Source organism: Salarias fasciatus, chromosome 9 (genome assembly GCF_902148845.1).
Source record: "Salarias fasciatus chromosome 9, fSalaFa1.1, whole genome shotgun sequence".
Lineage (NCBI taxonomy): Eukaryota > Metazoa > Chordata > Actinopteri > Blenniiformes > Blenniidae > Salarias > Salarias fasciatus.
Genome location: NC_043753.1, coordinates 8,661,022 through 8,949,379, shown reverse-complemented (window position 1 = coordinate 8,949,379; position 288,358 = coordinate 8,661,022). Strand labels below are relative to the sequence as shown.

Sequence of the window (288,358 nt, the reverse complement as noted above, 5' to 3'; positions counted from 1 at the left end):
AGGGTTGTCCATGGTTTTTTTGAGAATGCAATTTGTTTTTAAAGAAATTAGCAAAACCAATAGTGGAAAACTGTAATTCACAAGGTTGTTTGATTGCAATACAGCTTCTTACTACTAGTTGGGGCTACAGAGTCAGTCCAGTTTGAAGACATTGTGGAGCAAATAAACCAGGACACTTTCACTTACAAAGCAGAGACAACATTATATGTATCAGTAACATAGGATAGTGTTTTAAAGTCAGGGGTTCTGTTCAGTTGTTTTATGACCAAGATGTTTGTCCGTGTGTGGACACATCATAGTGGACACATTTATAACTTCTAAGGTCTGACATCATGGAGTTTTCTCTCGGTTTTTCATTACTTTGGTCAATAATCAACAACAGTTCAATTTTTAATGAAACCTTTTTTTTCTTTCATGCTGAATTAGCCCAAGGACAGACAGATTTTTCCATTGAGGAGAATTTTCAGCCCAATCCAAGTAGAAAAATAGAAAGAAAAAAAAAAAAAACCCCTCAAAATGGCCATCTGAATCGATGCCTTCTGACATCTGTGTCCATCCACTACTCCATGCCGCTATATGTATTAATGGAGTTTGTTTGCCTCACAGCGCTTTTCATTTTCCAGCTGTGATTGTCACACACTGGTGTTGCAGTGTGTTTGCGATGTGCTGATAGGACAGATCTAAGACAGATATCCCCCGAACCCCCCTCCCTCCATCTGCACGCCTCAGAGGCTGACCCACACGGGCTGCTGGGAAAGGGCTCGCCCCTGCTGCCACCTCATAACTGCTGGCCTTGCACAGACATCGCGGGGGGAGTAATCTCTCCTCTGAAAATATACCCACATGTGCCAGACTTCCTCGTTCAACAGACGGCCAATACGCATGCAAGCAAGTGAGTAAGACACTTCAGGGTTTAATTACGTTCGCCCGTGTTCCGGAGCTATCTATAGAGCAATTATGTTCCCAAACAAAACACTGTTATTGCATTACTGTGTGCAGATTGCGGTCTTCAGACATGATACAGAAGCTTACAGTGTATTAATTGGATGGATGGACCAAGCAGGCAAGATGTATCTAATGTGTGTAAAACACTGGGTATTTCTGCTTGTTTTGATAATTAATCTTCGAGGAATTACCTTGCCAGTTATTTTTAGTCACCTCATTATTCAGCCGAGCCAAGGTCGCGCTAACGAACTAATAAGTGACTCACCGCTGGCCAGTCCCTTCACTTAACAGTCAACTTATCCCGTTCAATTCCCTAATTATGGTTAGCATTAGTATTCAACAGCCAGGCTTTAATCTCTGGGGTGGGTCTCCCTTTAGCCTCTAGCAACGCACCAGCCATGAAGCAGACGTATTTAACACTTGTTTAGCGAAAGCTCAGGTAAATAAAATCACAAAGGCAGCGTTCTGAGGAAGTCCTGAAGGCTGCAAAATCATCAGGTTATGTGAAAGTGATTAATCTCTGTCAACTGAGCACATTTTTAATTAAGACAAAAGGATTTGTCTAAAAGACTAAAAAGCTTTAGTGCCATAAATTCAGGCTCAACATATTCTTTTAATTTCCTGAAGATGATACCTACAACTAAGTGGAAGCGGATCCTCATTGATGTGATGCGTTGTTACCTTGTGAAACGAGGTGAGAAGAGAGTGTCTCAAAGTAAATGAGAGTCAATGTGGTTGTGCATTTTTTCCATTGGAGTGATTAAAGAAAGTAGTAGGAGAGATCACACCACTTCATTATTAGCTTCTCTTCATTGGCTTCCTGTTAAACTTTGAATTTAGGGAATTAATTTAATTCTTTAAACTTACAAAACTCTTAACAACCACGCCCCATCCTATGCTCAAGAGCTGTTAGTCCCGCATTACGCCAGCAGCAGTAAAATGGAAGGAGGCTGACATGACAGCGACAGGTGACGGGATGAATCAATGCAGACACTTCCAGGTTTTGGACCTCATCGGTATCTGAGCTGACATCTCAGCTCAAGCCAAACTAGAGGAGACGTACCGGAACTGGTCAGTGTTTGAAATCATTTCCAAACAACTGGCAGAGATGATGGCCAGAGAAACATTAAGAGCCGCAGAAGTAAATTTAAAGTAGTGAAAGGCACAGATAAATGGAGCCGTCGTGGCCGAGTCACCCGTTTGTTTTGTGAAGAGCTCGACCTTGGTTTTGGGTGGCGAACCTTGCTGTCAGCTGATAGAGCTACTGGACCGCTGATGAGGTGCCTGAAAGCCCAGACACTGGACAGTCCAGCAAGCAGCTTCAACAATGAAGCAGCTGGGTTAACATGAACGGTCTCTCAGTTTGTTGCTAATACATATGAAATAAAATGAATGTTAAATTAATTTCCAAGTGACGCATATTCCACATAATTTACCACAGGTTGTCTGACAATGTCAAGAGAATCAATTCCTGCATACATGTGATGAGATATACATGTAGGTGCTTTTGAAGGATCATCTCCAACAGCTGTAACCACACACATGACAGCATTTGAATAAGAAATATGACAGTATGTTTGATATGTTGCATGTGTCTTTACATTGAGTGATAGTGCCCCTGTGTCGCTCCCATCTGGATCTGCCTCTGAGGACACTCCACGCTTGCACAGAGTGTTAATAATCTTGCAATTGCATCTACTACATCCATCGGTAACAAACCAATAGTTGTCTTTCATCAGGTTTTAGTAGCAGGTTGTTGGCAAGTGTTCGACTGCTTGCTAAAATGGAGACAATGCTGGAAGTGTTTGCAGACAAGATCACGACTGCCTTAAAGATGAACGAATCACACCGACTGTTCAAGGTGCAAGCAGCCTAACACAACGTGATCTTAAAATGTTCCCCATGTTAACATAGTTCATTTAAGGATCGAAACCATTCCACCAGGGAGCAGTACAGCTAGCACATACAATATCTCGACACAACAACTTGTTCTCTCTTCCCCTCTACACGCCATGTCTTCATTTCAGTAATTTAATGACAACAAAAAACAAATTTCCTTCATACAGGAATTAGGATCCCCCTCTGTACGTTAACAATGCTCTTCCACATCATCCTAATCAGAGTTGGCCTTTAGGACAGGAACCAGAAAACCCTCTGATCGAGCTCAGCAGGCATCACTCATTCAGCTACATCCTCTGTCCGACCAGCCTTCAGATGACAAACACAGGTAACTCATTTTGAGGAATCCGTTTTGAAATGGTTTTTAGTTTTACAGAAATATGCAGTTTTGTTCAGTGTTTGTTACAATATTGTTCAATATTTGATGTTTTTAAAGGAGGAATTTTCGGTTTTAGAGCAATTAACTTTTGCGGAGTACAGTGGAAGGACACAGCGTGTCTCTTAAGTACAAGATTAGTTACTGTTCTGGAATGTTAAGATCCTACAGAGTGTTATATTGAACTTTCAGTGGGAAGCAATAAACACTTTTTGTTAAGTTTTTCTTCCAAACAACTGAAAATTTTAAAACCGTTGTATGCATGTTGAAATTATAACTAAAAGTTGCTGTGGTGAATGAAACAAAAACAATAACATCTGAACACAATTCTAGTTAACGTTGAACATTTTGGATCTTGGATTAAAATTTCTCATCTGTTGGGGTCCCTGTGTCAGTGTGCCCCTTCAGTTTCACACTGGATATGCAGCATCAACAAGCAGCATGAGTGGTACCTCAACACCCATGATCTCTTCAGCTTCCTTCAATGATGGAAATATACCAGAGGGAAAATTAACATAACACAACGGGTTTATGTGCACTTAAACTCTCTAAATTGTGATGTGAAAGTAATCTCTGACTGGTGGAAAAATGGTGCCATTATCTATCTGTTGGAATTCTTAAGAACACTGGCATCGTGGACACTTCAAGGCCTTCCAGACGGACGTTGGTGAAACTGCTGAGTATTTTACAATTTAAAAACAAAGAAACAAAAACTGTGAAAATAGTCAAAGCGTTAATAAAAAGGGTACAGTAGCATAAAGAGTCGCATTGGTGTCTGACAAAAAGCTATCTTCAAGTACCTTTTTTAGATAATTGAAAGTATGCATTTTAGTAATTAAATCACATTTTAAATAAAAAAATGTCTGTGTGTTTAACAAAATGGGCTTACTACAACTCATGATTGACGACTCCTTGAAAAATGAGTACCACTATTTTGGGTTGAAATTGTCAATGTGGTTGACTTCAGGCGCAAATTATGAGAATATGGTCCACACCATGATCTTTTTGAGGTAGTTTAATGTACTCCGGAATTAGGACAAAAGCAGACTGCGGAGCAAAAATTGTGCACTATTGAACAAACGATGACTATTGCAATTCCAAACTGATTGTTAAGGCGTGGTCACATGCATCTGTTGCTAGCCAGTACAGTCCAACTCCGACGTACTTACTTACAGATATGGGTCGCTGAAGATCCGTGAGAGCAATATGGACAGAGACGCTGACAGATGTATTTAAATGTCCTCCTTGACATCCCGAAGTAGTGGATGAACACTGTCAGTGAATCTATCTCCTCACGTCACAACCCCACCACTCCTGGCTCTGACTCAGGTGCTCGCCGGGGTTGAAATTTAGCCCGGGAGCTCGGTTCGGAGAGGCCTTTTATACAGTCACATAAAGGATGGAATAGGAATCACATTTTAAACACAAATGTCTTTGAATTAAAAAAATGTAATCAATAAAACCTATATATATATATATATATATATATATATATATATGACACACACACACACGTATGTGTGTGGGCATTTAATCAACCCTTCTTGCGTGTGGTCGGACATTAGTTAAATAGCATTAGGCTGTTATGTAATAGGATTACATGAGATAAATGGGGAGAGCAGATAAGTTAATTCATCTTTCAGCTCCCTTCATTCATGGGTATGAAAATTGTGTACAGTATTGTTGAACTGATACGTTTTCATTTTTACAATGAATGAAACAAACTGAACTAAAGAAACTATAGTAAATTACTGCAGCACCAGTGTGGGCTCTGGTGCACATCACTTGGTTCCAATTGGTCAATGATTCATGGAGATGACCAAAAGCAACATACATTGTGACTAGTCAACTTTATGGAAAGCTACGTGTGTTGAGAGTGGATATTCATTTCCAGTATTCCTGAAACAAGAAAAACAAAATGACCACTTTTAAGTGGCCTCGTCAAAGTCTAACTTTTGAGGATCGTTTTGTACTCTTCACTTTGTCAGCAGGTCCTAGTTAAGTAATTTCTTGATTGCGAACAGGTGTGCAAGTCACCAGGCCTGGTTGAGGGAGAGAAACTGAACTCAGGTGTGATAAACCACAGTTACGTTATGTTTTTACGAGGGGAGCAAACACTTTTTAACACAAGGCCATGTTGATTTGGATTTACTCTCCCTTAATAGGAAAACTATTTTTAAAACTGCATTTTGTCTTTATGTTTTATTTGTCCTGTATTTTATCAGTCTATTAGAAACTGAACCTATTTTTCAATCCATTTTGAAATAAGGTTGTAACAAAGTGCAGTGTGCTGAATACTTTGTGGATGCATTGTATCAAATGCTGCCCTCATATTTTGCAGCCTCACTGACAATGGAACAAACCGCGCAGAAGACTCTTCATGCGTTGACATGTTCGCTCCATCAGCGACCAAGCGTCTGATCGACCCCAAAGTCATTTTCCACCAGGAGAGAACAATCGTGAAATTAAACCTGCAGCAATGAAGGAATCCAATCATGGACAAGAGGAGCGACGAGTCTTGCAGCAGATGTTATGACCCTCGGCGAGTCCTGATGTCAACATCATCCCATCAGCAGGGAAACACGGCAAGAGGCAACATCAAGAGAGCCTGCGTCCAAACCGAGTCCTACTTGATGAGTCCTTTGAGAAGCTCCAGAGAAATTACATCCCATCAAGGACCCAGAAGAAGCTGGTTCGGTATATTCTGAACAAGCATTTCATGTCAGATTATTTCTGGTCAAACGCAGCCCGAAAGAAAAAAATAAAAAAACAATAATAATAATTCAGAGGTTTAAAGGGTTGTGTCAGAACTGTTGCTTCTATTCTTTGGGAATTTCTCATAAAAACCATCCACACATGATAATTGGAATAATACAAAAAAAAAACAAAAAAAAAAACAACAAATCCAATAGCTGCTTGACTTTAACAGACAAAAACATATAATACACTGCATTTAGTGGAAAATGGAAAGTAGGATGTTGCCAGTAAATAAATAAATACATACATCTAAACCCTGTCAAACTGAGAAATTCAAACAAAAAAAACAAACAAATATACTATAAATATCAGATTCTTGATGTTGCTTGACTTTATTGTATCATACTTTGAAGCAATGAATGACACTTAAAGGGGCTTTTATGGAGTTTGCACGTTTTATGTGAAACAGCGCCCCCTGCAAGCCTTAGGCGTAACTGCAGCTTAGTGAAACACGTGCCTGTGGCTTCCATCCATGTACGTGCACAGAAGAGGGGGATTCCTTTCTCGCTCTTTAAGTAGAGCTCGAGTAAAATTTGAGTTTCTTTTGCCTGGTGGGGTCTGTGCTGGAGTTGTGGCAGCGCTAGAAGCCGGGCTTTTCTTACTTTCTGGAAGATCCATCCTCAATACTGCTAAGTTGTTGCTGCTAAGCATCTGGCGATATAATGGCGGACAAAACGAAACTTAAGGATATCAGGCCAGCCGGAGCGTGCATTACGTCACATCATCTCAAATTCTCCCCCAAAAAATTCTGGTGCCGGACCGGCACTGCGACTTTCAAGTGACAATTTAGCGCTGTTAGAGGTATTTACAATGAATATGTCAGGGCACATTGTACACATTATTGAATATTTGTAAGATATTTATGGTGGAAAATAAGTATTTTTAAAGCTGAAAAACTCCTTAATGCACCTTTAAATAAAGCTCTGCAGTTTATGTGAACTGCAATATGCATCACATCACCTCATCAAAAAAAAAAAAAAAAAAGGTCACGGTCACAGCATTAAGCAGCAAAAACACTCAAAATCGTTAAAGCTAACAAAGATAAAAGGGCTAAAGCAGCTGAAACAGATTAAAAGTGGCTTAAAAGAGAGGTGAATGACTAAAACGAGAACAACGGCAAAAGTTAAATGGCTGAAACTGCTGAAATAACTAAGATGCTTAATTTCTGAGGATACTTAACAATGAAAACAGACCCGCAATAAATGCAAAAATGGATGAAACAGCACCAGCTAGCAAAAACAAAAAATAACTTGCAAAAACATCTAAATAAATCAAATGACTAAAAAGCAAAAACAGCTAAAATGTCCCAGCAACTAGACAAAATCAAAAGCATTTATGTTCCCATCAGTGTTTTTGGTGCCAGAAGTGTTTTAATGCAAGAAAAGCTTTCTATGCATTCATGCATTGTTTGCTCATTACTGTTAAAACTGGACTTACTACAGATTTTTTTTTTCGTGGGATTTTCGCTTAGTATTGAGTCCAGTTTTCTTTATTGTGCACTGTATTGTTTTTTTTTTTTGTTTTTTTTTAGTTGCCGGGTAGAGAATGTGACAGCGGGCGTCCTTCTGCTGCAGCTGGCTGCCCGCCCAGAGGACCTCCGTGTCTGCTGCGATTAGTCGGGACTGACGGAGGCTTAAAGATGGCAGGTAGCTGCTTCTTCTCGTTACAAACTGCGGAGAGACGAGTCGCCGAGTTCCTTTGTCCACAGAGACGACACGAACACGGCTCAGCCCTTCTGAGGGGAGTTAGCCGAGTTTCTCTGAGATTGTTAATCCTTTTTTAATCTGAGTCGTGTTTCTGGAGTTCTCAGCATGGAAATATAACACACATACACTGGGAACATCTCAGCTGGAATGACATTAATACTTCTTAATAAATTTCTTTCAGCTCTCGTGTTAAGTCCTTAAATTCAGACTGAATTCAAGGTATTTATTTTTTCCTCTGCTTAATTCTAATGTCCGTCATGAAAAGACATGACTTGCTTCATTTAACCAATAAACAACAAATCAATCCACTACGCTAACAATATGTCGTAGCTCGACGAGTAATTTGAATTACCATCCAGCCTGACTTCACTATCACCAAACACAATGAGAGAGAGAAAAAAAAAAAAAACATATTTAGGAAAGTATCATGATAAACTTCAGCAGCACTGACTGACTGACTGCAGCATCCAGTTTGTCCAAGAGTCTTTCTTACCTCAACATTTAAGACTAGTATGTATCTAGCTGTATATTAGAGGAAATGAGGAGGCATCAAGCCGGTTGAATCAACAGACTATATGCCAGAGTTCCTTACCAAACCAATCTCTTCTCAATTTTGAGGCTTTTACAACCTTTAAGAACCTTTAACTGGCTAATAGGTTGTGGTTATAAATCACTGTAGCATCAAGTCTGTCCTCAGACCGATTTTAAGAGTATTTCTTTCTAATTAAAAAAAAAAAAAAAAAAAAAAAAAAAATCCTAAAGCCTGTAAAGAATAAGGTTGTTCTTTTTTTTTCTTTTTTTTTGAGGACGTATACTTGATGAACCGGCTAAAAATGCCTACTTGTAGGTTAGCTTTGTCTGCCTTTTCAGAAACATTTCCAAAACTCAATGACTCCCGACTGCTGACTTTCAAGCTGATGCAGACCATTCTTCATAAACACACTTACTTCCTCATATTTTCTTTTAATAGACTGAATTTGTCATTTAGATTTAAATCAAAATGAATTGGGGGTGGGGTCGGCAGTGTCACAGTACTGGCTCGCTAATTTGACCAGACAGAAGCATCCGTCATTACAGGAAGACGAGGACTGACGAGGCGGGCAGCGGCCATGTTTGAAGGAGTTGATTCTACAGGACCCTTAAAGACAGAACGCCGTGCGCTCGAGGGTCAGATGGTCCCGATCAGACGGGGCTGTCATCTCTCGTCAGGACGTCATCGTGAGCTTGATGTTTTCACCTTCCACAGAACCAACATCAACAAAGCGTTTCCAGCTTACTCAAAATCCGACTTCTTCTGACTTTGATACCAGACATTTGATCTTTATTTCTTCTTTAATGTTATTTTTAGTAGATTTTGCCATTTTAGACAATCAATTTAGCTATTTCAGTTAATTTAGCTGTTTTAGATTTTTTACTTCTTTCCTTTCTTGCACTTTTTAATCATTTTTGCAATCCCATATTAATTAGCTGTGTATTATTTGTATCCATTTCACCTTTGTTGATTTTTACTCTTTCACCAAAAGAAAAGAGTCTCTTAATTACGAGGTCACATTTTCTTTCATAGAGATTACTGAGGTTTATTTAACAAAACATCATGAACACAACAGGGCGACAAAAATCTTAATTATGCTTGAATTTGCTTGCTCTCATTTGCTTTTGCTTGTTGTACATGTTCTACCTCTTTATACTGGAATATTCATGAAAGAGTTCTCGGTATTTCTCTGAAACCGTTTCACTGTCTTCGACTGCTGCCAAAGTGAGGAGTTTGGAAAAGACTTTTGTTTTTTGTTTTTTTTTGGGTCCTTTGCATTGTCTAAACCGTCTCCGATGCGGTTTACACTATGATTTGAAAGGCTTCCGAGAGAAGAAACATCAATTATTTGGTGCTAACAGAGGTGATTCTATAAATTCCTACCAAACAAAGCAGAGAATCTAAGAAAAAAGTTACAGTGAAAAAACAAACATGGAGTCGGTTGAAAGCTGAAAGTACTTAAAATACAAGAGATTTTTTTTTTTTTATTTCCTTTAGAAGCGACCTCACTGCCTTGAAAAGATTCAATAAGTTCAAACAAAACTTCAGTTTGAGATTCTTTCCTCCATGTTCCTACTGTTTGATTTACCTTGTCTGTCCTGAACTGAGCTAGTACAAAAGCTCAGATATAGGTTGCATATTAGTTTGAACTGAGCTTCTATATTAGTATTAACTGAGGTTGTACATTTGCATGGAATTGATGAGTGTGTTTACATGAACTCAACTTGGATATTAACATAAATGGAGATTGCTTAATAGCATGAAGCTGATGTCAATACTCTAGTTGCACAAACCGGCTTTTAACATTTTAAATGCAGCCAGGGCAGAAAATATTTTGTTTTGCTTCATTGTGTGATTGAGTCATAGCTGTAAAACTATCATGTGAGAAAATATCGATATATAAGTGTTTGTTCATGGGTTTGTCACTGTTCAAACTGTTAATAAAATCACACGAGTTCAGTCCCAAGCCATAACTAGTTAAAGGGGGGGAGAAAAAAAAAATCACAGATGGTGTTAATTTTATTTTTTTGGGCCTCTCTCTTGTGGCCATTTCCATTTGCTGGCTCTTCACTGTACTATCTTTGTATTGTCATGTGACCAAACTGTAATTTCACTTCAAAATTTAATTAGCATTTCAAACAAGGAACAATCCCCTCTGCCAATCCCCGTCTCATTAGCAGTTCATTTGGAGAAGGAGAAAAAAAAAAAAAAAATGAAATAGCTTCATTAGCATAGGTGTGCTCCTGCGAATTCCAGTGGTGCTTCTGTTCCACACAGTTAAAAATGGGTAAACAGTCTGGACGACTCTGGAGAAGACAGACCGTTTTTGTCACTTTTCATTCCTGAGGAACAAAAATTAAAAAAAAAAAAAAAAAGGAAAAAATTAAGAACTTACATTTTGTTGCTCAGCCTACTGAAGCTATCGCCGCCATCAAACGATTTATGAAACTTTTAGTTGGACCTCAGCAGGTATTGTGGCCCATTCCTCATGAGAAAACTGCTCCAGCTGTCTCAAGTTTAAAGGGTACCTTCTCCAGACGATATGTTTCAGCTCCTTCCACAGATCAATAGGATCAATAGGGTTCAGATCAGGGCTCATAGAAGGCCACTTCAGAATAATCCAATGTTTTGCTCCTCGCCAGTGTTAAGTGTCTTCTTTTCATGGTGTGATTTGTTTCTGCGTCATTGAACGGAGAGGTGATTTGCTTTTCCAAAAAGTTCCACTTTTGTCTCATCTGTCCACAGGACATTATCCCGGAAGTTTCGTGGCTTTGTAAACATGCAGTTTGGCAAATTCTAGTCTTGTTTATTTCTGATTTGTTTTAAACAATGGCTTTTTCCTTGGTCGTCTCCCATGAAGTCCCCTTTAGCTCAAATAATGGCGGATAGTGCAATGTGACACTGATGTGCCTTCGCCTTGTCCATCACCTTTTTCTTTTTTTTCTTTTTTCTACGGCGGTTGTTCTGGGCTCTTTTGTTCCTCTTAACCGCCTCTTCAATTTGTCATCAATTTTCTTCCTGCGACCACATCCAGCTTGGCTGCAGTCCCATGGATCTCAAATATCTGAATACTATGAGCAATTGTAGTCACAGGAACATCAAGATGCTTGAAGATGATCTTATACCTTCAAGACACTTGTCTGTAATTTTCTTTGCAAGCTCGTGAGATGACTGTCTCCTTTACTTCCTCTGGTCTTTTAGTGTGACAAGATGCCATCAAACAGCTCAGTGACTACTTGTCAGCCTTAGAAGAGGCCGACTGACTGATTACCAATTTGAAGACACCTGTGATGCTAACTGAAAGACACAACTTGGTTGTTCTAGAAAGTATTTCCAAAGAAACTGCCATGTTTCGCAGAAACATCACTAATATTTTCCCTTAAGTAATTACAATCACCAGCAAGGAGATGAAGTGAGCCTGGGTTTCGTGTGGACGAACAGAAGAAGGGATTTTGCAGAACTTAGCAAAAATGGTGAAACAGAGAGAGTATGTGTCTGTGGATATAAAAAAAAAGAGCGAGCAGGATTAGAGATTATGTATGTTTGTGGAGAGAGACAGATGTTCCCAGAAAGTGTAATGCTGCTCAAAGTATCTGCCATCATCATCTGCTTGTACGGTAGCAGATTATATCGTCTGTGTCGCACTTGGATGCCTTTTAAAGTGATGGATGTGCAAGCACTGACTTCTGCTCTTCGCCCAATCAAAAATTCATCTCTTATTAATACGAAATGATTACAAAGTGAAACATGTCAAGCGAAACAATCGCAAGTGTACTTCCGTTGTCTGAAAGTTTGCAAATGAAAACTTAAACGACGCACAGCAAGTCTGTGATTTCTTTTTTTTTTTTCTTTCAAACTTGGCTCAGTTGGAACTAAAAGAAGTGTGATAAATGGCTAATGTTCCATTTAGACGTCTCTGCTTGGAGAGAGGTTGCGACATAAAAGAGAGGAGGATTTAAGGAGTTGCATCCCTGGAGTTCCCTCAGCCGCTCTGAAAGCTAAGCTCATTATCCAAAAGGCTTCCACTCAAATGTGATATTACCACAGGACCTTCTCCTTCTTCTTCTTCTTCTTCTGGAGACAGATTTATGATTCGCTTGCCGTGTTTTCCCCTGTGGAGCCGGAGCCCGGCCACAGCCCGCACCAAAACGCCATTTAATTAAAAGCAGTTGACTTACAGGTGGAACCTCGTTAATGGCATTAAAAGAGAAGATCCACTGAAAGGACGGAAGTGATCACATCCGTGGAGATTATGTGTTGAGCTGCCGCTGCCCTCATAGCTTCATCCGACCACTGCTTGTACTTGAATATAGCTGCCACATTTTCCAGCCACTTCCAGGTCTGTTGTCTCAGTGGCTCCTGAAACTGAAACTATTTGTCCCAAAGAATTCTACTCAAAAGTGACAGTTCTTGTTCTTCTTGAAACAATGAAACAATGAAAAACTGAACTGCAGCAGTGTTTCGGCTGCTTCACATCACGTCCCGCATGTTTTACGGAAATCTTCTCCAAATGTCCATCATGAGTTGCAGCCACAACAAGATAAAAAGGATTGAAGTAGCAACTACATCCCTTCATCGTCAGTCAAACCAAGAGCGTAGTGTACCTCAACAGAAGAAATAAGTTGAGAAAATCTGGATTTTTTTTTTTTTTTTTTTTTTTGTGAGGCTTAAAGGTGAGGATTAAAACAAACAAAAACAACCAATGTTTCAGAATGTGTTCATATCTGGTGTTGTTCTTAAAACGTTCTTGATCTGGTCATAATAGTTTAAGTTAAACTGAAAATCCACTGGGAGAAGTGAAACCACCGTGTTTAGTTAGTATTTGCCCTGTACCTTCATTCTACCACTGTTAATACTTGAACAGACATACTGTACATTCCAGGATACAGGTTACCTTGATCAAAAGCTTCTGTCGATGTGAACTTATGCTACTCCTCAACACTTAAGATTATGCTGTTTGTGATCAAAGTCACTCAAAATATCACGTACCGTATAACGTAAGAAACACAAGTGCGATAAAGACTTATCTTGGGTGAAACAAATGCAGTTTAAAATGTTCAGACACTGGCAGCCATTTTCCAAGATGGCTACCAGATTTGCTAAGGGGATTGCATCATTTTCTGTAGTCTTGTCATTTATTGGGTCGGTTTCAACTATATTTCCATTACACTGTGCTTACGAATTAGCAAATAATCCATCAACCACCCAAAATTCCAGTAATTGTCGCTGTGTAGCTGTGGAACTAATTCCACGATTGTATTTTTTCTTAAAGCAAGAGCTTTAATGACGTTAATGAAGCTAACTGTTAGCTCACGAGGAGGACAGAGAGCTAGAGAAAGTGGCTCTGCAGCTCGATAATTGAGTTCATGCCCAAGTGATGTGTAACTGTTGAAACTAGGGGCTGGACAAAATTTCGATAGCAATATATACCGCGGTATATTTTTATTCAATAACGGTCATATGAATTTTAAACAAATTTTCGATAAAGTGCATTACAGTGTGCGTTTCACAACTATTAATTGCTGTTCACAGCGCCGCTGATTCTAGCCGAACAGAAAGCGCTGCAAGAGAGTGATCACTACTCAGCAGAACACCACAGCTGGCTGTCCTCAGCTCATGCTACAAGCTAAGCTCCACCGCGGTAAGTTTGAGCTCCAAAATGAGAACTCGTGATGTAAATGCGACTGAATAAGCTTCCACAAGCTAATTTGTGGCCGCGAAATAATAAATTGCGCGCACGAAATATTAATTAGTGGCTAAGAATTAGGTTTATCATTCACTGAACAGCCCATTAAAGTTAGAAGCATGTTGACAGATGCGGACTTTCGGTCTCAATAACTCTTTAACAAAACGTCAGTAACGCACAAAGGGCGCCTCCATCCCATCGTTGTGAGGTGGACTACATGCTACAAGCTCATTTTTATTAAAAGTGTCTATCAAGCGTCAGAAGTAATATTGTGTTCGATTAGCAGCCAGTAGTGCTGCGGGGTTAAGGGACCGTCTACAATTTACAAGACGCTGCAACAGTGAAGACAAATACCACCAGAAAAAAAAAAAAAAAAAAAAAAAAAAAACAGTGCAGGGATTCGCTGCAGTGTCACCACAATCACTCCAACCTTAAGTAATTCTGTACTTAACCTTAGTAATTCTGAGCACTTTTATTTTTCTTCCTGGTTGAAGCACCTTTCTTTAAATCTATAAGAAAAACTGTGTTGTAGTTTAAAAGTTAAAGCTATTACTATTGAAAAGGTGAGTGTATGGCAGTTATTTCAATTCCCTGTCCCAGTAATATTTATGTTTGTTGTTGCTCATTCTTTTTTCTGTTTATTGCAGTAATTCTGAGCACTTTTATTTTTCTTCCTGGTTGAAGCACCTTTGTTTGAATCTATAACAATAACATAACTGTCTTTAAGTGTAAAGTTAAAGCTATTTATATTGAAAAAGGTGAAAGTTCCGTTTATTTGACAGTGATTTCATATTTCTTAAATAAAAGGTAAACATTTAATTTATTGTAGTTTTTATTTCTAAAATTTTATACTGGAGGAGCTTCCTGGATAAATAATTTCTAGTTTACAGGTAGTACATTATGTACATGATTCTTAACAGTTTTTCTGAGGCTTTTGTATTATTTATATCGATATCGGAATTATATCGTATCGACTGAAATTATGAACTATATCGTGATAAAATGTTTGGCCATATCGTCCAGCCCTAGTTGAAACATTAAAACAGAAGCACAAAAAAAGTTTATTTTTTTCTCATTTAATTTCAACTCACCTGTTTTTGAAATACCAATTTATTTGAGCTCTGAACAAACTGTATATCATCAGCTCTGTTTATTAGGGCACTCTGACCCACATTTTAAAGAATTCTGTGTTTTGATGATGATAACATCAAATTTACAGCTTTTGCTTGAGTAATAAACTTGAATTACAGAAAAAAAAAACAATATCTGTCCTATTTTGAGAGTAAATGAATTGAACAGTGCAGTAGTGATTACTGTATTTCCCAGACTACATTGCAAGTCACCCTTCAGTTATAAGGATGATTAACAAATGTATGTTTCGATGTCCAAACGTAAGAGTAGCATTCATGAACTTATTTTTTTTCTTTCCTGGAAAATTCAGGTTGCAATGCTTGTCAAATACACTAGGAAGTTAAGATTGTTCTGCAGTACGGTAGCAGCATTCTGCTGTCATACAGTGACATCTCATGGGGCAACATGGTATATACTGCTATATATATTTTGATATGTTGCATTAGCAGCCAAACAACTAAAAATATCCAGGAAATATGGTGGTTCTTGTGATTGCCAATCAGAAAAAAAGATCAGCACACAACTTGCATTATATTTAGGGTGTCTGTTTACATGGTAGTAGATACTTGTTACATTACTAACACATTAAAAAGCAACACGTTGGGTCATTTTGACATCCTGTACACATGAAGAACATGTGGATTTCATAATGAGGCTTTGAGGGGGTTCAGAAAAATGGGTTGAAAACTACTAGTGTAGATCTGTGCAAGGTTTTTTTCTTTCTTTTTTTTTTTCTATCAGTCCATTACAGGAAAAGTAAGAAACAGTAAAATGCCTCTATGTCTCTGTTTGGCATATTTATTAAAAAACATAAATCAAATGGATGCCCTACTTAGTGCAACCAGAAGTTCTTTATTGACTTTTTTTTTTTTTTTTTGCTATCCCAGATGAATTAGAGACAAAGAAAATAAATAATTCATTGCCGATTTTGAGTGCAGTGTTTGGAAATAACACATGCAGGAAATCATATTCAGTTCAATGAAGCAGCACAAATGTCCATTTCACCATCACCACTAACCCAGAGTGAGGTTGAGGTTGTGTTCACCGATTAGCCAAAACATCTGCTCCCCTTTTGCAACCCAGACAACAATAATCCATCGAGATACGGACTTCTTTAGAAACTGGATTGTGTGTTTTGGTATCTGGAACTGAGACATCAACAGAAGATTGTCAAAGTCCTAACAGGTCATGTTCCTCTACGGTGGCACACAGGTTTACACTAACCTATATGTAAACAATCACTATTAAAACACACACTAATTATAATAATAATTAAAAAAAAAAATAAAAAATCTCTAAAGTAAAACTGGTAAAAACTACATATCACTAGCATTGTGTAAACCAATTGCAAAGATTAAAAAAGTACAATGTCTTTACATAGTGCTTTCGCAGATTACAAAGTGCTGTACAGAACAATATAAAAAACATACATATCAGATTTATCCCATGGTACATTCAGCTAAAAGCTGACCTCGATTTGTTGAATCTGTTAAAACCATGAATAAAAAAGTATTGAAACTGCTTGATATAAACACTGGAAAAAAAAAGGGGGGGGGGGGGGGGGGGGGGCTCCAATGTCTTACATGCTTTTGTCACAGCAAGTCTCACGTTTTCTCTGTACTTTGTTTTTGCTGCTACCCACCCGAAACAAATCGCTCTTGAAGATGAGACCCTGGGTCTAAATGAAACTCCCATGTATAAATATAAGTAAATAAATACACCTGAATGTCAAACTGTTCTCATTTTTGCATTTTCACCAGTCTCCTCAGAAAACCAAATCAGCAGCCACTCATCAAAATCAGAGGTGTTGCAGAATCTCCAGGACCAGAATCAGAAACTTGTGGGTTTGGAACCCCGTTGGAGGAGAAGCTGGTTGGTGGAACGTATAAACAAGGCTTTTGTAGAATCGGTTCTCTCTTATTCTCAATCTCCATGAGTTTTTGGTTTTGCGTTACCTTACGTACAATCTGTCAGCTTGTTTGGTAGTTGTAGATTATGACATAAGTGCCCCAAAAACATCCAATCCCATCCGATCTCAGAACCTAAGAAACTTGGAAGGGAGCTGAAAAGATGTTTGGTTGTTAGGTAACACTTTACTTGAAGCCCACCTGTATAATATATTATAAGTAGTTATAAACACTCAAATGATCACAATGCTGTATAATCCACTATACAGAATTGGATTAGGGTTAGGTCCTGATCATTGTGATCATTTCTGAGGGTTTATAACTATAGTTATACAGTGCTATAATGTACTTATAAGATGTTATACATGAAGGCTTCAAGCAAAGTGTTACCAGTTGTTACATATATCGTTCCATCATATTGCTTGTTCCCCCACTTTATATTTTATACTTGAATACATATGTGCCTGAAATGCAAAAGCATGAAAATTACCATAAAAAAACATGAATCAAAATTAGTACTCAGGTCTTGTTTGTTGCCATCCTGCATGTACATAAGAAACTGTAAAAAATAGATTCTTGCATTTTCAACTTCTTTATGAAAATGACCTGGATTATGAACGCCCAGTTCTAATAATTCGGAGAATATGTGGTGAGCCAGCTCTTCGCAATGTCTTGCTTGACTATTGCCAAGAAAATCTCAAGCAGGTCTTGGTCTTATGTTCAAATGATTCCTTATAAGTGACCTAGATAAAAGACCAAGCAGGTTTGAAGTATCTCACTGCCAAAAATTTCACTAAGACCTCAGTGTTAATTCTCCCAGAAGGGTTGGATTTTTAAGGTTTACTTCCATATTCCAAACAACAGCGCTGACGAGCGGCCTGTTCCATCATATTCTGCCGTATCAGAACCAGCGTTACCTTTTGCAGCTTGTCTGTTGGATTGGATCACATGGGCCAGAGACTGGTCACTTCACAGCTTTTCTATTGCTGGACCTCTTCTGATTGATAAAAAGCCACAAGATTTGTCATCAAAATCACTCAAACTTTCACCCTTACCCGTTTTTAAAGCTTCTTAAATATCAAATTTGAGGACAAACTATTCACTTGTTCCATCAGATGCTTCGATAAAGACAGAATCAGTGTCATTCCCTCCACCTGGTGCTAATGGGCCGCCTGATCTCAAGTCTTTCCAATTGTGCCTTTCAACTGGGTGTTTTGTCAACAGAGCAAATATAAAGCAGAAAAACCCGGATAATCACAGTGTTAAAGCAGGTCATTATCAAAAATGCCTGTGTGTCTTCAAGGGTGATAGCCCCTTTTAAAATGTCAACAGCATATTACAACGCTTGATGGCAGTAAACAGTTATCAGCAAGCGACTCGGTGTTCTGGCTCACGAACTGCACCGTGTGCCTGTTTTTGCCAAACAGAATGCTGTCACTGTAATTTAGGGCAATTATTTCACACGTGTTGTTATCTCAAGATAATTAAGATCACTTTTTTCCCTCCCTAATTGTGCTGGATTTTGAAATGTTCCTTTATTTCGCTCTGGTTTCATTGGGAAAAGACTCATATGCTTGTGTTGAACTGGAGGGGGGAAGAAAAAAATGAATTCAGCCTCCCGGGCCGAACAGTGTGCCAGGCCTGTTAGCATTTTGACAGTTTCATGTATTAGGCTGCGCACTCGTGCCAATGTTTCTGTGTTCTCTGACAGCGGGGTTGCCTTAGATTGAGAGCGAACCACAACTAACACCCCCGTGTACCCTGCTGGCTACTAATACATTACACCGCAAGTAGCTGTGGACACAGGCTGCTTGTCAGTGGCAGTTACAAATGACTTCATATCACTCAGTGCATGGTCTTCCCCATGTTTTCGGTCAACACTCGCATGTTCAGCAAGGAGATTAGAGCTGGGCGGCTCCGAAACGGCTAAAGAATTTCTGCTTGATGCTTCTAATTTCTGTGTTTTTAAGGCGATTTCTGAACAGAAAATGCTTTAGGATGCTTATTTTTCATGCATGTCACTGAGTACTTTTAATTGAGCTCCTTATTTCAATTGTTCCTTCTATGCATTTATGTGTTTTCTTTCTAATTCATGGGATGGAGGATTAATTGATTTCTGTGCTGCAAATCTATTTAGTTTCACTTATTAAAAAACACAGATCATTGCATAAATTGTAGAGTGTTAGGTGGGCTTGAAATTGCAATTAATTATCTTCTTATTTCATGTTTTCAAGTCTACAGCCTGAAATCACTTATTATGTACAGTACCAGGATGTGATTATGTAAGATTCTCCAATAAAAGCCCGAGGTGCTGCTGTTTCTTACCTTTGTCATGTAATTTTCTCTGGTATTCAATTTTTCTGTATTCTTGGTCTTTTATGCATTCAGCCTCCCCCACACAGAAGGGGGTCCAGTAATTGGAAGCAGAAAATCATGCAAGGGGGCAGAAATAAATCCCCAATTGTCTTTTTAGGGGTAAGTGTTGGTACCATTAGCATTCACTCAATAATGAACGACTGCGACATTAGTAGTAATTACATTCTCAATGCTTCTGCTTTTTCATGCTGGGATTAGCTTGCATTTCAACAGAATTTGGTTATTTTTTTATTTTATTTTTTTTTACCTCATTCAACAAATTTCTGATTCCTGTGTGTGATGAATGAATGAATGATACCATTACTTAAGATAATAAGTTGTATCTGGAAAGGGTGCAGTTAATCTCAGCAAGAGAGACAAAAAAAAAAAAAAAAAGTGACATACAGTGTGTGTTTTTCTAATTCATGACCCATTTTTTGGACAGATGTGATTCCAGTTTTTTTTAAAGTTGGCGTCTTGATTGCCTTTTACATCATTCGTTCCACTCATGGGCAGATGACGGCTGAGACATCTGTACAGGAAACACCTCAGTCGAGGGTAAACTGAAGAACAAAAGAGGTTGTCAGTCAGCGCGTAGATCTCAGCAGTGTTTGAGAAAATGGTCATATGTTCCGAAATGTCTGAAGTCTTTTGTGTGCAAAAAAAAAAAAAAACCTCAAAAAATGCATTGAGGACTCAGTGTGCTGAACACAACTGCACAGTTTACCTCCACAGTGGCGGAGAGAAATAACAGCAGAGCCTGCTGACAAATGTCAAGTGTTGAAACCCTCCACTTTGGGCCAACGTGTCATTGAATGATGTGCTCCACTCCCCTTAAACATTGCCGGGCCACTTCATATTTAAAAAGCGCCTCTCAACAATTCATTGTGTGACAGGTTTAGTGCGTTTGCCCCGCGAGCAACATCAGGAACGCCGCGGCAAGTCTGTGGCGAGGCTCAACTGGAGTGACAGAATAATTCTCCATTAATAGAGCGGGTCACTCAAAGATCCTTTATTTCTCAAGGCTTCACATGGCAATCACTGCAGACTCGCAAGTGTGGGAGAGAATAAATGTGGAGCAAGTGAGTCAGGATACAAAGCGAAAGAAGCAAATAAAGTGTTGGTGCTTCAGCGAATCAATCGGCTTTTGTCTTCTCGCAGTCTCAAGTAATTCCTTTTTTACCGATCAGGCTTCTGGAGTCTGGTGCTGCACTTAACATTGACTCATATTCACAAGGAAATACATTCTGATTCAGACGGTGAGCTCATTTCACTGCTTATATAAATGTGTGTGAAAGGTCATAGTTCACCATACATTCAAGGTCTTGGAAACTGGCTGTTGTGGGCCGAAAGTCGGCATATATTATGTAGAATACAATAATGCATTCTGAATCCATAAAATGGAAAAGGTTAGAGGCAAAGAGGTTTCCCCCCAATGGAATAAACAATAAAAATACTCCATGTCTTACAAACGTGCACTGACTTTGGTTGAGACACTTTCACTGCATCAGCAACAGTTAATCAGGCATACAAGAACACCCTAATTGACAGCTTTCACCTCTAATTTTAAATAGTTATCCTCTTATTTTAAACTTATGAGCCAGTATGAAAATCTAATCAGTTACTATTATTGTATTATCCTTTTTTTTTTTTTTTCTGGCACATGAATCACAAACACTGACTTACACCCTGAAAACCCTCGTTACTCCCTATTTTCCAAGATGCTTAGTGCTGGTTTGAATTAATCCCACTGCACAACATCATAGTGAGCGTTAACTAGCAGTGTTGCAGGAATGTGGGAATGTATGTCCAGTTTACACAACAATGCCGGGAGCATTTTGAAAAAGTTCAACCTTGTTCAGGCATTTTCAAACAGTTGTTTTCTCAGTGGCTTAACACCGCCGTTGTTGTGTAAGTGGACACCTGTAGCACAAAAGTTTTGAATTTCTCCCTGAAAACTTGTTGTGTGAGCAGGGCTTAAGGTGTTTTTGCTCAAGTTCACTTGACATTAGTGCTTTTACGGCTTTGAGCTCTGGCCTGGGGTGATGTGTGATGAATCCTGAAAAAAGAAAAAAAAAAAAAAAAAAAAAAAGATGAAGAAATATGTTCTGTCGTTGACTTATGTTTGTTTTTGGGAATTGACTGGATTAACAGGTGGGAACTTCCTGTCTGTCTCAATCTTGGAGCAGCTCGACAGAGCTTCGGATGAAAAATCGTGTGTGGGGTGTTACACCTTTAAACGAACATCTAAAACTTTAGTTCCAAAGATTTTTGCAGCAAGTGGGATTAGTCGTCTGATGTCAGCGTCTTTTGTTTGCTTGTTGCTCTCACGTCCTCTCCTTTTCTCTCTATCGTCTCACCTCCAAACAGAAGTCTGGTTCTGCAGGTTTCCTTTCCACTGTCTCCTATGCTTGCTCATGTGGAATTGTTGGGTTTTTCTCTTGAAAAGAGCCTTGAGATGACTGTATTGTATGTGGCGCTGTATAAATAAATGGAATTGAACTGAATGTCAAACTCATTCTGTCCATCTATACACCGGTTGATGCTGCGAGGTTTAACACTTTCATTTCATCCATTCATCTTTTATTCCTCCATCTCTATTCTTTTGATGGTCACTGATCCTGGTTAACATTGAGTGACAGCTGGATACACCCTGAACAGATTGGTAGTCCATCATGGGAAAAACACAGAAAGACGATCGTACTGAAATCTACAGGGAACTGAGTCACAATCTGACCTTCAACACATGTATTTAGAGTTTGGGGGAAAATGCCTGGAAAGAACACACAGATTCAGCCCAGACTCAAAAATGTCATTTCTTAATAGTGTGTACTGTTGAACTCTTGGGTTTTTCTCTGTAAAAGTGCCCCGAAATGACTGTTTTACACAAACAATAGTGTTCCTAGTAAATCGTCACCCTTTAAAAATGGCCTGATGCAACATTGCTTCTGGAGGCAACACAAAATATCTTGAAAATGTTTGCAAATCACTGCAAAGTAAAAGACTGAATTGGCGTGAACTGAGCAGTTACCTCAACCTCTGGTAGCATCAGTAAGTGCACAAAAAAAAGAAGAAAAAAAAAAGAAGAAGATTTAACATCTCGTAACTTTCCAAGACACAGTACGATTGGATTGCCAATCAGCACAAGGTTGATGCGCTCTGTCTTTCACTGATCACCTGGCTCTGCCCTGTGGTTGCTTCGACAAAGTGGTATCGGAGCGCTCTTCTGATTACCAGCACATAGAATCAGGCCGACGCCGATATCTGTGGAAGCCTAATTTTAATAACCTCTACAATTTTGGCCCGAGTCTTCTTCCACCACCACGAACGACTGCTGACAATCTCATTTTGCAGCATATTTCATCAGTCATTTCAGATGTAGATTGCCACACTGCTGACTGAATCAACTCTTCCCAAGGCAAGAAAAAGAGAAAGACATGTTTTGATTTTAAAGATAAAAACCCTTAAGTATCACGTTCAGACTTTCCCCTGTAAAACCCAGCAATCAAAGAAATGGCCATAGATTTTTTATGTTTTTTTTTTTTTTCATTGCTTCTTTTGAGTGAAAAATAACATTTCCTTAACATATTAGGACGTTTTTTTTTGCACCATGAGATCTGCTTGTGGACTTTTCAAACTGTGTCAGGCCTCTGAAGGAAGGCAGAGAAAAACCAGAGTGAGGGGGCGGGCGAATATGGAAATCTTATGGATGCTGGCTGTCAAGCACCATATACATGGAGGCTGTTACTTAGGGAAAAAAAAAAAAAAAAAAAAGGTAAACAAAGGGAAAATTAAATGGGATTCTGAATTCTAATTGAGAGAGATTTTCTTTTGATGTAACTTTCGAGATCTGAGAAGAGCTTTTTTGGAGCTAATTACAGAGCCGTGGCAGAAGATCTAATTAGAGTGATGCTAATGAGCCTTGTTTATGCTTATCTGATGTCAAAATGAAATTGGTTGAAATCCAAATAAAGGTGCCGGGCATTAGCGCCCCAGCAAGTGGGATAAGAAATGTCAGCAATTTCATTGTTTTCCAGTGATGGGATTGTGCGCTAATTGTGCTCCGCGTTATAAAATCTGAATAGAAATCGTTCGCATGCTGCACTTGAGGGGAAACACACATGCCACTTGATGGTGATGATGTTGATGATGCAAGGGTGAAAATACATTTAAGACGGTGCTTTACACACCCGGAAAACTGGCAACTCATTGATTTTATAGAAGGAGGAGTAATTTTAATTACGTACTAACACTACAGTGGGATGTCGTTTGGGGGGGAAAAAAGTGTTGAGATTGCACATTAGTTGAATTTAAAAAAGAAAAAGAAGTAAGTCATTTAGGGTTGTTTGGTTACTTTCACTCTCTCCAACTTTTTCTGTGTGTGTGTGCATAGCTCTCCAGGAAGTTAATCTAACACCATGTACGGTCAACATGAAGTATGAAAAAGTAGATACAGTATATTGTGTGTCCAGGAAAGTAAAGGAAGGCAATGCAGTGGCTATTGCAAGGCCTTAAAGACAGTGTGTGTGTGTGTGTGTGTGTGTGTGTGTGTGTGTGTGTGTGTGTGTGTGTGTGTGTGTGTGTGTGTGTGTGTGTGTGTGTGTAAAGTATGGAAATTGTGGGTTTAGTTTTTGGAGGGTTTGATTAAAATGCCCTCAGCAATCTGGAAGACGACTGCAGTGGGCTCTCGAGGGGTCCGCAGATGAGGCAGAGCACCAACTCGCCCGCTCTCCGGCCCCACTCAATTTGAGCTCAACTTCAAAAGGAAAGTTCGTATCCTCGGTGACCTTCGGCAAACACGAGCACACTTCCCTTTTTTTTTTTTTTTTTTTTTTTTTAACGAGGGGCTCCGGTTTTCATTAAAAAATAAAGTTAGCCCAACACATTGAACTTCCAGCCGAGGCTTTGTCACTGAAGACATTGCATCACTTAACATATGAATCAGAGCATTCCCAACTAATGAGGAATGAAAGCAAATGGAACCGCGGATTGGTCCGTGAAAGAATAAATCAGGCCTGTCCGAAAGTATTGCGAGTTTGCTGAAATGCTAATGAAAATTCTGGCCACAGATCCTTTTCAAAGCACAATAAATGTCAGAACAAACTTGTTTACCTCCACTGTACCGATGCATACTGATTTTAAGATGAAACATTTAAAGTTTACTCCTGTTTCTGTTGTTTACAGTCTTAATCCCTACATCTGAACTACATTTGATCCCTCGTTGACACGAAAAAATGTTTTAAGTCTGTGCAGGCGGCACGGTGGTGCAGTGGTCAACACTCTCACCTCACAGTGAAAATAGAGAGTTAAAATACTGTAAACTCCATCAGAGGAGGGATCCGCATGACGGCTTTTAGCTTCAACCACCCCAAAACTAAAACTTCAGTGTTATATTACTTTACAGCCTCATTTTTCTTTACACCTGCACCAACTTTTGGGTTTCTTTATAGTAGTTATTTCTACCTTGCGCTCAATAAAACAAAGTAAAATAAAACAGTGAGAAACCTTCACAGTGAAACTTAGAGCGTTCTGTATTCTGCACAGAGAGGCCACAGCGGGATGAAAAGCCTCTCTGAACACAGAGTGTACAAATGAGACAACATGAGGAGCTCAGACAGCTTCGAAAACAAAATGTAGCTGGAAAAAAAACAAAACAAAATGGATAATCAAGCTGAATTAATTTCTGATATTTGCAGGTTTGTTGTCATGGAAGAATAAGACATCTGTATTTTTCTATTTATTTATTTTCCCTAAAGAAGATGAACAACCTTGTCTTTGTGGCTTCATGGTGTAGAATCATAAAAACCTCCATCTGCTGCTTCTCAGATGCTTTGGTGTAGTGATTGTTCTCTTGACTGTACTCCACATCGTCCTCTGTTTTGATGGCTAAATGACACGGCCCTGTGGTATTTTGAAGAAAACAAAAGCATATCTGGGATCAGGGTTCAATTCCCACGGCTGACAGGCCACGACTGTTAATCACCTTAATTTGATTGTCCATCACATCTTATAGACATGACGGGTCAATGCAAAAAGGTTTTTTTGCTTTTTTTTTATTACACATTAGCCTCATTTAGTGACAGCTCAGCAGGTCATCATGGTGAATTTTAAAACACCCTCTGATGAATTTCAAGGCAAACTACAACTGTGAGGCATTTCCAGCATGAACTTTTCACCTTATATCTAAACAAATGTCCAAAACTTGACTCAAAAGTGACAGCTTATCTGCACCATTTCTTCAAGGATATAGCTTCAAGGGAAAATGGTTAAAAACCAATGTCTGATCGGACATGGGACGCTACGAAATCCTTTTTTTTTTTTTTTTTTTTTTTTTTTTTAAGGGTCTTGCTTTTTTATGAAGGCGTAAATGAATGTTCTCTGCTGGTATTTGCCTCCACTGTAAATAAGATAAACCGGGGCCACACTTGTAGGCAAAACGCCTCGTTTCATGAGAAAAAAGTTAGGGAACCACAGTCATTTAGACTGTGGTTCCACAGCCCTTAAAGCCATTTATTCTCCTCCATTTTTTTGAAATTGGTGTTGTACTTCAGATAGATATGACAAAGTACACCATCCTTGTGGACTGTTAATATATAGTTGTCCCTAAAAGTTGTTAAGATGGCCATCTCAGCCATCCCGGAGTAAAGAAGTGAAAGAATTTATGGTTCACGTAGAGCTGAGGAGCAGAAAAGTCTTTCCCATCGATGTGCTGGAGTAAGACGTGAGGTGTCGTGATTTATCCGCCGCCTCCTCGTGGGTCCCAATAAATCAGGGCATCTAATTTGTACGGGGGTGAAAAATGTACAGTACACTCAGCCATTTCCTGTTACACTGCCATGTGGCTACCGTGGCTATAAAGAGATTACAATGACATCCTTTAGACTTGGGTGACAGCTAACCCGGGCACAGCCTTGATGCTCCTCTAAGAAGGTGTCAATGTCGACATGGGAATTATTTTATGAAGGTGAAAACATTATTTGACAGCTTGTAGGGGAAAGAAGAAGGAGGGGAAAAAAAGAATTCAAAAGGGAGGAAGCAAGTGTGGCATCACCGTTGAGTTGAACGGAGGTTCGGAGGCAAGGTTTTCGTTTCATCTTGCAGGAAACTGAGCTCTCATATATCACAGTCAGGGATTACTGGCAATAAACATTCATCTTGGTTGCCTCTTTAAGCGATATTTTAAAGTCAATGGATTAGGGCAGAGCATGCTTGTAATCACTAGTAGGAGATAAAGAGAGTCACATCTTCAAATGCCTCCAATTAGAGGAGATATGCTACCTGTCAGGCATTTAGTCGTGCTTATCATGTAATTTAGATTCCATCCAAATGACGAGGTCATTCCATTATTCTGCACCATTTCAACAGCGAGAAAGGGTTTTCCCCTAATCTCTGGGTAGGTTTCCAAGGAAAGAAAATGCAAATATGTTGTACTCGAAGAAATGAAACCTGTGCATAATTAGCCCGATTGCCTCACGGGCTTTAGTCAATGTGGCTCGACAAAGAAAAACAACAACCAACGTTGCATAATAAGTACGAGGTTTATCATGTCTGAGCAGCTGATGTTTATCAGACCGTTATCAATCTCGCTGTTATCAGGTAGCCGAAGGAAAAAAAAAAAAAGGAAAAAGCCCCTGTGGTGGTACACTGCTCACTTAAAGGACAGCCTTTTTATTCTTATTCCTCATGACTGACTACAAGGCTTTAAAGATAAGCCCCCTGGTCTGAAGCACATATTTTCATTTCCCTCTGATGTTATTTACACAGCTTGATAAACCAAATGTAGAGTGAATCTGATAAACAGTCAGTCTGGGAATGATTATTCAGTACTGTTATGTTTTGTTCGGGGAGGCGGGGGGAGACGTGCCTCAGTTAAATGGAAAGCTCACGAAATATTCAAAACTGAACAGAGAATATAGTTTTCCATTATTAATGCCACACAGTGGTATAGAGGTGCGTATACCGACCTGATCCCCCAGTATGGGAGCATCATGGCAGCAAAACTATTTGTCAATGTGTATTTAGAGTTCTCTGTATCTCAACCTGTCTGTCCAAAGTGAGAGTTGTCCATGCATACAGAGACATTCATATTTGAAAAATTTTACAAATCTGGCTTCAAGTGTTGAAAATACAGACATCTCACCAGTCTAACGGTTTCACTATTAGTGTTTTTTTTTTTTTTTTGTTACACTTCTTTTGCTACAATTTTCTTTGACCATACACGACACCGAGGTGCAGGTTGGAATCCCGACTGCACTCATGGTAGGGGTGGGCGCTTTGGCAAAAATGTCATATCACCATTTTTTAAAATCAATATCATGATCATGATTTTATCACGATTCTTTTTTATATTGATTTTTCTAGACTACTTTGCAAGTTTGACCATTTTTTCCCCAATGTTAAACATATAAAACGTATAGAATGTATTTAAACCCTAAAAGAAAAAAAAAGACAATTTAAGCTAAAGAAATGACTTTAATTTAAATAGTACAGTTTTTTTTCTCATCAAAATGTGCAATGAAAACAAACAAAGTAATGAATAGCAATAGAGTGCACTTCTGTAACACAAAAACTAAACACACTAAATAGATTATCAAAAGGGGTCAATAAAAGCTCGTTGGGGTGTTTCTATAGCGGCTGGTCTCTGGTAGATCCCGTACTGCTGTTGTAAACCAGCTTTGCCTGACACCACCTCCACCCAGCAGTAGTTCCAGTTAGAGAAGCTGTCACACCGCGCTCTGCTCGTTGTTAGCTGCCTTTGCGTCAACTTGAACGCACCACTGGCTGTGGCTGCGTTTTTTTTTTTGTGTTTTTTTTTTTTAAATCATCATTAATGTTGCTCCGCATGTATCCTTTATGTATGTGGATAACTGCACTAGAGGGAATATTTAGTCAATATTATGTAAAGCTTCCAGGTAACATCATCACTCCAAAAAATATTATATATAGGTGAAAAAAGAACGAGGAGGAGAACGTGCCCTAAAGATGATTTAACGATCTTTCTGATTTATGAGATCGTCCTGATGTTATAATCCTTAACGATCTTATATCGTCATATCGCACACCTCACATATTCATATTCATGTTTTGTTGTTCGTGTGTTTAGGGTAGTGACTGCAGAGTCTTCTTAACATAAAATATTACAGCCATTTGCTGATTATATGGGTTGCTGCTCAGTGATGTTTTAACAAATGAAAATGTTTGTTACTAATTTATTTCGAGCAATGACAATATTCAAAATACAAAAGGCTGTCATGCGCACAAATATTTTAAATAAAAGGACAAAAAAAATATTCCTTTTTTTCCCCCATTCTACTCGAACAGGAATGGGAAGAAGACATCTTTCATCCAACCCCAAGTTACTCATCAGTCTCTTGACAGTGAATGTCATCAACTCAAAAACAGCAAAAACAACAATACCTGAAGTGTAATGGGCTCAACACTTCATATGGGGGAAAAAAAAACAAACAAAAAAAACATGTCAACTGCAGGTTAGTTTCTTAATCTAACATGAATTTCCAACTTTTTTTCATATTGAGACCAGAACATATGCTTATACAACATATTTGATATACAGGTTGATCCAAAGTTTAACACCACACACACACATGCACGCACGCACACACACGAACACTTTGGCGAGTACTTCTAAATTTAGATATCATGAAATTTGCATGTCCCCTTAATTTATATGCTGTCACCTCTATTGTGAAGAATGTATTTATATTATATGGCAGTAATTTGTTAAATGCTTTGAATACTATTAAAGCTGCATAATATTTTACAAGATCTTCGATTTTTAATGATCAAAGTTTTGATTGAACAAGTGTGCTCCAAGAATCCAAAGTTGTGAATAATCAGCCCTGCTCGTTTAGTAATGTGACGAGTGGATTGATTGTGCGTTGATAACTGTTTCCCAAAACGTCAACACAACATTTGAACTGGTCCTCGGTGTTTCCATATCACAGAGTAAGGAGAGCATTTTCATTGAGGCACAGTCTTACTTTCTTTATAACTGATAAGATTTGGGATTTTTGTTTTTATGTCCCTGCTGTGGGCTTTCCATTATAATGTACTGTCTATTATAATTCCATAAAATGTATTACTATACCACACTTTAGACCAGCGGTTCCCAACCCTGTTTCTGGAGATCCATCCCTGCTTCAACACACGTGCTTGTATTGACAGGCTCATAAATGGGCTTCGCTCAATGCTTGGTGAGGATAGAATCATTAGATTCCAATGTGTTGAAGGGAGAGAGTTCAAACATGCTGCACCACTGCCCTAGAGTCTCATGGAACGGCATTACAGATATCGTCATCAAAACTGATCACGATCAGGATGTAATCAGATAGCTTGACAGTGATATCTTCGAGTATGATAATCAGCACATCAAAGATCATGAAATAGTTTAATCTTTTGTTTGAATGAACCAAACCTACCTCAAAAACACGAGAGGTAAGCTGTATGAATATTATAAAAACAATGTTCTCATATTATGAACCTTCAAACAATTCCATATGACTGATTATTTTGGAAGAATTATTTCCTTGCTTCATTTTTTTAATCTGGTAAGAATTCATTTCATGAATAAGAAAAGCCAATTTAGAGCCCACAGCTGAAAAAAAAAAAAAAAAAAAAAAAAAAAAAAAAAAACAGTGAACAGCCTGTGCAGGTTCCCATATTGGATCTGTGCAGTGCATACCAAACCGCCATTGTTGAAACGACTCAAATATCTGAAGCGAGACATTTCCCGGTGATTCTTGGAACAGGTGGAGGAGCAGTCCAGCAATAATGCCGGCAAGCTGGCATCTGTATGTTAAGCAAACTGCCAGAGTTCCCATGCAGATGGAAGCAATGAGGTGTGGGAAGCGTTTCTGCTGACAGCACAATAGTTTTCTGAAGGGGCAACACATGAGACGTCTGCTGTGAGCTCCATATGGAGACAATCATCCAGGCTGATTAAATCAATGAAATATACAGCATGGCGATAACAGAAATGTCTCTGTGACACAAACTGTAATAAAAAATCTGAATTATTTTACATTCTGCTCAAATATGACGCCCATTTCCACTACAAGTTGGGATGACATCGGATGGCAGCGTCACCTCACAACAGGAAGGCTTCTGATATAAATCCATAGAATTTTGACGTAGAGTTTGCATGTTCTCTGTACATGAGTGGATTTTCTCCTGGTACTCAACTCAGTTGGAATTTGAAGACGGGAGAGATAGAAGATGAAAAGCTCGATGGATGCATTTGTCTGTGACGACCAAATAATCATCCCAAAACTATTATGTGCAATTTGATTTGGCAAATGATAACAGTCCATTTCAACTTGACAAGCAGTGACACTCAAAAACATCAAGTTAGAGCAGGGGTGTCTGTCACGTTTCAGTTCAGTTCAACTTCATCAGACAGTTAAAATCAGTGACGGGTACCGAGCCCTGACATAAAAAAAAAAGCCCAAGAGCGAAATACTGAAACATCACAGGATCAGTAAGCTCTCACGGTATTGGTTCTTTTAACGGTAGAATAGTGGTTTCTTGCCTTTTTTTGCACGACAGACTGGTTTTATGTAACATAATTTTTCCACAGACCAGCGGGACAGTGTATGAAAATGTCTTAACAAGGGGTTAATGATCCATGGAAAAAAAGCAAAAAAAAGAAAGAATCTGGCAGTGTTCAGAAAAAGGAAATAGTGCTGACAGACAGGACTTTTTTTTTTTTTTTTTTTTCCCTACACTAAAACTCTGTGCAAATGGAGATTTAAATACACACTTTGTTTTTGCGGTCTGATACCAAATGATCCACAGACAATTCAATGTAGCAAATAGTTGTAGTTGTTGTTCGATGTAATCATTACCACATCGCTGTTAATGGAGATGACTTGTTCTAAAGATTCCTTGATTGATCTTGAAGAAAAAATGTAAATGTAAAAATGTAAAACTGAAGAAAGCACTGATGAGAATACTGTTAGAGTACCAGATCAATAAGGAGTGTTGATAAAAGTAGTAATACTGATTAAATATTCACGATATCCAATTCTAGTCAAAATAGTGTCATAAAAAAACACTTTGAATTTAAACTTCATAAGTTATCTTTATTGTGATGCAGAGTATACTGTATGTGATGAAAATGTCAGCATTTTGGTGAAAACAAACAAGTATTTAAAAGTATTCCAAATTCAGCATACAGCCAATTTCACAGATACCTCCTGGTGGAAAAATAGGGTGAAAAGGCAAAAAAGCTTCTCCTATAGCTGTTACATTATGTATAGTTTTACAAACTCACCCCGACAGCAAGGCTTTGAGGCGAGTTTGATAAAAATGAGGTAGCCATATTTCATGGCAGCATCACCAACATCTCACGTCGGGGCAGATGAAGAACTCAGAATGATCAGATTTCGACTCAGGAAAAAGGTTTTAAAAAACTCCCTTCTGAGAGCCCCAAAGCTGAGTTGAATATTATTCATGAAGAAATTATTGCACAAGAACTTTCTGAAGATGAACAGATATTTTATCATGATTGGTTGAGGTTATTTTTCCTGCACTTATTTTCCTCATTTCAAGCCACGGCATACATTACTGTGATGAATAGCTGCCATTAGCTACATTATCCATGTGTGGTAACGCAGCAGAAGCACTTGCTCAAGGGGGAATGGTGGAGTTTTCCGTCTTCGTGCTGCTGGATGTTGACCTCGCTGACAGACAGACTGTTTGATAGGACAAAGTTTTCAGTTGGGTGTTTGAATAAAGACAATCTGAATCCAAAACTTGTGATCTTTGCAGATGCGCCATCAGATTCGGTTTGCTGAAACTTGTTTTTGCATTTTTGTTTCAGGTAAGTTTCACGTTGATGCGACAACGTTTTGAAAAAGAGTGAAATGCTGTTGTGTAAACAGGGCCGAAAAGCCTTTGGCAGTTTCTTGGATGCTCATGTTTGGTGGTACCCATGATTTTTCTTGTCTTCCCAGTTTTCCTCTAATATTAAAAAAAAAAAAAAAAAAAAAAAAAAAGCTGCATTGACTCCAAATAAAACAAAAAATACCATAGCGTCCCACCCTAAACAGTTCCAGGTCACAAGGATTGAATCAGAGCAAAGTTTACTTTTTACTCCAACAGCAAACGTTATGCAGAGGGACCATGAGAGCTGTGATTGGCTCACTCTACCACATCATAGAGAATTGGGAAACTCCATGTCACCCAGATTGTGGAGTAAATGTGCACTTTATCAAAGGTGTTAAAGTGAAGACAGAACAGCACATACATTAAAAAAACAAACCAACAAAAAAAAATATTGCAGTGCCAGCCACTAGGATTTGCCAACTTCCGATAATATGGACGACGCTGTGCAGGATGCTCGCTTGTGGCTTGCTGCTACCATGTGCTCGCTTGCACCCAAAGCTGTAAATATACAGCGTCGCCGCAGATATTTGTGTAAAACCAAGAACTTTTATACTATAAAACCTCAAAACAGAACTTCCATGGGTGAAGGGACAAGGTTGATGCTATGCACCGCACTGTGAATAGTGTTGACGCAGTAGCGTATATCAGCCTTTAGATGAAGTTCACAAAATCAAGAAAATTCAAGTCAGGAGTTTATACTGAAATGAAAAACCCCAGTTTGAGGGAGTTGAGTTTAGAAAGTCATTGTGTCTTTAAAAACCTCGTTCTGAACCCTTCTACTCCCAGATCGCACGCGTTAATGGGAGCCGCGTGGAAACATTTTGGGTTTTTCCGGTTAATATCCAGCAGGATGAAAGAGGGGATGTGATCAAACGCCGCTCGTCGGCAGTGTTTGCTGAAACTTGCTGTGAGAGGGACTGGAAACACTTCAAATATCCGAGGACGTGTTCGCAGACATCACCCCTGCGCACGCTTCCACAGCCCAACGGAGCGGTAAGCAGGGGGCAATTAGCCGGGAGGATCTACCCCCTCTCTGGTCCCGTCTTCTGCTGAATTATTTTTATCAGCAGGGGGATAAAATCTGTCTCAGTTAACTGAAGCTGTTCATGAAATAAAAAGTATTTTAACATCCAAATAAAGCGGTGAATGAAACTGTGAGTTCTCTACCGAAGCAGCTAGTTTCAGTCGACGGTGGACTCTCACCAGATAATGTTCTGTTTCTGGGTTCCACACGCTGAGAGAGCTTTATCATGATGGTTAGAGATAATATGGGAGAAAAAAAAGTTAAAAACACAATAAACAGGTGGGTAAAAAATAATAACAGCTTAAAAAAAGTCTCAAAATTTGAAGTAAATAAGATTGAAATTGTCTTAAAGAAATGTGAAGATCAGGTACGCCAAGATCAGGTACAAAAACAGGTGAAAATATCACAAAATGTTTATCTCCCTGAATTGTAATCAATATGTCATGAATACAACATAAGGTTTTTGTATCTGCGCATCTAATGTGTATAAGAAGCTTTACCAAAGCTGTGATATTTGAAAGATTAAATACATTAAATACAAAACTCAATTGGGTGGAAAGGCACAAAAGTGGCTCTGTTACTCCTAAAGGTTACAGACCCCTGATTTTTGGCATCATTGTATCTTAAGTCAAAATGTTACTTTTAAGACCACTTATTCCTTTTCTATGATGAATTCATGTTAAAAAAACAAAAAAAAAAACAAAAAAACAAATGAGGAACTCACATTTTCCTTTGATTTTTTTTTTTTTTTAAGCAAACATGCATGAGGAGTTATCATCACACACTCTTCATTCCATCTGTTGCTGTTTCTGACAGTAGAATATTTTCAGACATCAAGTTTTAGAAGGACACTTTATAACATCCACATGTGCAGTCAATACCTCAACATCAATAATGTCAGTGAGGCTCCGTTTACATGACATTATGAAAGTGAAACTGGACAACTTTCATAATGTTTTGGAGGCAAGTGGAAGGACAATGACAGCAATGGTGCCCTTCAGACTGTTGTGACTCCCAATTGATTTTTCTTTTTCTTTTCTGGCGTCAGATCCAGTAATAATGGAGTTTTTTTTCTGTGAAGCTGTAGCAGCAAACAGTGTCACTGAGTGGTGACAGAGGATTTTTTTTTTTTTTTTAATAAGTTGCATGAGCAGCCAGAAAGACTTGAACAAAGTGTGACTCATAGTCCAGAATAATACGGTAAATGCATGCATCAGGAGTTTTTAAATATAAGCCGTTACTAACAAAGGCCACAGTGCAATATAGCCTCAAAATCCTTTCAATGTCCAATCATTAGTCAGTGTTAGAAACCAATCCTCAGGGCAGTCGGAGCCCCCCCCCCCCTGCACACGTATCCCCCTCTGACGAGTACTAATGTGCTCTCTTATGAACAAACACATTAGTCCAGCAGAAGCTGGCACATTTATATTTGATGCTCTGTCAATGCCCCCCTCTCTCTCCTCTCAGAGTATTTACACATATTTCTGTCTTATTATCGGGGTCGTTCTCCCCCAGGAGAAGGATTTCAACGGTGGACCGTGATGGCAAGGTGGCCAACGGGGCCATTAAAGGAGCGGCGAGGGGTCTGGAGGTCGGCCAGCAGCTGCCTCTTGCCCACACTCTCAGCTGTTTCTTGCGAGCCTGCCTTCAGCGGGGGGTCTCGAGTGCTCCCCTCGCAATACAATTGAAAGCAAACCTCCGAGGCTAATGGACTTGAGAAATCATTGCATTTGCAGCAGGGACGGGCCAAAGATTAAGGCTCGGGAGGGTTTTGCAGCAGAATAATCACAAAAAGCTGTGAGAGAGGGAAAAAAAATACAGTGTGGGAGTATGTGGATAAAAGTAGTCTTATATGGGTACACTTTTAAGTACACTGTAAATCTAAATGCTCTGGCTCATTATCTTTTAATGTTTCCACAAGCACAGTGACAACTAACTATGACATTTTGAGTCCCTGTGATATTTTCTTGATTTAGAAGGTAAATAAACATTTGCTAAAGCTGAGGATTAAGTCAGCTTTTTAGAAAAGTGCATTTTCTGCACCAGTTTAGGGCAACTGAGCGACTCCCAGGAGAGCTGGTTAGTACAAGGCAGGGTAACACACAACATTGAGATACAACAACTCCTACATGCAATCCAGGGTCAACAATGAGCCAACAGTCAGCTCACACAGGGTGGAACATGCAGACTCCACACAGGAAAACACCAGCTGGAAATCAAACTTGGGCTCAATCGATGTGAGGTGAGAGTGCAAATCACTGCTTCACCATAACACAAGAGCAATTTCAAGAAAAATGAACAATTATTTCATACTTAAATATTGGTATTAGTACTGGTTATGGATAAGCGTTGATCTTGTTTCTGATCAGTTTTTTTCTTAGTTGTGGGTTAGTTTTGTTCAGTCGTCCGTCAGTTCCTTGCTTTGAGATTATGGTTTGGTTGTTATTGACGTACTGTTTCTGTTAAGCTGTTGACGTGGGCCAGCTGCTGTTTTCTTTCATTGTTATTGCGGTGTGGTGAAATTGTTCAGCAGCACAAGCGTTGTCAGGGAGCTATTTTATGTTACATTACACTGCATGTTCCCGGTTTAATAAACCCGTTTACTATCACGGCTTGTTAACACAATCTGGCCGCATCTCCTAAAATATTAAAGTTCCGATATTAAACAACATAAATACTTCAAAGCTTAATTTAACAGACACCGTTAACAATCGCATCTGGAAATCTAAAATGTGCTCCTGACAGGATATTACATTTCAAAGGAGGGGGAGGGAGGAAGTTTTCCAGGTGTTTGAAGCCTGAGGTTGGGGTGGAGGGGGTGGGGGGGGGGCGGCGGGGGGGTTATTTAGACCCAGGGTTATGGCAGAGTTGACAAAAAGGCAATACACAAGGAGGTCCTCATTCATCACTGAAATGTCCTTCGGCACTTTCCTATTAGAAGCTGTCAGGTGGGCTCGGCTCATTATTGCATCATCATAATGGTGTCATCCTTGAACTTCATCACTGCAAATTGCTGCAATTTGTCACGTTGAGCGAGAGGTGCCCGCGGACAAAACCTGCACCCGATTATCCCAAATCTACATTGGTTCTCAAGGAAAACATCACAGCGCTACTTCAATAGTTTTTTTTTTTTTTTTCTTTTCTTTTATTGTACTTTCTGGCCACTTGAGTTCATGAATGTGTTCTGGTCTGAAGTTGCCCCGTTAATATTCAGCAGAAGTTTGCAGGCTCCTTGCTTAAATGTGTCACTCCCTCTAAATACCCCAAAACACTCACACACACACGCCCGAGTTGTGAACTCAATCTCGCTGGAGGAGCATTTCATTATTGCCCCCAAGTTCAGTTTTACCTCATATAGAAACAGTGTGATAGTTTCTTGTTTTCAATCGAGAATATTGCCTGAATCATTTGAAATCTTACCAGAATTGGGGATTAAATTTCATTGACTGACGCATTAATTTTTGTTGATGAGAGAAACTTATTCTTTCATCAGACATTGTCATGCTTTTAATCAGCCTTTTGATTACGACTGCCTGTGTTTCAATGTCGTCTTTTAACCCAGTTTTTATTATTTATTTGTTAAGTTGTTATCTGTTTTAATCTCTTTTGGTCTTGTTTTAATGATGGCTGAGGCTTTGATGTATTGATCTCAATTAATTAGTGAAAGAAAAAAGTCAATGGCGCCTCACTTTGATACTCTGACAGAACATTTCATGACGTCTTTAGCCGTAATTGTCATTGAATTTTGACAATAACTTAATAAGGTATTACACGACTGATCGCTAAATTAATAAGTTCCATGATTAATCCTTTGACTAAAGATCAAAGTATGATGAGATCCACACTTGACTGGCTGAGACAAAACCAAGATCAAAACAGTCAGTTATTGATGAATACATTTTGTGTAGTAATTTCTAAGATCAGTTGGGGATGACCGTTAATGAGATGCACACAAAATGTACTGTGTTATGTTTTTTATTTGGTTTATGGAATCCAAAGATTCACAGAACATATTCTGAACCGTTGCTTAACTCGCCAGTAGGGGGCACTTGCTTCATGAAATTCTCCTGGAGTTTCTCCAGTCTGGCTGTGAAGAAGATATTTCACCTCTTTTCACGTCACTGTAAGACATGAATGATTGCTGAAACTGTGTTACGAGTTCTTCGGTTGTGTATTTATGATTTTCATGTGGAAGTTAACCTTTCGTGCAGTTCACCAGAGTAAGATGGCGAATTGTTCTTGCATATTGTGCTCACATTACTCAAAAATTTGATTGACTGACATAAGATGGCTTTGATATGTTCAGTGTTCAAGAAACACCTGGAAATGTGCCTTAAGCTTCACCATTTAAATGAATTGGCTCATGGCCATATATTTTTCTTTGTATTGACTTAAAGTCTGTACGCTGAAACGGAAGCACACATCTTTCTGCCAGATAATTTCCCCTGTTTCCACAGGAATTTATCTGTTTGCAAGGACAGATCACACCTGTAACATTAGCACTTCAACAAATGAGGAAGTTTGACGCTCCAATGTAGTTTCAAAAAGAAACTAGAATTTGGCACTCAGAGAGTGCAGACCTCCGCCACAGCTCAAATCCGTCACCAACAACAATAAGAACACCATATACAATAAAAAACATTTTATTTCTCCCCAACACAAACAATGTATGGGAGAAAGCCGTTTGTTGCATGTTCATATCTCAATGTGTTGCCTCACAGTGACTGACACTCCGGAATACCCCTATTTTTGTCTGTTCTGGATCCTGGTATCCGGAATACGTCCGTGATCTGGATCAGCAGCTGATATCTCTTAGAGTCATTGAAGAAGTTACACTGTAATTTTTTGCAAAGCCCCCTTGTCATTTATTGTTGAGTTATGCCCAACTATGTCAAAGACTGCCCTATCTCTCAATGATAAAGAATCCTTTAAAACGTTCCTGGATCCAGACAGTGATCCGGATCATCACCAAAATTTAATGGATTTTAAGTTAACCCAAGACCCACCTTTCCACAAAGTTTCATAGCAATCCGTCCATACCTTTTTCCATAATATTGCTAACAAACCAACCAACCAACCAACAAACCAACAAACCAACAAACCGACATGATTACATAACCTCCTTGGGTTGTAATCACTGCAGAAGTGGCCTCAACTGCTGTTGAAGAAAAATCCAGAGTCCGGCCAATCTTGGACCAAGGCAAGATGGAGACAAAATACAGTTGAGATTGTGACAACACCAAGATGTATGCACTTCTGTTATGATATAAGTTGCTTCTTAGTATAGATCACATTACCAATCACACAATTAGAAAAGTGGGACTTGGAGTTCAGAGAATATGGTACTATGTTAAGGCCTTAGCAGCATTAATTAATCATGAGTTCTCCCTTTTGAAAAGTCTGAATAAGAATTGAGAAATTAACAGTTATTAGCTTCACATGCATGGGAATGGTTCATTCCATGATTTGCTAATCAGCTTGTTAGCATGTCTTAAACGTGCCTCAATAGAAGTGTCAAAAATGATAAGGCTCGTGCAAAAGTTATGCATCCAAAAAATGTGAATATTAGCAGCAAACAAGCAAAAATGTAATCTAAAAAGAGTGTTGGCTTCCAATAAGGCGTCCTGTTGAATTGTAGAGGGCTCTGCTCTGCTCAGACCGGGGTCGGGCTGTGGGCAGAGTCTCTAACAGTCTGACAAAGGTCCGAATGCAGGAAGTGCTAATCGTCACAAAGGGAGTGCCGGGCCTCTTTAAACAAATGTGACGTGACAGGACGCTGTGAAGTGTGCGAGGGGGAAACGGGGGTAAGATGCACTCACAGAAGCCATTTAGATATTACCCCCTGTCACCAAAAACACTTCTGTGCTCTCAAAGAAGAATAAATAATAAATGCTGTTGGATAAAGACGGATGCTGAGGACCCCCCCATTTAAAAGGATGAATTAAATGCACACACCTAATACTGTTAATGCATCTTTCACTCCATTCCGCTCCTCGAGAAGCAGAACGTGAAATATGAAGCAGCCAGTGGAAGTAATGCACTTAGTTGGAAACGGTTGAATTGTGAAAAAGCTCAATATAAATATCACAGAAGAACAGAAACATGCAATTTTTGTTATTCACAGATCTGAGGAGTTTTTTTTTTTTTTTTTTTTTTCAGATATCAAGTATCACAGGAGAAAAATCCAGTGTGGAAAATGTCAATACGTTTACATTTTATCTTTTATCAAAAAGGAAAAGAAATGTTTGAGAGATTATGGTTGTCAGGTGTGTATCTGTGGTGCAGGTAGAGCTGGGTGATGTGGCCCGGAATTTGGAGCTTGTGGTCCAGACTTTTTTTTTTTTTTGTATCACATGTGTACGTCCAACCCAGGCTCACGGCAATTCGTGCTATGAGTCGCGCAAATTAATCTATTGAATCGCGTCCAGCAGCATGATTTGCACAGTTTTTTTCGTGCCCCGCGCCTGTATTTTAAAACTAATACATTTCAATGAGTCGCCTGGCCACGCCCCCCTCACGATTAAACATGCATATACTATTGTTTCTTTTATCCAGACACTCAAATAATAGCCAGTTTTACTGTTATTGCCCTGTCCACGCTGAAGGTAACTTTAAAGATGTGTGCGCCCACACGACCGAGCAGGATCATCCTGGAAATATCGCGATCGTATCCTTTCAAATACAAAAGGGGAGAAAAAAGTTATCCACTTTCTGTATGGTCGAAATACATATTGGCGATGTTCACAGATACATTTACAACGAAATGTGAAATCATTTGTTCGCACTTCTACGGACAGTTTAGAGGACTTTTGATCTCTCTGGCAGGGGGATGGTTGTGGTGTAGTGGTGAGCGCAGTCGTCTTAGAATCAGGTGGTTGCTGGTTTGACTCCCGTCTCCCCCCTGTCTGCATGTCGCAACCAGCTATGGGTAAAATAGCACCACTACCTTAAGGGTAAAAAATGCCTTAACTGGAAAGGCTGAAAGACTAAGTGCAAACACGTGACTGATGATGAAGCATTAAAAAAAAAAAAATCTTTTAGTGTTAGTTAAGCATTTTGTGTATTAATAGCTTTGGTAGATTACTTTATTTTGACTCATTGTAAAATGAAATTGAAGTTCTAGAGAAATGGGGTGTGCAGGTTGAAAAAGCATAAAAGAGCTAAATAGAGGATCTCATCAATCAAATAGATCGTGATCAAACAAAATGCCTAGATAAATCCAAATTACAAACAAAAAATAAATAAGAAGAATTAATGAGTAAATGTTGAAATAAAAGCATGAACATAGTAATAAATGAAGCATTATTGGAGTCAGTGTGTTTGCCATTTTAACAATTTGATCTCCTAATTTCCATCATCACTTGAAATATTGACAAGAGTTTATTATTGTTATTTACTAGATCTATCCTCTATTTTTTGTGTGTCAGATGCACTAGTTCACGGTTAGGTTATGGGAATTCCTTCACCAAGATGGCGGCCGCATTTACTCATGTTCGGGTGGGTTTGGCTAATGACGATGTCCGTTCCAGTGTTACTCACAGCTCAATGGCTCACCATATAGCTGAGATACATTGACATGTTACTACGAGCTGCTCTTCCAGCTCCATGTTTGGCTCAGAGCAAAGCGGCTCTCAATATCAGGAAAAATGCAGCCGTTCAAAATCTATCACCCATATTTCACTTTACTATTCAGGAAAAGTTACTTTGCGAAACATTTATCGTTTTATTGACCAGCCCGAGGAGCAGGTTAGCTGATTTGGTTCGATTGGATTCAGTGTTCTTTAAAGTATCTTGCTGTTGTGGAGTGGACGGCGTGACGTTCTGGTGGAGTTGCTGCTATCTGACGGGGGGTGGGGGTTCATGCTCGGTCGATTTGATGTCACTTATTATGACAGCAGGAACCAGACACACTGGAGGCGCGTTTAGAGACGCCATTCGAAGGGTGTTGGTGTTACTTCAGCCTGCAGCTGCTCTACCACCACAATTCTATCTCCTGAGGAAGTTAGCGTCAAGAGACTTCACACATACACACACTTCCATCCAGAGCAGAGGAGGGGAAAAGAAGATCCCAACAGATCCCACAGAGCTTCCTCCATGTGTTGTCATCAGACTGTATTGTGTACTTTAGAGTCACTCTTGTCGATCAAAAGGTCCCATAAAAGCTCAAAATGGTTTAGTCTGGTTTAACACAATGGACTTTCAGAACAGATTTCTTGTGCTCCACAAGCATCTTCAATCCTGAACAAGACGGCACTATTGGTATTGCCTGTTCAAATATACAGAAAGAAAAAGAAATGCAATGAGGAATGTGAACGATGTAAGAATAAAAATATAAACAAATTATCTGTAATTATTATTAAATTAATCCTGAATATATCAATTGAAGTCAGTCTTGAGACAGTTGAATAACTGTATTAATCAAAAAAATAATTTCTCGGAAGAGGAAACAGACACATAATTTCCATTAATTTATTAATTCATTTTGAGCAAATTGTCTTTTTTATGCATTAAACTGGAAAAAGAAAAAGAAAAAAAAATCAGACACTAAAAATAAAAAAATCTGAATGTTGAATAGCACTTCATTTCTGTTGGTGTTTATTTAAAGTCTTCAGTTCTCCTTCAGAAACTCTCAGACTGAACGCTGTAGTTTCCACATATTTCCGTAAGTGTCCTTCAGAGGGTTACCTCACCTGGATATCCATAATAACACAGTGAGAGGTGGAGAAAATGACAGAGGAGGAACACCGAGTCCACACCGTGAGACTGAACATCCTCCAAAGGAACAAACTCCATCAAAACTCCTGTTTCCGTATGGAAAATATCATCCAGAGAAGTCAGTGGAGGTTATCACCAGATTACTTTTACTTCTCTCAAAAGTTGCAGAGTTGATCGTGACGACAGAAGGAAACGAGTTACATGGAAAAGTACCTGTTTTCAGACCTGACTGTGTGTCTCAATAAGAATGTTTATTGATCCTATCGGCGTGACTTCAGATTTAGTCAATTTGGGGGAAAGATGCCCTGAAATGTGGAGCTAATGCTAATTTGAGCAGATCAGTTAGTTCAGGATTATGGGTGCTCTTGAAAAACAAAAACAAAAGTCATCTCTTCAGTGAGACAGCTTCCTGAAAACTCCAGTAACAGCAGCTGTGTCAGTGATTCTATAACAATAACCACTTACTCGCATAAGCAGTGGTGTTACAGTTCCATGTGACTCCCAACATGACATATTTCACGGTACAAACTTCTGACACACGCGATTCTCTTCGCTCATTACACACTGGACAATCAGGAGAGACGAAGCCCGTTTGGGCTGATTGGGTTCAAACATGCCGGCTCAGTCTGGTTGTGCGACGTCGATGAGCGGAAGATCCAGAAAAACAAACCGGGCATACTTAATTAAATCTTTACTTTGGGAATTATCTCATGAAAGCCTCCACTTTGAAGCACTTAAGACTTTCAACAGTGAAGAAGCTGGCAGAAGGAAAGCTGCTTGTTCAGCAGACGCCCGGAGCAGAGAACGCAGCAGCAGAGGTGGAAGACGACCCGACAGCTGAGAGGCTCGGAGATGCACAGCAAGGGTCCGGCTGCACCCAAAATCAACGATTCTACACTGAAACTACATCTACTGTCGTCACTCTGATCCAGTGCAGCGGAGGACTTGCAAAATTATTTTAAATCTTTCTGTTTCGACATTTTGGCAAAAAAAAAAAAAAAATATTTTGAAGGTGTGTTAATGTAACAGTTTACATACCTAGAGTGAAGCACAGAGCCTTTCAGAAGTATGAAAAGGACAACATATCAAAATCAACAAAGCCATCAGATATGTTAACAGATACGCTATGAAAACTTAATTATATGTAAAGAGCTGAAATGAAAATGATAAAGACTGAAAATGAGAGATAACAATGGATAGTAAAATGGAGGTGAATCATAGAACAAAGGTTTTTAGCATATTTTTAAATCTTGCAATAGATGGTGCACGGTCAGTTTTATATTCCCAGTATATGAAACACACTTTTTTTTTTACTTAATTTAAAAAAGTTATGTTTTAAAAGGTAACAATGTAATGTCACATTTTGTATTCATCTGCTGTATTTTGGAATAACTACCTTTTATTTTCCATAAATACAGCAGATTATCACAAAATGTAGTGTTGTTACATCAGCTGAAAATGCATGTCATTGTTGTATAAATGCACTATTATTTCAAAATGTGACTTGACAAGGTCATTTCAGTAAATAGCTTCTGTAATCCAGTTCAACAATACACAGCTGTGTGTAATCTGGGTCCGTGCGGTGGCTAAAGCCATTTTTATTTAAAATGTGACTGAAATAAAAAGAACAAAATTGAGCCAAATGCGGGTCCTTGTGGAACACCACCTAATGTGTTTTTGTTGATAAAACAACATTGAGCTGAATGTTGCAACTTGGTGAAGTTAAATTCTATCATGTCAACAGTTTCAAAGATAGTTTACAGATAATGAGCACAAAAGAAAACACAATATGACCCAGATACGCTAACTCTTCCATCCTCAAAAGAAAAACAAAACACCGAGAAAACACAACAAGAGTTTGATGTTATGATTAAATCTAACTCATAGCTGCGCGCTGGGCTTTTTGTGATCAGAAACTTCCTCGTGAGTTTTGGCACAGGAACCCATGAGGATGAGTGCTCACCACCCCGCCATGCTAACGCTGCTCCTTCTTTCACCGATCGGAAACACGAACACCATCATTAAGCCGAGATGACAGCACAGCGGTGCGACAGATCACTAACAGAGACGCATTGACCAAACTCACAGCTGGGGAGGGGGGGGGTAGGGGTGGGTGGGATTCGGCCGTGCTGCTGCATACAACATAAAAAGGAGACAAATCTGTCAAGTTTTGAGTGGCTCTGCAATCAGCACAAAAACAGAGGAGTGCTGGGAGTATGAACCCTGAACGTGGCTGCACACGTGTACTGCCAGCCACGTTTTCAGATTAAAAATAAGTTACAGTCTCATTCAGGGGAAGAAATGTCCCTGATTTTTGTGTCGATACATTCTGCAACTTGTGGTGACAAGAACGAGTTGTGATTTCCTCCGAGGAGCCATCAAGGTGTCGCACAGCATTCCCAGCAGCAAGAGAAGATGAAGGAAGACGCTGTTTGAATCCTCAATCATTGTCATAACGGGTTGAGAAATTGTCAGTGTGTGAAGGAGGGTAAAAAGCTAGAACTTTATTACAACGCCTGGTTCCACAAACATACAGATAATGCCTCCGATGTAATGAAAGAGACAGCAACTCCCTGCAAAGAAAACTAACTGAAATGTTATGTTCAATGGAATATAAACATAAGGATAGACAACAGAAAACATCAGACGATTGGAGAGCAGATCAAACCAGAGGTGAGAGGAGTCACAATCAGGCATTATTTGTTTATTGTTGCCTATATTGCTCTTTTACTTATTTTTTAAATCACAGAAATAAAGGCTAATCTTTTAAGAAGGTAAGACTATAGCTTCATATGTTCTTTAGGTTGTTTGTTTGTAATGATGAATCTTAGGCAAGTTACCTTTTCAGGTCTGAAATAAATCATCCTTTTTGAAAAGATAGTTCGGTATTGCAACTTTTAAAGCATGAAGAAATCCGTCAGTCATCCTCAGCAGTGACTCACATATGGTCATGAATTCAGGATAAATGGTCAGCGCAAGCAGATCACTCCAAGATGGGATGAAGCGCCTCTAAAGACGCCTCTTATCCACTTTCACTCCTGCCCTCAGGAAGGAGATTCAGCTGCTTCAGTGCAAAGACCTTCAAGTTTAAGACCCTGCCTCCGCTCCGGAGCCCTGAACCCTCCCTGAACCAGCAACAGCTTCCCGACTCAACCTTGGACAGTCTATTGTTACAACTTGACTGACAGTAACATTGTGAGTTGAAGAAGTAGTGGGGTTATTAGTCACTGGGGTATTAAACTCTTCACCTTTTTCATTTGTATACTTCAACAGGGAAGTCTTCACATGTGCACATTGCATTGTATTGTTCGAGCAGTGTTGATATGAGCTGAGCTGTCAGGACTGTGTGGGTCTGATAGCTTCAGCTGAAGTTCAGATGAAGATGTGAGATGATCTGGATGTTCACTGAAGTTATTTGAGAGATCTGAAATCTGTATGACCAAAGAGTTTTTTTTTTTTTCTTCTTTTTTTTGTACACGTTCCGAAGCAAGATTAATCTGAAACGTTTAAAATGAAAAGACAGTCGATAAGGTTGCATAGGTTTTAAAGAACTACTCTGTATCTGGGTAGAACACATAATACTTGAGTGTAATACATTTTTTAAGTGTGATTTATTTGAATATAAGTTAATAGATTTGAAGAGAATATATTCAAACCGAACAGAACTGAGTTGAAAAGGGTCAAGTTGAAAAGGAAAGAAGAATGTACTTGAATGGAACCAATCCGATTAAAACAATAGATTTAAAGAGAACAAATTTGATGAGGGTAGTTTTAAGTTGAAGATATCTGAATAGAATAGTCTTTGTCGAATTTGAATTGTATGAGGTTTAAGGTCATTGTAGTGCTTTAGATTGTGCTTTTTTTTTTATCTAAGTAGGAGTAGCGCTTGACTGATAGTCATTTCTCACTTGGATATAATCAGATTTTCCTTTCACTGTGTTTCTCCTGGTGAATGTGATTCAAAGTGGAGGTGGAGGGTCTGAAGTGGAGGTGGAGGGTCTGAGACCGCCTCTGTCTGCACCGCTGCACCAGCTCGCCTTACACTTTGTGCCGTAATGACAATAAAGCTAAAGCAAACGGAAAAGGTCTGCGGCAAGAACAAAGGAAGAAAGACTTCTCCTCGGCGAGCCGGCTCTGTCCGTCTCCAGTCCCCATGGTGATGTGCGCGAGCACTTAACCTGCCAGCGGGGGGCTCGACGGGGTTTCCACCCAAACACAGGGCCTGTCACGAGAAGGGGGTCCGTGGGGACGCCCAACAAAAGGCCACGGGCACGCAAGGCCAGGCACAATCTGTCCACCTCTGCACTTACAGCAGCCGACAGCAGCGGCAGGCGGAGAGAGTCGGAGTTGTGCTCACGGAAACATCCGGACACTTTCTCCAACGCCCCTCTGTGTCTCACACACACAGCAGATATTATGTGGGTGGCAGATGAAGGGGAAAAAAAAAAGGACGTTTTGCATGAGAGTCTGGTTTGTAAGTACTGAGCCATGACTTTAAGGACTTGTTTGCAAGACGTTTTCAACTTTTGCTGCGTGTGACAATAAAAGCACTCGGAGCCACTAAAGGCCTCAGTATGCTTCCCTGTCGGAGCGACGCCGTTCCTACGCCGTGTACGTAGCACCCTACGCAGCGCCTACACCGGGGCTTGACGTGCACCTCACGAAAATCGTGACTTCGCATCGAGGCGACGCGTGGTGACGTGAACGTCGAGGGCTGTGATTGGTCCGCTTTCACGTTATTTATAGAATGAATGAAGTAGAACTCACCCCAAATGCTTTTCTGATCTGAACAGTGCCTTCGGGAGAAATTTAGATCCAAAATTGAGTGGCACGCACACATCTCTATACTGTTAGCACTGTTAGCACTGTTAGACGGGGCTATGTGTATAGCCGCTCCTAAAACGGCTTTAATCGTACAAAAGCTCATTAGTTTCACCAATATTTCATCATGGTCCACTCACGCCACTCCTCCACGACAGCCTGGTGTCGCCAGATATGTCATATATGCAGATATATGTCCAGTAAGTGCACGCGTGTCTAGATATGTACGTCTACAAATCTATGTCTATAGATCTATGTCTAGGTAAAGCCGGAGCTACGGAAGCCACATTGTTGTTGTGACTGCCTGGCGGCTTGGCGGTGAAATTGCAGAGGAGGGTGTTCCCTTGACGCAGAAGCAAGATATGTTCAGTAGCAGCGTAGGGTTGCCGGCGTACGAACGATGTCGCTGCGACGGGGAAGCATACTGAGGCCTTAATACTGCAAAACAAACGCATCCAAGGTGGAAGTTTTTGAAAACGCTTTGCCTCCATCTCTGTGAAAACAGGGAAAACGCAACTTTTGGGAAACAAGTCGACTCCTCAGTTGTCGTAACGCGGTCTGTGTATGGAGGATTAGTTTATAACAAGTAGTCTTTCAGTCCATCATCATGTGGGTCACACATAGAGATGCAATGTATTCCTTACAAATAGATATTGAGGACATCAAAACAAAAATGAAAAAGAGCTGAAAAAAAATGACAACACAGTTTTGTACAATTTTTGGAATTATTTTAGTTCAGTTTTGTAATTCTATAATTTTAGACTTGATTGTTAAAAATTAACCGGACAAAAATTATCCAAACAGTTCAGTAACAGCTTTAGAAGCACAACAAGTATTTTGAGGTATTGATTGAATCAAATGGGGCATTTGTGGGATGAACGGGACAAACCGATCAGATCCATGGGAGCTTCTAGTATTGCTGCCAACATCTAGGTAGTGGTAATAATGCAATGGCTGATCAGTTGAGTGAGGAAATTAGAGCCTGAAAGAAATTGCAATTTTTTTAATTTTTTTTTTCCAGGATAAGAAGACAAAGGGAAGCATGCATGCCTGAGGTGATGACGGGAGCCATGAGACCGACTGTCCTAGAAAGGCTTTAATCTCGATGTGAAGGACTAATTTAATGGAAAGCACATAATTGTTCTCTTTCTAGCTCAGCTTTTGTAAACACATTTTGTAAACCGGACAGAACAAACCTTGGCTCCAGGTCATGAAAACTTGAGTCGTGCTTCACGTGGCGAAGTAGGAGAAGACGATGGGATCGCGAGGAGCAGGATAGTGTTCTAACAATGTGTTCTAACCAGCTCAGCTTTGCTAAACGCTCCGATGGATAGAGCCGTCCTCTGAGAGCCGCAGTGCCAGACGGCTGAAGACAGAACGTTTCTCCGAGAAAAGGCTGAGATAGGCAACCGCTGCCGCCCTGCCAGGAGAACAGCCGGGGGCTCGGGGGAGGCGAGCAGAGGCTCCTCCGTCACTCACCACGACAATGAGGATCATGTCCAGAGGACAGAAATAGAAATTAGAACAAAAGCAAATGAAGGCAGAGAACAGAGAGGCATTCGAGGGCGGCGAGGACACAAGACAGACTCAGAAATCACTGATACCAGTCCTGTCACAGAGATATGTCTGCGAAGCAATGCCGTTAGAAAACTGATTTTCATTTTTATTCAAGCATTTTCCAGAGGATTTCAGTAGACTTTCCACTTCTGACACTACCATAATAATGTGCTCTCTGTTCCTCTTTCCGTCTTTCCCTCCATCTCAGCAATTCTTTTTGTATCTGTCCATCTCAGCGTTTCTGTCTCTGTCTTTCTGTCCATCTCTGAATTTCTGTGTACATGTCTGTGTTTCTGTTCTCCTCCCTCTCCGACTCATTTCCATTCATCCCTCCCCGTCTCAGCATTTCTGTCTATCTCAGCATTTCTGTCCGTCTCTGTATTTCTGTCGTCCTCTCTCTCTGCCTCAGTTCTGTCCGTCTCAGTGTTTCTGTCAGTCTCTCTTGGTCTCAGTGTTTCAAATCCACCTCTCTTTCCATGACTGATGTCTATCTTGACATTTCTATCTGTGTCTCCGTCTTGGTGTTTCTGTCTCTCTCTTAATTTGCATACGGCAATTTTTTCACCATTTGGCTTTTTCTCTCCACCTCACTCATTGCATTCATCTCTCCATCTCAATGTTTCTGTCTTTCTCCGTCTCAGTCTTCATTTTGCTCCAGGCTTTGTGGTAACAGCAACACAGGGAGACAAAGTGAGTCACACGAGTTTCGATAAATTTGCGGGAATAATGCTCATGATAACTCCCTTTAAACAGGAGTTGACGACAACAAAGTGGAGCATTTAAATCGGAGTTCAAGAGGTCAGTGGCCTTTAATATGGTTTACTGTGAGTAATTGGCTCACATAAAAACTGTGTCTCCTCCAGCACATTCATCATCTTCTTATTTCATCCCCTTGGGCTATTGTAGCCTTAAATAGACTAAAAAAAAAAAAACACTTCTTTTTTTTTTTTTTTTTACAGATATGTAAAAGGGATGAGTAGCATCAGATAATTAGACACTAGATCCAAGAAAACTGTGTGACTAAGTATCATATGATGCAAAGTGCTGTAATAATGATTGTGTTTGGTTGAGAAGCTTTCAGAGCTGACAACAGAACTTTGGGTGTTTTTTTTTGTTTTTGTTTTTTTTTTTAAACAAACAAAAAGCATCACAATTAAAGAAAGGCAGGACAGTAGAACACAAAATTATCACAAACACTGAACTGTTGAAGCGTTTATCAGAGCTGTCAGTGCCAGGCATCCACGTCATAACCAACATTTACTGGGAATAATATACATTTTTCACACACTGCGAAGAAAAGCAGACGTGCGTTTTTATGACTGACAGTGTTGTGAATATAACAACAGATCTCCTGTATCTGAGAGACGAAGCGAAACAAAGAGATGTAAATAAGAAGCATCCTTTTGAGGTGTGGTGACTATTATTATTGATATCCATGTATAGATCTCTTCCTTTGTCTTTCCCTCTGTCAATCTACAACACTCCGTTACTGACAGAGCGATGTACAGTAGATATATGAAGTTTGAATCCCTTCCCTTGCTGCTGTTGGATCCTTTTCCCTCCTATCACTTCACCTCAACCAGCACAACAGAAAGCTGCCGCCTCTGAACCTGGTTCTGCAGGTTTCCTTCTGTTATAAGGGATTTCCTCTATTCCACCCTTGCTTATGCTTGTCGGATTTCTCTTTGTATAAATGACAGTGCTTGATTTGGCACAATGCAAATGACACTGAATGGAAGTGTCTTCTCTGCATCTCTATATATCTTTATCTTCATATACTATCTTTTTGAATCCATCTATATGTGTCTATGCGGTTTATTTTGTATGTCTTTGAGATTATATTACATATTCAAAACTCACTATATATTGGTGTGTCAAATTTCTATTGGTAGTGTGCATCACTGGCAGTGTCTACATCACAGAGCAAAATACAAAGGGGTTCTTTGTGTGTGTTGTAATGCCTTGGCTTGTATCCATGAAATGTAATGTTATAGGCTTAATGTATATTGAGAACATTTAGATCAATGTTGCACACCAATTAAACTTTTAAATTGTGATGTCTATATATTAGACTTATATCCACCCATCCCATGATCTATGTCTCTATGTCTATCTATTTATACAGAAATAAAGTAAATAAATATACAAGTGGCTCAGTATTTTGGAGCTATTGTGCAGTGCGTACTTCACTGCTCCATCAGTGTAAAAGTCAAACTTTGCTGAGCTGGAAAAAAGAAACAGACATATCCACAGACACAGACTCAGAAGGCATAACTCTTTTCAAACTCTAAAAAAAAAAAAAGGCTTCTGATATTCATCCATACACTTCAACATGAACCTTTTCTTTAAGTGAGGTAAGGAAACAAAGCGGAAAATTTCAATCTCAGCATCTTCTTACTGCAAATATGTGATGATATTGATCAATTATTTAAAGCTGCGTGTTTGAAAAATTCAAGCTCATCTAAAGTTTATCAACTCAGAAAGCTACAGAAACCATCAAAAAGTCCCATTCTAAAGATCTGACCCATTTTTGTAATTATCTTGGAAAAGCTGTTTGATGATCAGGCAATGTTCTGGAGCTGAAAGAAATGCCCATAAAGTCAAAGCTTTAGTCCAGAAAACACAGTAATCATAGAATCATCAAAAAGCTTTGTGCGACAAAAAAAAAAAAAAAAAAATGTAAAAGAGCATCTTAAGAGTAGGTGACGACTGAAGGTTGATGTTGGTTTCCGGCTCAGGTGCCCCTCACCGCGGGCTGTATTAGGGTCTCCACAGGCTTCCACAGAGACTCAGCAGGGAGCAGAAAATCACAGGTCTGAAACCAAAGCATGTCCAGTGAAGGTCGCCCAGCGCTCAGCCTGCTCCACGGGCAGGATGACTGAATAGATGAATCACAAGTGGACACAGAAAACTTCTTTTATTTAGAGTTTTCCTTTCTTCCTTGGTGCGTCAAGGTGGAACCTCTGTCACATTAAAACTGTGGAGGAAACCCAGCGGGAAGTTCAGGCAGAGTTTAAAACAGAAACAAAGTTAGAGAAGAGTTGACTTTTTGAATCCAGATGAGTATCTATTCCGGATGTCTGAGATCCCATACTTCATTGCAACCCAATAAACACATTTACTTGCAGTTGAAATGCTGACTGAAAGTCATTTTTAGCATTGAAGGCATAATGTTGTGGGAAATGATTGTCATCTGAATCACATCCAAGCTGTTTCTAGTGGCAGAATCCACCTTGAACAATTTCTGTCCGTAACAGGTGTGAATTAGATGTGGACAGACGCACCAACACCCTGATCTGGGTAGAGCTCACCAGATGGACTTTTAGACTTAGTGAAACTCAGGGCCAAAGCTGGGTTTAAGGTTCTACACTTTGAATAAACTGTTACCAGACTGCTGACACCAAAGTGAAATTGTTGAGAAACGAAGAAGTCAGTCAAATGTATTAAATATTATGACTTAATGGCCCAGTTTATATATAAAAAAAAAAAACAAAACAGCAAAACTTTAATCAGTGAATAAGCTGCTTCGTACTATTCAAGCTCCCATTGTGTTTTACACGTCCAGGGAAGATAATCTTATTATTGAGGGTATTAACATTCTCCCTGTGGACCCTCAACGGTTCAACGATGAAACAGACAAACATGAAGTCCGAGTGGCTCCACGTGACGGGTGGCAGTCATTAAAAAGAAAGCATGAGTGCACACTAGCTGCTGCTTGTCACCTTAATAACTGCAGGACGGTGACGATGGGAGAGCCATGGGGGGGGCCGGTTCGCCGGCGGTCCCCGATCTCAGTGGCTGGTTATTAGCGGAGAAGCCCAGTGGAGCTCGTTAGGCTGTGAGGGGAAGACGCGGTAAATAAGGTTAATTGGCCTATCTGTCAGAGCCGGGTAGATGCTCATGCTGACACCTAACAACCGGAACATGATTTCACCCCTTTGCTCCCCCCCTCCACAATCACCATCCTTGTTCCTGTTCATTAGTATTAGAGGAGGCCAGTGGAGGCAGTGGCCGTGTTGGAGATGGTAGCTCAGGTGTGCTGGAACAGCAGGTGATGACTTATGGTCCTGAGAGTCTCCAGCCTTTTCTGGACTCACAGCGATGATCTGTAAAGGTTGGTTTGCATTAAATGATGACCTCCTGAGTCTGAGCACTTGTTAGAGCTAGCAAGGGAACGATATTTACCGGAACACACATAATGTTTATGACCTGCAGCTGGCTGAAGTCAAGGCTGTTTGAGATGACGGAAGATGATGTACAACGGAGACGGCTTGAAGCTCACATGAAGATTTCATATTATGTACACTGAGGAGACCGTCAAGATTTAATATTCATTAATAGATGTAAAACAAATTTAAATCAAAAATGAAACTATGACCCAAATCCGTAAGTATTGCAGGTATGATGTGCACATGACAATCACTTTCAAAGGATAAGCCAATAAAGTCAGTAAACAGTGTCCTCAATGTGAAATGTGTTGAATGCTGTTCAACAATTAAGTAAAGTGTCAGTCAAATGTATATTTAGCATATTTGTGATTTATTGTGTACAGTGACAGTGTAGTACACTGTCCCTGGCTACATTACAACAAAGCTACATATTTAGACTGACTTAATAGGAGTGTTTTAGTAGTGGAAACTGATCTCAAGATGACATTTTCAGAGTTTTGGTCTCAACTTAGTCCTTGCCCATTAAAGTCTTGGTCTTGGGATGTGCTCATCTTAGTGTTGACTCACTCTCACCCCCTAGGGCTCCCTGCTTCACTTGTCTGATTTCTGCTTGTTTACTGTAAGTGGATCCAATCTGCTCAAGATAACCAATTCTCTTAACTCGAGTTCAGAACTGCTTAAACAGTTTAAGAGCGTCGTACGGCCAGCGGTGTAAACAAAGTACAGAACACTGCATTGCTTCTCTTGCACCCTTGGGAACTCATATCTCTGGAGCCCAGAGGTAGTGACATTCTAACTCCGCCTACTTAACTTGTTGAGGCCCGTACGTCTCAGTTTGAAAGAAAAAAACTTGACCAAGACATCGATGGAGACGACAGATTGTTTAAAGGGAATCGTACTTCCATACCGGGTGACAAATGTTAACATATTTATATTAAATTTCTTACTTAATGCACAAAAAAGCTCTGGTAGCGTGTTTGATCTGGTGAAATTAAAGAAATCCTCACTTTTTAATTCACTAAACTGCTTCCAGCTGGTAGCATGCTTCATTTAGAACTGGCAGTTTGATACTTTTTAACTAAATTATGACTGATTCACTTATTAGCAAATGTTAGTTAAATCCAACAATTACTATCTACTCAAGTTAATTACTTGGTTAATGTTATCTGCTTCACTCAGTTACTGGCAGAATGTTGTAATTGACTGAACGAGGTTAATGCTATCTGACTAAGTTGAACAAATGTACAGAAGAATAGTTAAAGTGTTAACCCTAGTGGGTATGATCAGCTGTGCTTTGCAATGATTGGGAGGCAGGGACTTGAGGATAAGGTGTTCTGGAGGCTCTTTAACCATGATTTGAACTTTTAAAGGGATATAAACTCTTTGGGTTGCCCACATTTGTCCCTTATGAACACATAGCAACCTTTTACCTTCTTCAATATGCTAAAATAAGTCCAATATAATTCGAAGGGTAACAGCACTTGAAAAGAGTCGCCTCGGTGTTAATGAGACCGATATGACAATTACTCTGAAGGGTAACTCATTAGTTCTGAGTGGAGGAAAAAAAAAAGAAGAGAGGGAACAAGATAGTGGTGAGCACGACGCCTCGATATGCAGCACATCAGCACACTCAGCTCTCTGTCTTCAACCTGCGCCCCTTTGTTTTGTTTCAACACCCTCCATTGTGCAGGGCTCTATTGTGACAGCCCCGGGTTTCAAAGTGCTCATCAGCCATCACAGTTTCCAGGCGGCCCCCCGTTAATGACGACAGACAGTTAATTAAGGGGCCGCGTCTCGGGGGAAATGTATCCATCATGGCGTTAGCGCAGCCAATGGCGGCCGGGGAAGATTTGCCTCGGCTCGTACGTCTTGATTAGCTGCATATTGCCGCAGTACGATGGCGACTGCAAAAGGAAAAAAGGAAAGAGAAATCATCGACCATGGATCATTGCTGATGGTCATTTTTTTTTACCCCTTTTCCATACAGTGATGGGAGCTGAAAATCAATACTTTCATTAAATGTTGACACTTTAAATCGAGCCTTTCTGTCTTCTTCGCTTACTTTCATGAACAAAATGAATAGAAAAAATCCACAAGAAAAAGTAAGTGATTTTATTTTGTTCTGGTGAGCAAAATACTAATTTAAAAAAAAAAATCTGAGCTGGAAGTTCTCAACGTCTTTGAACAACACATTGAGTTCAGACCGAATTACTTCAGGAAGATTTAAAGTGAGTTAAAGATACATTTTTATTGAAGACTCTGCGTCTGAATCGGAAGTGCTGAGGGAAACGATGACCTTCCTTCCTAAAAGATTCCTAAAAATGACTTTTTAGGAATGAGACTGAAGAGGGAACCTCTGAGTTCGCAGCTGAGAAGATCAGTCAGGACAAGAGGGGGCGAAAATGAGACACTCAAATGACAAGTAGAGACTAAAAAATAACAAAAATACGAGACCTGAACTCCGGACAAGACAAGGTGAGTGGTCACAAAAAAAGTAAAATTAAACAAGAATAAAACAAGACAAATGAAAAATCATGACTGAAAAATATGATTTTTTTTTTTTATTGCAACAAGCCCAAAATAAAGAAGAATAAGTGAGATACCAATCCACATAATGAAAATAATTACACAAAGGAAAACAGAAGACAAGACAATATATATACTACATCAGATCACATCAACAGGGGACTGAATTATAAATTGAGGATTGTATTTTTTCCCCCTTGACAAAAAAAAAAAAAAAAAAAAAATGGATGTAAATAATGGGATGCTCTGAAGTTACTGTACAGTTACAGAATTTACTGTGTAGCACTCTCAGATCCAGCCAGCTTTATGATTGTTAGCATTTCAGCAGTGTAAGTACTGGTGGCCTAGTTATGATAATTAAACTGATCTACTCTGACACATATGCTCACAAATCATATATTGCTAATTAAAAAAGAAAAAGAAAAAACACAGAATCCCTCATTTTTAATCCTTTGTAGATGAACATGCCCCGGTTGGACGCAAAGGGGAATTTAAATCCCTGAAAACTGCTCATGCTACATATTATTTACATATAAATGTGATGCTGAAGAATTCATAGAAACAGAAAGACTTGCAAATTTGGAGATTCTTGAGGGATATTTAAAGTAGGCAGGTAGAGTCATTCCACTTTCTTCTGGTTTGGGGCCAATAGACCTTTTTCCCCATTAGCCGATCCGTCTTTGATGTTAATTTATACGGCTGGATCTGCTTGTCTCCGCTGAGCCAAAGTAATGGATTTTCAACCGGCGATCAAAGCACCCCGAGGAATTTTCTCTCCCCTCGCCTCCGAGCATGTAATCCTTCTGCATTTACGCATCTGAACAAAGCGCTCGGACCGACGGACGACTCCAGCTGCTTCTACACAAACTGAAGACAGACCTCAGAGGGCCACAGTCTCGCGTCACGTCTGATATCGAAGAGCGCGATGGAGAAATTTAAGATGGCAGGTCTGGATTGATGAAGAAAAGTGTCGTCTTCACTTCAGTGAGCGCGTTCAGAGGTAAAACTGACCTCCCAGACCTCGAAGCGGAACGACCACTTGGAACGTACATTCATCAATAAACAACCTAGAAACATACACAGAAAGGCAGTAAAGAGAACGCAGCTGAACTGATTGGTTGAAACTTTTTGTTTTGTTCGATCGCCACCAAATTCATGCTTATCTTAATCTTTGAAGTAAAGACAACACAGCTCGTAGAGTTCACTAGGATTACATTTCCGGAAAGTATTTATTGAATGTTGCTCAACTTTGCAGCATGCTTACCTAATATATCCTAATAATGCTGATAGGGAAACCTTCCTCTCCGTCCTCTGTATGCATGTGTGGAAAAGGACGGATTTATAAATGTAATTATATTTGTAAATGACTGTTGAGAAATTACTCCAAAAAAAAAAAACAAAAAAAAACGGAAATTTCTGATATTTCAAAGTGACTTCAAAGAAACAGTTCAAGGTTGCTTTCACAAGCAGATTTGGCATCTGACAGAAATTCTAAATTTGTGACGGAATTTACTTTATTTCTAAGAAAATATAAGGCTTCATTATCAATAAACCTGGAACAAATCTGAGTTGAAATTTATTAAATCCCACCTTTTCTCCATCGATTATTAAAAAAAAGTAACTTCTTCAAGTATAACAAGTACAGAAATACACAAGAAATCAAGAAGGTGATTTTGAGGCCCATCGACTGTAAATAAAACTGGGAGATTTAAGAGTGAAGGTGATTTTTGTTTGTGTAAAGATGCTCATTGACATTACATCTGTCAAAGCATACAGTGATAATTCATGACTAGCCTGAGAGATGAAACATAGCACCACCAGTCAACACAATTCTTCCAGGCTGTGAAGCCAATTCATGCTAAATCAAGCCCATAAGAAATGTCTTCACCTCTAATGGGACCTCCATGTTTTAATATCTCATTAAATTGTAGCAATAATGAAGCTGGGCTAAATGTTCCTGATCAAACTCTTTAATAGACACTTGAGCCGAGACGTGATGTGACCTTGATCCATCACTGGTTTTTATTTATGCTGCTCATCCACACATCATAAATTAATCTTTCAAAGGCACTCGTGTCGGTGGGAGAGCGCAATCACCTGACCAGGTTGGGCCAGATGACGCATAAAACCTCTCCTTAAATGGTCTATTACAGCTGCCCTGATCCAGCCTGGTAATAAATCTATTCCACCGCCATAAATCCTGTGCTCACTGTGTTTGTGTGCAATGTAATGAGGTGCTAAAAAGTAAAAAGAAGGATGGTTGGATTGGATTAGCAATGCTAAAGGTGTGTACAAATTATAGTTAATCTGAAAGCTCTTGACAGGGCAAATTCACAGGTGAAAAAAAACAAACACTGAGAGCTGATGTCCCAGATATTATGAATGTTAGGGAACATTTTGAAGTGCCTTGAAAACCACATTTACTATCTCTTTGAATCTAAAATCAAGGTGCAAAAGACTCCCCCCCCCAAAAAAAACTAATGAAAGGATACAAAGGCAACAGCTTAATTGATCGTGACCACACTGCAAAACCAAACCAAAGTTCTTTTCATGTATATCATATTTTTTTTTGCAATATATTCACGATCTAAGCTGTTTGGTAAACGTCCAACTATGAATTCTACTTCAAAGCTAAAGGTACATTTTCAGTCGTGACTTTAGTAGTTTTAAAAGACTGTTTTTGCAGCACCAACAGATTGCAGTTTCGTGAGAGTTTTCCATGCCACGGATAGTGAGGATGGAGATGAAAATGAATGGAGGCGGTAATCACAACAACAGCAGCAGCACCTGAGTGATAATCCATCAGCACGCTGCAGGGCCGTTTCGGCACGCTCTCCTGTTCCAAAGGTCACAGTCAAAAGGTGTAAAAGGTCCCGGCTCAGCTCAACGCCTCAAAGAAACTCCGCTCAAATGTGTTTGTGAGTGATTCTGCCACATGAAGGATTTTACATTTGCTTCTTGGAGCGTTTTGCCATTTTGTATTCACTCTGACTGAATTTGACTAAAGTGGTTTTACCAGTTACTGAAGCAATGACAGGATTCTGACTATAAGCATTTGGTTTCCTGTTTGATAGAAAATCGCTGAAGATGGGTTTTAAACTGATGAAGGGAGGCAGAGAGAGAAAACACCACACACACATCCATGTGTCTTCATGGTCACAGTTAAACAGGAGTCTAGAGCAACAGCTCTGAAACGATTTCTGTCAGAAGCACTGAAGTGGTGCCGAATGTATCATGGATGTAACCGGCAGACTCAGCTCTGCTCATGCAACAAATGCATGCTGATTTGATTACCATTTGAAAACACTTTGAAAAAGTAAGCATTGTGAAGAAAGATTTAAACGACATAGAAATGATCTACAAATAACTTTCACTGCTGTTTGTGTGGCAAGCTAAAACTAAAGTAAGAGATGTTCAGAAAGGTAATTAAGTCGATAATAAGGAGTTAGATATGTAGATGAGTGGGTATATCAGTGGGTGGGAGGGTAGGTTGGTCAGTTGGTAACTTAGTCGCAGTGTGTGGGTGTCGTGGTTGGTAGGTTGATCAGTCAGTTGGTATTTTGGTCAGTCATTAAGTCAGTGCACAGGCAGATGGGTTGGTCACTGTGTGGTTGGTTATCTCAATATTTAGCTAAACTGGCCAGTAGGTTGATGGGTGGGCACATCAATTGGTTGGTAGGTTGTTGTGGGGATATTGCTTGATAGGTGGGTCACTGAGGCAGAGGATATATTGGTTATGTTGGTGGATGAATATTTAGGTTAGGTGTTGGTCAGTCACGTTAGTAGGTTCACCAGTGGGTGGGTCAGTACGAAGGCCAGTGTATAGTGAGTATATCAGTCGGTAGGTCCATCGATGGGTAGGTGTTGTCAGGTAAGTCTGTGCACGAGTGTATGTTGGGCATATTGTTTGGTCGGTAGAATATAGGCTATGTAGGTAGGCACATTAGTTGCTCTGTTTATCAGTTGGTAGATGGGTATATCACCGGGTAGGTAGGTTGGTTCATACGTTAGAAAATACTTTGATATACTAGCCAGTTGAGCAAGGGGTGGCTTGAATTTAACAGGATAGGTAGATATGTAGAACAGTAGCTCGGCAGGTGGATTGATGGTAAATAGAAAGATGGGTCAGTTAGCAGATGGATGATGAGTTACACAAAAAGGGAGGCGGGGAAGATGATAGGTGTTTCTATCGGATGGGTGGTATTTGCATATCAGAACGCAAGTAGGTAGGTATAAAACAATAAAAGTGGAGAAATAAACGGTTACAGGTAAGTAGGGCAGGCTGGTGGATGATTGAGTAGGTAGGAGTTTGGACTTATATATATGTAAGCAGGCCCTGGTGAATCACTAATATGACAAGTATTCAGTATAGCTTCTGTTCTCACACTGCGATTGCTTATGTTATTGATTAAACGTCTTCCATAAAGTGAAATAATCCTGATTAATCAGAAATTTCTTTAATATTGTAATTACAGAGTGAAGCTGTTCAGCGTTTTGTAATATATATATATATATATATATATTACACATGCTTGGTAAGGTGGACGGTTAGGTAAGACTAAATAGAGTAGACATGAATTCCCTCAGCACTGATGTGGCAGTGCAGGTGGTCAAAGTGAAACTGCGCTTGAAAGCTCGTAGAAATCACTGTCTCATTTTCACTTTTTTCTAGTTGGAATCAAATGGAACGCTCTGATGCTGTTCATCATATGCTACTCAATTATGAATGTGTGAAAATGTGAATGTGCGAAAAGAAACTTGCGGGGGGGACATCAGAGCTCTGTAGAGGAGAAGTGGCTTGGAAATACAACAATTTTCACATATATACAAGCACATTTCTACAGCAAGGTTACTGATTCCACAGTTCTGTACTGGTGCACACGAAAAATTACTTTAAAGGCTTATTAATTCTCCTTCTGAAAAACCAGGAGGGTGGTTATCACTCCAGCCTTTGTCCTTCTGTGAGCACGATGCCACCAAAGTTAATTACCAAAGCTGTCTTTGTCTGGAGAAGCTCGGCAGAAGATCTGAAGCAGCCTCAGATGTGTCCGATCCCATCTTCCAACTGTGATGTGATTCCACTTCCTTCATGGCTCTAATTATTGAAATCAGATCTCCAGCAGAGGCATGTGCGGTACTAAAGTACAACAGGAGGCCCCTTTATCTCCAAGCTCTTTGTTCTTCGACTCACTGGAACACGCCCAGTTCAGACTCTCCTCGAGCTGCAACACAAACACCTCAAACAGATGAATCGCTGCTTTTCCTCGCTCTCTCCTACTCTTCTGCACTGAACGATGAACCTGGGTGTGTACAGTTGCACCGGTCATTGACCCTCAGCAGTAAACTTCCACAGAGACGGGCGACTCTGTCGTGCGAATTGTCAATGAAAGATAACCCTTTATTCTCTCTAATGTACCATTTTAAAGGAAGAACTTACACTTCTGCTGCTCCTCAAGCACTAATCCCTTTCGTATGTGGTGAAAACCAAAATCTAAAAAGTTCATACCTAAAATTGTGAAGTGGAACATCGAAAATGCTGCTTTGAAAAAAAAAAACAACACCTCTTCAGAATGACTTTGTCCTTGGAGATTTTGGCACAAACACAAAGGGACGACCAAGGTTACAAGTGCCACTCGGATTTATCAAAAAAGAAATATTTCCAACACTGAATTTTAAAACATGTGATGCTGATCTTGCTCTTGGACTACTCATTCACATTTAAATATGGTTTTCAGCTTGTTAACGTTCTTATTCAGTTGCACTGGATTCTCAATGCCATGTTCAAATCTACAATATCATGCAAATATTTTAGTATGATCACGTTGAAGGAAAGTCAAAAGAAACAGTTGGGAAAGTCATGTTTCCCAACTTTTTAGCGTTCAAAAATCACGAAGTACTGTACCTTTTTTCCCCCCATTTCTTAATGTTCACAAGCACAGTATTTTTCCCCACTTCAAAGCTGGACTTTCCCACTTTTCCAAAGGAAGTCTTAGTTTGAAAGTTCTCAAATGAAAATGAACCTACTGTTTTCTACCTTTTCTTGATGGAAGTTTCAAACTTTCCCAACTTTTCATGTAAAAAAGTTTCACTATGATTCCGTAATTTTCCCCAAAGGAAGTGTTCCAGTAAATATTTTCTCACGATGAGCTGTGGCATTTCCCCACTTTCCTAGTTGGATACTTGAAGTGACTTTTGTACTTTTAACACTTTCTCTGTGGAAAATTTCAATAATCATATTTAAATATATTTTTCTACAACATGAATAAACCAATTTTTGATAAACAATTTAGGGCTTCAAATGTTTTTCTTCCCTCTTAGACTCTTACAGTGAAAATGCCTTCATTTTTCATGGGACATTTCTAGCTTGAGATTATTTTGATGTATTTTTGATCACTCAGTTTAAGCATTCCTACTCTGGTTGTGTCTGTAGGCAGTGAATGGGAATATTTCAACTTTCTAAGAGGGGAGTTTTGAAATTAAGCGTATTTATATGCATTTTACTCACTAAATAATGGGGATTTGGAAGATTCGAGCTTTATGGAATTAATGTGTTTTTTTCTCTCTCTCTATTAGATTCTGGGTTTGATTATGAGCGCTACATCACTCTAATGTAGAGAGAATAGCCATTGTCACTAAGGAAGTGGGACTGATTGCCGCATCCTTAGTGGCAAGTTGAGTTTAACAAAACTGACTTTTCTCCCGTTCCACTTCCTGATGAACACATTATAATGCTGAGGTCTGGGTCGGACCTCAGGCACAGCTGCATGAGAAAACAATGGTTCTTTTTCTAGACAAATGGGCTCAAACAGATTCAAAAGTGTATTTCTTACTGATTAGAATTTCAAATGAAATTTACCACAGGCGCTGGAGGAAGCAGCCACCAGCTTTGCCATCAGCCGACACTATAATTTGTCAAACATATTTGGCAAAGACTGTGGAGTTCTTCTTCTTTTTTCTTTCTTTTTTTTTGCTTTCTTTGAGAAGTCCCACAATTATGGGGGGGAAAAAAATATTTTGTTCAGTGCAGAGAGGCGCAGTGGGGAAACAAAAGGCTGAGAGAGAAAACAGTAAATATCAGTCTGCTGCCATCACACGCTCACTTTTAAATGCATCTGATGTGGTGGTCCATCTTCAAAAAGAGCAATCTTCCTCTAAAATCAGGCCGAAAAACACATTTATTATTTAATAATTGATTAAATGCTGCTTTGATCGGCAAACAGATTTACCCAAGCAGCGACGGAGAATTCATTATTCACAGACACACTTTATATATCAGTGGACTGAGCCAGTAAATTACAGTTTTTCTGCTTTGTTTTTTTTTTTTTTTTTTTTTTTTTGCTTTTTTGTTCTGTGGAAAAAAAAAAGAACTAGCATCTGAAAAGTTAATTTAACTTGTTTACTTTCTCTTCCAGTCACCTTGGAGAGTTTTCAAAAAAATGACCATGAGAGAGCGGCAGTGGCCGAGAAGTTCATTAAGAAGTGGAAATAAGGTGAATCGCTCTAAAGAAACTGGATTCTACAGTTAATAAAACATTCAATGTGGTGATTGCAGATGAGCTTTATTCAATGTCAAGATCGGCTGGTATGAAGCGAAGATAGGAAATATCACATTGAGAGGAGGCTGCAGAGTGATGAAAACAGCATATACCAAAGCAAACATCACCTTTTTTTTGGTGTTCCTAAACTGGATAAGTACATAACTCAGTTTGAAAAAACACTTAAAGCTTTTGGTGGAGATTTTCCTTTTTTTCTCACTACGTATACTACATAACTTAAGACACATAAGGATTGATGATAAATCAACAAAATTCTGGATTGCAATGAATGGCGAAAATATTTCAAACACATACATTAATAAATTTGAAATATAAGATACTATAAAAAAAATTTAATAGTAAACTAAGTAACGATAATCTGATATAATAAAATTGAGAAAGCTATATACAAAAGTTTAGAGGAAAAAAGTGTTCATCTTTTGTTAGAGAAAACATGGAAGTCACAAGATTGTAAGCCTTTACGTATTAATGACTTTAAATACTTTTAAAAGAAATGCAGCCAACAAAAAAATAATTTCAAGGAAAAAACATGAAATACTTCATGAAAAAAATTTAATAAGAAATTAGTTTTTTTTTTTAATTCAACAATAAAAAATATAAAATGGAACAATCAATGTAAAACTGAAAGAACAGCTAAAGGTGTGTTTTAATCGTCAAATCTTTCGAACATTTCGAACAAAACAGAGTATTTCAAAACAGTAATGATAAAATTATAAATGAAAACAGAAGATAAAATAAATGTGTTAATAAAAAAATCTGTTTGACAGATCAAAAAAGGAAAAAATAGAAATATTATAAATTAAACATAAAGCAATAAAACAAATTTAAAAAGAAAAATTGAGCTCATAAGTTGTGTGTGTCTTTGCGGATGCCCTGTGGCAGAGTGAAGAGCTTAGTCTGTACTCAGGTAATTCAATAAACTCATTGTTATGTAAATCGGTGGAGCAACACTGACTTTCTTTAGACTATTATTTCCTCTCAGAGTCGCACACCTTATTAATCCAAAGCAGTGCGAGTAAAAGTACTAAACATATCTGTAGTATATGTTTATCCATTTTGGTGTCGGAAATAGATCTTTTTTTCTATTTTCTGGCTTTCAGAACTGAGTCAGTATCACTTTCTTTTTCTTTACTCAAACAGTCGTGGCCTACCCAACACCGTGCTGTCCCACATCTCACTAACGCTGACTTCGGACAGAGATTAAGCTAGGAGGTTAGGAGTTAGGAGGAGGAGGGTGGGGGTTCACTGTTGACATGTTTATCGGATTAATGGCATTATCCGTAAATGGACTCTCAAAGACGGTGGAGCATGACTCAGCATCTGTGGGATTAGCAACAGCAAAGAGGACAAAGAGACGGCGCACTTTTTAATTAAAGTGTCAAATGATGTCACTTGATGTCTAATCCAACTGTTTCTGTAATTTAGATATATGAAGGCATTCCTGTCATCCTACTTTGTCAATAACTTACTGAATAAGTGTTACTTTGTTTGTGGGCATAAAACGTTGCAGAGCTGCTGTCTCACTTCATCCTAACCCCCAATGCACACCGGCCGCGGTCCGGCTGCGGTCCGGCTCCAGTCCGGTTCCGGAGCCTCTGCGGAGCTCCGGTCTCTTTCCGCAAAGATCCTATTTTTCCGCATGCCGGAGCCCTACCGTGTCAATTCAGACGGAAGCAAGTCGGGTGCCCGGAAGCAAACGCGATACGTGTTCCAAAATAAGTCACTTCAAAATAAAATCTGTCGTGTTTTTTGCCTTAATATTCTATTTTTTTACTTCTTCTGGTAGAATACAGGACAAACAACGTCATGTAGTCATTATACGCATTAGAAGAATGAACCGTTTTGTACTTCGTCACTGCTGAAAAGCCAAATGACACCAAAATGGCTCAAAACTGCTCTGTGACCGGAGCAGCTCCGTGTTGCCAGATTGGGCGGGTTTGTTCCAAATCAAGTGTCTTTTGAACACGTCGGACGGGTTGATGAAATGATTGTGTTTATGACGTGTTTTTTATCATACAAATACGGTTTTAACGTGCATTTTCATCCGAGACGGCGGTTTGGGCTGCTTTCTATTGAGTAAAACGGGTTTCAAACTGTCTACAGGGGATAACGACAGATCTGGCAACCTCCTCCAGCTTGAATGCGGAGACACCGCAGGCGGTGTGAATCACAGTGCTCCGGTGTACCAGGCCGGAGCCGGACTGGAGCCGTTCCGTAGCCGGACCGCATCCAGTGTGCATGAGGGGTAAGAGGTGACTGGGAACATTACCTGAAATGAAAGTTGTCTAAATGCTTCCATATGAACTGTCTTCATTAACCCTCGGCTTACTCAGTTTTATCTGCAAAAACAAAGATGCTTTCTTCTCTTGTCTGCTTCTTCTTCTCATCATTAGTCTGACTCAGGGGTTGGACCGACCTTTTGTAAAAACATACGTTAAAAAAAAAAAACAATCAAATGAAACAAATTGCTGCTAAATTTACGAGTTACTTTACTAAGTAACTTCACTAATTTTTAAGAAAATAACAGTGATCAAGAGCTAATTCTCAGTAAATTGCACAACCCAGGAGTGGACTTGAGCATGTTCAGGATTCTTAATCAGATTAGGGCATGGCAGCTACCTTGGCATTTTATTGGGGGGAAAAGGAGCGTGTCGGACACTTTGCAGCAGACGTCTACGGACGGAGCGGAGGAATCAAATTTAAAGCCTTTTGATTGCGCACTCCAGACAATGCCGAGACACAAAGTGACTGATTGCAAATTGTCTGAAATGAGCAGACGAAGTGGAGGAGACAAGATTGAAGCCAACAAGAAAAGAGCAATCTTCCACCTGGCTACAAAACAAGTTCCAGGAGAGTTTGAGGAGGACAGATGAGCACTGAATACACATTAAAGAAAAGATTACTTTAACATTTAGTTGGAGTATTTGGCATGAACGACTCATTGTCTGCAAAAGTACGAAAGTCACAGAGAGAACCAACCCTGTCACATGAGGTTAGTTTAACCTTTTATAAACATCTTGATTGAAAGCATTGCCCAAAATTCATATTGATACTTTTCCTCTACATGGCAATATACAATATCAGCTTGATATATATTTGTCTCAATAAAATTTTACCATAGGCATTTCTGGGTGAAAGTTACGAACAAACTGCAACATGGACCCTGTCATTAACCACCAGCAGTGCAAAATACATGTGAATTATCCAGAAAAGTGGTGGGAAAAAAACAGAGTTTTTAGGATTTAAGTGTGTCAAACTTATTTTAGTTTAGGCAGACAGTCGAGGGAGTCAGACCAGGGAAATGACAGCACAATAATGTAGACGTCCACAAACCCAAATGTTTCAGTGAAAATAAATAGAATACATTAATGCAAATAGAATGCAATTTTTCAAAATAAGAACAATTTCAACATCATGGCAGTTTGATACTTTATGTTCTGGTGCAAAATACAGTGCGATGTCTCTTTTAATCCTGCTGCAAATAAAAATGCAACCATCACAATGTGACAATCTTCATAGTCATCTCACAGGCCAGACTCGAACCTCTGGTATCCTGGGTTTGGCCCACAGACCATATGTTTGACAGAGGAGACACTCCCCTTTATTTGCCCCTGGAGAACAAGCAGCAGATTTCAATTCAGACGAGACAATAAATGTTCTTTGACGTTTCATGGAGCTTTCTAACCTGCTACCCCGATGGTCTGTTTATACCGAGGAAGCTATCACACACACAGGCGGCTCAGTCATCTACCAGTGGGATTAAAATACAGTAGTGTGACCGACTCCCTCCACCCTTCAGGTGCTGCTTTGTTGTGGGGGGAAAAAAAAAAAAAAACTCTTGCACGTGGTTTTAAGGTGTGGAAAAAAATCCCAGATCAAAAAGGTCTTAAGAGGTTAAGATATCATTCAGTCCTTAAAAAGCAGGACTGAAATCACAGAGGAAAAATTTAAACAGATTTGAAGTTCAGTTTATTTGCTGATTTATATTTTTAACTTGTGTAAAATAATTCATATAAAAACTTTTTTTTTTTTTCTTCCCAACTCTATTTTGCCTTGAAGCCAAGATTTCACTCTGTGATTTTAGGACATACGGTTAAGTTTTGAATTGGATGTTTGACAAATGTAGTTTTCATGGTGGGGCAATAGTGGGTGCTGTTGGTCGTTTTTGGCAGGACACGTGTGTACAGATAAATATATGCTAATGAGATAAACAATGGCGAGTACACAGACTTTTGTATGGACAGATGAGCAATTTAGATTGCTGTTAGTGGGGGTTTGCCATTGTTCTTTTTGTTCAACTAGTAGTGTGTGTGCGCAGAGTAACTTTTGACAATGGCCGTTCTGTGCATGTGTCGCAGCAACGTTTCAGTGAAGCTGCCTCGTCTCCGTCCACACAGAGATGAAGCACTTTGGAAAGTTTGCCCTTTTTCACTCGAGTACATTGTAAAGGGCGTCTTAATCTGGTAGACGCTCCCACAGCTTGCAGAAACAGACTTTAAAATCCAAGTGTCAGCTTGTTCACTGTTCTACTCAAGATTCTCATGTCTTTAATGATTCTTTAGGATTTGCTGTTTTTCCAGCCTCGAGCAGGTCTCTGACCCCAGATAGAGAAGACGTCAAATTACTCACTGGCCGCTTTCTGAATATTCAGAAATGTTTCATTGAAGAAGGCCAAACTTTTGCTTTCCTTAGCTATGAATCAACACCAATTTGTCCTTGGTGCTTTCACTGGGGTTCAAAGTTTGGAGGGAGCCGATAGCGGCCCCGTCTCCTCCTCATATTACTTTGAAGTGAGTCGGAAGGGACGGGTTAGAACATTTAAAGCAGTTAATCCCTGGTTTGGACTGGTAGCTATCCGCTTAATATTTACCTCAGAGAGCGCTCTGATTGTCCCGCTCATCAGTTCAAACCTTCCAGCTCCGCTCTGATATTCCTGGTGACCACAAGAGAGACGCAAAGAATTAAGAAAACCGTTTCACTGTTTTCAAATGATATAATTAGCATTCCTTTGAAAGGCTAAAATAGCATCTGCTTCTTCTTTTTTTTTTTTTTTTTTTTTTTTAAGGAGGTCACGGTGTGAACGGAGGGTGCTTTAATTAAATCTGCTGTCCATGAAGTTTTTGAGGAACATTATGCAAATACCATTTTAATTATGGCCCATTGCAAGTGTCATCAAAGTGCTTGTTGAAGAGGGAATGGAAGAGGTCCTCTGTGATTTCTCTTAAGCAGGTTTCCTGGTGTATAAATGGAAAAAAAAATTAAGTGGTGCCAGTTGGTGATGAAGGAACTTTTCCTGCAGAGCAGTCCGCTCTCCTGGAAATATGACCAAATGGCTTTAAAGGGTGGAGGAGAAAACTTCATTTGTGTGAATGCAGGTGAAAACGAATCCACGTTTATGTGTCTGTGATGAGTTTCATCTCTAAAATTCTTATTTAAATCAGTGCAATTGAGAGCAAACATGTTTACCACAAGAAAGAACAGTGAGATTTGAAATATTTTACACATATTGATGTTAAGGTTCAATTCTACACAGAGTGCAGTGTTATTCTTCAATAAAATGCTTATTTCCCAGTCATAACAACAGGAAAAAAAAAAGGTGTAACATGACAGTATAAGCAAAGTTTCAATGTGGGCCTCAACATTTATATTGGTTTCTAAACGTGTACGACAATATCTGGTTTTACATCAGTATCACTGGGAAAAAATAAAAAATAAAAGTGTAGCTAGCAGTGTGCAAGTTGACATTTACCATATTAGTGTATTAGTTTAGTTTTGTGTGAATTGATTTTCTTTTTAAACAGCTGTGGTATAATTAGCTCAGAAGTCTTACATCAATACCCCCCCTCTACAAGTCAGATGTGAGGGTCTGTGCCTCGGATGCTTTCACAGACCGCCATCTTCAGTCGATTCGCGGTACAAGGAAGCTACTCGTGCCTGAAATTATACAGTTCAAAGGGCAGCGGCTGCGGTTACACACTCGGAACGTCAAATATTGGCAAAAGCTGCCATTACACTTAAAAGAGAATCACACATCTGGGCAGGGAATTAAAAGACGCATCGGCAGTGATGACGAGGACCTTGATCAAATATTGATTGTGTGGCGCGGCGGGAAAGGTGAAACTGCTGAGAAATCCCAAATCCATACAGCTGGAATTTGCGAGACGTGGGCCTCCATTATTTAATCATCACTTCCTTGAGTGGGATCAGCTCCTGAGTCGAGCCCTGTCGGCTCCTCCTGAAAAGAACCTGCCGGAGGAAGCCGGGACTTTAATTTGCTTTCTTTTTAAACTGCTTTTCTTTCATTTCCGCATTAGCGCTTCACCCTGAAAGCGGAGTCGATTCGATCCCTCTACAGTGAGGAACACAGAGCCATTCCAGCATGAGTAATAGGCACTGCTGCTGGGATTTATCACCGCAAACAGACTGTAAAGAGCAAGAAAACGCCTCCTCCTCAAACTCTCAGGAAGCCCTTTAAAGACATTTGGAAGTTAAATAAGAGCATTTTATCACTCAGCAAGGTTGATGCTCCTCTTGGTGTTTGTGTTTTCTCGAGGGTTTGTGTGTTTCCCTCAGTGTTGCAGAGTCATAATCGTCAACTTCAACTTGTTTGTTCAGTACTTATAAAGATTGAGTAGAATTTTTTTTTCATTTTTAGTGCCTACCTGGCTCAGAGTTTTTAAAAACTCAGATGACCCAGTTTCAGAGAGGTCCTTGAACGGCTCTCAGTTAGCCGAGACCAACTCGCTAAAATGTTAAATTCTGCTGCCAACACCATGCTACATTTGAATTACCAGGTGGAAGTTTGGGGCAACACTTATAGACCCTCACTACAATCATTGTGCACACTCCAAAAAAGGGCCAATCAGAATGGTTCATAAGGCAAGCTTTCAGAAACATAGCAATGCCTTATTTATAAATTTTGGTCTACTAAAATTCCCATAGCTGGCAGAATTCAAAACAAATGTAACAGATAAAGCCAGAAACAAACAAGTACTAGATCACACACAGAACGCTTTATTGATAGAGATTATGATTTGAGAGGGAATTCTAACTTCAGAAGGCTGGTCGAACAATCACGAAAAGGATGTGAGCCTCAGTCAGTGGAGTGAGGGTTTGGAATAAATTCAGCCCCGAACTGAAACAAGGTCCAAGCAGGAGAACATTTAAAAAAACAGGTTCAGGCTGATAGATGTAAACAAATACAGCGGTGAAGAATTCTGGTGAATTTGTGGGTTTTCACAAGTTGTCACTTTAAATATGACTGTACATAGGTGTATGGTTTTATATTTTTATGTAGATGCGAACATGTCTACAAGGAAGGGTTGCACCGTCTGTATCAATGTGCTTCTGGGTGTGAATGCAAACGCACTGCAGGTTAACTTTATTGCGAAGGGTCATTTCATCTGAACCATCGTCAGGAACACACAGCCCGTTGGTGTGTAGCAGCTGCCAATACAACCTGGTAATGCTGTTTGTGTGCTTCAACGTGTACGTCACTGTGCCAGTGTCGGTCACCGCTCAAGCACAGTTATTGAGAACAGTCAGCGACGACAGCAGCATGGTGAAGGGTGTTTGGTTCCTGTAATCCATAGAAGAGTGTCGTGCCACAGGACTTTTGTGTTTATCCGGTTGGTGAGCGAAAATGGGGCTTACGAGTGCAGGCTATGTTTACATGAAGACGTGGATGCGGGGGCTGATCTGCACATGCCCAGCAAAGACTAAGCATTCTGGGAAATGTAGTCTGGTTATTTCAATTTGGCCCCGTTTTTCAAAGTGGTATTGCAGGGTTTTGAGTTTTTCTGTGTAAAATAATGATGTTTAAAGAATATTGTTATGATTCATATTATTGTTTTCCAGGTTTATGATCTGTGGTCAGTTAAAAAAAACAAAACAAAAAAAAACTAACAAAGAAACATTTGGAGGGCTCAAGCATTAAAGATACCAACAACAAAGATCCATGACTCTTGTTGTACATTCAGTGTATAATGACAAATAAAGCAATAAATATCTTGTCAGCCCTAGAGTAGAACTGTATTTGTAAAATGTTGTAATCATAATGGTATTGCATCCTTGTGTCAGTATTATATTTGGAACCTCATCGGTATTGTATTGGCATTGTGTGTGTGTGAGTTTAGTATTTAGTGGCCAAAATGATCAAGTCAGTATTGTACTGTATTCATTCTGCGTCAGTATTCTGAGTATTTTATCAATATTGGCCATACCAGCTGTGGTTTTATTAGTAAAAGATTTCACAACCAAATTAATGGGATCACAGATCGAGTGTTGACCTCTCCAAGATACCAACATTGACTTGAGCTTGATACTGCAACGTGTTATATGAGTGTCATTGAAGGAGATCAGCATTGTGTTGGCATCACACTGGTATATCGGTATGAAAGTACCATATCAATGTTGTATCGTACTGTCAGCATTTCATCGGTACAGCATCATATTGTTATATTAGCGTTATAGCAGTACTGCGATATCGGCAATATCACATTAACTGGTGCTGAATCGCGGAAACGATTGGTGTTTATGAAGGAACGGTTGAAAAGCCTCACCTCCACAAACTGACAAAAGCTCCATTCTAACATCTTAGTTTGAGAAGAAGCTTCTGAATAAGTTCACAAAACATACCTGGAGGGCTTTTTTCCACACTGAGAGTCTCAATCTTATCGGTGCAAATTAATTCTCACACTGCTTTCTTGGTGGGTTTTTTTTTTCTTCTTTTTAAATATCTCTACAACAGATTGACAGAAAAGAAGTTCAGCTCACACTTTGATGAAACTGAAACAGCACAATTAATACTTCTGCTTATCGGATCACAATGTGAGGGGAAGAAAAGGCGTGTGTGCGGTGTGTGCGTGCGTGTGTGTGTGTGTGTTTGTGTGTGTGTTTGTGTGCGTGCGTGCGTGCTCGTGCCTGAAGCCGTGCTCTCACGAGGCCTTCATTATGAGAGGACCTCAGGTAATTAATGAACTACGAATAACCTCTGTGTGAATTCTGTTATCAGATTACAAAATGAATATAAATAATACTGATATGAGAAAAAGAAATCGGTAAAACCAGCAGTAATCTGGACTCTACAGACGTACATCTGCAACTGAACGACTGAAGAGCACAAAAAGCCACGTTCATAATGTTTGTGAACCTCCGTGATACAAACACCTCAGTGTTTATCATGTGTATCATTCATGGACCTGAAGCTTTTAGCTGCAGTTTTGATCCAGCAGCCGATAACAGAAACATGCTGGATCACTGTACACAGCGACAGTCTGCTTCTGTGTTGAATCATACGTACACGAGTTTCCCGAAAGCCTTTAAATCCAAAGTAAAACAGAGAAGCAGTTTCACACAAAATTCATCACATCTTAAACTAGACATTTGCAACCTTCAGACGAGCTGTGTGAAAAACTGCTCATGCAGTGCAACCAGCAACTGTAGATGTGGGATTATTGTTTGGAGCTTTTTTCATCTTTTTTTTTTTTTTTAATTCATGAGTGGTCAGAGTGATGGTTGGATAGCTAAACAGCTCGTTAGCTGCTGTGTAGAATGATAGATAAGCTGGCTTGACACCTCAATAGCTGGATAGATAGAGAGCAGATTAGTAATTTGAAGTTAATTTCACCAAATGCTTGTTAAGTTTCATGTAGCTGGCTGACCACAATGAAGTGTGCTAAATTTGAGCACAAAAAAGAGCCATGACTGCTAACCATTTAGCAATCAGAAATTGGGATTCAACAAATAGAAAGAGTTAACAATTTTAGTATTTTTCGTATTTCTTTAGTAGTTAATTGTGCTTATTTCATTTCTATGTTGTGGTGTTACACAAAGTTTAGTCACCATTTGTTTCTGGTCACACAGATTTGAAACCAGCTGTCAAAGCGAATTAAGTAGCTGGTGGAAAGAAATGTGTAACTACGAAACGTCCTCGGCCGAAGGGCTGAATGTCCGTCGTGCACTTCCTGTGAACCGAGTCCTGAAAGAGTAAATGCATGAAAGGGATAAATAAGTAAACACACACTCAGCTTGATATTCTCCGACTACTTCCACCTCCTTTTATATTGTCGGGGCCGCTGCAGACAAGGTGAAAAGATACACCCTTCAAGACTTCAAAAGTGCATTTGATATCCAGAGCTGGACATTTGGAGTATGAATAATAGACGGAGTGATTTTATTATTGAAAAAAAAAAAATGAATGGAAGGCTTTTGTGTCATCATAAGTAGTATCCAACACCAGAGGAGCAGGAAGAGGAAGTGGAAGGAGGAGAAACTGCCTCCTTGTCTGTGAGCAGATCTCACTGAGGAGGTGTGATAGATTTGCTCACCCGTGACTGCAGGAGTGATCGCATGAGGTAATGCGGGTGAAAGACTCAGCTGGATCTTTTCTACACTCACAATACAAGACACTTTATCTGCTTCAGTCTGTATGTTGCTGCAGTTCATGAAACACTAAACTTGTCACTCACGCACATCCTGGGATTTAGATTTGGTATTACATTAGCAGTAAAATACTGTAAGGACTATGTACAATAGATTTTTGGAAGTAATTAAAATGATAATTGAAATGAATTGTTATTTATTCATCAATACATACAAGAAGTCATAAATTGCACAAGGCTAATCACAGAAAGTAATCTATTCAATGATTAATTGAAAAAAATGTAGCAAGTAACATTTGTGGTGCATCGCGCACAAATCAGGGAATGACGACCAAACTGTAATTAGCTAAAGTTAATATTCTTTACAAAATACAACAAATGTTTCAGTCAAAGGGAAGGTGTGACAAGAGTGAAAAAGAAAATGTCACAATGAAAGCATTAAAGGCATATTCAAGGATTTTCCGCCGATTTCGTACAACATGGCCAATTTGCCATTTTTGGAGCAGTGTGCATGCGCGGCTCCCTCCGCATGAGGACTGTAGGAGCGCGCACGTCAGCCGCATGTCAGTTTGTTTACATTCGGCAGCTGGAGTATCGTCTTTCCGCAAAGGATTAAAACACATTTGTAATCATGTCGGACTCTTCTTCCAATCATACATAAGAATACGATCCGTAAAGTAGTGTCTTAAGTGTTTATGTAACAGAAACACATCTGAATGGGATAATAAGCAGGTTACCTGTCCAGCAGAAACTTCGCCACGCCGTGATCAGTCCCAAATCCCTTTTGTGCTTTGAATGTCCGCCACCTCGTAAAGGAATCTCCGAGTAAAACGTTTTGCCCTTCTTTTCTATGGCCTTTCTTCTATCCTCTGCCATCTCAAACAATGTTCTTTTTTTGTGACTAGTCACTGATCGCTCCCACTGCATGTCACTTCCTAAACAATGCTCTGCACATGCGCGGCTCGAAACCAGAGCACGCACAGAGGCGGCGACTCGGCATGATATGTCATCACGCAAACGTGTTCCCACATTGACTGGCATTATGACTGCCCAATCACGATTTTGAAGCATACAACGCTGATTGGTTCTGAGGATCATCCAGCATACCCTGAGAACACACAAAGAATCAAATCTAGCAAACAGATATTTTTTTTCCCCTAAAGATTCAAAGGTACATTACTGATGACGTGTCCTAAGATTTGCATCCTTCCCATAACTGAGATAAAGCTTCCACGCCACTCAACATCAACGCAAACCCTGATGTGAACACCATCTATTGGCACAAAGGACAGTTCTTTCCATGACGTCTCCTGTTTATAGACTCCTTCGGTTCGGATAGTAGTCACATGGCACTCCTGGAAGAGGGCCGAAGAAGCACAACATCATCTGCATAAAGCAGAGATTCTCCTTTACCAAGGAGCCAGTGGAGGTGAAGCCAGATACAGCTTGTTGGTGCCTCAACCTCCTCCACCCGCTCTGGCTCCTCAAGAAATTAATCACAAATCAATGAGAATAAACAAATAGAGCAAAAATGTACAATCAGCTGCATGCATTAGTGTATGTGAAAGTCGAATAAATCAGAGTGAAACATTGCTCATTAGTGCCACGTCCTTCCTCTGTGTCTTCAGCCTGCTCCATTAGTTCCTTCCTGGCCTGATGCATCTCGGCCTCCCGACAGGGAGCAATTAGCCAGCGTGATGCCGAGCGGCTCCAGGCCGGAGACTGCCGGTTCTCCGCTCGCACGTCAGCTCTAGTAATGACCGGACCCCTGGCCGAGCGGCCTGGACCTTTTCGTAACAGGTCACACGAAGCCGTCCAAACCCGACACCACATAATGAAGCCATTTACTCAGCCTGCTTCAAATGAAGTGCACTGGAAACCGGGAACATGCAGATTACAATCTTTCAGCTGAGGCCATTATCTGTCTGTTGGGTCTCCAAGCAGCACATGTAAACCCTGATTTCCTCTCGCAGAGGGAGCGAATTGAAAATGCCCTCAACATGTGAGTAATTCACAGTGCATCGCCTCAAACCGCCAGATTTGTAGTCCCACAGCTTGTTTCCTCCACACCGCCAAGCACATCGAGAAAAGAAGGGCGCGCTGAACTGTGAAGCTCCGTTTCGAATGATATTCTGCTATTAGTGAGCATTCAAAGGCCACAGTGAGTCCCCGTCGCCCCCGGTGAAGATTACCCCGAAAAAATAAATACAAACGGAGGCATATTTAGCAAGCACCCTCTCTATTTGTGAGGTTTTATTTTTAGAACTCCCTGCTGAAACGACATAAACCAGGAATGCGCCTCCTTTAATTTGCCACACATGTTGACCACTGATAAACTCGGTATGCCTAATGGATTGAACAAGTCCAATCTGCTGGATGACACAGTGGCGAGTGCAGCACATGATGCTCCACGCTGGCATGTGGGGGGGGGGGGGGGTCATTTCAAGATGTTGTGACGGACGAGATTTTAAAGACAGAAGGTACAACTCATGTAAAAACACTGCAGACATCAGGGTTCTGCTGCTCCTCTGCAGGGGCTCTATGCAGCGTCCACAGTTCTATCCCTTTATTTTTTTTTTTAGAATTGGGAAGATGATCTGTTTTACAACCAACGACAGTTTTCCAAAGTATGACTTTAACGATTATGATGTTTTGGTAAGCTAGTCATACATTGATCCAAACAATGAAGACAACAAAAACAGTGTAGCCACTTTAAAATGTTAAACAGGCTGAAATTACAAAAAGAAAAGGCAAAAATAGAAGCTCAACCTGCAGAGAAAGGCTAAAAATCACATCCACATACAATCCATGTGCAGCTAAAATTCAGAAAATTGGCTAACATAGCAACAACATTTACGGAACTTACCAGTAGGAACACATTTAAAGAACTTAGACAGCAAAAAAATAATTATAGCTTCAGGAGGATAAGAAAGCAGCTTAAACTCCTAACACTTAAAGTAGTTTAAATGGGTGAACCCTAAAAAGATGCTTGGATAGCTAAATGATGAGCCGACAGCTAAAACAGCAAAAACAACCAAAATGGTTGAAACAAGTCATGCAGATCAAGCGCATAAAGCAGCCAAAATTTTAAGGAGAGAGACAGAAAAAAAAAGCTAAGTTAAACAGTTAAAGGATAAGTTCGGTTTAAACAGTTTTCACGTTGTTTATAGAAAGATGTAGAACAGTATACTCACTCAGAAAGGTTTTCTGATCCGAAAAGTGGTCCGGGAGAAAGTTAGATCCATAGTCGAGCTGCAGACCTCCATATACTGTGAGCCAATTGGGCATGCGTGGCGCTGGCTCCCAAAACGGCTTTAATCGTCCAAAAACTCATTAGTTTCACCAATATTTCCCCATGGTCCGCTCACGCCACTCCTCCGCAACAGCCCGGTGTCGCAAAATACATGCTGTTGCGGTTTTACAGATCTCTGAAGTGAATACGGTGATCAGGAAGTAAACTGGTGCACAACGCCACCTACTGTGTCTCTTGGTGAATGTACTTCAAAGTTGTTGGTCGCCACCAGCTCCAAAGAAGAAGAAACAGATGTTTGTAGTTCAGAGCTCTTCTTCTTCTTCTTTGGAGTGGGTGGCGACCAGCAACTTTGGTGCACAGCGCCACCTACTGTGTCTCTTGGTGAATGTACTTCAGTTTACTTCCTGATTACCGTATTCACTTCAGAGATCTGTAAAACCACAACAGCATGTATTTTGCGACACCGGGCTGTCGCGGAGGAGTGGCGTGAGCGGACCATGGGGAAATATTGGTGAAACTAATGAGTTTTTGGACGATTAAAGCCATTTTGGGAGCCAGCGCCACGCATGCCCAATTGGCTCACAGTATATGGATGTCTGCAGCTCGACTATGGATCTAACTTTCTCTTGAACCACTTTTCGAATCAGAAAACCCTTCTGAGTGAGTATATTGTTCTACATCTTTCTATAAACAACGCGAAAACTGTTTAAACCGAACTTATCCTTTGAGGCAGAAAAAAAGATTAAAACTATTTGGTCAACATGTCTAAAATTGATCAAATTTATACCCTGAAAAAGTTTAAATGGCTAAGATATCAAATCTTAAAAAATTGGAAATCTGCTAAAATGAATGAAAAATAAACATTTAAACATCTAAATGTTTTCAAATGTATAGCTAACTTAGCTAAAACATTTCAACTGGCTAAAATGTAAAGGTAAAAGAACAGCTAAAATAGCTTAATCTGCGAAAAAATAGTAGAAAAGCTGAAATAGCTAATACAAGTTTAAACTAACAATGAGCAAAAAACAAAAAAACAAACTTATCAATATTTTTTCCAGTTTCACTTGATGAAAGTGTTATTTATTTTATTTTGTGGGAAAGGTTCTGTGAGCTTGCCGTTTATGATCTGATGGGCTTATAATGACATCCAGCTGGAGTTTACCAAGTTTACGTGTTTCCTCCGAGAAGCTGAGGGTTTCTTATCTCTGGGGGAGACCAGAGGAGGAGAAGGTGAGGAAAGTCATTTACTCCGAGTGACGACATCGTTTTTTAATAATCGGTGCCTCCCGCTCTCTTTATCTTCCTCCCGAGTGTGTGTGCGTGCGTGCACTGTGCATGCTGCAGCAGCACCACTTGGTGCCAAATGAAGGCGACTGACAGCCATTTATTGACCCAGTTTTTCAGAGAACTGCTGGAATCGTCCTCCTCACTCACAAATGAGGCTCGGTGCTGCACAGCCAGTGCACACACACACTCGCAAACATCCTGCACAACAACACACTCATTATTTTCTATTCTGGTTTCACTTTACACACAAGAAAACAAGAGAATAAATAAGGGACACACTGGTAGATTATTAAATCTGAGAGACAGTCACACACATCCGGTTCGAAACGCCTTTCTTGTTATTTTCCCACCTGGACGTCATCTAGTAGTTTTATCATGCTGCACAAACATAAACCAGTTAAAATGTACATCACTCCACTCATATATATACACATATATACACTTCTAAAATAGAAAAATAAAAGAAATTAGCTTTAAAATTGACAAAGAAAACATTTCAAAATTCAACAAAAAGATATTTAGAACTATTTTACACCTACATTAAAAATATGACAAATTAAATAATTGATTCAAGGTTTAACATCTATTTAAGAATACTAAGAATACAAGCTAAATAACTGTATTAAGATACAAAAAAAAAAAAAAATCCATGAAACTGATCTTTTACCCTCTATTACGAAACCAACATTGAGTCAGGATTCACCAGCTGCAGTAAAAATTATCCGGACAATAACAAATAACTATGACGACACATTTAATGTACACAATAGAACCACAACGCAAACAAGTGAATGAAATATTGAATTCTAGTTCTACACTGACAATTACAAGGCAAGAATACTGATAAAAATAATTTTAAATAACAAATGACTCTGGACTTATTGAAAATGACATGGATGCATCAGGAGAACACAAGCCAATACAAAAATATATACTAATAAAACACTCATTAAAAAAATGCACAAAAGAAAACTTGTAAGTTAAGAATTTGCGCTGGTGAATGTGGCTGTTTCTATTTCGGGGATATTTCTGTTTTGAGGTTGTTAAATTCGATGAGCACAACATGTGAGAGAAAACCGGAATCACACGGTGGAAAACAGACACTCTGAAGTCTCGTGCTTTGGTAAACTGCTGAGATCAGCTTCACTGGAACGTTTCCTCAGAGGGAAACAATCCAGTCAAGTGTTGATGGGCCTCACTGTGGGAATCCACCCAATAATAAACCTGTGGGGGCTGCAGCAGAGAGGAGGACGGGGACGCTGGAATGAGGGAGCTAAATTTGTGCTGTGGACAAACAGGAAAGCCGTTTCTCTGGCAACGTTCGTCCCTGGGAGATTACAGGACTCTCGTTTTCATCCTAACATCCATGCTGGCTCGTCCCGCTAATGGGACGCAGCTCAGATCTCATCCAGGCCGGAGAAAGGCATCTGGGCCGCTCGAACACCTTCAGATCAGATCTACAGATGATTCTCACTGCTTCTGAAAGCTTCAGTCTCCACCAGAAGGAACTAGCATTACAAAATTTAAGCATTTTTTCCTCTTTTTTAATGCAAGCAAATTCGATTCAGCTTTATCTATATTGTGCCAGGAACAACCGAATCATTTCATCGTCACCTGCGATTTTTGCCAAGAAGGACTTTACAGCTCATAAAGCTAACAAGAGGCTGAACTCACATTCACCCATTCACATACACATCACGTTTTCCAGGTTTACATGGTATTCTCTCTCCAGAGTGCTGGACATTTGTCCATCATTAACAGGATCCTTGAGCACTCTCCTCTTTGACCCCCGTGTAGGGGGGTCAAACCCAATGACGACGAATAGTGTGCAACACGTGCACGACACGATGGCAGCTAATGGTGCCGAGCTCGCTTCTAGCAGGATAAACACACCGTGACCAAACCGCCTCACAATCGGTGTGCAATCAGAGTTTCTCCATTATTTCTGCAACAAGCCATTTGATATGTGCCGTCGACGATGGCTCTTCTCTCCATTCATCAGTTTCCTCCACACTCTTGTCTGCTGAGGATGTTTCACTTTCATTATGAGTAAAGTGGTGTTCAGTGTCTTTCCAAGGACGCTTCAATATGTGGACAGTACAGATTAAATGTACGCTTCGGTCGAAGGCGTCCGATCTTGAGAGAACTGTTTAAAGAAGTGGATCCTTTTCAGATTTCATAATTGAGAGGGAGCAATCTTTGAAGTGATTAATTTTAGTCAGAAAATAGTTGAGGGGAGAAACGTCAGGGAACGATTTCAATCAGAATGAGTGATTTTTTTTTTCACCTTGTAGAAAAATGGATCATTATATTACTTTGTACAAAAAAAAAATGCTCTTTGTTTTCATTGTTTGGCTGGGTCATGGTTAAATTATTAACCTCTCATATGTCAAACTGAAAATGGGTGAAGCAGAATTCCATCCATCTTTGACACAATTTTATCCTGTTCAGGCTCCCAGGGTGCTCAAGTCAATCCAACTAACTATGACGGCAGGAAACACCCTGGACAGGTCCTCAGCCCATCACATGGTAACAGAGAGAGACAGGCAACCACACACACTCACATTCACAGCTCAGAGAAAGAAACTCACATGCAGGATTTTTGGACAGTGGGAGGAAAATGAATTACTGTTTTGTTCATGCCAGATCTATAAAATGTATGAAGTGTATGCATTCGTTTATGATAGCATATTCAATTTTTTTTTCTTAAGCCAGTTTTTACTACTACAACAAAACAAACAGTTCCATTAGTCTTTTCCCCATTTTTACTTTAATTTCAACAAAAAAAAAAAATCAATCTTAATCATTCTCAGTTATTTCATTACTTTTTTTTTTTTTTTTAATGGACATCATGTTCAAAGCCAGATGTGGTCCAGGCTTTCGCATGAAGCTTTGTGCAGAGTTTCAAACAGATCTATTCTACCTGCAGAGAACAATTAAGAGGCTTGCAGGCAGCCGTTCACCGGTGGCATTCAAACGTCCACCTCTGCAGGCTGCAGCCCAACCGCCAGCTCCCTCCTCCTCTCTGTAGTATTTAATGTCTGTGCTAAACTGAGCCAAACTCCCTGCTTCACAACAAATCCCTCCGCTTTCCTTTTTTTTTTCTTTTTTTTTTTTTCTCCCCCTTGCAGCGCACACATAATACGGGTCGACTGCAGCTTGTGTCTGTCAGGACTGATTACTCACAAAGATCAAATTGTCAAATCGTCCCAACTTTTTTCCAGACGGATTTCTCTGCTACCTGCGATAAACGCGACCTCCTTTTATTTACGAGCCAATTTTCCCAGTGACCCGTAGATGGTTGGTGCGCTGACTTTGAGGTGACGTTAAATCAAGATTTTCTTTTTCCCCCCTTTCACTCTGAAAATGAAATCCACTCCTCTGTCTTGAGGATGATCTGGTTTATTACCTGTTTTTTTTTTCTTTATCTTCATCAGGAGGGAGAGCGCATGAGGGAAACATGCTCCAGCCTCTCTCAAATTAGTGTTTTTTAATCTCTTTCATTAGTTTGGCATTGCAGCTGAGAGGAAAGTGATTAGGTATCTCGCTGCATGTGTCTGTGCAGACAGTTGTTAGTGGCAACCTGTGCTGCCGGGGCACCGTTGTACCACTGTTTTGTCTCGCTGCGCACAGAGAAATGTGTGGAGCACACGGATCTTTTAATTACCTCTCTGTTCAGATCAATGCAGTGTAGGAGCTGTGAACAGCAGCCAGAGTTTCCCTCAAAAACGCTCGTGTCTTGATTGTTGAAAGGCCTGTCGCGTACGAGGCTTAATGGAAGGCTATTCCGCTCTGATTCGACACTCTGGATGAGGATCAGTTCCTCCGATCAAGAGTGTAGCTCTACTAAAAGGCATGTAGGAGTAGCGACACTTTCACGAGACTGCAAAGACTTAGCAACATACTCACAAAGAACACTGGAAGTCGCAACTGGTAATTTATCAAATTCGAACAGCAGCATCTTAAAAGAATATCAGCATAAGAGCCCATTTATAGACATTAACAATAGTGGGATGCAAATTGAAGACAACTTTAAAACTACCAAGTCCCTGAAGAAAATAGACTGGAGTCATTTCACTGTGGAGGCCGCCACTGTTGCTATTGTCTATTGATTTGTGTGTGCACAGAACAACTATTTACTCTGGCCATGGTGTGCATTCACTATAGCACGGTTTTTCAAAAGTTTAATTTTGCCCTTTCCATGGAGACTGAGTCAAAACGTTATCAAAAAGTCCCACCTCAGAGCTGTTGAAGTTGCATTTTCAGGGACTCCGAGCATCGCCGTGGTGTAAACTGACATCCAAAGCACAACAAAAGTTTCAATTTTTAATTGAAAACATTGTGTAGACAGGACTTGCATAAAATGATGACATTTTACTTTGTTATGCAGCAAGCAAAGTGTTTCAATTGCACTTATCTTTCTTCCAAATGTTCAACATGTTTCATTTTTGTAAAAATGTTCAGTTTTTTTTTTGTTTTTGTTTTTTTGTAATGTTTCTGCAAAAAGAAACATTTGGTTTTGTGGAGTTTGAGGATTTTCAGGTTGTTATGCTGCCACTTTTTCAGGCCCATCCCACCAAGATGTTTACCTCGATTTAAATGACTGAAAGTGAAATCAGGGGCCGTTTCCTGTACAGTCCAAAAACATTCTTTTGATGCTAATCAGTGGCTTGAAATTGCCTGTAGGTCTTATTCCTGTTACTAGCACTGACTAGTGGTGGAAGGATGTGTTAAGAAACAGAGCTGCTTGAGAAATTACTGCAACTCATCAGGAAAATGACCCACAGAAGCTGATCCCTCTTACCTTTGGAGGTTGAGCGGGGAAGGTGAACACACTGGCGCCTAAAAAGCACAATTTCAATGGAGTACATGTTGATGAATTAAGTTAAATTTGGATTGTGTTCCTTTTTTTCTTTGGTCAAGGAACACTGCCAGTGGGTATCTTCATACAGGATAGGCTGACTGGCTCAGGAGCCGTAATTGTCGGGTCAACGGGGCTTTTGTGGCTGAGTTGGTAGACCAAATCTTATCTCAGTTGTAGGGCTTCAGAGTGGAACCCTCATTTCAACATGAACATATATCAAAATGTCCTTAAGCAAGGCTCAACCCCAAACTGCTCCCAGCGGACAGATTGAGCACCTGGCAGATGTCACCATAAGTGTGTGAATGGGTGAATGTGACTAACAAAGAAAGGGCTTTTAGTGGGGGATAAAGCATTTAGACAGTATGCCATGAACACATTTCCATATAAAACACAACAGAAAACAAACTGGGGATTGTGGCACAGGCTGGGTGTGGCTGGACCTCCATCAAGGACACTTCAAGTCAATAACATGATGGTCACACCTTCAAACAACCTTGCGGAATCATTTTATCACATGCAGGGTCTAAACGGAAGCAGAGCTGCTAACAGAGCTGCTTCTAGTTTCATTTATTTCTTTCCAAATATGTCCATTAAATAAAAAAGAAATCTGCCTGTACAAAGTAATAAATGCAGCGAGTCTGAGAGGAGGAGGGGAAGGCTGAGGCTCCAGATGCCATCTTCCGGGCCAGACCTCCCCCAGGACAGACTGGTCTCGTCTTGAGCTGCATGATCCGGCGTGAGGCAGCCCACTGATTCCATTAGCTTAGCCTCTAATAACAACTACACCTGGGTCCTTGTTGTCCCGAAACACATCCTCATCCGTGTAACCCCCCTCCTTCTTCTTCATCTCACTCAGGCGGCAGAAAAAGACCCCAGAAAAAAAGAGAAAAGCAATCCACAGATTCTCTTCAAAAAATGTTTCTCAAGCTTTAAAAGCACAAATGGTGCTTATAGTGTGTTTAATTTCTGTATCTGACACACCTTATGAAGCAGAGGCTGGAAATTCAAAAAGAAATGTGTAGCTTCGTTTTCCACTGGTGGCCAATTAAAGTGCGCAGAAAGATCAGATGCAATTAATCCTGAATTATTACATTGCATTTGGTTTTACAATGTAAATACTCCCCAAGCTTATTAACAATTCACACACATAATGCTTCACTGCTGGACTCCTCAGTTTTCTACTTTCATTGCCAAATGATCACTCAAAACAGTACCCAATTACCCATTTTTCAACCCAACAATTTAGGACTCAATACTTAAAGGCATTTCATTACACTCATCACCTGGAAATTGTCTGACTTACTTGAAAAATGTATATTAAAATATACATTTCATACAGTACAGAACAATTCTTTTACTGGCTTTTGGAATGTTTTTCTTGAGGATCACCTATTTTGAGTTGATATGGAAAAGCTTATTGTCTATAGAGCTAATGTGGTGCACCCAAATGTGCAACCACATTTTGATAATGTTTTATTATGAATGTTATAACCAAATGTTATGGTGTCAAAGTATTATTATTTATAGTTTAAAAATCTAGTGTGATGAAACACAAGTGTTTTATGTTCATAAAAGATGTTCCTGTGAAGTTGTGGGTTAGTAATTGAGAGATGGAATGCGGAACCTTTGCCGCTGTGCCCGCCCCGATGCGCTCTGGGGACGGACTTCCGGTCTCAGCCTCAGACGTGTTTTGGGAACGACACGAGTGCATCTGTGGTTCTTTCGCTCATTCTCTTTCTTCATTTCACAGGTCAGTCACTGATTAAACTTACTGTAAATGGAAGCCTTAATCTTCGTATGACTTCTTCAAGTAATGGAAAGCCATTTTATGTTGTTTGATGGCCGTTTGATATGACTTTTCACGTGGGTTTATAGAGCCGCGTTGCGCCGGAAGTCTTGCGAGAGTTGGGTGTCTTATCGCGAGATTTCGTGTGTCTTCATGCCAGATGTGTATTTTCTTCAGAAATGTATTTGTTTGCACTTAATAGCTCCGAATTGACACAAGAGGACTCTTTGACTCGAATTTATTTGTTTAATCAACCCTTAATGCTTTGTTTGTGTAGGAATAAGAATGATTTATGAAGTTTACTGAGATCTAAAATATGTTTTGTGTTGTATGAATATTTTGTTGCAGATTGACATGGTTATTTAATTTATATATTTCTATTTCTATGTGCTAAGTCCAAATTTGTATTTGTTTACACAGCAACTGAACCAATAATCGGAGTTTGTGATAAATGTGAATGTATATTCATGTGAGATTATTTTATGGAGACTTTTATAGTTATCTGGATCTGGACAGAAGACATGGCACTTAATGTGAATTGTATACATGTTTATTGATTTAATAAGACGTGTTTTGGGAACGACACGAGTGCATCTGTGGTTCTTTCGCTCATTCTCTTTCTTCATTTCACAGAAAACACAATTCTTTTTGTTGTCGTGGTCACCAAGCCTGGGACCCGTAACACGAAGCCTATCCCGGTCAGGGAGGATAGTCCTCGAAAGATTAATTTTGGAGAGAACAAAAGTTGAATGTGTTTAAATTACTTAATGACAACGGTTTAAAGTGACACTTTTAGAAAATAAGGTAGGAGGTATACTGTCAGATGGTATTGTAAAAGTTATATCATACAGATGTATCATGCTACAATGCAGAAACTTTAAAAAAAAAAAAATTAGGACTATTACAAAGACTTTTATGCGATTATCGCAAATAATCAAAGAAAAATGTATCTACAAATGTGATCAAATGTGACCTCAGATTTGATGGTGAAACAAAAATTTTGCATGCTATGCTAAAAAAGTTATTTCAAAGACAAAACATGACACATGGAAATACAGTAAGTTAGAAATAGTCAATTAAAATTTTAATGTTACCACATAACAAAAATTACTTTCATGATGCTCGGTTAAAATTGTTTACCTCTACTAATATAGTATAATAAAATACTTATTTTAAAAGATTGGCAAACTCAAAATGCTATGAGGAGAGTTCGCTTGTGGAGAAATGTTAATCACAATTGTGAAACTGACATAATGCAGTGTTGAACATTTAATTCATTTTAACGTTGCACGTTGCTAAATAAAAAGTCCCAAAACAACCAAAAATGGGTAACCATTTATCGTTATCATATTTCATTTTGAAACAAATTTGTCAAATGAAGTGAAAAAGTGAAACTTTCCTTGTGTTTTAGATATTTTTTTTACATTGCTGTGCTGTACGCCACTGAAAAGGCAACTTCGCAAAATGGCTGAAAAAGCATGAAACTTCACTGAAATGAAAATGAAAGCTGCGTATTCAATTGAAATGTCTTCCAAGCGGGGCCTGAGTGCGAGTTTTCTTCCCCACCGCAGTGTGGGTGGCTTCGAGACCTCGGTTCGCTGTTGACGCCACGACGCGACCTCTGCGCCGAGGCTGAAGCGGCCCGACGGACGCCTGACTCGGAGCATCCGTTCCACCTCTTGCTTTGCAAAGCTTGTTCCAAGAGGATTAAAAATGGAGTCCTCCAGGGCCGCGATGTGCCATCTGGACAGCGTTGATCTGGGAGCGGGGTTGCGAGCCAGGACTGAGTGCGTGAGAGGCTGCATGAGAGGCTGCACAACGCCAGTCAAAGCAACGTTCAGCTCAGGCAAGAACATCTATAAGAAAAAAAAAATCTATTCAGTCTTTTATTGTTGTGCTTCTTCCGAGCAGTCAGATTATTCTCTATTATTCATCTTCCACTCATTTCAATATTTGATTTAATAATTCAATAAATTTATAGCTCTCTGTCTGCTTTTCATTTCTGTCTGATGTCCATCTCTTGACAGATTTTATTGGCTTTCACACTATCTTTGGCTTTATCTCTACTTCAATATTTTTATAGTCTGGATGGGATTGTGTAACCATGCTTTTGGAAAGTGTCATCAAATAATAAAAATAGCAATAGTATTTATAACAAAAATTAGATAACACATACCAAGGCAAAAAAAAAAGTGTAAGGGGGTAATAAAATATGTAATAAATAAATCAAGTTGAATAAAAAACAATCTGAGTGTGGAAACTTTTTTTTTAACCCACAGTCTAAATCTTAAATGTATGTTATGTGTAATTCATTTTGATTATTTATTCTAACTGTTCTTTCAGGCTTATTATTAGTTCATTTCAGGTGAAACTCATGTTTTTATTTTGGCCGGTCACAACGGTCACATTAACCGGAAGAAATAAAACAGCTCAGATGCTCCCAAGTGAGGGATCTACTGGAGCCCAAACTCAAACAGTATATTAACTGTTCTTCAAATGATCCTCACCTGCATAAGCAACGCCTGTACGTATTATTTGACTTTTGATAGTTTTGTGGAGTTTGTTGTAATGAGTTGTTGAAAATTATCTTCTGCAGTTGACCTTAATGACATAGATGATGCATTACGGTTTGTGTTTTCAAGTCATTCATGTGGACACAAGGACTGGATTGATTTAGTTAGATTGCCTTTTATTACTCAACACAGAGAGAGTTGATTGTGGTTTATTTGCGTTTGTTTCACAGTTTCACTCTGTACTCAAGTCAACTCAAGACTGTAATAAAAGGCGCAAATGTCTGAGGACGTCTGATGCTTGAGGATCAGCGTTTATCTAGCTGTGTCCATCACAGCGAGGTCGGGACACTAATATTCACATTCATGAAAGCCCAGTGCACTGCATGTTGCATAGAAACTAATGATTTAATTAATTAATGTATTCATTGAGGTGCAAAGCATGGTCAGAAATGGATCCCAAACAACTACTATAATAAAAACAATAAGTCATCATGAATTCAAAAATATAATAACACTTACACTCACTATCTCCTTTGCTGTACATGCTACAACTTCAATCATTTACATATTTATTCACTTATTTGAAAGAAAAAATTTGGAAAAAGAAAAAAAAAGAAAAAAGGAAAAACAGCCCCTACTTATCAATATGAAATCAGTGGTGTAACACTGGTTTTCCTGAATCTACTGTCCGATCATGTGAATCCAAACACTGTAAGACCTCAGAAATGTCCACCTGCAGGGGGTTCTGTGTGTGGGGGAATAACTTGAAGCACAACTTCCTGTTTGACTCATCATCAAATGATTAGATGCCGCAGAGTCAACGGGAACATCTTGATTTTTCATTTCCATGGCAGCTGATGTGTCTGCTACTGACCAACAACAGGAGGATGAGGGGGACATGTTTGCCGAGAGAGAAGCTTCAGTTTTTACTCTGACGAGCAGTTTCTCAGCAAAAAAGAGAGAAAGCAGAGGGCGAGTATTTCTTCCCTGTGAGTCCTGTTCATCGTCAAGACAATCAGGATGAGATATGGAGACGACAAAATGCTAATGCCTCAATAACCTTTCCATGGAGTGATGTGCATCACGCTTTGATTCCTCCGCTCTAATTTTAAAGGTTAAAGTGTGCGGCTGCTCCTCAATATGTCAGGCAGACAGGCCAGGAGACGTCCACCGTGTCAGGATGACCAGGAGAGGCATTTAACGCCACAGGGGGCAAGTTATCCAGTATCTGGGATTGGGAGGTACAGATACCTGGAAAAATCAGCCCTTCTTACACTATTTAAAGTGAGGTGTTCTTTGTTTTAACTTTTATGAATACTTTACATTGAAAGAACTAAAATATAACAAATCCAATGAGGGATCAATGCCAAGCCTGGGTTATCTCAAAAATCAAATTCTTAAAAAAATAAAATAACTTATGAATTTTTTTAATTAAAATGCACTGAAATACAGCTTGCTAGAGTTGCAAGTTACACCAAGGCTAATTCAACATTATTTAGCCAGAAACATTTTAATCTATCTAGTTTGGAAACAGAAAGCTTTAAGTTTTAAAGGGGCTGTATCATGCTTTTTTAGCTAGTCCAAACCCTAGAAATGGCATTAACATGGTAATAGTTTATTTTTGGCGCAAAGGAAAAGTCATTTTGTGTGAAATGAAAGATTTTCTGGGGCTAATTCTGAAACCCGGAAGAGAAAACGCTCCGGTTCACTGAAAATCCCGCCTCTCCCCCTGTGGACTTTGACTGACAGCGTACTTCAACCAATCAGAGCTTCAAAACAAATACGCTAGCGAGCTTTAGCTCTTCAGCTTTAGCTTCTGTACACACAAAGACACGTGAAAACGTCTTTTCCTGTTAGAAACTCACCAAGCGCAGACCCTTCAGTCTCTTGCTCTTGCTTGACAGTTGCTTTCAGACGATGGTTAAAGTTTATCTCCGTAATCAGAGTTAGAAAAAAGCGGCAATGCTGATTGCCGAGGGCCTGCGGGAGGGGGGGGCTCAGGGGAGCCATCTTCACAGTGTGACGTCAACGTGGGAAACAGAGCGTTTTCACGGTGTGGGAGGGGCTGCCTCTCTGAGCAGCAGAAACGCGAGGAAAGCTCAAACATGCAGGCACAAAGGGAAAAAAATGCTTTGGGGGTGTTTTTGGTGAGTACATAACTATATAACAAGGTTAAAACATACAAAAAGTGAATTTTGCATGATACAGCCCCTTTAAAGGTGCAATAAGTAAGAAATTTACTATAAAAATAATTAAAATTATTCCCATTTTTCAACTGTCATTGAAGAAACATTCCCTTTAAACGTATCATCTCTGACAAAAATGTCTGTCAAGTTTTTTTTTTTTTTCTTCAAAATGAGTTGTTCCATGACGGAACAACTTTGGTGGGCGGGGCTAAACTGTCACACTTCCAGATAATAAATGGCAAAGAGATCACATTTTACAGTACTTGAGCAAACCCAAAGCACTTTACACTGTACCACATTTACCTATTCACACATAAGTGGAGGCCTTTTGCAATGGAAGGCGCTCAATGCATCCACAAGAAACAGCTTGGAGTTCTGTGTCTTATCAAGGACACTTCACCATATGGACAGGGCGAGATGGGGAAACAAACCAACAACCTTCTGGTTGTGCGATGACAGCTCTACCAATTGACCCACAGTCACCCCAGAGCCAATTATATGCGAGTTCCCGAGGTTGCCGAACAAGCAGCACAACATTTTATACTTTATGACCACGCTGTGGAACAAGCTGCAACACCGACCTCGTGAGTGTGCATCGCTCAGGCGACGTGTCTGAACTGCCTATTCTCAGTGCGTTATGCGACGAAATATTACTTACTGCACTTTTGAAGTTTATGAGATGTTAATGGAATACCTTGGGTTTAGATGCACGTTTTCGTTTATAACCTATTCAACTAAAGAGACTGCTTACATCAATATCTGGCTCTGGATATGAAAAATGACAGAGGCCATTCGTAGGAAGAATCTGTAATTCATATTTTTTTGGCAAGCTCCATTTAAAATAAAGTGTATTAAATGTTAAAATAAGCCAATTCAGGTCATTTAAGGCAACAACTTGCTGACTTCTGAACAACCTGTGAAACTTTGTTTCGATGATGCCATCGGTTTCCTCCTGAGCTGATGTCTGGTGGGACCAACCAGGAGGAGGGGGAGGCTTTTTTTATTCGCCGATTCACTTTGAGAGGTTATGGGTATTAGCAGCAACCAGCTGATGCCTCCTTTTCCCAACTGGACTGCCCCACCTTCAATCTGCCCCCCAGGCCAATCCCCTCCCCCTTCGTTCATCCACAGACGTTATCCCCTCTTTTCTAGAAATGGCCACATTTCAGTATTCCTGCACCGCAGGATCCAGCATCAAACAGCCAATAAATGAGTAACCCGAGTCTTCTAATCTCCTTAATCCTAATATTTACATCGGCCTTTCCACTGAAACCTGACCATTAACTTTTACTCACATTAATATCAATACACCAGTATTGACCGATTAAATCTCACCTTTTGTACGACTGTCCTTTCATGTTGATTCATATTTTGCTTCTTTATGGTGCTTTTTTTTTTAACCTTGAAACACCTCACACCTCTAATTAAATCTCATTTCTTGCGAGAGGTGTTCAAACGATCCCTCGCGAGCGCCTTGAAAACATTTCCCAGCGTGGATGTTTTTTTTTTCTTGGAAAGAGCTTCAAACAGACACACAGTGTTAAAGTGGAGCTGGAACTAAAATACCTCTTCACTCCGTTATATACCTGCCTTCTGGCCTTCATTTACTGAAAATAATAAATAAAAGTAGACAGACATGAAGTTGGCTCCCAAAAGCACCAAAAAATGAAGAGTAGAGACGCCACCTGTGTTTACCTGTCTTTAAGTCCCAGAGGGAATATCAGACGGAGATGGGAGCCTGCATTAAAGGTGGCCAATCCCAACAATATCATTAGCATGAAGCAGTAATTAGAAGCTGCCTGCTGCAGAGGGACAACAACAAACTGGAATTAAACCAACACAGAATGGGAACCACATTAGAATAAGCATCATTAAGGAAAAAAACAAAGCTAATTAAAATTCACAGAGAGATTTTATCATAAAAGTATGACGACATTATTTGGAATTATTAGTAAAAATGCTTTGCATTGGCTCAAAACAAACATTTCTAAATATTAACTTTAAAAATGTCTAATCTTACCACGGTGAGGCCACTCTATCCTTTCAGTTAATTGGTTAGATCACAATATTGGAGCACAGACATAGGCCTAACCCGAGACATTTTTCAAGACAATCAAGACCATGACCAGAGTATGCCAAGACAAAGGCAAAAACCAAGATTTTAAAGATGATGACATCTGATCTGACCAAGACTGGACCTTCCTAAATAAAAGACAAGAACAAGTCTTCAAGGGGCCGAGACTGACTCAAGACCAAGGTCTTGAAAATGCCTCCAGATCAAGACTTCTCTCACTAGATTTGGGTTTGATGGTTAACAGTGGTCCAAGTTTTTTGATACAAAGATAAAATTAAAATTCTCAACAAAAGCGAGTATGTTTTAGCTTATACATTGCAAACAGGATTTAGTTTTCATGAAATCTTTAAGAACGCAATTCAACCAAGTATTTTGAGTCACACTGTGCCTTTTTCTTTCAATACAATACATAAGAAACCAGAGCGCATTTTGTAGCTCAACAGCCGTTCAGACAGTGCACATGTCGACCAACGTGCAGCCCAAGGCCAATCTATTCCATCGACACCATGAGTCAATCTACAATTTCAATGTCTAGAAAAAAGACTGTAGAGAAAATGTAAAGTACATCTACCACAAAGCCGAATTTAAAGCATATAAAATGCCACTCAGCTAGATACAGTTGTCTCACCACTCAGCTTTCAAAAAGAGAAACTTTGTTGATGCTTGTTTTTACCCAACATGAGAAAAAGCATGAAAAGGAAGCATTCTCTTCCAACAAAATGAACTGAAAAGCTACTTTAGTTTAACTAAAAGGTTAAATCTTTGTTGACAGTAAAATAAGCCTAATTAATGTTTACTGGCAATTAATTATGGCGCGTTCATGTAAAAACCTGATTTTCTTTCTCCTGCACCGAGTCGGTTTAAGTCGTTTAAGTGTCGGAAAATTAATGATGTGAGACCTTCAGCTGTCAGACCCTGATAGCAAAAACAAACGACCCCGAATCAGAAAAGCAATTGTTCATGTCATGAGGTGGGCTGTATCGTTAGAGGGAAGTCAGCTGCAGCAGACGACATTCTCAGGAGAGGCTCAAGATCCAAATCACTCCCAATGCAGTGCCATTACACCAAATGGGATCCTCTTCCTACATCCATTCCTGACCTGGAGCTGAGCCAGACTCTACCTACAGATACACAGGGGGAACATGCAAACTCCAACCAATGAAAACCTGCACATGCAGAATCAGAACACGCAAACTCCATCTCCAGAAAAAAAATGCACATACACAAAGACGACGTGAAAAGAAGATCTGCACATGCTTAGGGAGAAAGTGTCAACTCCTCCACAAAACCTGCAGACACACAGAGTACGCACACACACTTCAAACAGAAAGCCATACTCTGATACCTGGAATCAAATCAAGGATCCTTTCCATGTGAGGCAACAGTGTTTACCTTTTCTCCACAAACAGTGCAGTTTTACAGACCTCAGTGTGACTACGGATGGTTGAATTAATGACTGACCGGTACAAACAGATACGCACAAAACAGTTTTGTTAGTTCTGTTGTTACAAATTAAAAAAAAAAGTAATACCAAGTTTTGAGATTTCAGATCCCCATTTTCAGATTTCTGTTTTTGTCATGCTTCAGAGTAAGTTTTAAGCATTTTGAAATTTACAATTCCATGTTTTCCAGATACATGTCTTCTAGTTCGACTTGTTCTCTCATAATTTTTAAAGTCTCAATACACTTTTACTTTATAATCAATTGTATGGATAATCCCTATTCAAATATCTATTCAATCACTCTGTACAAATATATAGATATTAATCCTGGCCTGCCCTCATCTGCCTGCATTTCATCTGACACATCCACTCAATGTCATTGATGCACTTACTCAGCAAGTATACAGGGCAGCGGTCAGTGACCGACATTGATACATAGAGCTGCATGTCATCCGCATAATTATGATAGCAGATGTTGTGATAAGTAGGATTTTAAGATGGATTAAACTGGTTTCAATCTGGTTTAGAAAAGGTTTTCAGAATTTATCAACACATACTATAGAGTGGTTTCAACCCATTTTTCATTTCGGGTTTAGACACTATATAAGATGGTTTTACGGTAGGTTTCTGAAAAAAAAATTCAGGCTATAAATTGAAGGTCACTAAATTTGGTTGAAATCAGGCTGTTGACTGCATTTAGCATGTTTTTCAAGCTCTTGTTCAAGTTTTTAATGTGGCTTTCACGTGGCCTAAAACGCACAAAATTGTGTTTTTTTAATTTATTTCTTTTTAATAAAACATTCTTTTAGGCTGGTTTTAGGCATCAAGAGCACAGATTCAAAGTTCTGCTGCAGACATGGAAAAATTACTGCTGGGACACTTTGGTTTTCACGACCAGGTTCTGCTGGGACGACGGTCCTGATGCAGACTGCGTCACAGCAGCTAGCAGGTGAACCAGAGAAGCTTTGGTTAAGAACTTTGTTTACATTGTGTCCTCTTGGCCTGGCGGTGGCTCAGCTGTCCGTCACCCCCCACAGCGGCACCGTTCCCTCCAACCTCCGACTAACCCCCCCTCCTCGGTTGCCTCTAAGCAGGGATTAATTAAGTCACTCCGGGCCTCAAACGGGGACAAGTTGATTCCAGTTGGACTTGGGATGTATTGGCGACTGCAGGAGCTCCGGACAAAAGGAGGCGTCACTCTGATTAGAATATCCCCGGTGACCACAGCGCACACACTCCACTGCTTCTGACTGAAAGTGTGTGTTACTGGGGGAGGTTTTGGGGGGGTTGCCAGTCAGTTGGCTCTAATCTGCTTGATGATGAAGATCCCCCTCCGTGCTCGTGGGACCTGAATCGAGGGGGGGTGTGAATGTGCGAGGAGGTGTTGCGCTACTGTCTTACGCCAATGCAATCACGACAGTGGCTGAAGCCTCTCTCTCTCCTTCACACACTCTTCCTCACTCTCCGATGCGCGCACACACACGAGCGTCTTTCTCTCACTTGGCTGCTCACTCACTCACTCCCTCCCTCCCTCTCCCTCTCTCTCTCTCTCGCTGGCTCCCGCTCCATCGTCTTTCCGTTCAAGCACACGGACGCTCTCCACTTTGCTCCTGCGTTTTCCTCCGGTTGGTGCCGAAGCTGCCGGTGAGCATCAGCTCCCAAACTGTACGCGCGGAAAAGAGAGACGGGAAGGAGGCAAAAAAAAGAGAGCAGGATAATGACAGAGGAGCAGCAGAGAGGGAATTGAAAGAGGGGAGAGAGCGCCGGCTTCGAGGTGGGAAGACAGTTTGATTCAGTGAGAATTGGGATTAAACTGGCTGCGTCCCCGCTCCAAAGTTCCCGCTGAAGGTAAGAGCATGTTCGCTTTGAGCTATTCTTACTCACTACTTCCACATTCCCGCCGTCACTTTCTCTCCGACTTGACGTGCTTTTTTCCCCAGCTTCTTGACGGCGCTGGGAGAGCAGATTTGATGAAGTTGCTGGTATTATTATCCCTGGTGAAACACTTCTGTTCCAACAGCTGGTTAAGTGTGATGAGACCAGGCTCGGCTGTGTCCTTGACTCTGTTAGCGCTGTTCTGAAGTCCACGTCGCATGCTTCCTGACGTCAAAAATTCTGCAAGTGTCAATTATGGACACTCCGGAGTCTCACGTGCTGACCTCGTTTGTAGGTTATTCCACATCATCTGCATATGAAAGCTTACGCAGCTCGCACGTCTCCCTGTCACGGCGTTCGGCGTTGCATGACAAGTGGTGTTTGGCGAGTTGTTCTCTGCAACAAAACTACAGGAATGCAAAAGAAAAACAACAAAAAAACCAAAGACGTATTATTTGTAGGTAATGCAGCTTCAAGGGCGACCCCGTGGCATCTGGTTCAGGTAGACAGATGTGTCCGCATCTGTTTACACAGTGCAGTGGTGGCCAAAGTGTTTTCCAGTGGAGAGTAAAGAGCGCTCAAGGTCTGATGGCTCAATCACAGGCTGGGGGGATTATATCCTCTTTGTTTGCACACTGTGTACATCGGCAACATTATTAGTGGCCGGCACGGTTGTGGTGGTGTGGAGAGGGATTAGAGGGAAGAATCTGAGTGGATATCTGAAAAGCTTTGACACAATCTGATTTGCTGAGAAACTCGGGATCACAGCAGATGCTGACTGGGATGAGCCACAGTGAGGAGGAGGAGGAGGAGGAGGAAGGAGACATCCTGAAGCCATGCTGCTCCACATCTGCACTGGGCTTCTTCCATATGATTGTTACATCAGCAGCCTCTCTGCGAGTTGTAATTGCTTCTAATTTGCATCTCTCGCAAGAAGTGTACGTTGATTGTGGGCAACTGGCAGAAAACATGATGGTAATCAACTTCCTGGACTTTCCGAGGCGAGTGTGTGATTATTAGGGCTGCACAAGATTAGATCAACATGCAGTGTGTGATACTACTGCAATAAACCTCGTTGACAAAAGCTACGGCGTTAGGTTAACATGCAATAATGTGGTCAAGTATTGCAACTTTGATGCAATTCACTATAAACGCACACACTTAAGTGTTAATTTTATTGTCGTTCGCAGTCAGATTTGTTTCCCAATTAACAGTGCTCTTTGTGTTGCCTCTAAATTGTTCCTGGACTTATTTTCATTTCTTTAATTTTCCCCATCACACATGCCTCTTGAGTTACCAGCATATGTTTAATGCACAGCAGTTTGTTGCTGTTTTTTGAGGAGAAATCTTGATTTATTTTTTTTTTTTTTAACTTTGAAATGCAATTTTGTAATTAATCACTTTTATTCCCCATGTAAGATGCAGTCATTTCTAAGTTGGAAACAATTTATCACAGCCAAGTGAACTTTTTTTTTTGTGATATAGCCATCATACATGTCAAAACCGTAATATATTTGTGATATATTCTCGCAGGAATGATCCCGCATCACTCTCTACTTCCTATTCTCAGCAACAGTTTCACGCAAAAAAAATGTCTTGTGAATTCCTGCACGAGCTTCTCAAAGTCGATCCCGTCCTCGCTCACTTAGCGATTAGATAAAGAAATAAGCCTTCCACTACTTTAAGCACAGCTAATGTAACCCGCCATAGTGTCACAGGCAGAGAGTCCTCTTATCAGCATTCAGCTGAAAACACCTGCTTTGGAATAATCAAATTACACTGCGAGGAGTCCACTTCCACAGGAAAAAGAGAGCGAGAGGGAGCCGGACCTCTTTGAGTACACAGAGGCTACTGTGCAGAAAAATGAGCATTCAGGGCAGGCAGCCACCAACCACTCAGGTATTATAACTGCATTAGAGCGCAGAAATGAAGAGACATGCAGTATACTTGAGGTATATTAAGTGATGACAGTGATCCCGGCGAGGATTGAAATCAGCTCAGGGAGTGAAGACGTTTAACCCGGGAGGAACTCCTTAATACAGTGGGGTCGAAGTTCATTTCAAGGACAAGCAGCATCACATCCTACCACATTGTACTGCATATCTTGAGGTATCTCATCTAGATGACTTCGCCTGAAAGCGATAGGACCACTAAAATTTCAGTTATTTTTTGGGGCGCAAGGCTTTAAAAGATGAACTATGCAAGTCGTGCGATGCTAACTTAGTTTTTTTGAATTATTAAACATGTTTATTTTATGTGTTTTAAATGTTAATGGAGAAACCGGAACTCACTACCACACTAACATTATCAGAAAATGAAATAGTGCTGACCATATAAACAAAAACATTTTCCCTTGACCACTCAAAGGAAAAAAAAAAAAAACCTTTGTAACTTTTGAGTGATCGAACATGTTTATCATTCAATGTTATCACTGAATTATTAAGCATTTTCATTTTATATGTTTTAAAAGAAAGAACTCACTCCTACACTGACCTTAGTTTTTATGCTGATCGAAGGCTGAAAAATTTAATAATTCAGGCTATAAATATTTAATTCAAAGCACCATTACCCTCAGGAAATCACAATGCTCCTCTAAAGTTTTCTGAATTTCTTCTGTGATTGATGAGTCGCACCATGCAGACTTTGTTTATTTTGTGTTTCGCCATACTCGGAGAATGAGAGGAATATGAAGAGAGAGATTTTTACATCAAAAGAGATGTATCCAAACATCACTTTGATATACAGCTTGTGCACTAATTACATGGACCCAATATTTATTCACTCACCTTCCTGATAAGTCACATTTGACCGCAAGCAATATTCTTAAACTAGATATGAGTTTTTCCTTGAATCCTCAAAATTTTGTCATTAGCAATAAATCGGACTGGGACTCATGCCACCCTGGAGGCAAATATTCATCCATCTGCAGAAGAACCATTTACTACAGTGGAGGTGCACACACAAGTCAGAACTTCTTCAAAAACGCTCCACATGGGGAGCCGTTGCATGCAAGTTTTTTTCTTCTCTTGAAAATATGCAAAGGGGGCCTAAAGAAGACATTCCTGGACAAATGAGATGCTTTATTTCTGTTGAAATTAAACACAATTAAGCTTGCTTTATGATTAATTACAATTAATTAGATTTTCACTGGAAAAAATAAACTTCTTCCACACACTTACTTGCCTTTTCCATGCTTAATTTCCAAAAATACAGAAAAAAAAAATATGTGCAAGAAGGCATCCCTCTGACCCCCTGTGGTCCTCTGTAGGGGAAATCCCAACACCACACTAGTTTGAAAACATAAATAAAAGTTCAAACTGTGGCTCTGGCCATGGTGGGAACACGTGCACAGATGGCGCACAGTGGAAGCACTCCTGCTCCGCGTGCATCGGTTTAATGGAGAGACTTGAGTGCATTGTGGTAAATTACAGCGTGCATCCACTAAGCTGTCATCATACCTCGGCATCGGTAGTGTTTGATTAGAGCGAGCTGTTATTTATGGCGCGTCCGCGGCCTTTTACCGTTAGCAGCGCTGTGGCCATCCGTCATACGGATATGCCACCTATCACTGCGTTTTCAAGTAAGTGTCCATCAGGAGCCTTCGGGGCTTAAGCGAAATCAATACCTGAGATTATTTGGAGTCTCCAGACTCTCTTTACCTCCGGCTCTTCAATCTCCGCCCCCCATTCAATAGACTCATTTTGACATCGTTCAGCTCTAAATGAGGTGTGTCCGAGTGTCTGTGAAAGACAATCTGCCCCGTCGAAGCTCCAGAAGTCAGCTGAGCTGTCAGACTGGTGCCTCCTCAGTTCGCAGGTGTATGAATGCTAATCAGACGGTGGGTCTGGTTCGCTACATCTGCAGCCTGGAGGCCGATCTCCGCTCCAACTATTCCTCCCACAGCCGAGCCCCCCAGTAGACCTCTGAGGCCCGGCTCTGCCCGGCTCCCAGACAACCATCAGCAAGAGTCCTAAACATGGAGAATTAAAGTCTCGCCGTGATGGATGACTCTCAATCTGCTGGAGATATTGCGCGGGCTCCTGCTCTGAATGATGGCCGACTCCTCTTCACTCCACTTAGCAATTATTTATATGGATTTGTCCGTGTTCGTTTGTCAAGGCTCAGAGACACAGAGCTTCTTCCACTCTGCGGTGGGGAGGGGGAGAAGAAAGCCCTGCAGAGGTAAAAACCTCACAGCTTCCGCAGTCCACTGATGCTTTTTCTGGAAAGTGAGCGCTTGTAACCTTCCCTGTGGCATACCTGCGTGCTGTCTGAAGCGGTGGTGAACGGAGGAAAGCAAAGGGGAGGAAAAAAAGAGGGAGGGAAAGGATGTGGTTACCTGACAGTGAGGTCCCCAAACAAGCACACAAGAGTTGTGCCCGATGGAAAATACAAAGCTGTGAGCTCAGTGTGTCGTTGTGTGCCAGATAAAAGGTTGAGGCATGCTCTGGGAGACCACTGTGCAGAGTTTGAACATTGATTATCGCTCATATCCAAGCACTTCTGGGGCTTATCTTAGAACGGACACAGTTGGAGAGAGACAAGAAAAACCATTTTATTTTAAACTGCGCCGACATTGTTAAATCGCTTGTTTCGTGTGTTCGCCACTCAGCTTCACTCTTTATCTGACAAGAAGTGACCATATTTGGTATTGTCTGCATTTCCAATTCTATCTTTCAGTCTAAAAACCATTGATTTAATGAGTTGCTAAAGTTCTAGAAAAAAGAATAAAACTCCTGGAAGTCAGTTGCAACAGTACAAATCTCATCTCTGTACAAACATGGTTATCATCCAATTTATAGTGATGCATATTTTATCTCAGCAATTAATACTAAGAGGAAGCACCAAGCCACCTACAGTGGATCGTGAGTGGGTCTCGACTTTTTAATGATTTATCCCACATACATGGTGTCATTATTGGTTATTGGATTGGAACGATGTGTCAATGATTTTAAAAGTCCATCTATGATGGTTTCAACCGCTAGTGTCGCCATGTCAGTCCTTTAACTTGACCATGCAACATCTTTTAATGGAAGCTTATTCTTTGCAAGGCCATCCTTTGTTTAAACTATGCAGGGTTAAGGAGTTTTTTTTTTTTTTTTTTTTTTTTCTATTATCCCATTAAAGAAGCTGAGATGTAACTGTATCAATCATAGAAAGACTCATTCAAACCTGGACTCCCTTCCCAGAAATGAATGGTACTCTTGACCTTCCAACCCTAATGCAATAACCACACCACAAAGCTGGATAAGCGTGAGTGAATCAGAGTGTTTGTCCTTTCATCATGAAACTTTAAGAGCCTATATATTAAGCTTTTCTCCTCTATGTGGTATCATAATAACATATTTGTGTGTTGATGCAACTGCATTCACTGATCATTTGTGAACTATTCACCCGTGAACTCAATTCAATTGATTTATATCTAGTGTATATTGACACGGTACCTCCACTCTCCAAACATGTCCAAATTTTTGATTATATATGCTAATTCTGTCAGTCATTTTAAGGCATTTAGAGTGGCATTTTTTGTGTGGAAGGAACACAACATATAACAGGGCAGGGTAGCCAAGATCCTTGACAGAAATTCAAAGAAACTGTCACTTTTTCCAATTTCCAATGTGTTTTTCCTGATATATCCTTAAATAACACTGGGGTTATTATTCCTATTACTGTAAGGCAATAGGAGGTAGCAAGAAGGCTCGTGACAGATGCAAACACGATTCTGATGCCAACGTCACACGAAGAAAAACAAGAATTTGTATGTTTGTAAAACGCTGACAAATTCAAGGGCTGGTTTTAGTCGTGTGCTGTAACGACTGAAGGAGATCGAAGCCATGTGGCTACAAACCAACGACAATGTTAAAAGGCTTGTAATAACTCAGCACATCTGCAACCAATGTAAAATACATGCAAACGGACACAGCTTAAAGTAGACTAGTAAAACCAGTAAACTTCCAAGTACATGGACATTAAACATCTGATCAATAACCACTTCCTGGAGTCAGATTATTCATGTGATCGTGTAAACAGATCAATGTGATGTGCTTTATCAGATAACAGCAGATATCTGAAGAAAAACGATTTATACACTTCGAATGGACTCTATCATATCATGTCTTAAATAGGATTTCAATAGAAAATATATCTGTCTCCACAGCAATGTTTTGAAAACTGCATTCATTTATACAGTAAACAGCAGAAATGCTGAAAACAATGTGAGCATGTAGGCCCAGCAGTGGGTGCTGTTGTGATAAACTAGTTTTACTTGTTTCATCCTTTTCAATCACTTCTGAGTATTAGCTCAAATTCAGAATCTGCTCGCCTCAAAGACCATCATTTTTTGCTCGACTTTGCTTACGATACTGATAAGTAGAGCTTCAAACTTTCCTAAACAGACCCGATGGGACTTTATCTTTCTGAACAGATCACAGTTCTTTACCAAAAAAAAAAAAAAAAAAAAAAAACCCAGCTCAGATCCTCAGCCAGTGGTGGTCATCAGTGAAACCCCTCCCGAGGCCAGTGAACGGGCATGAGAACAACGCAATGAAGGAGGGGGTTTCCCGGCCAGAGCGATGACTTCAGACAAAGTTCCCATCGTTTGTGTGTCCATACTTGGAGCTGAATAACAGATTTTCATTGCCTGGCAGTTTGAGCACGACAGGCAATTAGCCAGTTATATATGTAATCAGCGTCTTTTGCATTGGTGATTTGAAGCCTTCGATCGGACACGCACTGAATCATCAAGCATCCATCCCGACAATAGTCATCACTGGCTGGCCTGGACTCCAGAACCTTAAACACAACCTCGGCAGGCCCCCGGCGGCAACTTGGGAAAGATTTCCTGTCACATAGGTGAATGACTATTAGTTTACTGACCCTCGAGGCAGAGGGGATCGTAATGATTTCTACAGAGCGAGCTGGGGGGCCTTTCATTACAAGTGGGGGGGGGGGGCGAGCAGAGCTGGGGCGCCCCTTAAAGTGAGGAACACATTCAGGAGCACTGATTAAATCTCTGAGATGACTCGAGTGCCAATAGCATGTGCTGCTTTCTATAAAAAAATAAATAAATAAAAAAAATGACAAGATAATGGCTAAAAGAGGTCAGTACAGTTTAAAAAAGGAGAGTCTTCATGAAACAGTTAATCCCGTGTATGACGAGGTAATCCCTGAGTGACGACGAGATGAACACTCAGACTCTGAGATATTTATAGACAGATTATCACTCAATCTGGAGTTTTGAAGAAAAAAAAAAAACCACAAGCTCTCTGTAAATTGGGTGAGAATTATTCATAAAAGTTGACATATCCTGATTATGACAGTGAAATACAACAGCAGGCTTCAGATCTACTGTGCCAGTTATGGAAATAATTCCAATATGTCTGTAATTGGTACCATATTGTACAAAGGATTTAACAAATATTTTTGAAGTAACTGAGCTCAAAAAGTAAAGGAATGTGTGTTTAGTTGACAAACATTGTTGTCTGGACATGTTTGCATAAGTCAGAGTTATTTATCCATTTAATCCCTTTCTATGATGTATCTGTGAAAATAAGGAACTATTTAGATTCAAGTGTTTTCTCTTAGTTCTCTTCAGGTTATACAGTTTTTACAACACACCTCTGACATGTTTTAATTGGATTCCCCTGTTGATTCCCCCATCTTCATCATGACTATTGATCCAGAAAATAAACCAACTAGAACTGGACAGTTCAACTGAACTAGACTGTCTTTGGATAAAATATCTATTAAAAATTTGATGTTGCAGATTAGAAAGGGAAGGACAAACATCAGAATTGGTGAGATCAAGATTTACCTCTGAAGGCAGGATAAGGTTTTCTCTGTACACTCTCACACTGAAGGAACTTGCCTCAAAACATTTCATAAAATGAAATATCGATGTACAAGAGAACATGAGGATGAAAAAGAAAGATAAGACTGTAATGGCAAAAGTACAAAAAGAACAATTCAAGAAGAACAATGGAAGCATCATCAGTAACATCTTCCAATAACCTCCCGCACCTTTCTCTGTATCTTGTGAAAACAATGTTTTTAAATTTCCCTTTAATGATGTTCTAAAACGAAACCATTTAAAGTTCCTCGCCCAAACTCCCGCACAATTTCACCCCAAAAAACAGCACACAACATTGCTTTCTGATTTTAATCATTTTAAAGATAGATTTTCCTCTCAGTTGTTTAAATTCCCCTCCACTAACTCATGCATATTTTTGCAGAAGAAGGTTGTTGCTTCTTGGAACATGAAGAGTAAAGTTTGGAAGGTTACCGTCTTGGTGAATGTCCTGTGTTGTAGACTGCAGGAGAAGTGAATGTGTGATCCAGATGACCAGCGATGTGTATGACTATGGTGTCTTGTCAACAGTGTCCTCTCTCTTTCACATCATTTCTGACTTGTGTTCACAATTCTTTAACTTTTTAAGTCATTGCTGTACATGATTTTTATACTGTTGTGCTCTCAATATATAGACTGTTTGCTTGAAGTTTTATTAATCTGCTGCAGAATGCCTTTAGAGCCAGTCAGGTACCTTCCTGGTGTGATTTCACCGTGGCTAATCAACATTGTGACAATATATTTTAAAGATTTTCTTCATATTTGAAACTAATACTCAGTTTACATGTGACATCCACTCTCCCCCTTTAATTCTCCTGAGTACTTATCGAGGTAAGATCCAACAGACCAGTGTGTGTTGACATGCTTCCACTGCCACCAAAACCCCTTTCAGTCTCCGATCTGAATCATGTGAAGCGGGAAGCAGTGTGTTGTGACGCTCGCTGCAGGATTACTAATAACCCGTCTCTTTCCCCTGTTTTTCCGAGACGCCGCTGCAATTAATTCTGCCTTCTACTGTATGCCACATAAAATTTTCAATTTTATTCATCCACGTCAGGACTCATCTTCGTTTCATTAGAGGAAAATGTGCTCCTTAAATGACATCATTTCCCAGTGCAGGAGACGCCGCCTCTTCGGCGAGGGGCCTCTCACAAAAGATAACATTTCACATTTGGCTTAACGCAGTGGAGCAAGCTCCCTCCATCGCATAGAGAGGCCGGGGCAGCAGGACGGTGCGCAGCAGATCTACCTGGATACGACACCGTGGTCAACAAAGACCGAGAATCCCATGCATGAATCCTGAGTGTTTGCGCAACGCATGAAGCGTCTCGTGCAGAAAGGAAAGCAGCTTCTCCTTCTCTTATCATTATGGCAGCAGAGGGGAGAATTACATCACGACTTAGTGAGGTAGAACAGAGGCTGAGCTAGCACGGCAGCAGACGTTTGATACGGGCGCTAACCGCTAAAGTCAGCCGCACTTATCCATGAAATATCAGCCGACTCATTTATATGATCGTCATGCTCCGAGTTGATACTCAGACTGCCAGTCACCTGCAGCAGACACATCACAGGAGCGTTGCAAGCTGCAGAGCGGCGTTCTTCCAAGGCCTTTACTCTGTTTTAACAGCTAAATGTATTTTTTTTAAGCAATCAACGTCACTTTATCTTTTTTAAATACTACTGAAAAGGAAACGCCTGAACAAAAGCAAGATGAGATGATGCACTGAATGGTTTGATAGTTTGTACATATTTTTATGCATCAGCCAAAGTAAAGTTTCATTTTACAAAATCAACAAGTTTTAAAAAATTGTTCAGTTTGTTTATTCAATATAAAACCATTATTTTGTTTTTTTACTAATCAAAGGATTTTCAAAAATTTCAATCATTTCTAATGAAAATTATTTTGAATAACTATACAAATCCAAGTTTTTTCAAACTGATTAAACAGTGTGTAAATACCAGGGATGTGACGATACACTCAGCTCATGATACAAGATGAGAGATGATATTGGGTTCACGCTCACGAGATTTCCACTTTACCTTTAACTAGAATGACAATATATGACCGGAAAAAAAAGACTTCCTTAAAGGTCACAAAACAAAACAGGTGCATTTTGAAACGTATAATTTGCATCCATGCATGGTCTAAGCATGAGCATGAGAATGAGTTTTTTATATTATATATATATATATATTTTTTTTTTTTTTTTTTTTAATGCAAACATTATATGCAAAACTGTAACCACAGTCCCGCTCTGTCAGTACAGAGTGCATAGCACTGGTAGCCGCGGTGTACCACACTATTTTCTTGCGGTGCTCTTAAAGCTCGTGTGTCGCCAGTCACTCGGTTGCCGTTCATTATTCCCACTGAGGACCCAAACTGCTGCCACGTGAACAATTGAAGTGTCTTCAATATTAATATTCTCAGACTCCGACATCATTCTGGCTACGCCGCTAGCTGTGTCTGCCACTGCTGCTACTTTCCTTTCCTCCTCGTTGTCAGTTTCTGGCAGACTACATGTAGCAAAGGCACTTTACTGCCCCCCACAGGTCACAAATATAAGCTTGGATGACTCGAAGTGTGATTTTCTGCTCTGTGCAGGTGAGGCAGTTTTTCTACTTGAAGAAATATCACGATTTAATCTCCTGAGATCTCAAGGCAAGAGATCTCATCACATCTCTGGTAAATGTGAAACTTTTCAAAGATCAAAATGCACTAACAATGCGTTTTCACTCGAAACATTGTAAATTGGGCCTAAATTAGTTCGTTTTTTTTGGAGTGCAAATGTCTTGAGTGTGATCTTTCTCCCGCTCTCTCTCTCCCTCCGGAGTGTGTGGGGACAATAAAACACTTCCCTGTGAATTCACTCATGCTTATCTCCCAACAAAAGACGGAGTGTGGAAAAAGTCATTGAGGAGATATGGAGACACTGTTGTGTGTTTCTCTGTTTCCCCATTCACGGAGAGTGCATATCTAATATCAAACTCTCCACACCCTCTTCACCTAAATCACTCTGACTCATAAGGACACTTCTTTTTTTGGAAAAAGGGTTTTTGGAGTGAACGGCTTACCATTTTCAAACAGGTTGGGCCCTTCAGCCTTATATAAACCCTGAACCTGGGGAGTGATAAAGCGTCGCACTTCCTCCATTAAATAGAATAAGAAATCATCCTGACAGAGCGGATCTGGGCCTGGGAGAGTCTTCCTCAGGAGCCACACTTCCTCAAGGTCGGCCTCGTGTTACTTTCTTTACTGCTAGCTCTGCCTGTGATGAAGAGAAGGAGGATGGCGATGGATGGTGTTTACCTGTAGACTGGAGTTTCAGACAGCCCAACACATCACATGTAATAAAAATAATAAAAACAAAATCCAGGTAGCTTCTTCATCTTCAACTTCTCCTGGTTCACAGTGAGGTGAGGATCAACCATGTGACAGATTTTAAAGTAACTTAGGTCAGACATGTTTGAATTCTTCATTAAAACTAAGCATTTATTCATATGAACTGAAGAATCCGGGGCGAAATCTGTCACAATAATAAAAGTACAAATGTATTTTTTTAAATAAGCAAATATGGCTTTGGTTTAATTTGATTCATAAAGTGTGATATTGTGGTTATCCTACATTAATTAAAGTTACATTTCTGGTTATTTCGCATTTAATTGTAGATACATGGCGTGAAAGATTTAAATTGTAGTTATTTGTAGAAGGGTTGAATGTTAAAGGAGCACCATTTTACCGGTATTGCCTGTTAATGAGTTAACATTTGTTTCATTTCATGTTAAAAGGAGAATTTGGTTGAGTTAGATTAAGAGTCAACTTGCCTTGACGACACATTAAACAGTATTTTTATTTTTCAGCTTTATTAAATGTAATAGTTATATTTTAGCTACAATACATGAAAGACTTGAATGTCTGTCATTCTTAATGTAAAATAGTCATGTTCTTAGTTTCATTACATAAAAAAAATTAATTTTACTTAAAAAAAATTGTTATGTTAGACATAAGAGTTAAGTTGTAGTTACAGTTCATGTATGAGAGCTCAGTATTCATTATGTTACAGGAAGGCGAGTTAAAATGCAGTTCTGTTACATAAAAAGAGCGAAATTTTAATTTCATGTAAAAATTGTAAAGACACTAACTGTTAGCTGCAATATATGCTGAAGTGTTTTTAGGGACATTAGATGTGAAATAATTTTGGAGTCACAGAACATGTAAAAAACTGACAGAAAAATTAATAAATTGACAGTATTCAAGTTTAGCTATATTTCTTTAAAGGTGTCACATCTTCGTGATTCAACCTGTAAAATTTAAACTTGGGCTCCTTTACATTGAAAGAGTTAATTTGTGGTGCCGATGCACATGAGCAGCTAATCCTGTAATTACGAAGTCAAACCAGAACAAACACTTTTGTGACCTTGGATTTTAATCAGATGCAATTTAAGCACATTTCAATTTTAATTCAATCAATTTTATTGGAGGGATGTGATAATTGAGTATGATGACTCCCACCTGCATTTGCAAACCAATTAGGTCACATTCGACATTAATGTGAGCCCGGTTTTCTATAGTATTCATTATGTGGAGCATGCAGGCGGGAAACGTATCAAAAGGCTGATAAATGCAATATTTTCTGAGGTAATGCATGAAAATAAAAGAACACTGACCCAGATGCAAACACGAGAGGATATTCACGAGTCAACATGCACAAAGATTAATGCAGAAAAGCTGCCAACTTACACTTTTATTCCATGCATTCATTTTTTTTTTTTTTTGGTTAGTACTGGATCACCGAGTGGCGACTGAGAGGAAAAGTAAATATATATATTTAAAAAGCAACACGATGTACCAAAACACTGCATATTTTGTTTGGTGTGTTTATGAAGCGATGCCAGAAAGCTTCATTCAGGAAAGAAACTCGTCTGTGTTCGCTCAGTATGAATCCACGGTGTCGGGTTACAGTACACGTCTATTTTCTGACACCTTGAAAGAGCGCCGAGTGCCAAAACTGCGAGAAATAAATAAAATATTAGGAATGTATTACACATTACAAGAAGACAGGGCAAGGAAGGAGGGAAGCGAAAACAGAGTCAGTGAGGATCAAATGCTTTGGTCGGTCCAAGAGAGCAGATGAGGCCGTGGTACTGGCATCAAACCGGTGATCCTGCCTGGAGAGAGAGGACGACAGTGGGACCAAGAGCCACTGTGGAAGAGAACATAAAGGACTGAAAGAGCTCCAAATCTAAGAGACACCTGAGACACTTCCGTTAGGTGGACAGATGGATTTATATGGTGCAGATCATTTTTTTTTTTTGTTCTCACACTGCTGTGAAACAATTTGTATGGATGTAAAACCTCGATGCCACGGGTGAAAAAAAAAATTTCATATAAGTTCCTTGATGGTGTCAGACGTTTCCTGATGAAAAGTACCTTTGTGTCAGAATAAACGGTTCCCAGAGTTCATACAGCACCAGACTCTGCTGAAGGTCATGGTGTTAGAGCACAGTGATGATCTAGTGAATTACCAGGAATACTCAGATTTTTTATTCTTAATAAAGAAATGAATTCTGTGCAGAGAGAAACTCTACGCAGATCCACAGTAGATTTAGTAGGACTTTCCAATCAATTAAAGATTTGACAGTGCGTGTCACTTCCACAGGCTTTAGTTCAGTCAATTACAAATATGAGGTTGGCTTTCTCACTCCAGGCTAAAAGTTGAAAATTGAAAGAAGATGTGTAACCTTGAATCCAGAAAGAAAAGCTCTTACCAGACTGTAAAAGCATATGAAATGTTTGTGAGTCCATGTCGGTACACTTTTAATTCACAATATTAATACACTGGATTCAGAAAACCACCAAGGTAACCCTGAAAAGAGAAGGCATTTGAATGAACATAGGATTTAACACACTTTAACTGGCATTATGTTGCTACTTAAGGTGATTCAAAGGGTGATATATAAGTGATTCCAGTTTGAGCTTTGTGAGCCTGTACGATGAGGAGCTTACATGTTTTTCCTGAACCTGCATGAGGCTTTGTCTGGTTTCTACCTGCACTGTGTGTAGACTAGACTGGTTGTACAGAGGTGTTTACTGAGTACGTCTGCTTCTCTGTTGTGGCTTCCAACATTTTCACTTTGGGGTTCATTTCTTTTGAGATAAACTGCAGACTCCAGATTTCACTAGTCAGGTCTTAAGTCTACAAAATAGCCTTACTATGGTTGACCAATGTGAATCTAATTTTGGAAAATTCAGAATAGGAGAAGCTCCGAGGACTCCTGTGATCCCTGGAAGCTCCTTGATTGCTTTCACAGCACTTGGTTAGAGAACAGTGGTATCTCCAACACAGGTCTGGATCCGCGTGGTGCTCAACACATCCTCGTAGCTCTCACCATCATTATTACTCAAACAATTTTTAAGGAACTAAACAACCAAACAAAAAAGCACAACTTGACAAACATCTGAAATGGTTAAATCCTGCTGAAATGGGTAAAACAAGAAAAACAGATCAAACTGCTTCAATGGTTGAAACTTCTTTTAAGCTAAATCACCAAAACTGTTACAAAACATGAGAATGTAACATCCGAAGCAGCTCCAACTGCAAAAGCTGCTGAAACTGTTAAGCAAAAAAGCTAAAATGACTAAAATCGATGACAGAGTTTCAAAAGCTAATAGCGCCAACACCTGCTACGATAAAATCTAAAAAAAAAAACACTCAAGAAAATTAACCACTACACCGACTATGCAACTGAAATGCTCTAAAAGCAATAACCTGCTTCAAGAAGCTAAAGTTAAAGTTAAGCTACTGCAGAAGTGAAAACTGCCAAAATGACACAGAGTCAAAAGAAGAATCTTTAAACATAAATGTTAGCAGTTCTTATTTCAAGGCTGTTTTATGTGGAAAGTTGGTCAAACTGGCCTGAATCAACATTTAAAGACAAAGTCACAAAATCAATTAAATCTGACAAGATTAATTTAAAAAAAAAAAAAGCTGTTCTGTCCACCAAAGCATTAGTGAGATCCTGCTTCTGGGGACCATAGTGCTTTGTTATTTTTAATTGTTAAAAATCTTCCTGCTCTGACATGTACTGATTGTTGCAAACAGGCTTTGCACGGAGCTTGATGACGACAAATTAATCTGAATCAGGTGTGTTGGAGCAGGGACACGCATGAAATATGCAGCACTGTGCCCATTCCACTCCACTCTGTTCAGCTGTGTGGAGTGGAGTCACAGAGGCCAACAAAAAGGTCCACCAATCAGCCGCTGCTCGGGTCTACATCTCCAGGTGTAGATGCACATTTTATTGGGTTTCTGAGGTTGAAGCCTCCACAGCGGGAGGCAGAGCGAAACATCCACCGGTTTCTGTTTTACTTTCCTTGGAGCGAGAAGAATGATGAGTCAGACGAAGCTAAATTCAAAACAAAAGCTCCAAGAGGCTCGGGATGTGACAGCTGCGACCTCGCCCGCTGAGCCTTTTTTTTCTGATGAGCAAGAACCCGTCGACTATATTGTGCAGAACAATGTGCTCGTTCACCCTTTGTGCAGGCGAGGCCTTCACTCCACCAGCCCTACACGGTCCACACCGACAGCTCCCTCATCCAAGCCCCACACACTGCCAGAAACCACCAGGTACGGGTCGGGATGGAAGCCATGTGCAAATATAAAAGTCCACAGAGTTTTTGAAGGTTTGCCCTTTCACTTGGTGTTTTGTCTGAGATTCAAACACTGGCAACAAAGTTCTGATTGAGCTTCAGTTCAATCTGATCCCTCCCCGAGACAATGTGGCCACATCCCTTTGCAAACTGAAGTATTTCCAAGCAAGTTAAAAACAGAAAGACGTTGATTTATTTCACAAAGTGAGCATTATTCTTGCATTGCACACACAGAAGTTTAAAAACTACACTCTCTGAAAAGTTTCAAAAGTGCAACATTCTGCAGACAAGCAACACCACTATCAAGTAAATCTAAAGCAAATAAGAGTGCTTTTCATCACGGTGTAAAGACGGCAGAATTTTGGAGAGTTATCTATCACTTATATACGTTCTGATCAAAAACTCACTCAACCCTGTTTGCCAGTGATTTAATAACTCAATACATTATTGGCTGGTTGAACCATTTTTGAAAGATTGAAAGCATTAAAAAAATCCTTTAAGAATGGGATAACTGCACCTGATAAATAGATTTTACTTCTACAGCACCATTCCACCGCCTGAGCAGCCATGAAGTGCTTTCCACTTTTAATCACATTCATCCATTCACAAGACTCAACATGTAAATGGAGACGGCTACCATGGAAGGCTTATGTTTTCAGCTTCTAGACCTGATGTTGAGTTGCAGTGACAGTGAAAGACTTCAGGCCTACTGGACTAACGTCCATTTTTTTTTTTTTTTTATTAACTGATTGCAAACAGTCATCATTTAACATCCATCGAAATACTTACATATTGAGCCGAAACACCAAAAGACACTTAATGACCTTGTTCTTTGTTCACTGAATGGTAAACATGAAGAAGGAGGTCCTCAATCCTTTTATGACGAATTTAATGTACAAAGTTCAGCAGAGATTAGAGGGAGCATGAACTATGTTTATCATTATAAACTCTGATTTCCCTAGATTTTCGGAATTTGGTGGAACTGCAAGATGGTCATGAGTTGTAGTTGTGGTTCAATTTGTAACGCATCAGTGTAAAGTGGATCAACTGTGCTGGGATGGACAACAGGTATACAAGGCCTGCAGTAGAAGCAGAGAGAGCCGAGTTTTCTCAGGCCCCAGGGCTTTGGGCATTGTTAGACACTGATTTTGCTTTCATCCTTTTTGAGCAGGTTCCATTAGTTATGCTTTTCCTCTTTGAATTCTATTTGTGACCTCTGGGGAGCACCGTAAATAAATTAAAAAGAAAAAAAAAAAAAACACACCTGTGAAGCAACATTCCTCTCTCACCGTATGCTTTCTCCACCACTCGGTCAACCCTCACATAGACCATTACTACATTAACTGTGGAGACACTTTGAGTAACCCCATAAAAGCAGAATTCAAGTTTACAGCTCTTCCTAAAAAAAAACACAGTGTGCTCACACTACCAACAAAGGCGGACATACTTTTATGCAGCCCTGCCTTCAGTCTTTTGTCCTTCGCGTGTAACAATGATTGAAATGTCTTGTGATGGAGGCCGTCCTTCAGTTGACATTGGGCGCTGGCTGAGGTTGAGTCGGTGCAGAGCATCAGGAGCTGCTGCTGACTTCATTCAGGTGTGTTTAGAGCACAGAGTCATGCTCACTGAAAGAGAAAGCTAACAGCCTTGACAGCAGAGAACCGCGACTCACCGAGGATCTGTTCTCAGAGTGTTTGAAATCCAAGGTAATTTAATGTTTGAACAGCTAATTACTGAGAATGAGTGTCACTACAGATCAATGTAAAGTTGGCTTAGAAGCACAAAACACACTCAGCATTTTAAAAATTTCACACACAAAAAAATCATGGAAGAAAGGGTAGTTCATGCATGCAACAGCTTTCAGACAATAGAATTCAAGGAGCTTCACAAGAACCATCAGAGACACATCAAAATAAGTAACAAACTAAACCGCTTCGAGTGAAAACACATTGCTTTGGCTTTCTTGATATCTGAAAACTTTTGTTTACATGGAAACATTTTGAAAAGGATGCTTTCTTACACTTCAATGACAAACACTAAAAACGAAGATTTCCTGGTGGGCCACTAGTTGATGCCGTTTGTTCTTCTAATGAAGGAATGCACACATGCAAGCAGAGAACAATACACTGTAAATATTAGCAATGACGAATATGGACAGACAATCACTACATGCCTCAACTCAAAAACTACCAAGTCCCCGGAGAATACCAACTGGGAGTAACACTCTGGGTATCACCATTACTGCCAGTGTCCATTTACTTGCACATGTGCACAAGGATCTACTACAGCTGTAGATCACATGCACAGTAGGAGAACTGAAGAAGACTCAAAAAGTTACTTGTAAAAACTTCAAATTTCAATGTGTTTAAGACTGTTTGACATTTTGAGGATATCATTCTTAGAAGCAACAACAATCAATGTTTGCATATTCAAAATAAAGTAAAAAATATGTACAATACAACAAATCATATTATAAATCAATTAGAAGCATTTAACATTGAAGTCTCCTTTCTTTTTTGCAGACATGCAGATTTTCCATGATATCCATGTTGACTGCAAATGCATTTTGCCATTGGCACGCACGCTCCTAATCCATAATGCATCCACAGAGCATCGACCGAGCGCTCAGCGCTGCACTGAGAGGAGGCCGCGATCACGCTTTAGACACCAAACGTGCATCATAAAGCTGGATTTACAAGGGAGGAACGACTGAACGTGGGGCAATTAAAACAAGTTGCGATGCGTACCAACCCAAGCTCCAACAGGCATTCCATGTCGACTATCAGGATTTACTAGATTTATTTCACTCTCGCAGCAAAACAATTTGCTTGGCGCCATTAAAAGAAATATAATTAAGGCATTGTGCAGATGTTTGTGGATGACTGATGGTTATCTGGGTGCTTGATATGCACGATAACTGTGAAAAGGAATAAAAAAAAAGAAATAAGTGGGACATGTGACTCATTCGGGAGACACATGGATAATCGGTTATCTTATCACATGAGCACAAATTACATAATTAACAGTTGCTCTGGGGAAATCAGGATTTGATGGTTGAAGCTACGGAGGAAAGCGGAAAAAAAAACAAAAAAGAGGATGGCATAGTGTCGTCACGATAGACAGATGATGCCTCACAGCAGCTGCTCATCAACCCTTAATCAATTTTTTCCCCCATGTTGAAGAAAAAAAAAAAAACCCTTTTTTTTTCCACTCGCACAGCAGACTGCGACAGAGATGGGATTGGGAGGGTTAGACTTGATTTATTTTCCACTATTTTATGGATGCAATTTCAAGTCATTAATAGCATGCCAAAATCCAACTTGTGCAAGCTCTTGGAGATTTGTATTAATGGTCCATTTCACAGTGAAACCCGGGTGTGATTAAAATTATAGATCGCAAACATGTTCAACATTCCAGCATGTCTACTGAATCATCGTTACACGTGTGTGGAGTGGCAGAGTGCGCACACCTACGCACGCTTCATTCAACTCGGTGATGGTTTGGAGGAGCTCACAAAGAAAACACAAATCCTGAGGAAAATCGTTTGTAAAGGACTTGAATTGACAACCCTGTTAAAGCCTGTTACTTCGCTCAGCTACAAAAGTGACAATTGTATTTTTTTTAAATAGCAGAAGTAGTCACTGTGTGTATATGTACACAGGCATTTAACTAGTTTTGCAAGTCAAGCAGTATTAGCCTGAATTGTCACTTACATGACCACCTTAATTATAATTAAAAACATAAAACTAAACCAGTTTGTGTTTAAAAGAAATAGTTGTTTGGGACAAATGAATTGTCATTGTTTATTGATTAATATTTTGGACTTCTGAAGGCTACTCGGGATGCCGTCAACGAGGACCCATCAGCATTAGTAATCAGGCATCACAGTTCAACATTATTAGCCCCGAGCAGCACCGGCATAATCAGCCAGCCAGGTAATATTAAAAGGTGGGCTCTCTCAGCCTCTCAAGTGACATAACTGCCTTAATCAAACAGTTATCACGCAGGAGGCCAGAGGGAGGGAGAGTAATGAGAAAGCAATATCCTAGATTAAGAATTAGTCTTTTCTGTAATGGCTCTGTCTCACCGGGTCAATGATGCAGAATGGTATGGCATACAAAACCGTGGTGAGGAGGAGGACTGATTGGTCCAGTGTAAAGAAGGCCGGATCCAGGGACAGTCTAATCTGTCCTTTTGTTTTCTTCTATTTGTCTTCCGCTTCGTCGAGTAAGAAGAATAATAACATGGAAACTCTCCTATTTAACTGCAAAAAGATACTGCCAGCGAAAAATTTGCAGAAGCACGTTTATTAACTTTTCTGAAATAGAACCCTCTCTGGCAGAAGACAGCCAGAGTTCGAGGAAGGATTAGTCAGTATTTCAGATAGCATAATATCTTTGGTCTGTGTGGCAACAGTACTGGCCCCCATCGTCCCAACGGGAGCAACTTCCTCACTGGCTTTCTTTCTATTTGTACTTTATTCTCCGGCAAGCTGCTCTGAAATATTCAATAGATGGAGTCTAATGCTGACAATGGCTATAAAAGGCTTATGAATAACTTCACATAGCACATTTCATCTCCTCTACATTATTCAGTTACAGTCAGCGAGTAAACTCTGAAAAGCCAGCGCCACGTGTTTAAACAGGTTCATGTGGATTCTCCTCAAAATAGAGGCCTCTCTGACAGAAAATACAAAACGTTCAGAAATCTGAGAGCTGCCATGAGTTTAAAACCTAAACTTCAGCATCCTTCTGCTCAGTTTCTATTTTGATTTGATCCCACTGATGAGTGAGCTGGAGGTGATCCCAGCTAACTGGACCAGGTTTATTAAAGGTTAACTTTTTTACTGCACTCATACAGGAAAAGGGGAAGAGAGGGTGAAATGATTGTCATTGTTCCTATAGTTCTCACTCAATATAATCCAGCTCGCACATTCAGATCATTAAACAATTCAGTTAAATATTCCTGTAATGAAACGTAAAACTAGTGAAGCAGTTTTTTATTTATTTTTTTACTTTGTTGGCAGTTCTTTACCAGTCAGAATTCATGAGCTTTCTATTGGTGTTATCTACCGTCTTTTCACGACTTTATCCTTTTTATTGTAGTGCGCTATCTATATTCATCGTTTTTTAAAATCACATCTCTGATATCTCTGTTTTTATCTTCCGAGTTCTGGCTCTTCATAGCTGCTTCTTCACATGAAAGGGACTATATAAAAATATTACTTTGTGCTAATTTCATGAGGTTGGATGCAACAGTATGGCACAGGTGGCTATTTTCTGCCTTTAATATGTCGGAAAAACAACATTAACTGGTACGTCATCAACGTATATCACCAGTTCCTTCAGCACATGACCTACGGTACCATTCCTTTCAGGCAAGTATATTTCTAAACAGGCGTTGAAATGTTTTGACTGCATTCTTGTGTCTTCTTCAGAAACGTCATCTGGTGGTGTTGCATGATGTCTTATCATCTGGCGTTGCCGAGGCATGTTTAAAAACCTACCAGCCTGAAAAGAAGAAAGCAAAAAACATCTGAAAACTATTGTTTTGGTTCAATGCCAGTGTTGATTTGATCGCTGTATCTTTTTTCTCACAGTTGTTTGCAGCTTTCGCTCTTTCAGCAGCAGTCAGGCTGTGTATTTGTGATACTTTCCAATAGTCAGATGATTTCAGCTTTCGTATGACCATGACGACAGTCCACAGAGTTCTGAGATCAGAGATGTTAAGATTCCCCTTCCGAACCCTGATTGGCACAGTGAAAGCAAAATTTCACCAACGTGCAAGAAAACTTGCAAGTTCAATGGTCCGTTTCAAATTCTGCTGATTGGAGGAAGTTTCTTTGACGTTTCCACGGACTGCTCACTGTAATCCGCTGCATCTTGTGCGCTCACTGCGAAACACCGAGAATTAGCTTAAAAAAAAGCAGACTGTCATACCTTCAACAAAGCTTTGATGAAACATGGGTAATCCTGTTCATGTCACTTTAATTAAGTGCTTAAAACTGTGGTGCTTAAGTAGCTTTCTGTCCGCCTTCGAGGTCAGACCGCTCTGCTGCAGTAGTGAGGGTCCATTAGATTATCTGTGATTTGAGACGTGAGCTCGACAGGCTGAAACAACAGGAAACCTCAGGAAGGAAGAGAGGCAGTGAGTCTCACTGAAGCCTCTCTGAGAACAGATGATCGAAAGGAGATGAAAACAGCTTCTCAGCTGGAGTTAAACCTCAACTTTATTGTCACCGCAAATGTCACGTGTATGAAGCAACCGAATGCAGATTGCAGCACATCGGGAGGGCTTTCATCAGCAATAAATGGCTCCATTCAAATAACAATGTTTTCAAGTGAAACCTGAAAACTTTTCCTGCAGTTTGTTTACATGAAAGTGGTTTTGAGACTCACTGTGAGCCACTTCCAGTGCGACACTTTCTTTGTAAAACTGGGAAAATGTAACTTTTCTAAAACATGCAATGGAATGAAAATGCACAAAATGATTCCTTTTTCAGCCAATGCCTGTCGGGATTAAAAATGAGATCATAAGCACCTGGGGCATGCACTATGAAGATTCAAGGTTAAACCTTTGATTTTTTTCATAATATAAAGCAGATTAACCTCTTACCGGGTTGAAGCACCACGGTAACTTACGCTGAACGTTCATCACTAATCAAGGATTGTGCATAGCTGGGTTTGTCAATCCAAAAAATGGAGGAATATTCTGAGCTTGTTAATCCCACTTCATACCAGCTGTGTTTGGATATGGTATTGAATCTACGGCATGGAACTGAATTTTTTCTGAGAAAATTAAATCTCACTAAAAATCTTCAAGATCCCTTGGTTAAAACTTTTATCTACATGAGTACTTAGTGAAATGTCAAAAACGTCAATGATGCAACAGTCATACTATAGACATGAGGCAATCACAAAAGAAGGACGCCAAGCATTTCTCCAATCAAATTTTAAAAATCATGGAAAGGTTTTTCTGGACTTTTTTCTGTAGGATTTCATTCTGTACTTTAGTGCAGAGATGTGTTGATATGCATTATATGCATAGAGGGTTGAGAAAGGAGACAGCTGAAGAAAAAAATACTGTTTGAGCCTTGTGGATTTACTCATATCACAGATAAATGAAAACATCCTTTTTAATTGAAAGCATAACACTCGTCCTAATGCTCTCCGACGGCTCTGCGTCTCATTGTTCTCCGTCGTCGGAGCCAGACGACAACAAGCAAGGGAAACAGCGAACAAACAAGTCTGCAACACTTTCAACAAAAAAAAAGAAAAAGAAAGAAAGATGAAAGATAATCCTGCACAACAGCCACCTCAAAGTCAAGAGCTTCCTCTCCTATTTGCACAAAAGGTATCTGAGGTTAGAGCAGACCCCTTTCCCCCTCCATCACCACTTATCTGAGAGCACCATCAGCCAGCGGTGCGGAGTGCGATGCTGCAAACATCAATAGCTCGCAGTGCAAATTGCTAAAGGGGAGTAAGATGAGATTCTATGAGGCGTATCGTTTATATATCGTATGGTGTGGTCACTGAAGGCCGCCGACGGCAAAGTGCTCCACACATTCCATTCCTTCTGGGCTAGGATTCTTCTGATCTTCATTAATTAATTAGGTCGTTATTGTGCCGAATCTCCAGTGTGGTCGGTTAGTTTGGGATGAAGTGATCGGACCACTGGGTTTTCCAACACTTTTAAGAAGCTTTCAGGACATGTTTACTGCTCGCCTTGTATCTAACACACACACACACGGGAAACACTGACATCCATTTGCATAACCAATGTGATGATCATAACTATACATCAGTGAGTCCCGACCCTAATGCTTTCAGAGGTTTTCTTTACTCAGTAATGAGACTCAGCCTAATGTGACTGTGTGTCTAATAACCCGTAGCACCATGGAAAATATATAGATAGAAATACATCTGCTCCAGTGTATTTTTCCGTGGTTGTACTGTATGTTGCGGCACCACTGAGCAGAAAATGTACGGAGGAGTAAGTTGAGGAGGACTTGAGGGTTGAGTGGAGGTTGCAGCTGGGTAACCAGGTCTCAGCTTCATCCACTCCCCCCCACCACCTCCTCCTCCTCCTCCTCCTCCTCTTCGTCCTCATCCTCCCTTCTCCCCCCGATGACAGAGACAGGAGAGCGGAGAGTTCAACTGCATCATTTTAGGTTCACTGACTTGGCAAAACCTGCCGTTTAATGAAATTAGGTGCAGAGTGCTTCGTCGGGAGGTTTCATTTCAAGGACATAACTCTGGAAAAGGAGAAATAAGCCCAGCTGTGCCACTGATAGGACGTTCTGGAACAAGCTTCCATCTTATATTCATTTTGTGCAATTTCAAGTATAAAATGTGCTGAAAATTAACTCCTATATGCTGTGGCTCATCTGAATATTGTAAATAGGTCAGAGAGTACACTGACAAGGCAGCATGAATTACATTTAATGTCAGAGCCGAGTGTCCAAGTGGAGCTGTAAAGGAAAATGTACAGTAAATAGCCACTCACTCCTCATCCATATATGTCCGTGACGACTTGAGGTTTAGAGCTATGTTCATACCGCAATCCAAAGTGGCCGAAGCCAGATAATGTTGTCTATTTACAACCAATATCTGGTTTTATAATGACAATCTGAGCGGCACGAATCACTCATGCATTCAGTGTGTTTGGTCTAAACACCTTTTACACAATCTGTCACATTCAGCTATTCAGCTACATAACACTGACGGATGAAATGAAAGACACTGCCATTCACTGCCCAAGGACACTCTGAACAGATTGAAGATCGAACCGTCAACCGTCAATATCAGAAAATGGCCTTCTCTCTCAGGCAGTTCCATCTGAAACAACATCTCACATTTCATTCAACTTCACCGTCAGTGTCACTATTCTGCGTCATAGAGGGCCGTACGATAAATGACTGAGCACAAACGAGATCCACGTTCATGGATAACAATCAGACTTCTGCTCCACCTGTTTTGTGGTGTTGAAAAACATTTTTTTCAAAAAATGTGAATACAAAAATACACAACATTGCAATGGAATCATTGAGTAATGGTAAAAAAAAATGCTGATCAATAGTTAGCTTGTGGGATTTTGGAAGAAAAGATAGTAGATATAAATTTCAAATAAAGTGTGTTCATTGTTTGGGGCATTTCAGAGAACAGGTGCATGTCTTTAACCGATTGTACAGTAAGGTACGTTGTGCCAATTTTCTGCTGAAGACAAAGTACTTTGGAGCGAGAAGGAGAAAGTTTTGTGTCCTTCAGATTCTGCGCAGGCTAAGAACAGATTTCATCTCCGTACTGAGGAGGGGCCAGGGATTCAAACCCTGGTTCATGTAGGGAGTAACTATTCAAACAATGGTTCACATACAAGGTGAACAGCAAGACATCTCTTCGTGGTGACTCTCCAGTGACTTTCTGCTCACAGTCGCCCAACACTTCTTAAACATATGAACTGACAACTCAGTCTTGGTCTGTTCCTACACAGATTAGCCACACTGCAAATGTTCATGACTAGCTTGGTAAGCTAACGTACATAAATGCCTCAGGCCGCATGAGCAGACTTCACAGCGAGCTCTCTTTCAAAGTTAAAAGTGATGAGTTGGCATGTGTACATCACTGATTTTCAACAGTGAAAAAGAGAGTAAAATTGGATTTTAATTGGCTGTCATGGTAACAAGTGTGCAATGCATCGAACAAAGATCTGAACGACATCATAAAAGGCAAACTGCGTTTTATGATTGGCTTTTTGGGCTCGGATGTGGTCAATGGGGTATGATGCAAACATTTTACTGCGCATTACAGTCATTCCATGCATCAGTCTTTCGCACACTGTACATTCTGAAGTGCTGTAAGTGCTGTGATTGCACCCTCAGCACTTCCTTAATTTGGCTAATAGATCTGCACTCATCAACGCCGGTAGGAATCGATCAGTCTTGCCATTCGAATTTTTGACTGTATGACGAGAAATGTGAGATATGGCTCAATTTGAAGACCGTCATAAAGAAAATGGAGCTTTGTGTAGTGGTGAGGAGGATAGTGTCAGAACAGAAATGTCCCTCGTTAGAATCCAGTTTGTACTTGGTGCATGTTCGCTCAATTTTCTTCAGGTACTTCACTGTTTTCCATCAGTCCAAAAACATACATTTGAGGCTATTTATTTGCTCAAAAATGGTATGAATATGCGATTGTCTGTCCAAGATACATAGTAGCAATCCGTTTAGAAGACAGACATTTTCACTTCTTGGACATAGTTTATATTCACTCCAAATCCATGTTGACTGACAAGAATCCGCCCCAGCAAACCTTTTCATGCAGTCAGAATTATTTCCGTTTTTGTACTCCTGAAGGAACCGAGTTGTCCCGATGGTGCCAAAATAAAATGTCAGACACTGAATCGATGCAACAATAACTCGGTCCTCTGTCACACAGGGTAATTAGGAAGACACACTGGACCTATGTAAACAACCATTGTGCATAATGCATCTAAATGTTAATACACTGCTATTTGTACCAGACTTGTAGCAGACCTCCTGCTGTTACTTCGCGTCTTTGTCATTATTTGCTTCGACCGGAGTCAGACAACAATGCAAACACCTGCAGAGAGGCTCCATCTTCAGAGACTCGAAATCAAAGCATCATTGTGTTGTCTTTGCATGTGTATCTTTATGTCCTTTTTGTGAAAACATCAGTTAAATGACTGCTTCTCATAGTTAAAGTATCATGGGTCTTATTTGTTTGAGACAACATGAAAAAAAAATCTGTGGGAGACGATTTGTTGGATTTGGATAATTAAATTGTTCAGTTCACAGTTTTTGTGGCATTTAGTAGTGGAATACTGTAATTCTTTTCCCCTTGTTGGTGAACACAAATAAAATGATTTTTTTTTTTTTTTTTTTTTGGTTAAAAAGAAAAAACGACAATACCAAATGTGCTTTTTAATACAATTATTGGTGAAAATGAAAAAAGGATAATACCAAATGTGCTTTTCAATACAATTATAAGACCATATTACAGGAAGGTGGAGCAGTGGCGTAGTGGTAGCCATGGCCAACTCATAGCAATAAGGCTTTGGTTTGGACTTTACATGTTCTCCCTGAGCATATGTGGCTTTCTTTGGGTATTCAAGTGATTGACAGACTGAACTGACAAGATGCTTGTTGATGGATGAGAGGACCCTAAGCTTAAGCTTTATTTATGCTCTACATACACAAAGAAACATATTTGCACTTCAATAGGTGTAAAGAACATGTTTGTTTCAACACATCTAATGTGTTTAATTAGCATAGTTCATAAATCCACTACAGCTCTTTGTCAGAAAGGAGTGAGACTATATTTATAATTGTGAAGGCAGGGAGCAGAATATTATTATTGATAAGAGTCTAAATCTGAGGCTTGCTTTCCAAAAAAACCTTCTGCCACTTATTTGTTTTCAGTTCATGCTTTTCCTGCATGTTGCTGTTATTTTAGCCTCCATCTCACACTGTACTTAGGTATTTGCACTCGTGCTTGAAGGATTAATCTCCTGAGAATGTCTTAATAGCTGTTGATGCAAGATGTTAGAAATTGACTTCTTAGCGTGCTGCATTTAGCAATCTTAATGTGTTTGAGGACAAAGGAAGACTTCCAGTTGCGTTTATTATGGTTAAGTGCACATCCATAAACACAGACAATAAGGCAAGCGGGGCGGTAACACTTCTATTCATGAAGCCACTTCAACAAAAAAAGCAATTTGGCATCAGTTTTGGGTGAACGGCAAAATGACAAGATGAAATGCTTTCTGTAATTCATCTCTTCCTCAATACACACTCATGCAAAACAACTGTCATGAGGGTTATTCGAGAAAGATTCCCTGGACAAAGTTTATATTTCATGATGAAGAACAAAGCCAAAACGAGAATTTAATACTAATTAAGTTGACACTAATGGAAATTACTACAAAACACATTGGACTAAATTTACCAATCACTTTTCCTTATAATTATCCCCAACTACAACTTATGAATCAATACATAAATTCCTGTCTATTTGATCAATGGATTTCAAACGGAGACACTTCAAGACTTTTCTGAAGACCCGTTAAATGGCCAGATGTTAACTGAAACTTTAAATTGCCCTTTATGTTCCACAACACTGCATAGCACAATGACTCTGCACCAGTTGTAAAATGTATAATTAAAGCTTTAGCTGAATGAAGCAATCTCCTTGCAATCATCGGTCTCTTATCGGGTAACTTCTACAGAAATGGTTTTCCATTTGACTGAAAGAAAAGGTGGTGAGGCAACAGCTAAGATTTGTAAAAAAAAAAATAAAATAAAGAGAAGACGAACAACTGTCTTCGTGAAAAGAAATAAGCAATCTGGCTCTAGATATAAGACAAAGGTTTTCTTTTACAACCTCAAAGCTGGGTTTTGACCTTGACTTCATCCCTGACGATTCAGACCCTGCTTACATGGCATTTCAATTGAGAACAGATTGTCTTTGTATTTTCACTTGAGAAAAATTTTGTGTTTACATTGACTTTGAAAACGATATGAATTTTCACACAAAGCTTTAACTCTCTTTTTAACTCAAAAAGACGAAGGCCAATAACTATTGCAAACTTTTTTGACGGCCTTGAACAGACAAACAATGTTGACACAAAGAAAACAACACTACAGCCAGACTTGCACCAAACTCGACTGAACCTCCCCAGAAAATAGGATTATTCTTCACATTAAGTGTTGCATGTTCTTTCCTGGGGTTGTTTGAGTCCCTGGTGTGTGTACCCACCGAACAGAAATCTGAAAACATTTTATTACCGTCTGAGCTGAGCACACAACTGACCATGCAATGTCTAGTAAAATAAGCTTTCTGCTGGCAGGCAACAATAATTTAACAACCCACACTTTGGATTTTGTTTCAGCTGTTAATGACAATTGTTAAGAGGATTTACTATTAAATTGGAACCAGAGAAGAAGGAATCTCATTTATCAGATAAAGTGAATTTTGTTAAGTTGTTTAGTTTTTGAGTTGCTAAAGTGCTACATGGGAGATAGGAATGGTGTTTTAACATATACAGTATTATGTCCTGTTAGTTCTTTCACTGGCTGGTAGCTTGTTGAGGACCCTTCAATGGTCCACCATAACACTGTTGTGTCAAGTATGACCACCTGTTCAACAGCTTTGTTATTTGCAGCTATTGGTTCAGAGAATTCAGCTTGTCTTGATCATTTAAACAAAAAAAAAAAAAAAAGAAAAAAAAAAGAAAGCCGCAAGCGGCGTCAAAAGACCCTCGCCGGCTGCTTACCTGACCCGCCCCGTTTTATTCTTTCATTGATGTTTTTGACCTGCATGTGTGTCAGAATTCATGTGTCAAATTTGGCACATTTCCAAGGTAACAGGTAAATTTAATCTAATGAGAGAGTTTTCACTTGGGCCCATTAGAATAACTTGGGGAACTTCAGCCATCGCCACGGAAACACCGTTAAAATTACAACAGGGTTGTAATTTCCTTTTTGGATTGGGACCACATGAAGGAATAGTCACCCAAATTTCATTCATTTCTGACAAATTTCTGACGCGTCTGTGAAGTGTTTGAGAGTGTGAATGCCGCTCGACAAGTCATTTTTGTGTGTGAGAGTTTGTGCGTGTTTTTGTGTTTGTACGTGTGTGTGTGCATGTCGGTGTGTGTGTCTGGACATGCTGGCCCTTCTCTGTGGTCGAGCGCTGTGCGCTCGACTTGTCAGTTTTGTGCATTTTGAGTGCGTGAAAGGCCTTGGTCGAGCGCTGTGCGCTCGACTAGTCGTTGTCTGTGTTGCAGAAACAACTTCGCCTTGGCTGGCCAGGGGCTCGGGCCTAAAAAAAAAAAAAAAAAAAAAAAATCATGAAGCTATGCTTCATGAGTTTGCTCATTGAGCAAAACTCAAGTCAACTTAAGTCTCGGGCCTCAGTAGTACTGCTAGTTTTTTGTGGTTTGTTCATTTACAGTCCTTTTTAGAAAGTCAGTTGCCCACCCCTGCCATACACAATTTCACCCCTGCATTTTTCTTCAGGTACTATTCAATGGAGTTGACCAACACTAATTTCAATTTCCCAAGCAGTCTCCATGTAGGGATTGGTTGATAGTTTGCTGGCGGGATCTGTCCAGTTAACCCAATTGAAAAAAATAGCTGTCGGGTCTTCCTGAGTACTTCTTAAGTCATTTTGGGGTATTGTATCCAGGCTTTTCTTTGTTGTTGAAGGGGGGATGTTAGATCTGGGCTTGTGGGCAGATCTTTTTTTGGTTCCCCCCCCCCCCCCCTTTTTTGGCACAGAATTACAATACACCACAGATATTACAAAAAATAAAACCAGACTGTGCAGGACAGGAAATTAGTCCAAAGGATTTATAAGATCTCCTCCCCATTAAAAAAAACAAAAAAACAAAAAAAACCAATGAAAACGAATAAAAAGTCGAGGAAAAACGAGCACAGAAAACAGAGTTAAAACGGTCAAAACATATCAATTCAGAATCAATGGGATGTTATTTGGATAAGAGATAATCAAATAATTTTGCTTTTAAAAGAGGGAAGCAATAGTTCCAGACTTTGGGTCCACAAAAGTTGATGCCTGGAGGTACAACAAAGAAGTAAATGAAAGTCTTGTGTGTTACTCATCGGGTTGGAACGAATGTCTGATGATAAGAGGAAAAAATGCAAACTTCCTAAGCCACTGCCCTGTAGAGATTGGATGGTAGCCTGTTGGAGGGAACTGTCAATTTTATCTAATTGGGGGAAAAGGCTGTTGGGTCCTCCAAAGTGCTTTGAGTCTTTTTGGGTTTGGATCCAGGCTTGTCTGACCCAAACAGATTTCCTTTGCCGTCTATGGTTGGATGTTGGATGGCGCCTTTTGGGATTCTCACTACCAAACCATGAATGCATGCTTTCCTGCTTAATTGGAGGAAATGGAATCTGGCGCTCTCATACATGTCCTGCAGCTTGCAAAAGCACCTCTTGATTAAGTTTGGGTTTTCTACTTCTTTTCATACCTATATTGTGAGCATAAGTTGTTTCGTACAAGACCGTTTTTGCTTCTATAGTTCCTGTGTTCCCTGAAATTTACCAATCTTAAATAGCACATTCAATTAGTCAAAGAAGTCAGACAAATATACATGCATTTCAGAGTCAGATGAATATATATTCTTGAAAAGGACTTTTTCCAAGTAAAAACTCCAAACAAACTCCAACAGCAAGCAAAATCACATTCCAAACTTCCTCATATTTTATACAGTATAAGGTGGTACTTTTAACATTTGCTTGAATCATGGGATTCAGAAGCATTCAGTTTCTCCAGGCGGATAAACACATTTAATTAGAGACATACATTCTTCCTCTTGCACTGTCTATTCAAATACATACTGTTATTACAGTGTACACAACATTGTAGGGAAAAGGGGGCTGTTCAATTCAACACTTTCCATAATTATGTGCATTTTCTTCTCCCCTGTGCATATTTGAAAAATGTGTGAATGTATATTTGATAAAATGTTTCTTGTTTAATAATCAAAAAAAGATAAAGAGATTACTATTACGACTTTGTGCCAATGCTGACAGCATTTATTATGAAGCATTTATTACACTTGCATATACATATATTTAGTGTGGGTCTTTTACATACTATAAATACTCTATTATTATAGATTGTGTAATTAAATTGCAGAAACCCTTGTGGTTTTTGATGAATGTTCACAGACAGTGAATGACTGATATGGGAGCTGATATTGCACAGGCACCAATCTAATGAATAAGAGATAAGAAAAAGGCCATCGCCAGTGTCCCCCGACCGCAGAGATGGAGCTCGAGCGAGCGGCGGTGCCAGCACCATGCTGAGGGAGATTATTGGTATCACGCCACCAGCACGTAGGTATGAAGTTACAGGAGGACGGGCACGTTCAGCTCGCACGTTATGGATGTATTTACAGTGAAGAGAGGGAGGGAGATGGGAGAAAACAGCTCACCGGGTGTCACTCAGAAGCAGATCCAGGCGGGGAGAATTGATGACGGGGCAAGAAGGAAGGCAGGAATGATGAAGCCTTTCATTGCCACCAATCCATATCAGTGCATCCAGGATGACTGTGTGTGTGAGTGTGTGCGTGTGTGTGTGTGTTTCCCCACACTCCCACAGCAATGAAAGTGACACCTTCGGTGAGGAAAACAACTCTGCAAAGTCTCAATAAAAAAATAAAAAAAACAGAAAAGGCAGCATGCTCCCAGTGGACTGCATTTAAACAGTGTGTATAAAAGCAGCCTGTGTTGAAACAATTATTTGATTAGAATGGAAATTAATATCTGCATTATTGATGTGCACCAGCGTGAATCTATAACTCACTGCAAGCGAACTGTAAAGTCATTTAGTGTATTTTTAGATACACCTGCATTTTCCCACTGTGTTGTTCCCTGTGGACTGGTTCAAACACTCTTTTGTTTTCTTTTTTTTGTTTTTTTTTGGGGGGGGGTTTCAGAAAACCAACTGTGTGACTATTTTTCTCCAATTAGTGACATATTTTTCTCTACAATACGGCCAACCTGATCGGCGGTATTCATTCAGAATTTGATTTTCATGTAAGTGAGGTACAGTAGGAAAAAAATATTTAAAAAAATAGTCGGGAGAGAAAAGCACATACTGTGCCAGAAGCATCATCCTGGTGGGAAAAATGGACAGATAAAAATTTGCATTTAGATTACTGTGGTAATAGAAAAACCACAGTGATGAATCTTGTAGTGGAAAAAAAAAAAGAAAAGGAGTTGACTAATGTGGTTGTATTCTGAATAAAATTGTCATGTTAAAACACTCGGGGTGAGTCTGTATGAAACGACGTGCGGTGGAATCATCCTAATCGATCCATCATGCTTAAATGGAAACTGCTACTTAGCTAACAAACTTCACAAAAAGAGGCAAAAAGGTTGAAGTAATGACTACACTCTCCAGGGATGTGTGGGATTAGTCGGCTGAACGGTTAAACATCCGTCCTCTTGCCAGTTAGTGCCTAGTTCTGCAGACGACATACCAAGTTCATCAATATTGTGATCTTGGCATACACAATTCACACAATGCAAAAGACTTACAAACTGTGCATATTTAAAGTGACAGGATTTGGGAAGAAAAAGAGGGAATTTGTCATGATTCATTCACACACACACACACACACACACACACAAAACAGAACTTACAAATGCCCTTTTCACACAGCAGTGTTTCAAGTGAAAATGCATTGTTTTTCTTTTCAAAAAGATAACACAATATTTTTGAAATGACGTCCATTTAAACAGTAACGGCAGAAATGCTGAAAGCCTTTAGTGTGTTGTCAGCATGTTGGGCCAAGAGCTGGCACTGTTTGCTTTTGTAATCAAGCCACACATGTGACGAGAGAACAATATGCTATGAAAACTAACAATGGTGAGTGCAGGGACATTCATACGGACTGATGATCAAGTTTGTCTGATATTAGAGGCGACTGTCAACTCGAAAACTACCGAATCGCAGGAGAAAATAGACTGGGAGTCCTGACACTTTGGAGGCTCACATTATTGTCCATTCACTCATGCATGTGTAGAAGAATTATGTATGTACATATGTCAACACTCCAAATTCTTAAAAAAATAAGTCAATTGGCCCAATTTAGAATCTTTGAACAAGTAATCAGGAAATTTTACCAACTCCACTCGTCTAAACGTAACAGCTGGCAAGCGGCTTTAGCTTTTTTTTTTTTTTTGCATAAATCATAAGGCAACAGTCATATTTCATGTCGTTAGGGTTAGGTCCCTTTTTGGTGAATGGATGGCATGATCCGAGCAGAGATCAGTCTGTAGTCAGCAACTTTAGCAGTCAAATATTCTATTAATTGTTCTGGCGACTGATCACGATTAAAAAAAATAAAAATAAAAAAATAAACAAGTTATTAAATTATTTGAGCTTACTTTAACAGTGATGCAAGTCAGATTTAGATACTAAAGTATTAGCAGCTTTTAGCTGGTCCAGGGTGAATGTTGCTCCTCAAACTGAGAGGACGAGTGTGGATTTTGAGCACTGTATTGCCTGCAGCCACGGGATGAATGCACAGGAGCAGCATTTCCACCATCTACACTGTGTTGGAGCCCAAGCATGTCATTTCCAACTATTAACGGAGTTGGAGCGTTTTCAGAAAGTTCCCCCTGGCAAGCCGTTTTAAGTGACTGTGAGCATTGTTCGCATATAAACAGGCATTGAAAACAAACGTTTATGGGGGCTGAATGTGTTCACTTTTCAAATCCTTCCCATTTTTTAAGTCATTAATTATGAATTGATAACTACTAAAATATATATATGAGAAAGTCATTTTGAACAAAGACATCTTCATTTCATAAAAGCAGAATGTAATTAGAGATTAAAGTATATTTACTGTCAAACATGTCCAATGCTGCCAAATTTGTACTGTTACCAAAATCCTAATTACATTTTATGTTTTGATTATGTTTCAAGAATTTCAACTTTTTATTCAGACAGAAAAAAAAAATCATTTTTTAAATTATATTTTATTTCCTTATCAAATGTATGACTAATATTGAACTGAAAAATGTAACACTGAGTTTTTAATAATATTCATAAAAATCAAATACATTTGACTATATTACAGACGGTCTGCTCAGAATATGTCCTTCATAATGATTTCTCTGCCTCCCATTAAAACCTTTGGTACATTGTGCAGTAGCACCTGGGAAACTGCTAAAAACAACATCAATTTTGGACGGGATTTTCATTCCTAATTGCCATTTCACTGGTGGTAGTCGCTGTCAGAAAATTTTACTGGACTTTGCTCTCAAACCTGAGTTGGTTTCATTCTGAATAATCAACAAGTAAATGCTAAAAACATCATTATTTCTCCAACTTTCACTTTCCACATGCCGCATTGTCACGAAATATGCGTAACTTAGAAACACAAGCAGAAATCCAGTTGCCGGGGGTATTTACCGCATATCACATCAAGCGAAGATTTTCATATTCAAGAGCTGATTGTCAATAGCACGCACTCAAAGACTTTCATTTGTTTTCTGTTCCCATCGCTGTAGTGACGGCTCCACAGCGTCAGAGCCACTTAATTAGCCTCTCCAAGCTTCCACACTCACATTTTATTTATTTTTTTTTTTTAGAGCTGTCTTAAATAATCAAATAATGAGGCGCTCGGGTGAGAATCGCCCCGCTGGCTGCAGTCATTACTGTGGAAGACAGAATGTAAACAAAAAGAGCAAAAAACATGATGATGCACATTTGTGAGAATAGAAAATTACTAGACATCAAGTTGTGGAAGACACTTATATTAGCTGATGAGGTTATTGATGAAGTTTTTTTTTTGTTTGTTTTTTTTTCATTTGTGGTCCGTACATACTTTCTGGATAATTGGATTCTTGCAGTGTCAGATTCTGTTGTTCAAGCATGTCGGACATAATGTGATGGCCAACTTTTTGCTGTCCTCCATGCTTAAGATGGTTTAAAAATTAAAAAGAACAAAAAAAAAAAAAAAAAAAACATTTGGCTCCCTCAAGAAAAAGGCTGAGAACCACTGGTCAACATTACAATTTCTGGAATCACAAAATCCGTACACTGGCCCATTTTCCAGCCTCATATAACAACTGTAGTGATAAAGAGGAAATCAGCATCATTTCACTTCACCTGTCAGTGGCCATAATGTTATGAGTGACTGGTGCATTTGTAAGAGCTGTACTTGGTGCGTGTTTCAAAGGTTTTTTTTTCCTTCTCCCTCTTCATCCTCTGAAGAGTCTTTCCTCCCTTGCTGAGGAATGTGAGTTATCTCCCCACTGCATCACCGTGATAAGTACAACAGAGGTGGCAGCTGATGGGAAGACCATTACTGGATTAAAAAAAAAAACCTTTTGATCTGCATGTTGAGCGCAAGATGTGACATTAAAGCGGCCGTCTGTAACAGCTGTGCTTTTTAAACACAACAACTTTGGTACATCGTGAAAACCTGAAATAAAACACTGAAGGAAAAAGTGGGGGCGGCGAGAAGCGGTGGAAACATCCGTATCACAAGCTCCACAGCTGCTGATTACAACAGACACCTTCGAAACTGCCACAAAAAGTAAGAGCGGCTGCTGCCATTAGTCCAGATTACAGAAATTGTAGGGTGTTCGCTCTCTTTTAGCTCTCTCCTCCAGCTCACTCGCTCATATCTAATTTATTGCCATCTGCTCGGCCTGGGTGTAAATCTGAACGCAGTCTGACTTGTTCGCCCAGGCTTTATCTGTTAACATTTAGCAATGTCTAATTAAGCAAAATCGGGGGAAGAGCGCTGGCTGAGAAATGCTGCGGCCGGATAATGGCAGTCATAACAGTTTGGGATATGTGCCTGTCACAGCAAGCAAATACACTTATTAGATCAGGGTAATTAGAGGAAGACAGCAGTTGTAATAAGCAGAAGCTGCTCAGCCGTGATTAAAGAGGCCAACTTGCAGTTCATCAGTGACTGCCATTTTTTTTTTTTTTTTTTACCCCCATAAAGTTTCAGCGGTGCGGTTCACTGCTGAAGGTCACGAAAGGTAAAATTGTCCAGTCTCCATTGAAAGACTGAGGGGAAAAAAAGTTTGAATGCAAATGCACTGTTGGATAATCAGATTGAGACAGCACTAATTAACTGTGCCTGATCAGCAGCATAATACTGATTCACCACTCAGTGTTGAGCTTTAAGGTGATGTAACATCTACCACGTACAATCAGAGCAGCAGAGCTGAAGGAGGGGGTTGTTTCTTACGGCAATGGAAGATTCATCACAGGGAGAAGATAATGACCATTAATTCACAGAAATTGCTGTTTGCTGTAGAGATGACAGACTCAAGTAAAATAAGTTCAGAGAGTGGGGGCTTAAGGCCTTTACATGTGAAGTTTTCATGTTATGTCATTTCACGTGTGTGTAAACACACTGAGGGCTATATGCAGATACAGGGTGTACTCTGGCGTTTTCCACAGCTAACTAACTGGTCCAGTCAGCTTCCTGGGATGGAGGGATGAATGTCGAGTATGGATAAAGAAGATAGTATGGGTGGATGAACTGAATGTATGGCTAGTTGGATGAAGGTGGAGGGGCTAATGGCTGGATGGATAATGGGCAGATTGTTGAAAAGCTAAATAGAGAATGCCAAATAGATAAATGCATCGACAAAATTAAGTGCATGTGTCTGTAAAACCATTCTGTTGCCAGTGTGTCACTCGTTCCACCTCTCTGGTAAGTTATATGGACTGACCACCTGTTGATGAAATTAAGGAAAATGGGAAGGAGTGGAAACAGGCTTCAGATCAATTGCTTTCCTTCTACATCTCCATTGTAATCCATATTACGCTCCTGGACTGATGTAGCCATGTGAACCAGGACTATAAATTGCTGGAACACCTCCTCAAAACCTTATTTTAGCACCTTTCTTCTGAAGATCATTCTGAGGTGCCAGGTCTTTGTGGGACACCGCCTTTAATGTTCTACCTCATAACTCAGTTCATACAGTGAAAAAGATGAAAGGCTTTGAAAAGTGAAGGTAATTCCAGAGAACCAACAACTAAATGATGCTTAACCAACCAAAGGTAGCACCTAAATGGTTTCTCCTCGATGCCATTAAAGGCTTTATTCCATGAGTGGTTTTAATGTGTTTTGTTAAGGAGGACATCATTGGCTCCACAAACTGCAGGGGCATTGTGGGATTTAGGGAATTTATTTCTTATTTACTTAATGTCTGGCTCCCCATCAAACCACATCATTAAGTAAGTTTTACGAACAGTAATTCGGCCGTTTTACTAAGTTTTTGACTCACCACACATCCTTCACAAATTGCAATGTTTACTTTGGGGTGTAGTTAAAATAACGTTCATGATGCTTTTACCCAGAAAAGGATAAAGTGGCTTAGAAAACGGATGGATAGGTCAGCTGTATGTGCTTCACTTCTGTACATTTTGTGTATTTATAGACATTCCAGTGCTATAATCTCTTGTGTTTGTGCCTCAACACCTGCAAAACTCAGCCTGAATGGCAAAGGAGGACACTGGATGAATTCACTCATGTTTTTTCTTCTTTATTTCATTATTAGATGAGTGCTGTATTTGTTGTAACCTCAAAATGAAAAGTTAAGCACATTGGTAAAACAAATTAAGCACTAATTTTGCCGTCAATTAAATCAAGTTCCAAAGATCAAAGTCCCACATCCAAAGTTGCAACATCCTTCGGCCCTCTTGCTCGACCTGGAAAGTTGGCGACACACCTGCCATGCTCAGCTCACTGGTGCCCTCTTGTGTCTCCTCCGAAAAAATGACTAACATGATTCTGAACCAAGAAAGAAAACCTGAACCATTAACTCAATAGCCACTCTGTTAACAAACTCAAAATTTCCCAACTGTGAATGTTAATTTCCAAGTTCAAAATCTCTCTCTCTGTGATCCATATGATGGTGTATTAAAAGTATACTTCAGAGAAGTGCTGGTAAATTGAAAAGTGAATGAATGAATTGAAATTCATGAAGCATGAATTATATTATGAATGAATCCTTGCACATGACTACAACCATTTAAAGTACTCTTTCATATCCATTGATACAACCTGAAGTAACATGGTTAATAAATTACAAATAATATTAGTTTGACTGATATAAACCTAATTGCATTTGGTTAAAAAAAGATGTTAAAAGTACATTTCAAACTGAAAGTCTCTAAAAAACAAAAATAAACCAGTTATTGAAGAGTGACTCATGTTCTGTGCTGTTTAGGAAGAGGATAGCTAATTTTTTTTGAGATACACCTCCAATTCAATCTATGAATAGTTCTTACTTCTGGCTACCAGTGACCTTGATTCTTTCATTTCATCCTATTCATTCAAGGGTTTATCATTGACAGTGCTCATTAATTAGTGGATTAAAACTTGAAAATGAAATGGTGACCTCTCGGGTGGATCCTGCCTTATTGTTAGACGAGATACACTCTCTGCAGCCCTGACCTGGATAAAGTGGTAAGGAAGATGAATAAATGAATGTTCAAACGAGCCACAATTCATTCAAACAGGATGTTTTACAGCTGTAGCTCATGGTTAGGCGCAGAGTAAAAGTGAAGAAATGTGTTTTTGGTAAACTGTGTATTTGTTGTACAGATGCTTCAAGGCAGTAAAGCTTTCACCATTAGAAAATCTGATTATTTTATTTGGACACTAACACTAACTCTGACTGGACCAGGTTGACTTTAATAGTGCATTTGTTCAAACACATCTGGACCTTCAGCTGCTACCAGCAGCATATTAAACAAGGAGCCGTTTGACTTTTTGACTGAGATTTTTGCGCTTCTGATGCAAAATCATTACATTAAGAATAAAGGAAATATTTATGAAACAATATTAGGTCAATCCCTGCAAGTTTTATTAATCACAAATTTCATTCACCAACATTAATCACACAAAAAGAAGCCATCTTTTTGGAAGTGGTTCAGTTCTGAAAGTAATTTACCTTTCCCACCTCAAAGAAACGTTTAACTGAGGCTCGATGCTCTGTATCCTCCTTGTTATGATCCAACTTCTATAACCTTGTCTGTCAATAGTTGGCATTGCCGAAAGCAAGATTTAATGACCCACTGAGCAAGACAACAACAGGATTCAATATTCAACCCTGCAGTGTTTCCTCCTTTAGTTCAAACGGAAGCAGTGGGGGCCAGCCAGCTACCTTGGCATGCACCGACTAACCTGTTGTAACAAGTACAGCCAGATTCCCCCTACTGTCAGGTTGACTGGTAGGCTTGTTGTCAAGCTGTGAACTGACAGGTCTCCACAGTCACACCTTTTATTTCATTGTGCATTCACTCACTTGAGATTAGAGAGCAGCGGTGGCTGTGACTCGGGAAGCGGGCCATCGGTTTTGAGCTGTTCTACCATCAAGGGTACATCGATTTCGCTTCTTTTCCCTCCACTGGTGTCATCTCTCAGATTATCCACTGTACTTAAGATTTTGCACGCAACGCTAACGTTCACATCCTGCGCACCGATCATGAGTTTTCCGTCTAATCATAGCCTTTCACGGGCTCGATATGTGTTGCATCATAGGTTTCGTAGGCAGGGGATCCAGACGCATTCACACTGGGGAGAGCTGAGTCAGTGTGGTGCTGCTTTTATTGCCTCGGGCCAGTTTTGTCTCTACAGCTAAGCCTTCCATATCTTCAGGGTGGAAAAGTTCAGTTCAGAACAGAGAGGCAACCTTCGTTCAGTGGGACACGTAGCAGCTAATTTATTTTTCATCAGCGGATTATATTCAAGGTGATACACCATCTCGGAGAGCTCTCGGTGAGATGAAGAGTTCCTAAATGGACAGAATTGAACTGAACAGACGAAAGCACCTCTTCTGAGGGTATAATCTAGTCTGTTTTCTACAACAGTGGTACGGTGAGAATACTGGGAGAGCAGGTAATAGAGGGTTGCAACAAGATCTCAGAAAAGAGCTTTTATTTCCCCCTCACACACACACACACACACACACACACACACACAAAGGAAATATATTCTGAAGGACAAACCAACTGGCAGGTATTCAGCAAATTTTGGGTTTCCACCTAAATAAATGATGAGTAGCCAACTGATTTATGTCTGAAACAAGATTTTGAATGCTGACAAACAAAAAGGCTATCTGCAGCTTTGGGCACATTCTAGCTGAAGATTTTATGATGGGAGCTTTTGAGGACAACACTATCATTATAATTGGAATTGCTGCAGCACTGCTGGAAATATTCCAAGTACTGATGAAAACACAACCAGAACCTGAGCTCAGTTCACCCACAAGGATAATTGTCATACAAAAGATTCAATGCCCGATTGAAAAACAGTTTTAATATTTTACATTACATGTTAAATTGCCAAGTTTAATTGTTGAAGATCTTACAAGACATTGATCTTTAAATGTATATTTAAATTATATCTAACTTATATCTGTTATTACTGTACATATGTGTCCGTTACTGTACATGTGTCTGTTGCAAGCGTTTATTTAACTTATCTGTTATTGCTATAGTATACATATCTGTTCGTCTTAAACGTATATCTTAATGATCTCATTTGTGTCTGCTGATGTATATCTTTATATCTGTTATTTACTTCATTATATCTGTCTTAGATCTTTATGTAAATTATATTTAATTTATATCCGTCAGTTTATACCCATTACTTAATTATATCTGTCTTAAATTTGTATTTAAATTATATTTAATATTTAGTTGTGTCGGTCGGTATATTTATGTTATTTAATTATATCTATCCTAATTTTACATACAAATTATATTTCACTTTTCTTTGTATGGTTGGGCTTTGTATTTTTCTACTTTTCTTTCTACATTTTTTTGCTGCGGCAACCCTGCAATTTCCCCATGCGGGACAAATGATTCAATTTCAATTTCAATCTACAGAAAAGGTCCAACTGAAAAAGATGATTTTCAGAGCTTTTAACAGATGAGCTTGTGTGTACTTAAGGGCGGATTTCTCAAACTTTTACATTAAAAGCCAAAAAGGAAAGCAGATACACTTAAGGTCACATTTGTGCAACAACATAGAAATGGACAACTTTTGTTCATAAAGTAGTTTTTTGTGTGCAATTGTTGATATTTATCTTTTATGCCCGTACCTGTATTGTTTTGTCGCATTTACATTTCACCAGGTTTTCCTTTTGTTGTGCATTTTTCTGTGTCCAAAATTGTGTCAGGGGTTGGTTTGGAGAGGACACAGGAGGACACTGGAAAGATAAGTGTGGTAGATGTGTCGCTAACTTTTCAGAAAGAGCAAGAGAGCCTGGCCTCATTAGGAGGATCAGAGGCAGGTGTGACGGTTTGCTTGCCAGAGGGACTGACGCGCTGCTGGAGAGAGCAGCCAAGCTGAGGTGCTTCAGTGTGTGGAAGGCTTTGGAGACGTCATCGGTAGTCATTTATTTGATCACCTGGGTGTTTAATGACGAACACAGGAAACGATTCAGCTTCATCTGATTTAGTAGCAAGTTTGAGTTTAATTTGACTTGCGGCAGTGGGTTTCAGATTATGCACATCCTGACACATGGTTTTCTGACCTCACAATTCCTCACCATTTGTCAGTGTGTTGCAGCAGTTGGGGTAAAATTGGTTTTGATTTTGTGCTAAGTTTGAAAGAGCTTTGTTTGGTGTAGAGGGATTTAACATTGCATGTTAGAGTTTAATCTCTGGAAACTCTTAATTGAAATTAAAACAAGTGCTTGATTTGTTTACTTGTGTGGTTATCCTTTCATGTAAGGTTTACAGCTGATAAAGCCCTCCTCACACTCGAAAATCAAATCAGCAAAATAAAGGTAATCTGGTGTCCTCCTTTGCATTCCAAGCTTTTTCCAGTTCTGCAAACACCTGCGCACAAACAAGAAGAACTTCACATGTATTTATATATAGTATGCAAAAGCTGCTGTTATATGCAGTGCATCTAATCTGAGCAGAATCACTGTAATGTAGAGAAGGCTGACCTTCGGACTTTTGCCTTTTTGCCCATAAAGTATTCTATCTTTTCAGTTCAGGACAATCCTAAAGCTATAACAACACAAAAAAGGACAGGAGATCAGGTGGTCACAGCCTTTTATGTGTTCCATATCTTTGGGAAAACCAATACATTATATTAGATTGGAAAGTGTTTTTTCTTTTTTTTTTCTTTTTTTTTTTTTTAAAGAATTTTATCCAGTTCAGAGTTGTGAAGTGCTGAATTCAACAGATGATCAGCGAAGGCTGGGTGGAACCTGGACAGGTACGCAGTTAAACACAGGCTGGAAATTCACACAGGTAGGACATGCAGAAATCACACAGAGACACTCCCAAGACCAAACCAGAAATGGGTATGTTGTTGCTATATGTGACCCCAGTGCTCACCACAGCTTCACCAACAATTCAGGTTTTAGTAGGTTATATGTAAAGCACGTTGGTCGGTTAAAAGTCTGCTCTGTCACTGACAGTTTTTCAATTTGGCAGTGATTTACCATCAGAGTCGTCGACTCATATACCTCCCTCTGACCTGAAGATGTCCTGTTGAGGCTTTAACAGGTGTGATATTTGAAAAAGGCAGAAAGGAACCGTCTTGACTTTAATTAGAAAAGCTCACACTGACCTGTGTTTCAAAGGACCGGTCAGAATTTAGTCTGTTTCCTGGATCTTCTGATATGATTTTTCAGGCGAAGTTCAAGATCAAGGAAAGCAGTCTTGTTTGTGAGATCGTCACTTTTGTGGTTTTGAAGTGGACACATTTCAAGACGCACTCACACACGGGATGAAGAAGAGTGTGATGTAGATGAAGCATTCTGCGCAGTGTAACAAGAAGCGTACATCCTGTCTGGAACACAAACCATACGCTCTGCAATAAATATAATTCAGTTTCCTCGGGCATTTTTTTTTTTTGTAAACCACTTCAATCATTCTGCAGTTAATAGATAAAAAACTGCAGCTCTGTCTTTCTTAATTGAGTTTCCCGAACTCACTATATCTGTTTATTTTTAAGTACGTTACTTTGTTCCACAAGTAGTGCCTTGTACTTTAGGAGTGTTCATAAATCCGGTCTGCATCCTGCAGTCCTCCTTTAATGACTCCCATTTCACAAGCTCACCCCTGTTTTAGAGGTTGCCACACAAGAAATAATTAACCCGCTAATATATATTTTAAATACTTTCGCAGTCTTGTCATTTGCCTCTTCATTATTGTTCGTCTCAAGTAATTGAGTTTAAAGTCCACCCTCCTCCTCCTCCTGCTCCTTCCAAAGTCAGTCTCTGCCAGTGCAATAATCAACAGATAACTGCAATTAAAAGCAAGCAAAACAACAAAAGGGCTTTGAGTGTTTGTGCGTCTGTAAATCAAAGGAGCTGCTGGATTCTCGTGTGAGATAACATTGTTTTCTGTATGTTAATGGATCAAAAGCTCTCTCACAGAACTGTCACAGAGAAGATCAAGTTGGCGACCTTGATTGAACCACCTTCAAGTCTGATGAGAAAATGTGTGCAGTAAGACTTAGAGGGGATGAAAAAAGTGTTAGTCGGGGGAATGGGCTGCAAAGACATTGTTTTTGCACGGCTCAGGCAGGAGAAGACAGTAATATCATTGAAGCCCTTCGGGGAGGAAGAGTGGGAGGAGAGAAGTGTAGGTGGAAGCAATGTAATGAAAATGGGAGTAGCAACACAGCTGGCCAGTCAAGCTAAATTATCAAAGAACATCTCATGCGTAGGTTATAGCACAGCCGATGAAATGAAAAGTGAATACAAGGGCGCTGGTAGATACCTGAATACATGCAGTCGAATGCAGTGCACCCTGGACCCGGGCATGCCGCGGGTCTGAAACACTCCATCTTTTATTCACTGTTGTGAATATGGGGCTGAGTTAAGCAAATATAAATATCTGATCATTACTATGCTATGCAATAATGATTCTTACACACACAGAAGTATATTTGGTTCAGGTTTTTTTTTTGTTTTTTTTTCCCTTCTTCTTCTTCTTGGATCCAGAGGCTTCAACTGTTATTACATCTGGACATGCTTGATTTTGTGCGAGATATGAAATGCTTGCGGCCCTTCATTCATCTTCTATACCCTGCTTTACCCAAGTTAGATAGTGAGGAGCTGGAACCGATCCCAGCTGACTGTGAGCCAAAAGCAAACCACGACACTAACTGTAGAAGGGATGCGATGACGGGACTGTTCAGAAAACACATTTCACGGAAAAGTGCACTGTTTTCACATTTTCATTTCAGAAAAGCTTTGCTTTTACGCTACTGCAGAAACACCAAAAACTATGTAATTATCATGCCAGGCCACGAGTCGTCACCAGGTTCATCTTCTGCACCGCTTCATCCAACTCGGGCACATTGTCATTATGGACAAAGGCAGGGTACACCCTCAACAGCTCTCCAGGCGATCCCAGAGAACACAAACACTCTCTTGGACTCTCCACAGGAAAGAGAAAAAGTTTTGGTCATAAATAACCCCGGTGATTTAAAGTAGATAATACCATGACTGAATGTCAGTGGTGCGTTCTTTGAACTGTAAATGAAGACCAAGTGAAGGAGACCGCCATCTCTCACAGAGTTCATTAGAGCACCAAGACAGTAGGCCAAAACATGTTTTAATCGTAACAAATGAAGACAACTCTCATTGCCAAGACTATTTCAGTGATGAATGTGCTTTGATGCCTACTAAAACGCTACATCGACAAAACCAAGTAGTCACCACCGGGTGGAGACTTAGCAGAAGGGGGCTTCGGTTGTGTCTGGGGAAGTTCTTTGGGAGGTATTTTAAGACTGTGACTAGTTGCTGCTGCTGCTGCTGCTTTCCTCGTCTTTAATGCTTTTGTGAATGCACCTGCTGCTACAGAGTTCATGATGGTTCAATTATCTGCTGAAATAAAGCTGCAGGAGTCGGTGTCTGGCCCACCTCGGCTCCCTGACGCAGCACAGCTCTGCTTTACCACGGTGAGGCATTTCATCTGCGTGCCACCGAAAATTAAGGTGTGCTTATATGTCTGCAGCCGCACCGAGTCCTTTATAAACCCGATTGCTTGAAGCTACTCAGTAACTCGCCTCAATCCTGGATTGAGCTTAATGAAAGATCAAAATTAAACCTTTCTTTTTTAATGGCCAGAATAATTCCCATCCTAACACCACGGTACAACCTCAAGTGTTTTTGTGGGTCCACAAAGGTCAACAGACCTGGGTGTCTCCTGTCTAGTAGGTCATTTAATATTGATTTCTGGAGGTGCATTCTTCCAATAAAAGTTTCATGCAGATGAATTATTAAAGCTCAGGAAACTAATGGATCTGAATGAAGCAAGAGGAGCCACAAGGAAGGCCAAAATCAGTTATGAGTCCGATATTAAGGTTTTTCACGGTTCTTGACTTTCACAGAAACTTGCCCCCAAAGGAGCAATAATCTGATTTAAGTCAAAATGGATGAGGAACCTGTGGGTACAATTCAAAATGCATTGACCCTCATTGTGCCACATTTGGCCATGAGGTTTTTTTTTTTCTTCTCCCCTCTCTTTCTTTCAGTCTGTTAAAAGACCAAAAACACAAATGCTTGATCCACCATAAGACTGCCGTGGGAGAATCAGGGTAAAATACACAGGAGACAAACACATTTGCCACTGTGAGCATGATTCACCAGTTACCCTGAAACACAAGCATCCAAGACTGAACTTCCAGGCGAAAAGTGGCTCACACAGGAAAAACATGCAAAACATACGCAGAAAATGTCGAAATCCACAATCGAACTGGGATTTTCACTCACTTGAGAGAACTAATTGCTACTCCAAGACTCAATCCTTTCAAATGAAATCATGGTCACACACCAATGTTGTCAAAGCCACTGAAAATGCAAGTTTTTTTAAAAAAAAAATACACTTCCAAGGTGGAACTTTTCAAAAATGCTTAATCTGTATGGAAACAAGGGAAAATGCAACTTTTCTGAAATGCTGCTACAGCAAATGTGCACCATGTGTTTTTACTTGAAACATTGTGTAAATGGAGCCTGAAAGTTTCTTAAAAACACCAAGTACATGTTGCAAAACCAAAAAAAAAAAAAAAAATCTTAAACATGTTTGTGCTTTTCCAGCCTGTAGGCACCACGTTGACGACTCCTGCACTACATCATTGTGTGTTGCAGCTAAAAGACCAAATATGTGTCTTGTAATTTCTCAAAAGTATTGGTGAGTTTTTATCGTCAGTGAAATAAGCAGGGACGGGAAAGATGGGAAGTATTGATAAAACGAAAAAGCATGAAAAAGCAGTTCTGTTTTCCTTCAGTTAATTTGACTGAACGCATTAACTGTGTGTGCCATGTGTTTTATATCATTGGGACTTGATACAGAGATAACTTTTTTGGAAGAATACATCAAAATCAATAATGTCTTATGCTTTTGCATCTGTACCTTCTATTGACCTGAATTATACTCACACTACTGTCAAGATATATTTTAGGAGTCCCTTGATATTAAAATCTTGTTATTGAGGGAGCCCAAGCCAAGAGGCACAATACTATAATATGAGTGTTTGCAAAAGTGTAAATTTTCCAAGTTAAACATCCGATATGTAATCAAATGTGAAAGAAAGAATCAGCAAAGCAAATAGACACCCTCCTGGCTCTATTTGAAGGGTTTGGAATAGTTTGTCTCGCATTTTGTTTATGTAAATACTCACAAGCAACAGTATAATCAGTCTGGAGTATGATGTCAAGCACTCCTCGAAATAATGTGAACTTTCCAACAAGTAAAATAAAACTAAAAGTTCAAGACAAAACAGCCTCGGAGTGAGTTTCTGCTGCAGGGTTCACGATGTCTTGATTCCTCCAGACCTCTCTCACAGCGCTGAGGGCAGAGTAGAGCCACTGCCCCTCTGCATTAAGAGGAACCTGTGGAGTTGGTTGGAGTTTGTTGATCGGTCATCTCCATCGGAGGAGTATAGGGCACGTCCAGTTCAAACCAAGAGACTCTGTCTCCGTCTGGACTCAGCTGAGGTTCAATGCAGGATCGTCTTTCTGCTTCTGGGCTCCACTGAGGATCATAACCCCTGAGTTTACGCTGGGTACCCTCCCTGAAACAACGCTCAGTGGTATTTGACGACAGTGGAATTTTAAACCTCCGCCTTTCTTTAACCTTTAGGCCAAGCCTACTTAATTTAATACTTGAGAAATGAAGCACGACAAATTGAGTTGGCATTTTTAGTCACACTAACATTACTTGGTCAACACATGACCTCCTTACATGAATAGCGCTCGTTGCATGTTTCTACCTCATGTGGCTTGATGCCTGCAGAAGGACCACAGTGTTTTGAAGGGAGATGAACTAGACATGAAATCCCCCAGTGTTAAAGGTCTTGCAACTTTTTTCTTTTTTAAAAAAAAAAAACAGCCTTGGCGAGATCCAGCACACTGCACTGTGTTTATAAAGGAAAGCAGTCTGACAGGTGACAGCCAGAAAGCACAGTCTGGCAATAAAAACCAAATGTGACAAGGTTAGGTTTGTCACAGCAAGAAATACAACAGATGTCAACTTTTCTTTCCTCCCATCCTCTTTTATATGAAATGTCAGTCACTCCATCATTCCTGCGTTTTCACGACACGTTCCTGCAACACAGAGCAAACCAACCGGGAGCCTGTTTCAACACAAAAACACTGAAGAAACAAAGGAAAGAAATACTACTGTGTTGAAATTGTTAAAGGAAACCAGTTTAACCTCATTAACAATGTGAAAAAAAACTGCCTCTCTCTTCAGTTTACAGTATATATTAGTTCTATTGCACATCCATAAACAGTAATTTATAAAAACAAGTTTTTCCTCCTCCATTTAGTTCCCCGTATCCCGATAAACCAGTGTTCAGCTATCTTTCATCACATCTTTGACATCAGAAGTTTAGACAGATACAAATATTCAGAGCCAGGAGACATGCCTGATCTTATTCTGGAGCAGTGAAAGACAGGCAGCTCCTCAGATGAAATGAAACAGCCCCGTTGCCCCAAGGAAGCCGAGAAGCACCACTGTTGCACAGGCAACTGCTGTCATGCAGGCAGACAGTTTTCAAACATGCAGGGCTCCAAACCACCGTTTGACCCCCGTGACTGAGGCAGTGTGGAAACTAGAGCTTTACTCTTAATCAGGATTTGACAGCTTTCTCCTGTGATGTTTGCAGCGATTCAGCCTCATTCTGTTTTCCTTTTAAGCATAACTTACATCGATCAGGCAGTCCCCGTGGGATCACAACCTCACCATGCCTATGCCGAACAGGGAGAAGGGTAGCGACGAGACGAAGATTGAGCTCTGGACCTCCTGGTTGGGGTTGGCTGGTGGGCTAATAACCTGCACCTGTGTAAAAAAAAAAAAAAAATAAATAAAAAACCTGCGCATTGCAGAAAGGCAAACTCCCGCTGCCACTGTGCCCCATTGTTGAAGATGATGTACAAAATAGAAATTTATCATATGAAGGCTGAGTAATCGTGGCTAAATCAAAAATTGTTCAATTTGATCAAGACTGAAATAGCAAGTGTTAAGTAAAGCATTTCAATGTCATTGAAATGAATAATCTTATTCAATACTTCTTGCTCTATTGTTGCACTTTGAAGTGTAAAGCTTTCATCTTAAAAAAAGAAAAAAATCTAACTCCAAAGAGGTTTCTCATTCAGCAGTCTCAATGTGTTTCCTGGAAGCAAAAGTTACTTAAAATACACCAACCACCCAGATAAGTATACAGTCAGTATACCACTGATGATTGCATTGATGAAACTGGTGTAATTTTTACTCAGAAATAGACAACTAAATGTTTGCTAAAGTGAATGGCTGAAGCTTTCCCGATCAAAAACAGAATTAAAAACACTTTTTGTACCACAGATGTCGCTTCATAACAAGCAGCAATGTGCACCATAAGCTGCTGCTCCTGGACAATCACAACAGTCTTCAAGTTGACCACTTTCTTAAACATGGAGTTGTGGAGATGCATTCTCTCAAAATATGGTTTGTACCTTTTTTTCTAGGAAATGAAAATAGGATGAGCCTGAACACAATCGTTTTTCTTTTGACGAGTCCAACTAGCCATAAACCATTACTCAGTAGGGAGAAAAACTAGTCGCAATGAACTTCCCTCTTAAAATGTCTCAAATGTAGTTAGAAGTACAAATAAATTCCGACCAAGGTCTGCCGCGGCTTGGCCAAGGTGCAATATATTTGCAGTCTGGACTTAAACAGGAGAACCTCCGGCTCTCACATGAATCCTTCATGTACTGTCCTTTGAATCAGTCTTAAAATGCTCAAGGAAAACTCACCTGATTTGTAGTTGTTTTTTGGAATGATTATCTACAAGGGGATGAAAGTTTCAGGATGCTCCTTTCAGCTCATACAAGTCTTAAAATGTCAAGTCTGATATTTCACAGTTCATGCACAGTGAAAATTATGACACTTACTACAGTATATTGTGCTGTGTGCAAGTCGAAAGCTCATTCCTCTCACAAGGATTCAGAATTTTAGGACCTTATGTGGCTGTTTGTGTGATTTATACACAAAACAGACTTCAGAAATGGTGAAATGAGTGTTTCCAACATCAGTGCTGCTGCTTTGGGAGATTAAATTAAGCACTCAGTCACTGGAGTGGTCTGCTTTGTTTCATATTGACCCCAGCGAGCAGCGAGCAGGGTAAAAACTGCAATTTGCCTTGATTACGTCTCTTCGTGCATATTAATAAAGCGTGAAATTTCAGCTGCGGCCGTGTTTCCCTCACTGTGCATAGGACACTAAGAGTAGATCTGAGTGAACCATATCAGGTCCGTAGAAAATTAGGTTGAAATCGGAGGTGAAACTGTTACCAATTCATTGGGAAACTGAGGTTTGAAAACCGTCCGAGAAGAAATACTGAAGTTTGGGTACTGTATTCATTTGTTGTTGTGAACTACTTCAATAAAGTTTGGGTTTCTCAGATTTTTGGCCATTTGACAATTAGTATGAGATATAGAACTATGGGATTTACTGTCTTTTTTTTTCGGTACCGTCATCCGCAACAGTTACTGTGGAAAACGTACTTCTCGGAGTGACCGTGCAATACTCCTTCAACAGCGTTGCTCATGGGGGAAGAAAATACTTCATCACTTCAATTGCTAATATATAATCAGCTTATCTATTGACATAAAACTGGTGCTTGATTTCTGATATGTTTCAGATCTGCCAAGATTGTTTAAAAAAAAAAAATCCCACTTGGCTTATTTTGTTCTTCCTTAGTGGGGTCTGCTAACAGCCTAATGAATAATAAGTCTTGTGAACAGGTTGAGTTAATGCAAGGCTTTAGTTGTTTATCTGGGTTTTTTTTTTTTTGTTAAAAAAAAAAAGAAATTTAGCAATGGGTCTAACACTGCTGTTTGTATTGATGCTAGAAAACATGCAATGCTGTTTAATACAAATTAAAAAGTGTCTGCCAAACCCTAAATCAAGAAACTTACTTCTTCAGGCAAAAAAAAAAAAAACAAAAAAAAAAAAACATTAAAAGCAGCTGAATATGTGATTGCATTGGAGTAAACATAAAAGCCACCACAAACTTTTTCAACTCTGGCCATACACTCGGCTGAATTATGCCAATGCACCTTATATTCTAACTTTTATTTTGATTAGAGAAATAAATGTTTCATCAATAACCATGCCAGAAGAGAATACTAAATTACCTAATCAGGTCCCATTTAGACAAAAATATCCAAAGCCATGTGTGTTGTTGTTGATCTGCTCTCACATGTACAGAAGAGCTATTTGCTATGGCCGTGGTTGCATGTGTGGTTGCAGCATTTCAGAAAAAGTTGGGTTTTTTTTCCCTTGATTGTACTCGGATTGAGTTGAAGCGTTTTCCAAAACACATTTTCAGTGGCTCCGAACACTGGTGTCATGTGATTTTCACATCACTCATTTGGAAGTGTTCGATCTTTCAGTTCACAACATCCACAGAATGCAAACAAAGCCACCTCCAGCAGAGCAGTGTTCTTCCAGTTGTCAGAGACCAGAAAAGAGCCCATCATCACACTTCTTTCCATGAATCAACAATTCACTTGACACCACATGGTGCACATTTGCAATTGAGCACACATGCAGCTTTGCTGTCACATCTAATGAATCGATATGACCATATGTAACAAGGAGATTTTTATAGCAACAAGGCGTTGGGATGGAGTTTTATAATTAATATCTCTGAGCACAAGCACCGAGGTACTGTGGCAAACTCCCAGTTTGACTCTGTTCATACACATTTTTCCACACCTCCCATTCACCCATGAAGAGATGAAAACCATTAAATTAAAATAAAAGAAAAAATAAAGTCAAATCAAGTACTGAACCAATGTGAATTAATCTCTCAGAAGCTTAATTCATTCTCTGGTCTCTGTGGTGGAAAAGCAGTAGCAGGAACTGTGGTAGAAATAAGGCTGATGTCTCCAAATGATAATAATGTGGGCTTCAATGCCCTTTGGTAGTTAAACAGGGATAAAGGATAAACAAAACATCTTCACCCATCAGGAGATAAAGCAGTAGGCAAAACAAAAACTTGATCAGATGACTCATTTCTCCCTTCCATTCCTGGAGCCAGTGCCTTTCTTTGTCATGTTTATGGCAGCCTTGACGAGTAATAACTTTCTGTGGGAGTTTCTGGTGGGTGGTAATCGGCACCGGGCAGATCAGCGAGCCATATGTTCTTTGATTATTGCAGGTGATGTGTGAGACCACTGTCAGCCCGGTGCGTTGTGTTATCTGAAGTAGACACATGGGTCAGGGCTCACAACCCAAGCCCGACATATGCTAATGAACTCCTCTCATAAAATATGCATGGAGCCCTCCCAGGATCGTACAGTGGCAGAGGCGTGATTTTGCAGGAATTATGGGAACAGTCATTTTCCATTATGTTGGGACTAAATGAGGAGCGACCTGCAGGAGAGGCATGTCTGACCCGTGTCAACGCACTTCCTGCCAAATCTGTTAAGAGAACTTTGCCAGATCAGTTTTGACTTTTAAGATACTGCGGATGACAAAGAGAATAAATGGATCTGGGTGCGAGACGTAACCTCGCTGAAGTAATCCTTCCTCTGAAGCAGACGTTGCACGGCTGTATAATTAATCACAGACAATGATGTCAATGAGGGCTCCAGTTATGAAATTAGAGGCATGCTGTCCTTCATTACTGTACGGCTCATAAGTGCATTAAGGAGGGAGAGAGAGGAACAATAAACCAGGTGTGGAAACCATTAGCTCCATTTTTCATCCAAATCATTTGTGGTTGCCTTCTCTTGTTTTAAGCGCAATTAAGTGTCGGCTAACAAGACCAGAGCTGAATACTTGAGTGTTGACACGCTAGTCGAGTTTGTAAATAGGTCTGAGCAGGAACAAGTGAATAGCTTGTTTCCTCTATAATGAATAAGGTTCAACAGAATAGGCTGATACTGTAATATTTCATTCTGTTGCATGCAAAGGGTCTGATGAATAATCTAATCTATAATAATAATCTAATTCTACATAACTCACCTGACAATGATTAAAATGTAAATGATTTACACATCCTGAGTATTCATTCAAGTGATTAGTTGGGTATTTTTTGGTGGGAGGGGGTTCAAAGATAAACTCAAATACATTTAAATTGTATTAGACTAACAGTAAATGAAAATCTTTAAATCAACATATAGGAAAATACTTTGAGGATGAAAGTTTTATTTTGCTGTTGACTGTCTTGAAAAGTGTCACGTTTTTCAAGCCTCCGCATACACAAAGGTAGACTCACAACCAAGGACTGTTTTGACCATTATAGCTGTTGGATTTTGAGCTTATCAAAGGGGAGGATGTTCACACCTGTCCTTTCAGTTTCCTCCACAATTGCTGAAAGCACAACTGACGCTGCAAAGTGTCCTTGAATACATGTCCAAAAATTGGCAAACGTATATCCGACCAGCCCTCAATTGTTCTTGAACATCTCTGAGATCACCAAAAGCAGAAAAGCAACACTGTATACTGTCCATAATGGTCAAAACAACAAACCACAATACAAAGCAGCTTTGAAGTCCTTTTTTCATTCTCCCTGAAGCACATATGATCACCATGCTGAAGCATTCTTGGCCACCTCTTCAAAACTTCCCAAAAAAACTGTCCTTGAATAATTCATAGACATTGCTTAAAGAAACCACTAATGCTAAATGACACGAAAGTATGGTGCTTGCTGTTAACAGGCTGTTTTGTTCTCACAGCACTGTGAAACATTTTGTATGGATGTAAAACCCCAATACCACGGGAGCTAAAAGATTTCATATAAGTTCCCTGATGGTGTCAGATGTTTCCAGTTGAAAGATTCTTTTGTACCCGAATAAACGGTTCCCAGAGTTAATACAATACTAGACTCTGCTGAAGGTCATAGTGTTGTAGCACAGTGATCTGGCGAATTACCAGGAACACACACTCCCACACATACACACACAATGAGTGTAAGAGTGAGTGCAACTGAGGACAATGGACATTTCTGAATGTGGAAGCTGATCTGCGACTCGGGAAGATGGAGAAATCCATCTCATAGATGTGTAAAATAAAACAGTCTCTGTATGATGGGCTGTTTCTTCGCTTGCACCAAAACTCAGTGGACTGAACACCCAGTGGTGAAGTCCAGGGTGTATGTGTGCGTATGTCCTGGACTCCCTTATTTTTCAGTCAACATTGCATAGACCCACTTTCAAATGATGTACCACTCTGCACCGTCTAAAACGTCACATTGCCTATTTTTTTACCCCTAGGAAGATGAAGGCATGACCTACAATGCTCTGCCGTAATTGGTTGGTACTCACCGCATTCGCTGATTTGATTAGTTCATGTCTGTTTACTGCGCAACATGAGGGCTGACGAGCCAATCAGAGGCAGAGTAGGACGAGTCATGACAAGGCTAATATTGCTGATAAATTAGACCAACATTATGTGACAATGAGGAAATAGTCATTTATTTTCACTAAATAGTGTCATGTTACAGGCCACCGTTTCTAAAAAAAACTGTTTCTCTTGCACCAATCGACCACTGCTGATACCGCTACTGGTATAACCCTACAACATTCAAGAAATGCTAATAATTTAACATACACATAAATAACGCCTGAAGTCAAATGCATTTGAGGATAACATCTGTATTCAACACAAATGAAAAGGCCGAGCAAATCAGCTCACCATTCAGGAAAGGTGACTGCTGCTGTGTGAAGAAACATTTTGTCAATTGTCCTTTCACAAGTTTTCATAATAAATATATTCCCTTTTGTTCTTTTTCCTTTGTCTCTTCCTCTGTTTTTATTTTTCAGCATTGTATTGATTTTGTGATAGATTATCTAATACATCCATTTTTCCGCACCCCAATTTGTGGATTTTTGAACATCTTCCTTGAATCCATGTTCCAGACATTTTTAATGCACTACCAGGCAGGATGCACCTTGGACTGATCCGTTGTCCATCAGAGTACAAACACAGACAGACCAACGACCAAACTGAATTCCCACAGACAATGTTTGAGTTATGTACCAACTTTAAATGTGTGTTTTTGGCCTGTTGACAAAATCCAGTACCTGGAAAAAACCACAGGAAGCCTGGAATCAAATCAGTCTAATTTGATTCAAGAGTGCTAACCACTGCTCCACAGCAGATACTAGTTGGATATGTGAAAGCCACATTTAAATGAAACTGTTTGCCGTCTTGTGTGTAAAAATGGTAAACAGATCTCAATTACATAGCATTTCTTTTTTTTCCACTGCTTGCGGAGTCCCTAAGCGCTGTAAATTGTTAGTCACACATACACAAACACAAACACAAACACAAGCGTTGGCTGCCACAGCTTCACCTCCATTGGGAGCAATCTGAGGTTCATTGTCTTGATCAAGGGTACTTTACCCAAAGATGGAGCCTTACGGGGGATTGAACCCACAGCCTTGTGAGTGAACCTGGCATATCCACTGCCTCAGCTGTCAATCAAGCCATTATGCTTCGTTGATCACCCACAAAATGTACTCAAACCGACGGTGCAATCAGTTTGCATGATTGTGCAATTTATGTCTCTTTATTGGGGAGCTCAGTAAATCAGGCCTGAAGTGTCCCTGGTGCCGTGTCCTGATTTTTGTCACGATAACGTCCAAGTGTAGAGTGTTTTGATGTTAACCAAAACTGTGATAAGTTTCATTCGCGAACATTTGCTCAAGCGATGCATTTACTTTTCATGATATAAATAAAATCCATCATATACTATGCATGCACACATGCATGAATGATGGTTTCCACTAAAAAAACTTGTGCCTCTGCGTCTATTTGTTTCTCTGTTAGTTCGGCTGCATGATGTGAGGACAAAACAATGGAAATAAGCCAAATTGAATATTTCATTATTTGTCAGCTGAATTATTTATCTTCTGTGGAGGTGCAGCTTTCATTGAATGCATGTCTGTCAAACGACATGCTGCAGCGATGGGCTCGATCTCCCGTGGCCACTGGCTGTCAAATCGGGCTCGTCAGCACAGAAGCGTCTGAGAGATGGCAACGCATTTTAAGGAAATCACTGCGAGCGTGCTGCTGTACACTGGCACTTCATACAGTACTTGTGTCAATTTGAGATATGAAGTGCCAATGCATGCATTATCAGCACACGCTTGCCCACAATGCTTTCCTTTTTTGTCAAAATTGAAAGGAGGATTTGATGAAATAAAAACTCCCCAAAAAAATTACAAGTTTAGTGAAGCAAATCATGAAGCTCATCAGCACCCTCTCATTAAGCTGTCATTAAATAATGCATGACTTTCAACCTCTATGGGCAATCAAGGAGCTGTGCGAACAGTGACAAGCCTGCAGCGCGGTGTGTGGCAGCCCGGGACTGGCAGCAAAAATAAAGCCACACTTTTCTCGACAGAGACGAGTAATCTAGCTAATTAGAGCATGGATCCACGAGAACAGGCTGGTGAAGAGGTAATCTATCACCGGGCAAATAATTACAGCAGTTATTTTTGTGCTTGAGAATGGAAGCTGCGGCATTTATCAGTCAGCAGTTAAAACGACAGCAACTAGAAGACAACAGACCACAGAGTGATGCTGAGTCATTGGTGGAAGTGGGACAAGATGCTGATGCAGTAGAATATCTGTTTTTGTTGTAGTTTAATGGGCAACGGCATCAGTGTTTATTCACATACTTCAAATATACCTGAAACTTAAGACTCCCACAGATTGAGCAGCTGAAGACATTTTGTTTACTCAGCATTTTGGCAATATCATTCTCTGTTCAGATGAAGTTTTCAGGTGAATACAGAAAACTTTGGCTGCATTTCGGGGGCTCGTTCAGTGATAGGAGGTACCAAAACTGTTTAAACACATCCCCAAAGGCAGAACTTTCTGAAAATACTCAGCATCCATGTAGCTGTAAGAAAATGCAAGTATCCCACCAAAGTAAAGAGCCAAGTTAATGAAATACTCAAGATTTTTCAAAATATATTGTGTGTAATAAAGTCACAAAGCTTTTAATCCCAATATTGGCCAAAACTATTGGATTTTGAAATGCTTTTGAGTCATTCCTCTGGAGGTTAGCATTTGGCATCTCTGCACGGTATATTCAGTCGACATAATCCATTTGTTTGGCATAATCTGCTGAGGTTACCCTCGTGACGAGTGGCTTCATCGTATCAGGCTACTTCTACCATTTTTAAGCTCTGGACTGAGTGTGGCTACCGAGCACTGCTGGTTCTCTTTCAATTCAGGTTCACACACAAATAAGTTTGTCTGCATGTGCATTGTTTTGTTGGATTGGTTATATGTTAAATGGATTCTCAAACAGTTCAGAGTTTACCTCGCCAAACATCCTGACAAACTGCTCAAACAGCTCATCGTTTCTCCACTCTGTCGCCATAAAAACGCCATCTTCTCCAGCATACATATTCTACACATGTACGTTCCAAGAGCCATGCTAATACTATGTATGGTAATACGCAATAACACTGTCGCCCTTCAGTTTTCTGTAAAAATTGAGGTGCTATAAAGTGAGGAATCTCAAAAGTTCACTGAAAACTTCTTCAAGCAGCTTCTATGATAAGGGGGGTTAAAAAAAAAAACTTGGTTTCAAAGTAGACAGAAAAAAACGTGGATGAGGTCCAGCATTTTACCGTCTGTGCAATCTGCATAGTAATGCTTTAGTGCGGTACGGGAGTCGCTCATACTGTCTATTTCCACTGCATTTGTATTGATTGCAGTTGCTGTGGCTCATAGCAGCAAAAACTGAGGGACAAAACAATGGTGTAATGACAATTTTTCAACGTCCCCTTGTCCGATTATTGGCACTGTGGAGCAGGAGGGAACTGACGAGGACCTAAAAACAGAATTTCCCACGAGTCTACTTGCATTTGGGTCTGGAAGAATATCTCAGATTTGGTCAATAGTACAGCAGCCAGTTTAAGATCTAATGCTGGGAACTGCCTTGGTTTTGGTTGATGAAGGGTATTTAGGATGTTTTTTTTTTGTTTTGTTTTTTTTTTAAGAATTCACTGTTACTTTTAATAGGAAGGTCTTGTTCCATTTTTACAAACTGTTTCAGACACTGGTGCCAAAGTATGAATAATTTCCAAAAAAGCCATCCTGGCTCTTCAACAAACAGTACTGACAGCAGATTTTTTTTCCCCTTTCCCTGAGTGGTTAATGCAGTCCTGCACTTGTACATTTACATAAAAGAAGCTGGTAAATCCTTTAATGCTCCAGATTTATAAAACAAGTTGTCAAGATTTATATGGGAACACACCGATTATACACAGCAATGCCATATAATTTCAAATGGTTTGCATATATAGGTCAGTCATGCAGTATGCACAAAAAGTCTAAATTCTGCTCATAAAGGCTTGTGAATTTTTACTTTATGGGCTGGAAACCACTGAGAAGCAGAACTGCACCATTTGTTTAATTCATTTCCAGATAACCGCACATTTGAATTCTGCCAAGTTACAGTCAATGCAGAGATTTTTTTTCTGTTTAAATTCTGTACGAGTAGCATCAAATGGAATCAGACTAAACGATTGAAAAAAATTGTAACCAGTAGAAAAAGCCCTTTAACTCTTCATTGGTGATTAGTTTTCCTCATTTAAAGATATTGTGGAATCTATATCTATAGAATCAGCTTGCTAGATTGCAGTTCATGTATTGATCCATATTCTATACCACTTCATCCAACTTAAGGTCACAAGGGAGTCCCACAGCAAATTAACCTTTAAAATAAAATTGAGTCCTTTAACCCTTCTTGGACTATGGGCTCAGTTTAAAGAGCCCATGTTTATTTCAGTGTCAGGGCTCAAAGGCAGTTCAGTTTCTGTATTTGGTATGGGGAGTTGGTCTGGATGATGGTGAGCCAGGTGTTTTTAAATCGATTCTCTGAATCTTCGTCAACCTTTTCAAGGACCCAGACGTGGCCTATTAGGGTGCACCGAGGAGGTGATAAGATGTCAGTGGTCCTACTCTGACCTGTCAGCTAAGGGAATCAAACCAGCAACAGCCAATACACTCAAGAGTCCAGGATCCAAACTCTCATTGAAAGACAATGAGTCTGTACGTAGAGTGCCTTCAAAAATCCAAGTGAACTTCAAAGACTGCAAGTCAACTTAAAAATGGATTCTATCATAGGGAATGTGGAGAATTTGGGGGCAGTGGCAGTCTAGAAATGGGATAGAGAGTTGGTAGGTTCCATTTCCACAGCAGATAGATAAACACTGAGGGTCCCTCGGCAAGACCTTTGATCTTCATTTCAGATGTAGGGTAGGTTACTGCAGCAGAAGGAATTTCCCCATGAGGATTAATAAAGTATGATAATTCACACCACAACCCAGCTGACGCTGTATCAGTGTGTTCTGTAATCATGTAATCACAGGTCATCTATCATATTGTAATTTACTGTGTTCTGCTTGTCACCTCTAATATTAAAGAATCATCTCAAATTTACTAGATATGGTGCCACGAGAAAGTAATGACCTACTGCAGTATCCTTATTGAGGGAACATGAAGTAAAAAATACCAGCTCAAAACAAATCTTCTCAAGCTTGTGTCTGTTTCCTTTCCTTAAGGTGATGAGCTCCACAGATCGCTGAGTGGGATCCTGAAAGAGCCGGGGGAAACTGCCACGCCACAGGATCACGCCTCCCCTCATTCCCTCCCCTCACACCCACCATCACACACCGGTTCGCCGTGGCTCCGTTCTCGTCGCCGGACTTTAGCTTGCGGACCTGAACCCCACAGATTGCCAATGCTAACAAGGAACTGCCTGCTGCTGTTCCTGTGGATTCTTGTCAACGAGGGTTCGGTCTCTTCTTTACACCCACCATCGCCGCCACTGGGACGGGGCAGGACAGGGAGGGAGCACGCCAGGAGCTCGGTGGGCCCGATGAGGAATGGGGCAGCTGGATTTCAGCGGGTCAAGAGGGGCTGGGTGTGGAACCAGTTCTTTGTGCTGGAGGAGTACATGGGGTCAGATCCGCAGTACGTGGGCAAGGTAAGAAGCCTTTTTCTTCCCCCTACAGTTATTTATGGTGCTGCAGAAAGTCATAAATCACATAGTAAGGAGCTTGGAAGAAATTGAATTGGTGGTAAATGGAGGGAGCTAAAGAACGTGAGGGAGATAAAACGGGAGAGTTGGAACAAAGAAAAAAGAGCACTAATGTACAGTAAGTTTAAATCTGCTCTGGTTTCCATTGGCTAAAATCATTTTACTATTTATTGAAAAAGATTTCCATGAATTCACAAAATGAACAAGGACTTCACATGGGTATCAAGCATGATGCACTTGGTTTGTTTGCTCATTAGCCTAACTTTATGGACAACGCAACTTTGTACAAAAAAAAAAAAAAAAACATATAAACAAAAGAACAATTCAAATGAGACATTGCAACTACCCCGAAGCCCTGTGGTGAGCTCAGAGGAGGCCTGTCACACACTTAACTAGCCACTGGCTTCTTGCATCCATCTAACTGTAGGTAGAGCAAAAAATAGATCCACTGCACACATTTCATCTCATTTTTTAATATCTATCGTGGAGAGAACAACCTGCTGATTTTCAACTGGATTACAAGCAAAATTTTAAAAAAAAAAGTGTTTTGAAGCATGTTGCCATTTTTGTTAAATTATGAAGCTCAAAAACTAATTTCTAGTATTGAGTTTCTGTGTTTACTTAGTGTACGAATAAATCTGCCATCTCTGAGAGAACTGCTGCCAGTAGCAGTTCTGCCTCCGCAGCCTCACCACTTTAATCTAATAATGCTTTCATTGTCAAACTGCTCTTTTTTTTTTTTCTTTTTAGTGTTTTAAGATACAAACAGTGGAGGATGCGGCAAGGAGGGGGAGAAAATCCATACATGCTAATGGAGTTGTGTCACATTTCTCCGTTAGAACGGCCAGACACACATGACATTGAAGCGGTGAGAGAATCGATGGTGTGGTAGAAATAAATTTAAATTACGGCCTTAGTAAAGCTGTCAGAACATCACCGTTATGAGCTCAGGAAGATGCTGACAGCAATAAAAAGACAGCAGAGATCCAATAGCCTGCGCCGAAACCACAGTGAGATATGTACACACATCCCATCAGACCTTTTTCTGCCCTGGCCTCCTCTTTCTCCTCCTCCTCAAACCGCGGTCATCTCACTTTTAGTACTTCCCCCCCCTCCCTTTCCTTTTTATTCACTGTCGTGGCTTAAGACATTCTCGTGAGCAAACTCTGTTGGGGGTTTAAGGCTAAAGTTGTAATTTGGCACTCCTGGCTTACATAGGATAATAGTAAGACTGACTTATCTGCCCCAGTGCCACTGCAATCAGCCTTGACAAGCCTTGCTGTTTGTGGAAGCCTCTGAGGCTAAAGCAAAGGGAGGAGGGGGGAGGAGGAGGGGATGCTGTCTGCCGCACTGCTAAGTCACTTAATCCTGGGCTACTGCACTGCCTCCAAATAATTGACTGATTCTTCAGCATATGAAAAGCATTCAGAAAAGGTCCTTGGACCTCTGTTGGGGACAGTGTTCAGAAAAACACAAAAGGATTTGTTTGCGTCTCAATGTAAAAGTTGAAGCAGATGATTTCCGCAGACCCGGAGGAGACGGTCGAGGTGACATGTCTGCCGAGCATTCATCAGGCACCATCACAGAGGCCCTGAAGGTATCTGTTGTATTTCCAAGGTGCATAAATGGACTGTAATGGACCGTGAGCCTGCAATGAGTGCTTGTTCTCTAATACATCAATGCCTTATTGTGGTAATGTATTCACTCCAGAGTGTAAACATGATTTCCATTCAGTGACCTGCACAGCACCGAGGCTATAGATCCTCTTCCTGCAGCGCAAGTTTCCTTCCAAACTAATTGAACAAGTTATTATCTGTCAGCAGCACTACACAAAAAGAGAGGACGGAAGAAGTAGTCCAGATTCTGCAGGTTTGGATTAGTCTCCAGCTCAAGGCAGCAAGTAGTGATGGCAGAGATTACAACAGAAACAAAGAAGGCTCAATGTAAGAAAGTATGAAAAAGTGACAAATCAAACCCCCATAGAATCTACATGAACTCCAAATTACATGAATTCATGTATCCGCAGGTGATCCGACGATTACCATTCACACCCTCGTAGAACTGCGAGACAAGTCACTTGAATTAATGCATTACAGCAGTGGCGTCGAGCACCGTATAGTTCAGTTACAACCTGCACTAACATGACATTTCAAGTGAAAGTCTTTGCATCTTTGTTTCAGAAAAGTTTGACACTTAAGTGGCAGAGTTTTAAATTGATGTCTGTCTAGTTTAAGTCAAAACAAAGTTGATCAACTTGGACTGCTATGATAGGTGACTAAACTATAAAGCTACCAAGTCCCAGGATAACATGGACTGAGGGTCATGCCACTCTGGAGGCCACCATTATTATTGTTCATCTATTCATACATGTGCAGAACAACTTAGTTAAGTTTTCCCCAGTTTAAACAGAGACTGCATCAGAGCATTTTCAGAAACTTCCATCTTAGAAGTTTTCACAAAGTTGAATTCTCAGAGGCTCTGAGCACGATTGTTGTGTCAAGAGAGTCAAAACAAGATGAAAGTTTTCCGTTTACACTTGAAAATGTCATGTTGGTGGGGACCCCGCTCATGCCTTTTTGCATGAAAATCAAAAAAATCTTTCAAGACTGGCCCAATAAAATCGGTAATTGTCTGTGCTTGGGATTTTCTCCCAAATGAAACACACAGAAGCACAGCCATTGGGGATGTTCATGCCACATCATGCAAGATAACTGAATTCTTGACCTTTTCAATATGGAATCCCTCCCTATTTCTGGCACTTTTCTAATTTGTCAACATGAATTGGCAAATATTCAAGGCATCAACAAATGTGATTTACTCTTCAGGAAAAAACTTTGTCATTACGTTTGAGAAGTCAGCATATCAATAAGAAAATATGCAAAACTCTGCAAATATTTCAGTATTTTTTGTAAAATCCTTTGTGACAAGTTGCAGGTGAGAGAAACGGGAGCCTGTTTGTATTTGTGCTGGAATCTAATTCAGAGTTTAACTGAGGTAACGTCTGACTTGTTACAGATGCAGAGATGATTTCCTTTGTGCACGTACACACTTGCAGCCTGAATAAATTATGCATGTGTGGGTACGAGAGTGTGCATGTCACTGCTACATGTTTGTCATGTTGATGAAATCAAACCCAGTGCTATTCTGGCAGTTTTCCTGTATTAAACAGTTTCTGTAGAGGTGGAGAAAACATGTTATGTAAGAGTAATCTGGGGGATTTTTCAGCCCAACCGTAGGACACAATCATCAGGTCACCCAACAATCTGTTGGATTTTTAGATTTAGGTTCGGACTATTTTTGTCCTACATTAATCTGTGTGAATACACCCAAAAAGCACCTCTTGGGTAGAAGTTCTTCCTGCATCACCTCAAAGATGTGAGTTTCGTGGCTATTGGATTTCACTTGACTATGGCATCAAACGTGAGGAAGGACTATTTCCTCTTCGATTAGAAAGAAAATTCACTAGTCGCTTACTCATGCTTTTATCAGTTTTATACCAAATGCTTTACACAGTGCACAAGCACTATCAAGTGAATAACAGTAACATTTTTTTTTTTTTAACATAAGATTGAAAAGAAGAAAGGTGCTCCACACTTCGAAGTCTTCCTTTCACATCAAGTTTCTGATTCACAATGAAAACATTTTTAGCAATTCAGGGTACTAAGAAAAAAAAACTGACCCAACTAACAAAATATTACTCAGAATATGCCCTTTGTCCCGGTCATCATTTATTCTTTCAGGATCCTGTCTCATCGGAGGAGAGTGGATTTTATCTATTGAATTGAACAGAGAATCTGTGACTTGAATCAGGGAGTTTGAATGCTTTTCCACAAATTGTCTGTCCTCCTTTTCTTTTACCCCCCAACCCAAATCCACCTCTGAGCCTGGTTCTTCAGATTTCTAAAAGGGAGCTTCCTCTTTCCACAGTCTACTATGCTTGCTTACATGGTATTGTTGTTTTGTTTCTCTGAAAGTTCCTTGAGATGACCGTAGTATTTGGCACTATTGAAAGAAAACTCTAATCGGACGGATCTCATGGATGGATGGAGAAATGGATTAAATAAAACGAGTTTAACTCCCAGTAGTTTCCGAAACAGTGGGGGTCGAGAAAAAGCATACATCCATTACATACCAAAGGTAAGATCGAGATCCATATCCAGCATACATGAAAAATTAAACAACACAGACATTCACAATCAAAACTAAATCCATTACTTTTTCCAACATGTGCTTGGTGAGAATCTGACCCTGTCAGAAACTAGAAACGCTTCAAGCGAATTGTACAAAACGCTGCTAACTGTAATTACAACCACCAGACCACGACCAATTAACAGTGGACACTAGAAACAGACGAACAAGACACAGTCATTTTGTCACTTGTGACAGCATACACAATGTAAGACAAGCGGCGCAGAGAGGAAGGACAAGCGCTGGTGATGGAGTACACAGTCGGCAGCGGTGTTACGGTTCAACTGGTTCGCCTATTAACTGGTGGCTTTCGTCTGAATGCACCGGCGGCTGTTTGTGAGGAATGCAGATGTTCGGAAACAAGCAAGATAACATTTGAGCGTCCTTGCGGACGCCATACTCTTGTCTTCTTCATTAAAATGTCAACACATCCTAGTGGAAAGGCATTCCATCAATCACCACACCATAAACACAATTATCCAAAGAACTTGGTACCAATTCATTTTATCTTTATGTGTGTGAGAAAAGTTTGGAGGCAGTGGAGCCATAAAACCAAGCAAATAATTTCAAGTATCTCCGCATGATTAGGTTGCTCTAATGTGTTTTTAAAAATGGTGTTTGCCTGTAAGCAATGTATTTTTTAATAAAGAAAATATTTAATATATCAAACAGTAGTCCAACTTAGCCTCACATTTCATTATTGTAAGAAGGGAGTGGACAAATGCATCTGCAAGAGGGATGAAGGCTGCTTTAATAGCCTTGATAATTTTCTCAAGAACACTTCTCGTGGTTCAAATAAGATTAGAGTGCTATGAAGGTCTTTTGGAGCAATATTCCTAAACACACACAAACTTAATAAACATGACAATACTAATAAGTATAAAACAAAAGAAGACAACCAAGGACGAGGAGAAGGATACAAACAAAAATAAATCAAACAATGAGGTGGGAGGAAGAAGGTGCAGGAGGCGAGGAAGAAGTAGATCAAAAAAGAAAAAAGCCACAAAGCAGGATTTAAAAGAAGAAAAACAGAAAAGGAAAAACGGACAGGAGATGACAAATGAAAGGAAGAAGCAGGAGTAGCAAGATGGTGAAACAGAACGAGAGAAAGGGAACAAACCGTCTAAGCCAGGGGTGTTCAAACATGAGAACTGTGGACCAAATACGGCAAAATGGAGGCTCTAATTTGGTCTGTCACAACAATAAGCATTGTAAACGTTTAAAAAAGAAAATGTTTATCTTTCAACAATTTTTTTTAAGAACAGCAAACAACATAGACACCAGCTGAGACATCGGTGATGCTGACATGAAAGCTCGATACCTTGTTGCTATCAAACTCGCCTCAAAACCGTGCTGTGAGGGCGAGTTTTTAAAAAAAAGTTTAAGTAAAAAAATTAAAAGCCTGAGCAGAATGACAATGCTTCATGCAAAATATCTATCAGAAGATTCATATCCAAAAGGCTCGATTCACTCAAACATAAAATGACAGAGGTGGTTCATGTCCATCCTCATTCTGAACAGAGTCCAAGCACAAGTGTCTTATTTGGGATCCAACGTTCAACACCGCACATGACTGTTGTGTAACATCGACACACAACCATGAGAAAACTGTCGTCAAGTCATAAATGGTGACTGAAAAAGAAAATTCTGCTATCAAACATACAAGTTTGGTTTTTCTTGATCAGACTCTGAACAAGCAGAATTTTTCTTTAGTGTTTCAGTTTGGAAAGAAACAAGTAGCTCAATTAGTCGAGCCGACAAGTCCATCTTTAATACTGACCGGCTTCTAGGTAAAGCTGGATGTGGAATCATCTAACAAATTACCAGAGTAAAAGGCACAAAAGCTTTATGGGATTGATCCACTGAATCGGCCACATCACTTCATTCAGTGTTGATGTTAAGGATAACCTGACTTTTCAGGCAACATTTATCCAACTGTTTTAGTGAAAATGGAAAACTTCTGTAGCATTGTGTGTGTCTGACCACTGAATGGTTCCTAAAGGTGTTGCTTTTCAAAGACGCTCAGACTCCACTGCTGTGCAAACAGAAGAAAACGCAGCAATATAAAAACAACCAACAGCTCCAACTCGTGGCCCGACGTGCTGAATACATCATTCTGCTGCCACGTAAACTTGAAACTTCTCTGAAATGAAAAACCTGAAAATGATGTGTGAAAATGAACCCAGTTGTGAAAGAATTCATTCAGACCGACAGAACAGTGAACAGGTAAAGGAAGCTGTTCTAATGATTGAGCACTTAAAATAATGCACCACACATTGCTGCATTTTATTCCAATCTCATGTACGTATGAGTCACGATCTAATTCCCTTTTCCTCACGTGCATACATTTGAAGTGAAGCTTGAAAGTGCTGACAGTTTTATCTTTTCTTCTGGTGTTGTGATGCTCTGAATCACAGGTAAAGGAGGGAGACAAAAAGAAGACCCCGATTCATCTTCACATGCTGTCTGCCCTATTTTGGATTAATGAGAGCCAGCGAAGCAACATTCCTTTTCTTCTGAAAGATGTGCCATGTCTGCACTTCCGCTGGTGATGGTGGCGTGGCGAGGCCACAAACCAAACAAACACACAGAATGCACACTCAGGCTTTTTTTTCATGCTCTTTAATGCATGCAGGGTAATCTGAAAACACAAACTGTGAAAAACAAGTAAAGTAATATATTCATGCTGCTTTAACACACACTATACTTAATCTTAATATTTGTCAGACTTTATATATTCTTGGGGTAACAGCTATTTGGTCAGGACAGCTGAGCCGGCAGGCACCGAACGTGAAGGGAATTCAAGAAACGCTGCAGTCACAACTGAGAGCAACTACTTACACTACTTACTTAATTATCCTCTTCGCTCCCTGAGGTGCAAATAAGGTCATGAGGAGATTCACAGGATGTTTAGTGCTCGCTAGTCTCTGCTGCTAGCATTATTGTGGCTCTGGGTCCTTCCTCAAGGGCACCTGAACTGCTGCTGTTTAGAAAAGTGGTTATTTAATTTTTCCCCCATACAGATGTCCAGAGAGTCTCTGGGCCACGATGATTCCTCCAAGGACGATGCACCTGCTACATGAAACGAATTAAATCCACTGTTGAAGCAGCACAACGGAGGCAGTGACACTATAATTGACGTTAAAGAAAAGGCTGCCAAACAACTGTTTAAGCAAAGGTTGGAAACCACATTAAATCTCCATGTTTATCAAGAAGTTGCTCTTCTAGGTAAAAAGGTAATGCTCTTAAAACTCCACTGCGCCCAGCAAACGCTTATTTTTCTCAGTTTTAGGAAACCAGACACTGAAGACACTTTACATTTGTTAATAGTCCTGAATTCAAAGAGTAGTACCATTACTTAAATGTTAATGTTGCAGTAATTTACATACTAATAAAGAGAATAGGAAGAGAAAAGGAAAAAGGAGAAAACAAATGTTCAAGTTACGAACCAAAATTAAACTAAGAGTTGAACAAACACAAAACAAAACTAAAAAAAACTAACAGGGCTACAACTCCTCTGAAATAATTCAGTCAGGATCGGGTTTGACTGGTTTTCAAGCTCAGGCTGCATACAGCTTGTATGGATGTATATCTGTGTAAGCTTTACAAGTGACTAAACCAGTGGCTTCAAACATATGGCCCATGTGCCAGAACCCGCCCACCACAGAATTCAATCGAAAAAATGATTTAAAGTAGTGAAAAACAAAAAAGACTGAGTTTAAGAACCAATATAATCCAGTACTCTCCACAAATCTCCAACGCGGTCCAGAAACAGTGTGAGAGAATAGGAAAATACACGAACAGTCCTGAAGGTGTTTTATGGTTATAGATGATCAGGTTGCACAAAACTACCAGTGACTACAAAAAGGCATTAAACATGATTCAGAGCTTGCACCAGATACTTTATACACAACTATTTCTTTCTTAAAAAAAAAAAAGTTTAGCTTTAATTGACATTTTGGCAATGGCGTCTTGAACATAGACTTCCATTGGCATCTGCAGCTTGTCGCCGATTGATCCAACAATTTCAAAACGGCTACATCTCAAAATACAGCTTCTGAAATGCTTCAATATAATCCCTTAAACAATTAATACATAACTACATCGACAAATATTCACAATTTTTCATTATATATTAAGCATTTAGGATGTTAAAAACAATCAGTGTCTGAGTCTTGAACTTTGTTTAATTCAACAACTGCGACTAGCGGTTAGAATCATCTCATAAATTGGCTTGCATGAATTAATAGACTGTGATAATTAAATTGGGAAATCAAATTCCAGCTTTTGTGCAAATAACATTGAGCACAAACAGACTGAGTTCAACAGTTAGCTAGTCAGTGTTACAATCTTTACTCACTAAATAAATCAAGAACAATTACCAGTGAAGGTAAATTCTCTCAGGTTGTCCATGAAAACCAATTAGTTGGGGAGCATGAGTGCTGCATTTTTTGTTAAAAGAGATACAAAGGAACACAGAGCACAACACAAAACTCATTAAAACAGGAAAAACTAAATGTCATGGTGGGTTGCACCAATATACATCCTGACATTAATAAAATCCCAACAATATCCACCTTGCTGCTTTAAAAAAGAATTGATGTCAAGGAACTTTGGAGAATCTCCCACTGCCGACAACATTATTGCAATTTAGCGAAGAAAGCCCAGAGGGTTTAGCGGGGTTAATGTAACAACCCGGTGCACTCACAATTAGATAATGCTGAGGCCTTTTCCTGTGCTGAGCAGTGATTATCTGCAAAAAAATCTGCCGTTAATGGTGTGGCTGTATATCAAGCCAAGCTGCTTCCTCTCACCCTCTATTAAACTCTCCACTGGAGCCTTTTTTTCTCCTCCGAACGTCCCGATAGTCTTCAATCCTTGAGCATAATAGCCATAAATTGCCATTTGATATATTTTTCCTCCAAGATTTAAAATATTGTGGCCACATAATGGAAATGCGCTCGTCGGTTTTGATGAGTGATAAATGTGACAAGTCTCGGAGCAGGTGCAATCAAAGACATCTCTCACAGCTGCCAACTGAACTGCTGGGATTTTTCTGACTGGATGCCTCAATTATATATGGAGCATCCAGCGCGTCACTGAGCGAATCCTGTGAAAGCATTCCATACAGTCTACGAGGCTTCAATTTATAACACAAACAAACATGGTTTGTGGATAAGATCAGGGAGTCGAGGGAGTCTGCAAGAACATTTTTCACTTTCAGCCGATGAGGGAGTGGACCCACAAAAAGAAAACTCCGACTCAAGAGTTCCTTGAATCAAAAAAAGAAAAAAGAAAAAAAAGAAAAGAAAAAATAAACTACACATCAAAGGAACTCCACCGTGTTTGCTTCACAGGGAAACTCACACCAACCTCAGCAGCGTTTCTTTCTATATAAGTCATGGAAACATAACAGCGAAGCAATGTGCCAGAATTTCTCAAAGGACTGAAAAATGCAGATTGGGAATCGTTTCCGAAACAGCAGTCACTGAGTTCACCAGGCAAACGCTTTACCTTAAATGCAGCACATGTGATAAAGACTACTCAATCCAAAAATATCCAGATTAATTTGAATTATTCAGAAACGGTAAACGAAAACTATCAATCCACCCATATTTCCATTTCGTTCACATGTCCATCTTCCCGATTCGTTTCAGAAAATTTTGAAAATGATACCACGAAATGAGACCGTTTTATCAAAAGAGTAAGACCATTTCAGGAACTTTGCAACTGAGATGACAACTGATTTTTTTTTTTTTTTTTTTTTTTGTTAAACCCACATGGATTCATCGGAGACACTTTTCTTTCTCTTCTTATTCCGATTTAACGAGATAAACTCTCAGACACTAGTCAATCACAGCCAGATTATGATTAGCAGTGGCATCTTCAGAATTTTGGACAGACGAATGAATGCACGTGGTCCTCTGTATCCAGGGCTTCATCCGCAATTAAACTGTTCTTTCATTCCTAAATCATGATATTGTGCTATAAAACAGGAAAAGTTCATCTCAACAGGCCAAAAATCATTAACACCCATGTAAAATGCATTACATTTGAGTTACTTCAGCAAAGTGTCATGCTTACAAACAACAGTTTGAAAACAACAGCGCCCATATGAGTTGAGATTGTTGTGCAAATGAAAAAAGTAACATGACAAAATATCCACACACAGAAAAAAAAAAAGAGGCTATACAAAAGCATGAAAATGAGATTTTTCTCAGACCTGGCTTTGCAATGCAGCCTCCAAACAATAACATTCCATCCTTTCCTCTTCATGTGCCATTAGGACTCCTCAGAAAAGGTTAGAATGAAAGAAAAAAAAGCCTTCTTAATTTAATAACTTTGTTCTTTATTCAGGTGGTATTTTATGAAATATCACATTGCATTTGTCGGCTGGAAAAACAGCTGTAAAGGTTAATAAATGCTATATTTTGGGGGGCAGGACTGAATAAGTTCATCTTATATCATTTCTTAGGGGCATAAAGGTTTTTAGTTTTACAACAAATTGGTTCTAGAACAAGAGACATTGGAAAACCAAGGTTTGTATCAGTGGACCACACAGTGGTGTAGTGTCGTGAGCACTCTGGCCTGCGAGGCATATTTCCTCCGTGTACTCCACTTTCGGTGTCTAAAAACGAGCGAGTTCAGTTGGTTAAGGTCAATGGTCATCATTAAAGTGGCCGTTGTGTGAATGTTTGTGTGACAATCTCCGTGTTTAACAGTGTGACTTGCCCTCACCCATCGTTAGCTGCGGTCGGCTTCAGCACGCTGCGACCCTGAGGTGAAGCAAGTTGTATAAAAGATGGATGGACAGAAGGATGGAGGAGCAGAAGATCTCCACCTGTCGTGTGCCAAATGGCATTAACATAAATGACACAATTTCAGACAGCGCTCGTTTTCCTCCACTAAACCAAGTAGATGGTGTGCTGTTGCTGAGCTATCATTTGACGCCATTGATTTTAATAATCAAACACAAAAAACGGGAAATAGATGTCCTTCGTGTTTCACAACACAGAGCATGTGATTGAATGCAGTGGCGTGCGCCAATGTCCCAGTTCTGCACATGTGCAGACAAAAGGTCACTTATTTACATATAAGTCAATAAGCCACTTTTTGTGGAAAGGGCATCTCCGTTTCTCCAACAACTTGCTTATGCTGCTTTAGCTTCCTGCCTGACAAGGAGTGACCATCCTCCTCTATATTGATGGCTCTTCCTCCCGGTCCCACCCTACACCTGGCTGAGATTTATCACCGATGGGGAGCCCGCAATTTAATCTTTCAATGAGGACCTATAAGAAGGACATAAAAACCTTTTCAACAAGACTTACACACCAGGGCACACAAAGAGTGATCCCATCAGATGACCATATGAAATTTACAAGCCTTTCTAGCAGCAATGGCCTGTTCCACTCTGTTAAATATGACTCAGTTTAAATGTTCCTGAATTTAACTACAGAGCTAAAACCTAAAGATCAGTCATACATATAAAGAAAAAAAAAAGTCTGTTTACATGCTACGATGATGACAACCACAGCTGTAAAGTACTTTCAGTGGAACCGGCTGCGAGGCGAGGCAGCAGCTGATTAACATCGACTCTGAAAATCACAGGCTTCATAACTTGATTGCTCTGCACTGAGCTGTGCAGATGTCTATCCAGTGACCTACGGCTAAGTGCAGCTCCAACATGCAGAGTGTGAGCAGTGTGCCAAATAATCTTGAGTAGGATTTATCCGTTACATCCATAAAGCATGTCCAATACTGACAGTGTGACACTGCAATGCTGCAACCACACCGTAAACGATGATATGATGAAATTATGATAAATGTGCAATAAATTTTTGCAACAGTCAACATCATAGATTTAAGTTTCTATTTATCCAAAATCATATCCTGGAATATGTTGCAGACAGCAAGTTTAATTCATGTCATACTTTCCTCCATAAAACAATAATTTAGCCCCATTTACAGGATCAATGTCCAGAAAGGCCACGAATGTTCCATTTCCATTACAATGGATTCCATTTCTAGTGAAAACATTGTTTTTGCTTTTCATTTCAGAACAGTTTTGCGTTCGTTTTGATAAGTTTGATATGAAAATGATATATTTGCCCAGAAATGGCAGAAACGCTGAAAACTATGTCGTTGGCATCAGTTCACGCATGTGCATAAAAACTCTTCACTATTTAAAAGTGGTGCGTACGCACTGTAGCAGTTGTTGTGGAAATTCTACTAATAAATGCACCAACGATGAGTTCCTTATTGATTCCTTTTATTCCAGTTGCAACAGGAGAGAAGTCACCACTGCTCAGTCAGTGTGAGTTCTGCGATACAGGCTAGTACTTCTCGTTTACAGTTGTGTGAGGATCCCAGGGGACTGTCTGCTGGGGAAGTCTACTTAAAGTTGATAACCATCACATGCATCACATACAAAAGACAGCTACATGAAAAATTTCCATCACACAGTGTTTCCAAAAACTTGCATTTTCCAAATAAAGGAGTGATCATCTTGTTGGTAAAGAGCTCCCTGAACTCTGAAAATCACAGACAATAAACTTGGAGCAATTTGAAAGTGTCGCAACTTCTTCCTTATTGGTTTCCACAGACATTATCCAAAATCCTTCATAAAAACTGGAAACCAATAATGTTTCCACTTCGCTGCCAAGAAACTGACAACGTTGGGTTCAAACTGAGGTTTTCAATGACATAATGAGCTTCTAAACCAAAATCCTTTAAACCACGGTTTCACGGTTCAGTCCTAAATTACTCCGTATCTCATTAGAACACACTGTGTCATTACTCTTTCAATTATTCATGAAAATGACAAGTAAATGTTTACATGTGGGTAAAGAATGTCACCGCCCCTTAAATTCATTGAGAAATGTATTGCCTGTGCAATTCACTGTCATATGCAAAGTAACTTGAAAGGATTGCCGTTGGGAAGATTATGCATGAAGTGTGTCGAAGGCTGAGCTGCTCGTTAGAACATATTAAGAGCTTGAGAGCATTTACAATTGTAATGTGCATTGATGATGAATGTTGCAGGAAATTGTAAAAAGAACAGCTGAAATCAAAGCTAATGATGCCATTCATCTGTCCTGCCAAAGTAATATTTTTTCATATTTCATCCTCATACAGTAATGGACAATTCTCCCCTTCTCTTGCTAAACTGCCTGGATCATATTTCACAAATAACGTGCTAATACCCCCAATCAGTATCACTTACCAGCATGGTGCACATTTTTTTTTACCCTCCCATTTGTGCGTTGACATTGATGGGCAATATTGTTCTGATTCTGGGTAGAAAATTGCATTCTGTATGTTGTATCAATATTGCTATATTGTTTAATCAAGTGTGATATGAGAAAAGGGAACTAAGGCTTAACCCTAGTCTGTGGGATCAATAACAATTGTGCACATTAATTCGGTATGTCAAAGACAAGGTTTTACACCGTCTGCAATGCAAAATATACACTAGAGCAAAAAATATTTTACATACTGTACATCAGAGGAGAGAAATCAGTACTGGATGTCCATCATTTGCCCTCAAAGCAGCTTCAGTTCAGGATTTGACATGTTAGACTGTTCGTGACAGTCAGAAAATTAAAAAAAAATACCAGAAAGCAATGAAACACAGCTTCTAAAGTTTTCATATTATTGAAACCCCCAAGACCTGCTGCTCAGACAAGAATGACCATCATGTCACAGCTTCTCAATATCTTCAAAATCACACTGACATTTAGGAGCAGACATGGAAACAGGAAATTATCTTTGACGTTTTTTCAAAGTTCTTAGCAATTCCCTGCACACAGATACAGGAAAGAAACAGTTTTTTTGGTGTATGGAAAGTTTCAGTTTAAAAAAAAAAAAAAAAAAAAGGGATATATGAGTGGATAAGAGCACCGATTTGTGCTCAGTTATGGAATTAACAACTGTCCTTAATGAAAGTAAATATTTAAATATTGATCTATTCAAATATCAAAAATCAGTTTAAATTAAAAAAAAAAAAAAAAAATTCATTGGTGTAACACTGCAGCAATTCATTACAAAAACCCTTCGGATTATTTTTTCTAGTTGAAACAAATCTTGACTCAAAGATCTGTGAATGTTTTCTGGTTCAGCTCCTTTTATCTGTTCAGGTAAACCTAAACGGGATTGATCATGCTCAGATTGTGACTGTGTGGGCCAACACCACCAACTCCAGGACTCTTCATTGTTCTTTAACCTGCAGGTAGTTTCTGATACGCAATATCTTTAAATTCTATCAGCTGCAGAGTATATTCTTTCAGCCAGACAGACGCCTTCTTGCTGGTATTAAAGTGATAGAGAAACACTAGTATACATTTTTGGGAAATTTTTAGTCGTCTATGATGAAACTGCTGCCTGGCGTGTTGACTCAAGCAACATTTCGAGGCACTTTTTCACACTCCACCTATGCAGATGTCAGAAGATTGATGAATGCCTAATTACACAGCATGTGCCATTAAAGGCCGTTGCCATGCACCCACACCTGCCAATTTTCTCCTTCGCTCACATACATATGCTTCCCGAGGTTGTATATCTGCACGTATAGCCTTCCTGTGTGTGCATTTTCCCCCCTCTCTCCATCCCCATTACCTGACTGAGGCATGACACAATCCAGATAGAGAGCTGGGAACTGTCAGCAGCAACGAAATGGCTCGCGAGCCAATATCGATCAGCTATAATAAGCTCCTGGTATTTGACACAGTGTTTTTCTCTCCATCAGCTACACACACCAGCAACACCAACTACCTGCAAAAACTTACCATAAGCAGCCGTCCTGCAGCGGTACGTATGGCGTGGCACCGGCCTGACAGTACAAGCTCGGGAAGCCGCCTACAATATGTCAACACGCCAACATGCTGCCGCTAAGTCATCACACTGCCGCGCTGGTCGGACAGTGGTTGAATGGTTGTTGGACTGAAAGGTGGCTTCAGACCTCATAATGAATAGCAGCATAAAAATAAATCCAAGGCGGCAGCAGGTGACGGATGCATATAAAGCAATGATACATCGTGAGTGATACACACTATTGCCGCAGCAGTTCAGGAACAGGCGACTATTGCCAAGTGAAAAACACCACTAACAATCTTAATGAACAGCTTAATCCATACAGACAATTTGTTATCTGAATATGAGCATTCTAAATCTCACAGTATTATGGATTTGTAGATGCAGGTTCGCCGGACCATTGGCGAAACAATGTTGGCCCGCTAACAGCAAAGAGTTGCGGCTTTGATATGCATTCCTGAGACGAGCTCCACATAATCCCGGTCACAGAAATCCAATTACAGCCTTTTCTACAGAGGTTGGTTACGTTCACCACTGGAATCACTCAAATTAATCAATATGCGGTTTTACTGCATAGCCAATGAAGGCCCACGTGCTCCAAATCCTGCCACTAGCGGGGGAACTCAACCGTCCATCCTGCAAAAAGGCAGCCACTATTCTAAAAGGTATAAGACCACCATGCAGACAGTGAAATGAGCTGTCAGTCGACACCCTCATCTCAACCAGTTGGTGAGTTGCTTCAGTCAATACAAGTATATTGCACTGATGATTAATAGGAGACGAGCAATGGGCTTGCCAATACTTATTTTGACAACACTGCTGATATGCTGGCTCGCAGGCTCGTCGTCTCGGCTGTTCTCGACAGATCGAGATGGTCGGTGGCTTATTAAGGGCGTACCGCGAATCCAAATACATTTAATTCACCAAAACAAGGCTAAACAGAAATCCCCGGCAGTGTTTGCACTCACGGTGTTGTACTGTGGCCAAGATCTGGACCGGTTTGCAGTTACTCTGGTATATTTAACATCGGACTATCAGATGTGAGCAAAACACAAACTGGAGAGCTGCTGTGATGTATAATCTGTGGAAAAAAAAAGCTGTGTGCTGAGCTAATGAAACACAGTGCATGTTGGATTAATGTGGTGGGATTTTCATATGCCAACAGTTCAGGGGTAGTCCATAATAATGTGTGAATAGTCAATACGGGAGTAGGAACTTCTCCATTATGCACAACTCTTAAAATAAACTGAGAACTAGGGGTTTCCAGGGGTGCTTTCACACAGTTTGAATGACTGGTGCCTTGTGGTTGTAATTTCAGAACATTCTTAATTTGAAATGATTTGTTCATATTTTTCTGTTGAAGGCAATATATGACATTTTTGTTAAAGTCAAATCAACAGAAATGACAGTCAAAGACACAAGACCCCTTAATTCTTGTAAAACCAGTTCGCTCCACAAGGTGTTACACCACGTTAGTCAAAGAAGCAGCGAGTAAACAAAGTATCACAGATGGCTGAGCGTCATCACACTGTGGTTTATTTCTGTGTGACGAACAGGCTAACACCATTTGACTGCCACAGTGTACAGCAGAGACATGACACAGTTTACAAAATGCCCCTACGGTACGTTTTAAGACATTAACACTGAGAGTTTTTTATTTTGATACCAAGTCTTGGTATTGCATCTTGGAGTAGATTTGGGTATCAAGCATAAGCACCTTGCATGTTATCTCAATCCTAATCATCTTTGAGACATGAATAACTATAAAAATGTTTCTAAAAATGGTCATGCAAGGAAGGAGGTGATCAACCATAAAATTTATTGAATATTGCAAAGCCAAAAGCTATTTAAAGTACAAATTAACAATGAGTAAATAAGCCTAATTTAAAAAAAAAAAAAAAAAAAAAAAAAAGAAGAAAACAGCTCAAAGCCATGCTACATTCTGCTTTTCATTAAAAAGTACTCACATTGAGCAGAACCGAGTACAGCTTAAGGCTCAGGCCTCCATAGTAGTCCTGCTTTTTTATGTGGGACCCTTGGGAAAATTACATGCCCGCCCCTGACCTACAGCTTAAATGCAGAAGGTTTAACACTGCTGATGCAGAGGTTCACCACTTTCATTGCCTCAACTGTTTTCGACAGGGAGGTAAAACTTGCCGATGGCTGAAAGAGGGAAAAAAAACATCGAACTCACCAAAATTAATCTCAGAAAGAGTTTTAACAACTTCATATTCAAAGTATTTGACAAACTTAAGAATGAAAAAAATTGCAATATGAAGTTAACTGAATGAGTGTTGCTGATAAAACCTTTTCATGGTCCATTTGGCATTTTAGAGAGAAATATAAAAATGAACTGAATCAGAGCTATCTGCTAAAAAGGGGAAGGACACATGAATATTCGGAACTTCATCTAAATAAATCGAAAAACTATGGTCTCACTTGTGCTTAATCAAGAACATTAATCACATCAAAACTGAATTTTGTTTGGTAAATGCATATACTAAAATAGCTAACAAAGAGAAGTACACATCAGAAAACCAGAACCGTTAATGTTTGGTGGAAAACAATATTGGCACACTATGGCAGACAAGATTTCGAACAGCAGTTAATTGATTCGTTTTCAAGTTTGTCTTTCAAAGTGTTGCTGATTAAGGCCCTGTTCACATAATGTTCTCAAAAACAAATAAAAACCTTTTGTTGTGTTTTAAGTAACTGTTTATGCAACAAAGTATGCCAGAAAACGGATATTTTCAAAACACTGCTATGTAAATCTCAAATTTTCTGAATCAAAAACACAAAAATGTTGCATTTTCATTTAAAACGATGTAAACAGGGCCAAAATTAATATTTTAAAAGTGTAATCATACTTCTTGACATTTGTTGTCTCTATAAATTCTTATGCTACAGTTTTATTTGATAACACTTCAACTGAAATGAGTTTGACCCCCCCCCCCCCCCCCCCCCGGCGGACAAGATAGCATTGTGTCAAATGTCCAATCAACCAAAACAATTCACCGATCTGTCGCTCAGATTGACTCTTCAGGACCCCAACTTCTTTTTGGAACATATTCAACCGTGGCATTGGGATTTAAAAAGACTATTATTTAAAAGTGGTACAAAAATAAAAGCATTCCGTAAATGAGAAAAATATTGAATATCATCCAACATTTGTGATGGAAGATGAATAGGCTGATCTTATTTGCATGCCGTATCATAAGATAGTACTAGATTCCATATACTTCACTGAGACTGAACTTTATCTTTAAACTGAAGGAACGAGAAAATCTGTCGAAGAAGTGGCGACTGTGTCTGTTGGTTTAATTTGCAATGGGGTGCCAGAGGTCAGCATATAACCACAGGGACAGGAAATCAGTGGCTTTAACATTTATGAGATCTTTGTCGCCAATATACCGAGCAGGCTTATCGAAGTGTCTGATCCAGTCGTGGTACATCTCGTTTCAGAACGTCCTGCAACCGACTGGGAGGTATTTTCCCCCTCCCATCTGCCTCTTCTCTTTTCACAAATTTGACCACATATGGACTCCAACACATCCCATCCTCGCCCGACTTTTGTCATTTTTACCTCAATAAGCCAAAGCACCGATATTATCACTATGTGACGTAAAACGCAACACCGATCACCAAAACCACCTCTTCTCTTCATTGTATTTCACTTTTTCTGTGGCCACGTCTGCCCGCCATCTATTGGTAGCAAGTAGGAAACAGACAACTTACAATTTTCTCTAAGCACTGATTCTTGTCACAATATTGTGACTCTGGCATCACGAGGGTGCACAGTTTCACAACTGAAAATTGCTTGCAAAACATATGAGCTGAGACTTAAAGGCTCGAAGGTTGATTTTCACAACTTTCGAAAAACGTGTGAGAGAAAGAAAAAAAAAATTCCCTAAAGCAGATGGTGTGAGTTTAGATGTTAACAGCAATTTTTATTCTAATTCCACCCACACAGGTTCTTTTTATATCTGTCAACCCTGAGCAGAGCCTCTCACTAATTATCCTGGAAGATTGAGTGAAAAGACATTATCACAACACTATGGATGCAGCATGACATTCTGCCACTGTGAGCCAGCCAGCAGCCATCAAACACGTCTTAATTTACTTCAGGTTAACAGTAAACCAATCACTGTCGCTCCTCACATGCCATTTTTTTTTTTCCGGTTCTCAGGAAGGTGGAAACCGCATCACGGGGAGAGAACGATTTTCTCAGAGAAGGTTCTGGTCATGATTCTGTCTCATCTATTGAGAGTGATGAGTGCTTGGTGGTTTAGACAAAGCCTTCGTCTGCCTCCTTATTAATGAATCTTTTCATATAATTGATTACCATTGTAAGCGTAATGGAATTTTTAATTAATATCTGTCAATTTTCACGCATAATTAATGGAGGGAACGTGCCTGTTCTTTTTCTACATTTGCATTTCTTTTTCAACCCTAATGGTGCAATTCCCAATGAATGTGCAGGTACCTCTCCTGGGTACTATTGAATAAACTGCAAATGCATTCTTATTATGCTAATGCATTGGAGAGGCCGTTCCTTTTTCCAAGCAAGTCAAAAGACAATCAAATGTAAACTCATAAATATAGTGCACTGAATGTATAATGCATGCAAAAAACACGATTCGATAAATGGGGTATTCTGATGACTGATTATTATGGATTAGAAGCATGTTAACAATGTGGTCATTGTATTGAGGGTATATAATCTTTACCGTAATCAGTGTTATTGTTTGTTCCCTTTACAGTTTCTGTGCTTAAGGTCCAACTGAAACAAATAAACAGGTTTAACAACTGAAAAGCAGAGCTGAACTGAAAATAACCACAGTCAAAAACAAAAACAAAAAAAGTCAATTCAGCTCCACAAAGTACAGACTTCTCTATGAAGTGTTTGCTATGATGTCTGGTCAAAGTGGGAGTGTGCTTGGTGCAGATAACAGCGTTTGTGATCATGACATTCCCCACACTATTGATCTTGTTTTTTTTTCTTCCTTTTTTAGGGGGGGAGGGTAATACAGCAGCAGCACACATTGCACAGCATTTGTATGAGATTGCATAAGGCTCTGCACACAGGTGACCACGTTGTGCACCTCTGTATGCATCCTGTCAGGGATGAGCTTTAACTAGCAAAAGGCTGCAGATCCTATTACGACCGCGCTGACGCAACAGTCCATCTGCGATCGTGAGCTCACCCGTAACAGCAGCAGCATTATTTTTCTGCTCTTTTCCAGTCGTGTAATTGCATCTGACCAATGGGATTAAATGGTATGACCGCGTGCAGCGTTGTTCTTGTAGGATTATCCGGCATGAGTGGTGACGCTGTCGTTCATGTTACCAAAGACCGCCAGATTACAACAAGACGGATTCTAAACTCCACGACGATTACACACCAACATCTATTCTTGTAGTAGAATCCCCTGCTAATATCTAAAAAGTACAGTGTGTAGGTACACACAGTGTTCTGTCAAAAGCTGCCAAACCTGGAGGCACAACTTTCTGGGGAGTACCTGAGACCAACAAGACTTTAAAAACACAATGCTGGCAATGGAGGAAAAAAAAAAATTTGGAAAAAAAAAAAAAAGGTCCACAAGAAAGTGCTTCCTTTCATTTGGCTCAAGGAAATGCAATCACCCACCTACAGGCCTGTCTTCACTCATGAAAAACAATCCAGGGTTCGCTGAAAAATGTGGATTTTACAAGCACAAAGTTCTGTAATACATATGGTAAAGACTCATATTATTCTGAAGCGTTGCTCCCTGCTATGCCTTACTAATGTAGCATCTCATCTGCCGAACAGGTTGACACACAGGTGACTAACTGGTAATTTCTGACTAAAACTGGCAAGTACAAGATAAGAAAATGAAACAATATCTAAAGTTCTGTAAGGAAAAGCTCGTCTGAAGAAAAAATGCTGTCACCTAAAGGATAAACATGGCATTACTTAAATTTTACATACTGCATCTTTATCTGAAAACAAATTAGGTGAACTGTACTTAGTTATGTCTTATAGAGTGTTTTGGCTCATCTTACTGGCTCCATCAGTTCACATAGTTTCCTTAACCATGTCAACCACTTGGATAAAGGGTGAAGCAGCTTTTCAGACACATCCAAGTACTCTGATCAGGGGGAAAGCATTTTTCAAGACATAGCCAGTACTTGGCAGCCTGTGAGTCTTTTTCCAAAAAAAAAAATGCAAATCATTTGGCAAAGTCAAATTTCAAGAAATGAAAGAAAATATTTTGTAGTAGGTATTGTTGAAGATGTGTTTGGTCATAATATGGCTCTGAGCTAGTTAGGGGCCCTTACTAAGTTGCTGATTCCAGAGTACTTTTTAAAAAATGACACAAAAGCAAGAGTAGTTCTGTGCTCATAGGTTCTATGTACAAATGGCAAAAACTATCATAATAATTATTGAATGCAGCACTGCTGCAGGCATGTTTGCAGATATAGGCAGAAAGTCCCAAGAAATTGAATGGAAACATGCATCTGTGCTCATTAGAAATAATCCAACATTAAGCACAAAACCACAATCAAGCAACTCTTTTTAAACCCACATTTGTATTCTTGCAACACAGCCTCCCACATTGTTACATTATTGCAACCACTGCAGCTTGATCACAAGTATTTCCCAACTCTCATGGCACAGTCCAAAGAATGTGGGACCTTCAACTGAAGTTCAGTTAATCAGGGCCGATGAGAGTAACGTTCTGCTCAACAACAACAAGCAAATCATCTGAAGAACAAAAACACACATGCACAAACAAAAAGATTTCTCGCCAACACCACACACAACCTAATGTGTGCCTACTCATGCATGAAATCACTTTGCACATTGTACTATTGTATGCACAAAGAACAGCAAACAAACATTGTAGAGCGTAACACAGCAGAAAAATACTGACACCTCAAGCTTGGTGTATTCACACAACCAAGCAAATAAACTGACGTTTCAATTTTTCAAGTAATAATGCAGCTCTGAGTTACTTTATCACTGGTCAAACACCACACAGACAACCCAAAGTGTGTACACTCGTGCATGAATTCACATGCACAATGTACACACAACCAATAGTAATGAAGCATTGAGGAGCAACAGGAAAAAAACACCTCAAGGCTGGGTGCATTAATACAAACAAGCATGAGCGGAATAAAGCAACAAAAAAAAAATCCTACCTTTTCTTGTCATACAGTGGCTTCAAGTAGCTCTCTTGATGGTCCAATGCCACACAGATAATTGAAAGTGTGCATGCTCATGTACGAAATCTCTTGTACGTTGTACTAGTGTATGCACAAACAATAGTATGCAAACATAACTGCAGAAAAACAGCAACACCTCAAGTCTGGGTGCATTAACACAACCAAGCATGACAGGAATAAAATAAGAAAGTCTTGTTCTTTGTCATCATACAGCAGCTCATCTTTCTGGTCCAACACAACACAGACAAACCAGGACATGCACACTCCTGCATGAACCCACTTACACATTGTACAAGCAAATATTATGCAACATTGAAAAGTAACAGAAAAATACCTGCACCTCAAGACAGTGTGCATTAACACAACCAAGCATGAGAATTAAAAAAAAAAAAAAAAAAAAAAAAAAAAAACTTTTGATGTAATAAAGCAGCTCTGCGCTACTTTCTTGCTGGTCCAACACTACACATAACTGTGCACACTTATGTATGAAATCACTTACACATTGCTCGATTGTGCCAAAATGATGGAGTAATGTAGAACAAAAATACCTGCACCTCAAGGCTGGGTGCATTTAGACCAGCACGAGAAGAATAAAAAAACCAAGTCCTACTTTTTGTCGTCTTCATACGGCTCTGAATTTCTTGCTGGTCTTTTGTTGGATAGCTGTCTGAAGGCTCTCAGGACTCAGGTTTCTGGATTATCTCATGATGTTTTGTTCCAATTTTCCTCTTCACTCCAAAACTGGCGTACTCTGATCCAGTCGGCCTTTGAACACACCATTAAACGCAAATTGGCAAAACAAAAATGTCATCAGTAGAACATATGGAATAATTCAAAATATTTGTCATTGAGCACCATTTTCAGTCACTTTCCCATCATGTTTTTTAATTGACTTACCTGGTAGTTCCAGAAGTGTTTTTTTTAACAATGTTTTGTTGGCTTCAAACTTCTCAGGTGAAATGAGTTTTATTTGAGGCGCTGTAGTCATATGTGGATTGATCCACAGAAACTAGTCCGCAGTTGCTGCCAAACCTGACGTTACAGGATCAGTTTTCATGTTTAACTTAAATTTCACATGCAAAATAGTTATTTTGAAGAGGCATGCTTCTTTTTCAATTCAAGAAGAAACACATGACAGAATACGCCAGACTTTTTTCCGCTGTTGCTTGATGGAACTACTTCTTCTTCCGCCTGCACCTGAGTAGGTGTACTTAGGCTGATTAACTTCAGGTGCGCTGAAACTATCATACGTGGTGCATTCATTAAAAATGGGGAAAAATCAATATTTTTTGCAGTTTGGTGGGGGGAAATTTTTTAAAAATCCGATATGGCGAAACAAAATAGAATTTTCCAAACACTTCTCTCTCCGATTTGAACTTGAAAATTACACAGAAGACCTGAGTGGTCTTTTTGTCTGAATCATCTCCACATTTAGTCGTCAGGAGACATGATCTTCCCAAAAACAATCAAAAGAGCCACTGCTGTGGTATTTAAGTGAACTGTAACTGTGAACCAGTTGTCATATTGCACAGTTCTTGGTTATGTTGCACCGTTTGTTCCATTTTTTTTTTCATGTGAAACTGGTTGTTCCAGAATTATTTTTGTCTGTTGTCAGGTGAATACAGACAACATAGAAATTTCCCAACTGATACATTTTAGCTGCACGAATGCACCATGAGAAGTCAATAATGACTGTTAAATGTGGAACTTTATCTGCTCTGAAATGAGTATGGTCGTTCATTTCGTACGATTTGTTAACAGGGCCTGAAGACAACCAAAAAACAGAAAAAAGGTTTAAGGATTTTGCCTATCAGCTGGTAGCCAAAGAAAAAAAAATCTGCAGAAACAAGTAAAATCACAAACAATAATACAAAGCAAGACAACAATTAAATGATTATGAGGTCAGTTATTTGTGCTTCACTTCTGTACATTTCGTGTATTAATAGACATTCCAGAGCTACAGTCTCTTGTGTTTGTGCCCCAACACCTGAATGACAAAGGAGGACACTGGATGAATTCACTCATGTTTTTTTTTTCTATTCATTATTTCATTGTTAGAAGAGTGCTGTATGTGTTGTAACCTTAAAATGAAAAGTTAAGCACATTGGTAAAACAAATCAAGCACTAATTTTGCCTTCAATTAAATCAAGTTCCAAAGATCAAAGTCCTACATCCAAAGCTCTAACATCCTTCGGGCCCTCTTGCGCTACCTGGAAAGTTGGTGACACACCTGCCATCAACCATCACATTAACTCAACAGCCACTCTGTTAACGAACTTTAACTAATTTTCCCAACTGTGAATGTTAATTTCAAAGCTCAAGAACATTTGGGAACATCCCCACTGCCTTTTACTTTTCTTTTAATTTTCACAAGTCCATGCTTTGCCAAGGTAAAGTTCACTCTCTTTTCATTTATAGTGTTACACTGAAGGCAGACTTTAATAAAATAAAAATAGGTCCAATGTTTTATTATTATTATAATATGGGACACATGAAAGAAACATAAGCCTGAATAATTATCATAAGAATTAGGAGACCTTTGGGGGTAAATGAAACAGCTCAAGCATGACTGGGAAGAAATTTCCTCCCCACTGTTGACCCACCTCATTCTTTTTTTAAGCATTTACACTCAGGTGACTTTGTTACCTTTTGATATTGTTTTTTGGTTTTTGTTTTTTTCTTTTTTAATGAGTGAGTCCTCATTGGACCAACAGCAGGTGCTTTCTGCAGTTGCAATCATTAACTGGAGCCATATTTTGCTTCATCTCATGAATGAGGAAATACTTTCAATCTAAAACACCAGAAATGCTTCACATTAATCACATGCATTCATACGTGACTTGTAAATTCCCCTTAAAGGACGCACTGTTTTGTAAAACAAGGTAATTATAACGGCTCCAATACAAGACAGTATAGATGAATGAAGTCGGCATTTTAGCATAAACAAAACCATTTCCTGCATGAATTTAACGGTTAGTTTCTTCTGTTTATTTGAGATGACGGATAAATAGAGTCAGCTTTGTTTTAGTGTCAGACAATCTCGTTTTGTGGAGGATAAACATATTGTTTACATTATTCATACAGGCAATAAATAATCTTCTCGCATTTTATGCTCATTGCAGAAAGTATTATCCGGAGTAATGTCATACACTAAAAATAATTCGCATTCATTTGAATAGCGATGAATAATGCACCATGGGTGACGACGTTATAATGCCACGTTATGCTTGTGTGAACTTGACAATTTGCACTGAATCACCAATTACCCCCCTGTGTGTTTGTGCATCTGTGTGTGGCTGGGGCTGTTTTCATCCGGAACGTACAGACAATTTATAGCCCACATCTCAGATTTCACCTAGTCTCTGCGGTAGGCACCGACATTGAAAGTTCAGTGGAAAATAGTCGACGTGCAAACGATGAGTTTTATATTTGCCGGTGGGATGTGCAGCGGGAGAGACGAAGACACTCGATTGTATTTAGAACTAAACCAAAAGGTGTAATGAAGGAAAAATGAGCACTTGCTGTGATCTCTTTCATTCAGCAAGCTGTCAGCAAACAGGAATGAGGTTTTTCCTCCTGTCGCTTTGGTTGGCATTGGTTTCGGAAATGTTAAATCGGAAATGTGCAAATGATTGTTCATTTTTTTGGAATAAAGTCAGGCAAAAATCCAAAGAGACGACTGATTTTATTGAAAAAGAAATGGAATAATGAGTTAGAATCACCAATGACGTGATAGAAGCTTCTTGTGTTTTTGGATAGTGATGCACTGAGAACTAATTGCTCTGATTGAATTGATAATATTACAACTAGTAAACTTACAGAGACAGTTGCGAAGATGAAGAGTTTATGAAACATTTTCAAGTGAAAATGATAATCTCTGTGGAAACAAGGGAAAATGCTGTTTTTCTGGAACACCGCTACTGCACTTGTGCACTTTTCAGTATGTTGCCTTGTAAACGTGAAATTTTTCTGAAGCGAAAGCGCATAAACGATGCGTTATAATTTAAAATGTGATCATGTAAACGAGACCTAAGCATCAACAAAAGGAAAACAACTCTGTTTGCTGGAAAGAGCGACTCATTGATCTTTAATTAACTCCTGACAGCAACTTTAAAGACCTGACTCTCTAAATAGCATTAGGCAATGCAGCTGTGATTACCGCGCTTCAATAAGCTTACTTTACCTTCAGCTGGATGCACATCAGTGAAAGATATTCCCTTTGAATTATAGATATGAAAAGGATTCCAAAGCAAACTCTGATGTGATGATCTTTAACTCCAGCATGTGAGTGGTATTCACACATCTGGATAATCATCACTGAACACATATGGAAGGAGGAGTAGAGATGCTAACAAGAGAGAAAAAAAACACGTATTTATCTAAAAACTGTACCTCCTGTGGAAATAACGATATTTAGCATGAGAGTTTATCAAAAATCAGACATCAGACAAATCAATTGATCTCTACATCTTTACTCATTCTAAAAATTCAGTCCCAGCAGCTTCCAAAATGTACCCAAAAGTCTATTGGGAATTGTACAATTCACTTTAAGTTTTCAGTGATACATATTAAAATTAATCTTCGCTGCCCCTGAGCCAGCTGGGGTAACTTCGTCAGGCTGGCTCTGCCTCAGCGCTTAAAATATCTGTTCATGTCTCCAGGAATAAAACTGCTGTTCAACACTGTTGGTGAACATTTTCTGCCAGCAAAAAGCAGGCAGCGATCCATATCCATATACAGTAATGATTACATTGCATTAGAGCTTTTAAATATTTAAAGGGCTTTGAATGGTATGGCTGAACTCTGCAGCGAGGTAAACAGAACTATGTGAATAGGCTTTCTACCAGTGGCCCAGAATTTGTTTGCCTCGTACAAAGAGAGCCGCCATGGTCCTGGGTCTGTATTAACAAAGATGTTCTCTGGCTGGATTTGAGATATTGTTGCAATTGTGTAGCGAGCCCTGTAGTCACAGCCTTCCTTGTCAGGTGAAAGCATAAATAAGGGTCTCTACAGAAAACAAGTATTTACCTTGAGTTTCTTCCAGTCTAATCCTTTTCCCACTTCGAGAAAAACTCCCGTCTCCGATCAGACCGAGGGTAGATTTTTGAGTCATGCTCGAATGGAAATGGGTCCGCGACGTTGAAGAGTTATCACTGCAGCATAATTGCACTGCGAGAATACATTATTTATGAGAGATTTAGCCTCATTAATCTGTGAAATGTTCTGAAAGCACGATCATTTTATTTTTTTTCTCATGACTTAGTGTTTTGCAGATTCTTGCAGAGAAATGAATTTGCTCTTTGATGCGCAGTCAGTTTCCTTCACCGTCTTTGTGAAATAGTCTTCCTTGACAGCTCTCCCCCAGCGCTTTCAATGAATCATTATCAGTGCCAATGTTTGCACTCAACCTGTCTGTTTTTTCCTTCTCCCTCGTCTTTTTGTCTTTCAGCTGCACACTGACCTCGATCAGGGGGACAGTGCTGTGAAGTACACTCTCTCGGGGGAAGGGGCTGGCTCCATTTTCACAATTGACCAAACAACGGGGGACATCCATGCCTTAAGGAGTCTTGACAGGGAGGAGAAGCCTTACTATACCCTGCGCGCCCAGGCCGTTGACATCAACACCAATCGGCCCCTGGAGCCCGAGTCTGAATTTGTAATCAAGGTCCAAGATATCAATGACAATGAGCCAAAGTTCCTGGAGGGACCCTACACAGCCAGCGTTCCTGAGATGTCACCAGTAGGTAAGTGACCGGCCTGAGTTAACTAAAGCTAGAAAAGTCGATACTTTCTTTAATGGCACCCAAAACTTTGTTTTCTTGTCTCAAAGTGGAGAGAACTCAAGCAAAAGTTCATTTTAGGAGAGTCACGGGTACAACCAGAGGGGTAAACCTGCCCCGCCCAACAGATTCTGACATTTCAGAAAGCCATTTATTTTTGGTGTGCCCTCAGTATATTTCACAGCTTTGTCTATACACATTCCCCCCAAGGGAGAATAGATCAAGGTAATTCACCGGGAGAATGGTTCCTCTTGATGTGCATTGCAATGAAGCCCTCAAAACTCCAAAATCAGCAGTCTCTAGAGTACAGCAAGAAAGCGGGAACAACACAGCATCCCCCCAGTGAGCGCTCTAAATCAGAAGACACACTGTTTACTGCAGAATAAGAGAGATGTTTTGAAGTATATCAAAAAGACATCTCAGGCAAGGTTGAAAACAAAGTGCGCGGATGGGACTTTAAACACCACCCACAGAAGATCAATTATCTCGCTGACACAACTAATTACTTCTCCTTTCGATAATCACATTTTTCTAAACGGATCCACCAAATATTTAAAGTGTTAGCTCCTGCTTATGTGCAAATTTACATTATAATGATTCCCCCCCCCCCCCTTTTTTTTGTATCACACAAGTCTATAATAATCCAATCTCTTATAGAGAAACTCTCACTTGACTCCACAGTTCTAAGCATCTGAACTTTATGGTCATGACAAAAAAGAAAAAGTTGCTGAGCAGATCATTTAATTTATGACTGGAAATTGCCTTGTTAGAAAATTTCAGTCTGGCTTCAGATTGCGGCACAGCACAGAGGCTGCACTCCTCAAAGAGCTTAATGACCTTATTTCAGCAGATTATTCTGGCCTCTCGTGGTATTTAATCCTTTTAGATCCTTATGCAGCTATTGATACTGTGGATCAGTCGTTCCCAACCTTTTTTCTTTAAAGCCCACTTCCTCCTGGATGTCGATGCCTTGTTCGATCTTTGACTTCCCAAACCATTACAGTGAAGCTGGTGGACACACACACACACACACACACACACTAACATTCATAAGAAAGAGACAGTTTTTTAGGTGGTTTCTTGTTCCTAAAAAAAAAAAAAAAAAAAAAAAAACCTGTTCTGGTTTCCCAGAAAGAAGCCAACTGCTGTACATAATTCCACAACACCTGTCTGTGAAACACAGTTTTTCAATAGAATATTTAACTCCTGGTGTACCTCAGGGTTCCACCCTGGATCCCCTCCTTTAAACTGCAGGCATATAACCACATTTTAAATAGACACAGTATCCATTTCCATTCTATGCAGATAATACCTTATCCTTTTTCTCTTTTGATCTCAGTGTTAATCACCTAGCCTCTCTTTGAAGATGCCTTACTGATGTCCAGATCTGGACATTAGATAACTTTCTGCAAGTCATAACAGATAAATGTGGAATCAATAAAATTGGTGTTGATTCAACACAAGCCACATCAGTGTGTGTATAAATGTATTTGAAAAAATGTAGGCACACATATCTTAAACATCATTCAAACTTGTTTTTATCAGTTTTATGGTATCTTTAAAAATATGAGTGAGGATTTCAACCATTTTAACCCATAATTTCCTCGCTACTCACTCCCACAAATAGCATCGAACATATATGAGTCATATAAACATAACTGATATACCCATAACTGATTTACATACAACTGAACAGGAAACCTTGAACCAGAAGAATATAAAAGTGATTTCTGAATGTACCAAACACAACTTCACCAACAACCAAGTTATGTAACAATAAACCGATGGGTCCCATCTCGCATCACAGCACTTCATGCCAAAGCCACACACATAACCTATACACCAAACTAGAAATTGGCACTCAGAGAGCACAGACCTCCGCCACAGCTCAAATCAATCACCAACAACAATAAGAACACCATATATAATCACACAACATTGTGATCGGAGGTGTGATCGAAGCGGAGCGCTGCAGCGTTCGGTGCCTCTCTGTGTTGCCCTGTCGCCCTCTCTCCCTGTGTGTGTTTGTGTGTGTTTGTGTTTATCTGAAAAGGAAAACCCAAAAGCAACATAATTTATGTTATTTTACTTCATTTTAATTTGAAAATTGACCAGATTCTGTTGTATTTTCCGTTCCCGACTTCCTGTGTGGTGCGATCTGCTCTGTCCAGCTTTACAACTGGTGGTGAACGGAGCGCACGGCTCGCGGAGAAAATAGAGAGGAGCGGAGCAGCCGCGGTCCACGGCTCGAGTCGCTACGCACGCGGCGCTCCCCCGCGCCTCCTGTATGAGCCGTCAGAGAGGTTAACAGGGGCGCCGATCTGACAGTCGGTGCGCGGCGCTTCGCACTTCCGCGTCGGAAGTGGCGCCTCCTGTGTGAACCAGGCGTTTGTCGCCCCCTGTCGGTAGGCCTGCCCAACCATGTGAAAGACTCCCTCTCTCTCAATGATAAAGAATCATTTAAAAAAATCCTGGATCCAGACAGTGATCCGGATCATCACCAAAATTTAATGGATTCTAAGTTAGCCCAAGACCCACCTTTCCACAAAGTTTTATTGCAATCCGTCCATTACTTTTTCCGTAATCTTGCTAACAGACCAACAAACCAACAAACCGACATGATTACATAACCTCCTGGCGGAGGTAATAAAAGCAGAAATTTTAACGTCTTTGCAAAATAGAGAGAGTAAGAAAATAGCATTTTCAAACAAAAACTGAAAAATGACCTTGATTTCTAAATGTTAGAGCAAGAGCTGCTTCTGACAAGAAGAAACCAAGAAACCATGACCACAGGTGTATTCCCAGGATCTCGCAAGATCTTTATAGGCAAGTTTAAATGGGCCAAAAAATCCTCCTAAGAATTGGATTTTAAGGTGAAGTGGATTGTAAATGTGTCATATAAACAGCTGAGTGGATCTCCTTCACTTAGATTTCAGATCAGATTGTAGGAGGCAGGCTACGGCGATCGATAACCCGCTTGTGTCTCATATAAACTGCGCCTGAGAGCGGAATGGATTGTACGGGCAGATTGTTTTATCTGCACATGCGTTTCCTCGTATGTAGTGACGTGATGAAGTGTGCAGTAAACAGGAGGCAGGAGACCCAACCTGAAGAACTGGAGAGTGGTTGAAAAAGACCTTTTTAAAAGAGATGACCACATGTCACGCAACAGCGAGTTGTTCAAAGAGCTCTGCGGTAGACTACCAGCGGTGCACCCGCTACCAGTAGAGTAGAGGGCCGGCAGGCAGAGCAGAGCCTTGCAGACAGAGGCCAGCTGGCTGGTGTACTCAACACAACACCGGGGACGCCGGTAGAGCGGTGCCAGCACAGAGGAATGGACCCCTGCAGGGCGAAGGCCGGCCAACCGGCTGGGACGCCAGCCGCCGGAGTGCTCACTCTTTGAGCAGCGCATCATGGAGATGTTTGAACACCATTTCAGCAGATATCCAGCAGATGAAAACACACTGCAAGGTGCTTGGGACTGCTGACTACAATGCTAAAGATCAGAGCCTGAAAATTCCTCGAGAAACCTTATGTGCATGTCACAGATATAGGAGAACATCTATAATCCGCTTCAGCCGGCGTCTTTGTATACAAAGATTGAATGCGGATCGCTTTGTATGCCGTCCATGTATGCAAATGCATTTAATACGACTGTTTTCAATTGGATTGAAAAAAACACCCATGTAAACTGAGCCTGTGCCACCAAATGACATTGATATTGTTGCTTAAGTATTACAAACAACCTACTTAGACTATTGCTCCTGCATTTTACTTCTGTTTAACTAATTCCAACATGTCCAGACTCCAGTTCATACAGAACATTGCTCCAACCAAAATCAAACTGAGGATAAAACTAATTTTTAGCTGTCACTTTTGAGGCAACAATTTAATCACCCCCTCAGTTGATGAATGCTGTGACAGGTTAATGATTCCTTGATCTGGATTGAAAACGAGTTGGGGATTTGAGCCCAGGAGCAACATGCTGGTTGTCTTCTTTCAAACACTCTAAATTAAAAAGATTCTATCCTTTGTTTTCAGGATAATGTGCAGCCTAAATGCTGATGGGAGTGTCTCGACAGTGCATGGGTACTGCAAAGATTTACACCTCAAATATAAGTAGCTGGATCAAACATGTATTTCATAAATAAGACTAAATAATGACCTCTACCTCTAAAGCCTGTAACAGTGGCAGAAAGATTGGACTATGGATCATTGGGGTTGTTTTCTTTTACTATTCACTGCTCCCTGAGGAGACGTCTTGCATGCGTTAGCCCAGGCGAGTCATGATGAGAGCACTCTGAGGAGTAAAAAGTGCGTCATGTGTTCATTTAGTGGACAGCCTCTTCAACTGATAAGGGATTAATCAGCTAATTGCACATAGCGGATATAATGACAATGGGAATAATTGTAGCCCGAGTGGCTCTGAAACTTTTCATGAAAAGGGTAAATTTGAATTTAGGCTCTTTTTCTTTTTTTTTGGGTGGGTCAATTACATTTATTAGGAAACATTTGTTCCGAGGAAATAAAAATGAAGGAAAAGAGCATCTTAGAGGACAAGACTGTGGTCATCACAGGAAAAAAACAGATGAAACTGGGATTCTCCTCCTCTTCTTCAGTCTCCATTCCTGATCTGTATGTATGGGCTGCTATCAGGCTCATGCAGAATGTCACCTGTTTGAATGAGGTGTGTAGTTGCAGGAGATCTTTGAAACATTCTGGGCAGGGACTCTCCATTAAAAGTTTATTTATTTTTATTTTTTTATTTTTTTATTTTTTTTTTGGGGGGGGGCAGTTAAAACTAGGTTGCATCCAACCTCTGAATTTACCAATCCAGCACTGGGCTGCAGGGAGCTTGAGATGGTCGAAGCTCATGATGGGACAGACAACTGCACAAGTTTTCACAGAGATATACTTGCATAAGAATAAGAATGTATGTGTGTAAAAAGACAATGTATGTGTGTGAGACAGAAAATAGAGGTATGTGCGAGGTAAATATATGTGTGTGAGAGGACCAGAATGAATGATGTCTTGTTTAGCCCCTCATACTACAGTGTAATATTCTCTGTGCACATGTATGTATGTCTGTTTTCTTGACACAAATGAACAGCACCGACAAGTGACCCTGCATGAAAAGCAACTATATCATTCTTTATTAATTAATGTGTCAAAAACATTGGTAAAGTTATGTTTAATTGTCTGTTGAATGTTAGAAGATTAGGCTGTGCAAATATGTCCTTTTGTTAAAGGAACTTTACAGAGAGACTCAAAAGTCCCATACCATTCTATCTACTACTAATAATTTAGTTTGCCTTCACTACAATGCAGCAGTTGTTGTAACAGTGAGAATCAATATTTATGCCAGCAGGAGTCATGTAATCAATGGGTTCATTAACTGCTACATCCTTCTCGTTGTCCCGTCGGGGCGAAACAAAAGAGGCTAAATAATGCTGAAGGTAAATATGCAATAATTCGCACTGGTAATATAGGACCAAAACAAAAAGGAATCGCTCCTGGCTGTAATCTCTTCTTGGTAATTAAATTATCCCAAAAAACATTAAAAAAGGCAGAAAGTCTCATTTTGAAAAGTTGCTTGGAAGGAAAGTAATTCTGGTAACACATCTCTTGGTTCAATACGTCTGTTTTTCTCTATGAAGTTAGTTTTAAACTTTTAATCAGGATAAAAGTGTTTCTTAAAGCTATGTCTTTTTTGACATATTAAAAAACATTTTTTTCCTTGTTTGATCTGTTCCACCACTTTTAGCTGTGCGGGCTTTAATTTTCTAGTACTTTTAATAATCAAAGCCCATTTGAACATTTCCTACTTTTTTATTTTCTATGCCTTTTTTGAATTTTTTTTTTTTTTTTTTTTGTTGAGTTTTTGCCAGTTTTGATAATCCATCAGTTTTGGCCTTTTTACATACTTTTTTGGTCAGATTAACATTTTCAGTTCATCGATGGTCACATCTTCAATTTCATGTTGCAGTATAAAATCAACTGCTTTCAAATATTTTACAAAAAAAAAAAAAAAAAAAAAAAATTGTGATGAAACAGTATTCTTGAAATCCATGTATTAGAGCTGGTAGCATTGATAGAATGGCAGTTCTAACGCTCCAGACTGGTGAGCATGTGGCATACGTGTCGATGACTTGAATTTACTGCTTTACCAGGCGTCCGCTTCAGGTGTTTCTGAGCTTTCCCTACATTTCAGCTGTTCCAGATGTGTCGCCCCTCCCTCTGGATGGACATAAAAAAGTTGTCTGTGTGTTATCTAGTCTATTAGCACAATGCAGTCCTCATCTGCTCTGTCTAATCACACACGTGTGCGCTAATCTCTCCTCACCTAATGTTTTAATACCATCTGTTTGGAGCGAGAACCGAGTTTAATATACGGAGAGATCTTTATTACCGGGAGCTTAGCGGAAATTAAAAGGCCGGTGTAAATGCCATCCCTGTGGTCAGTGCCTCCGAATCGCGCCCAGCATCCCACACAGCCCGCAGTGTAATCCTGTAGAACGTGTCTGGGAGCAATCGCGGTGAGGCTGCTTGATTGATGCGTGGACATATGTGCACGGAGCTGTCTGGCTGTGAAGGCATCATTGTCAACCTGTCTGGAAGTTGTTCCTTCAAAGTGCCTGCCCATCTGGCTCACAAACAGCATGCCGGTGTTCTGGAAGTTAGGAAACCCTCAGTCTGACGAAGCATTTTGTGTTGGATTCTCCAAACTTTGAAGAGCGAGACAGAGAGAGAACTGAATATCTGTTCAATATCAACACATGTATGTGATTCAATTATGTGTGGAACTGTGTTTTCACTGCCAACAAGTTGAAGGTGGATGAGCCAAACCGCCAACAATTATATTTTCCCTTTTGACAACACGAGCTTGGAGGAATGCCATCTGAATACAACTCCTGCCAGAGCCCTTTGTTTTCTCAATGGTACTATCACTTCATGAGTGCTCACACAAGAATTTATTTATTTATTTATGTATTTATTGTTTTCCCTATAATTCACTTCTGATTATACAACTATGATGAGCAATATTATTATTAACAATAGTTGCATGACTTGACGAGCGATGATCACAAAAATGCTTTAAGAAAATATCAACGATACTCATCAACTATACATTCAGTGTTTAAGACAACAAGGTTTGCATTAATTTATGACTGTACGAATTGAAAAGATGATAATGATCAGAATCATACGTTCATGTGCACATCAGAGCAGAGCAGAAAGCTCAGTTCTTTTCTTTTGATGGTACTCCGTATGTGTTTTTCTCCATCAAGCCCCACGGCTGCAGCTTTCCTGTGATTCATCATTCACTCAATGGGTCAGGCGAGACTGTTTAGTCAACTGATGAACTTCAGAGTGTGTGGATGTTTCTGTCTCCCGGGAAAAACCGATTAATTCAAAGTCAATATGTCTTCCCACTCCTTCTGTTCTCCCACCGCAGGGACGTATGTGACGCAGGTAACGGCCACGGATGCAGATGACCCCACCTACGGGAACAGTGCCCGAGTAGTATATAGCATTCTCCATGGACAGCCCTACTTCTCTGTTGACCCCAAAACAGGTGAGTACTGCTCTTTCTTTAGGCTGTATTTGGTTTTGAAGTGTGTTATATTTCCAGCTTTAAAAGCCCAATATGCAAGACTTGAGTGTGTCTGTGATTCACTAGTAGAGCAAGTCACTGGGTCAAAGGAAGGGCAGATGACCATGCTGCAGGAATAAATTCAACATAGAATGCATTTGGAGAAATGTGAATTATTTATAACTTACAGTGTCATCAAAATAAAAACCAGCCACTCCTGCTCGATGGCATTCATCTTTTAAACCACTTTATCAAGCTCAGGTTCGCTGGGTTGGAGCTGATCTTAGCTAACTATGAGCAAAGGCAGGGTAAGAATATGGACAGCTCATCGAACCATCACAGGGCAACCACAGAGATGGGTTAGGGTCATCAGTTAACTTGTGGGAAGGAAAAAAAAAAAAAAACCAAAGAAGAAGCTCTAACGTCTCCAGCACATTGTAGCCCAAGACAGTGTGTTACATTATTCAGTGAAGTTACGACAAACCATGACCATGTTTCGTCTAGTTGGTTGAAGAAAATCTGTAGGACTGATTAGTGCCAGCTCAGTGTCTACCACCACATGCATGTATAATGCCAGGCGTATGATCAAGTAAGTTTCCCCAAGGATTCAACACCCAATGCACTAAAGGGACATTTGGCCAACTCTTATCCAAGCTGCCCATCAAGACATCTTGAAGAAAGATTTGTTGTCTTCTTGGTAAAAACTGGGCCAAGTCAAGCCCCTTTCATTGTTTTGGCAGATGTTGAACCACTGTAACGTCCAGCTGGCAGTTAAGCCTGATCCATACCTCTGCATTGACTTTCTATATATCGCAGTCTTTATGCAGTGTTTCACCCTGGAAGTGGGTTCACCACTATATTGCTGGAAGTGTAGAAGGATCAGTTCAAACGAAATGTGCTTATTTTTCAAACTTAATGAACAATTTGTCACAAATATTGTCAGTGATGTGGAAAATTTAAATTTTGCGCCCCATCCCTTGTCGGTGTGTGCTATTCATTCTGAAATTCAACAGTGCTTCTCCAAGAAAGTGGACATTCACCACACCAATGACATCGCTGACACAGCAGAGCGGACCAGTCACGTTTGTGGTCTGCGTCACTTCGCCTTGCTTTCTGTGGCACGTCGCCTTTTTTGAAATTTTAGAGGTGTGCGTCGGGCTACACAGAGGCTTGGAGGAGGTGTTATTTGGTTAGTGGTGTTGACAATCATCAGATTTCATAACAAAAAAAAACCCTTTCTGTCTGTGTGACTACCAAAGCAGACAAGAATAGATCTACTGTCTCCTCGCAGCAGGTGTTTTATTAGCTCTTCTTGAGTTTTCAACTGGTAAAAGATCTTGAAAATTATCATTTCCCAGTTAGTTTCCCCTCCAGTCCATCTTTATAAAACAGACTGATTGCACAAAGATAAGGGGTCTCAAGCTCAAATGAGCTGGGGGCCACTGGTGGCAGGATTGTCCCAACGGGGGAGCGCTTCGGAGAACAATAAATAGATATTTATTTTTCAAAATCTGATCACACAAGACTGTAGCAAGTCAGTGCAGATATTTGTCGTCATCATTCAGTACCTAATTGAAGTAATTAAAAAAACTAATAAATGAGATTAGTGCTCTCTTTTGGCCAGACAACACATATCCTCATATTTTCTTCCTATTAAACCAAATTTAATCAAGTATGCACATTAAGCAGGCGTGTGGGGCCATGTCATTGATGTATTTCAATACAAAAAGCTGCTTTACCTTGTTCTACATTGCTTTGTAGTCACCCCAGCACGCAGCATCGTTCATCATGACAGCTCCTCAGCATGTTCTGCTTCCACCTTGGTCAAATTTTGAGGAAAAAAACCCCCTAATAAACTGGACCACAATATGAATATTTCTTTGGTAACACTATTCACATTGAACTCGGCCTTCAAGGTTTGGTATTTAATCTTTAATTTGGTAATAAACAGTGTTTTTGTTGATTTAATATAACAGTGTGATACAGCTACTACCCACACCACCTTGTGGTAGGGACTTGCATTGCATTAGATATCTCGACGCTAATTTAGAAAAGTGCATGGAACATGTCCAACCTGTATTGACGTTTCTTTCAGTTTTAATACTTTAAGCTAAAGAGGAGCGAGTTACCCCTCCGAAGAACATGAATCTGTGTTTTGCGTGTACCTTGCAATTGCAGTGAGGCAATCTGGTGAAATAAGGTTATCTAGGTCATTAGTCTTGACAGAGATGATTGAGTGTCTTTCTAATCAGTATGCACAACACAACGGTGGACCAGTGCAAGCATATATCAAAAGAATAAAACGAGCCTCAGAACTGACCCCCAGGGGCATTGCACAAATCATCTGTGCCACAACAGGACGTATGTTCCTCCCTTACAGAGTGAATTATTTATTTGATTCGCGTACAAACTGTGTCAATTGTGGGAAACGCAGCACTTATATCAAGCAGAATTTAAAATCAAGTATTATCAAAAGGCCTCAGAATAGGAGGTGAGACACTGAGGTATGACATTTCATCAGGAGTTTCCTGTCCTCAAAAAAAAAAAAAAAACAGAGAATTCTCCCTCAGCAATGAGCGGAACTATGTTGCTTTAAATGGTATAAAGATAAAAATAGAAACCGTATGTGCCAGTTACAGCCATAAATTGACACATCTGTGACAAACTGGATGTTATGTTTACATTCTCTGTGCATTCACAATCTGGAAATACCAAATGAACTAAACTTCAATAAGAACTAAAAGATTTCTCATGAATAATTCACAAAAAGCTTGTTTACCAAATTAAAATTTTTTAATAATTAATGTATTGCAGCTTTGCTCCAAGTAAGCCTTATTTTTTCTATTTTATATCTAAAACAGTAGCTGTGGAGGAATTCCCATCATCGTTTATCAGACTGACCGGAGATATGATTGGCAAAAATGTTTTAAATCACAAAATAAGCACATACTCCCTGGAAAATGTACTCCTGAGACGTTTTCTCAGTATGTTGACCTTCTCTCGTCTGCTTAAAAAAAAAACAAAAAAACAATGGGTGTCGGTACGGCGTCTCTAAATATGGCAGCTGGCAACTGTCACCGCATTTTGCAGTGAATCACGCTGACAAGTACCCCCATAAAGTGACAGTTTTGTGCAGAGTTAGTCTGCAAAACTGCTACTACCGGGTGGTTTAAACCGAGATTACACAAAGACAAATAACACAATAGCGTCCGCGGCGGCCACGTTTACACCGTTGGCCATTTCCGACTTATTTATACCTGCACATTCACTGGGAGAAGGTGGATGGCGTCCCCAGGAGAGCGGGAAGGGGGGGGGAATGGCAGTAAAAAGGTTCGGCGGTGGCAGACGGCGGCTCTAAATCTGAAATGCCTTCACAGCGCCAGTGTTTGCCGGCGGTGGGCTGCTGTTGGCTTCCTATCCGGGACAGTTCAAAGCGTATGAAAATAGGTTCATACATATCACACAGCCAGATACGGTGGAATCTGTCGCTGATTATGCTGCTCATCCCAGAGCATTACAGAGCACATACTGTGACTGTATTTCACACTGAGGCTGCGGGAACCAGGAGGGGAAAAAAAAACCCAAACTGTAATAGCAAATGTTTGCCCTGCTGGGGCTGTAGCTATCTCCAAACGCACATAAACAAGGGGAGCAAACACTGGGAGGTAAAAGGTGAGCGAGGGGAGGAGGAGGAGAAGGAGGAGGGAGGGCAGCAACAACGTAGATGAATTGCTATGTATTTCGTAGAAAGATGAGAGTGAGGTTCATTTCTCTTTAAAAATAACCACGGTCTTTCATTTTTTTGGATTTCCCCATGTTTTCAGGGTTTGTGAATCAAATGAGACATCCTCCCCGAATAAATCAAATAAGGCGAAGGGGGGGAAGGGGAAAGTGCACCTATGCTGCCTGCTCCTTCCTCCTCTGCTCTTTTTCCCCTGCACCCTCCCACTGACCCAGCTATTAATCTGCAGTACAAACGCTCTCTGATCTCAGGGTCTCTGATCCTCAAGTGAATCATTATATGGCTTCACCAGAGCTCCCTATTGAATGTCAAGTGTTTCCAGTTTGTGGGATGACCTCTATTTCAGCCTTGGTCGGAGGCACATGTGCAGAGCCGGCTCCTTAAGTCGGAAATATATTGAGCGCTTTTTGGACTAAATTGTACGTCTGGTGTGAGGCGTATTTCTTCTCCCAACCCCTTTGTCTTTTTATGCCTCCTCGTCTTCCTCTCTTCCTCTTCTTTATTATCGGTGTTTCTCATCCATCTCTCCGCTCACCAGGGGTTATAAAGACAGCCTTGCCCAATATGGACAGAGAGGTGAAGGAACAGTACCAGGTGCTCATCCAGGCCAAGGACATGGGGGGCCAGCTGGGGGGGCTGGCCGGGACCACCACCGTCAACATCAGCCTCAGCGACGTCAACGACAACCCGCCCCGGTTCTCCAAAAGTGAGTCTGGAAACCTCTCTGACTTTGCATGTGACCTGAAACACATTTCCTTCTCATAACGGAGTAAACACGATAACAGGCTCGGGGTTTTTTGGGGGGGGTGGGGGGGGATTCATCACATCTACTCCTCCTAATTGGTTTCCATTATTTGTCATTACGCGCTGTCATCAGCAGCGGCCTGTTTATTTAGCTCGATTGCATCTACTACTGTTACGTGTCGCCGGTGGCTCCATATTTCTATATTTAGATGATCTGAGCTTGGCTGGTGCTGCGCGAGGGACTGAGCCGGTGTATTTAAACACCGTGTTATTTCGATATAAGCCGCTAAACCAGATTAATGTGATTGCAGCAGATCACCAGGTCATGCAAAAAAAAAACAAAAAAAAACTGGTGAATCATCGATCTGTGAAAGCTTCTGTACGTATATATTCATCTGTGTGCAAAATGTATGAGAGGAATGCAAAGTGGTGATTTGAAAAAAAAAAAAAGATCTCTTGGTATTTTTAAAGGGACGCCAGGAGATCTCCTCTGAATGTAAATATGACCGGTGAGACGGTCAAGCTCCTCTGGCTGCGAGGAAAAGATGATATTTCCATAACGCTGTCACAGCAGAGAGGTTTGGGCCGAGGATGGAGGCTCCTCTGCCCTCCTCTGTCCCAAATCCTCTCTTTGTCTTCCTCTTTTTTTTACACAAAGGGCTAAAGCCCTGACTTCACCGGCCTGTGACAACACGCTCAGGGTACAAAAGTGTGAAAAATTACACAAAATGGGGGATAATTTTCACTTGGAGTCACACCGAATTGGTTATTTGTGTGTGTAGTGAACGCTGAAAGAAAGAGACAGGAACAGGTGTTGAAAATTGGGTCAAAATTCTCATGTAGGAGTCTAAGTTTTATGAAAAGTTGTACTTTTGCAGCATTTTTCAAAAAGTTTCTTTGAAACTCCTGATAAGATGAGCATGAATAAATCAAATAAAGCTCCAGTAGACATGGACAAACTCATTTGCTTTCACTGTCAACAATTTGATTTGATTTGAGAACAACAACAACAATAAAAAAAGTCTTTTGAAAATTTGAAGAAGCAACGAAAACAAGGTAGGAAGGTTGAACAGCTAACATGACTACAAACTGAGAAAATCAATAAATTAAACCAAAAATAGCTGAAATTGAGGAATAATTAAAAACTGGAAAAGGGATGGATGAAAAAAATGCCAAAAAGATTTTAAACAAATACAAAATAATTACAACTGCTGTAAGTGGGTACAAATGCATGAAAATATCTCAAATCAATTAAGAACTTAAAAAAGAAAAACAGACAGTATCTAAAATACTATATCTAAAAGTCAGAATAGCTCAAAAACCCCAATGGAAAATGACAAAATTGTGAAAAAAAAGAAAAGAAAAATAAGGCTGAAAATCATAAAAAGGATCAAGTGAACAAAACCACTAAACTTCAAAAAAAAAAAAAAAAAAGCTCAAATTTTCTCAAAAAAATATGCTGCAGTAGGAAGTTTTTGATAGTGCTCTTGTAAATCCTGGAAAAGTGTAGATAACTTGTACATTCTAAAATATTAAATACTCATTTGGCATCTGCTCAATATTTACATGGTATTCGATTATGATGGTATACCATTTAGACATTTACATGATCCTGAAGAACTTCCTCCTGGCATTAACTAAGTATTTTATTTTTCTACTCTATACTCGCTCGATCTTTGTTTCATATTGTCTTTATATTTGCTTCAGTTTCACATGCACACACTCCCGATTCGCACAATACTCAAGGTCAAGCTGAACTGTATTATCCCAGAAGGGCAATTTGTCGTCCAGCCAGCAGTAAACTGTGGCCATAAATACAGCACTCTTACAATACATGTATTGGCAAATCTATTATTGAGCCGAACAATGGCTGTTGGAAGAGAAGAGTAGCTCGTTGGATCATTGGTGAACTGAACAGAGAACCTGATGGAAAACAATGAAACTGAAAATAGTAGACTGCTGTACTGAACTATTTATATGTTATAAAAATCATTCAATTTGTTTCACGTGTTATGTACAATTTTACAGCATGTTTTTCACTAAACTCTCCAGAAATTTACTGAAGATTTGCATGATAATCACTTGAAATTCACACGATACTTGCTCAAGATTCGCCAAAGATTCGCTCGAGATTCGCACATCATTAACTCAGAATGTATTTAATATTCTCCGTTGACATTTGCTCAAGATTTGGAAGATGGTCAATCACCTTGGTTTTGATGCTGAACTCTCAGTCAACATTTGCACAATAGTCAACAGAAATTTGTAAAACTTCCTCAGTTCTCCCTCGAGATTTGCACAGTATTCGTCTGACAGTCACTTGACATTTGCTCAGGTGACTTCTGCTTGATACTTTCAAAACAGTTGCTCGAGTTTCCCATGATAGTGAAAGGAAAATTTACAACATTCATTCAACATTTGTTCACGACACATTCAACATTCACTTGATTCTTGCTCAAAATTTGCACATTATTTGCATGATCGTCACTTGGCATTTGCTGTAGATTTGCACAACATTCACATAATACTCACACAATACTCAATCAACAGTGAGTTGATCCTTGCTCAGGATTGATGCCTACTGGAATCTTGCAGAGCTTTGCCTCAACTTTAATTCAGTGCTTTTGCTTTAGATTTGTACATTATTTGTATGATAGTGTCTTGAAATCTCCTCACTTTGCATGACATTGACACAATACTCAGTCCGAATTCACTCCATACTTAGAAAATATTCACTCTGATTCACTCAACATTTGCACAGTACTCACTTGAAACTTTCACTCAGCACATCCCTCAACATTCACTCACGATTTATACAGTAACCAATCAGCATTTGCTTTAGATTTATAGGATACTTGAAATTCAAATCATAATTATTTAGCATTTGCTGGACTTTCGCACTCACCTGACATTCGAATGTTTTTCATTAAAATAGCTGTCGATTGGTAAGACTTTACACAATAACATCTTTACATAAATACATTTGAAGAAAGAAATATGTCTACTTTTGGTCAGTTTTGAGCAGATTTTGAACGGAAAATGTTAAAACATCCTTGTAAAACATTGTTCAATGAATGCCTTATGAAAGTATAATATAGATCAGTAGATGCATCTTTGATCTCTTTATAATAAACCCTGCAAAGGCAATGGAAGCGTAGAGTACCTGCATCTGGCCTGGCTCAATTATCCGAGGAGGTTGTTAACCTCCTGACACGGCCCTATGTGCCAGCTGTTTCTCCTAATATCCCGGTTTTGGCTCCAGAGCCAACGAAAAAAGGAAAGTTCTTGTCCTTACCAGGAAAAAGGACGCAGACCGACAATGACTTTTAAAATGCCTTTGAAAGTACCTGATTATTGATGCTACGCTGATTTAACTTCACTTCTTCACTGGGTCGGTGTTGAGGATGAACCAATTCGTAGTGAAGTAATGGAGTGTTAAATATAGGAATACAGTTGTAGAGTAAGTCAGAGCTCTATTATGTCATCTGAGGTCACACATTTCAAATTTATTGAATATCAGAATTGGAAAATCAAGTCGAATTACAGTAAAGTGTAACTCAGTTCAAGACTCTGATTTTTTCCTAAAAATCTTTGAATATCCTGATATGTTTATGGAAAATTCTCAGCTCCGTTAGACATGAATGGGACATTCTATGGTTGTAAATCAGTGTAGCAATACAAGTAAGCATTATACAAATTTTTTGAATTGGGTCTTTGTTTCAAAAATGCAGCATTTAAAAACTCTTAAAAATATTGAAATCTGTGTGTAGTAGATCATTTCTTTAGTGTAAAAGTGCTTCTTATATCATTGTAAAGTTTTTTTTACTTCCAATTTGGATGTTTCTTGGAAGGAACTTACATTTTTACAATAAGCAACTATATGAGTAATGTCGGTTCTTCACAAATATAGCGACATTTGCAATGGAAGTAAACATGCTCTTCAACAGCAGTATTGGGAGAACAAAAAAGTAATCTACCAAAAACACATTTACATACTTTTTGTGCGGTTTTGAACTTTAATCACCACATAAATTCTCTCAGAGGAGAATGCTAGTTAAAACTGTGAGTTGATGTCAAAGAGTCTAAGCGATGTTTCCCAGTCCCATCTTTATATAGAGTCTGCAACTGTCGCAACTTTGTTGTTTTTCACTGAAGCTTCTTTTGTAACTTCCATCAAAGCCTATAATAGTCACCAATTGTGTTTGGATAATGTGTTTGAATAACGTGCATGTGTGTGAAAGCACACATGGACACGCAGACAATATACTCGAAACATTAACATTGGCAAGTACATAAATAAACCATCAACCTAATTAGCATTAAGCACCAACATTAAATGTTTTAATCAGTCATACATTTTAGAAGAAGTATATTCTGGTACCATCCCAAGATGGAATTCACTGTGGAAATAGTTTATTTTAACTTATTTGCACTATCCTTGGAGGGAAAAACTCCCTTTTTCACTGGCGCTCTTTTCTGAAGAGAGCTTTTATTTCTCAGTCAAGGGTCAAATATATCCGTCAAGAACAAACAAGAAAAAAACAAGAAATCCGTTCTTGGACTGGACTCACCTTTTTTTTTTCTCCTCCCAACGCGGACAGACATGCCAAGAATTTGCTTAAATGAAAAGACTGTGATGTGTTGATCGATACAGCCTTGAGTTCTGTTGCCCAGATGCACGGTGTGATTAGAGGCGTGTGTGGCTAACCTTCACAGTTCTCCAAAGTAATTGTTTAAAGCATTTTTTGAAGTGATATAAACTGTGAAGCTGGAAGCAGAGGAATAATTAAACTTAAAAACACCCATCAAGAGGTGCAACCATCTCACAATCACACCGTGACCACGTTTCAATCTTTGACAAAGGCAGAAATTGAAACAGATAAAGCCCAGAAAATGAATAAATCCCATCGTCTGTAAAGAGTAAGCGATAATCGATCAGTTGGTGTTTATGTGTTTGAAGAATTCTTTCCAAGTTCTTGGCGGTGATTTTTCCCGTCGGTGGGTATCAAAGCCCCTGGACTCCCGTGTTTGTTGGTCTTACAGGTTTTTGAGCCAGCCAATTACATCGAGTCAAGGAGCCTTGATGTCCAAACATGTCAAAAATTGAATAATATCACGCCTATAGCTACGGGCCTGACTTCACAGACAGAGAAAATCAGCTGCTTTGCCTGTGGGTGGATAAGACGTGAGAATTCATAAAGGATGGGAGGATGTGAAGAGCTCAGTGTTTCCACGCACTGTCGAGCCGCCACGATAAGAAAACCAGCCTGAGTCCGCTGTGATACTGTGTGTTGACAGGTTTCTTTCACCTGAGAATCCCCGAATCTTCTGCAGTGGGCTCGGCTGTCGGCAAAATCAAAGCCCACGACTTGGACATCGGGAAAAACGCAGAAGTGGAGTACACCATTGTGCCAGGCGACGGAGGTGCCATGTTTGATATCACCACCAATGAACACAACCAGGAGGGGATCATCGTTCTCAAACGGGTATGAACACAAGAATATAAGTATATGTGATGAATACTCTGTCTCTCTTTATTCGACATGGGGCTCCAAAAACTTTAGGACAATTTGAGACAGTGATAAAATGGCGGGATAGGTTGTCCATCGCATGGTGACACAAACACTGACGGTCACACTCTGAGGAATCAGAAATGAATCGAATACAAAATTATTTACCCAAAGAAAACTTGAAACCAACAAAGACCTTTATCCTAACCCTGAGTTAGAAAGAAAACCAGAGTCTTTTTACTGTGAAACACTAACTCTGACACCAGTTGAGGCTTCAGTTGAGTGGTCATCTCTCAATCTGAGTGTTGAAGGCTTGATCCTCCATCTCCCCCTGTCCGTATGTCAGAGTGTCCTTGAACAAAGACTCTGAACCTCGAATTGCTCCCAATGGATTCACTTAGCATGTTGAATGAGACTAACAATGTGAAGTGCTTTGAAGGCTGCTGTAGCAGTGCAGAAAAAAAATGTTGTGAGAATCCATTTATATTTAAACTACTGTCCTACTCCATTTACATTACTGTCCAATGTGATTCAACACAGAGCTGCAGGGGGCTGAAGGTGATCCCAACTTTCAACTAAGTGAAAGGCTGAATCCATTTTGGATCTGTTTCCAGTCCTCCACTGGGCCACCACACACACTCATACAATATTCACATCTCTGGGCAATTTAAAGTTCCCAGTGTAGCAAACCTCAAAAACATGTCTTTGGGCTTGGGAGTGGAAACTGATCCACAGAGAGGAAAACCATGCACATACAAGGTGGCATGTAAAATCCGTACAGAAAGCCCCTCAAGCCCACTACCCTATTGTCCTTGGTGATGCTGCTTTCATTCGGCACGGGACTGCAGGGGTGCTGCAGGGGGGCTGGAGCCTCTCCAGCCAATGGTGATCAAAAGGCATGTATAATCACCAGTTCTTCACTGGACTGAACATTCATATTCAAGTTCACATGTAGGATCAATTCAGAGTCACCTGTCAACTTAATCTATGTAAGCACCTGCAAAGACACCTGCGAAATTTCACAGAGAAAACTCTCTGAGTTGGAATCAAAACCAGGACGCTAAACCCCCTCATGGCTGTTCTGGGATATGCACTGATCGGGTGGGAGTGAGGACCCTGAGTCTCGCCCTGTATTATGCAATGGAATTTTGCATAATACTGAATTTTTGTCTTTGCATGAACTGGGAAGTAAGACTTGGCACAATGTCAAAGAAAACCAGTGAGGTTTATCTGTTTTCTGTCAACTAACTCTAATGCAATAAGTAGCTGAAGCTTTCCGTCAAGGGGGTGCTTTTCGAGGACATACCGTCGTTGGTCGGGATAATGCGACACTTCTAACGTGCTTTTTGCTGGGATGTTTCAGAAGCTGTCTCTGCTCGGTCCAAAACTTTGAGCTGTGGAAGATCAATAAAACAACAGACAGCCGCTATTGTAATCATCAGTCGACTGTGCGCCTGGTATTTTAAAAACAGAAACGTCACACAGTTTAGAATGAGGAGAGAAGGGGGTGTTACAGCAATGAAAAAAATGCAGAATTGTGGCAGAGCTTGGTTGACTCATCACCACACCGTCATGCTGTATTCACACCCAGAACCTTCAACATGCTCCCCATCAAGCCCCAGTCCTCAGGCGAAGAAGGTTACTTTTTAATAAGAAAATCCTGGAATAGCTCAAATGAGTGACAGCTAATTGTGTTATGCTGCACAGTCAGCAGGAAGCCGGGTTCATGCAAAGACCGAACCTGTGATCTTACACTTGTGTGATGTTGCTCTCTGCTTGAGTCCTTGCTGTCCGTGCTTGAAAGTACAGCTGAGAGCAGCGGCGGATCACATGTGCTATAAAAAGCATTCACTCAGTATGTCAGGGTTAATTTATTATGCCATGGAGCTTCTTTTAGGCTAAATGGATCAGTACAGTGACACAGAGCTTTGGGTCTTGGTTGTTTTTTGCTGGGTTTTTCTTTTTTTTGGTCGAACATCCCTTTTTCTGAATCATGTAGCAAAAGTGTCCCTTTCAATAGCAACTTTTTTTTCCTTTTTTCTTTTGTACCGTATGTAGCATTAATGATATTACAAGTGCCGCCAGAGCGTGAGTGCTATTAGAGAAATTTATGACTCCAAGGATAAACCCTTAGAGATCTATCGTCTCACTTTCAAGGGGGGACCCACAGCTGCCAGAGCTGAAGAAAAATGACTGAAAAGGACTGAAATTAAAGGGAGAGAGAAAATGGTTGAGCCAGAGAAGTGCTAATCTGCTAAACACAGGATATTATGCATCAGCTATTATTTTCGCTATTACTTTTGACCATTAAAGTCCCTTTTAAAGGATGTCAGAGTCACGTTTGAGTCAGTTTATTTATACATTAAAATCTTTTTCCTATTGAGGGGCACATTCAAAATTGGACTGACAGTTATCAGTCTCGCTGAATGTGCATTACAAGCGTTGGGAATCACTTTAATATAACTTTTTAGTAGTGATATGGTAGTCGTGGATCAGTATAATAGAATTCGTAATGTTTCCTTTACCTTGTTACTTTTGGCACACACTTAAAAAAATTTAAGAAACTATTGTCCCTCCAGCCTGCTCACTGGCTCAACAATGAGCTTGGCTGTGTTCACACCGAATTGAGTTGAGCCAGGACCCCTTTTGGGAAGTGTGAATTTGTAAATCAGCCTCCTCATAAATAACTGAATCGTGTTCTCACCGGCGTCGAACCGAAGGGGCATCAAACCAGACAAAAGCAAGTCGGGTGCCGGAAGGAAACGCAATACTTGTTCCAAAATAAGTGACTTCAAAATAAAAGCTGTGTCGTGTTTTTGCCTTAAAGCAACACTAAGGAACTTTCAGTTTTCGTTGATTTTGGCGGCGCCAGTGGACAAAAGCGGTAGTGTTTTGCCTGACCGAATACTACAGTTCCCATGAGGACTAGCGCGTGGCGTCGTAAATTGCTGCTCCCGGTGGCATGCTGTCGGACTGAACTCGCCTTCATTTGTTTCCAGCGGCTGTGTGAAGGACGGATAGCGACGAGGTAATGAATCTAAATTAATCTAATGGTGGCTATACAATGTTATATCATGATGTGACGCATGCCATAAAGCAGTTCGCACATTTGGAGCTTTTTAGTGAGCAGGGTTCCTACCACCCTCCTCACAGCTGCTCAGTCCAAGTGAAAGCAATACTGACGCCCTCAGCCCGTGACAGAGTGGTCATTCAACTAGTTGTAAGTCAAAGTATTATCACAAAAGATATTGAAATGTTTTATTAAGGTTGAAAAGTTCCTTAGTGTAGGTGTAATATTCTATTTTTTTTACTTCTTCTGGTAGAATACAGAACAAACAACGTGATGTAGTCATTATACGCATTAGAAGAATGAACGGTTTTGTACCTCGTCACTGCAGGAAAGTCAAACAACTCAAAAATGGCACAAAACAGCTCTCTGACCGGAGCGGCTCTGTGTTGCCAGATTGGGCAGGTTTCCGCCAAATCAAGCTTCTTTTTTGAACACGTCTGATGGGTTGATGAAATGATTATGTGTTTATGAAGTGTTTTTTTAATTATACAAAACGATTTGAACGTGCATTTTCAACCGAAACGGCAGTTTGGGCTGCTTTCTATTGAGTTAAACGGGTTTATGGTGCGAGATCGACATATCTGGCAACCTCCTCCAGCGGACTGCAGAGACACTGCAGACGGTGCTGTGGTGATTCCGTTCTGTAGACGGAAAACAGCCAGAAGAACGGTTGTTCTGTTGTACATGATTTTTCTGCAGACCATACAAATCGCCGACTTTCAGAAGGAAGCACAGACATGCGCCATGCTCGACGTGCACGCTCAGAATAATAGTCCATGTCGTGCATTACGGAAGCCTCACACGGACAAAAGTGTGGCAAACGAGGAAAGCTGGCTGGACCCGGGGAGCAACCGTGTTCTCACCGCATGTAGATCGAGCCGGTGCCGACCTCGGACCTCCTCCTCGAAGCGGCCCCGGCTGGACCCACAAGTAGGTCGCTCCCACGTGAAAAACGTGTTCACACATTTTCGCTACCGGCTCCACCACGTCATTTATGTCGAGCCAAATGCCTCGGTGTGAACACAGCCTTAGCATCAAAAGAGAGGCTGTGTTCACACCGAATTGAGTCGAGCCAGGACCCCTTTTGTGAAGTGTGAATTTGTAAATGAGCCTCCTCATAAATAACTGAATCGTGTTCTCACCGGCGTCGAACCGAAGGGGTGTCAAACTAGACAGAAGCAAGTCGGGTGCCGGAAGGAAACGCGATACTTGTTCCAAAATAAGTGACTTCAAAATAAAAGCTGTGTCGTGTTTTTGCCTTAATATTCTATTTTTTACTTCTTCTGGTAGAACACAGAACAAACAGCATGATGTAGTTATTATACGCTTCAGAAGAATGAACGGTTTTGTACCTCGTCACTGCAGGAAAGTCAAACAGCTCCAAAATTGCACAAAACAGCTCTCTGACCAGAGCGGCTGTGTTGCCAGATTGGACGGGTTTCCGCCAAATCAAGCTTCTTTTTTGAACACGTCAGACGGGTTGATGAAACGATTATGTGTTTATGAAGTGTTTTTTTTAATTATACAAATACGGTTTTAACGTGCATTTTCAACCGAGATGGCAGTTTGGGCTGCTTTCTATTGAGTTAAACGGGTTTATGGCACCAGATCGACATATCTGGCAACCTCATCCAGCGGACTGCAGAGGCACCGCAGACGGTGCTGCGGTGATTCCGTTCTGCAGACGCAACGCAGCCAGAAGAACGGTTGTTCTGTTGTACATGATTTTTCTGCAGACCATACAAATCGCCGACTTTCAGAAGGAAGCACAGACTCTCTGTCATGCTCGACGTGCGCGCTCAGAATAACAGTCCGTGTCGTGCGTTACGGAAGCCTCACACGGACAAAAGTGTGGCAAACGAGGAAAGTTGGCTGGACCCGGGGCGCGACCGTGTTCTCACCGCATGTAGATCGAGCCGGTGCCGACCTCGGACCTCCTCCTCCAAGCGGCCCCGGCTCCACCCGAAAGTAGGTCGCTCCAACGTGAAAAACGTGTTCACACTGTCGGTACCGGCTCCACCACGTCATTTATGTCGAGCCAAATGCTTTGGTGTGAACACAGCCAGAGTTACAGTTTCATTAAGCGCCTGCTTACTGGGGCAGATTCAAATATGTCAGACTGTAGGCAAAATTAGTGTTAGTTCATTAGTACAAACAGGAGTGGCAATACTATTTCTAATAATAATAGATAGATACTCAGTAGTAATAATGTCATTCAACAATAATTCTGTTGAATGAAAGCATCTGGCAGCATCGACTTCATTTTACTGTTTTTCTACTGTTGTTCCCATTATACTGAACTGAACTGAAGAGAGAAACAGAGCCGAACAACCTCTGCACAGAAATGTCAGTCAGGAAAGCACTCATCATTCTTAATGTCAGCTCTCATAATATACTTGTGTTATTTATGTGTACAAGTGAAAATGAGCCCATTAGGAAGCATTTTCCCTGGTTTGTTTGCAGTCTGAGCTCTGTCCTGACCTGCTCCTGAGGCCAAAGATTTGTAAATCCATCAAGTGTCTGACTTGGTGAACACAAAGGAGCCCGTTCCTCGCACCCACAGCCTGGATTGTGTGGAGCCGGAGCATGATATTATTTCTATTTGGAGAGCATTAAAGCCAGTGACTATTGGTGGGTAAGGTGCATTTATGAGAGCGACAGAGAATAAAAGACTCTCGGTATAGCCTCATTATGGATTTCACTTTAAAAGGTGCTTTTAAAATGATGGCACGCTTGAATTTAAAAAAAAAAAGAGACTTGTAATAGATTTATTTTTAAACTTAATTAACATTTGACTGATTCCCGTCCAACTCTAGCATTTGACGATGATAATAAAACTCATGAGTAAATAAGAAGCTGCCTTGCATTGATCCGCTTGCCTCTTTTAATCCCCCCGATTACATGGAGCATCGCCGTCCGTCCAGGCAGACGAGACTGTTTCCAACAGTTTACAAAGTGTTACCTCTCTTGTGCTTGAACACCTGCCAGTGCTCTATTAAAACGCATCATGCCGGCATCAGTGAAACAGCTGGCAACAGTCGGGCCCGCGCCGTGTGACCTGTTAAGAAGGCGATAACGTATTCTAATTCAGAGGTGTGTTATCTCCGCACGTCTGAGAAGCGTCATGTTCCTTTCGAGAGAAAAAAAAAAGAACTGCACCGCAGACACGCAAAACCTTCACGCTCCGCTCCGCATCCCTCCATCCCCTTTTCGACCCCCTGCGGTGAGTTTAAATGCCATTTGTTGTCAGTGGTGTTGAGATTCAAGGCGGCGTAAAGGGGAGGCACAGCCGAGGAATGCAAAGTTTGCATAATGCAAAAGCCATGGAAAGTCTGCAATATGGAGCAGGAGGGGGGAATGCGGATGTAAATGCTTTGAAAGTGATGATTTTGGTGAGCGATTTTCTTAGATGTGGACAAAAGGACACTCTTTTATTTGTTCCCCCTCAAATTCTGCTTCAGTTTGGATTTCATGTTGACCTAAAAGAATTCCCCCATTGCTTAAACAACCATTATATTTCATTGTTTAAGAGGGAAGTGTTCATTTTAGATAGTATTTCTTTCTTCATACATGTCAGGACTATTCAATGTGATAGGCTTTTTGAAGTCACTGATTTAAAATAAAAAAGCAAGACTCATTGAGAATCAGGAAGTTACGATTCTGAAAACCATGTGCAGATAAAAATTGGTAGAATTAGATCTACTTGTCGTTTGCTAAGAACAATATGGAGATACAGAAAGTCAACCTTATGCTACCCACATCAAGACTGCCTTACTCAGCAGTCCTGACACCTGGAGGGGAACCATCCTTGGGATCTGATGGCCTTTAATAATCTGTAATGAAGCTCTATGGGAGATTACCAAGCAGGACATAATGGCACACCAGATATTCAGAAGGAGGTGGAGGTGAATAGGATGCACCCTGAGGAAACTCCAGAACCACGTGACAAGTCAAAGAGCCATCTTGGTTCCAAAGAGCAAGAGAAAACAGGACCTCCCCAAACTCACACACACGATCACCACATGAAGCCAAGACTCTTCGACTTGGCTTTTTTTCCCCCCCCAGATGTCCTGTGCTCCTCTTAGGAGCAATAGGATTAACTAACTGATAACCTAAAAGTGTCTCCCTGAGGTTATGCAAAAAGAGGATACAATCCTTCCTCCACATTTGTTACATTGTGAATTAGTAAACTAAGATGCAACTTTTTTAGACTCACTGAGCAAAGGTTTGAAAATGGGCAGGTTGTAACTTGCTCTAGTTTCATGTGCATATTATTAAATATGGTGGAAGTTGAGCAAAAGATCACTATGTGATTTTGAGAAATGTGAAGCAGAAGTCTTGTTGATTTTTCTTTTTAATCATTAAATCTGGAAATACTGCACAAGCTAAAAAACACATAATATGTCCAGAGCTACTTTAAAGTTGCAGGAAAAACACATGGCTGTTACCAAATATGGTCCCTGGTCCAATAAAGGGTCGGACTCCTTGGCTGGAAATTGCACATTACTGTGCATGGATATCACAATATCCCACAGACTCCCATAACAAAACAAATAACTCAAACTAACCATAAATTGCAAGTTTCCTGCGGCCTTTCTCAATAAATCCTGCCTCGTTTGCAGAAAGAAGTCTGTTTTTGTCACTCATTGCAGAATATATTTCACCTGATTGCAAAACTAAAGCCATTTCGGTCTTATTTTTTGTGCCTTTCAGGCTGTTTCTGATGTAAGACTGCAAATCTGCATGACTTTTTTCCCCCCGATGCATCAGACTGTGTTTTTTTTTCCTGTTAACTGGTACATTTTTAGTACATGCCCCAGAACGCAAAGGTGTGTGATCCTTTGATCCCCCACCAAAAAAAAAAAAAAAAAAAAAAAAAAAAAAAACACAGAAAAACCAAACTGCAACTGAGTGAGTAATTGATTCCCTGCTTAGTGTGAGCTCTCCCATCGTGCACAGACCCGTGAAGCAGGTGTGGTGTCCGCACTCGAAGGCATGCATCATTACAAAGTGACCTTCTCATTGACAGTAATGAAATAACACAGACAATCAGCAAGCAGTTGCGATGTAAATGGAGGCGATTATTTGTTTACATCATGTTCTCCCCTGACGGATGCTGGGAATGCATCTTTCTCTGCCTTTGTTTTGCTTGCTGTGTTTGATATATTGCCCTCACAACAATGAGGCATTGTGGCGAATCCCCCACACGCAGCCATTGTGAGCTGACCAAACCTCGACCTCCCTCCTCGACGGCGTAATTCACCGAAAAACATGTGCTCCCTGCCCGCGTGGCGGTGTGATATTAGCAGGTGTAGATGAGGGGGTGGGCAGAGATGAAGCCTTTATGAGTTCCCTGAAAACTGACCCACCCACGGACTCATCTTATTTCAGATTGGTGGAATATCCCCAGAGACAGGTGTGCAAATGTGTGCAGACAACCCCTCTCTCTCTCTCTCTCTCTCTCTCTGTCCTTCTCTCTGTCACTTTCTTTCTCTTTGACTGCACTCCCTTGCACACACATGAAAAAAACAACAACAAAAAAAACAAAACAAAAAAAAACAGCAGGACAGAGACGAAAGCCACATTGTGCGCAGAGCAGAGTTTGGCAGACCTCAAATTAGAGACTCGGGAAGGTTGGTTATGATAAGAGGATCAGGCTGAGTAATGGGTTCAAAGGATGATCGTCTGGTTCCCAGTCTGCCGATACAGGGGGAAAAGAGGGACAAAAAAAAAACAGACACAGAGGCATTGACGGGGGTTTGCACATCCCATCTGCAAAACACAAGATTATGGGAGACAATAGGTAAATCCACAATAAATTCCCAGAGAAACATGCAGACAAACGTGTACATGCAGAGCGACATACTGTACATGAGAAGGCGCAGCCGCATTAGCATAGCGGTGCAGCTGTTGGAACTCTCTCAGACATGTTGAGAGATCCGGAGCGATAACCTTGGAAAATGTGGCCACAGCACAGTTTTCAACAATGTTAAAAGCTGTTTGTCCATTTGCATGTTTATTCGCTTCCTCCAGGGAGGATGAAATAGTTCGATACCTGCAATTGAAATGTGGCGATCCGGCGCCCGAAGCGGCGGCCTTGTTTAACGACAGCTTGTGTGGCGTAATGTTTGCTGGCTCACATTTGGGAAATCCATTTTCATACAGGAAGATCTACTCAGTGTACAAACCCCGTGCCCCCGGTGAGCACAGTGCATTGAATAAAGAGCATTTGCTGCAGACCTCTGGCACCGCTTCCAAATCCATCGCCCAGAGTGTCAGAGGGCTTCAAACACACTGTAGAGAACTGCGGGTGACTTAAAGCGGCTATAAACTGTATTTTGCTCATCTTAAAGCAGCTACACACTTTGTGATTTCTACCATTTCGGAGAGAAGATTAAGAAATGTGACGATATTGGTCGTCTTGGCTTAAAAGTTGTGTGAGGACCATGAACCTACAATAAATTTCTGACCGTGTCAGAAAATGCACAATGTGGAACTCATCCCACTGCAGAGCGACTCACCAACCAATCGACATGCAACAGAATATGATAACACCAATATGATACCAGTTCAACCAAATAAATGTTAACTGACGTAATGAGGAGGCTGAAATGACAGATTTTAATGGAGATTAATTGAACATTTCAAAGTTGTGGAATTCCATAAAAAACTAAAACCTTGTAAAACAGTGACACACTCACTAAGCTCAGGCTTTTGAACACGTCTTTTTGTTAGTTGGATGTCATTCTTAGTTCATCAAAGCACATAAACTGAAACTCCAATGTACTCATGTGAACATGCCATTTTGCACTTTTAAAGGCTTTTATATCAAGCCCAGTGTGTCTCTTTTCTTGCTATTGGTGCTGCAAAAGTGGTTTGCAAAGTATGGGCTGGGCCATAGAGCTGCAACAGAAGGAAAGACGAGGATCAGGGGATGGCCTTTACGTAGCATTATTTATTCCGTTAATTTTCCAGACAAAACTCACAATAAAGAGAAGTAGAGAATCTCAAAGTAGAACTAATCTCATTAAATAACATTTATGGAATGGAATGTTGAATATCAGTGTCATAAGTATAAGACACTGTGGCTCGTATGTTATGCAGTTTTTCTTTTTTTGTTTGTTTTTGGAAACATGGTTTTGAAGAAAGTAGGGATACTGAAATACTCAACAGGCCTTTTTCTGTCTTCCAGTTCTTCCAATTCCAAAGTTGCCATTTCAATCCCCCATCTTACCTTGTCCATGTGTTAAATTTGGGAAGATACTGACCTTTGAATTGCTCCTGATGGAGGTCTAGCCTCTCTGAATGGCAGTCGTCACTATTGGTGTGAAACAATTGAGCAGGATTTAGGTGGTGAAAATATGATGTGTAGCAGCTGAGGTTCAAGTGGTGGTGTGAGTTATTTCTCCATGATAGAGTCAGAAATTCAATCCCTTAATCTCCCTCTGTCCATAAGTCGAATTGTCCTTGAATGGCAGTTTTCACCAAACTGCTTCAAGTCATGAAAATATGCTATTTATTAGTCTGTATAGTCTTACCATCCTTCCATCCATCCATCTTCTACACCATTTTTCAAGCTTTTAGGTAGCTGGATGCTGGAGTCAATGCCAACTGTCAACATCAAACGCGTGCTGGAGTTGTGAGAGAAAGCAGGCACTGGGCAAATATGCGAACTTTGAAATGAAAAAGCATCAAAGCATCAGTGTGCTTCTGAAGTGTACCACCATTCCCTCGCTCTTTGTGTAGTCGCCGTCCAGTTTTTTTGTCAGATCACCTTCTCGTCAAGAACTGAAATTCCTCTCGCCAGTGTTTTTCATTGTTAGATATCGTCTTATTGTCGAAGTCTCATCTGCAAATGTGTGGAGAGCATTTTCTGTTCAGGTTTCTTGACTCTAAAACTGAGTCAACCCTTGGAACTTGTTGGTATTTGGTCATATTTTACCCATCCAGTTCCATCAGGATCAAACTGGGTGGTGTATGAGTTTGGAACCCTTATGAAACCCTTATCCTACATGATGAAAAACCTTTTTTTTATGGACTGAATTAATCTAAACTGTGCCGACAGGTGTTGTGCCTGAGCTGTCGTGTTGCTAAGCTTGCTGTGGCCGGTTACCATGTTAATCACAAGAAGTGGACAGACAATTGAGCAGTGACTTTAATTGCTGGACTGACCCTGCGAGCCTTTGTCACTTCTCACTTTAGCAGCACGAAGGTGTGAATGACAGAAAGGAAGGCTCATTGTATCTGTTCTGAAAGTAAGATTTAATGCTTTTTCTAGGCATTACACCTGGAGGGGAGAGCTCTATAGCACATTATTCCAACGCCCTCAATAGCCACTTCTCAAACTGCATGTGCTTTATCTGATGCCGAGAAGAAATTTTCGACTGCATGCTGATGTTTTTCACTTTATAGTATATTTTTCTTTTTGTGCTCGTAAAAAAACTTTTTATTTCAAATCTATAGTGTATGTTCATGAAAAGACAAGCCCTTTAGGCTGTTGCTGGAATTAAGTATTGAATTATGAATAGCTTAATAACACAGTATAATTAATTTTGGAATGCAAAAAACAAAAAAAAAAAAAAACTGTGATAATTGTTGTATATTAACTTGAAATAAATGTATTAATCTTTGCAAAAATTAGTCAAAAAGTAAATAATAGGTACAAATGCATGGGTTTATGTACTTTTTCTGTTATTTAGTTGTTGTTTTTTTTTAGAAACAAACTCAAGTCATTCTCATTCATTCTGCAACAGTTGTATTTTTAAGTCTTTTGGTCAGCTCCATTTTCATTTAAGAAATACGATATAATTATGGCATTTGCAGGAATTCTCATCATAAATTTGCACTGCAGGCCTCAGGTGTAAAACAATACCTTTAATTGCAAAACACAGGAAGTTCTTCGTTATTGCTGCACGCGGAGAGATGAACATAAAGTATGTTCCTAACATGTACAGTGCCATATTTACGGATGCAAACACATCCTCTTGTGAGAAATCTGAGGTTTACTGCGCACTATAAAATGGAGTATATGGACACGCGGGGAACAGTGAATCGGAGAGCATGAGGACTCGTTACAGACACAGAAACAGGCTTTAATGTTCCAGACCCTGCACAGCGGCTCTGAATGAGCTCCGTGATTTAAGGTTTTACACAGATTGCCTCCAACACAACTATTTCTTTTAAAATTCTGCAATGAACTGGTTACATGACAAGTAGTAATGAGTCCCACAGTTTGCATGAGGTGACTGCCAAACACTGGCATGTTGATTAATGTGATAGAGGGGCATGGCATTTAAGAGTTTCCCACCGACCGCTTGCAGAACTGATCTCTACAAAAACAATTCCTGTAGCCGCCTGGAATGTCTCTGCTCAAAATGTCTAAATTTAGATTCCCCCCCAAAGTCAATTGACAGTATTGAGACAAGACGCCTTTCTCATCCTTCCTGCCATCAATTAAGGACTTAATTTCACTAAAGCCATAAAGTGACTGCAGTCTAATTTCTCTATCAGACATGTCATTACTGGGCTGTTTGAACAGTAAATCATTTCGGAGTGCCAACGCTGCTATGGCCTCACAATCTTTCTGAGATAGCAGCAGGCAGGGAAAGAAAAAAAAAACTGAAAATAAAAAAATAAAGCAGTGGTCAAATGACAAAAGTAATGAACAAACTGCTAACCTGTGTGAAGGCCAGAAAACTGTGAAGAATGCTGGCTGAATAACAAAGAACTCTGCAGACTGTGGGAGAATAAAGTTTGCAGCTCATAGAAGGAAGGACACTCCTCTGATATTCTCGTCTTGGAAAAATAGCTGAAACATTTCTATAAACTCTGCACTTCTTTGTGCTTATAACTCTTTGTGGCAACTATTTTAATAATGGAAAAAAATCACTTCATGGAAATATGCATTTGTGTGAATCACAAAATAATAATACCAAGAACAAAGTTGACTCCATTCCTCCAGCAGAGATTTTCTAATCACTGCACCAATGAAAAGGTCCAGAAATCTATCTCCATTGGAAGATGAATGGTACCATTTAGCAAAATATGTAAACTCAATACACAAAGTTCTCGAATCTGAATTCAGACGAGAGTCTGAGGCAAGAGAGCTCACCACTTGCTCAGAGTACTCAGGACGCCAGACACTACTGTTAGTGGAGCTCATTTTATTGGGAGCCCTAAAAAACTAAATCAGAGAGGAAGTCAAGGAGTCTGAAATGGAGGCAGGATCTCAAAAAGGAAGAAAGAAAGGAAACATGATCCATAAATCATGTCTTTAAATTGCAAAAGAATTCAATTAAATTTTATTTGTATAGTGGCAAATACAGTATAACAGTCATTTTCAGTCACTAGGTACTTTTACATAGAAAAACCCAACAATTCCACAGAGAAAACCCAAGTGCCTCAAAACAGAAAAAAAATAATCCATGTATATAGAGGATAAACATGCAAGCTACACATGGAAATCCTCTGGCAGAGGTTCAAAATAAAGTGAGGTTGCCCTTAGTTTATGAAGATCAATGTTCAAACAGAAGTACAGGGAGAACATGCAAACTCCACACAAAAAAGGCATGAAGTCCAGACATCAGAATCATGAAGTTAGTGATCGAGACACAAGAATGCAGTCAACACACATGTCAAAGACAGGAGAGTAGAGAAAATAACAAAAGACATAAGAAGGAAGACATCATAGGTTCATGGGTAGAGCCGGTCGTCCTCCTCATGACCGTAAGTGGGTGGTTCGAACCCGCCATGGCGTCTCTGTTTCCAGTGACTTCTCCATGAGGTCGTTGCGGTGAAACTCTGCCACACAGAAGAAAACCGAAGACCTCCAGCTACCATTGTGTCATCAGCGGCCCACTGAACAGAGAGCACAAAGCACTGCTCATCAGTGAGGGAGAGCGTGGGGCAGAAGAAAGGAGCGCGCATGCCCCAGAGAGCCATTTCCTGCCCGTGTGAATACCGGGGGGTCCTCGCGCTGCGGAGGAGGGATGCTCACTTTATTGTGCTGCCATCAGTCACATCGGTTTGTGTCCTTGGCTGCCTGGAGGCGTCTCCGTCCCCCACCCCCACCGCCACTGTCACGCCACTGTGGTGCCATGTGCCAGCGGTGGAGTGGAGCGACTGTGAGAGAGCGCCGCTCTCCATCGGATGGGGGGAGCCGCAGGGGGGGAGCCCCCAGACACAGGTTTAATCTGTCTCACCCACGCCTCCCCCGGCTCCTCATCGACTCCTCGGACACCTCTTCGTCACTCTCTTTTCTCGGGTCGCACATACGCAGACGGTCCTCACATAAACCTCGGCCACCCCCGGCCTGCCCGGCACCTCGCCGGGCACCTGAACCTCCCGCCGTCCCGGGGTATTGTTTCCCTCCCGCCCCCCTCCGCTCGGCTCCTTTCACACCGGAGCTGAAAATAACTCATTTCACCTCCCACTGGAACATTCAGCTCTGTAATCAATACATTAGTTTCAGCGTGTCTCTGCAGCATCAACTCTCAAAGACAAAGACTTCTCCGAGTATGAGACGCTGCATGCTGGTGCAGTGGGCTGCACGCTGGCACCTCACTGCGAGGAATCTGAATTGATTCCAGGCCTTTTTATGTGTGGGGTTTGAATTCAAGCTCTTCAAAGCAAGCTGATATACTCTGCTAGTGGCAGAATTTCACTATTTTTTATTTTTTTGTGATATAGATCTTCTTCCTTGTGTCATTGTGGTGAAGAGGTTGGCATTGTTGCCTCACTGCAGGTTGACACGGGTTTGAACCTCAGCTGGAGTTTTACTCTGCTTCCTTCTGCAAACATGTATTTGATTAATTTTGAATACAGCTTGTATTTTTAATATTCAAACTGACAAAACCTCTGCTTGAACCTGTTTGGCTTGAAGAATTTCTGAATAGATTTTATGCGTTCTTCCTATTCTTTTCCTTATATGAAGATACTTCATGGGTGGCATTGTGGTTGGTACTGTTGCCTCATAGGTTCACACCTCAGGGGCAGTTTTCAATATATTCCTCCCACATACACAGAATAATGGATGGGTTTATGCAAGTATATCATTATAAATGAAAATTTGGCTTGATCTGTCAATGAAAATTATTGTAAACTGTTCACACAAGTCATCTGAAGTCCAGGTGAATAAATGCTGAAGATTTATGTGAGACACGTCTGTAAGCTTCCTGACAATGAAAACAATTTTCACATGGAACAATCAAAGAAGAAAGAAGGCTCCATCTTTCTCTCTGAGCATTTAGCATCGATTATATTTTTGTCCTTTATAGGCTCGATTTGCTCTCTGAATAGACAAAAAACAGATTTGTGTGTATCAAACAGAATAGAAACCACTTGTGTCTGTTTTTTTTTTGTTTTGTGTCTGTTCAAGACCTTGAAGTGTCACAGAGCTTCTTGTCGAACCCTTTAGTGCTTCTAATCTCAACACTGCACAAGATGGTCCATGGAGGTATTGCAGAACTTCCAGGAGACTCACAGAAATAAATACAAAGCGCTTGCACAGTGCAGATGGGAGGTGTGCTTATCTAACATGGAGTATAAATGAGCTCCAGTTTCACAAGCGGGTGTAGAAGATGGATGATTGGAGCTGCTGTGAGCCATCAGAAGGTTTTGTCCTCTGAAGAAAAACGCACCCAAACATTGTCACAGCGTGGAAATATGTTGACTCGCACCACTGCAATTAGAAATGTGTGATATTCCAGTCATGTTTGCTTTTGCTTTGATTTGCTCTCGGAGGATAAATCATGGGAGGGGGAGTGTGTGAATGATTCATAAGTGATATTGTAAATATATAATACTGTGGATAAACGGATTTAAAGCTGCCCTGCATATCACAGATTAAACAATGCCGCAGCATTCCTTTCACCTTTTTAATCAGCAGCCTCTTTAGGTAATGCACACATTACGCACAAACACATGAAATCAAGGCTTTGAAGAATCACACAGCCACTCATTAAAGAGAGGAAAGGACTGAATTCAATCACTGCTATTGGCAGAAAAAGATCCCTGCCTCAGAATTAGTGGGTGAGCGGCACAGCTGAGGTTTGGAGCAGAGTATCGAACTCTGCTATTGTAACGCTGAAACTGAACACAAACAAAGCGAGGAGCTATTAAATATGCATATCATCCCGTTTCTCCTATCCCCAAAATAACTGCCAAGCTGGGACAAAAAACAGCTGCAACAAACACTTTACACATTGAAAAAGCCACACCAGAGAGGGGCCTGGAACAGGTACCAGAGCAAGATGTATCTTGCAGATTTTTGGTCTTAAAGGTGCAGTAAGTAAGATTAGTGCAATGCAAGGTTTCTTCTTTGCTCAGTAATGACACAGCTGTTTGTTTGCCCTTGAACTGTCTCCAAGATTCAAAAAGGTCCGTGACCTCTGTGACGCACTGCACCATCTTGTGGTATTGCCAGACTATATGTCCACTGGAGGATCTAAATTCTTTTTGACATTTCAAGCAACGAAAATATAACACTTTGCCTATTTAAAGGGTCTACAACCTATGTCCTGGAGTGACTCACTACATCACCTTGTGGTGGAAAGTGGTATTGCAAGGCTGGATAACCTTGTTAAACTGCGAACTTCAATTTCAAACACCTGCAGCATAATCATTACTTTTTTTTTCTCATTTTTCTCATGTTTCAAGTCAAAAATCTCACATATTGTACTTTTAAAGTATCTCAGTAGCTGACACTTTTTTTTTTCCTCCCTTCTTTAAGCCCTACCTGTGAGACTGTGATGCCTCGATTAGTCCCCGGCTCTGAATTAACAAATTCCCTTGGAACATAACAGGTTCAATTGGCTGGAAAAAAAAAAAAAAAAAGAGAAAAAAAAAGTTCCTTCATTCAGTATCACTGCCAGTGCAATGAAGGTGCACATTTACATATCAAAGGGCGCAGCGCCACGTCTTGAATTTCAAGTGCGTTCTGTTGTGATGTTGAAGAGCAGCGGTGCTGACATGAGAGGAACTCGGTCTGTCCTCCTTACAAATTCCACCGTTGATACTCTTCCTGGTTGTGTCCGCAGCAACCTATAAAGACCTGCACAACAACCGCGGCCGTAATGAGACACTTCAAACGTGTCATCGAACACGTGCGGCCATATGCAACTTGTTTAAGGATTGTGTGTGTGTGTGTGTGTGTGTGTGTGTGTGGGGACAGGGAATACTTAGTCATACAGAGCTGGTTGGGAGCTCATAAGTAGGTCAACTTCCAAGAAAGGGAAGCAAAAAAAATGATACATGCAGTCTGAAAATTAATGGTTGGGTTTTTTTTTCTTCCCTCCTTGAGAAATTTCCCCTATGGCCTGCAGATCTGATTTCATTCTCCCGGAGTCAAGCGTTGACACATTAGCACATCTCCTCATTAGCTCAGAGCTTCTCATTACCCCCTCCTGGTCCCCTTTTTATCCCAATTTTACCAACGCACAGCCCAGACACACTTTGACCGTCGCGTCTTCTTTTAAAAAAGCTCTGAGCGTCGTTCTCATTTTCCGTGTCCAAACCGTAAATTACCGTGTGGGATTCGCTTGACAGTTAATCATGAGGCTGTCCGAGGTTTGTTTCATCTCCCGCCCCCGTTTGTTTGGGAAATGTCCCCGCGACATCGCCGTCCCTCCAATTCGACCGCAGCTCCCCCTTCAAAACCTTTTCAAATCTGCGGCCATTTCCATCTATAAATATTACGAATACATCTACATTTCGATGGGCGATCACAGTCAAAACCACTATAGGAGAAAAGTATTCAGATGCTGATGCTAATCTATCTATCTATCTATCTATCTATCTATCTGTCTATCTATCTATCTATCTATCTATCTATGCAGTTCATGATGATGAGATTAGGAAATAATGTACACATTTCAGTAAAATAATAAGAACCTCAAAGTCAAATGACTGAATGAAATGAATGAATCAGTAATGAAATATTGTTCATGTTGAATGAGAGAACATTGTGAAATACCAAAAAACTTAGAAATAGTACAATTAGATGAATTGTGGACATGTGAAATCGAAATAAGTGAAATAAAAGTTGTAGTGAAAGCATTTTCAATTAAAAGATCAATATGATTAAAAACATACAAAATGATTTTAAAAAACATGAAAAATTTATATTACATTTGATATAAAAAAAATGCACAAAAGTGACATAACCTGAAATGCAATGTTGTAGTTCCACAAATTAAAATAATCAATATTTAATGGAATTGAGATTAGTTTTCATTATTTTTTCATTTTAATCTTGAAGAGACAGAAAAAAAGCATGACTCATTATGAGAGCTGCTGAGAAAGCTGAAGGTAGTTTTATTGTTTGTCAATGAAAGTCCCTAACAGGCACTGACACTGTTACATTTTTACATGAAAATGCCGTGATGGGATGTATCGGTCGTATGTTGAGCTGAGTGGATGCAGGAAATGGAGCCGGGATGTGTTCAGGATTGGAAATTGATCACATTCAGGTCACACTTAGTGAATTTGCTCTCTGTTAAATGAAGTGCAAATAATAAAAATTAAAACAAAAAATATTTAAAACTCCATCACACTAGGGAAAAGTTAAAATTCAGCTTTTTATGGTAAATATTTCCTCTTTAAAAGCACACTGTGGATGGCGGATTTTCTTTCAAATTCTCCAGCGACAGATGGATTAAAAACAAAACTTCCAGTTTTGACTCTAATAAGGGAGATTAATCCACTTTCCCACAGTCCTGTCAAACAATTTCAATCTGAGTTTAGTCTGTAAAGTTATTATTCTAAAACCTGTAATCACTCCTTTGTTTGGAACAGCTTCTAATCCACCTGAGTAGTTTTCCTCCTGCTCGTTTCCAGGCTTCATTTAAACTAACCCGTGTGTCAGCCGGGGGTCCGAGACTCCCCCACTCACCCCTCGCTCCCCCCACAACCCCCCCACGGCTGGGAGTTTCATGTCAGACCTCCTTCTGTCAAACAGTGGAGGATTACAGGAGCGTCAGACAGCTGGAAAGGAGCCATGGATCCTAATTGAGCTTCTCCTCTTCCTCCTCTTCCTCATCCTCCCATACCTGCACTCCCTTCTCCTCTTCCTCATCCTCATCGCGCTCCTCCTCCTCATCGTCATTCCGATCCTCTTCCTCCTGCTCCTTTTCCTCGGCCTCATCCTCGCCATTATTTTCATCCTCCTCCTCCTCCTCATTAGCCATTTAAGTGTTTGTATGTTCTTTGTTTGGCCCTTTTTCTCACGCTGTTTTGAAATCAAATAAACTCCACATAATGAGAGCTTTCATTTCCTCTTTGATTGCCTTATTGATGCAGTTGTTAGAGAAACAAAGTCGCTCCATTTCAAGCTGATTCTCGGGGAATTCGCGGTAAAGCAGCAGGGCGCTGGGTAAGCTGAAATAATGAGAGCGCTTTCCGCGGGTTCGATGGCATTTGAATGACACTCATTATGACGTTCTGGTTTTTTTTTTCGTACCTGTTAAATGCGTAGGACTGTTGCTTCGGGGGAGCTTCTCCCGGTGTTGTCACCTCTTGAGAGTGATTGAAAGGGACAGAGTGTATTTCCTGTTAAAGGATCCTACAGCGGGGCCCAGCCAGTTGCATCTGGTGCACTGTAATCAAACCAATCACGGCGGTTGATGGTCAATGATTGCTTTCAGATTGGCTTGCCTTCACATGGCTTTTTTTTCCTCCCTCTCCTCCTCCTCTTCCTTTCTTTTCACGGACACCTGCTGTAGCCGCAAGACTGTGAAAACCATGGAGATGGAGGGGAGACAGTTACAGAAGCATCCGCTAACACCATGAAATCACCTCTGATTACTTATGATTCATGTGCATTCCGGCCGACGTTTCAAGTGAAAACTCGTCGTTTTTGGGTTTTTAAAGATTTGCATTTACATGGCAACATTTTGAAAACAACATAGCTTTGGAGCTGTTTTCAAAAACTTGCCCTTTCAGTAGCTCCAATGGAGATCCAAAAACCAGGCAAAAGTTTTGTGTTTTTAATTTTAAAAAACGTTGCTGTGTGAATGCGGCTTAAATTCAGACGGATCTTACACGTTTTTGCATCACCTCCTCTCCTGCATTGTTCCTGCAGAGCTGTTTAGCAGCTGTTCCCCTTCCTGAAACAAGGCGCAGGAGAGCGGGAGAAGCCCCCCCGGTCCTGGAGCGGGCAGATAGCGCCGCTGCTGCCACACCGGGTTACATGTTAGTCAATTTGAAATACACAGAAAGGGAATGTCTCTCATGTGACTCCAGGCCGGCGGAGCGTGACCGGCTCGCCGAGCACGGCCGGTCACACATCAGAGGGCAGCAGACGGGCGGGCGGGCGGGCGGGCGGGGCTTGAGGGGTGGGGGTACGAGCGTGAGTGTCATGGCTGTCGGATGTGTGCGCCTCAGCCTCAGACATGCTGAGGATGCTGATTCCTCCCCTCGCGTTTGACTAATTGACCCTGAGCTGACGTGTCGAAGGCTACAGGAGTGGAAGGGGGGTTGGGGGGGGGGCATGAACCTCCGAGCTCAAAGGACTGCTGGGAACTGGAGGGAGGTGAAATATGAACTGGTGTTTCTGTTTCTGGGTCAGTACCTCTGTCTGTCCGTCCATCACAGGGCGATAACCTCACACCTTCACTCTCAGTCCTACGGGCAATAAAGTCACTAATTAGCTTCGAACAGGAAACAAACCTGCAGGACAGCCAACATCTGCTGAACATGCAAACTCCAACAGTTGGCTCCAGATTTCAGCTGGGGACTGTTCTGCTACTGGAATGAGGATAACTAAGACACCTAAAGAAAAGAAAATATCTTAAAAGCAAAATATTGATTAAAAATGAAAAAGAATAGCAAAAACAAAGTAATTATTAGAAAAAAAGATACATTCTTGACAAAATATGGAATAAAAATAAGCAAAAACTGATAAGAAGTAGCATATTTTAAAAATTATAATTAACTTAATTAAATATTCAGAAGAAAGGTTGATATTTTATACATGTATGTATATGTACTGTATATTTGCATATATGTATGTGTAAATACACAGACATATTAAACACAGATATGAAAATACATGACAGTATGCAAAATGTGTGGAGGCAGTGCATGTGAGAAATGATAGAAAACACATTTTATTCCATTTTTATCGCTGCGACTTACGCTTTGTTTTATGGCGGAGGAGAGTTAACTGAGCAAGATGAGATAGTAAAAATAAATATTAGCCCACTTTCACAGAGAATGAACCACATTAGGCAGTCCCTGCCTGGACTGACCCTTCCCGTGAAAGCGCCTCCTCTCTGATGTTCATTTAAACACCACCGCTACCCACAGCCATTATTTGTAATGGCACATGAGGAGATGTTGCTCTGCTTCTCGAGCAGGTGAGAACAACCCCATCAGCGAGTGTTTTTCTGCGCGCGACGGCATAAACACCGCAATCACCCAAACTCTGGAATTTGTCGGCTCCGAGCTGAACGGTGTTGACATCTGATACTTACTCGAGCGTGAAAATAGTGAAATAACAAAAATGAACAGAGAGCAAACTGATGTCAACACTGATGCTCATGTTGAGTTACAGCACCTTTAGTTTTGAGAGCTCTTGTGAACACTACCAAACACAGGAAATTAGAGCGGGAGTGCTAATGTATGAAATGAAATGTTCCTGTAGAATAAAGTCTTTTTCTGTTTTTTTCTTCTTCTTCTTTTTTTTCGCAGCCCCTGGACTATGAAAGCAAGAAGGCTTACACCTTCAAGGTAGACGCTTCCAATGTTCATCTGGATCCACGATTTCAGAGCTTTGGGGCCTTCAAAGACACAGCAACAGTCAAGATTAACGTGCTGGATGTGGATGAGCCCCCAGTGTTCAATAAGCCCTCCTATGTGATGGATGTGTATGAGGACACGCCCGCGGGCACCATCATCGGAGCGGTGACGGCTCAGGATTTAGATGCCAGCAGCAGTCCCGTCAGGTAAAACTCTTCTGTCTGAAACAATAGAGTCTGCACACCGACATCCAGGGGTTTATATCGCAGTGCTTTCAGTGGTTTGCTTCATCGGTAAAGTCGCGTAACGAGGAAGTGAAAGCAAGGGCAGGATTATTCAGATTTAAATTGCTACATACCTACAGAGCCCCAGACATGACACCTGGCCATGAATTACCAATACGTTCCCATGAAATACTCATTTCTGGAATCATTTTAAGATCCTAATCCAACCTGGACATCTGGGAGAACAAATTGAGGTAAGTAATCCAACATTTAACTGTTCTTTTTTTGTGTGTGTTTTTTTGTGAACGCTGAATAAAAAGTGATCTGTCTGTCAGGAGAGCCACCAAGTGGTTAAAGTTAGATATTATTTCTTTCAATACAGCATATATACTTTAGATACCTCACAACAGTGTCAGAAAACATGTTCTTGTTGAGAATAAGCTCAAAGTGAACCACAGCTATTGTTGTTACTTGTTCCTCTTTAAGATGAACTTGTTTTTCTGTGGTCTAGTGGATGTGATCCAAAGCTTGAAGAAGATATAAGCCGCTGCTGTCGTTGAGCTTGAGATTGATAACAAGTGAAAGCAGGTTCATTTAATGCATAAGGTGGTATCGCCAGAATAGACAGACTCAATGTACGAATGAATATTTGACCTGGATTCAGTATTTTACCATAATATCAGCTATATTTTCACTGGAAAAATGTCTGTCATTTTTATTAATTACAGGCTTCTCCTATGCTTTATTTTTCTGTGCTGTGAGTCAGAGTGTATTTTTTTGTGTGTCTTTATGCAGATTGATGAAACTGTGATTCCACTAATGACTCCTGGAAAAATACATCCCTGAAGTTGGCGAAAGAGTCTCCGCTGTGGCCTTCTGCAAACATCCTGCACTATTATGAAACTCACTGCCTGGTTTTTTACTTTGTTTTCTCAGTTATATTCAGGGCATGTTTACTCTTGAACTGTTCATGTCTTGTGAATCACTTTCAAGCATGTGTTGCTTAATGTAACCTTGGAGAAATAAATGCAAGTAAATAAGTGCTCTGGTTCATGTGTTTTACAGCATCGCTGTTACTATTTGATTACATGAAGCTGGTAGACAACTACCAGTGATTTTATCTTTTTTTTTCTTTCGTCTGTTTTCAAGTATGTGTTGAAAATGCTTAAATAATAACTTGTGGAGCACATAAATTGTCATTTAAAATGAAATGTCATGTCTGTGGCTCTGCACAGATCAAAATCGAGGTGATTTGCTAATTTTGTATGGCGATGTGAGGGCTATGGGCTGAAAGCCGTCTGCTCCCGGATTGGACAGTTCGATTTGTCACTATCCAATCAGATATGGGAGTCAAGACCATGTCGAAATTCACAACAGCAACTTCAGAGACTTGCAAACAGTTTTTATGCTTCACATCTCAAAATAGTAAATAGTTTGCAAAGGCACTTCAGTTTCTTTTAAAATTGCAAATCTATTTTAGAGTCATGCAAATTCTTTCCTACATATTCACTAAAGTACATATTTTTGGGTGGACTTTTTTTTTTTTTTTTACAACATAACAAAATTTGATGTTCAAACTCTGACATTATGTGCAAACATTCATTTACAGGTGCAAAAAAAAAAGTATGACATTATATTTAGCTCATAAGGACATTGAACCATTTATGACTTGAAAATAAAAAAAAATGTTTTGAATTTGAATTTTAAATTTTAAAACATTCTAAAAATAAAAATGACTCATTTTGTGAAAGTCAGAGCAATAGTCATTTATTTATTTATGAGTTTAGTGAGATTAATAGAATATATTCATTTCTGGAAAAAAAAAAAAAAAAAAGCTCAGTGACACGATAGAGCAGCATATTGCCAATGAAAGGTTGAATAAAAGGCCTTAGAAGGTTAAATAATGGATGTCGTATTTATTTCCTGGTGGATGAAAGAAGCCTGAACTCCTGGCATGCAGCAGCTGCTGATTGAAGGTTTCACATCTCTTTATACATTCATCAATTCCTCCGGTCTGCATTCATCACTGTCATCGCGGCTTTAAAGCTGAGGGTTTTTGTCAGGTTTTCCTCGTCAGGAGCGACGGCTAATCAATCCACGTCCGACATCCGACTCCGTCGCGTGAAATCTCTCGCAGGCGAAAACTTTATTACCCCGCCTCGTTACACAGATGAGAACCCGATAGGTGCTCTCTGAGAACGGAGGCGATATTAGGAGTCTCATTACGAGGGTAGAGATATTATCTGATGATATGATAATGAGTCCCGTCCATTCATTTGGACACCAGATGAACCTGATGTTCGCTGCATGGGGATAATTCTCTCATTAAAAGGGGGGGTTGATGTCCTTTTTCAAAGTTTAGAAATCCATCATATTGTCCCCAAACTTTCTGATTTATCATCAATATTAAGGTACAATCATTTCACATCTGCCCTGGTTTCTCCTCTGAAACTTCGGCGGTCGATAACAATAGAGCGTCCTCTGCAAAAGACAAAAGAAAGCGTGCGCCTTAAAAATGCATGAGGCCCCCTTTTTTTTTTTTTTTAGCTTTTTTAAAATCTATTAGCTACTTTTACTCCAGCAGATTGCTTCATGCTTGTGTTTTCTTGGAAGATGAATCACTGGACCGTTGCGCAGAGAGAGAGAAATAAATGGAGATACCTGTTGAGTGGGCAGTGGTTGTTTTATTATGAATATTTAATTCAGAAGGAAAACAAAAGACGAGCAGAAGCACTGATTTGTACAACAGAAAGCCAATGCTCCTCCAGTACTTTAAATATTCATCACTAGCATGGCTGACATTGTTCATTTGTGCGCCTTCGGAGAGCCATTGTTCTTTCTATTCTTCTTCGTCTTCTTCACAGCAGTAGGCCCAATGACCCATCATGCATATGGAATTATGCTTTTAGGCCGCGGACTCCCCTCTTTAGCCACGCGGTGTCACGCTATCTCCAGCACAGGAAACAAAAGGCCGACATGAATACTGCATCGATGGCAGATTCCGGATAACCTCGCAAAGTTTAAATGACTCATGCAACAAAGTTTTAACCTATGCAACCATAAAATCACACACCACTACCATAGCACAAAGTTATATATATATATATATATATATATATATATATATATAGCTGTAAAACGTCTGTATGCAGCCGATGAAATTAATAGTTATGATCACTTATTTGATGCTCGATTGAAGATTTTTTTATTTAATAAATACTAGATTTTAGTTCTGTTAATCAGTTGTGTGAAACATGAGGTCCGTGGGCAAAAACAAGTCCTGCATGATCGTCGATTTTAGCCCTAAACTTTAGTTTCCCAATAAAAACTGGCACAATGCTGACGTCTGCTGAACCAGCCTGCCTAAAGAATCAAATTTGGCCACAAACTTTGTTTTTTTATCAATAATCAACACTTGAAAGGCGTAGAAGGTGCATTTGATGCTTTAAATCTTGACTGTCTTGTACAGGTTTTTTCTCTGTGGAGATTGCAGGCATTACACTTTTATTTAATATTTCTCACACACCAGTCTGATTTTCTATGATTTTCTCCATCAAGAGACGCTGAGTGGTGTCAAACTGTATTTCAGTGCTTTAACCTGGAGTATTCCTGTAATGCCGTGGTTCCTCCGACACTTCTGGCTTCGCTGTAAAGCGAACCGAACGCTTCAGAAGCTCAAACCTCCCCCCAACCTAAAGAGACATTTTACCCCGAGGTGAGATCTCGAAGCATTGATCTTTTGAACTCTTGATGGGAGTTTGGCTGTTATACTCATCAAAGGGGCTCACACTAAACTATTTGGACGCCATCGTGTTCGCTTCAAGGCTGCACACAGCGCGGCGGTAAAGAGCGGACAGATGCGAGCTGAAACCCGAAGTACGCTTGAACTCGTGCTTCATTTTTTTATTACTTTTTTTTTTTTTTTTTTTTCAAAGCTCAAGTGGTTTTGTCATCAGGCTCATTACAGTAAGAGACTCGAGGGGTTCTGAATAATACGCTCGGCCTGTTTCTCTTAATGACTGAGTCAAGTCCAGTTTGAGGCTCTCTGGTGTAGAAAACAAGCAGGATAAATATTCATGAGAAGTAGCCTTTTAAGATCAAATAGCTCGCCATAAGAAAGAAGAAGTAGAGCCAGAGCGGTGGCACGCAGACAGGGAGAGACACACACTGTCCTTCCTGTGAAGAATCCAAGTACAACCCCATGAGAAATTAAGCGTCGGTCTGTTGGAAGTGCCCGTAAGCAAGGCAGCAAGCCCCCCACCCCCAACCTGCTGGTGGAGGGGAAAAATAACGACGTCTCTGTCCTCTTTAACAATCGCAAAGTTATTAATGAAAAATGGCCTTTTAAGATGAAGCAGCATGAGATGATGAATGGCGCTGTCACTGGCGCGCCCGTTGGTTTCAGATCTCCTCGGTTTGTAGTCTGCATTCTGAGCAACAGAAAAACGTGCATTTCCACAGAGACGACGACATGTGTTCTGATCTCGGTCGGTTCCTGAATCGCCGGGCTTAATGACACGACTCTCCGAGGTCTGCGTCAACCCTCTCAGGCTATTTAATGGACTCATTGGAAGAGAGTCGACTCAGACGATTCAGCTGAATCAGTTCAGTCAAATTAATGGATCCATGTAACTCATTCATTCATTTATCCAACACACCAGAAAGACAACAGACTGTAATGATTTGGTCAAAACGGTGTGGTCCATTTACCATTCAACAATCAGATGATTCAGTTCTTCAAATCCAGTCAGTGAATTAAAAACAAAAAGTTAATTACTGCAGTACAGTGTGCCAAATGTTCTTGTTGTTCTGTGTTGCCTCACGTTTGAAGGGATTTAGAAAAACTCAGCGGGAAATTTGAAATTGTCTGATCTTATTTTAATGTGTGGCTAAACAAAAGGACCCATGGTCTTCAATCATTTGAAACTTTTAAACACTGAACCCTTTCACTATAATGCAATGCTGACTCAACTAGTTCACTCATTAAATCAGCGAGACACTCCATAAAATGAAGCGAGCTTACCACTACCATTAGCCATCAAATTATCATTTTACACTTTGGTCGCTCGTTGGAGTGAGAGATTGATAGGCTTTCAGTGGTGCCTTAAAATCATTCATGTTCCCCAGGAAAGAAAAAAAAAAAAAATAACAAAAGCGTGAGCTCAGCACAGCTGAAGTATGTGCGCCCCATTACTGGATTGGAATATAGATGCAATCCTCAGCACATTTGCTGGAAATGACCATTCAGAATGAGTAATGAAGGCTACGCCAACATCTCATTACACCTAACTCATATACATGAGCCTGAAGGGGGGGAGATCAGGCCGCTTTAATTCCTTGATTTATGCTAAGAACGAGCGGCTCTTTTTAAACAAACATTTTCCTTCAGGTATTCCATCGACTGGAAGAGCGACATGGACAGCTACTTCGACATCGATCCGGTGGAGGGCACCATTTCCACCAACGAGCTCCTGGACCGGGAGAGCATCTCCCAGCACAACATCTCGGTCGTCGCCACGAAGCTAAGTAAGTATGACAACCCGATTAATCGGCATTCACGCAGGTGTCATTGTCCTTCCCTTCCACATTTAATCTGTGTGAAGGATTTAACACACTTTTACTCAAGTCGATACTCAATCCCATTTTCCTGGAAAGGTTTATAGGGGACTATAAACCGTGATGGCTCACCCGGAGGGACGTATCTCCAGGACGTGGTCTCCTCTGGCGGCGAACCTGCCTCAGCCCAGTTTTCCTGTCTAAATGCCTCTTTGAGGGCTTCTGAAGCAAACCGCTGTTCCGTGTTCAAGTCAACTTCCACTGGTGTTGGAAGCTTCCAGAACCCCACCCCCCCCCCACCCCCCACCCCGCCACCGGGAAGAGACGGAGGAGCTGTGGCTTTAAGACATGCCATCAAGCTAATTATGTTTTCATGAAGGAAGTGGAGCAAATTTCCGGATAAATAAGCAAATCTATCGTCATCAAGTCATCAAATCTGCTAAGAACCGTCAAAGTCATTATCCCCGAGGCAGCCTGGTGCTCAATCAAAATTACACACGCTGTATATTCATTAGGACAGACTGTGAAATATGGGCTGTTAAAACTTGAGTCATTGTCGCCTTGAAAACTGGTATTACTCACATCCCCTCAAGGTCATGGCAGTGACATGCTAATTCAAATCTGTGTGTGTGTGTGTGTGTGTGTGTGTGTGTGTATCTTATTGCGGCATAAGTGCCAAAAAATCGGAGGTGGAGTGAAAAGAGCCGGTGTGGATGGAAGAGGAGGAGGGAGGTGGAAGATTTACAAGGCTGTTTCATGTCGGTTCTGTCATATTCAAAACCAGAATCAGGGGAGTATCTGCTGCGGTCGCCCCTCAACCGTCAACGTTTCACTCTTTTCTGATCCCAAATTCCGCCCTCTTGCCCTTTCTGCCGTCGCCTCTCAGAAGACCGTGGATAGGTTTTACTCACTGACAGTAAAGACAAGCAAACAAACAACACCAAGAGAAAAAAAAAAAAAAACAAACGCATCCAGAGCCGGAGTTTACAAATAATAGTGGAAGCGACGTGGTGAGAATACAGATGAAGCCCCACACCCCCGAGTTTGTGTCCCAGCTTGAGTTCAAATCTGTTTTTGACCTTCACTGAGATTTGGCAGAAGTTTGTGTTCTGGGTATTGGACGGCTGTTACGGCTCCTCTGTGCTCCTCTCCACTGTCATTGATGGGGATGCTGTGTGCTATGTGGGTTTCGGACCATGAAGAGCAATAAAAAAAAAAAAAAGACGTAGCAAGAAATTCTTTCAGTGACGATACGAACAGCGGACACACTGAAAAGGTCATCGGCCCTGATTTACTGAGAAACTCAGCTCACCAATATCAGAAGCTGCTTTTATTGCTGCCAACATAAATACTATTATACAGAATAGAGAGCATCTTATTAACAGTAACCGATCTTATCCTGGCTGAATATAATGAGCCAGTCATGGTCATGATCCACATTGCTGGTATGTGAGCCAGATTCCGGATGGTTTTGGCTCACGGGCCTTATATTTGACACCCCAGTGTAGATGCTATGCATGGCCCTGTGCATCCTATGGATGCAGGAGTATACTGGAGGCTTCAGACTGGCATCTCTCACAGAGCGCTGACAGCAAAATAAACAGCAACGCCAGTAAACTGAGAAGAGCCAAGAAGTCACAGCTTTGAACATGAGAAACTTGTGAGGAAATGTGACTCGCAGCTGTAATGCAGTGTTAAGTGGCGCCACAGCGTCGACGAACCTCAGCCGGCATCGCTCGGCAACTTTCAATATAAACATTCAATTATTGCAGAAGCTTTTTTTTTTTTTTTTTTTTTTTTACAAGGCTTGTCTCCACTTCTGCCACATGTCCTTGCCGCTGAAGCTCTTTACGCCACCCACACCTTTCATTCCCTCCACTACGATGACCGAGTGGAGACGAGGGCCGCCGGACCTCGTTCTCCCCGCCTGAGAGATTCCCCCCGTCCTGCGGTGCTCCGGCGCCTGGCCGCCACACTTCTGTCTCCCACTTTGCGCGCCTCGTAGATGTGCGCGGTCATCTCCAGACACTGCAGTCATGCAGCAAAAAATCGGAGCGCTGCTCCCCGGCTCCCCCGAGACCGAGCGGGAGGCACGCTCCAACAAAAGATGGAGGGAGGAAAGGGAGGGGGGGGGGCTTCGATTAACGTTTAAAGCCACTGGGCAATTTTTAGGAGTCAGAGCTATTAAATGCAATAATAACCTTGGCAAGAAGCAATTAGCAGGCACAATCTGTGTGTATTTACAAGGAATTAGCTCAGCTTTAGACTTTTTTCATCTAGTTTTTAGGATATCCTCATGCAGAGGGAATCGTTCTATCTCTCCTCTGCATTGTTTGATAGACTTATTGTTGACTGCCTGCCAAGATTATTATTCTTGACAAATGAAATGACCTTAATTATACATATAAAGTAGAGGCAGCAAAAAAAATAAACAAACAGACAACTTGAGTATTCAGAGGGAATCTTGAAATTTAGAAAAAAAAAACAAAACATGTTCTTGTCCTGAAATGCTGATGTGACTGAGATTTGGATGGATCCCACTATACCATCCTGCCATCTAGTGGACTCCAGGATGCATCGCTCATCCACGCTGCACTTACATAGTGGAATATGACCAACTGGAAAAATAGCAGTATGATGGATTTTAACGATCAAAAGCTAGAGGAGGAACCTGTAAAAAAGTCATGAACAACTGGTGACTCGTGGACTATTAGTGGCCCTATTTTTCATCATTTTTGTGGCTGAAGGTTTTATTTCCGATAGACTAAATATATGATCTCCAAAAGATGTTAAAACAAGGCCTCTCCTCTTACTGTGATTAATTTAATTTAGAATAATTCAGCTCCTTTATGACATAAATAGTTCATTGTTTCACATTTGAAATTTAGCCTCCCCAAAAGTTTTTTTTTTTTTAATCAGCTCCTAAAGAGGAGACTGTAAATGATTTTAACAGTACATAGCTTGTTTCAAAACATGAAACTATTCACAAAGAAACAACCCTTTGGTTTTAAAGGATTTGTAATATTTAATTTGGAAAAAAATCAGGAATTAAATTTATTATGGCCAGCGGTTTTTTTTTATCCTCCTCATGTTTTGTTTTTGTTATTGTTATTGTTGCTGTTACATCATGTAATCTTGCTCAAAATTATCATTCTTAATATCGAAATTGACAACTCATTGTCAAGTAAACTGTTTTTTTTTCAGAGTTTGCTTTATTCATTCATTCATTCATTCATTCATTCATTCATTCATTCATTCATTTGTTCATTTAAATCAGTTTGGTCCTCATTCCTTTTTTCTTGTTGTCTCATTTACTTGCATTTGTGCTTAATTAATCCCTTTACATCCATTTTTCAAAGTCAAAGACTTATTTCCTTTTTTACTTTGTCATTTACTTTATTCCAAACAGAATAAAAATAAATGATTCTCTAGTTATTGAATTATTTATTCAAGTTATATTATATTTGTTGTTTGGCTGATGTACTTATGCCCTTAAAGTCTGTTATTTAGTTCTTTCCTGTATTCTTTCAGTTATGTATACAAACGAGTAGCCACATTTCCCTTAAAAGTAAGTGTTGCCTCTGTGACAGCTGGTGTTGGAGGGTCGGGGGAAGTTGCTGGTAAGTCTCGTGGACGAGAGTGAACTCTTGTCCTCATCCTGAGCCCCCTCTCCCTTTACCGCCGACCCCTGAATGCTCTGAACCGTGCTCCCCTCAGCTCCTTCAGCCTCAGAGGGGTGAAAATCTCTCCGTGTTCGACAAATAAAAGAATTTCTTCTTCTCCTTCTTCTATTTTTGAAAATGTTGACGGTTCAGCCCGGCGCAAAGTGGCAAATCCCGGGCTCAGTGTCATTTTCACCTCGCTGGGAAGATTGCTTTTTCCATCAAGGTCAGGGACGGGTTACTAACCAAGCCGATGCCCCCCTGAGACCACCTCTCCTCCGCCTCTACACACAAACAAGCCTCCCTCCTTCTGCCCTCATCACATCCATAAAGTTTACCTCTCTGCACTAAAACCTTTCCCCATCGAGACCCCCGAACACAAAACACAGCAACAAGCAGGTTAGCCCCACTCAGCTGAGGGGGTTTCAGCTCTATAATTAAAATAAGCTCTGTTGTAAAAGAGCCAGTGAAGAAGAAAAGCCTCCCGCCTTTATCGGTGGGATGAATTTACTGTGTGTATTTATTTAATTCACCTTGTCATCGTCAATCAAAAGGGTCATAAAACAGCAGCATCCAGGGGGCAATTTATGCATCACCATGCTCCAGACGGGGGGTGGGGGGGGTGGGGGGGTTCCCCACCTCCAACCATACTGAAACACAGAGGTGGGCAGCCAGGCATCTCCTCAAGGACAAGACTGCATCTTCATCCCTCTTTAACCCTTCACCTGAGGGAATGCACAAGACCTGCTTCCTTTTGACTGTTCATACTGAAAAATAAAACCTTTGTACGTCATAAAAATCCTCTGAAGATTGTAAAATTGAACAAAGTATTACTAATTTCTCAATCTTCAATCAAAAAAGATTGATATTCAGATGAAAATCTAAATATCTTAAAATAAAAAAGGGAGTTTTCTTCGGCCCTGTTGACATGACAGTGTTTCCAGTGAAATTGCACCGATTCAGAAAAGTTTTACATCTACAATGCAACATTTCAATAATTTTCTGCATGAAGCTGAAAACAATGTATGTTTCACCGAATGAGCTCAACATGAAGTACGAGCCATAACGCCTCAATCCATGTGGGATTCATGTTTTTGCTATGTGTGGATTCACTGTTTAAAACATGCTTTTGATGAAAACTGGTGTCTCTGAATGTGTGTGTGTGTGTTTTGTGATGGACTGATGACCTGCACAGTGTTGTGCAGAAGATGGATGAGTAGAGTCGTAGTACTGAAGGTTTCCACATGATGTCAGTGCTGTGAGGAAATAAAAACACTCTTTTTTTTCTCTCTCACTCCCCTCCACCTCCACCTCCACCTCTGCCTCTGTCCTCTCAGACAGTCCAGTTCTGACCAGCCGGGTGGCCGTCACCGTCCACGTGCTGGACATCAACGAGTTCCCACCTGAGCTGGCCAGTCCTTACGAGACCTTTGTGTGTGAACACTCCAAAGTGGGACAGGTAGGTATATATACACACACAAACACACACAAACACACACGCACACACTGGAGCTGATGATTACCCCAGACAGACGACAGCTGTTTGGGCTGAAAACCCAACAAAGGTGTGAGATTGAACATGAATCTGGTGGGTGTACATTATCACGGGCAGGGCGTCATCATTTACACTTACAAGGGATTCATTAACAGTTAATATGTATGGTGGGAAAGTGAAAACGCTTTGTGTTGCGTTACTTTTGTCCAGCGTCTCATTATTTGTGTTGATTTCATTTTCCTCCCCACACTTGAAGAGAAATATCAGCAGTTTGTTCTCATTTCACTCTTCAAACTGGATCGTGTTCTTAGCTGCAAAGTTGAATTTCTGGACTCCCTTTTCCCATTTCTGAAATAAAAATCATCCCAATGTTAAAATCCAAATGGAATTTGAAGTGTTTTATCTAAAGCTGAGCCAGGTTACTCAATGTATGTTGGAAATGCAGTCACTATTTTCAGTTTGTGTCAGCAAAAAGTGACAATATAAAGGTTCATTGTACACTTTGTGCAGGCAACAAAGTGTTATCTTGTCTTAAAAACACTACGTCAGATCTGAAGAAGCGTTTGGAGTTGCAGCACGGTTCACTTAAACTTCCAGGGAAAGTCTCACCAGGTGGCGTGAAGCGGAGCTGCGACTCCTGCAGGAGGTCCGTTCCTCCTCCACCCAAACAACAAAACCTGGACTTGGGTGCAAAAGCAGTAAGTGGGGGAAAAGTTGAAGAAGTTGTTCGGGCAGCATGTTGTGAAGGAAATGCTGCACTGAAACACGGTTATCTCGCCCTCGTTTTGTGCCATGAAAAAAAAAAGATCCTTATTTCTTTCAGCGCCGAGCTGCCTCACAAAACATCTTTATCTTCTTACCTGAAGGAGGAGTTTGAAATGAAGTCAAGAAAGCCTGTCTTGACATTACTGTGAAAAACACAAAGCGATATAGTAGTATTATAGTAATAATGATGGCAAGATGGTTGACCATGTTATGTTGACGCAATGTAACTAACTAGAATGTAAGTAATGAAGCAACTTGTCATTTAACTTGCTTTTAAAATCAGTACAGTAACTAAATTACTTTTTAAAGGAATAATCAGTCATCAGATTACTTTTTCAAGATAACTGTGGCCACACTGATCCACATTTTTACAATAACACAGCTAATTAAGTACCGTAACAAACTAATCCAAACAAGTCTAAAACTTTGCTGGAGTACATTCCAGAACCATTTTTTTAAACTTCAGTAAATAAGCTGAATTACTTCCCAAAAAGTGTTTCTTTTAATTTTCTTCTACCTGAGTTCTTGTAATTCTGGTAAACTCACATATTGAATTTTATTGACTCCCAGTGTTTTCCTCAAGGTCACTTAAGTCAAACCTTTGATTTCTTGGCTTCCAGCACCTTCAGAGTGTGACACAAAATGCTAAAAGTGATTATATGTGGTGGGTTCGGATGCAGCAGGGGAGGCAGCCATAAAGCACCAGCAGCACTTTGCATATCAGCAACCTGGAGTACATTTCACATGATATATTCGGGATGCGGTGCAGAGTTTGTCCGTGCGCACTGCGGACCACCTGCGCCTGTAAATTAGCCCATTAACCGGCATCGGTATGCAGCCGGCGTCGTGAGGGAGCAGCTTCTTTGGCAGTCGATCAAATCACCGAAGACCACTTGTCTCGTTCTTGTCTCAACTCGTCGTCCGGCCGGTCGCAATCAGAACCCAGGCTGTGACCTCCGTCTGAAGACATGGCGGTCCGGTCTGATCCCGGTCTGAGAACATCCATCTACTCCTGTAGGACCTCCAGAAGGAGCAAAAACTGTTTGAGACCAGACTGAAATCCACTATTCAGTATGTAAATCAGTAAGTAAACATAGAAACAAGCAAGTGAATAATTAATCTAGCACATAAATAAGAAAAAAAGGAAGTAAAAAAAACTAATATATGACTATTTGATTGAATATCTGCATAAACCAGCAAACAAATACAAAATGTCCTCAATAAATAATGAATTAAATTACTAAATTACTTGATTTTGAATACAAATTTCTCGCAGTCCATTTACCATTAATGAATATTTCTGGATAAAAATGAACGCAAGTAAGTAATAAATAAAATGATCCTGCTGCTCTTCTTCCTCACACACTCCATGTAGAACACACAACTTGTGTAAAAAACACACGGCGCAGAACACACTCTGTACAGAACATGCAGAACACACACTCTCTCCTCAGCATGACTCCAGCAGGTGTTGCACACAGCTGGGTCCTGATAAAGACTCCCACTTCCTCTCATGTGAAATCCATCATGCACTTCCCTTGATGATTATCTGAAAAACCCACAAACAGCTTGTTTCAGAGCGTCTCACGCTGCGATCAAAAGTAATCCGGGACCGAGGTGAATTATAGCGAGATAGTGAGAATTTACAAGTTTACTAAAGGAAACTGATTATTCAGACTTTATTGTGAAGAGAGTCGAGTTGGGAAGTCACCGAGTACAAACACTGGAAAATATATTCTGCAGGTTAACTTCTCTCGACAAGCAGGAATCTAGGAAAATAACAACAAAATACAACAGAAACTGAAGAATTTTAGACATTTTTTTCCCCCAAAGAACTGAAAATATAGTTCAACAAATGAAGATATGATAAAATAAACGTAAATAGTAATATAACTAATAACTATTTACATGAAAAAGTATAAAAATGATGAAATCCTGCAAATAGACTCCGACCCCAATATTAAATTTGATATTGAGGTTGAAAAAACAAAACAATTTGATTAAAAAAATGTAAAATGTAAAGAATCAAATATTTTTGTATTCATAATTGCGCCTTTAATGTTTAAAATAGTTTTTTAACAAATTAAATTCATTTGGTAATTTTGACTTTTTTTAGATAATTGACTTTTTTAGGTTTATTTTATAGCTTTTCAATTAACATAATCATTATATTTATAATATTATGTTTTTCCTGTCCTGTTTCCTGTTTCATCGAAGGTAAATTCAAAAACATTATTTATAACTACACTGTTGTCAATTTACACAGATACACGTTTCTGCTCATTGCTAAACTTGAAGCTGTCATTCTGTGAAAGATATGCATGTGTTTTGTACATCGGGTATGTTTTTATTATGTTATGCTCAGTTAGCTGAAGTTAACTTTGGGTTAATATTTAAGTTAGATGAGATCAAGCGGATTTAGATTCAGGTAAATTAGTTATGATTGTGCTACTTTGAGTCAAAGGTTAAGTTTTTAAAGTTTTTAAATGAAATCAATAGTTTCTTACTTTCAAAAGTAATAATTGCCTTTAAGTAGAATCCGTGAGTTCTGTGGCAGAGCCAGAAAGAGAAAGAAGTTAAAACTTAAATTTGCAAATAAAGGAGACGAGGCGAGATGACGCAGGACATTTCTTCATTTGATGATTTACAGTACTTGGAGTCGACTGGTCAAGTGTGAAATGAGAAAAAGTCGCCACAAAGGCGACATAAAACTCCTCATTTTCCCACTGTGGAGTTCTCAGTCGTAGATCTGCTCGGAGGAGCTCTAATGTGTCCCTGCCACTTCAAGTGATTCGCTTTGCTTTTTCTAATGCTATATTGAAATGCTAACCTAGTGAGTCGGTTTGTTATGCAGGGATAATTACATTTACATTTACAGCATTTAGCTGGTGCTCTTATCTGACCTGACTCACAAAGCGGCTGAGAGCCGAGGCAGGATGCACTCGAAGCCATTTAACGTACACAATAGTGTGTGCGGAGTAATGAGCAGTCGCTGCTGCTGCAGCAGCTGCACTCCTGATGGAGGAAGAGGAGGAGGAGGAGGAGGAGGAGGAGGAGGAGGAGGGAAACGCCACACAGAGAAAGAAATGCTGGATTCCAGCCGGTGTGATACATCAACATGTTTTATTTGGTGAGATACAGCAAGTTTGATTAGTTTTCAGTGAGATCATATTAGATTTAGTTATGTTACGCTCAGTCAAGTTAATAAAGGTTCTGTTGGGTAAGTTATGTTAAGTCAGGTTTGGTAAAGCAGCTCTTTGTGAGACAGTGAGGAGTTCAGGTTTCAGGACAGACTCAAAGTCGAGCCGGTTTAGGTGGTTCATCTGATCATGATGCCTCCTGTTCTCGGCATGTCCAACAGGATAAATGAAAAAGGTTACACTGAATTGGGTTAAAAGAAGTTAAACTAGGTTAAAGGTGCTGTAGGCAGGATTGGGCATCTCCGCCATCTTGCTTAGGTTTACCTCAGCAAGATGGCGATTTCACCCATCTAAGATGGCGATTTGAAACCCAGCACAGCCAATCCTGTCCTGTTTTCTCTGACATCACGCCCTTACGCAAGTTAAGCCCCTCCCACAAGAACGTGCAATGAATGCCCCTCGACCAATCACGGTTAGAGCCTCATGGGCTCTTCTGATTGGTCAAAGATACCTGGAGCTGTTGAGATTCCTTTTCAGCTCAGAACAGAGACAGATGGAAACGCTGCGCCCTCACGGTAGTGCAATTATGCTACACTCCTAAAGGATTATCAATGGATACTCTAACATTTAATCCAAAGAAAACACAGAAAAATTAGCATTGACTAGCAAAATCTGGCCTAAAGCAGCTTTAAATGTAAGGTTAAGTAGCTTTTGGTAAAGTTGAATAAGGTTACACTTGTTCAAGTTAAGTAATTTGGTTACTTTTTGTTGGTTGTTTTTGGGACATTCTGCTGTATTTGAACTTTCCCATTCATGGTCAACAGTTATTTTGCACTCAACAACCCACGTTTGTGTGTTGTCCCTGAGTGTAGATGTCTCGTTTTGTTTGCCCACTGATAAACTGCCGACCTGCATTTCCACCTAAAGCCAGCTTGGCTCGACTCCAACGGCCCCCTAAGTTGGATAAAGTGCTGTGGAAGACGGATAGATTGTTCACTGGAATAGAAACGGCTAATTAAACACTAATGGAAAAAACTGTGCGCCCAATGTATTCATCACAAAGCTAATTTGGTTGCAGGGAATCAATAGTGTGAACTGTACATCTGCTGCGGGGAGCCCACAACAGAGCAGTCATCACACCTGGTGTCAGGTTCACTCCCCTGCAGGGAGGTTTATCTCATTGCCACGGGAGAGAGAGGTAGAAGAGACGCAGCATCACAGTCAGGGTGATGCAGCAGGCCTGATTATCTCCCATTGTGGCCGAGGACCGGGGATCCGGGCAGGACAGGACTCAAACACAGAGCCCATCAGTCTGTCTTGAGCAGGTTGTAAGTGGTCGGGAATGATGTCGCCGGGCGTTGTCGCGGTTAACGCTTCTGGACACTTTGATTTGCGAGTGATTATGTTTGCAGGAGGTAAAACCAGAGTTGATCAGATTGTGTGGTTTCCTCGCGTCGCCGGGAGCAGATGTGTGGTAATATCGGTGCGGCGTGGGAGCAGCTGCTCTCTGTTCATGACCGGTAAACAAAGCAGTCTTGGATGAAGTTAATCACACCATGTGTTCACGTGGCTCGGGACACTCGCGGAAGTTTTCACTCTTTACGGTCCTGGAACAGAGAAGGAACCCACGTCTCAAAATCCAGATCAACACCTTAAACACATACTGTGGAAGATTGACGCTAAGCAAAAAAGACAAAATACATTAAAAAAATTAAGTAATAAACTTAATTTTAATGTTTTTTGTTTCTTCTTTTTCTTTTAGGTGATTCAAACCTTCAGTGCTCAAGATCAGGACCTGCCCAGTGCTGGACAGCAGTTCTCCTTCAGATCGCCCAAAGACGATTTCAAAAACAAGAATTTCACCATTCGTGACTTTGGAAGTAAGGTTTCTTGTTTCTCTGCAAATGTAGAAGCAATGGAGGTTTTTCTATGGAACTGTGGTACATGAGTAGTCAAAAAAAAAAAAAAGTGTGACTTACAGTCTGGGAAATTATTCTCTGAAAACCCGTGTTTGTAACTGAATCATCAAGAAAAAAAAAAAAGAGTGACACCACATCAAACGTGAATGTTCCGATGCATGTTGCATGCTTCACACCATTCACACTGGAAAGATGACACAAAAATAGAAACGTTAAACATGTGGGTAGAAGATGTTGAAGATCTGACATTTTGGAGCCTTACTACACATAAAACATGAAACACGAGGTACATAAAATGTCAAAGTTTGCAAATAAAAGTCGTCGCCAGTTGAAGGAATGACTTTCTACTTCATTTAGCTTTTGCTGTCAGTCAAATACAAGTGATTGTACCGAACATATTTAAAAATACAGTAATTTGATCTCTTGAAGTTTCAGAAACTTTTTGAAATATTTTCTCAGCGTAAACGTGAATAATTCAAACACACATAAGAAAATCAATTACTACAATGATTAACAAACCAGACATCAAAATATACATGTATAATTATGTGTAAATTAACTATTGAGTAAGTCAATAAACAGCATAAATTGACCTCATTTACAGATCAAATCTTCTGTTACAAGTGATGCTTCATGGGAATGTTTTGGTCAGTTCAGATAATAAAGACCAAATGAATCAGATTACAGTAATGAGGAAAATTAAGCGTAGGGAAAACGATTTTCATAACAATAATGTTTTATCTTAAACTGTAAATATCACTTTTCATCATAAATATTTACATTTTGACTGAATGATGAGAATTTACCATGTAGTTTGTTAGACAATTGAAAAAAATTGTATTTTAAAAAAATGCATTTTGCTGTATTTGGTTTTTGAAAATGACTCTTATGAAGTCTTCATGAGAATCATCCACATAGACAAAATACTCAATGTACAAATAAATAAGCAGAAAATTAAGTGACAAAGTGTACTATAGTTGATCTTATTTATAATGACTTGATCATTAACAATTAAAATTAAGTACATATGTCAATAAACAAGAGTTCATAAGGTTGAATGACCACATTATAAAAAGGAATAAATGAGGAATATAAATAAATATTTGACTAAGTGAGTTGGTAGTTCAGAACTACGAGTTCTGTACTGAGTTTAAAGGTTTAGTATAAAGTTTTCAGCTTTTTTCTCACTGTTTTCCAAGATCAATACCAAAATCCAAAGTCAGAACGACACATTGTGTGTTTTATTTCCCTTTAAAGTGGATTTAGTAGAGTTGCTCTGGATGTTGACAAGTTTTGTGCTGTGGGTGTTTGAGCAGAGACTGGTAGACGAGAGCCGCAGTGCTAAAAATAACTGAGGTACTCACACTGATAAAGCCACACATGACACTCCGCTGGCCCAGACCCTTTGAAGTCCCCCCAGTACGGCGAGAAGTGGGACACGGTGGGATGAGGCCGGGGGAATCCAATGCATTCACCATCCTCCTGAACCTGAGATCTGCTTTCCACCTGTGCGGCGGCTTCCAGGCCGATCCGGCCCTGATAGGCAGGGAGAGAGGAGACGTGGCGGTACAAGCAGAAACCTGTGCGCAACATGCTCGGAAAAAACACCCGACCTGCTGTCAGGAAGAAGTGCCAGGGCCCTGCGAGGGGGACAAACCTGCTGTGACAGGGGTCAGACAGTCTACAGCAGGCAGCTCCGACCCGACACGCTCCCCACCCCTCCGCTCGGACACATCCAGCTCTCCTCACACCACCTCTGTTTGTGTGCTCCGATTTACACTTTAGCTTCACACGGCACGGCGAGAGAATTCAATTCAGTTTTATTTATATAGTGTCAAATACTACACAGTCATCTCAAGGCACTTTTACAGAGGAAAAACTCAACAACTCCACATGAGCGAGTAGTGGAGAGAGTGGAAAAGAGGGGGAAAAAAGCCTTTTAACTGGAAGAGACCTGCAGGAACAGACAGATGCTTCCATATTGTTAAGGAAGTTGCATTTGTTGGGTGAACATTAGAGATTGGCTAAAAGTATTTTCACATCAAAGAAAAAATTTCCTAAACACAGATGATTTTTCTGCTATTTTTTTGTTGAGTTTTAGCACCATTATTCCCTCGCTGCTGGCGATTAAAAAATGAAAGCTCCCAACAGTATTTACAGTGCAGTCAGAAAACACAGAGCGGCATTGCAGGGAGCATTGTACTGGGTGTGGTTCGCCTCAAACACCTTTTAAAGTAAACTCGGTAAAATGTGGGGGGCTTTGATGAGACAAGTCTTTGATATGTTCCTCATCTGAGTCAGTCAGGCACTTTTGGAGAGGATTTGATATCAAGCATAAAGCGTTATTAGACGTTGAAAAGTTTCATCTTTCTCCAACTTGGACCTCCAGACTTGTAGAGTTGCTCAGAGGATCGTCCGATTGATGTCTAACCTGCACAGATGAAGGAATCAGATTTCTTTGATTTGTTTGACGGGCGTTTGTTTCCGTTCTCACAGATAACACAGCTGGGATCGTGACGAAGCGGGCCGGCTTCAGACGGCGTCTCCAGGAGATCTACTTCCTCCCCGTGGTCATCGACGACAACGGCTACCCGCCGAAGAGCAGCACGGGCACGCTGACCATCCGCGTGTGCGGCTGCGAGTCGGACGGGTCGCTGCTCACCTGCAGCGCCGAAGCCATCTTCCTGCCTGTGGGTCTCAGCACCGGAGCTCTGATCGCTATCCTCCTGTGCATCGTCATCCTTTTAGGTGAGACCTGCCCCCGAAAGCGGACACAGTCATCAGAGTAACTGCACTTCATAGAAGATGCTCACAAAATAAAATATATGCTGATTTTGCTGCTTGTAATAATGAATTTGTTGAAAGTTTAGCTGGCGCATGACAATACATTTCTGCACAGAGCTGCAGAAATGTTTGATTCTCCAGGAGCAGGTCATTTCTTTACCCCGTATGAAAGTTAAAGCTCTTAAGCTTCATCCTGGTTTTTATGTTGGACTGAATCTCACCTGTGTGTGGTGGCAGCGACTCTTCGTTAGCTCACGGTAGTATCGATCTTCTTGTCCCAATCTTGGCAAAGAGACAGGAGATGACATTTTGTGAAATGTCAACCCATTGACGTTTCTGTCACACGACGATTCTCCCTCAATTTGTGATCTGAGCTGTCTGTGAAGCACAGAGATTTTTCTCTGCAAGCTGAACTGGTATTGAGAAGTCTATAACATCTCAAATTTCCATATTTAGATCTCCACAAAGGTTCATGCTGGTTTACTGTTACCTGATCCAATTAATTAACACTTCCATATTTTCACATATGTCTTTCAACAACAGGATCTTAACCTTTATACAAACTGTTGTAACTTTAATTTGTGAAAAACAATGGCATTTTGGTCGGTTTTAGACCTATAAGCCAAATCCTAATGAACCAATTAACTAACCGTCTGGAAAACTAACCACACTTTATTAATCCCCTTTGGGAAATTTTTTCGCACCCTTTTTCAAAGAGTAGTGAGCAGCCACATTTGGGTGATCCGGCCAGTCGATGGAGGTCAAGGGACCCGCAGCCGGCCCGCTGCTGAAACAGTTTTGTGTTCAGTGTCTATACAATTGAATCAATGCCAGGAAAGAGTCAAGACACTCGGCTTTGAGTCTAAGTAACCAGATGTACTTTGCTTTGGCTTGATTCCAACTTTATACCCTGTGATTTTTGATTAATCCTACTTCAAACATGCCGAGGTGACCATCAGAATCGAGCTGTTGTCTCTTCGGGAGTGTCCACAGTTAATTACATGACCCATTTGAGTATTATCGTTCAATGAGACCTTAAAGATTGGAGGGAGGGAGTGCTTGGCTCTATAAACCAAACCCAATCTCCCTGCTTTACTGAGCTATGAGCTTTGAGATTACTCCACAAGGTCATAATTGTAAAACTCCTCCTTAATTCTCTGTTGTTAATGTCCGAGACTCATCTGCATAGCAGGGAGGAAGTAAATGTGGGTTTATTGCATCGTTTTCTGAATTATGAACGTGGGATGGCTGGTTGTTAAAGAAGTTCTCGTTCCACTCCAGAAGTCAGAGGGCGGCCGCGACCTTTGAATTCAGCTGTATTTATTTTTCTCGACATCCGTCTGATTTACGAGACTCCACCACTACGTCCCGTAATTAATCCTCCTTCATTCCCTCTCAGCTTCAGTGTCATAGTTTCATATTTGATTGAACATAAAAGCTCACAGATGACTGTGTTGGTGTGCCGCAGAGCTGTGTCGGTGTATCCCCCCCCCCACCCACCCTCATCCCTCCTCCTTTATACGAGAGGAATGTCTTCAAAGCTCTAAGCCGACTCACCCCCAAGGCTGAGGCTGACGCCAAACTGTCATGCTGTCCCTGAGCAGGGAAAGTGGCAGAGAAAATCAGAACTCACACTGAGAACATTTCCATAGAGCCACTTAGTTTGTGCGGAGGATTTGTCAGGATGACCCAGTTGTCCCATGAGGAGGAATGAGGAGGTAAATTAAACAAACCGCCACCCAGACTTTCATCTGCATCGCTGTTTCTCTCAAAGTCACGTGGCTTGGCTGCACCTAATTGCGAGCGGCGTTGAACCGGACTTGCCCTATAATAACCTCCCTGCGGTGGGAGTCTGGAATCAAACCACTGGGGGGAGCTGGCACACTACGCAAGGGGGGCTAAAAATCACTTGGGTGAGGAAGAAGTCAGACACAGAGAGGGTGAAAGGGAGAGACCTACTTAGGGCTTTTTTTTTCCCTCAGTGTGAATTCTTTCATATGAGGGATCTCAGTTATAGTCTGGCCATTTCGCGTCCTCTTAGATGTAACTTGCAAAAGACCCAAAGGAGACACTGCATTTTTCAGTGAATAGACACATACAGGTGGGAGGTAGACAGAAAACAGTGGCTTGAAAGGAAGAAAAACAGCAGATTTTCAGTCTCAGTGAGTTGGATGAGCAAAGTTCTTATTAGTAGCAACTGATTGGATGGCAAACTCATTAGCTGTTCTTTTTGTGTGTATGCATTGAGGCAGTTTAACCCTGAACCAATGTTTACGGTCCATTTTAAGTGCCTGGCGCTTCACCCACCAATGCAGTATCATTTTTACTGATTTGCAGGTCAGGCATGTAGATGAAAACAGGCTTAAATTAGTCTGAAACAGTTTTGTATTTTCATCAAAGTTTGGCATCAATGTTGTTTTAATGCTCAGTGTAATTGTATAGCCAGCACTAACTATGCCATTGTAATATTGGCAAACTTATAACTTAGATGTCTGGACAAGATTAAGAATCCACAGTCATGCTAGCAAGCTCTCCAAGGCTGTACCGGGAGCTTAGAGATAATTGCTAATGTCAGCACGCTAACATGCTCATAATGACTACAGTAATGCTCACCGCTAGCAGGTAGCACTCGCCATTTTAGCTGTGCGTGTTGGTGTGCTAAATCCAGCTAATTAGTGTATAAGTGCTGATGGGAATTGGATCCTTTTGCAGGTACTTTATCAAAAACTAAAGTAGCAGCTGGACCAGATCAAACTGGCGCTGTAAAGAAAGCCTGGGGAAGCACATAGACGCCACTATTCAACATCTGAAGACTATTTATCGAAACATTTTAAATAAGTGCTGAAATAGTTCAGGCTTGACTAAAGTGATGGGGCTGGTGTCGACAGATAGCTTGCTAGCTTTATTAAAGATGCTTTTGAAATCACACAAAAAACACGTAGCAACGTAGAATCTTGAAGGGACAGTAATGTGGATAGAGACCAGGGACCTCACTTGTAAAACACGGTGTAGGATACATACTAAAAAGTACGTCTGTGCACGCCCAAAAGTCAAAAATGGAGTACGCAAAAAAAGACAGATTAACAAAACCGGTGCATGCACACCTGCACGTACTTTTCCCTTTATAAATCACAGTCAGCTGGGAAAGCTGCGCAGGTGGATTCTCCTCGTGTCCCGCCCTGGATACAATTTCAGGAACAAGTGATGTACATAATATAAGAAAAGTATTTATTTAGATCGAAAGCTTACATGTAAACACAGCACTCCTGCAGCAGTGAAACACTTTCGTTTGGATGAACTTCTCCGGCACTGGCATGTTGTGTCCTGTCTCCTCTCTGCAGCAGTGTGTCCGGAGCACATGGAGAATCTGACGTGTCCTGGCCAAAACTGTACTGCAGACTCTAACAAATCAGTAAAGTCATGACGAATAGTGTGTTATTTCTGAAAATGCAGCTTCATTAAAGATGCTGTTAAGAACCAACAGACATGCTGCTGTCTTATCATATAAGCTGCGTGAGAGCTTCAGAGCCTTGAAAGTCTGTGATGAAATTAAACGTATAAGATCTCCACCTCATCATCTGTGCAGTTGGGTTGTCCTGTGTCCAAAATCTCTGTACTCCAGAGTTAAAATTGGCGTAGCGGTGCGCACATTCTCACGTCAAATACATATCTGAAAATCCTGATGGTGGTGTAGGAAGTGTTGTACAAGACTTCAGACGTTTTGAGAGTAAGCAGCGTTTATGAATCAGGCCCCAGGGTTTTTAACATATGGGAAGATGAGTGATATGATGGTTTAATGGGGCATCAAACTACCAACCTCAGACGATCAGCCCAACCATCATCATTCATTGATTCTCTTGTTTTTGGTTTCATGGATGCATTTGTTCTTCTAGAAGAGATTATTATTTGTGTAGTCTGTCTCTGTAAATTCACTGCCTGATGAGTCATTGAAGTGTTTTCTTTTGTCCCCCTCAGTTATTGTGGTGCTCTACGTGGGCCTGAGACGGCAGAAGAAAAAGGAAACCCTCATGTCATCCAAAGAGGACGTCCGGGACAACGTGATCCACTACGATGACGAAGGAGGCGGCGAGGAGGACACGCACGCGTTCGACATGGGGACGCTCCGAAACCCCAAGGTGGTCAAGGAGAACCTGTACCGCCGGGACGTGAAGCCCGAGATGAAGCGAGGCCCCAGGCCGCCTGTTTCTCAGGACAGCGCGGACATCCGGGACTTCATCAACCAGCGCCTGACAGAACACGACACTGACAACTCAGCCCCGCCCTACGACTCCCTGGCGACGTACGCCTACGAAGGCGACGGCTCGGTGGCCGAGTCGCTCAGCTCCATCGAGTCGGTTGCCATAGACCTCGAGGAGGACTACGATTACCTCAGTGACTGGGGCCCCCGCTTCAAGACTCTGGCAGGAATATTCGGGGAGCAGTCAGAAACTCAGTCGGACTCAACAACCATGGAGAACACACATTGATGTTATTCACAGACTCAACAAGCAAAATATGTAACATCGCTCTTTCGGTTGGTTCGTTTTTTGTTGTTTTTTTTTCCGTGTTATCTCATTTCATTTTTCACCAGCTCACTCGTTTTTCTATTTGATGCGGTACTTTATCATTCTCAGTCCTGAAATTGTAAAAAAAAATAAATAAATAAAAAAATTGAAAACTGAAGAAGAGGAGGAAATCTGGTTAGATGAGCAGCCATTCAGTTTCCTTTCAGTTGAATGTTGTTTGTTGTCTTATATTTTCTTTCCTCTTGGGGGGGATACTCATGGAAATTCTGCCATTTCCCAGAACATCCTTTAAAGTGCCTCAATATAATTGTTCTTTCACTTGCTGTTTCATTCCATACATCCGATGTTCTTTTTTTTTTTCTTCTTCTTCTTCTTAGAACCCCGTAGGTTTAAGCTGATCCAGTCGGCGTAGCGTACCGTGTTCAGACTGGCCGAGGCGTCTACTGAGACCAACATCTGCTCTGTGGGGACAATGAGATGGCCCGAGTTTGGCCAAAGATGTTTTGAATGTTATTTATTCTTCTATTTATTTATTGGCTGATTGAGTTGATTAGAATTTTTTTGGTGTGTATTTATCTATTTATCTCTCAGTCATCGGTCTGTATTTTTTATTTTTTTGAAGACACAAAAGGATTTTGTAATTAATCGAAGCCCACATGAAAATGTATGTTTCTGTTAGGTGGGTCCTGTGAATAGACTTGTACTAGAGATGTAAAAAGATACATTAGGGCTAAATACTACAGTTCAGTCATGTAATAAGCACTGTTTTCTTAAATAAAACACGCTTGGACAGAAAACCTCTTATAATTTATTTATTACCAGCAAAAATTAGACCATCAAGATGAAAAAAATGTCAACACAAAATCCTTCATTCGAGATAACACTGTTTATGATAAACATAATTGGACTTGTGTGAGTCTGAAGCTGATAACAGAAAACAATATTACAAGCAGAGTTGTATTATATTATTATATATATTATATGAAAATAGATAATTCAACATTTTGGCAGATTCAGTCTTAACGCGTCATCAGAAAAGTGACCATTTGTAAACCGTTTTTTACTATATACATATTTGTCATTATTATGATGCGGGGCATGAATATGAGGTGATGCTTGATATGCTGTCAACCTTCCATGAAATAACAATTAGTGAGCTTTAGTGGGTTGCATTGGCTTCATGATGAACAGATGTGTCTGTGCTTCTGTCCAATCAGTGTTGAGCGTGTCACTGACAGCACGTCCAATCAGTGACGACTCCTGTCAGCAGGTCCCTTCCTCTTCAGCTGTGTCTGTGATTTATGTTTTTTTTTTTTTGTACCTTTTTGCAAATTTTGTCCTGCTTTCTGAATTGTGAAATGCTTTCCGATAAATTTGTAGTATTTTCTACAAATTTTTCTGTTTCTGATTTTTGTAGTGTTTAGCACTTCCAGACCAAAGTAGGATACTGGCTAATGCAAATGTTAATCTTTCACATCACTACAAGGCTTCAATTTCTGAAATGTTCTGTAAACAGCAGTTCAAGTCCATTGACGCTGGTCTCACACTGTGGTGTGTGTCCGGTCCGGGTCCTGCTCTGGCTCCGGTTTTACCACAGCACTTTCACTCACAATGCCTCCATTGCATCTGCCAGAGGAGGATAAGTTGATTTTTGTTTTTGAAGTAATCAATTGTTCATCGAATAGTTACAGTTTTCTGAGTGGATACATCCTCTTTAAACTAAATCTCTCCAAGTCACAGAAAAGCCAATCAAGGCACAAAAATTATTACAAGTCCCATAGAGGCTTCGGCCAAAGGTTTCAAAATGACCAATTTCTCCCCTCAGTGGATGGAGGGGCTCTGGCGTTTTCCCGCCATGGTCCGGTGATGACCTAATGGACGGTCTGGAAGAAAGCCAGGGTGGTGACACACATTGCAGAGCTGCTGGTAGTGAGAGGGGGAAGGAAAGGAGTGATGCAATGTCCCTATATTGGTCTTCCTCCATCACCTTCAACAAGTCCACCAAGGTAGAGTTACAGTGTAGGTGTGGTGGTGTGTTCAAACAGGCATTAAGTGATCTACGACCCTTGCAAAAAAGCTGGAATTGCATCCGGAGTGATGGGAGTGAGCATCTTTTTCAGGGAGGAAAGATGGTGAGCCTACTTTATTTTTGACTTTTATTTTTTGTTGATCTGACATTTAGATTTCATATTGAGCTTGACTCATGGGGCCTGATCTACGGCTTTGCATGGACAAAAATGGACAAAATGTGATATTTCATGTACAAACAATCATGAAAGCTGCATTAAGGAGTTTTTCAAGTTTAAAAATACTTATTTTCCTCCATAGATATGTTACACATTTTTAATGATGTGTATAATGTGCCCTGACATATTTATTGCAAGTACCTCTAACAGCGCTAAATTGTCACTTGAAAGTTGAAGCGCCGGTCCGGCACCAGAATTTTTTTGGGGAGAATTTGAGAGAATGTGACATAATGCGCCCCAGCTGACCTGATTTAGTTAGGTTTCATTTTGTCCGCCATTACTCTGCCAGATGCTTAGTGAGCAACAACTGAGCAGGATCTTCCAGAAAGTAAGAAAAGACTGGCTTCTAGCACTGCCACAGCTCCAGCACAGACCCCACCAGGTAAAAGAAGCTGAAATCTTACTCGAGCGCTACTAAACGAGCGAGGAAGGAGTTCCTCTCTTCCGTGCACACGAGCCACAGGCACGAGTTTTTCACTAAGCTGCATTATGCCCAAGGCCTGCAGGGGGCGCTGTTTCGCATAAAACGTGCAAACTCCTTAATGCACCTTTAAGGAGATGCCTTGAGGATTACATTTCATAGACGTGCAAAATAACACGCTATCCATTTAGCATGTTTTCTTCTCCCTCACTGGCTCACCACTACTTTTATTTGTGGACATTACAATAACAAAGTGTTCGTTATTGGGGTTTTTTTTCCCTTCCATCTTCAATAACAGGAATAATGTGGGTTTCCTCCAACTGTGTGTGAAGTGTGTGTGGTTGTCTCTCTGTTTGTTTTCCCTATTATGGATTACGCAGAAAAGAAGAAAGATGGATGGTCATTTTAACTTCCTCCACCAACATGTCAGTTTTGTTTTATTTGTCTTGTGTATTTGTGTTTGTCAGTACTCTGTGTGTTGTAGATCAGTGTGTGAGTGAGTGCTCCTGTCTCTGCATGGATCTTTGTCCTTTTTCAGGTGGAGATGTGTTGGTGTGGACCAAACCCAAACTTCAGCAGCAGTTCTAGCTAACAGCAACCACGCCGTCTTTGTAATCAAATCCCCTCAATCAGCCAGCTTTCTTGAAATGAGTATTGACATCTGTAGAAACTTCATATTACACCTTCAACTAAATGATTTGGTGCATTTTTACCCATCCATCCATCTTCTTTATTGTTAAGTCCGTATGGGGCCACAGTGGCAGTAGAGAGAGCAAAGGAGCCCAGACATCTCTGTCCCCTGTAACTTCCTACAGCTCTCCTGGGGGAACCCCAAGCTGCCCCCAGACCAAATCAGAGGTAGGATCTCTCTCGCGATGGGCAGATCATTATAGCGTTATATGTCGTGCTCTCTTGCATGCCTGCATGCGACATTGCTGATGCATGATGTCATGTAGTACTCACCGAGTGTAGTAGGGATCTTTTCCCTGTCGGACTCGACAGCAGTATTGGTGCACTCTTAATAATTATCATGAATACTAATGCTAACAATGGTCATCGTGGAAAAGGAAAAAAAAAACGAAAAATCAAGCACCACCTGGATTACCTTCATATGCCCACAGGGTAAGGACACATTCATTTGAGAATTTGTGCATTCGCATGCTATTCACTTACCTCCCTGTTTGTTTGTTTGTTGTTTATATGACACTTGGAAGTGAAAACTTTCATTTCATTTTGGCCATCTGTTTACATGATGATGGGGCTCTTTCCCTATTGAAAGACATTTTGAAAACAACTTCCAAGATGTTTCAAAAACATTAGAGAAAAACGCACATTTCTGAACGTGAAGCTGAAAACGTTCTATAACGGTTCCAAAAAGACTCGTCCGAGGTCAATCGGTAGCTGCAAATTGCTGGTGTAAGTGAATTCGACTGCAGGTGGTTGTTAATCAGTGAGCATCGGCTGGCTCCAGCAACCTCTGACCTGAAGGGTGGGTGAGGTGGCATAAAAGATGGATGGATTGATGTAAAATCCCATGTAGGTGAGGAGATGGAGGCATTGGCTGGCGGTAGTCGGGTGTGAGTGGTCAGTCCAGTGACAATGATCTATGAATCCTCGTGTGATCACGAAACATATCATTCCTCTCTCTCCCTGCTGCTGCTGCCGCTGCTGCGTGGCCTTTCCAGAAACAACGTTTCCACAACATTTTTGGCTGGGCCCGTCTCGTGGCGCCATAGGCTCGCGCTGACAGAGACATCAACAGAGAGGAGGCTGCATAAACATGAGAGAACTGGCACAATCCATGCACCGGCTCCCGGGGTGGGGTGGTGGGGGGGTCCAGTCATTACACCCAGCCAAGGCCAAAAAGAAGAGATGGCACTGATACGTTTGTGTTGGACTGAGTTCAACCTTCGGCACCCCTGTCCAGACTCACTGTTCAGACTCATTATTACAGCCAACACTCCAGTTAATTTACCCAAAATACCCCAGAAATGCATTTGGTCCCGTTTCATTTCAGAAAACGTCTGCGTTTACACAGCATTTCATAGATGATGTGCATTTAAAACAGGAACTGCAGAACTACTGAAAACGAGTTAGCATGTGTAGCTGCAAAATCATCCCATTTCCTCCTCTTCCCACAAACATGGCGTGAGTGTTTCCAGAATGTCTCACCTTGGTAGGGTTGTGAAAATACACACCCAAAACCAATGAAAGTTTTCTGTTTTCAATTGAAAACATTATGTAAACGGAGCCTAAGACATGACAAAATCATGAATATCTTCCGTGGCATTCATGCACCGAGAGCACTGTTCAATTAGTGTTAAGAAAGGTGTTTGCAGCCTTCACTTTTCCGAGGTTGTGCGTCGTGCTCGTCTGTCAGGATGCAGCAACCGTTGTTTGTCAAAGCTGCTTTTGAGTTGACTCGCGTTTCGTTGTACGTACTGTCGCAAGTCGTCCTTTTGCCGCAACAATACGAGCTGTCAGTCTATTGGGAGCAGTTAAGTTGTGAGAATATAATGGGAATAAATCAAAAAAGTCCTGAAAATAATTTAAAAAAGTTAAAAAAAAAAAACTTCGAAAAGAAAAATAAAGATCAAAGTTAATAAAAGACATGGTGTACAACTGAGAAAAAGAGCTGTTAGTTTATTAAGAACGCCTCTGGATGAAAGAGCGCAAACATTATTAAAGTAATTAAAGCTTATTTGTTGGTTGCTTGTGTTTAATTACAGCATTCTGTATTAGAACTATATTTAACAAAAAGTCAAAGCTAGAAATGCTCATGTTACAGACGCGGTTAGCAGTTGTTTGTTGCTGTGTGAATAACCCCATTAAAAAAAGAAGAAAACCTTATTTCTTCCCATGATTCACCACATATTGCCTCCATTGATGGGAGTCAGTCATATTTCAGTGTGGTTATATTTCTGTGGTTTTTTACACCGAAGATAAAGTGGGAACGAACAGGGTGAAGAAGTCAGCCAGCGAATAATAGAAAGAAAACACGTTCCTCCTTTGAAGGTATTACACAGAAATTAAGCTGCAAAGTAACTTTTTAAACCCGTGGCCGCATTTCAAAAGCCCGTGTGAAAGACTCAGATTTGTGTGAAGTGTCTTTATTTTCCAACTTGTCGCTGTTCTCCAGAAACAGTGTGATCCCCAACAAGTCAAAAAAAAACCCTCCTCGCTCCGTTTTTCTTTATATTCTCCTTCAGAAAAGAAAAACCCCTGAACAAAACCAAGGACACCCAACACATCAGACACATGGGAAGTTTACGAATATATCAAAATGGAATGTTTAAAAGGAAGAGGTAACTGAGGGTATTTTAGGAGACAGACACTTAAAAACAATTATTGTTTTACAATGTTAGAAATTTCGGCTGCATGATGTTCGCTTTCTCGTCTTTTCACGTACACAAACATCCAGATATATAGAGAGCATCTTCCTCTCCCACACGTCTAATGTCTCAGCTCATGTTTGGTTATTTATTTAATTGTGACTTTATTAGTCCTTCCACAACTTATCAAATACCCAAGCAACAACTGGAATCAAGTCTTAATTTTCCATAACTTGTTACAAAACACCGTTATCAAAAATGACACTTTGACAGGTCAACTCCTGTGATTTTGGTCTCCAAAAGCTTTTTCTGTGTCTATTTCTGATGTGAGCCTCGGTCCTCACTGAATGTTCTCTGTAGTTCACAAGGTTCTGGACATTACTGCTCTTAGCCATAAATTGCAAGCGAGGAAACAAATGCATTAAACATTAAATGCCAATGACTCAGCGTACGACTGCAGCCTTTCCTCAGACGCTCATGGTTTAATGTGGCATTGACACAAAATGTGGAAAATAAGGACGGCTTCTTAGCGCGGGTTCATGTCTTGTGGAGCACAATAAAGGAAAAAATTTTCTTAAAGGCATGCATTTCTTTTGCTCTTCAAGTCACGCTTGGCAACATAAAATCCAAGGATTGAATAAATGGGATGACATCAACATAAAGTCATGTGATTTGGTCTCATTCGGTGGAAAAAGTAGAGGTCTGGGTTGTTTTTTGATTTAGCATAAAGAAGCTAAAACAGAGTGAGGAGACGTTTGTAACAAGATATTTTGTGATTCAACTCTCCTTTTTATGCGCAGAACATAATCCCTAAAATAGCCGTCGTTTAGACTGTATTATTTTTGCCAGGTCATTAGCTACTGAGAAGAGGAGCCCCCTCATACTGGGCCATATGCTGCTCTCTGCTCAGACTTAACATGAAGAGCACATCCCGTCTGAACTCCCTCCTCTCCCTCCTCCAGTCTGCTGTACCAGCACTGGCAGACACAGACCATTTCCTACCACTATCTGCCTCCAGGGACTGTGCATGTGCTATTTATAAAGCCAATACAAAAGCAGGTTAATCTCCCCGGTGCGGCGTGCGTGTTATTACCGAGCCCGTGACTACAAAGTTTGCAAGCATGTAATCTCTTTTAAAAGAAAAATATTAGCGGGCTGGATTTCTGTGTATGTTGTCAAAATATTGACAGAAAGTACATGTATTGGTTGCCTCTTTGAGGGCGGGGCTACAGTCGCTTGACTTCGTGAGACCTTAAAATAGCTTGTGTGGAAATGGGATTAAGGTAAGGATGTGCACATTCTGCATGCTCGCTGCTGTTTATTCCAACTTTTCAGACCTGTCTCTTCTGTACGATTCCAACTCCCGGAGTCTCTGGAGAAGTGGGCCAAGATGATTTAAAATCCACTTCTCGAGTCTCCTTCAACTGCAGTGCTACTTGTGGTATTTAAGTAGAAATGATCTGTATTTCCCTTTTTTACTTTTTTTTTTTATTTTGCCATGACACCCAGTTTGAGGTTTTTCTGAGAGAGCGAGCTCCAGAAGTATTGAATGAGGCAGAGCATGCCTGCCTGGAGCTGTCCTTCTGTGCACCACTGATACTGTAAATGCGTGGAAGACCCAGACTCCTTGAAAAGATTTGACCACAGATCTGTGAAATTAGACAGATTACTGATTAAAACTAGAAAGCACTCGGAGACTACATACCTCTTGCAAGGCTGCACTCAGAGTCTGATATTTTTATTAAAACTGTTTGGGGGAAACCGACTTTGAGAACAGAACAAATCATCCAAAAGAAAAAAGAAGCCTTTCAAACAAGTCAACAGCATCATTTCATTGTGTGTGTTTTATTATTGCAATGACATTAATTGTTGTTGTAATCAATGGCTACGTCTATTTCTGAGACATTATTGTGGATAACCATCAGACTACTTTGTTCAAAGATAAAAACAGTGATAGCAGGGTTGTCAGCGGCCACATACAGACCAATATCATCTTGAGCGGGATGGACCAGTAAAATAGTGCTATAATAAACTTTCAATTTTAGCTTTAAAATTTTCCTTTGTTGTGATGCAGACTCATATATAATGTCTCTATTTTCACAAAACCAAACAATTACTGTTGAAAATGACAACAGTCTTAACATTAAGTCAATCTTAATGAAACCTGCTAATCCAAATGCCATTTACTTGGTGGATTGGAGCCTCTTGGGGCCAGTTTTGGCCCAGGGGCCTTATCTTTGACACCACTGAGCTTGATGATTGCACAGCTGCTGTCTCTATTTCCTGCCCGCTTTGAGTTTATACCAACGTTTTCTGGATTTTAAACTTCCATTTATGTATTTTCTGAAGTACCCACAAATATAGTACCCTAGTTTTTGCTGCTCGTTTGTTTTTTTGGAGCCATTTGTCACTCTTTGAGGGAAGACTTAAAAGCCAGACATCATAGATGGGTGAAAGAAATGATCAGATGCAGGTCAAGGTTGAAGCAAAACATAGAACTGAAGAGTCAGTATAGCCTGCAGTGACCAGGTGAAAATAATCATGCACTCAGGCACAGGTGAAACCCATCAGGGGAGCGAGCAGCAATCAGCAATGAGGAGGGGAAGTCTGCTGAGTGAAATGACTTCTTATATGCACAAAAATAATGTCATCCCATCTGTGAGTGTACAAAAACCAAGTCAAACCCTGTTTAATGCCCAGCACTATTTTTTTACCACCTGTAAGTGGCCAAAAACTGAGCAATACTTTCTCTGATCCCATATAAACCATGTCATGCCATCTGTAAAAGCTCAAAAAGCCAAAACACATCATGCCTCCATGCACACAAACCAAATTATACATATCGAATTTGTCAAAAATGAGTCATGCCATTGGTGAATGGGGAAAAGAATACAGGTCACACTGCCTGGAAATGCTCAATAATGGAGTTTTACCAGCTGTGGATGCAGACAAAATAAATCATACCAAGTCTACATGTTGGAAAACACAGAAGTGCACAAAACCAAGTCATCCTAAATGCATCAAAAACTGTGTCTTCCCATCACTACAAAGCAGGGAATCTCAATCCAAACCCTTCTCCCATGTGCTCTCTCTCGGTGATAGAACAACTTTTCAAACTCAGTCAGCAGAAACTCTGTCTTTAAGAATTGCTTGAAAACCTCGACTGTACCTCTTCTGAAGGTACCTTGTGGGTGAATGTACTCCTTCCTTTCTCTGTCACCATCTGATTCTGCCAAAAAAACAAAAAAAACAAAAAATCATGTTCCTGCTACACTTACATGGTGAATCATGCACCTGCAGCCTTGTGGAAAACACAAATACGGAGTGAGATTGTATTTAATTTGTGCACCACTTTGGAGAAAAGCGCCTGTAAATTCAATATACTGATCATATAATTCGAATGACTCTCATGCACTGTGCCCATAATTGTGTCCTCAGAAAAGGTTAAAATGTTGTTTTCAGCCATTTATTAGACAAGCATGCATTTCCCCCCCTAGATTTTTAAAAGCCTTTTTGCCAGCTCTTTTTTTTTTTTCTGATGTTGATTCGAATCAACAGCAGGCCTCCTGCAGATTAAAAGGGAAATAGAAGATGTGAATTATTCAAAGTTGTTATTAAAGCCACTTCAATAAAACGTGACAGAGACAGATTGAGTGTAATCCTGAAGAGACTGAAAGAACATCACAGCCTTCGCTTTCCATCTTCCCAATTAAAATTTCAATCACATGCAACCTTCAGTATCGTCACTGCTAAACAGAGAAGTGCCAAATGGACTCTTCTGACCACCCATTCTCAGTTGGTATGATCCAAAAGTGCAATAATTACCTCAGAGGTGGACGATTTGCAGCTCTTCAGCAGCTCCAGCTTCTTGCAGTTTTCACCAATTTGCATCAAAATAAACATATATATTAATATTTTTTGTTTTTTGCAACGAAGTCAGACACTCTAACTAAGGGAGTCATACAGTTTGAAGCAAAAAAGATGACATTTTAATGAGAAAGAAATATGTTAAGAACACTGGGGGCCTGAATGAGAACTTTCACTTCGTGGGTTTCAGCTAATTGAGGGATTTAATACCTTCTTTTGACACAACTTTCATTCATGCTCCACATCTTGCTTAATGCTAAATGTTGACACAGTCCCGGGCACTGATTACTTCCCCTGCTCAGTCTTCGCTCAGTCTTCTGTCGGTACAGTAAGTGCTTCAGAGTGCTGTCTTCTAAAGGTCATGAAAAGAGGGAGCGTGTTACTTCACCACTTCCCTCCTTGCTTCTGCGACTCCCTGTAGAAATAAGTTCATATTTTGCACAATATGGAAAGCAATATTCAGACACAACAGTGTCAGAGAGCTGAGAGGTTCCGATCTGTGGGACTCATCCATCCTCAGTGCAGGGATGACATTTTTTATGCAACTATACAGAGTTTGCAGGTCTCCTTTATTTCCATTTGGCTTTAAATGGAATCCTTTACAATGACTCTTGCATGTAATAACATCTTATGAGTAAAAGCGACAGTAAACGACACAAAGCGATGTTGCCTCACCTCTTTACATTGTGTCTCTAATTACTACCTTTGCCAACAACCGCTGCGACGTCAGCTTTAATGCGTCCTGACTGCTTCACTCACGAGCGGAGAAGTGACATAAGTTGTCACTCTTATTCAGACAGCTTGATGATAGTAATTAGGTTTCCATTTTTCAATTCCATTACATCTGCGGTTTACGTACATGTATTTATGCGTGGAGACAGTCAGATGGTGAAACACATCAGGGCACAGAATGGCAATCAGACACGAAGAGAGGAAACAAAAGTCAAAATCTTTGAAACAACACAACAAGTAAGATGTAAACCATGACATTAGTGAGGTCTATTTCGAATCAGGTGAGAAAAACCAAATGTACTTCGACTGTAATATAAAAAAACAGTCTGATATGAATAAATGGAAGAAAATCATGAAAAAATAAGACTATTTTTGTTCTCACCGCTCACTTTTGATGAAGAACATCTATGACTACATCTATAGGGCAAGGTTATTTAGATTTATGGTTTTAAATGACTACATGACTACATTTTGAGCCAACAGTATGTGAGTGGTAAAGAAATCCAAACATATTGTTTGTGTGAGACTGTCGAATAGGAGTAATCCAACCTTCACAATCACACAATCCAGATCTCGTCGCCTTGAACCGCCTGGCATTTTCTGAAAGAAGCTGCGTGTCTTCTGCATGCGACGCTCGGCTCTCTCTGTGCGTATCTCTGTGAGATAACTCACATTCAGAAGAGCGTCTGTTTGTTGCTCTCGAGGTGAGCAGGTCTCGAGATGAGAGCGATTCCGATCTGCATGATTCCACGTTAATGCTGCGCGGCAGTAATATCCGTTTGACCTTCACCGCCTCGGATGGACACGGCGGACTCCTCAGATCGGAGTCTGTGTTCAGTCTTGTTAATCCTGCCGAGGGACATCCTCCGGGCTTCATTTATCTCCTGCATTCACACACGTCTACCGCAATCACCGACCATTGTCTGCCTTCCGCCATTTTATTATTTGTCGATCTCCTCATTAATCTTCATTTTTACTTCCTCTTTCACATAAATTCCCTTGATCTACCTTAAAAGTACACCTGGGTATCATCATCTACTGGATTCACCGGCTTTGAAATGCTTGTATATGATTAAAAAAAAAAAAAAAAAGATCCTCCAACACCTCCATGAGGGTGGAAACTCTTTCTGGGACTGCTCCAGTCACACATGTATCACCTCTGTCTCACACAACTCTTTAAACACCGTTCTTGATGCAAAATTTAGCTAATTTGAGAACAGACACACGTCTGCAGCGGGACACTGAACGTGTCAAGTGTGAGAGTTTATTTCCACTGAGAATAAAATTACTTGTAAAAAAAAAAAGTGCTCATATTAACACATCTATCAGGCTGTCAATCTTTAGTGTTTCTCAGTAACGAAGGTTTTCTATTTTCACTTGAAATCTATCAAAAGAGGTGATCAGAAATTACTTACTTTTTTTCCAGAAACTAACAAACAATTAACAAGTTCCATTTAACTTCATGTGTATTGTTGCAATTATTCTACAGTCATGTCACAGAAAACCATTGAAAAATAAGAGTAAATACATATAATTTAGAAAAGCAAATGAAGGTCACAGTTGAAATAAATAAAGTATTTGTAATAGAGTAGTTACTACTATTACAAGACCAGCTCAGTGTGTTAAAGTAAAGCTTCACTTACTCGGCCACTATGAAGAATGAAGTCCGACGCAATCAACGTGATTGATGTGAAAGAAAAGCGTCAGGCGAGTTGCTGTCAGTCATTAGAATGATTATTTAGTATTTGTACTTGTGTTTAAGTCGGGATGATTAAACTTGAGATCTTGCTGAATAATTCGGAGACAATGACGCGGAAAATTGCAGCTCAGGTTGAACTCTAATGACTTTGCCAAAAGCACCTTCATTGCTGAAATAGGTACTCGCCAAGAGAAAATGAGGAAACTCATTACCAGTGTCAGTGTTGTTCACTGATGAGAAGCGCGCCGGGCTAACTCAACAAGTGGCAGCGGTGCAGAGAGAACGACGGGAGGAAGACAGCCGCCCTGGAGCCGCTCTCTTCACTCAACTGCAATTTATTCATCAAGTCTTCAGCCTTTACTCAACCAGAAACTCCCATGTTTTTCATGATCTGTCCAGAAGTGGAGTCCTGGATGACGTACAAAATCGCAATAACCCGATCAATGATTACGGAAGTATCACAGAATAACTCATAAAATTCATTCTTTAACGCATTTCTAATGGTATGCTTGAATTCATGAATGAAGATCACTTCTCATTTCAAATTTCTCTATGAATGACTCCACAGTTTGAATATAAAAAAGAATATTTTCCTCAAATTTCACTAAAAAACTTTGAAGGTCACCAGAGAGCTTCTGAAGAGTCTTAGAGAATCCTTACTGAGGCCATGTTTAAAGTTAATGCATATCTTTTTTGTGTTTTCATGCAAAATGCAGATATTTATTTTCACTTTCCACCATATTTCTATCAAGATGTGTTCAATCTCTCACTTGAATACTCATGTTTGGATACGTCATCACTCAAGGTATTATTTTTGAAAACCATTCAAGAAAAACATGCAAACAATTAGCCTGAAATGTATCATCGAGATCGGAGGTATTTATTTATGTGATTTTAATCCATACCAGACAGGAATTTCATAGATTTGTTCACAATTGCAAGATGAAAGTACAGGGAAAAAATGGATTAAACTCATTCCCAATCATTTGCTCAGGTTGTAAACTCACTTGTGCAAACAACTCGGCTCTCCACAGCAGACTGAGAAGGCAAATGTTTATGGAGGGATTGTCGTGTCGTCCTAGAGCAGCTTTTTAAACTAGTAAATCAAGTCCAAGCTGTCTTTAAAGTGATACTTTCCCCAGTGGTGCTGACAAATTATTGTTATTAGCAGTGTTTTGTTTAGCTTTCTCTGTTTGGCCTCATATTGTTGTCTGACAGAGCCAGAGTTCATGTCAAGAACCACTTAAAGAGTGGCCATGTCACTCTTTCGCCAGCATTTATTTCTTGTAGCGCCGGTGGAGCAAAGCCATTATTTTCTTTTTCCTTTGAGCATTAATATGTCAGTGACTTACTGAGAAATTTTCCTGAAAAATTTTGCTTCACGAGATTTCAGCTTACATTACTTCAGTAAAATAGGACATTGGTGGATCCAGGTTCAAATAAAGACATGAGGGGTAAAAACCCGCCAAGTGGTGACCTTTCTGACACCAGTTCATTGAGGTTCAATTTGATTGCACTGAACATAAGACAGTCATTCACGAGCACTTTTGCAGAGAAAAACCCAACAATTCTGCATGCATGTTTGCTGATTTATAAAGAATAACTCCATGTGCGAGGTTACATGCAAGCAGGATCATTAAATGAAGGTGTTATTGTCATGGTTTACTGAAAGGTCAACTCAGCGAGCCAGACACTCTCGCTGATGTGATAAACTCAATACTCATTTTACTGGAAGCAAGAATGCAAGAGTGCATCAGGCCCAAAGATGCACCCCCCTCCCCCCCCCCCAATCCCCACAACTCTTTTCTCTATCAAGTATGAATTTCAAGATGTATGATTTTGTGCAGTTTTCATCTGATTTATAATCACTAAAATAAAGATTATAAGCACAGAACACTTTTATGAAGTGGAACTTTTCAAAAGCAAAATAGAAAGTGGCTCTGCATGCATTTCTTGTGTCTGTGTGTGTGTGTGTGTGAGAGAGCGAGAGAGACCAGTTCAGGTCAAGTTTTGATGTGGTTATACGACCAGGCAGCACTGTTTCCAGGCAACATGAATAATGCAGGGAAGTGGGAACAAGGTCAGAACTGTAATGAATGAATGAATTTAATTATGGTTAAAATTTAAAATAATGAAAGGAGGTAGATGGAAGTCCATATCATTCATTTGGTAGAATATAAACTCATGTTCTGTGTGAAGCCAGTGCTGGGGCTGAAATGAGTACACAGACCCCAAAGTGGAATTTATTGCAAATATTTATAACACTTAAAAACATATAGGCACCCCAATTATAGCTTCTAAATATCATTAAGCCTTTAAAAGAACAGCTGCAAAACAAACAGTGGCTTCTGTCCCAGGAGAAACTGCACATACCAGCTTCGGGAAGAAAAAAAAAAGTGCTGGATTCCAGATAATTTGATCAGCACAAAGAAAAAAAGAGAGACAAAATGCCACCTAAGAGCACGTACACCAGTCTCAGAATAGACTGATTACACAGAAAGAGGCTCTGTCCTTGAATGCTGGAGGAAAAAAAAGATTAGTGTTAAAAGGAAAAAAAAGAGAATAGTTATGTAACTGGAATCTACCCTGAAGACAGATTTTCAGGACACAGACAACAATCACACCTGCTTTTCTAACACATTTTCAACCTAAAGAGAGATTATATTGCGAATTCTCACCGATACATCTAAAATCTACAAGCGGCAGTATAGCAGCGCTAATACCTCGTTTCTGGAGTATTTATCTATTTTATGTGCTGAAGACCTTCGGCTGTGGTGTGCAGTAGCGGCGTTCTGTTCTTCCCCATGGAGACAGAGTCGGAGCATTTTCAAAAAGTTTTCTTTTTCCCCGTTTTCACTGAGACGGAGCCTTTTGTCCTAATTTCCATGGAAATGGAGTCAGAGTGCTTTAAAAAAGCTGTTTTACTCCGTCGCCGTGAAGACGTACTAGCATGTTGAAAAAGTTGTGGTTCTTTTTTTTTTTTTATTTTGTGCCTGTTTGTACAGAGACCGAGTCAGGGTGTTTTTGAAAGGTTCCACCTTGGGAGCTATTTTTGCAGCGCTCAGAGCCACAGACACTCAAAAATGCAATCAGACCTTTCCGTTGTCACTTGAAAATGCTGTCATGCTTGCCTTGTTGGAGGTTTCAGCCTCCTCCAGGGCATGATTTCCTGGAGTACGATTGCATAAACACATCTGGCTGTTTTCGTTATTGTCTGTGACTCTCATTGTTGACATTAATTCCTCATGGGACCCTGAAGAACACAAGTACTGCTGCATGCCGAGGTTTCACTCATTTCTGCCCAAAATGAAGAATTAATTATAATTTTCTGATTATGAAACCATGTTGCCCAATCGTCAATCTCTGCTGTCTCAACCAGCTGAGGGTCGTGGTGTGCTGGATCTGATCACAGATGAGTCCATTATCAACTTTTTACAAGAGTGTATAGACACTTTGAAAGCAAAATATTTTTCCTTGACATCCAGTCACCTTTCCTCTAAGGTAACTTGCACCTTTCATAAAAAAAAAAAAAAAAAAAAAAAAGATGCATTGTGTCTTGTTGCAGTTCATTTTTTACATTTATGAATTTCTCGCTAAATGAGTTAAATCGGCACTTTTCAAAAGTATCTGCACTTCTCCTTAAGAAAATGGAAGTATTTTGGCTACCTCTTGGGACATCAGATCTTTAAACTGAATGTATTACGGAGTATTCCTGTCATAACTTTAATACAACAACAATAACCGCATGCTTTGGGAAATTAACTCTAATAAAAATATGTTTGGCATGTGAAATGTGAGCTGCGGCCTCCGATGTGAAGGTAGCGGGGTCAAAATTGAACAGTTTCCATTTCCAGTGATGACTGGAAAATGTATCGCTGTGTAAATTAGGCCACGACACTCTCGGGTTCTTTTGTTCAGGGGCATCACCACAGGTAACCTTTGGAAATAATTGGTGTGTTTACCTACTCTGGACACTGTGAGCTAAATAATTGATGATGAAAACTGTTTTTCAGAAGGGAAAAAAGACAATTAATTCAAGTCATGTCAGTTATCAAACCCCTCCATACTGCAAGCCACGATGGATTTAATTAAAATCTGAATGCTTGTTCCATAGAGGTGTGGCACAAGACCATGCCAGGCCTTTATTTTACATTTGGAGGCGACGTGGAGTCACTTCACCTTCAGTCCATATGTCGCCTGACTTTTGTTCTTTTCTGGAGTTTGCGACTCTTCTTTTTGAATTAACTCCTCTGTGGTTAAATTCTGTACACCTGTTTATCATGTAAACTGCACCACTGCACCACAATCAGCCATTGTTACGTTACTCATTTCGTCTTTCAGTGACCCAATACGCCATCTTGTGGTTTAAACTTGTCTTGCAAGAGTAAACAGTTTGAGCCTAACTGGAAAAACTTCATAAAAGCAATACATCACTAAACTATTGTTAATATAAAATCAGAATTGTTCTCGTTATGGAGATTATTCAAGGTTCTCGTGACTTCCAACAAATGAATGAATGTAGCACATTTGACTTCACCTCAAGAAAAAGTATCTGATGAGTGCAGCTTGTGAAAATGTGACTCTTTCCTAACTCGGAGGGCAAATTTGAAGTCTACGAGTGCTGACAGGACAAGATGAGAAGTGTCCAAGGCTGCAGTGTTTGATTCTGGTGGAGACTGGCTGTCTGATTCCATAAAGGTGAGAGTCAGTGTCGGCTCCCTTCACTCTCCTGCTGGCTTTACTTTGGTCCAGTCTGTCTTTGGGCTCTTTCTGAAGCTGCTGTTTAAACAAGAAACTCTTTGTTTAGAAAAGCAAATGAGTTTGCTGGGAGTCAAGCAACTTCATCCTTAGACGACTCCACACTGTATGAAATGTGTCTCCCGAAAAAGGATGAGCAAACACGGCAGTGTCTTTGATTGTGGCTACACAGAGGTGGAGGAAGACATTCAGACATTTTGACTGAAAAGATCTGCCTTCTGTAATCTAATCCGTCAAGATGACAGATGCATTGAGTCAGTCAGTTTCAGTGCAACCTTTATCAGTTAAATGACCATTTAGTGACTCCCAGGAGTCTAATTGTTTCTTCCGAACTCACACTGATACGTTAATGCCAGCCACAGAATACAGGAGGGAATATGCTCTGATGGATGCTTAGAGCGAGAGCTCTGCATCGTTCGTGTGTGTGTGTGTGTGTGGTTTCTTTACGAACCAAAAGCTAACATCACAAAAGACAATGGAACTTCCATGTCTGCCTGCTGACACTCCACTCAGGGTGATTGTTTCTCAAGAGGTTTAAATCGCTCACTTGAGTGATTGCAAAAACATAAAGTGTCAAAAACAGCTTTGAGAGCACGTATGTAAATTTACCGAACAGACAAGCCTGAATAAATGCAAGCAGAGCGTGTGTGTGTGTGTGTGTGTGTGTGTGTGTGTGTGTTTGTACAGACACCAAAAGGAGGAGGTAAGAAGTCCTCGATCTAACTCAACAGCTCCAGGCTTTGCTGGAGGCCTCGGGTAACTACTCCAAATCTTAGCACAGCAGGTTTCAGGAGAACATTACGGACATAAAACCGAAAGGAACACAAGAATGCCTTCAACCGCTGCAGCTGACAGGAGCATTTAGAGAGCATGAAGGTACCGAAGTGATGCTCAGATATCCATCCATCCATCTTCTTCTCCGGCTTTAGATGAGCTGACACTTGGTGAAGGGCAGGCGCGTCGAGGACGTCTCGCCAGTCAATCACACGGCGAACATAGAGACGGGCACAATCAACCCAACAAGCATGTCTTTTGATTGTGGGAGGAAGTCAGATTAAAACCCAGGCAGGCACAGGAGGATGTGTACACACAGAAACGATCGAGTTTGGATCAGGAAATGTGTTTTTGGTTCAGCAAATTCACACAATTCTGCTTGATCAAGTGCCTTATAGTGCGGTAGACGACTGAAATTCAGGAACAACAAAACAACAGATGAGAATGTTCATAAATGTTCACAGGAATGGAATTAAATTGCACCTTGTAGTATTAGGAACCTCATTTTCTCTACCGTCTCTAGTTTCTGCATCCTGTTGGCAGCCAAGTTACACCACATGGAGTCATTTCGATCGGATTTATAATAAGGTCATGTTAAACCACTTAGCAAAACAATTAATTAGACCCATACTCAATGATAATCCATCAATTTCAGCTTGGTCTTCTCTGAGGATTCATGCAAGGCAGCTGTTTGTAAGAAAAATCAGTCAGTCCAGCTTTATCTTTGCATGTTGCTGCTGTCTTTAAACTGCCCTCCTGTGTGTTTTAGGTGTGGATCAGCACAGCAACACAAAGCTTTGTCGGCATAATTCAGCCTTGGCGTGTGCGTGCGTGTGTGTGTGAGTGTGGGGTTAGTCCCGTGTTTTCAGAGCATGGGAAGAAATGGCAGATTATGCATGAAGCCTCCTGCCACGGAGCGTTCAGACAAGGTGACCCCCGGAGAACGGGGCTGTGTTTGGACGATATGGAGATCAGAGTGGTCATCCATGACTGCCAGTGTCTTACTTCACAGACTGCCTTTATTTTATTTATTCATTCATTTCACCTGGTGTGTCTGCTGAATTCAAACCTGCTCGAGCAGTACTCCCACATTCATGATTCCATCTCCATCATTACGTGGCATTGTATTGGTACGCAGATGGTGATTTGCCTAATGAAGAGTGAGACCTATTCCAGATTATAATTATGGCTTTATTTCCACTGAGAGTGTAGCTTTTAACAAGAAGCACATGGGGAAAAAAAAATCAAATAACCTTTCATTTATGACCTGTTTTGCAGCCAAAACTCCAGGTATTTACTACAGTTTTTCCTGTTTAAAACAATCAGTTATAAAAGATGTTGGGTTCAATTGTACAGTGGCGGTCATTGCAGAAAATGTTAAATGACAGTACGAACAGCTAAAAGCTGCATTGTGTTTTCCATTTTGAAATTGATCAGATGTGGAAATATCATGGAGTTGGCCACTGCTCTGTGTCTAACTAAATTTGTAGCAACTCTTAAAATTGTTGCTGCTAAAATCTCACAGTCGTCTGGAGATGAAATGCAAGATGAGACTGCAAATACTTAACACTTAATGTTTAATGAGGATATACAAAGGTATGGATCAAATTCAGAAAAGGACAACAAAGAAACCCATCAAAACCAAACTTTAAACAGCTGCATTGTGTTTTGTTTTTACCTATGATATCCGTCCTGCTCTGTTTACGCTTGTGGCGGCAGGTCTGCACATCTCAGTTAGCCACTGACAACAGCTGAAAATAGTCCCGCATCGCTCCAGAGCAATAAACTTTCAGCAGCCCTCAACTTTTTGCCTTTGTTCCAAACACCTTTGAGATATAATTCCTTATATTTCTGTTCCCCTAAGATGCCTCCTGAAATCATGTCAGAGTGTTCAAAGCGGCTCATGCTGATGCTGCCCTATTTCAGTGACAAGGCAGGCGAGGGAGCAGCGTTCTCCTCAAAAACAATGATCCGCTGCGGAGATACTCTCACCGCCGTCTCCTCTGTCGGCGTGTGACGGTGCGGGAGTGGGTTCGCTCGCAGCGCTACAAAGCTGGTGAAGTTTAGACGTCAAGGAGGGATCCCCTCGCTCGACAGGCCGGCCGCTTGAACCGCTCGCAGGGAAGATTTGTTTCCAGAGCAAACTCAGGACCCGTTCATACAACAACGTTTCAAGAGAAAGTGTATAATTGTGCTTTCATTCCAGAAAAGTTATACATCTACATGACCCCCAAAATGCAGCCAAAGTTTTCCAACTGATAAAGCCTATGAAGCCCTTTAATGTTTCTGATGTGTCATCACTGTCCGCTCCTAAACCTTCACCCCGCTCAACCCCGATATTAGTCTTGTCTGAAAATCACCTCATCGCAGTGAATCTCGCCGTCCGTTGATACTCCGCTCACACAGGAGGAAATTAACAGCCAAGCAGCACTTTCCCAAAGACGGGTAATTATTGATGGAGGTGCGAGCCAAGGGCGGAGGGATCCCGGTGTGAAGGCCGCGGAGCCCGGCGACCTGAGCGGTTGCCCCGTTTCACAGCATCGGGAGAAAAATGGAGGCAGAGTGCGGACTTCTGCTGTGTGATTTAATGAAAGAGTCACGGTTTGTTTTTTTGTACCAGCATATTTAATGAATCTGCTCTAGCACAAGAAAGGCTTCAAATTAGAAACACCTGTTGTAAGTTTGTGCTCAATCAAAATGATGTATTTTCTAAAGGCTCACCAAATATCCCACCTCAAAATGTAATGATTAACATTGTATGGATGAAAGATTTCCGTTATGTTTCAGTTCCTTTAAGTGAGAACCTGCAGCAAACACTCACACATTGGTTGCATGAATTCACTGATGACATGAATCATTTTATAATAAAGCTAATGAAACAGGGTCTTGTCTTAATGATTTGAGCATAAGATGTTAGCAATAGAACGATTGTTTTGGGTCTGAAAAAATGAAGTTGTCTTATATTCAAAAGAGTAATATGGAGCCTTCAAAGCTATGTACGGTCTCTTATTTCGACCAGCATGTCATCACAGAATGACAACAACTTGAAATTCTTGTGTTATTTTATGGATAAATTGAAAGCTGTTTACCTTTTCTGCAAATGTGTCTCATTGAAAGCCGAGAAATTTGCTCCAACAACCGGTAATATTTGAAAAGAATTATATGCAGCATGTTTGTTTGCAATTACCCATTGGTTGCACAAGTTAGACAGAAGAGAACCCATTGCAAACATGGAATTATCTAAATTAAAACCGTGCAATCACATTGCATTTCATTGTCATGCCAGCGTGTTAGCCGTGCTGCTAATGAGGTTTTGGACGCCGGCCGAATTCTCCCACAGGTGCTGCAAACCGCCACTTTGTGCGACTGCTTCTGGAGGAGCCATGAAATGTTCCGACGGCGAGCGGCGCACCCTAATGAGCTCTGAAGTCTTCGGAGGAGAACCACACACCTCCAGGAGCGGCTCGTCTCCTCTGCAGTTGTTGGTTGTCACGAAGATTTGTCACCCGTTTTGTGCGTTGACAGATATTTGCTATTCCGACATCTTGAGTGTCAATAACGGGAGAGTGTTTTTAGGATTTATCTGCACTCAAGGTGTCATCTCATGTCCTTTTATACTCAAAGGAATGTCAGATTGAAGTGTCTCACGTCACAAAGGTGCCACACAGTGTGTGTCTGTGTGTGTTTTACATCCATCAATACATTTACTCTTTTGACAATGCTCTTGCTGTTGATTTAGAATGTTTTCATGATGAATGACATGGTCATCTCACAAATCCCAGGAAACATGTCTTGTTGAAAAAATAATTTTTTCTGTTTGTTGTTTTTGTTGGGTGGGCTATGAGAGGAATTTTTCATTCAACAGCACATAAAGCATTCTGCCGATATGCATTTGTACTGTGAAAATTAAGGATAAAAGGTTTTTCTTAAAAAAAAAAAATCAAGCCTCAAAAAATGATGGTAAATGGGGCATAAAGTGAATTTGTTCAAATTAACTAAATAAGTGGTCTTGGTTTGTTGGTTTTATTATTTAGTTAGTGTGTTTGTTGGTTTATGACTTTGGTTGGCTTGTTTTTGTTTAAAAACTAATAGTGTTTTAAAGGTATTTTGCTGTAGCAACAAAGATGTGTGTTCACCACATGATGCTGCATGATCCGCTGATTAGGTGTGTGTGAGTCACTGAGTAAGTGAAATGTGAATATTTATTTGTGGCATGATTCTGTGTTTTGTTTTACATCATTGTTTAATTATTTTCATACTGTTGATTCTGTTTTAGCATATAATGAAGCATTTGGAAATTACAGGAATCCCTTGCATGAGCTGAGGAAAGTGTGTGTCCGTGACTCACTCAACCTCTACTTTTTCAGCCCCCTGATTACATATGTCTTACTTCCATTGACTTTTTAGCTGTTTCATAAATGTAACTAGTCAGTTGTAGGAGTGAACTGTCATTTATTAGCTTTTTTATGTATTTAAAATGGTCCTTTAAAAAAAAAAGTTAATTTTTCATGATGTTTGGTCATGTTTTGTTTTTCTTTTTTTTTTTGTCCCCCAAGGTAATACAATTGGCATATAGAATTAGGCCATAAAAAGAGGAGCTCAGTGTTAACAGGGGACACCATCTTTGAAACTTTAATTAGCACATTTACCACAGGAAACCGGCTCCAACAACTTGTTATGTATGGAATAAATTACACGAGAATATCTGTTGTTTCTATTACACGGAAAAAAAAAACAAAAAAACAAAAAGGTCCCTTGTTTCCTCGACCTTCCTCATTCTTGTGGAGGTGTGAAGTATCCAATTTAACAGTGGGAATCTCTCCGGAGCTGTTTTGCAAAGCGAAACTAAATTAAAATTCGACTCACTAAGGACAATAATTATTCACTGAGGGGTTTTTGTCGAACGCCAGCCACTGCACAAATGGCTTCAATTTAAGTTGAAATGAATAAAAATGGAACTTTTTTTCCCCACGTTTACACAAAAATGTGGATATTTGTGAAATATATGGGGAAAAGACTTCACAGTGAGAATTTTTTTGCTTATATTTTAAACAGCAATAAATCATAACATAGAGAATCTTTTATGTTCAACACAGTTCAAAAGGCCTCGTGAAGTTGCAGTTTTTCACATCAGATAAATAAAAAGCCTGGTAGATTATCACCCAACAACCTCTTCATGTATGTGGAGGAGCCTAATTACCATGCAGATTTAATTGACTGTGTTGGAGTGTGTGGGTCCAGATGAGTGTGCAGAAGGTGCCAACACATGGCCACTTCACGTGGAAGTCTCTGGGAAAGCGGTGAAATGTGACTGGCGCTGATATGGACAGCCCCGGGGGCTTTAAATATGACAACAGGTGTCTGATATCTGTGTGATTAGCTGAGTAAAAACTGAACAATTTAAAGCCATGTTATTTTAGAGTGGATAAACGTGAAACTTCTGAAACAAAAACACAAAAAGATGCACTTTCACTTGAAACCTTGCCATATAAATGGGATTTAAGTCTCTCAACGCCTTGTATATGTGAATATTTCATGTATTTGGTGTTGCTGCTGAATATCAGTGTCAACATTTTAAAAAAGATGAGAATACATCAGACTTTAAAGGCCTTATCTAAAAAGAGATCCCTATGTCGCTGTTTTGAGTCTCACACAATGAAGCGTATGAGGTTTTTCTCATAAGAGATAAGATGTGTGACGTGAGGAAATTTGCGTTCAGGTCTCATTCTGCAGAAATAACAGTAAAGTCTCGATGAACACAGGCAGAATGGCAGCTGAAGCGTCCTTGTATTTGGATTTAAAATGTTGAAAATACTGATCTCTACCCATTTTCTGCAAATCCTCCTTTCTCATGTATCATTTAACAATGTGCAATGATGTGTCTGCTCTTATTTGTTAGGTTACGGTGATTTCTTGAGTTGTTTGTACACAAACTGTCATTTCTTGATATGAACTGAGCCGCGCCGGCGGCTACATGTTGAGCTGCAGCTCATACTCTCCCGCAGAAACGGATGCCGGACCACTGTGCACACGGCTAATGAGACCGTACCTGCATCTCCTCGGGTTGTGCGGCACCACGAGACTCTCCAGGATCCTGTGAATTATGTGTGTTCACACATCCGGCCTTATTAAACCACACGTGAATATGCATGCTACTGAACCCATATGCTGGTCATCATAATTATGCATTTTAATTGGGCCCGCACTGTGTTGCAGCAGGGTTCCAAAGAGGTTCGACTGCAGATTCAAATTAACTCCATAAATTTCTCCGTCCCTGAAAGTGTGTGCCAAACGCTCATTATGCTGCAGTCATTAGACTCGGCACAACACTGAAGACATATACATCCAAAAATTGTGGATCACAGCTGAATATGTGCAAGAAATTTGGCATAAATTTCACTTTCCCCGGAATTTATTCACAGTTTCTGTAAATTTCTTTGTTAAATTTCCTCCTGGATCAGCAGATTGTTTAACATACATGTGAGGATTTGCTCAAACATGTGAAAGGTGAAAGCATCTGTCACTGCTTGTTTATCGGCAGTAGATGTCTGGAGGAAAGGCCAAGCAGGGTCGCTCATTATTTTTAACTAGCCGCACTTTTTTCAGGCTCGGAACAACAACAACTTTACAGAAACCAGTGTAAGTCCAGCTTCTCCTGGCGTACAGCAGCATGCCACTTCAAACTCAAGGCGTCTCCCATGGATCTAATTATTGACACTCCTTCAAAGCTTCCACAGCAAGACAAACAACACTTCTATTTGTTCTCCTTAAATTAACCCTCAGGTATGTGATCTGCCGCAGGAACTGCAGTTATTACGTTTCCAGCCTTGCTGTTTCACTTAATCAGACTGTTTGGGGTTGCTTGTGCATTGCTGTGTGACTAAAACAAGTTCGGAAGGAAGGGGAAGTATTCGCACCGTCTGCAGAGGTGGGCTCAGAGTTTTCTGGAGTAATTTTTAGTGGGGAGAGAAAAGATTGATGGATGGGGTAAATAAGGCCCCATTTACACAACAATGTTTACAAATGCAAGCGGAAAACTTTCGCTGCATTTTTGGAAATCTCTTCACATGACAATGGTGCTTGGAGTCACTGAAATTTCCGAAACGTTGATGAAAATGGTTCCCAAGATGTAACTTGTTGAAAATGCTCCGATTCCGTCTCCATGGAAACAGAAGAAAAGGCAGCTTTTTGAAAACAGTCCAACACTGTCTCAGTGGGAGCGAGGGAAATGCAGCTTTACTGAAACTCTGCTAATATGTGTGCAGCACTGGTGTCGTAAAAAGGTTTTCTGCATGTGTGAGTAAATTGACAATAACAACAGTGGCGGTCTCCAGAGTGTCGTGACTCCCAGTCCATATTCTCCCTGGACTTCAGATGACTTGGATGAAGTCACCAGTAACATCAGTCTTACTTTATCGTACATCCAAACGAATGTCCATGTTCTCCCGCTATTAGTGTTTAAAATGTATTGTTGTCTTCATGTGTCTGTGTGTCGTTTTATTACAGAAACAAACGACTCCAACTCGTGCTCTGGCCTGTGCTTATCATTTTCAAAATGTTGCCATGTAAATGAAGCATTTTTTCCGAAACAAAAATGCAAAATAGTTGTCATAACAACAGGGCCTTAATCTGAAATACACATTTTCTTTGTTCTGCAGGGATTCCTCCTGGGGCCACTGACTTTTTGGTAAAGTGGGAAAGACTGTCAAGCTACAATGAGAAACTTCCTGCTTTGATTAGAAAATTAAACATTTACGCAAAACCTGTGAGAGAAGGTGCACATGTGCTGGGTCTCACACCGAGTGCCTGAGAGTTGGCAGCTCCATTACAGATTAAATATATTTATTAGACGTGTTTGGTGCGAGCTCCTGGCAGAGCAGCATTAATCACTGTGAGGGAGGGATGCAAAAGGGAGGAACATGGAGTCTCACCTTCTCCCAACTAATAGGATTGAAAAAGTACATGCTGTGCTTCCAGAGCCGAAAAAAAAAATGAGAACGAATCCTTGAATGGAATGACATTACATTATGCTGACTTTATATCTGGACAAATTTGAATCTCATTCCAAATGCATTCCTTGGACAAAAAAAAAAAAAGAAGAAGAAGAAAAAAAACAAGCCTTCAAGTCTTGTTTTGAGCTTGTTTCCAAATATGTGGACAAATGATCCTGCAGCAGATTGGATTTGTGTTGGATGAGAGCAGGACATGGCTCCACGTGTCCCTCACTTAGACTTGGTAATTCTTTATTTCAGAGATCAAACCCCAGAGATCTTTAATAATGAACGACCTCTCACCGTTTCAAAGAAACATTTCACGCTTAATTTCGCGGAGATACGTCTGTCAAAAGAAAAAAAAAAAGAAAAAGAAAGAATCCGCTACAGTGTCAGAGACTGACTTGCATTTTTTATGAACTTTCATTAATTTGGTTGAATAATTCAGTGATCACTTTGATGGGAATGACAGCATTCACAGCTGTCATGGTTGTCACTTTTTACACATTGTCTAAACAAGATTACCCCAGTGCATTATGCAAGCCATATGTGCTGCAGGAGACTCTCCGGGCTTTCAACAAGTCCTCCCCGTGTCCTATTTCTTTCTTTTTTTTCAATTTTAATTTTAATTACAAGCACTATTAATAAACATTAATTATTCACAATCAACAACTATCATGTGTCTACAAAAAAGTGTGGAACGATATGTTTCTAAAATGTGTGATATTCTCAGTTTTCTCTCTCTTATTTAAATTTGCTGTTTTTGACTCGAAGATGATCAAAACAGACAAGCCATTACATTATGACCACATGCCTAATATTTTGTGCCTCTCTAAATTGACCTAAAACTGGACTTGCATGTGAATCACGTCCCTAAAATAGTTAAGAGACCATATGTGACCCTTTACCTCTACTTGACCGACGCTCAGGTGTCACTAGAAGAAAGATTTAAAAACGATTTTATGAGTCTGAAACATTCTTCTCCTTTTATAACAGTAGCTTCTTAGCTGGAAACACAGAGTTTCCATGAAAGTGTGTGTCCATGTTCTGCATAAATACTTCAGTAGACACAAAGTGTCTGCGCCATAGATGTCAGGATTCAATTATTTCCAGCACAACACTGGCCAAAACAAGTCGCTGCCTAATCAAGCAAGCTTTGTTCCCATAATGCATCCTGGTGGCGCATGTTCCCAAGGTCGGTCACGAAAACATGCCACACCATTCATGTGATGAAGAAATCCACCATAAGACCAAGATACAGTCCTTCTCTGCAGCGTAATCTGACAGCGTTTTTCACAAGGAGCAAGATCTTCTGCGGCAGTCTGTTGGACTGGTTTACTGATTACTATGGAAAATGACGATAATCCTAACATTTAAGACCATTTTAAGGATACCATCTGGTGCAAAATACAGTGAGTATCCCACAAACTTCTCCGAGCTGTTATATGATGCATGTTTTTACAAACTCACCCTGACAGCCGGTCTTTGAGAGCACTGCTCTTGAGATTGTTTTTAAATCAGTGTTTTCTGTGAAATCCTTACAGTTTGCTTGGTGGTTTGGCAGACTGGATTGGAGCCTCTTGCATGCTGGTTTTGGCCCACAGGCCTTATATTTGACACCTCTCACCGGAACCATCTTTTTCTCCTTTTGGATTTTTGTTTTTTTTTTCTATGTAAGAAGCAAATGCAGGAGGCCAAACAGAATCCAGACCAGATCTGAAGTTTCCACCTTCCTTTGAGTCCACTGGCAGCCTGTTTGGACCATTTTCTGGACTGCATCGTAATAATTGAGAGCTCAGCCTGTCCAGTCCAATAAACAAGCCGGGGAAGCTTCCTTTGTGGGTGTGAGCGAGAAAACTTTCTCCTCAAAACTTGCGACCAATCCAATTCCAACCTTGCGCTCCACTCAGCCCACCTATCCAGCAGTCTCTAACTTGATTTCCTCCAGACCCCCCGAATTGAGCCGGTGTTGTGGCTACATCAGTTTACTGGCTGCTGTGATAGATGGCTGAGCCGCTGATTGAACTGATTTCCAAAGTGCATTTCTGAAAGGGACAAATGCTTTGCGCTTTGACCACAGGGCAGCGTTAAGCTATATTTCCATGCATCCTTTTTTATCCAACACAGTTTCTTTTTCTTCAGCAAAGTCAAACCACTCTTTCAAAGTGAAATATGAAGCACTTTATTATGGCAGAAACTCATTGACACTGAAAAACTGTCACACACGGAGGTAGGGGGTCACAGAGAAAAACCAAGATCGACTAAAAGAGCTCCTTCATTAAGATGACGTCCAATGAAATCAAGATTAATTAAAGTAAGATCTAGACCGAGGCATAGGGTGTGAGTCAGACAGTCAGATGAACACAAATGGTGTCAAGACTCACTAAAAGTTGGCCTTTCTGTTATGCATTTTTCTGTTCTTTCTGTGCATGCATATGTATCTACTCTTTTCTCCCTCTCAACAAATGCAGCAGCAACTCAGTTGGACTCAATCAGACTTGACATGGAAACAAACGAAACTGATGAAGTCGCTCGGATAAGGGAAGAAAAATCTTCAAAGACATGTGTCCAAGTCCAGTTTACCTAATTCAATAGATTTATTTATCCTAAACAGGAGGTTCTGGGTGAATGGACATTAATTAAAAAAAAAAAAAAATGGCACTTGAAACTTTGTGTAATTGAGACTTGCTGATACAGCTCAACTATATCAGCTTTAAAAATATCATCAGCCTCGTCATGCAGGTGAGGACTGTTGAAGTGTTGATATTTGCAAGAAAATGTAACAATCTTCCTCATCTTTGTCTTAAATGTGTCGATTGCTCAGTATCAGGATGATCTCCTGGATTGTAGCAACAAACACACTCATGAAAACCCATTACGTTCTGGCTTATCACACATGACACAAAGTGCTTTACAAAAAGCATGAAACAAGGTCCAAACACAGTGAACTGTTTAAAACAGGCGTTGAAATGATTTAAATAAAAAAAGGAGAAAAGAAAGATTTATTTCTCTTTTTTTTTAAACAAAAGCGAACTAAATAAAGAGAAACAGAGGGTCACATAAACATGACAAGATAACACTGCACGAAATAAAGTCGGAAAGAAGGGGGAAAATTGCAAGACACGAGTCAATAACATGAAAACACTGGGACTCAGGTGGTGATCAGGCAGTAGGGAAGGCAGAAACTGCAAACACTAAACTGTCAAAACAAAGAAAAACAAGAACAAAACACAACTGCAGTCGATTGTAGCTCAGTGCAAAGCCATATTAAAATGCACCAGTTCTCCCTCTTAAATAAACATAATTAGGATGTAATTGAAATCTGCAATAACAAATAATTAAGAATATATGCAACGGTGTGTGATTAAACATGAAAAAAAGAAGCAATTTCACTTGTTATATTTTAACATAAACTCGAATAATATCAGTTTTGGTTTAAAAGCCTTGCAGTCTGGCTCAATAAAAGGGGGGGTGGGGGGGGGGCTGAGATGTGAAATGCACTCTTAATTATTTAGCAAAGTGCTGAAGGGAGCTTGTTCTCCACATCAAACAGAGTGAGGCATGGCGCGGAGCGGCGTGGAGCGAGGATCCCGTGCAGTCAGTCACGAGCCGACGCGCCGCTCTCCAAGCTGTCTGCTCGAGCCGCCGCTCAGCCGGGTCCCTGGAAAGTGGCGGGGAAGCGCTTCTATTTTAATACATCCTTTAGCTCGCAGTCACTGCCCTGCCCATAACCTCCTCTTCCCACAGCACACATTACACCTTGGCAAAGGATGCGCGCGCGCTTTTGAACGGCGGCATCAAATGGCGTCCAGGAGAAACACAGTTTAAAAGGGAGAGTTAACAAGCGGCCCCCTTAATTTATATTCTTGATGATCAACTGGAGGCCACAGGATTAATCACTGTGTTGGACTGGCAGATGATTGGAGTTGTTCTAAAGCAGACTTTATGAGACATTAAAGAAAAGCCCTCAAACGGCTCCCGAGGTGAGTGATTGTGCCGGCTTTCTTGACAGGCAGAGATGCCAATTTTGCCAACAACTCCTGCTACAGCAAAGTACTTGTTTGTGAGTCTTTGGCTATAAAATAGTCAAGTTTATTGCTGTTTTCTCAAGTCAGGGTGATATTGTTCATCGTTATTCCACAAATAATGACTCATGCATTGACTGTTACTTGGTTTTAGTACAAACACCACCCAAGCTGGATTTAAGGGGTATTTAATTTTATCATTTCTAATAAATAGGTGAGTCTGCATTTAATTATTTTGTTTTGCAAAACTACTAAGTTTAAATATTCGTGAATCATTTACTTAAAATTATTTCACAGTTAAAAAGGTGAATGAGAAATAAAACAAGCTCTAAAAATAAATTAACTAGCGGCATAAAACACCTGCAAATAAATGAAAAGGCCTTTTGTGGAGAGAAGTACAATTTTATGTAAAACCAAATATCTTCACAACTGTGCATAAATATGAAATAAAGCATCTTTATTGAGACAAACGACAGGTATTTTTGTTCTCCATTGTCTTCAACAAAACATTGTTCATGTCTAACATTCTAAATTGGAGCATTGTTGGTTCAGGCTCAAAACAGGATATACAAGCAAAGAGTTTGGAGTTTGAAAGGGTGACACTGCAATCATTTTCATTCTTTTTTTTTGGGGGGGGGGGGGCGCGCTTGGAAAAGCCTTGCAAATGAGTCACCTATGTCACTTTGGGTCACAGCTTTGAGAATCACTGTCCTATACCCAGCTGTCTGTCAGAATGGCTCTGGCAGTTTACAGTAACTAATTCACCTCTATTTCATGTTTTGGATTCCATGAGGGATTAAAAGAAAATGCAGGCATGCTCAGGGAGAACATGCAAACTTTCGACAGAAAAACCTTAAAGAAACTGAGTGTCTTGCCAAGGAAGTGTCTTGAAGACGCCTTCAACACGCAGAACCGTACATATAACACAGAAAGCACTTTCTTTGTGCTAATGAAAAACCTTTTTTCTTCTGTTTTTACTCTGATAATGAGTAAAAGTTTGAACCTGTTTCACCTGTTTCTCTGGTTGAGCACTCTGTTTCACATCAACACTAAAAGCATGTTACATTTCTGAACCCTCCAGTCTGGTCAGTGTCAGAAGAGGCTTAATTTTAGGGATGAAAGATGTATTTCGATGGTGTTCCTCAAGCAAAGTTGTTCTTGTTAATCAGTTATTAGAAAGTTTTACACCACAGTAATGGAGAAAAGCCTCTTTTCATGTACATTTTTTGGGATATTTTGGACAAATTATTCTCACCTATGAAACTACCAAATCTCAAGAGAACGTCGAACTAAGGCGGCATGACACAATGGACTCCACCATTGTTGACATTATCCATCTATTCGCATATGTCCAGAAGAATTATTGGCTACTGCAGTGACGTCTATGGATCGCTGCTGATATAAATCAATGATTTGTCAAAATATTACAGTGAAGACAAAGAGTGACTTCTGCAACAGGCACACGGTGAATGTGCTTTCACAGTTGCTCCTGCCAAACAAAGTTTATTCTTCTGCATTGTAAAGCTATAGCTTTAGTCCTGTTTTAGTTTCTTCACACACATGCTTCATTTTATTGTGTTTTTAAGAGTGTAAAGATCTTTCGACAACTGTAGATTATACAAGCTAGTTTTGACTGATCATTCAACACGACAGCCCAACCCTTAGAAAAAGAGGTTAGTTTTATCCACGAGAAGTTATTTGCGGTCTTTTTACATGTGAGAATCTAATTTTGACAACCTCAGAGCAGACTTGTCCCCACTTTGACCTCCAACACCCATCAAGATGTTCTTGGAACCGTATTGGAACCACTACTGGAGAGACAATGGTTTTTATTAAGGTAGTGTTTGGATTTGAAATACCAAGCATTTTAATTACAATAAGAATCATTATAATCATAAATCATGAGAGAAATTATCCAAAGACTTTTGTGCTCTCCACTTGTTTTTTCTGTAATTATTATATGAAGACGGGCCAATATAAATGAAATAAATGGATTAGCAGAGATGTGCACAGTGATATCTGATGCCCTGAAGTGAAGCAGCAGAATTAACCAAGAGAAAATCATTACTCTATTAAAATTGAAGTCCATCCTTCATTAAAATAACAAAAACTACGTAAGAACCCAGAAATCCACCTGGCCTCAGGCTGAACTTTTACCTCGCTGTGACATTTAAAGCGTCTCCACCTGACGGGAGACGTTTAAGTACCTGAGCGCTCCAAGCAAGAGCTGCACATTCATATTTGTTCACAAGGGAGCGCCTCCCCTAACACATCCTGTTCTTCTCAAAACTTCTTTCTGATTCCCAAGTAGGGACTCCAAAATCTTTTTAATCTCACGTAGAGAGCCGGAATAATTCATGATAGGCCCGAGCAGTTCTTTGGAATGTGAATCAGCTGAATGCAGAGAAAGGAGATTAATGATAAAGTTCTTATTGATATGTAAACTCAGTCATTATATAAAGAGGTAAAATGACCTTCTGAAGTTATAAAGGAGGAACTGGTAGCACAACTCAATATCTTAATACTGAAGTCTAGACATGGAGAGATAAACACTTCACCCCCCCATCCCTCCAAAAAAGGGACGTTATATCAAAGTTGAGTCTGATTCTTAAAAGTGAAACACAAAGTCATTATTGTATTGCAGAACCACAAGTTTTCAAGCTGCAAACTTTTTAAACAAGTATAAAATGTTTGTATCTATAAAAGATAATAATATTCATTATTAATATTATCATTATCATTAGTAGCAGTAGTATTATGCATCTCAATACATTTATATTATTAAAGTTTATTTTCCTAAATTCTTACCACTGTGAAACTATTGAAAACTTAAAATTTTAGTGATGACACTCCATATCATAGGTCATGAAAATCATATGTTTAGTCAAAAATTGAACAAACATTGCATTACATCATAAAATATATATTTTTTAGACCTATTAATAAAACACTTGTTTGGATACCATCCGTGTTCAACCAACCACTTAATTCGCTCTGGTAAGAAGAATTCAAATAGAGAAGGTGCTTGAAGAACGAAACCAGACCCCAACAGATGAGGTGAAAATATGAGTGTTTTAGAGAAAAAACTGATGAGCTGAAGTGAAGAACAACACTGTGCATTATTGAAGGTGATGTGATCTGCTTCTGTTCTTTATTCAGGACATTCTGCCCTCAGAATCTTAATTTTAATCTTTTTTTTTTTTTTGCTTTTAAATCTTGATTTCATTCCGCTTTCAAGCCCTGCATCTCACTTACAAGAAATCCATATCAGTATTTTAATCATCTTTTTTTTTTTTTTACTATTCTCTTAATCAATGAGTTGCTGCCATGTTGAGACAACCTGATCAATGAGAGTTTTCATTCTTCTGTTTGTTCCTCTGCTCGTTTTTGAATGTCTGGGTGTTTCCACATGTCCTTCCCTCTTACTGCACATCAAATCTGCCTGAGGACATAAGTAAAGTCACCTTGACTTTGATGATCTTGAAGCAAACTGGCATAAAGGGCCTTTGAAGCCATGCTGTGGTCGATTTGTCCAGTCTGACTTCTGCAAGAATCAAACAATTAATGTAATCATGCATTCTGTCCTCATTATTATCTTTGGTTGATGGCGGTTTGTTTGAGAGCCACAGAGGGGGTGACCAAGGGGAAAACATCAGTGACCCGGCTACTGAGGTCAGTCTGGTTTGAGGCCAAGACAACAGAAACAATAGAATAGCAGAAAACCCATTCCTGGCATATCCCAAATATTTCACCAAGAATCTGCCTGTCAAAACTTCTCGACAGATACGGTTCACGCGCTTTCTTTTCCTCCATTCAGCTCATTTTCAACGTGCAAATATTTTACCCTGAACGTACAGTATTTTCCATTTCTCCTCCATTTCAGAGCATTTTCAACTTTGTCATGTAAAATTAAACATGCCCCGTCTATTCATCCAAGTCACAAAAGAAATCATCCTCCTTTATTCTTCTGAGAAAGAAACCCAGGTGTCGCAATCCCCAGCCAATTCCTCGACAGTTCCTCCAGCCTTCCAGGGAATTCAAAGGCATTCCCACAAGAGATATGTAATCCCTGCAGAATAATAACACAGCATCTGACTGGCAACCTCATCCTGGAGCAGCTGCCCTTGAGTGTGTCCCTCGGGAGATGTTCAGGTTTTTCTGGTCAAATTCCTAAATCATAAAAGACGCCAGATTCCACCTTGAGCTCCTAATCTGTGAGGGACTGGGACACGGAATTGATGGAGTCCAACAAGCACAAACAACATATTTGAATCACTGAAGCATAAAGTCAGACAGCCCTTTGCTTAGGTTAAGCGGGAAATGTTGAGGTATTCAGTGTGAATACAGGAAAATTCAAAAATACCACATGTGTAAATGAGCTGAGACCACTGCCAGAGCCGTGGTGCTATTCTGGAAGAAATTAATGAACGCAAGTGTGATTTAAGAGGAAGTGACAATAGCAAAGCAAAAGCTCAAGGAAAAGTCAGATTTCAACGTTTGACTTTATTGAAACTGATGAACTACTTCTTAGCACTCAGATGTCCAATTATCAGACTCCACGGGTTTTAAAACACCACAAGTGGAGAAAAGTGTTCACATTTTTCACCTTAAGCAGAAATAGAAATAATTATGTAGGAGTACAGAATTCCCTTTGTTAGAAATAAGAAGTTACTGATAAAGTAGTACTTAAAAAAAAAAAAAAAAAAAAACCTAAGATGAGAATGGTGGTAGATTTAACTGTTAATATTACATTGTGTCAAATTGTGTTTATCACAATGAAGTTTTGGGTTTTAGGCAATAAGAAAGCTGTAAAATTAATAGATGTCAATTATGAAACTGTTTTCAAAGTATTTTTTTTTTTTTTTTTTTTTTTTAGTAAATCAAGGCAAAAGCAAAACATAAGGATTGATTGGACACTGATAGTTGGGGAGACTTGCTTTCCCATTACCTTTCACCTGGCCTTCCCCCAGATTTTCCCCCTCATTAATTAAAACCACCATCCTAGTCCATCACTGGACTGTGACACTTAAAAGACATCTTCCCCTTGACAGTCAAACAATGCCTTGAGCGTTTTATGTCAAAGCCCATCTACCTCTGGAGCCTCGGCTGTACAGTCCTTTTGACCACATGGATGAGCTTCCCCAAGGAGAGTGAGCAAGTCTTCCCTCCAGCTCCTGGCCTCTTTCTCCTCATCAAGAGACATGTCAAATGAGTTCAAGAGGTCCCAGGATTGCTGCCTCCACTGCCAATCTACCCCCCAGTTGAGGTCAGCAACTCTTTCCTGCTGACAGACCCTTGGGCCTGGGGCCGGCCAGCACTCAGTCGTGTGACGGTTTGTTAGAACCCCCATGACGCAGAACCAAAGTCTTTTCTCACATAATAAGCTTTTATTTTTTTAATCCTTTCTGACACAAGAACCTGCTGCCCTCCCTGCCTCTCGGCACAGCGGTATTACATATCCCACCACCCAAAACATTCAGCTTTCCGCCAAGGACACAAGAATTTAAAATGGCGTTCGTGTCCTTGACCTATAGCTGATCTGCCATGACCAGTCCAGTGTCTTTATCATCTCATGTAACCCATATCTAATACCAATCTCTATTCACTTTCCAATTGGTTATTAGCCCAATCTACACACATCAACCACCATGACCAACTGTAATAACACGCTTCCCGTGCCTACGTGGACGGAACGGCTATTGTCGGTTTTCACTGAGCTGCCTGCACTTTATCGGCTCCGTCCTCTCGCACTTAGACAATGAGAGGGAGGTCACACACACAAGTCCCACGTGAGACCATCAGTGGCAGGATGCATTTGTGCAATAGAGTGATGAAGCGAGAGGTAACGTCTGAAAGAATCGAAGAGGTACCGGAGAGGATGCCTGGAAGAGGACGGCGGGCAGGGTGGGAGGGAAGGTGAGCGGGTGTTAGGGTGACCTCTCTTGTCCCTGTAAAGCTGCAGTTTACTTTTGTAATCCCCTGCAGCACAGCTAAGGGGGATATCCACACGGTGCTTCCCTGGAGATATAAAGGTGACAGCTGAAGTGATAGATTTTGCACTCTGTGGGGTTAAATGTGAAATTGCTGCTCAAATAGTCAGACCTGATTCTCCTAAAGTAGCACAAGGGTAAGGAAAAAAAAAGAAAAAAAGTCTTCTTACTGGGGGGTGAGGGACAGGCAGGCATCTCCATCATTTATTGATGAAGATGCCTGGATTTATTTTGATTTTTCTGTTCTTTTTTTCCACCCCAACATCACCTTTACTCTTTGGCTCATCGAGCAGAATCAGTGGTCTTCTAGCCTGATGGTTTGTTTTTCAGCCCTCACTTACTCAACGTTTTCAAGTAAAGACAAAACGTTCAGTGCATGATCAGGGTTCATTTACATGACAGTGATGCTCAGAATCATTGAAAAGACCATTTTTTTGAGACAGCCGTAATAGCAACTCTCCGTTGTTAAAAAGTGTCCTTTAACAAGATACAGAAGCTTAAATTTCTTCCACTTGAGCTAAAGGACCCTGTATTTGGTTGAATCTAACTTGAAGAAATTAGGGAATTGTAGGAAATAAGTGAAATCAATTTATTCTTTAATAGCAGTCAGTCATTAATGGTGCAATTATCAGTTTTTGTTTTACTCTTAAAAAAAGAAGTGGTCCACGCCTCGGACCGATTTCCAAGAATATGACCAAGTAAAAGAATTTCAACTTCAGTTTCCCAGCTTTAACAGGGAAATGCAAGGTGGAACTGACCTGTGAGGATATGAAAGTAGAAATGTCACTTTTCAGCTGAACATGAACTTAAATGCAGAAAATAGAGACGTACTGCGAGCCCGCTTTGCATTTATCGCAGACATGCTTGGTAATTGCGTTTCGATCCATGCTGGGTGTCTGTTATTATTCTTGTTTAGTAGCACCTTAACGGTGAAGCGCGGGATAATGGAAATCTCCTCCAGCTTGCCTGTGGCTAAAGATGCCCTGGCCAAGCCTTTTTCCCTAAAACTGTGAGGTGTTCAGGTTCCTCCTCCATTTATCCGGTTTATTGATGTAAACGACTCTTTCGCGTCTAATTGGGAGGAAACTGCCGTACTTTGGGTGTCACCTCCGGATGGGACTGTGTTCCCTTTGTACTTTTGTGAAATCTGTGTTCTTCGTGGTGATCGGCAATCACTTTAATCACTGTCATCCTTTGAAATGAATGGTAACAGTTTTTGACTGCGCTTTCACCCAACTTGCCGCTGCCCTGCTCCTGCTGACCCGGTAAGGGAGGCGTCAAACAATTCTGCAGACAACTGCAGGGAAGGCGGTGCAGTTCAGCAACATCAAGGTGTTGCAATGAGATATCTAAGAATTCAGCGAGGTTGATGTGCTGTAGTGGAGAGAAAATAAGAGATCTCTGGGAGCAGATCGGATCGGCCTCAAGCAGCATAACCCCAAGAATCAGCTTGAAGAAAGAACGAATGTCAGAGCTGTAACTTGACATCAAAGAAGAATTTTCCCCCCTTCAGATGTTTTTCAGGTTTTTTTTTTTCTTTCCCTGAAAAGCCACAATATCTGTCTGCCGTCAAAAGAAAGTTGACTCCGGTTTGCTCAACTATTGAAACTGTTGTTTCAGAAATAGATTGCATTCTGTGAAATTAAGCACAAACACTTTCCATATGATTAGATATCGATTAGTCTTCCACACGACCATGAAGAGATCTTTTTTTTTTAAGATGAGGTATTTACACTTCTTGTTAATACTTTCTTTTGAACATGATTACTTGAAGGATTTGAAGTGATTTCATAAACTAGTATTTGTGATGATCCGCATATGTAAGTGTTTTTGTAGGCATTGTTTTTTTTTTTTTGTTTTTGTCTTTTTTTATTAACAACACTAAATGCCAAATTTACTAAGATCCATGTGTTATTGCAGTCATCAACAAATCAAAGATTATAAGGATAGCCAATACTGGACTTGGACAAATGCAATACAGAAGCTGGTCTATGGGAAAACTGTGAAGAATGGAAAAAAATAATAAGATAATCTGTGAAATCTGTGAAAGTAAAGCTTCCACACATAAAATTGGAGATGGCGATATCTGAGATTGTTCTGCCTCGTGCAATTTAAAAAAAAATACACATTTTTGCTAAAGGTTGAGCTAATTTTACTTTTCCTTCAAATACAGGTACAATCATAACAATGCATTAACTTTAATCACTTTGTATCTGTTGAAAAGTAATGTTAGCATAAATGCCTCACAGTACTTTATGTTTCATTAATAATATGCATTATTATGAAAAGTGAATGTGGTAAATGTTATTTCGCTCTTCTGTCAGAAATAATGTTGCTAATAGCCTACTGTAAATCGGATTCCATCACATGTGTTAACATGTTTTTTTTTTGTATTTGTTTGTTTTAATGTTGGACACTAGACAGCAGAAAAGATGTTCTAGATAATCAGTCTACTATAACCCAAACTTCACACTTGGAGAAGTGGGCTGCTGCAACCTTGCTCAGAGACCCAAAGCGACTCATCGACAATGGAATTCAAACCTGTCAGCGTTGTGTCTCACGCATGTGTAGTGTCGTTTCTGGAGCAAGTTTTATATTCTGTTAGGCCTTTCAGATCTTCAACAGGTCTTCTCTGAAGCTTTTCAGGCATCCGTCCCTCCTCTAAATGTCAGATACTTTCAAACTGTACAGCAGCCCAACAATAGCACCTTTAAGCTCTGATTAATGAGAAAAAAATTGATAAAAGAAGAGGAAAACATCTCTTCACCTGTTATTTTCTGTCTTGCAGGTGGATCGGCTGATCATTTCGTATGCGTTTACTCATGTTAACTATCGTATGCAACAAAAGCATCCGAACTTTGCCGATGTCTGCCCTACAGCTGTTTGCATATCATGAGCCTTGAAACATTTTGGCGGGTAATTCGAGGTGACCTAAGGTCAATACGTTTTTCATATGATTCTTTTCTCTCTCAGTAACACGGTGTCTAAACAAAGCAAATTGCCCTTCTTTAAAGGAACTTTACTACGCCTCTCATCTTGTGAGAGGAAATCTGGTTTCCTCTGAATTAAAGGTAAAAATAACAGAAAACAGACACTTTTCGTGCTCATTCACGAGAACCTCCTTAATTGGCCAGTGGCTTTAAGGGTTCGGAGGAGAAAAACACCCGCCCCTCTGTTTAAAATGGATCAGTCGGTTACATTTACGTGAACATGCTGGTGTTACCTTGTACTCCTGTTTTTACATGAGACTGCTCACCCAGAGGCAATGAATATTCTCAAAGACGCGTGGAGCTTGTGCAAATTTGTGCGTTCATTATTTTCCAGCCCTGGCAGCAGACATGAGGCTTCGCCTCTGCAGTCTCTGCACTCCTCTGAAACGGAGGTTTAAATTGATAGTGGTTTGAGTTCATAACAAATTTTATTAGAATAAACACAAATTTAGTGTACTTTTCATGCTTCATGGAAGAAAAACCAAGTCTGGTATTTGTGATGCTACCAAGAGAATAAAGTATATAAGTAGGCATATAAGGGGATGACCTTGAAAAGCATAGAAAGAAAGAAAAGAGATCACTTCAGTTCTTTCAATAAAAGTAGCAGCTGCTTTATTGGAAAGACATCACAACACGGCACTGACACACAAAACTGAACAGAAAATTGCAACAGTGCACATAGCTGAGAGATTAGTGACACCGGAAACAAGACTTTTTAGAGTCAACAACAAACAGATGGAAGCAGATTCTGGCTCACCCTCTTTCCTCATCCTCCTCGACCGCTCCTCAGCTTTGGACACTGTAAACTACAATATTGCATGGAACCATCTCCAAAATACCATTTGGCTCGGGGATGCCGTTCTTGACTGAATATGTCCAAGCAAGTGAAGTCACATCAGTAACTCATACAGTCACCTAAGGGGTTCCTCAAGGATCAGCCTTTGACCCCACCTGTTTGCCCATATACACCATGAGCCTGTGGCTTCCCAAAGTCGCTGCAACTATTGTGGAATTCCTTTGTGTTGCCATCAACCGCTTCATTTATGATCATCCTGTTTGATTCCATCGGACTGCAACTGTCTTGCTCAAATGACATTCGTATGGCAGTGCTGTAGATCCCGGTGGTGTGGATTATGCTAATCCGGGTGGGAAATTAAGCAACATGACTTCGCATGGTGTGTACTATCACCAGATAGATGAGAAGTGGCTGATATCAATTTTAATTAATTTTAATTAGCCTCTGGGGACAAATAGAGTTTCCTGAATCTGAATCAAGACCCACCAATGACTGGAAAATGCTGGACTGATGGATAATACTGAGGCACTAATCATGGCAGCACCAGAGCAGGCACTAAACTAAGTGCCAGAGGACGTGATACTATTGTCGCTCGGATCCAAGGTGTAGGCTGTGCAAAGCTGTCCCAGAGACAGTCCTGCACATGACCAGGTTACTGGGATAGTAAATAGAAAATTAGTGGTTCCTCAGGCTTGTTTGACGGTTTTGGGCTCACGCCAGGCGTTCTTCAGTTGTACCAAGTCCTATTAGGGTTTTTTTTTTAATAGAAGTTGGACAACTTCATTAGGTCACATTCAGTCATTCTGAAGCATTCACAGCCATATAGTATTTGTTTCTTTCATCATATCTTCCAATAAGTAAAAACAAAAAAAACAAAACAGATTCTTCTCTTTAAGACCTCTGATACCCCTCCTCATTAATCTACTGATAATATAATTAAAAACTGTAACCTCTAACGAAGGCGAGAGAATGATAAACTCTGCAAACAGCTGCTTTAAAACTCATGATCCAGGACCAGCAGAGAGAAACATGAAAGAGCGGCTGCATATTTCACCGTTGGTAACACTTTTGTCGGAGTAAAATGGTTTCTTTTCCATGACTTCAGACGCTGAAACTCCCAGTCCTTTGTCGCGCCGTACCGCATCTGTCACCTTAATGCACAAAAAAGGGAAAGTGACAACAGAGGTGCCGTCGCTCACATGAGTCTGATCCCACTTCACAGCAGGTGTCAGCCTGACACAGTGCGCGCTTGTCTTGTCACTGTGGCGTGAAAGAAAAAGTCAGAAATACAGAGAGGTGGAGAGGGAAGGGAGAAAAATGCATATATTTTTGAGTGTAAATAAGCAGTGTGACAGACTGTCTGTTCAACGCATCCTCTGCTCAGAGGGAATCACGAAGCACTTGTTTCAGGGAGGTGAGTCTAGGTGAAGGAGTACAGAGTAAATAAACAGTCAGAGCAGAGGGACTGATTCTAAATCAACCTGAAAACTCAACGCAGGGAGCATTTCAGACTACTTTATAAATGGCTGCTGGTCAATAGGGGAATACATTTAAAGTGACACCTGTTGAAATCCACTTGTAAAGTCACGGCCGTCCCTCACAGGCACAGATGCACCACAGCAAACCACGTTACAGAGTATTTAAATATTTTCTTGCTTCACCTCCTGAAACAGGTGAGCTATCAGTCCACCTTTAAGCCACTCTTGAAGATACATAGTGTCTTTATTCAAGTGTATATTTTATCTAATTTTCAGTGTGACTCCAACCTTTGTACTGGAACATTACATTCATTATCACCAGCCAGTCTCAGAATATTGGTTAAACCTCAATATTTAAATAGCTTTTTTTATGTTCACCTAAAGTAAACACTTTACATTATTCATGTATGTGAATGTAATGTTTTTCATTTATTATTTCTACAGATATTCTCACTGAGACACATTTTTATTTCTAAGAGAATCCTTTAACATACATACATACATACATACAAAAACAAAGGCATGTGCCGGTAAGTAAATATGTGAATGCACACACTTACACACGCACACACACACACACACACACACACACACACACACACACACACACACACACACATCCCTCTGTGGAACGATCTTGTGATTTATGAGCTTATGAAGTACACTGGTTTGAATTCCATACAGGTCTTTGTAAGAGCCAGGGCAAGTATGATCTATCTATTTATTTCATCATTGATTGATTTAATGTAGAGAGCGGCCCATAACATGAGAACCTTCTCGCTCCCTCATACCACTGTGGTTCCATTTACAAACTGCAGATGAGGGTTATAGATGCACTCATCCATGTGAGTTTCCACCTATTTACTCTGTGAAAATATGGAAATGAAAACTTCTGAAACACCGTTACCTGATTAAGTCCTGGCTTCAAACTGAAACTGTGGTAAAGTAAAGCTACGATGCAAAGCTTGAAATCTGATGTAAATCAAACCATTTGTTTTACTTATTCATGACAAATTAGATTTAAGAGAGGCAGGTCTGCGTGCCAAGGAAAACATTAATCCCTGAATGAATTAAAATACCTTGGAAGGGGAAACTGAATGCATGTACCTACTGTGTTGTGAGTAAGCTGCTCCTTCCTGACTAAACATAAAGGCAGGCTCCTGTGGCTTCTGCAGGGCCACTCACTAAATGAGAGGCCAAGGTCAGTGAAGGGGGAAGGTAAAATATAGACAGGGAAGATAGATACATGGACTTACTTTCATATCTGACCTTTAACCCCTGCTGGGAGAAGCTTAAAGTCCCTCATTTTCCCTCGCTCACACCTCAGTTCATCATGATCCAGCTCTATGCCACATGTTCTCATAAATGCTTCCGCTTTAAGAAACAGGCTTACAATTTCCTTGGCTTGTCAAGATGCTGCTGGATGTATTCATCAGCATCCTTTAAGAGGTCAAAGGTCACAGTAGACAATGAGTGTTAAAATACAGTTAAAAATAAGGAAAAATCAAATATTATTCAGGGATTTGCAGCAGACTAACAGTGTTTAATATGAATATGGATGTTTTAAGGTGAGATCTTAAACCTGACAGGAGGGGGAAACAGAAACTGTTGATGGTGGTGAAAAATCTATGAATTTTAGTGAGGTGAACTTGAGCTGATAAGATGAGCCTCTGCTTTACTACTGTTGATTTTGAGGAATTGGAATGAGAACAAGGATGTGATGTCCTGTCGACAGTCAAGGAGTGGAGGTGGGTTTCAGGGTCAAGAGCAGAGTGGTGTAATTCTGCATTTTTATGGAAAATATAGCCAAGGGGGAGACATGATGAAGAGGATGGGACCGAGGACAGAGCTCAGGGGAACACCACAGTAGAATGAAGCTGGCTGGGATCGAATATATCTTAATGAACTATCTGTGACCAGATTGGTATGACTTGAACCAGTCCACAGATGTGTTTGGATATTCCCATGGAATCTAATCTGTGGAAGTGTGGAAATGTCTGTCCTATCCTTTTCTTT

At 40.3% G+C, this 288,358-nt stretch overlaps 1 protein-coding gene across 2 annotated transcripts; it reads left to right on the top strand.

The window, feature by feature from the left end:
- The first annotated feature begins 94,064 nt into the window (after positions 1 to 94,064).
- Positions 94,065 to 253,300, top strand: LOC115394184 (cadherin-12-like). Of its 2 annotated transcripts, XM_030099400.1 has the most exons (12): positions 94,065 to 94,203; positions 153,313 to 153,737; positions 181,447 to 181,741; positions 189,234 to 189,353; positions 193,652 to 193,819; positions 199,156 to 199,343; positions 221,125 to 221,378; positions 226,786 to 226,922; positions 231,952 to 232,073; positions 237,777 to 237,894; positions 240,430 to 240,681; positions 244,693 to 245,351. In XM_030099400.1, exons 2-12 carry the CDS (start codon positions 153,492 to 153,494, stop codon positions 245,202 to 245,204), a joined length of 2,412 nt encoding a protein of 803 aa, XP_029955260.1. In that variant the 5' UTR covers positions 94,065 to 94,203; positions 153,313 to 153,491; the 3' UTR covers positions 245,205 to 245,351. The 2 variants fall into 2 exon arrangements, with proteins under 2 accessions (XP_029955260.1, XP_029955261.1); XM_030099401.1 differs by lacking the exons at positions 240,430 to 240,681; positions 244,693 to 245,351 and adding an exon at positions 253,288 to 253,300 and having other exon boundaries at positions 237,777 to 237,899.
- Positions 253,301 to 288,358: the final 35,058 nt, after the last annotated feature.

What these genes read in the sequence shown, in the direction of transcription:
- LOC115394184 (XM_030099400.1), top strand. Translation starts at nt 153,492, where the DNA reads ATGCTAACAAGGAACTGCCTGCTGCTGTTCCTGTGGATTCTTGTCAAC. An exon ending in CCCGCCCCGGTTCTCCAAAA is followed by an intron (nt 193,820 to 199,155) that starts GTGAGTCTGGAA and finishes GTGTGTTGACAG; the next exon opens with GTTTCTTTCACCTGAGAATC. An exon ending in GGATCATCGTTCTCAAACGG is followed by an intron (nt 199,344 to 221,124) that starts GTATGAACACAA and finishes TTTTTTTCGCAG; the next exon opens with CCCCTGGACTATGAAAGCAA.